Raw genomic sequence first — 288358 nt, 5'->3', positions numbered from 1 at the left:
GCTGGACTGGAATGGAGCCAGGCTTCGGCACCTCCTTGCTTTTGATTGCTGTTTATCCCCTGAAACATGATTGTCTATAATTATGTATAATCTCTCCCTTGTTTGCTCCTCTCCACCGAAGCTTGCCTGTGGTGCAATTGTGTCTCCTTCTGCTCTGCCTGGGCACCAAGAAAAACTCTTCCTGTTTTTTTCCAACTTTGAGGTTTTTCATTTTCTTCTCTTTCTTTCTTTTAGAAATAAAGGCATTAGGCCTCCATTTATCCTTTCCTTCTCAAAACCCAACATTCTGGCAGTTCCCAAACTGATTCATCCAACAAGAGTGAATGCCAAGCACAGTGCTAAGTGCCTTGGCAGAGTTCATAGTGAAGCCCACAAGAACCCGGCTCCTGATCGCTTCCTGGAATAAGTGTCTCTTTATATAAAACGTGAGATAACTTATAGGAAGGCAGTGTAATTCTGAGCAGAATGGGAGATACAGACAGTTATTCCACATATCAGTTTTTTTTTAATCTCTTGGCTATTTGCTCATTTAATTCCTGGCCCCTGAATTAACCAGAGTTTATTACAAGAAAGGGTTCAAGATTATTCTATTTGGTCTTGTAACTACAGTCCAACCATGCTCCTTTATTTAAAAACAAACAAACAAACAAACAAACAAAGTAGGGTTCTATCTGTGCAAACCAGAGCAGGTACATGGAGACATGTGAATACCCATGGTTTGATGCCTCCATAAGAACTCTTGATGGTTTTCATTTGTACTGGACTCATGAATTATGCAGCCTTTCCTGCATGTACCTCAAACATACATTCCCAGGGTGTTCTCACTCAGCTTTGAGCAGTGGGAGCCCTTCCGGGATCTGATGGCACAGGCTGGGGTGTGGGGAGCGTTTGTGTGTTCGTGTGCTAATGACTTTTGTGGCATCTCTCCAGCCTGGGTTTAGATTTCCTTAACATGCTATTAATCTTGTCGGGTTTCTGTGGCGCTCTTCTGAAACAGAACTGACCCCTAGAAGCTTCCTGGCAGTGCACAGCCCAGGCTCTGGACCTGGTTTTCAAGGCCTGCCACTACTAGGGGTACCTGTTTTCCTCAAGGAAGAAATCGCTAATTTCTGACTGAATCCAAAGGGCGGTATGTAAATTAACCAACACTTCCCAGGGGTGATGTTTGGGCTGTAGTAGACTCAGTAGTAGAGGACTTGCCCAGCATGCACAAGGCCCCGGGCTTGGTCCCCAGCGCCACAGACAATGACCAAAAATACCAACACAAGCCGGGCGGTGGTGGTGCATGCCTTTAATCCCAGCACTCGGGTGGCAGAGGCAGGTGGATCTCTGAGTTCGAGGCCAGCCTGGTCTACAAGAGCTAGTTCCAGGACAGGCTCTAGAAACTACAGGGAAACCCTGTCTCGAAAAAAACCAAAAACCAAAAAAAAAAAAAAAAAAAAAAAACCAAAAAAAAAAAAACCAACACATAGATGGTACATGGCCCACAGGAAGAAAAGAGGACCTTGTCTGTCAAATCACCAGCCATAGGCTGAGGAGATGGTTCAGTTGTTGAGGTGCAGACTCGAGGAGATAAGTTGAGATCCACAACACCCACATAAGAAGCCAGGTCCAGCGGCATACACCTGTAGTCCCAGCACTGGGAAGGCAGAGATAGGAAGCTCTGAAGCACATTGGCCAGCCAGTCTAGAGACTGTGTTTCTAAAAGGAAGGTGTAAAGTGGTTCAGAAGCAAGCACAGCATCCGCCTCTGGCCTCCCCACCTATCTACACATTCACACACACAGAAGGAGAAAAGAATGGATAGAGAGGAAGGCTCCCCATTCGGTTGTGAAGAGCTCCAGTCCCTTCTCTCAGAATGGCTCTGCAGAGAAGGAGCCCCCAGGCTGTCTACAGAGCCCAGAAGGTGATTGAGAATAGGGACTTTTCCTTTGACACACCCTTCTGAGCTGCCTTACAACATCCACTTTGTATTTGGTGTGGCAAATACTGGCAAAGGAATAAATTTTTTAAAAGAACAAAATCTTAAAAGGCAGAGCTTTAAGGAAAAGAAAAAAAAGTCCTGGAAGAAATTCCGCCCAAATGTTCTTGGCTTGATTTTGGATGGAAGGGTGGTGATTGAGAATTCTCCCTCTTCTTATTACTTCTAGTTCTTCAAAAAAAATTTTTACAGACATGCTTTGTTCTCCTTTTATTTTTTTAAATATCTAGCATCTATTTAAAATGAGAGGGTTGGGACGTTATAATACTGAAGGCTGTGCATCCACTTAGCTAGCTCCAAGCTACTCCACGGGCTCCTAAGCCTTAAAGAAGAAAGTAGATCACTTGATTCCAGCTTCTCACTCAATGTGTTTAAATCTTAGGAGACATTTGCATGCAAGCAGGACTGTGAGGTCATGGCTGGCAGAATGCATTTGTACCTACAGAGCATTCCTGCTGGAGTCTCCACTCGTGCCTCCTTTTCAAGAGTGGAGGGAAGAAAGAGCCCTAAGAAGCTGGCTGTGGTATCAGGTCTCTGAGAGGCACAGATGTCCTCCCCAGAAGGACTCTCGCTCTCACATGGGCAATACAGTCGTGAGGACTCGTGGTATAAATTACCTGGCATGTGCAAGTAACAATGTTGGCTAGAAAGCCTTTCAACCTTTTTTTTCCCCCCAAGAAGTGCTATGACTCTTTCAAGTACCAATTATAAATTTCCAAACCCCAGACGTTTAGGTGCCAGGCTGAAACGGGGCTTGCTCCTGCTAAGACTTGTAGTAAATTGCAACAGTGTGGAAAGTGGGTGGTTTGCTTCCCAGAGTTCAAGCAGGGACTGCAACTGCCTGTGGCTTCTCTTCCCAGAAAGCTTGGTCTTCCTCTGTCCTCTGAGCCACTCCAAGATGGGAAATGGCTTTCACAGCCTCCCCAAAGAGGCTGGCCAGAGGAGTGACCATCAGTAGATGGAACTCAGGCCTGTGGGCTCACGGCTCATCAATAAAAAAGTAACTGCTTCACGCGGCTCCCAGCTATGAGAAGAATATAAATGAACACTGTGTTCTTCCAAAGGCCTCTAATCTCGGGCACAGGGGATGATGCATACGTATGCATTAAATTTATCTATAAAGAGTCAGAGCTTGTGCCTGTCCCTTTATGGCTTAGTCCAACTGTGTGCAGCATTGGAAGGTTTCTGACTTCACAGATAGGGCCTTGTTTGAGACAAGGTCCCTGGGCTGTCATGAAGGGACACAGTAGGGGGGAAAATGGTGAAAGCATCCCATGACAGAGGGTGGCATATGATTTTGGGTAAACGCCAGGATTTGAGTGTTTTAAACATGTATATACCTGTATGTTTATGCCTCTGCCAGACAAACAGAGGGACAAAACTTGTATTTAAGTGATTAAATATATTTGAGTTTTACTGGTTCTGGATATGGTAGTATATCAAAGGAGGGCTGGGCAGTCAGCAAGGAGTAGGTTGTAAATAAGAGAAGGATGTGCTGCTTCTGCGGGGTGGGGGTTGGGAGGTACTGGGCCTGAAAGAAATTAGCCATCAACCTTCCCAGCCAAAAATGGCTGCAGGTTTTTCTGAACACAAGTCAAGGGGCAGATCCAGAAATACAACACAGCTCCCTAAGGCTTGGCATCAAGACCCACAGTTGAAAGCAAAAGGAGATGAAGTCAGGACCCTTCTGCCCCTAAATAAGGTCTCTCAGTTGAAAGAGAAGGCCTTATTTTCTTCCTAACACATTTTAGAGTTTCCTCGGGTGATAAGCAGGAGACTAGAGAGCAGGGGGGCAGACGGAGTCTTCCTAGTATGCTAGACAAGAAAGCACACCATGGATTGAACACACCTCAGAACCACTGGACAGGGAAACTAGCCCACCCAGAGCACATTCCTGTAGTGGAAAAGCTTCAAAACAATAAAAAAGTTTAAGGCAATGTGCTCATTCTCTCAGGAAGACCTCCATAAAAGCTACGGCTCCAAGGGGCTGAAGAGAGACTCAGCAGTTAAAAGCACTGGCTGCTTTAGTACGAGATGGGGAGTTCGGTTCCCTGCACCCACATGGTGGCTCACAACAGTCTGTAACTCCAATTTCAGAGGATCAGGCATTTGTATTGGCCGAGTGGGACACTGAATTCACGTGGTACACAGACATCCATGTAGGCAACACACCCATACACATAAGTAAATCCTTTTTTAAAAATTGTTTTAAAGCCAGGACGCCAACTATGTGGGGTCAAGGGCAGGGCAGGGAGAAAGCCAATGATTGCCGCACAGGAGGCGGAGCCTCAGGAGGCTTCAGGTTTTGTCAGTTGGTGCAAGTGGCAGCTAGGGGCATCAGGAGATCTAGGGCTGTTTGGAGAAGGGTGACAACTTCTAGACAGCCTATTGCTAAAGTGCAGACTTGCAGGCAATGCTACAAGAAGGAGGGAGTAGTGACATCAGCTAGACCATAGCTTAATGACTACTTCCTGAGTTGGGCTCAGCTAATTTGAGTCTGTTTCCTTGTCATTAAACTGCTCAATTAAACCTGTCTAATAGGGATATTTGGCGGGTTTACCAAAATGCTGGCAAAGTAGACACTCCAAACCTCCTTTGTTTTCTTTCCTATTTAATATTGATTTGAGTCACTGACTCCTTTTGTCCACCTTGGCTTTTTTTTTCCCTTTAATTTTAATCCCCCTTGTTGTCTTTCAAAGAGATGGAGGCTAAAAGTGTAATCCACCTGCCTTATCCCTGCCCGTGATCTCAATTCTTCATCCTCTTTCCATTGGTTGTCCAATGTGTTCAGGCAAGCCTGATGCTGCCAAATGCCACCAGTGGATCAGTAGTAGCTTTGACATGAATCTCCCCTCTAGAAAATGTTCTTGAAGCTTTGTTTCTCTCAGGGAAAGCCACTTGTTAGTTTAAATTGAATTATTGTCATTCTTTGCCTTAATAAGTCTCAAATTTCCTACAGTCTTTAAGAAATTGTCTACTTAGGCTCTGCTGACCACACTCTTGGACCAAATACAACGGACTGTTCTAATTCACATAATCAGTAACTTTGGGATCAGTTTGTTGTTTTGAAGATAGACCAAAACTAGGTCAGACTTGTTATCCAGAACTAAAATTAACACAGGGTATTGAAAAAGAGCAATTGGTAAAATAAATATGAAGACAATAAAATGTTGTTTGAGATAGGTTGTCTTTATTAACTAATACAATCTCATGGCTTAAAAATCAAAATCCTGTAGAAAATTCAAGGGTGACAGATTTCTCTTCCCTCTTTGTCCAACTTATTCTCTACTTTCTCTCCCTCATAACCCAGAACTAGGGAGATGGCTCAGTAAGTAAACTGTTTGTTGCCCAAGCATGAGGGCACAAGTTCAGATGCCCAGCACCTATATTTAACAACAAGAACAACAAAGAAAGCCAGTGTGTCAGTGTGTGCCCATAGTCCCAGTGCTGGTATTGGAGGACTCAGAAGGGATTGCTGGCCAGCCAGCGAGGTAAAACCCTGAGCTCCAGGGTCAGGGAGAGACTTTGTCTCATAGACTGTGGTAGATACATTCAGAGGGTACCTTTGGCTTCTAAGGTTTTTACTATTTGTACTTCCAGTTGTTTTCATGCTAACACGAATGCATCATTTTAGTTCGTCTGTTTCTGACTCAGAAGGTAACACACCGTGATCCTGTCAGACGACTCAGCTGGTAAAGGTGCCAAACCCAGCAACTTTTCTTTGATTCCTACAACCCACATGTTAGAAGAGGACCAGCTCCTACAGCTTACCCTCTGATTGCACATGCATGCTATGACATGCACATGCTCCCTCTCCCAACACACACACACACACACACACACATACACAAAAAAAAAATCAACAAACTGTATGCACATGCTACCCTTTGTTCTTTTACTTGGCAGTCTGCCCTTCCCTGTATATTCTAACAAATCCACACACAGGGAGATCCCCTTGTATTTCTCTCCATTTTGTGAGTCCATACTATTCCATTGTGTGTATCTACTCTAGTCCATCCAGATTGCAAGTGATGGACACTTGAGTGGTTGCCCATCTGCCACACAGTGATGCTGTCATGACGTGGGGACCCATCATCTGCAGTGCCAATGGATCTGCAGTGGGAGTCCCTAGGAGCAGGTTTTTTGGTTAGAAATCAGCTTTTGTGTTTTAACAGGCATTATCAACAGGGCCGTGGCATTAGGAACTCCCACCAATAGTGTGTGTGAGGGAACGCCTCTTTCCCACAGCCTCACCATACTAGATGCCATTAAGTGTTTGGATTTTTGCCAATCAGATATGTAAACATCAGTATCTGAGCATCATCAGCACACCAACTCATTGCCTTTCTCTTATGAGTTAAAGTGAGATCTTATCATGTTCTTAAAAAAAAACAGTGGCCAGCAAGATGGCTCAGTGGGTAAGGGTACCGATTGCCTAAACTGTTGACCTGAGTTCAGTTCCCAGAGTCCCACATGGTAGAAGTAGTCCTCTGACTTTCATATATGTGCTGTGGGTGGCACACATAGAACACACACACACACACACACACAAATGTTACCTTTTTTGAGACAGGGTCTCTCTGCACAGTCCTGGCTGGCCTGGAACTATGTAAACCAGGCTACCCTCAAACTCACAGAGATCCACCTACTTCTATCTCCCAAGTCCTAGGATTAAAGGTATGTGCCACCATGCCCAACTAATACCAATTTCTTCTTTTTTTAAATTTAATTTAATTGTCTGGGTTTTTTTGTTCTTGTTTTTTTTTTTTCACGGTAGTCACTGTTTCAATGCTATTTCAAAACAACAACAAAATCACAATGACTTAACATATTTTTAAATTTTAAATTTGGTACAAGGCATAAGAAACAGCTACCAACAGAAACAAAATTCTTATCCCCTAAAAAGAGTCCCTATAAAGATCTGCGAACTCAACCTTGTGGTACTCAGTGCTTTCATACTTGAAATGAAAGTTTATAGAGATGGAAAATTAAGAAGATTTTTTCTTTATTAGATAACAATGTGCAAGTTAGCCCTTGCTGAGGATACGGTAAGAAATGGAGTCCTTTGCTCCCGACAGCTGTCCCTCTGCTGCTCCTCAGTCTCCGGAGCTCACTGTGCACTGGCTTTTCTACAGCCACCATGGCCATGGCTTCTGGTGTCCTTTCTTCTGTCCCTGTCTTCATGAGGGCTCCTGCTTCGGCTTCTCCTGCAGCTCTCAGCCCTGCTGTGACTTCCGATTCCCCCATTCCTGTTCCTGTCAGACCCTTTCTTCTCTGAACTATGACGATGGCTTCTGGACTTCCGGTCAGAACCAGAATGGATCTGCTTGCTATTCTCCCCAGAACTCTCTTGTTTTAGGAGCCTCAATTTTTCCACGGTTCTTCCCCTGTCACCGTGACTGCTAGGAAGTTCTTCATGAAGCTTGTTCTTAGTCTTATCCGCTTTAGAGTCACTGGTTTTACTGCCTGAACATTTGCTTCTCTTCTTTTTCTTCCTCTTCTCTCTTTGCTTCTCTTTGCTGTCACTCTCACTGCTGCTTTCTGAAGTGTCGGAGGAGGAGGAGGAGGAGGAGGGGGAGGGGGAGGGGGAGGGGAAGGGGAGGAGGGGGAGGGGGAGGAGGAAGAGGGGGAGGAGGAAGAGGGGGAGGGGGGAGGGGGAAGGGGGAGGGGGAGGGGGAGGAGGAAGAGGGGGAGGGAGAGGGGAAGGAGGAAGAGGGGGAGGGGGGAGGGGGAATGGGGGAGGGAGAAGAGGATTTGTTTTTATGTTTTCTATGTTTACTTCTGCTCTTCTGTAGCTTTTTCTTTTTCTTATCACTTTTCTTTTTCTTTTTTTTCTTTTCAAGTCTATCCAGTTTCCTGAGGAGCTTCTGTTTCTGCTTGGTCGTCAGCGACTTCAAGAATTCAACCTCAGAGTCTTCTTCACCGTCACTGGCGACATAGTCCTGTGTTGGATCATTTGCGGTCAAGTTTCTCCCCAGTACATTTCGTTTCAGTGCAAACCCACTGTTTCTCATCTCCGCTATTAGCTCCGAGGGGTGCATCGACGGCCCTGAGCCATCAGTAGGAACTGAACTTGCATTGATTCCAGAAAGACCAAACAAGGGACATTCTCGATCTGTGTTCACATGACCCCACTTGTGACATTTAATACACCTTACATTTCGAACCTGGATACCAAAGGGCTGATCTCTGATGTTCATGTCATCTTTGGCATATTTTTCTCTCGGAGCACCTTTCTGCCACTCAAACTTGTATTCTGTCTCTCCTTTCATTTCTTCCTTCTCTTTGTTTTCTTTTTTAACTCCCGGTGGGGCCTCATACATGAAATTCAGGCCATTCTTTACACGCTCATCTCCCATAAGCAATCTGTTATCATATGACTTTTGCTCTTTAAGGTACTGTTGCATTAATTCTTCTTGTTTCTTTTTATCATATGATATTTTCTGCTCTGCCATCCATACCTTCTTGATGTTGGATTTGGACGCAGGATGAAAATCCTTTTTGCACATGAAATTAGCGAACGACTTCCCCATCTTGGAGTACAAGAAGCAGAACTACTCAGCCGCTAGGTCTGGGGGGGACGTAAACAAACTCCGGGAGCGTCACCGGAACTGTAAGGAGAGCTCGGGAGAAAAACTGTTCTTGTTTTTTTTAAAGCAGGGTCTCTCTATTTAGTCCAGGAACTCGATACAATAAACCAGGCTGGCCTCAAACTTACAGAAATCCTCCTGCCTGTGTCTGTTAAGTACTGGAATTAAAAGCATGTACCACTATTCCCGGGCAATTATTTTTTCTTAAATAATTCATAGTTTTTTTTCCTCCATCTCTGTGGCTAATCCATGTTCTTTGCTTAAATTTATTTTAAGTCCCCAGTCTTTATCTTATCAACATCTATTTCTGTTTAGATAACAAGAATTAGTCCTTCTATTGAGTTAATTTTCTTCCATTTTTTTATCATTTTTCTTTTTTATATTTTTATGTAATCGAGCTTACCTGTCTTCAATTCTGACTTTTTTATTTTGAATCATTCAGAGGGCTTTTTCTACCTCTGTGCTATAAAAGAACATGCATGCACATGCAAACGCACACACGCGCGCACACACACACACACACACACATTCTTACTCTATGCATTCTTCCCTTGAGTGCCTTCTTTATTACTTATGGGGTAGGGATGGGGGTGGGGAGCAATGCCATAGCATTCGTGTAGCAGCCAGAGGACAACTTAGGGAGTTGATTCTCTCCTTCCACCATGTGGGCTGTGGGGATTGAACTCGGGACATCGAGTTTTGCCCACTCAGCCATCTCACTGACCCCTGTAAACGCATTTCTTTTACAACATCTATGTGACCCATACACTGTTTGTCCTGACATCCAATGTGAGGTACAGGTTCAGAACGACCTTTCTAAAGATGGCTGTACACTTGCCCCAATACCAATTATTTCTCTGTTTAAGATAAATTCTCTCCAATACTGACCACACTCATATGTGGTTGGGTCTCTTTCTGGAACGTCTGTTCTGTTTTAGAGAGCCCTGGACGTGTCAAGAAGTGATGAAGAATGTGGGGTTTAGAATCAACTGCCTCCATTAAAATCAAATGTGTCATATGCTGTGTGTGATCTGGACTCTATAAAGTGGAGCCAAGCAGACTCTCCATGTGACAAGCACCTAAGGCACACTTAGTGTCAGCCTGAGAACCATGACTCCCGTGTGGGGCCAGCTGCTAGAGACATATTGTACACGTCTCTCAGCTAGTGAGAACGCTGCTATTTGTGTAACAGAGCCTCTCTGCAAACTGGCAGAGTATGACCAGCAGAGTCCCTTCCTACGCGGGAGGTGCCCAGTGGTCAAGATAGATATTCTAAACCTTTGTGAAATGGCCGCTTCTCCCAGGTTCTCGCCACCAATCCCAGGCTGGAGACCTTGCAAGTTTGATGCATGTGTGTGACCCAGATCAACATCAGGCTCTCCTTTCTCATAAGCCCCAACAAATGCCTTCCATTCTCTTTCATACTAAACCAAAATATAAATCAGTTTCTTACTGTGGGCCTGACCTTCCATTTATCAGGCATTTCTAAGTCCGTCTGAATCTCTTCTCAGGCCCAGAATAACGCATGCATACCCTCCCCCCCTCCACACACACACACACACACACACAAATAAATAAATAAATAAATAAATAAATAAATAAGTAAATATCAGAGAGCCATGACTCTGAGAATGAGAAGGAACCCCTGTTAAAGGATTGATGGAAAGGGCATTTGCAACACAAAAGCTCCAAGACAACCTAATGGTGATCAGAGTTAGGAATCCAGTCTCACTAAATGTTCACACATTCAAACACTTACCCACATTTATGAAAATCTCTTGTGGAGCTGAGCTTTGTGGAGGAGAGTCAAAGGAAGACATACTTCAGTATCTGGGTATTTGGGAATAGCACCGGGCCACGTGTGTTGGGGGAAGTCAGATGATGACTTGCGGGTTTACTTTCTCTTCTTCTACCATGCAGGTCCCAGAGATTGAACTCAAGTCCTTAGGCTTGGTTCCAAGCTCCTTAACCTGCCGAGCCATCTTGCTAGCCTAATTCAGGTATTTTAATTTCAAAGAGTTTCCAGTTTGGTTTATGTAGAAAGACTACATCAACAGACACCAGGCCAAGGAGAAGCTAATCCAGGATCCCTGCAGGATGTCAGGCCCTGTTTCCTTCAGCCGTGGATGACCTGTGTGTGAGTAAGGACTGTTAGTGTTTGGTTGATGTTAACAGACAGAGCGACCTCTAAACATCCCCAAATACCAAAGCAATTTAAGAAAAGACAAGTAAATCAACTTTATAGAAAGCAGTACATAGTTGAGGCCTCTTGCAGATGACTGATCAATTTGGGCCAAGTCAATGAAAACAGCCCTCTTTAGTAGACCAAGCACATAAAACACAGTAAACATTTACTCCCTGAGATGCAGTCTCATGACTCTCCCCAGTTTCCGCCATTCTGCAACTTTAAGTACACCACATCGTCATTGGAATCCCAGAGTTCAAATGGCCCACATAGCCTTGAGGGCCGAAGAGGAGGTAAGCGAGTTTCCCCTTGTCCCGAATCTCTCATGATGCATGGGCTTTATTATACAACTTGGGTGGAGATCAATAACCACAGCATCTGGGGCTGGTTGAGTCCTTGTTTTGGGCCAAGCACTGTGCAGACTGTGTCTGATAGGATAGTGTTCATTTAACCCTAACGGAGGCTGTTTTTAACCATGCAACAAATACCTCTTATCTGTCTATTATATGCCAGGTGATCTAGAGTTTGGGGATAAAGTGACAAAAATTCCTGTGTGTCACTCAGTAAAATTGCATTCTGGAGGTGAGGAACTTCCAGAACCAGACAAGCGATGATACGTGCACATAGAGGACTATGGAGAAAGCAGAATGGGTGAAATAGGGAGCAAGGGGTGGGAGGGGGAAAGAGTGAGGGACTACATTTTATTAAGGGAAATCTTCTAAAGCACCTTGGAGTGATGTTTCCTATACAGGAACCCGGAGAAGGAAGGGCACAGCCCAAGCTTCTCTTCAGGGAAGCATTGTTCAGTCTGAGAGGTCTCTAAAAGGCTCCTGGGTAGGGGCATGCCAGTTTTTCTTTTGGTGTATCTGGAATGAAGTAAGACAAGAGAAAGTAGGAGGTAAATTGGGTAAGGTTTGAGAGGGACTGTGTGAAGGCTCTTATAGGCCATAGTGGAGGGCTGTGGTGTTTGACTTCGGCATATATAAAGCTACTGAAAAGCTTTGAGACGAAGTATGGTATAACCTAGAGAGATCATTCTGATTGCCCTAGGGAGGGCAAGTGAGACAAGGTATTGCAATATTCAGATGAAGCATGTTGATAGCGTGGCCTAGGGGACAGCTGAAATGACACAAAGTGATTTGTGCTGACCTGTGAAGGCAGTACCTGCATCATATGATAAGAGATGGGCAGCAGTGTGGAAGAATGAAAAAACTCCCAAACCCCAAGGTTTGGAAACTTGAACAATGTGAAGAATGGAACTGCCATTTGCTGAGATTGCTGCAAGAACATATTTCGGGTTGAGGATGTGGTGCATGCTCGGAATCCCAGAACTTGAGAGGCTAAGGCAAGAAGATTGTGAGTTCAAGACCAGCCTGAACTACATCATAGGACCATGTCTCAAAAATAAAACAACAAACAAATAGCTTGAAACACAAATGAAGCAGGGAAGACGTTATCCTAACCAAGGGAGCCATTTTAGGGTTGGCTAGAGTCTTGGCTCTAGAGGGGTTCCCAGGTGTCCAAGGGGATTTCCCCAACTAGTTCCGTGGGCAGCAGAGGAGAAGGTGCCTGAACTGGCCTTATCCTATAGCCACACTGATGAATATCTTGCATATCACCATAGAACCTTCATCTGGTGATGGATGGAGATAGAGACAGAGACCCACATTGGAGCACTGGACTGAGCTCCCAAGGTCCAAATGAGGAGCAGAAGGAGGGAGAACATGAGCAAGGAAGTCAGGACCGCGAGGGGTGTGTCCACCCACTGAGACAATGGGACTGATCTAATGGGAGCTCACCAAGGTCAGCTGGACTGGGACTGATGGAGCATGTGATCAAATGGGACTCTCTGAACGTGGCTGACAATGAGGGCTGACTGAGAAGGCAAGGACAATGGCACTGAGTTTTGATTCTACTGCATGGATTGGCCTTGTGGGAGCCTAGTCTGTTTCGATGCTCACCTTCCTAGACCTGGATGGAGGGGGGAGGACCTTGGACTTCCCACAGGGCAGGAAACCCTGACTGCTCTTAGGACTGGAGAGGGAGGAGAAGAGGGAATGGGGGGAGTGGGAGGGAAATGGGAGGAGGGGAGGAGGTGGAAATTTTTAATAAATAAATAAATTTAAAAAAAAACAAAAAACACAAATGATTAATTAAAATTGTAGTTTGAGAGGTCTATTAGATACATAACAATGGAAGGCTAGAGAAATGGCTCCATTGGGAAAGTTCTTGCTGCTCAAATATGAGGACCTGAGTTTGGGTCCTAAGCACTCATGTAACAGGCCAGGTGTGGTGATCAGTGTCTGTAACCTCAGCACTCGAGAGTAGACCCAACCATATCTTCAGAGCCTGCTGGCAAGTAAGTCTAGCCAATCTACAAGTTCCAGGCTCAGTGAGAGATCCTACCTCAAAAAATAAAGTAGAGAGGGAGCCTAGCATGGTTGTGCACACTTGATAATCCCAGCACTCAGGAGGCAAAGGCAGACAGATCTCTGTAAGTCTGAGGCAAGCCTGGTCTACATAGCAAATTCCAGACTAAACAGGGATACATAGACATCAAAAAAACAGAACAAAAACAAAAAAGGAGAGGGACTCCATATTCTCATGAACATGTACAACACACACACACACACAAACACAAACACACACACACACACACACAGGATAGAGACCGGGAGGGAGGAAAGGAGAAGAAGAAGGAGAGAGAGAGTGAGAGCTAGGAAAATAGAGCTGTTTAGTCAGAGGTTTGGCATTCAATGAAATAGTCTGGGCCTCCTGCGATTGAGATTATCTGTATTTTTCAACCTTGGCTTAGGCAAGAGGTATGAGAGTCTGATCTGGCACAGATATGAGATACATCTGTATGGATAAAATAAAAAGAACTAAAAGAAATGGGTGAGAAGGAAAAGGGTACCTGGGTTGTGGAGGACATGTATAGTCTTGCAGAAATTCTATCATGAAACATTCTGTGAAATAATTATTTCCAGGGACTTTGATTCCATATAGTGAACATGTTGAGCTGGGCCAATGCAAAGGACAAAGCTACATCAATAGCAAAAATGCAAATCAACAACCCAGCAACTCGTTTTGAAATTAATTGGTATAAAAATGCAAAGTGAAAAAAAATTAAAATCATTTTATGTCTTTCCCAGTCTTTAATTGATTCTCTTATTGAGTGTTTTATGTTAAGTGCTTCGTGACATGGAGTTTTAAGGATATTGCATAAAAATAAAATGGACTGTACTCAGCTTCATACCCATAACCCAAGTGCAGCTCCATTTGTCTTGCCTTAAATTAACTTCAGCTATTACATTTTTTTTTCTGTCTTTTGCAGCTCTTCATTGATTTTTTCCCTCCCATCTCCTCTCAGTGACCTTTATTACACGGTCCTTCCTAATGCTAGTCCCTCCTACTCCATTTCTTCTTTTCAATTTCTCCCTGATGAGATACCTTATCTCGCTAGTCCTGTTTCAGACACGACTGAATTGCATAGATTCCCTAGAGAACCTGCATCGAACCAAGGAAGTGACTAATATTTCTGCCATAATATATCCGAGTTTATAGAAATATTCTCCGACACTGTGACTGAAAGTTGGGTCTTAGCTAATTTGCAAATTTAGCAAATAATCACTTGCTTTTCTCTGTGTCCAGGACCACCCTGGGTGTGGCAAGTGCTTGTTCCACAAGGTCATGTCATGATTGTATGCTGCTGACGTCCATAATGGAGGCAAAAGATTTATTCATATTCTAACACGGGTTTGCAAAGAGAACGTCTCTTGTTAGCTCCGTCAATACAGCTCTTTATGAGACCTGCCACATGCAGGGAACCCAGGAAAGTTCCTACTTTTCAGCTTGATTTCTTTTTGAACGAATGTGTAAAATAGAGGTTTCCTTATGGCATTTTCATAATTCATACCTTGCAAGCTGTTCATATTCAGCCCTCCATCACTCTCTTGTTCCACCCTCTCCATACTATTATTCCTCACCTCTCCCGTCTAATCTTTTTTTTCCCTCCTTGGAGACAATCACATTATGAAGCCCTTGCTGATCTAGAAGTCACTATGTAAACCAAGCTGGCCTAGAACTTACAAAGATCAGTTTGTGTCTGCCTCCCAAGTGCTGGACTTCAAGGTCTGTGCCTCTATCACCAGCCGTGCTGATCACTTTTACTATAAACAAAAGCAACTTGGGGAGGAGGGTTTATTTGGCCTACATGGCCAGATTACAGTCCATCATGAAGGCAAGTCAGGACAGGTACCCAAGGCAGGAACCCAGAGTCAAGAACTGAAGCAGAGGCCATGGAGTAGTGCTGTTTACTGGCTTGCTCCTTGTGGATTGCTCAGCCTGCTTTTTTATACCACCCAGGTCCACCTGCCCAGGGGTGGCACTGCCTACAGTGGGCTGGACTCTCCCCCTTCAATTATCAATCAAGAAAATGCCCACAGACTTGCCTACAGACAAGTAGAGATTTTTTCTCAACTGAGACTCCTCTTTCCAGACGGAAGATTAACTTGTGTCAAGTTGGCAGATACTCAACTAGGATCCTTGTAAACATCAAGACTTGAGTCTGGATCCTCAGAGCCCACATAAGGGTAGCCATGGTAGCATGCACCTATAGTCCTTCTGCTAGATGGAACATGAAAACAGGAGAATCCCAGGGAGCTCAAGATCCAGCTAGACAGCAGAGATGAGACCCAGGGTCAAACAAGGTGGAAGCAAGGAATGACACCTGAGGTTTTCCTCTGCCCTCTACACTTGCACCATGACACACACACACACCCACAAGCACCTATATACACACATACAACACACGCACACATACACACACACACACACACACACACACACACACACACACTCATAAGATTTAAAATGGAACGTTAGGGATCATCTAGCTATTTATTTCCCCAACTAGGAATCCTGATTTGAGTCTCCACAGCCTCTGACTTAACATGTAAACCAAGTACAAACGAAAACAGCAACAGCTCAGCAGGCTTCCGCTCTCATTGCTAAACCACCTCCATTTCGAGAAAATCCCGCCTTACATCGAGTCACATTTCTCTCCCTGGGGTTTCCAGGTTTATTCCTTCCCCTTTGGAGCTACTAAGACAAATGACAACATCTGTCGTCTGGTGTCACTGCAACGATTCCAGTTTTAGAACTAGAATTTTTTTCTTAATCTTTTTTTTTCTCCTACTTATGGTGTCTCCATTCTTTTCATTTCTACCACCTGGCTACTCTTCCCCAGGACATTTCTACCTGAGTGAGTGCACATGATGCTCCCATTGTGGTCCTCTGACCCTGAGGCTAGCAAGATCTAGGTGACAGATTCGTGTGTCAGTGCCTATTAGCCAAGATTAAAAAATGTTTATTCCCCACTTCCTTCTCCCCAGATCTGTGACTCTCTGAAAATCGCAGCCCAAGCCTTGGCTACGTCTGCCAAATAAAATGCTGGAGCTCAGTGCTGTCATGCCACCCGCTTCCTGTACCCCTGCAGCCCTGTCTTATTTTACAGTGAAGAACTCAGATGCAGGACATGCTCAGGCTTGTACAGTCAGTAGAGACAAAGTTATTAAAAAACAAGTGCTAGAATAACAAGGCATGAAGCTACCCACATGCTGTGGCAAGGAGACATGATTTTTTTAAGTTTAAGGGAAAAATTAAGGTTTTACTTTAGCCCTCCACCCACTTCCATTGTCTAAATATTTTTGCCAGTTCTCTTATTCCATTCCAGCTTTTATACTTTTTCCATACCTGCAAGCTCTGTTCAGGACTCCTGTTTTTAAAACAAGTTACTGATGGCCAACTAGGACAAACAAACCTACACAATCTATACAATCATTTACTCTCTCGTAATGAAGCACCTTTATAATTAATTAGTATGCATTTCTTTGAAGTGGATGAGTTTGCCCCCTCTCTCAATTAGTATCCTCTTAAGGTAGTCACCCATAGTATGCCCATCTGTAAATATCTAATTCAGTCCTAATGCAATATTAACCCTTGACTAGTGAATTAATATGTGTAAAGTTGGAAGTATCTTTGATGACTTATGTAAAATATATTAAATGGATGCAGAGATGATGTAACGTTCCCCAAAGAACTGCAAATTTTGCATTTCCTGTCTGAGGTAGGTTTTAAGTTACATCACTCACCTTGGAAATATATACATACATGCATTACACACACACACACACACACACACACACACACACACACACACACAGAAGGCGAAGAGAGAAAACATTCCTGGATTAGCATGACAAGCACAATGCAGCCCCTTATACTGGTCCTCCTGCCTTCCTGTTAAAATGTCTTGAGAGTAGAACAAAATATTAATTCTAAACTGGCAACAGTGTACTGTAAGACAATGAGATAAGCCCTGCAGACAAACGAGAATTAAAAAGCATGTTTTATCCATTGAAGGAGCAGAGCAGATGGTCCCTGCGCAGGAAGGAATCTCTTGGAATCTTCTTTCAGTGTCTATACATAATTCAGGTAGAGACCTGGCAATTTAGAAGAACAAATTGCCATTTCCTAACCATGCAGGAGCCACACTATTAATGAGCTGGGTTCAAGTGTTTTATCATTTCCATTTATCTGCAGGTTGTAATTCCCAGCATGCACTAGGACAGGAACTGGCAAAGCAAGTAGGGAAATACCACATCCTGAGCATCGTGAGCAGAGCTGAGAAGAGGAGGCCACTGGAAGTGGTGAGCTCCCTCTGGCCCACTCCTGCCTTCATCTTGACTTGACTGATTGAGTCTGTCATTTCTTAGAAACCACACCAATGTCTGCATAAGCCATTTTTACATCATTGTGACCAAACACTGAAGAGGAACAACTCAAAGGAGGACAGACTTCTTCTGGCTCATCCTTTCAGAGAACTTCCAGTCCACTATGGCAGGAAGGCACAGAGGATGGTGGTGAGAGCGTGTGGCTGGCATGACATTGTTTGAAGAGAAGCTGCCATCTGGTCATGACTGTCTTGTGTAGAGAGCTTCAGGTTAGACTAGACTACAGATGATTGGATGAGTCTCTGGGTCCCCTAGAAATAAAACAATGGGTATCTACTATGGGTTCTTCTACCTCTGCCAGCCCCGCGGTAAGGCTTTAAGTCTAAAGAGCAAAACTCTGCCCACCTTGCCTGTTGGCAGACCGTCTGGAGCTATTTACTTCACTTTTCCAGGGCCAAGCAACCAAACAGATGAAAAAGAACATGAGGTGTAGCCGGGCGTGGTGGCGCACGCCTTTAATCCCAGCACTCGGGAGGCAGAGGCAGGCGGATCTCTGTGAGTTCGAGACCAGCCTGGTCTACAAGAGCTAGTTCCAGGACAGGCTCCAAAGCCACAGAGAAACCCTGTCTCGAAAAACCAAAAAAAAAAAAAAAAAAAAAAAGAACATGAGGTGTATCAGCCAGGTCTACAGACTGAGTTCCAGAACAGCCAAGGCTACACAGAGCCAAAAAACAACAAAAAAGACCATAAGGAGTATGTTCCTGCAAAAAGAGAGAATTCAAGCAAATAAAGCCTTGTTTTTATCATTACTTTAGTATAACAGAATTTAGGATGAAATATAAAAAACAAAATAAACAGCGAGAAATACAACTGGCCAAAAGACATTGTGATGGTTAGTTTGGTTTTGTTTGTTTGTTTTGATTTTTTGTTTGTTTTTTTGTCAACTTGACACAAGCTAGAATCATCTGGGAAGAGGGAACCTTACTTTGAGAAAGTGACTCCATCAGATTGATCTGTAGGTTTGAGATATTTTCTTTATTAATGATTGTAAACTCAAATGGGAAAGGTATCCTGTCAGTCAGGAGCCAAATAATACCACAAAGTCACACCACACATCAAACCTCACAGAAGAGATTTTGTCTTAGTTAGGGTTTCTATTGTTGTGGAGAGGCACCATGAGTATGGTAACTCTTACAAAGAAAGCATTTAATTGGGGCTGGCTTACAGTCAGAGAGGTTTGGTCCATTATCTTCATGGTGGAATACAGGCAGTCATGATGCTGGAGAAGGAGCTGAGAGTTCTACATCTTAATCTACAGGAAACAGAAGCAACTGTGTCACATGAAGCCTAGCTAGAGTATATAAAACCTTAAAGCTCACCTCCACAGTGACACACTTCTTCCAACAAAGTCATACCTCCTGATAGTACCACTCCCTATGGGCCAATCATTCAAACACATGAGTCTTTGGCGGCCATACCTATTCAAACCACCAGATTTATTGGGAGGGAAAACCCCAAGGGCATGGCTGCCTCTGCTTGGGTGAGAAGCAGCAGAGAACTGAGCAGAAGACACAAGGTTTCATTGGGGGCAGAATTTTCCAGGGTGCCCTGGGATTGGAGGGATTATGTGACCTGATCTTGGGGCAAGCTCAGGGATAGCTGGGATCTTTTTTCTGTAGGGCAGGGTCTGTCCATTCATGAATAGTCAACAATGATTGATGTGGGAGGGTCCAGCCTCTGTGGGTGGTGCCACCCGTTGGCAGTTGATCCTTCAGGTCTCTGCCTTGAATTCCCACCGTGACATCCGTGAATGATAGACTCCTGTAAGCGCAAATAAATTTTTTCCTCACCAAATCACTTTTGGTCGTGGTATTTTATCATCACCACTACAGAAAACAAACAAGGACATAAATAAGTTCATATATTTCTTCACTGATGTGAAGAAAATAACAAAAGTTTTATCTAGAGTATATTAAAAACATTTTCCTAATAGAATAATATTAACTCACTGGTGTCTTCTTCTAGGAGATATTAAACCATTTTACAAAGCTACAGAGACCAAATCAGTATGGTTCTGGTATAAACAGAGACAGACCAATGGAGCAGAACTCAAGGTAATAAAAATCTGCTGATAACAGATGAGTCGTGCCAGAACACACTGCTGGCCACCTTGAAGGGGGCATTGGGCCCCCACACTGCATGGATTTATATCAAATTAAAGTTTAAAGAGGTTACAAATTAAGAAGGTAAAAGCTTGAAGCATACAGATATCTAAGGAAAATGGGGATTGAGAAAGGCCAGAGAGCTGGTCCAGCAAGCAAAAGTGGTTGCTATGGAGGCAAGCCCGATGGCCTGAACTTTATCTCACAGTGGAAGGAGAAAACTGACTCCCAGTAGTTGTTCTCTGACCTCACATGTGCATGCACGTGCCTGAGCTCACACACACAGTAATAATAGAAACCAGGAAAGATGGGGAAGTCTTTTGAAGTTTCCCCCTAAAAATAAAGCCATAAATAAAACCCTGCGAGAGTGTCTTATATTTTAAAACTTCTGACAAGGAGAAGTACCTCACACAGTTAAAAGACAAGCATGGTGTGTTGCAAGGGACCAATATCCTTCATACATAAAAAGTTCTTATGAGTGGGTCAAAGAGGTGGACACTCAGATATAAATATTGGCAAAGGACATAAAATAGATCAATTTCAAAAGAGTACAGATGACTAAAGTCCATACCAAAAAGATATTCAGCCTTACTGGTAATACAATACACAAACAACCAATGAGAGAGGATTCTATCTAACATGCTGGTGGACCCTAGAAAGGCCTTAAATGGTGTCAGAGATAAGAGAAAATCAAGCACAGCTCTATGGACATCTCAGATGGACAAGGAATCATGTTACCTCTGCCAACACTAACATCCCCGACAGCAGAAGGCTGTATCCGCTGGAAAAGCTTGCAGACAAAGAGAAAGCTACAGTTGGGAGGATTATTCTAATGTGGCCCCAGTATTAGTTGAAGGGCAAATACTGTGGGGGTCACTAGCTGAGCAAAGTAAGGAGGTGCGGTTGAGATGAGCAGCATTACCCTTGTTATGGACTCAACATAAGATGTCCCCATAGGCTCATGGTTTGAATGATTTTTGCCTAGCTTGTGAGCAGTTTTGGAGGGCTATGGAGCCTTTAGGGTTTGGGATGAAGCTGGCTGAAGGGTGTTACTGAATGCAGGCCTTTGAAGATCATACCTATCCTTGGTGCTGGCCTTCTGTCTTTGCCCCCTGGTTCAATATGATGTGAGAAGCTCATGCCAGCCACAGACTCTCACCACCCTCCCTGTGCCTTCCCCACCAGGATAGATGGATGGCAAGTTCTCTGAACCATGAGCCTAAAGAACTCTTTCCTCCTTCATATTAAGTTATTTTGGGGATACAACATTCAATTTTTTTAAGATTTGTTTTTTAATTTTTATTTGTATGTATGTGCATTGCCTGTGTGAGTTTATTACACCGCACATCTGCATGCAGGTACCCAAAGAAACAAGAAGAGGGCATCAAATTCCCTGTAATTGGTTACAGATGGCTGTGAGTTGACTGATGTGGGTACTGGGAACCAAACTGGGTTCTCTGCAAGAGCAGCAAGTACCTTTACTGCTGAGACAGCTCCATGATAAAATTTTTAAAAAAGGTTCCCATAAATATGTCAATTGCTGACGCCTCATCTACAGGTTTTGTTGCACACATACAACATTGAGAGCTCAGTCACAAGCTGCAGCCAAGCCAAGAATGATGTTGAGCAATATCCTGACTTCAGAGCCATTAAAATGTGACCCAAAACATCAAGTCTAAAATCAACGAGCAGGGGCGGGAGATGCCTCAGTTAGTAAAGTGTTTGCCTCAAAGGCATGAGGAACTGAGTTCAAACCTCCAGAATCCACACATAAAATGCAGGTTTTGTTGGGGGGAGGTGGGGAAGGACTGCTGGCCCGCCAGCCTAACCTAGTTGGTGACCCTGTCTCAAAGGAGATGGGTGTCAGTTCTTAGGATAACACCTGAAGTTGACGTCTGACCCATACACATATGTGTTCACACTCACACATGCACCCCACACGTACAAACACACATGCATACGTACATCAAGAAAAAAAATGAAGGGCTGGAGAGATGGCTCAGTGGTTAAGAGCACTGACTGCTCTTCCAGAGGTCCTGAGTTCAATTCCCAGCAACCACATGGTGGCTCACAGCCATCTGTAATGAGACCTGGTGCCCCCTTCTGGCTTGCAGGCACACATGGAGGGAATGCTGTACACATAATAAATAAATATTTTTTAAAAAAAGAAAGAAAAAAATGAAGCATAACATTCATAACAAGGTATTTCAGGATTTAGTGGGTTAAAAGGGAGGTATGTTGGTAACATCAAGAACAGCGTCCCTGACATTTAAGATTCATGACAATGCAATGGTGACATCATTTTGTAGGTATGATCCTCTCCAGTATACTGTTGCCAAGTCTCTGACTTCTTTATTTGGATTTTCAAATGAGACCCACCCTGGTGGTAATGTTGGCCCAGTTGCCTTTGAGTGAGGCTAATGTGCCCTATATCAGAGAGACAAATCATGTTTTACAAACCTCGGCATTCTTCACTGAATGATCTATTTGCAGACCTTGCTGTGAAAGCACTCTAATGAATTCTTTCTTTGCAGTACCATCCCATTGTATGGGCGAGCTGTAATTTATTTCACTAATTCACTACTGATGGACACTTTGCTGGCATCTAGCCTGGTCGCTCTTGTTAGAAGGCAGCAATGGTCTTTTCTTGTGTTTTTTTTGTTTTTGTTTTTTTTTAACCTCTGCAAACACAAGAAATTATTCACTGACTTTTTTTTTTCAAGAATGGCAGAAGCGTTTAATAGGGAGACATTTTATACCTTTTAGACTGTATTTAATTTTTGTAATTGTTTTACTTTTTTTCTAAAAAGGAAACTAAAGCTCAAACTCGTAGGGTTTTCTTTTATCTGATGGTTGCTTTTGTCTTGGTTCTAGAATGATCATTGCACTTTGATTTATTCACCTATCCAGCTCTCGCCTTGGACACCTCCCTACTTCTGGTCCCTGGTGCTTGTTTATTGGATTTCTTTTCTAGAAGCAACTAGCTTTTGAGAACCCAATCAAATTCTTTCCTCCTGTCCAAAAGAGGTACTTTAAGAGCCCCCTCCCCCATGCAATCCGTGTTATCAAATGTGACATTATTTTTTTTCAGCATTTCTAGCCAGGACAAGGAACATCAGAGGCCTGAAATACCTCTAAAATATTTCGTCTTCTGTTTTATAGAGGAATCCGATTCCTTCCCTCTCTTTTCCTTTTCTGTTCCCAATCTTTCTAAAGTGGCAATCTAATTCTGAAGCAAAGCCAGGGCTTGCTTTGCACAGCTGTTGAAATGGACAGCTTGGAGTGCAGTATCTCCTCTAACAATGGGGATGTTACAAAGTGATTAAATGGTTTAAGTCATTTGATTTTAAGTTAAAAGTTAAGTTAGAATTCTGTGAGTTTAAAATGCTTCTTAATGACTCTTTTCCACATGCGTAAGTGTTTGTGGCACCTGCACATGTCTTCAGGTGCAGAGAGAGGATGCTGTCACTCCACCACCTTCTGCCTCCCTTTTTAAGATTTATTTATTTCTGCCAGGGAGTGGTGGCACATGCCTTTAACTCCAGCATTTAGGAGGCAGAGGCAAGTGTATTTCTATGAGTTCAAAGCCAGCTTGGTCTACAGAGCAAGTTCTAGGACAGCTAAGGTTACCAAAGAAATCCTGTCTGAAAAAGAAAAAAAATTGTTTTGTCTGCCTGTATGTCTGCGTACCACTTATAAGCAGTGCTAACACCTATCAGAAGAGGCATCGGGTCCTTTGAAATTGGCATTTCAGAAAGTTGTGAGCTGCCATGTAGGTGCTGGGAACAGAACTCAGGTCCTCTGGAAGAGCGCCAGTGTTTTTAATTCCTGAGCCACCTCCCCAATCCTGCCTTATACTCTTTTGAGACATGGTCTCTTGATGAACCTAGAGCTAGGCTGGCAGGCAGCCTCCATGTCTCCCATCTTCACCCCACCTACATGGTGCTGAGGCTACTGACATGCGTGTGCCACCCCTGGCTTTTTACATGGGTGTGAAAATTTAAACTCAGGTTGCATGCTTGTACAGCAAGCACCCTTAACCACTGAGCCATATTCCATGTCTTATTTTGGTTTCTTAAGCAAATAAACCTTGGTAATGGGAGAGAACACCGGGGACTCCAAACCTGAGTGGAGGGGTATGGAGAACTCTCTGCACCATCTTTGGAATTTTTCTGTAAACTAACATGATCACCAACATGAAAATAGTTTTAAAATTTACATTCACATGTTCTCTTGGTGAACTCATGAACCTGTGAAGCTACAACTTTGCTTGGCTTGGTTGCCTTCAAGCAAAGTCTTGTGTAAGTGGATCACTGTGAGTTCAAGGCCAGTCTTTCCTGGCCACTGGGACCACGGTAGCACTGGGTACCAAATCTGCCGGTTTGGAAGGTGATGATGGTGAAGGAGGTCCCTGAGGACTGCAGCTGCTGCCTTCCCTTGGCGAATGGAGACCGCCAGGAACTGTCCTAATAAGCAAGGCCATAGGAGCACCTTCCTGATTGTGTTCTTAGATCTACCCTTCATCCCCCACCCCTGCTTCAGACTCTGCTAGGACAATCAAGCGAGTTGCCTGAACACTATTAAAATGATAAACATGTTGTAAGCTGCGGAGAATCGATAACCGCTCATGAAGGGTTCCAATCTGCAATGAGAGAGCAGAACACAGATTTTTATCACTGGGACAAATTTTCTGAGTGTCAAATCTCTTCTGCTCAGGAGGACTTGGTAGGTTTCTGAGCTAAATGAGGAGAGTTTGCGTCTCTGCCCTCCATTATGCAGGAGAAAGATAGAGCTTTCTATGGATTGAATTGTGCCGCTTCAGATTTATGTATTGGAGATCTGTCGTCCATGCTACTGTATTGGAGTTAGAGCCTTTGAGAACATGATAAAGTTATGTGGGACCTTCAGGATAGAATTTTGACACCCTTAGAAGAGGAGGGCATACCTGTGCTCTCTCTTTACTAGTTACAGACTCAGAAAGCCAGGAAGAAAGGACTCTCCAGCAGAAACTAACTCTGCTGCACCTTACCTAGGACCCGCAGTTTCCAGACCCGTGAGAAATGTTGTCCATGACACTCAGTCTGGGATGTTTGCTTATGGAAGCCTCTGCAGGGTCTCACAGAACCCTTTTCTCTCTTCTGCTTTTCCTTTTATCACAGAAAAATAATATTATAGCTAGGACACAGAATAGGAACAGTATAAACAAAGAGTTCTCCTGGTCAATTTTAATGTCCACAGTGGCTTCTGAAGGAGGATAATAGGGTTGAAGGGAAAAAAGAGAATGCATCACTTTGCCTGGGTACCACTCAAGCTCCTGGCACAAAGGCACAGCTTAAGTGGTTCCAGCCCTAATTTTAATGGTGATGATGATGAAGGCTTGCCTTTGGAATTCCCTCTTTCTTTTATTAATTGCGTGATCTGGAGTTTTTTCCCCAAGTCCTTTAAAATAGCAAAACTAACAAAAATTTATTAGGCTTTCCCTCACTGTGGAGGTCTCTCAAGGTCCTCCTCCGGAATTGCATGAGGTAATGGATGCAAAAGGGTTTTGTAAAATATAAAGCATTCCATGCGTGCAAGCTATTACTGGAAGGAAGCAGAAGGATGAATTGAAATCCCAAGATCCCCTAAAACGTGCAAAAGGTGCCCCTATTTGGATTGTCACCCTCACAGAGCATTTTACAGACCATTTAACAATTTCTCCAAGAGCTCACACCGGTTCCCTCAGTAACATCCCTGTGCTATGCCAGGGAGGGCAAGGAGAGGCTGACTCTCCCAAGCCTGGCCCCATGGACAGCGGCAGTGCCTGCAGAGGAAGGGGCTTGGTTGCTAGGAGACCAGCAAGAGTGGGCAGCTAGCTCCCAAGCAGGTTAGAATCCGGAGAGGAAAGATTTTAAAAGCCTATTTCCGTCTGCTTCTGCTAGAATTGAAATTCTCTTCAGGGTCCAGCCACCAGTGATACAATCTGCTTACATTACTGGTATTGAGAGCTCTTGAAAGGATCTATTTGACCGTTCCTCGCAGCTCCCTCCCACAGTGCCTAGAAAAGACAAGCACTTAAAAGAAAAAAGGGGAAGGGGACAGAAAAGGAGTTGATGGAGTCCATAGCAGAAGCAGAGAAGTGACAGCAAGAATTAACCCAAACACATCTGATCACAACCCTCAGAACCCAAAGAAGTCATAATTGTGCTCGAGCTATGCCGAATGACGGTGCCTCCCGTAGCTTCTCTGCATCGCGGCAGACAGCTACACACAACTGAGGGTTGATTTCAAGTGTGAGAGAGGTGTGTCAGCCTGGCTTCTTCACTGGAGCTTATCTTCACAGACGCAGTCTGACATGTGCTTCTGGGCTAATTGGAGTCTGGTTGACACTGAATTTAAGTTTTCCCTTTAAGGAGCACAAAGTATGATTTTTCAAATAAGAATTGCTTGCTTGTTTTGTTGGGTTTTTGTTTTTGTTTTCCTCCCCAGAGCAAGTTCTAAATACCCAAGAAATCAAACCCGCGAGCCTTCAGCAAGATGTGCAGACACTTACAACTGCCTAGAACAGAGTATTGAGCGGTGGAGGAGTCCGCTGGGAAAACCGCAAAATAATTGGTGCATTTAAAGTCATTTATGGACCAATGCTTGACAGGCTTTGTGCCTTGTTACTGCTGCAGTATTGAGAACAAAGTGGGAGTGCCGATTCACCAGGAAGATGGAAACTCGTGGGCTTTAGGCATATAAACCATCTCTAAAGAGGTTCCCGGGCCCTCGGCAGACAACCTTTATTTGGTTAAAGCCTAATGCCTACTGACAAAATGGAAGGCTCGTTTCTGTATTTACAGGCTGGCTTTCTAACCTGCTTTTATAGGCAGTCAGGGCGGAGGGAGATTACAAAGGAGGAACCGTAATTGGTTGAGGAAAGAACACTTCAGAGAAGTGGAGAACAAGCCTAGGACAGTTTCTTGGAGGTGAAGATGAGGGCAGACCTGAAAGCTGAGAACAGTGTGAAGGGAAAAAGATTACAAGTCTGTCATTAGCCGATCGCACACATGAGAAACACGATCGTGAACAGACGCCGAGGACCTCAGCAAAGCGAGGAGACGAAGCACCAGAGACCAGGCATACCAACGAGAAATCCGCATCTCACATGTGTGCAGGCAGCTAGCTAGCTCACTGAATGAGGGTGCAAGCTCTGGAGTCATTCCCCTTCCCCTTTTTTCCTTTTCGTATATATGTGTATGGTAAGTGTGTATGTGTGGTGTGTGTTCACATATGTGTTTGGATACATGGTGTGTGCAGGGCAGGTGTACATATATGGCAGTACATGCAGAGGCCTGAAGTTGATCACTGTCTACCTATTCATCAAGTCAGTGTCTCTCAGTTGAATCCAGAACTTGCAGATAGGGTTAGCCTGGCTAGCTAGCCTGATCTGGGGAGCCACTGTCTCTACTTTCTGAGCTCTAGCATCCCAGGTGGCATTTATGACATTTACATGAGTTCTAGGGTCCAAACTCTAGCCCTTGGACTCATGTGGCAAGTACTTTAACCACTGGCCCATCTCTTAACTCTATTTCCACCTTCCTTCTCTACTGTATAAAAATAAATCCTTTGTGCGCAGAGACTATTCTGGTGAGCAGAATGATGATGCCAACTTTGGACTCACAGAAACTGGGGTTCAAATCCTGGCTCTTTCATGTACTGGTATGGGACCCTGGACCGGACACTTAGTACACTGGGTCTCAGTTTTCTCATCTGTAACAGAAGGGTGATGATACCATCTCCACTCTTTTCCCCCAATGCAACAGGTTTTGGGGGGAGACGGTCCAGCTCCACCCTCTTTTTTACCCTCATTTCCCACGGTAGAGAAGTACCCCGGAGTGAGAGCAGTCTGCATAAAAACTATGAGTGAAGAGGAAATGCTAAGATTCATGGCCTTCCTTGGAACAGAGAGTTTCTTTAAAAGGAGAGATTCTTGTAAAAGCCTGCCTAAGCAAGACAGCTTGGAAGGGATTTCTGAACAATTCAAATGAAGGACAAGGTTGGCACGGCGTCTTTGGAAGTTTGGGATGAAAATGTTCTGGTGGTGGTGGCAATGGTGGCAGCAGTGGTAGTGGCAGTGGCGGTGGTGGCAGCGGCGACAGTGGTGGCAGTGGCTTTGCAATTCATCCAGGCATCTAAAGGACAGCTAAAGAGGTCCCCCTGGACAGATGGCAGCAAAAGGACCAGGTGCAGGTTTCCACGGCAACAGTCCAGGTTTTTCTGACTTCAGCCTATCAGTCTACGTAGAATCTAGCCAGGTGACTAGTGCCCAGAGTTGCTTCTGGGTGGATCTGTTTGTCCCTCTCTCCCGTCCCACCATAGACATTTCTAACTCTGCCATGCTTGAGGAGGGGTGGCAGACTGCCAAGTCTATGTGCACATGTTTGGCTTTCCCAAAGGACAGGGCATTCCTAATCCCAGAAAGATTGTTTTCTGTTACCTTGAGAATTACAAGTGAAGTTCTACCATTTTCGTCCCAGAAAACCAGAACCTCCTTCTTGTGCCAGCTACGATCACCCCATCTTTGTACCTTAGGAACTGTGTGCAGAGTCAGGCTAATATTCCAGGCTCAGTAGGCAAGATGATAACCAAGAAAGCAGATAGTTAGAGAGGTGCTGGGGTGAGATAAATGTGGCCTAGAAAGTAATTCATGGGATTCATGAGTTGATGGGAAGGAATCTGAAAGCAAAAGAGAAAGGCAAAGCCAAGAGAACTGGTTTACAAAGGAGCTACTGTTCTGCCTCCAGGGCAGGGCGTGTGGTGTGCGTGCGTGTGTGTGTGTGTGTGTGTGTGTGTGTGTGTGTGTGTGTGTGTGGTGTGGTGTGTTTAGATGGGTCATAACAAATGAGACAAGGAGAGACAAATAGATTCCAGGCCTGGAGATGGCTTATGTAAGCTGGGTGGGCAGGGCATAGTCACACCGTTGTGTCCAGGACTGACACCTGGCAGGTGGGGAAGGAAGGAGCACCTGAAATACTGCCAGCAGCCGATAGACATAGGAAGCCCAGAAACATTTGCCACACCTGAGGTTGCCTTTTAAGGAAAGTGGCCCAGACCAGTTCTGTCTTGTATATGTTATACTTCGAGTGAAACCAACTCAGCGCCCTCACATGACTGATGTCTCTAGATATTGTTGCTAATCTAAGGTAGCAACTCATGTGGTGGTCACAACACTCTCCTCTGTCTTAGGAAGACACTTTCACATCAGAGGGGGATGAATCTGCTGTTTATGGGCTGAAATATGTCACTCCAAGTTTATGTGAACCTGATTGCATTAAAATGAGGGTATTAGGGCTGGGTAGTGGTGATGCTTGCCTTTAATCTTAGCATTCAGGAGGCAGAGGAGGGCAGATCTCTGTGAGTTGGAAACCAACCTGGTCTACAGAGTTCCAGGACAGCCAGCATTATGTAAAGAAACCCTGTATCAAAAGCCAAATAAATAAAATAAAATAAGGGTATTTAGAATTGTATCGTAACCCAATCTGATCAATGTCATAATAAGAATGGGAAATTTAGCTAAGTGGTGATGGCGCACACCTTTAATCCTAGCACTTGGGAGGCACAGGCAAGCAGATCTCTGTGAGTTCAAGGCTAGCCTGGTCCTCAAAGCCAGTTCCAGGACAGACCATGCTATACAGGGAAACCCTGTCTTAAAAACCCAAATCAAAACAAACCAAACCAAAACCAAACAATGGGAAACTTAGGACTGGAGAGATGGCTCAGTGATCAAAAGCACTTGCTGCTCTTCCAGAGGGCTGAGGTTCAATTCCCAACACCCATAAGGTGGCTCACAACCATCTTTAGTTTAGTTCCAGGGGATCCAGCCATCTCTTCTGGCCTCTAAAGGAACTGAACTCACACAGTACCCATACATACATACAGGACAACCCCCATATACTTGAAATTTTTAAATTTTAAAACAGGAAATTTAGATACACAGGGATACCAGCAGCATATTCACATAAAGGAAACACCATATTAGCATGTATCAGAGAGAGGGGGGGAGGATGTCAGAGATGGTAAAATAATAAAAATGTTTATTCAGATTATGACAAATACCAAAATACTAATGGTGTGCTAACTAAATGTATGAACTGAAGGAAGCCACTGTGTCCAGCGGCTGGGGTCCATGGGGAGTGAGTGTTAGAGCCTAGAGGTGGGGGCAGGTAGACTGGGACCAGGCTTGCCCTAGCGGCTTTGTGAAGGGCCCACTCTTAAGGCTCATTAGCACTTACTGGTTTCTGCTTTCTTACAGGAAAAAAAAAAGACAATTAGATTTCTTTTTCTATAATCAGCTCACAAAATGGCTGTGCCAGATTTGTATGCATAATTGTTTCTGCCTCTTTTTCAACAATGTTGTTTGTAAGTATATTTTGAAAATGTTTCAGGGAAATGTTGATGTTTTGTTACCCCACAAAGGTTAGATGGCTGCCACTATGAATTTTTCTGGATAAATGGGAATCCAGGGGAAAGGGAGTAAATTCATGTTGCGTTTTCAAATGCATTCTGGTAGCTGGGCAAGGGCGTTTGAGAGCATAGTAGAAGGTTCAGCAGAATGTGGGAAAGGTTCCTCGTTTTCCACCTTCACACACACAAGCTCTGTAGCTTTGACTTCTGTTGCTTTGGTTTCTTGCTTAGCTCAACTGAAGGGGGCCAATATGGGGGATAGGAGACTCCGGAAGATGAGGCCACCATCTTGATTTGGTGGAATCAAGGAACCATCCCCATTGCTCACTGGGCAGTTTCTCCTCCCCCTTCTCTTCTTGCTTAGTCAGAGCTTTGGGGTTGGGTCCCAGTCCATTTTCTGACGCTCTAACACGTTATCTGTTAACTTACAAAGAAAACAATTTTCCTACCATTCTGGAGGCTGGGAAGTGAAAAGCTGAGGGCTTGCAGCTGGCGAAAGGCTTTTTGCTGTGTCAAGACATGGAAAGAGCCATCACTTGGCAAGACAGAACAAATACGTAAGCCCAGTTTGTTCTTTTATTTCCGCTTCCTCCTCCATCTCATCCCTCATCTCTATCTTCACCTAAACCCACTAGTCTCACCACGGGGAGCCCTACCCTCGGAACTTTATTTATCCTAATTACCTTTCAAAACAACTCCACCATAACAAGAGAGAGTAACAAAGGATGAGTGGAGTGAGTTGGCAATGAGAGTTTTAGGTCTAGTGGGGGTGGGGGTGGGGGTGGGGTGGGTGGAGCAGAAGCAATGAACTCTTGTCAAGAGCTAAAGAGATTTTGTTCTCTCCTTCCTGAAAAACCAAGATCTTTAGAAATCACCAGTCTAGAGCCACCAGGCAGTGACTCGGCCTTGCACAGTCTGGACCATGGTAGGTACCTGACCCCCTCTGAGGCAATGAGAGAGGAAACCTAGAGGAAGAAAGTCAGGCTGTGGCATGGGGTTTCTCAGCAAATTCAGGGAGGGTATCTCTAGAGTAGTGCCCAATAAAACAAATAGGATCTTTTTCATTGATGGGAATTCTCAAGTGGTTGCCATTTAGTGGAAGGAAAAAAAAATCAGATTTGCAAATAAGCTTCGCAGTGGAGTAGAGATCTTCCACAGGGCCCATTAACTCTCAATTCTGATTAGTTTAGAAATTTCTTCTGCTTGTAGATAGCCAGGTAGGCTGACACGAGGCTCTCTTGAGAATTCTCTCACATCTATGACACCACATTTTCTCTGTACTGGGTAATATTCCAGTTGTACTACATGAATTTCTTATCAAGGAACTAAATGACCAGTATCTTTTTATTAAGTGTTCTGCATAAACAAATAAAACACTCTATGTGTGCATGCTATATTATAAATCTACTTGCCTACACATTTATTTTTCAATCCAGTACAACACTGTGAACACGCATTTGAACGACCCAAATAATGACAGATTTTGAAGACTCGCATGCATATCTGTGTAGCTTGGGGAGAGTGGTCTCTTTGGAAGCACCAATTCCATGAACAGTGATTCATTTGAGGGGCTCCCAGTGGACTGCACCTGCGCTGTGTGTTTCAAGGGTATGTGAAAGGCTGAAGGTAGGGCTGTTTAAATCACAGTCTGTTTGAGACGGGTTGGGAAAGCTGCCGTGCTGTGGGAGCAGTAATCAAAAGCCAGGAGGCAGGCGGCAACACATCACGCCGGGTACCAGGAGCCAGGAGACTCAGAGCCCATCTGCCTGGATGCCATCACAGCTGCTTGGTGTCCTATCTGAAAACCAAATTTCACATTTGGAGGCATGGCTGAAAGCATCCTGCCCGTTTGTCTTCTACTTCCAAACAGCATAAAAAACACAGGCAATTGGCAAGAGGCGATGGGGAACAGCAACACCGAGGGCAGACAGCGCCAAGCAGAAAGCCTAGGTTCAAGGAAAGGGGAGAGATGGCCTTTCCCTGAGTTCAGGAAGGAAGTGGAAGGTGCTCATCAGCCAAATGTAAGGGAGGAGAGAGAAAGTCCATGCAGGAGGGTGCCTTGCCTGGAAGGGAAGGCCTGGTTTCTGCTTACCAACTGCTGGCTGTTTTATCTTGGGAGGGTGACTTTGCCTCCTCTCAGTTCCTTCTTCTGAGCTACGGAAAGAAAGAAGACAAAAGCAATCGACCCAGAGCTGTCCTGACCAAGTCCAGTTATATATGTGACCCGAGTTAACCTTTAACTCAGCCCCATGCGGAAGGCTTTGTGATCCCCACTTTCCAGATGAGGACTTGGAGCCTTAACCCAAAAGATAGCAAGGAGGAAGTTTAAAGACATTAAATGACCTGCTCCAGTTAACAAGGCTGGAGGTGTGGAGTGGGAATTTGAATCCAGGTTTACTCTGCATTCTAGTTTTTCCGCAAACCATAAAAGGTTCCCCTCTAAGAGCATAGTGTATATGAATAAAAGCATTTCTGACAGCTGTGAAAAGCTATACAGATGTAAAGAATTCTTCTTATTAAAGTCAAGCCTCTCCAGGCAAGCCCTCAGTGAGACAGTGGAAAACTGTGGTTCAGAGAAATGCACGCACTTGCCAAGTCAGTGACACTACTTCCCAGATCACCAACAGTAATAAAGCGAGTTAATGACTGAAGAAAGCGTTTAATGGCGGGTTGGACTGCATGACCTCTAAGGCCCTGCCAAGTCAGTATTTCTGAGAATCAGAAATTGTATCAAAGCAGTAAGAATGTAACAGCCTTTTCCTGGATCCTACCTCCAAGCAAGCTGTCGAGTCAGCAAGATGTTTCCTTCTTGTCTCTCCTTTCGTTTCTCTGTTCTCCCTGCTCACTTTCAACCTTCGTGCCATCACTCTTGAAGCTGTCCTTGGGTTTTGTGCACACAGAGAAATGAATTCAGACGGTGGGGAGGAAAGGTCATTTTGATGATTGGCTTCAGCATTGATGGCTAAGTGATCCAGAGGGGTCATTTAACCTCTCCGAGCCTCAGATTGCTCATCTCTGGGATGAGGAAACCTGTTCTTAGGACCCACTGCGGGACTGAACCAATATGACATGTGGAGTGTCCTGCATCCAGATTGCAAACCATCGTTCCTTCTCTTCTGCCCCCAGCTGCAGTGATTGAGCAGAGGATGAGAACTCTGCATCTTTGAACCACAAGGCCACACAGGCGGCAAGCTAGGAAGGCAAGTAACAACTCGTCCAAGGGTGGGTGTTTGTTCCCTGAGCAGAAGAGATAAGCTGGATGCAGAGAGAGGAGAATCTGGGTTAGATGTGGCTTCTTCCCAATTATCTCATAATCCATGCATCCCATAGGGTTGTATTTATGTGGCCAACATAGGCATGGCAATGAGACTATCTCCTTGCTCAATGTTTTTACATTTCAATAAAAAATAAAAAGACAAAAACCCTCTTTTTCTCATAGCAGAGCAGTTTCTAAATGGTGTGATAGAGAGACTGCTCAATTGTTAGTGTTTGTCAGCCAAGCACGAGGACCTGAGTTCGGATCCCCAAGACCTATCTGGGTATAGGGGTGTGCATCTGTGATCCTAGTACTGGGGAGGCATAGACAGGTGGATCCTGTGACTTCTTCCAGCCTCCATGGACACCTGTACACATGTGCATATACATACATTATTAACTAAAAAATAGTGGTGGACCTTTTTACATACCTGAGCACACAAGTAGACACATTCTCAAATGACCATCTTATGTGGACAACCAGGTCAAGCTCAGATGTATAAGAAAATTGTTCGAGGGACTCAGAGTTTCTTTGTCCAGAAATGGACCATGTATAATTGCTGAGCTTAGCAACTCTGATCTGGGCCGAGAAGAAGTGTGGAGACAGATCTCAGCTTTCACTTCTAGAGGACTAACGGCACAGATTTCTTTGGAGTTTAGTAATCTTTATATACAGTATTTACCTCTAAATAAGCTAAGGAAACAGACTTCCTTCTGCTAGCTGCAAAGCACAAGGACTTTTGTCTGTCATTCATGCTGTATTTTCAGCTGTCTCTAGTAGTACCAGGTGAGATACATTTGTGAAACAAACGAATTATGAAGGTGATACTTACAAAATGCTGTTTTGCTGGGTGAGATGGCTCATGTCTACTGTCTCAGTATTTGGGAGGCTGAGGCTGGAGGATTACCAAATGTTTAAATCTATCTTGGGTTATAGGATGGGCTCAAATAAGCATTGTTTTTTGTTTTATTTTTTTTTAAAATATTCTTTGGGGGCTGGAGAAATGGCTTGGTAGCTAAGAACATTCTTCTAGAGGACTTGGGTTCTGTTCCAGCACCCACACAAAAGCTCACAACCATTTGTAATTCCAGTCTGTGAGCAATCAGGCACACACATGGTGTACAGGCATAAAAGCAGGGAAAACATAAACATAAAACATTAAAATTAAAAAAAATGTTAAAATATACTTTTCAGATCCTCCGTGGCCATACATTTTAGCAGGCAGATGGTTACAAACTTTGTTTGTTTGTTGAGATAGGGTTTCTCTATGTGGCCCTGGCTGTCCTGGTACTAGCTCTATCGACCAAGCTGGCCTCGAACTCAGAGATCTGCCAGCCCCTGTCTCCAAGTACTGCAATTAAAGGCGTGCACCACTACCACCCTGCTGGGTCACAAACTTTTAAACATATACTAGATATAACAATTTTTCTTTCTTTTTTTCTTCTTTCTCCCCTCAGGCTTAGGGTACTTAAATGTCACTGCCAAGAATTCATATTGTAACACAGAACCTTCTTTTACTGCCTTTGCCTTTTGCTAATAAACAATAAATAATTCCTTGGAAACATCTGCCCTTTATGGGTAATTGGAGAAATGTTTACTTTGGTGATGGGATGAGAAAGATATGACCTTTTAACTTCTTTTCAATTGGTAAGTGACAAGGGAGAGAGAAAAATTATAAACCAGAGAAGACAATATTCTGGCACACTTTCAGAAGCAAAAAGTCGACACTGTTTAATGCAGTCCCTAACCTTTGTAGCTTCCAACTTTATTTTTCTTCAAAAATGTTTCTTAGTTCAAAACGGGAAATTGCTAAAAGAATTCATGAGGTTCTCTTAGATATCGAGTAGCGCTTTTAAAATACATTATTAAGTGAAAAGGAATGAAGAGCGCGGTTAAATGGCCTCTGAAACCCATCCGGACTTTTAAGATTAGGAGAGAAATTCCAGGGAGACCACATTTTATAGTCTGCTGGAAACCAAACATTGGAAAATAGTTCTGCATCACTCAAGACACAATTCTATCTGCAGCTCCTCCTCAAGCTACAGACTTTGTTGTGTAAAATTATAGAGCCTTTAAAAGTAAACGTAGAAAGGGTATGGTGTTCAAGAATAACTTCTTTAATTGCTTTATTTTTATCTTTTGATAAGATGGGGGTTGGAACCAAACTCTTCATGAATGCTAGCATGACAAATGCTCTTCCACTGAGTCAGACCCCAGTTTTAGTATCCAAGAAAAATTTCTAGGTTTTTCTACAAAACTACCAGACCCACATGGAAATTGAGAAGAAAAGGTTATGTAAACACTGTTTATTTAAATGATGTATTCATATTTTAAAATGCTTTATATTGATACTTGTATACACACACACACACATATATATGTATGTGTGTGTGTGTGTTTATTATAGAACTAGTCCTTTTGCCTTTTAGGAAGTATTCAGAAATATGGGCTTCCTATTTATTTATTTATTTATTTATTTTTACCTAGACCAGAAGTTAAAATTCCAGATTATTTAATTCAATACCAGACATTTGGCAAACCTATGTAAATTTATATCGTTTCTTCTCTGAAACATTATGTTTTTTGCTACCTTAGTGACTAAATGGGGAAAGAGACTCACATCGAGCATTTCCTAGGTGGGAGCTTCCCACAGCTGGTTCAAGCAAGGCCAGCTAAGCCAAGAGAGCAACATCCATCCTAACTGCTGGGCCGGGAGCTGGGTCCTTGTGCCTTCCAAAAGCCAGAGCCAAGTCTAAATGAACAATTGTTGGCCCAGCAAGTTGAACAGTGGAGATCAGGAGGGATTCCCAGACAGTCCTAGTGGAGAGTGAACCTGTTTGCCTCTCTTTGTATGCTGCATTAATCTCACTTGGGATGTGATTTAGTGCCACCAGACATCGTCAGCAAGAGATCCAGACAGGATGCAAGTGGCAGAGCACTGAAGGACTCGGGTGCACCTTGGTGGCTTACAGGAGGAGAAAAATAAGTCAAAGAAACTGAAGATAATACAGGGGAGGAGCAGACCCTTCCAACAGAGAAGGAAGTAGAATCAGTGGGTTTTAGAGACTGGGACGGAACTGGTACCAAGGTACAGAAAAAGTTGTAACAACATTGCCCTTGGGAAAATATTGACTCTTGTTCAGTGTTCTTGGAGGTGGAGCTGAGATTCCCTCTAGACGGTGGGCTTACATAATAATAGATGGTTATTACCTTGTTTTCTACATAGTTATATATCCAATAACTGCAAAGGGTTTTACTGAGAAGTCTAAGCAAAATTGAGAAGGGAGCTTCCTTAGAGACTTTCCACAGAGAGAACTCAATATTCGTGTAGGTGATGCTGTCTGAGGGAGCTATGTTTCCAGGAGTTATGGATGCTAATTCTTTCCTCCTCATTTTTGTCTCCCTAAAGAAATTGTCAGCAGCTCCATGTTAGTTATTGGTGCCTTGGGGCCCATGTCTGAAAAGGCAGGTCATAAAAAGGTGCTATAGGAGCGCCAAGGTGGGGTTCAGTGGAGAGAAAACATCCACATCATCCTGGCTGATGCACCCCTGAGCCCCTGCTTAGCCTTTCATCCTTTTCCTTGGGTGCCGTTTCCAATGCTTGCCTGGCAGAAGGTCCCAAGTCTTCCTGATAACAAGATGGAAGGTGAGAGGTCATGACCCTTTCTAAGCATCCAGAGAACCACCTGAGAGATCACTGGAAATTTAGCAGCTTCTTCAACGAGAGTCCTCAAATCCTTGTCTTAGTTCCCTTGGGACATTTTGGGGTTTCTGTGTTGATGGGATAAATGTAAAGTTTAAAATGAGTTGAACATAACCTGTAGAGGGACAATTGGTATTTTTTAAAAAGCATGTGTTAGATTTCCCTGGCTTTAGAGAGCTCACAGATCATGTCAGCAGTGATCACCAGTAATCCCAGCACTTGGGAGCTGAGGCAGGAGGATCATGAGTTTCAGCCCATGATTTAGAATGCCCAGTGCCCTGAATTAAATCCTTACCACACATGTGCGGTGCACACACACACACACACACACACACACACACCACACACACATGCACGCATGCACGCACGCACGCATGCACATATACACGGGAGGGGGGCGTAGATGGCCCAACACAAGCGAAGAGCTCTTTTGTATTTGCCAATAAGTTGTATTTAGCAGTTGGGAATAGAGCACATTTATCCCTTCCCCCACAGCCTTCTCTCAGTCCATGCAAAACAAATTGGAGTGAGACAACACCATCTGCTCATTTCACACCCTGAAGAAGCACGGCACGTCAATCCTTCTCAAGGTTAGGAAGTCCAAACTCAAAAAGACACTCCCGTCTTTGTATAGTCAAAAATGCCTCCTGAAAGCAAGAACCTGACACCTAGGAGGAAGGGTCTGGCATTCCCAGAAACTCAACAGCACAGAGGCCTCACTGACTGTCCTTATATGAGTGTCACACCCTGCTTTATTCAGTGGCACAAGGTCCTGCTTCACTAGCTCCTTGCAGTTCCCTGATTCTGTGCCTCAGATTTAGGTTAGAAGGAAGGACAGTAGAAAAAGGCATCATAGCTGCCGTAGTGCCCACTTCCCTGTGCCAAGAGGGCAAGGATGGCATAGAAAGAGAAGTCTGGCTCAATGCGCAGGCTCTGTTTTGTTCAGCTATTTTCCTTATGTGTAGCAACCATTTTCTTTTCCTTATTGGCGACTACTTTAAAAAATATGAATTTCTAAATTAGACTCCATTATTCTATCTAGAAATAATGCATTGAATTGAAGAGGAAACGCAGACATTTGATTCTCCTTCTATTTAGCACTTAGTCAAGCTCTAGGCTCGGCAGCTAAGGTAAGGGAGGTTTCTTACTAACTCAAGGGAGTGCCCCCAGAGTTTAACAAGAAGGCAGCCCCTTGGCCCTGCCAACAAAGCTTCGTCCCCAGGCTTAGCCCGCCACCCGTTACACAATTCTATTCCCAAGAAGACCTTGGTACAAGAAGTAGACAGACTTTTCTTACAAGACCAGACTCTTAGAATGCCAAATCTGGGGAGAATTAAGTTTCATGTTACCTATAGCAATCTCACTGGTATCTACATTGGTGATTTACATCTCCTTGGAGAAAAAATGATTAACATGAAAGGACAGACTGTGGCATGCCTGGTACTACATGCGCACCCATTATGTAAAATAGTCTCTTTTTATTCATGAGTCTCTTAGACCAGAGCTTTGGTAAACAGGACCACATTAAGCTGAATTTATCCATCCATTCAACCATCTGTTGGTGTGCCCATCTGCCCAACAAACATTATCCTGATGCCCACAGTGCCAGTCCTATCACCAAGATAAATAAGGTGTGGTTTCTTCTATAGTGCTTTGGAGCTGGGGACAGAGCTACATATCATAATGTGGTGGTCAGTGAAATTATAGAAATTTAGACAGGTCCCCAAAAGAGGGAACAGCTGAACAAGTGATGGAGAGATGGTAGAGCTGAAAAAAGCTTCCTGAAAGAATTTAAGCCTGGAAGATGGGTTGGATTCATTAGACATGTACACTTTAATCAAAAGGCCCAGCTTGAGCAAAGGCAAGAAAGCATGCGAATACCTAGGGTGGCTGAGGAGCAGGGCCAGGTGGTGCTCGTGCAGGGTTGTCTGCAACCATGATAGAAGATGAGCCTGGAGAAACAGGTGCAGCTGAGAGGAAGAACGTGTCTAGGCCATATTTGGACATTCCCCTATGGACCTAGATGCCATTCGGGTCATTTCAGGAGGGCATAGGCTAAGATCTTCTGTGCTAACAATGGGAAATAGGAGGCAAGTGAGACAGGAAGCCCAAGGCACACAAGTTGTCACTGTGTGTTCAGACGGACTGACAACTGCCAATGATAGACAAGCCTGTGGGTTTTTTGTTGTTGTCGCTGCTGTTGTTTGAGATCATGGGTCCTGAAGCCGGGCGGTGGAGGTGCACACCTTTAATCCCAAGCACTCGGGAAGCAGAAGCAGGCGGATCTCTGTGAGTTCGAGGCCAGCCTGGTCTACATGAGCTAGTTCCAGGACAGGCTCCAAAGCTCCAGAGACAACCTGTCTTGAAAATGAAAAGATCACGGATCCCATAGAGACTGGTAACATTTTCCAGCATACTGGGATATACTATTGAATATATTTGTGGCCAAAAGGCCCTGGAACTCAACCCCAAGACCCCACTCACCAGCGAGAGACTTAAGGGACTCAGTAGCTCAGCGTTAACTGTAACCCAGTGAGCTGGCCTTTGTGCCTCAGTGGCACTCAGAGACCATCTGCTCTGGCAACAGATGAAATTGTAATAAGCAAGCACAAGTAGGGCAGAGCTGGAAGCCAAGGCCTGCTCTCCTGGCTCCAATTAGAGTGTCTTTACCTTCTATTCCAACCGCATGACTTACTGAGATATGCTTTAGGAGGGTTGCTCTCTCCCCTACAGGAAAATGTGTAAATTGTCTCTATAATTGCCAATCAAGGAAGCTGGAGTTAGCTAGGACCCGCCTAGAAGATAATAGTGTTCTCTCCTAAAATATCTCTTGAAACCAAGTTAGAAGAAAAATGAATTGTGTGGTTTACAAATTACTTTCTCTGTTGATCAAGTTCACATTACTTCTCAGATCTGATGTTGTTTCCCTAAAATCTGACATTCGCAGACGCAGGGGTTTGAGGATTATCTATGAAAGCAACCTAGGGAGCGAGCTGCACAACTAGGAACAAAGAGAACCCCCCCCCCCCACCCAGTGCTTCTGGACTATAGCTGAAGTTATTCTACTTGCCATGGCTATACTTTCAAAGTTTTTGTGTTGGCGAAAAAGGATGGTGCAATCGCGTTATTTTTAATTTGCTATGTGGTCCATGAATAATTCATTTAAAATAAAAATCTCAATATCGTTTGCGCTTATTTTAGGGTCCTAGGCATTGATTAAAATATCTGCCTGTTTAGCATATCAGCATGGTGCATGACAGTCTTCAGGAAAATGCCTTCCCTCCCTGTGCTGCTCTGGGCTGGGGGGAGATGCCTTTGCACCATATCACAGCATGTTCTAGCTCAAGATTTTCTTCTCGTGGTTTAACACTATGGTGTAATTACTAAAGGAACCTCCCAACTCCAGCCCCTTAATATTTGTTTCATTGCGACCGGAAAGGCCAGACAGTAAGTTTTGAGGTGTGCTGTCAAGTTGGTGTGAATAAACAAAGTTATTTGTCCTTGTCCCACTTCGCTCTTCAAAGCATCGCATCAGGACTAAAAAGGGAATGTCCCCTGACGGTAACCTTAGACTCCTAGCTGTCCTGGGGAGACCGCCAGCAAAGGAGCCAAACAACTGTAATAATGTCTGGAAGGTATTTGTGACCTGGACACTTGGCCCATGACGACCTGTGCCAAACCCTTCGAATCATTTCATATAGATCTAAAAGCTGCTGTCAGGGGATCAAAGAGATCAGTTGTCACTGACATGACCTAGACGTGTGCTCTTCTTACAGATTTCCACTTGGTGTTTCTGTTTGTGTTTGAATCGGGACAAAGTTACACTTAGACTCTTAACATTCATTCCGTATTGGTTTTAATCGATATAAAACAAAAAGTGGTCTCAGAAATGCCTACTTATCAATATGTCTAGCTAAGTCAGAAATAAATGCCACGTCTTCCGAGGGTTGCATTTTCTCTAGGAAGCACCACTCAGGCATATTTGTTGCTTGCTTCAATTAGTCTGATTTAGTGGCTTAGTCAGGGAATGTGGGGCCGGCTCTGGCACTCAGCAATTTGATTTCTAAGCTTCGAGTAAGAAACTAAAAAGCATCCAAAATGGCAATTGCTTGTCTCGAAAGCAGAAGTACAGATCTTGACATTCTTTGTGGCACTGCTGTCAGGAAAGCGTGAGGACCTCTGATCTGCTCTTCACCTGGGAGAAGTGCCCCTCATTGTCATTTCCACGGAGACTCAGACTTGGACTATCAGTTCCCTGAGAGTGCTGGAGGTGACAGGACAGGTGTTGCCTTTGAAAGTCCGTTCCCAGAGGCAACTCTTTCCCTCTTTACCTGCCTATGGCTGGCTGGCAAAGTGTCGAGCTGACAGCCCTGGGGACAGCACTGTGGCCGTATTTCAGAAAGGGAGCATGCTGCTTTCAAAGGCTATCACTCTGGTCACCTCCCCTCACATTATCCCAAGGCTATGAAATCAATCTGCTGCTCAGATAGGCGCTTTGGAAAAATGGTCACATTGAGCCTGGGACTACCTTGGGCCTCAGGACAGCCGAAGAAGCCTGGCTTGTAATATGTAAATATGAGATGAGGAGAGTGGAGCAAGACAGCCTAAAGCAATATATTATGTTCTTCCCTCTCTTGTCTCCTTGCTAACCTGATCTGACCAGACCAGTATAAATCAAAAAATAATTATTACCTCAAGAAGTTAGAAAGCCGTCTCTCTTTCTTTCTGTCTCAAGAGTAAATCCAGGTCCAGGGCCCACCAGGAAGGGTGCTGGACACCAAGTCTGATGACCCGAGTTCAGCCTCTGGGACCTACATGGCTGAAAGAGAGAACCGTCTGTCACAAGTTGTTCTCTACCCTCTCCATGAGTACCATGGCATGTGCATGTCACACACATAAGTAAACTTTGAAAAAGAGGAAATCCAGGCTGGTTACAAAAGAAAAAAAAAGGAAATATTAATTGAATAAAGACTGAGATATTTTATTAACCCAAAGAACAGTCCAGTGGCTAGAGGTTCAGAGATGCAGTTGTATCTCAGGGTTAACAGACACTGGGACAGGAATGCCATCCAGCTATTATCCCATGTTTGCTGCCGAGTCTTCTCCTTATTCTTGCTCTCTTTGGAGGGACATTAGTTTTCTTCACATGTTGCAATCATGACCTTGTACAATTCCTGGGGTTTAAATTTTAAACTGCAAACTACTGGGCTGTACTCTCCTAGTACTCCCTGTTAAAGAATCTCTGATGGGTTCCACTTAGGTCAGGTACCCATACTTGGAAGATATGTACTGAAACTGATCAAGCTTGGGTCAGGTGTCCCCAACAAGCCCAATCAATGGTGATCAGGAGATGGGAGGCGTACTGTAATAATGATAGCTCTGCAGAAACTAGAGCTTGGAGGAAGAGGGAACGACAAACACTCCCAGAGAAGTCCCTTCCATAGAGCTAGAGCAGAAAAGACAGCGTTAACAAATAAAAGAAAATACAGAATACAATTAGGGATCATCTAAGAAGTCAAATTCAAGGTCAAAGCCACTCATCGAATGCAGTACCCCTTCTCTTGATAGGATGTATATTTTCAAATAAAAACAATAGTAATAACCATTAAAACATCAAGTACCCAAGTAAAATACCAACATAGTAAAAATCTATTACAGGCATAAGGAAAATGAATTGTATGCCTATAAAACCAAAGAGATTCCATTAAATATCTATTTGAATTGATAAAAAGAGAGCTCAATAAAGTGATAGGATGAGATAAATTGACAAAAATCAATATCTAGCCTGTACAAGAGCAATAACATTAAAATATGATTAAAAAAGAAATCTCACTCCTAGTAGCATTAAAATATAATAATGCTGTGAAACAGCCTAGAATGAATATTTGATCAAACTGGTTTAAAGTTTATTTAGAATAAACCACAACACACACAAGTTAAAGGCAATAGCGAGGAAGAGTTAGCACTATTGGATATTAGTCGGTCTCATACTTGAATGGTTGAAGCAGTAAGGTAGTGACTGAAAAACAGACAGACAAATCAGGACTTTAATCCCAATACCCAGGAGACAGAGGCAGGTGGTCTCCATAAGTTTGAGGCCAGCCTGGTCTACAGAATGAGTCTCAGGACGGCTAAGAATACATGGAAAGATCCTGTCTCCAAAACCCAAATCAAAACAAAGCAAAAATAGACAAACAAAATAACCTTGAAGAAAAAAAGCCCCCAATAAGCTTTGTAACGTGATGACCGATATAACACAAATGAAAAAATAATTATCCAGCAAAATGTTGGTACAACTGGTGGTGGTTAAATGAAGAGAGCAGCCCATCACCAAAGCTAAGGGTGCTCGAGGGACAGCGGGACATAGCTCAGTGGCAGAGCACTGGTCTAGCAGGTGTCAGGTCCTGGGTTCAACCCTCAGCCACAGGAAGGAAAAGATCAGTCAAGAATCTGGTAAAGCTGCAGCAAATATTAACAGTTCATGTCTCTACTTTTTAAAAGCGAACTCAAATCAACAAGAAGTGCAAAGAAGCAAGGCTTGTTAAGCAGCATAAACACTCAAGGGCGCTACATCAAAAGCGGTAACAAATTGCACTACCCTTGGAAACCCAGTGAGCAGACACATCCAGAGTATGACAATGTTCACACACTCAGCAGTTTGTCCTCCTGTGAACTAGCTTTCCTCTGGCTGACAAAATAATCTGAGAGATCAAAAAGTATGACAAGTCACTCTATACCATCTTATTTTTGTTCACAATGTTATGTAAAATAGCAAGTCTCTCCTCCTCTGACTCACTTTTCCTGTTTCCCTTCTTGTGGCATTTATTGTCACCAGACACTTATTACCAGTTCCTTCCCACTCCCTTATAATGTAAGCCCCTGCCAATTTGCCTACCTTGGTCACTACTATATTTGCTGGTCCTAGAATCCTGTTTAGCACAGTAGCAAGTTGATAGTTACTGAATGGAAGGGTAATTCTAAACATCCAAGAAGAAAAAAAAAGTGAATTAGATAATTACAATCTATCTATACAATATTGTGAAATTATAATATGTATTTTCAATAATAATTGGATATAACAATATGGGAGATATTTATGATGAAATACATTTAAGAATAAATATATCTTACACATATATTTGTTTGTTTTGTTTTGTTTTTGAGACAGTCTCAAGGAGCTCAGAGTGACCCCCAAATCACTATGCAGCCAAGGATGACCTTGAACTTACCCTCTTGCCTCTACTTCCCAAGTACTGGGGTTACAGGCTTGTGTCAGCACACCCAATTTACAACGTGCTGTGGCTCTAACCCAGGGCTTCACGCACACTAACCAGAAGTTACAACTGAGTGACATCCCCAACTCATAATGACATTTTGATCAACAATGGATTGTACATTGGATGGTGGTCCCATAAGATTATAATGGAGCTGAAATTTTCTACTGCCTAGTGATCATCCTAGCTGTCATAACAGTGCATTTTTCATGTCTGAGTAATGCTAGTGTAAACAAAACTCCTGCATTACTAATCATGTAGAAGTGTAGCACGTCCAGTTATGTACAGAGCATGGCACTTGATAGTGATAAATGGCTATGTTATTGGCCTGTACATTTACTATACTATATTTTATGTTTATTTTAGAATGTGCTCCTTCTACTTATTAAAAAAATGTCTGCTGCAAAGCATTATACCATGTTACAGTGATAGCAGTCTCATATATTTCTCATTTGCCATGACTCTTGATTGCATAATTTTCTTTTGTGCTTGATTAACTCATCATGTTTTATTCATCATGGACCTAGGGAGTAATAGGCTATATCATATATATATATATATATATATATATATCTACACATATATACACACATATTTATACACACACACATAGCCTAGATGTTCAGTAGTATATATCACCTAAGTTTGTGTAACTACACTGTTCACACACAATGATTAAATCACCCAAAGACACATTTTTAGGCTCTGTGTCTCATGTTAAATGGCATGTGACTGCACAGTAGGGTTATAAATAAAGAAAAAGAAACATCGGTCTGGGGAGCTGGCTCAGTCAGTAAGGTGCTTGTGAAGTGTGAAGATTTGAATTTGATGCCCAGAAATCACATTTGAAAGAAGCACAATGGCATCTGTCTGAGCTTTGGAGGTGGAGTAGGAGGATTTTCTGGCCACCCAGTCTACCTGAATCAGTGAGCACCGGTTTCAGTGAGACACTCAAAACATAAAGTAGAGAGTGGCTGAGGAAGACGCTCAACATAGAGCTTTAGCAGACATACCCTATAGGGCGAAGGTTAAAGGAGCATTGAGAATGGTGTAGAAAGTCAGGCTTTGTGATCCAGGTTTGTCAGCTACGCAGGAGGCTGAGGTAGCAGGGTCACAAATTCAAAGTCCACCTGGGTAACTGTCTCACAACAGAGAATACTAAGAAGAGGGATAGAGTAATGGCTCAGCAGCTAATAACTGCTCTTCTAGAGGATCTGGGTCCAGCTGTATGTTCAAACTGAATGTAACTCCAGTTCCAGAGGCATCCAGCGCCCTCTTTTAGCTTTTGTGGGTACCAGACATGCACACGGTACACAGAACTACATGTAGGCAAAACATTCATACACACTGGTGTATGTATGGTGGAGTCGGGGGAGGAGAGGTTACGAAGAAGACCTGGGATGTAGCTTGATGATTGATCATTGCCCTAGCATTACTGAGTGCCTAGGCTCAATTCTCTGTACAGGACAACAACAAAAAGTAGTATAGGAAAATGAATTTCTTTCCCTTACTTTCAGACATTTGCCAGGCGTTCAATAACATGCATTTATTTAATATTAGAAAATTTGAGCCAAGCATAGTAGCACATACCTTTAATCAGGAGGCAGAAGCAGGGGTACTGCAGGGATAGCCTAGAGGACTCTGCTTCAAACAAAATAAAACAAAACAATCCATAAATGCAGTGTCAAAAGAGAAGACTTTTTAAAATCAGTGATAAGAGGGTATATAAAATAGTCATCATCTGAAAGAAGGAAATGAGAATTTAAAAGTGCTAAAAATAGGGAATTATAAATTTATATTTATAGTATCTTCAGGGTAATTATTAATAAGGATATTTGTGATTTAAGAATATGAAAATTGAGGTTATCCAGATGGCTCAATGGGTAAAGGCACAGTTGCTGCCAAGCCTGATGACCTGAGGTCCTTCCCAGGACGACATGGTGGAGAAAAAACCACTCTCTCTGACCTCCACATCTATGCCACGACACATGGATCTGTGCTACCATACCCTCCCCACTCAGCAATAAATAAATAGATCTAGCCGGGCGGTGGTGGCGCACGCCTTTAACCCAGCACTCGGGAGGCAGAGGCAAGCGGATCTCTGTGAGTTCGAGACCAGCCTGGTCTACAAGAGCTAGTTCCAGGACAGGCTCCAAAGCTACAGAGAAACCTTATCTCGAAAAACCAAAAAAAAAAAAAAAAAAAAAAAAAAAAAAAAAAAGAGAAAAAATAAATAGATCTAATAAAAATAAAGAAAAAAATCGTTTTTTTAAAATCTATGAAATTGATAATCCTTTCAGTTACTGTACTATAAACCAGCCTATTTTGTTAATTCGGCCACCCAACTACACTATCATCCTGAAGTTTCTCCTATATAGAAATTCTGAAGCTAACAGATGATTTCTGGCAATATAGAATATAGGAATATCTAATTCAAGGGATTAGGCGTAATCTGTGTGCTTTGAACACAGTCCCTGGGGGAGGATTATTTGGGGGTAATGGGACTCAGTGGCCAGGAGAACTTCTTAGGGGCAGTACTCTAAACCCCTGAGTATGACTCCTTTCTTGCTCTGAGGTCATTACTCACACATGCGGCTCCAGCTGTAGCATGTCACACTTGAGGCTGCATGAGGAGACTCTAGACTGGCTGTCTTCTTCCCTGTGAGTCTCCACATTGCGACCCAGACATCAAAGGCTTTACACCATCCACTGTACCCAGATGGGTCTACCCTTCATCCTTCTGTCACCGTTCGGTCAGCTGGCTTAGTAATGGTTGGAGTCTCTTCTTCACTGATATAAACTCTTAGTATTAACTCTCCCTCTTAACCATTTCCTCTCTGGCCCCCTGGAGGGCCCACTGAACTACAAACTTTTATGCCCTACCACTGCGCAGGCACAACCTTCATCACCTACCTGTTTTATGGGAAACCTGTCTCTGAAGTCTCTTCTGCCTAACTCATTCGTTCAGGATCTCAAATGGCCAGTCGGTAGATAGTATTACATGCCCCTCCCACCACCCCCACCATTCCCCTGGCCACCCCTACTCCCAACTATTTCCCTTACATTCTTCATCCAAAACCAAATCAAACCCAGCAAACCGATTAAAGCAACAGAAATTTATTTCTCAGAGTTCTGGAGGGTAGGAAGTTGAAGAACACAGCTTTTGCGTATTTGGAATTTTACGAAGCCCAGATTTCTCAGAAAAGTCACTCTCTTGTATCTTCACATGGCGGAAGGGGCGAGAGCTCTCTGGAGCCTCAGATAGCATGATCTAATCCTCTCTCAAGTCTTGCCTTACTTCCACCCCGTCGGTGATTAGGCTTCATCATCCAGATGAGGGTGAACATCAAGACTATATTATACGGCAGCAGCTCTTGCTTTCTTTTTTTTTCCCCTCTCAATTTCTTTTTCCATTTTGTTACTTCCTCGCTGATCTCCGAGTCATCTTAAGCGCAAAGTGGCCTTTACTCCTCTTCTGTCTCCTCCTGTCTTCATATATTGGTTTTCCACGACTCCAACAAAATCCTCAGGCCAGATGACTACTTTATAAAGAAAAGACGTTTGTTTTACTCAGAGTTTTGAGTGCTGAAAGTCCAAATATCATGGTACTGGCTTGGCGAGGCTTTCTGGCAGCATTGCGCCATGGTGGGTAAGATCAGGGAAGGAATGCATGCGAGAGGGAGCAAGGCAGCTCTCTGAGCTCTCTAAGGAAGTCACAGAAGTTAGAAGAGGGACCTAGAATTCTTTCCTGAGAACTGCAGGGTTTGTCACAAGAATTATCACCAGGGCATTCTGAGGGCATTGGACCATACCTCTTCAAGGGTCACATCCAATATTGCCACACTGTGGACCACGCTTCCAACATGTGGACTCCTGGGCGACACACTCAAAAAAAAAAAATAATCATATCTAAGCCCTAGTCCTTGCCATCTTGGGTGACTTCACTGACCTATGGGTGAAAAGTATTTTTTTCTTTGTTTGTGTTTGTTTGTGTTTGTTTTTCAAGTCAGAGTTTCTCTGTTTCTCTGTTTAACAGCCCTAGCTGTCTTGAAACTTGTTCTGTAGCCTAGGCTGGCCTCAAACTCACAGAGATCCGCTTGCCTCTGCCTCCCAAGTGCCGGGATTAAAGGCGTGCGCCACCCCTACCACCCGGCAGATGACCAGTCTTTTAAAAACACTGTCCCTTCTCCTTTCTCTGTCCTCAATGCCTGGGAGGAGATTGCATGGTAACAAACAGGGCAGGGGAAGATCAATATGACACAGCAGTCTTTTCATTTTTATTTATTTTAGACAAATTTCATGTATCCCAGGCAGGATGTTATGGAATCTCTGCTCCCCCTGCCTCCATCTCCCTCATGCTGGGATTACAGTTGTATTCTGCCACCCCAGTGAAATAGCATTCTTATTGATCTCCCTCTACAGGAGAAGAGCAGAACCTGGAGACAGACAACTCTTCCTTTTTGTCTCACTGTTAGTGGTAGGATTGAGGGTATCTTTTGCTTGGGGATTTCTCAGCAGTTTCTCCCAGCAGGGCTAAGCAAAGAGACCACACAGAGATTGCCTTTATAAAACAGAAGCTAAACAAACAGATTCTGGAGGCTTTTATGTTGTCCAGTTCAGCTGTTGGAGAGCAGATTACAGGAGAAGGGGTGGGGGAGGGAAAGAGAGAGAGGGGGAGAGAGAGAGAGAGAGAGAGAGAGAGAGAGAGAGATGGGGTGGTCTCAGCTAGCTGTCTTTTGATAACCACTCTTTTGGGCCACGTCAGTTTGCAGAAAGTAGCTGGGTGCCAATGGAGTGTGTGTATCGTGTACAAGCTCAGTGGCAAACAATGGGTAGAGCCAGATCCAGAGTAGCAATAAGGAAACAGAGCATTTTTAAACATACAAGTGATATCACACACACACACACACACACACACACACACACACACACACAGAGAGAGAGAGAGAGAGAGAGAGAGAGAGAGAGAGAGAGAGAGAGAGAGAGAGGCCAGTGTCACCAGAAATTCCTGGATTTTGTCAGCCTTCTAGTTTTACATTCGCTGTTCTTCCTCACTGTCACACCAGAACTGTGCAATCTTCTTGAGTGTTCCAACTCCTGGATGCTCCTGGGCATTCTGCCCATTCTTGATTTATTTCCTTTCTTATCTAGCCTAAACCACGTGACTTGTCACTGGGCTTATTCCATATGCTGTACTCTTAATCCTCGTCATTTTACTTCATTCACTACTAACACCTTCAGCTCTAGATCCATCTACCTTTGCCCCTTTTTCCATGAAGGCTACACCAATGCCAGGTGGAAAAAATCCCAACAATGTCGTGGTTTCAGCTGGAAACTTCTATAGCTCCCACTCCAGTTCCCTGTGCAGCTCCCCCAATGTTTTCCACTCTTCTTTAAACACCGGTCACACCCTTTCTCCTCTTCTTGTGGCAGATGACCTTTTAGCTACTTCATAGATAACTCCTAGTCCTCTCACCTGGGAACCCATCCAACATGTACATCCTGCATCATAGCCCCCTTCTTTTCTGGCTCTTTTTCTGTAAGCAAATCCTTGGTCTGCTATCAAATTCCCTTCCATAATTAAAAAATCTTTATATAAGGCCTAAATATTTAATTCTTCAGACAAATATTTATTAAGTACCAGGTTGGTCTACTAAACCAGAGTGACAAAAGGAAGCCAGCTACTGAAGTCTCCCGTTCACTTGTCTGCCTGTAGTTTCTATAAACTGTCCTTTTCTTCTTTTGCTGGTTGGTTGTAATGGAGGCTGCCATGTTACTACAGCTATTCCCTGAATGATTTCAGGTGGGCAGGTTGTACTGGCCATGAATCTGTTTATTGGGAAGTCTGTACAACTCAACACTCTAAAGAGTGAAGCTATTTCTCCAAAATTTAATTTTTCAATCCGTATTAAGTGTGTTTCTGACTGATTCAGGATCAGACTTCGGCAGAGTCACTTGAAAACTGGCGGTAGTCAGTTACTGCTATGTGAACTCGGACACAGAAAGGGCCATTGTGCAAGCATAAAGCTTTCTGGTACATGTCCAGGGAGGTGCAAAGACAAAAGATTTAAGAAGACTGTATTCTTTAGACTTCACTAGCCTTCTCTGAGGGCCTCTTTTACCATTATCTAAAGATACAGGATCAACTAGGCATGGTGGCTCACACCTTTAATCTTACCATTTGGGAGGAGAGATAAGAGGATCTCTGTGAGTTTGAAGCCAGACTGGTCTACCCAGAGAATCCCAGGTCTGCTGGAGCTACATAGTGAGTTCCTGTCAAAGGGGTAGGGGATAAGGAAAATATTCCAGGGTCCTTCTTTTCAATAAAGCTTTTTCTCTTAAAGTAGAATTTCAGATTTTCGTTGTATGTAGCCAAAAAGCAAGCTCTTGTCATTCTTGCTGACAAGGTGGCCTGCTGTGTTTTGTGACTGCTATCTCTTGGGCTCTAACTATGAGTGCTTTGAGGATAGATTTTTAGGGAGGAAGTAGCATGTATGTTGTCCCTTATTTTCAGGCTTCATTAAGAAGCTACGAGAGCAAAACATGCTCAAATCCAGCTTCCTGGAAACCACAGGAGCAGGGTGTAACTTCTGTGAAGTTCTTTTGCCTATTGGTAGTTGCTTGAGACCATGGAGGTCAGATAATCATGGGTCTGGCTGAGATACAGTCACAAGATTATCTACTGTACTGTTCCCAAAACTATCAATTATCACTTTCCCTTTAGAATCTTGCACATTTCCTCCTCTATTTCCTGCTTCCATCAGCGTTCAAAACTACTTCCTTCCTAACAATAAGCATTCTAATTTATGAAGTTTTCTCCCCATTACAGGTAAACTTCAAGAGGTTGTTGATAATCATTAACAAGCGACAGCCATCAGGGGGCCTTGTTCTCTGACTCATTTCCCTTTGGTAAGGCTGCCCTTGACCACCTGCCTTGTCACTAAGACCAACAAGTGGTTTTCAGGTCTTACATTCCTTGACATTCTAAGGACCCATGACATTGTAAACTACTCAAGCAATCCTGAAACATTTTCTTGCCTTGGCTTCTGTGATACTCGTGTTCTTGGGGGTTCTTTATACATGTCTGCTCATTTTAAGGTTTTTTTGTTTGTTTGTTTTATACATTCAACACGTGGGTGTTCCTTTAGATGGGTTCTAGACTAAGGTTCTCAGGCATGCTTCAGTTCCAGTCTTCAAGCCTTCTCTTTTCTCCTAACTTTCTCAGTGACAATCTCAAAGGTTATCTTAAGGGCCTAATGGAGGATCTGGTGTGGTTTATGTCATACAGAGTGCACAGAGGTCATCTGGGCTATCGACCACCTCTGAACCTGTTTGTGGGAGCCTGGGGGAACCCCTGGCTACACAGATAGCTCAGATGTCACCTAGAGCACTAGCCGCTTCCATTTCCAGCCTTCTGGGTGGAAAAACAGGTTTCACACCTCTTCCTTTGAAGAGACAACCATGCTTGTTTAACATTTTTGGTTTCCCTAGGGCTTATCTGTGAGCACAAGGACCTTTGTGCTCCCAATAAAAAGTGGCTTATAGAAGAGTTTATGTTCCTTTTCAGGCTTTCTCAAGTTTTACATGGATTTAGCTAACATACGTTGGAGTGCCAGTTTGTTGTTAAAGGCTGTTAGTGTGTTCCCAGCCGCCCAGCAGCTCAGACCCAAAATAATCACACAGAAACTGTATTAATTAAATCACCACTTGGACTAATAGCTCTAACTTCTTATTGGCTAGCTCTTATATTTTAATTTAACCCATTTCTAGTAATTTGTGTATAGCCACATGGCTGTGGCTTACTGGATAAAGTTCCGTCTGGCTCAGGTGGGGCTCCATGGCTTCTCTCTAACTCCTCCTTCTTTCTCCCAGCATTCAGTTTAGTTCCCCCTCCCCCCCCCCCCCCCCCCCCCCCGCTTACCTCTATTCCCTGTGCAGGCCCAAGACAGTTTCTTTATTAACCAATGGTATTCATATTATACAGAGGAGAATCCCACATCAGGAGTCCATAGTGCCATGGCAACAGGTGACCAGAGCAGGAAGCTGGGAGGTCACATCTTCACCTACAAACACTAAGCAGAGAGAGAAAATTGGAAGTGGGATGGGGTTTCAAATACTCAAAGCCCATCCTCAGCGTTAGACTTCCTCCATCAAGACCTTCCTAAAGTTTCTGTATCATCTACAATTAGCATTCTGGGGACCAAGTGTTCAAACACCTGAGTCTTTGGAGGACATTTGTCATGTAAACCACCACGGATTATCTATATCAGAAAGCTACATCAAAGATTCAAAATGTGATGCTGGTGATGGCAGAAACATTTGAGAGGCAGTTTCAGCAAAATTGTTTTAAAAGTTTTACCTTTATAATATGAACACATAACGAAGTATTTGAGTATAATTAGTACACTCATGTTATAGCAGAACCTGGTGATTTAGTCTTTAACTCTATTTATATATGAAGATTGGTCACAAAATCTTGTTGGAATAGATTTTAACTGGAAAAATGGGACAACCCTAATAATTAGGTATGTATGATATTTACTAATGACATCTCTGTAGCTCTACCTTTCTGTTAGATTCTAGAACCATATACCTCACAGTTTACTGGCATTTCTATTGGGACATTCAATGGATACTTTTAAAACTTAACCCTCCCCAACCCATTTGGTTCTCTCAGCCATTGTCTCTTATTTACTCAAATGCCCAAGCTGAAGCTCAAGTCACCAACATCTCTTCCCCTCACACACATCCTGGATTATCTGTCTGTCTGTTTATCTTTCTTAAACCCTCTTCTCTGTTGGAAGTCTCTTAATTCCCTCTGCTGTACTCCGGGCCACCATCATCTGCTCCCCACAGTACTGTAACAAAACCTGAATTGATTTTCTCCTTTTTGTCTCCTTTCCACTGAAACTCCAAGAAGCAGCCTGAGTGATTCTCCTAAAATGTAAACTTGAGACCAAGGTCTACTGCAGAGTGCTGGGTCTCACCCTGTCATCAGGCATCACCTTCCCCCAGCCCCAGTTTAGTGGAATGAGATGTTGTCACTATGTTTTCCCATATGTCTTATCTTTCCTTACCATAACAATCCTCAGATTTCTTTGTTATTATTATCTTTGCTGCTAACCTGGGAACTCTTGTCAATCAGGCCCATTACTGTATTCACTTAACAGAGGGCAGGACCTGAGATGCCATAAGTGCTTTATAAATGTTAAATGAATCAATAATTTTGTTATTCCCAGCACTTATCATAACTTGGCAAAGCAGGTATTTGCATGTAGTTCAATGACTTATTATTTCTTATGGGCACAGGTACAGTTGTGGCTGTGTACCTATAAACTTATAAAGTCAAATTTTCAATGAAAAAAATCAGGTCTTCAATAATATTAAATTAATAGTTGGTTCTTGGACTAAAGATATGTGATTAGCTGAATCACATATAATAAGCAAAATTAATACTGTGCTGTTTTGGCCTTAAGAAGTACCTATCTTTCATAATTAGAATTAATCAGAGATGGCTCCTTAGAACAGGTGGCCTTTGAAAGAGAAAAGGTGAGAGAAAAAATTCTTACCTAGTGGAATGCAAAGAGCAAATGCAAGAATACCAGTGTCTGTGCAGGAGTTAATTATGTTCTGAAGAGATGGGTGAATCCCAGCTGAAACACGCTGTGCTCTCTCCTGGGATTCACTAGCTAGGGGCTAGCTCTTTTCCTGGACACGGAGATGGAGCCAGGGAACGAGCTGCAGCTTTTCATTACTGGCAGCAATTAAAGCACTGAGCTCTTGCCTCCCTAATGCTGAAAAATAATCCTTTTACTTCAGCAAGTAAGATTCCTACCAAGTGTTCAATTCATAGGATTTAAATTTTCATTTAATATTTATATCAAAACATACCTAGAATACATTTCACAAGAATATTGGGTCCAGTTATTTTTGGCCTGTGCTTCGGTAACTTATCCTAGCATACAATGGCCACTCTGTTTTCTTAGCTCTACAGTTTCTTTGTGCACTATTTCTTGAACATGGGCCTCATTTTCTAACTTTGCTGAGATGAAAAAAAATGTTAATTTCAGCAACAGCTTAATATCTATCTCTTCAAAGATTTATAGCCCAGACTTTTGTAAAAATAGGTTGCTAAGACGCAGAGGCGGACTAAGGTATTTGTTGAAAATTTTGTTCTAGAGAACATGAAGGATGAATGAGGTGCCTGAAGACCCCTTTCTCAGACATGCCTTTCTAAACAAGGGGCAGGTTAATGACTCCAGATGATGATTCCTAAAAGCGCTGTCAATGATGGCACTGACATTGAAATGAAGTAAAGGATCTGAATTGCAGTCTGAGCAAGGGTTACTTTACAGTCTTACTCTCGAATTGATTTAGAATCAGTACCTCTTTTTAATCTGCTGCTCCTCTATTAGTGGTTTATTATAGAGTGGCTTTTATGAAAATTTCGATCTAATCACTAGTCAGAAATATATGATTTAGTCACTCTATTTTACAGAAAGTGCTTTAAACTTTTTAATATAAACTCAATATACACAGTAGGCTGATAAATTAATGAGACGGTTCACAGAAGTCAGACATGAAAATCAGTATGCTATTTTATTAGCTATAACTCCTTTTTTTCAAAGATGGGAGATAAATGTAAGCTTCATTTTAGAAGTCATATTATACGCAATTTTAAAATAATGAAAAAACCCCTCTATCTTAGATAGCCAAAAATTAACATTTGCAAGGCAATTTATAGTTTCCAAAGAGCTTTTCTCATCAATTATCTCAGAAAACTGAATAACGATGTGATTATTAAAGGTTAATTAAGCAAATACTTGTGGAGTAATTGGGAGGTAATCTATTTCTAATTTAACAGGTCAATCAGGGGTATTTAGGAAATATTTTTTCTGGTTAATAACTCTAACCAAAACAAGATATTTAAATGGTTTCCCTAGTGGAAAACAATAAGCGTGTGTTTGCTCTTTTAAGCCAATTGTTTCATGGAAACTGGAAGAAGGGAAGGCTCCCAATTTCACTCTTGTAATGAGGTTTCTGCGCTCTTCATTCCCCATGTCAATCCACGCTTTATAGTTTATTTTGGAACTCTGGAATAAAATAAAATATGAAGTGACAAGAGCGAGAAGGCACGGTAGGGGGTTGTTAGAAAAAAATAGTCTTTCTTGCAGGATACAACGCATTTTGGATACTGACTGTACACAGAAGGGGAATACAAATCCAACTCCTATTAACAACCTAATATGACTCAGTGAAGACCCAGCTGAGAAGAGTATGGGCACGCTCATCTGCAGTGGACTACAGACGCTTTTCCCCTAACTTTGGGTATCTCGACCTCTAGTAGTACCAAGTGCTTGAAAAGTCAATACTCAAGTGCTCCGGGTTTACTGTCCAGAGACTGATTCCCAGGTACAAAAAATGTGAGGTGACCGTCCAGGGCCTATGTAGAAGGCTACAGTGACTGCAGAGAATTAGCTCCGGGGAGAGTCACGGGGTTGGGTCCCGGCCTGGGCACCCGATGGAGGAGTGGACTCCCCGCACCTTTGTCTGAGCCAAGGCTGAGTGTCACGGCAGGGACGTGGGGCTCCGCGGTCCAGGCGGGTCGGGTACCACCCTAGAGGAAGCCAGAGGTCGGCACGGTACCGCCAGGCCCTCTCCCACGGGAACCGCGCCAGGTCCCCAGCCAGAGCCGGGCGGCTCGCTATTGTTTTTGGCGAGCACAGAAATCCGTGCGCCGACCCTCTGCGCACCCAGGTTTCCTCCCGGAGGCCATTCGGTTTCCTCTGAGGCCCTATATAGAGGCCCAGAGCAGAGAGGTGCGCGCAGGCTCGGGGCTCTGCCTCAGTTCTCCGCTCCCTTTGAAGCCGCCCGCGGAGGTGAGGGGAAATCTCTCCCTCGGATAAGGAGCGGGAGGCGGGAGGACAGGAGGCGGGTCGCTTCTCCGGGGTTTCCCTGACGCCAGCAGCAGCAGCAGCAGCAGCAGCGCCCGGCGCGCGCGCTCCGCGCCCGTGCCCGCAAGGCGGGGGGAGGGGAGCGGGCCAGCCGCCTGCCCCTGCGCCAGCTCGGCTCCACCGCCGCGGCTGCCCGCGAAGCGACCGCCGGGATTGGAGCCCGGCAGGCCGCGGGGCGCAAAGAGGGAGCCGGCGGGGAGGGGAGGCGCGCGTGCGCGGCTGTGCGCGTGCGCGTCCCGGCGCGCTCCGGCGCCCGCCCCCCACCCTGCGGTCTCCGCCCCCCTCGCTCCACTGTGAGGAGCCCGAGTCGGCGGCGGGTGGCGGCGCCTGGAACCTGGAGAGACCGAGCCACCCCCCCAGCTCTCGCCCGGAATGTACTGACTCCCCTTCTCTGCTCTCCTCTCCGCCCCGCTGCAGGAGGGAGGCGTCCCGGAGTCTTTCCCCTTGGGCGCGCGAGGGGGCCGCGCGGGCTGGCCGGGCTGGGCCGGGCTGGAGCCGAGCCTACGGCGCAGAGACCGGCTGAGGCGCGCTGAGGGAAGGGCGCGAGCGCTCCGCGGCGCTGTCGCCGCCGCTGCCGCCGCCGCTGCCGCCGCCGCTCGCGGGGCAGAGATGGCGGCAGAGCGCGAAGCCAGGCGACTCCTCAGCACCTCTTACTCCCGGCGCTGCTGCCCCACACCGCTGCTGCTGTTGCTGTTGCTGCCGCGGCCGCTGCTGTCCGGCGCCGCGGCCGTGAGGAGCGGATCCCCGCCGCAGTCTGCAGGTAAGCGGGGCCGGCCCGGGACGCCGTGGGGGCTGGGGCGCGGCACCGGCTCCCGCGGCCGCTGCGGTGGGGTTTTTGTTGTTGTTGTTTAGGATCCAGAGGGGAGCATGCGGGAACTTCTCCGTCTCGGCTCCCGTTGCTGAAAGCGGAGCGGGCAGGAGGGGCCCTTGCCGGGGTAGGGGCGCCTCCGGGGTCGGGCCCGGAGCTCTGGGGGTCCAGTTCTGTGCTTTGTACTGAGAGGCAGGTTCACCCCTCTTCTCTTTCCCCTCCCCCAGGCTCATCCCACTTGTAAGAGTGGGGCATTCTTGTGCTCACACAAGCACCAGTAGAGGCCACTACACACCTCATTAAATAAACAATCGTACAGCCAATTCATTAATTTTCAGGCAAGGATGGAGGAGGGGGCTTGAACTCTTCATTTATTTATTTTTTGGCCTGGCCACGGGTTGCCCAGCTCCTAAAGTCCAGGGAAGCACTGTTGGATCTCGAGGGACTCTTCGCTCAGTGATTGGAGCCCGAGTCTTCCGGAGAGGGGGGTGCCAAGGGGCACACTTGCCCCTTCGTGATCAGTGGTGTTGACTTAGCTGTGAGAACGCCTTGGAGAGCGGCTCCAAGTGATTGTGTGGAGCAGTGCTTCCGTTATGAAACGCCTCTTTACTGGGGATTTCAACTATGTTTCAGTGTTGCCCACTCTTAACCTATGAAGAATTTCAGGCGCCGGGTTTTTAAATAAATACTTGTCTATTGTATTTAAATGGCAGTATAAACATAGATGCTTTCAGTCTCTTTGTGTGTGTGTGTGTGTGTGTGTGTGTGTGTGTGTTTTACGCAGTACCGGAATCACCTGCATTCTTATTTAAGGGGAATCACCTGCATTCTTATTTAAGGGGGTCAGTTCCAGCCTCTGATAGTTGAGGAGCAGGACTCTTAACAGTTGAAGGGCAAATTGACCTGTGCTTTGCTAACCTTATTTGCCTAAGGTGGGGAGCCGTACAACTTGACAACTTTCATGAGATTTAAATTTTTACAACTGAAGGTCACCTGGTGGAATGCAGTGGCAATTTGTAGTTCCTAAACCAAAAACTTGTTTTCCTTTGATAATTATGAAATCATTAAAAAATCATGTCGCAGTATGATTTGACTGATAAACTCTGGAATTCTGCATCATGTGTATGTGTACATAGGTTCTGACTTGCCGGTGTTAAAAGTTTTAAATCCACACTAGTGTGTACTATCTAAACGGGTAAACAATGGTGTTAAAATTAAATTGGATCATTGATGTTGTGATACGTACATGTACAAAGTTTTGAGCACAGTTTTCAGACTTGAAATGCAGGAATGGGCAAGAGAAATGTGACAATTTTGGAAAACAAGTTTCTCTTCCTCTCTTAATTTCCTATAGAGGTTTCTATGTAGCTCATCATGTGTGTATTTGAGGTTGTAGCTGGAGTTTATGTTTAAAGTTTTTGCAGTGATGAGGTACAACACATTTGTTTTTTAATGAGTTTTCAGTGTGGTGTATAAGGGAAGACAGCTACTCTACTAATTACATAGTTGAGTGATTGTGACACATACTGCAAAGGAGACTAGGTTTTGAGAGCATGTGTTGGGGTGATTTACCTAGCCAGTGTCAGTGTCAGGGTTTCTCAGATTTGATGTGGTGGTGGGGTAGAGGGAAGAAAGCTCACAGCTGAGTAGTTGTGCAGCAGAGTCTAGAGCACAGGTCTGGTTCTCCCTGGTAGGCCTTCTTATTCTCCTTTCAAAAGGTTTTTGTTAACCCCTCTGTCTCATTCCAAAAACGAACACAAAAATCACTGCAGTGAGCAGGGGTAGTCTGTTCTGTCATGAGCTGTGGGAGAGATCAAGGGGATGGGGAACCGAGTAAGCAGTTGCTGGATCAAGCTGTCTCTCATCAGATACCATTTGCCGGTGTTGTACTTATTTACTTATTTTTGAAGAATGGTAGACTTCACTTTTGGTAGGGGAGTGAGGATGTTCAGTAATAAGTGAGAAAAATAAGGGAAATGAGTGTTTATTTTAGGGTAGACATTTGGACACATGGAAGAAGAGAAAAGAGCAGATGAAGGGATCATGCTAGAAAATGGTTAGTGGTGAGGGAATGAATCTGCACGCACACAGGTTTTGGGAAGGGAGGGCTGGTCACTGAAAAGATTTGTAGTTACCCTTGGGGAAGATGGATTGACTGAGCACCCGGTGAATTGCGAATGTTCTCCGTTGAGAGTAGACATTCTTCATAGAGGACCACAGGTTCCGACAGGCAGTTACTTGATGTGACACATTACCACATAAGGTGGTCTGTTTCTGTTTTTTTTTTTTTTTTTTTGGTTTTTCGAGACAGGGTTTCTCTGTAGCTTTTTTAGAGCCTGTCCTGGAACTAGCTCTTGTAGACCAGGCTGGCCTCGAACTCACAGAGATCCGCCTGCCTCTGCCTCCCGAGTGCTGGGATTAAAGGCGTGCGCCACCACCGCCCGGCTGGTCTGTTTCTGTTTTTAACGTCTCTTAGAAAACCTTGCTTCACATTTAGAGTAATGTTCACCCTGCTCTTAAATTTAGCTCTCCTTTGCCTTTGTCAGCATCAACCTGTGTCACTTGACTTAGTATTCATTTTTTGTTTTTTTCCTTTTTTATGTTTTTCTTTTACTCACTTCAATACTGATTTCTAACATTTGTCTCATTCTCTTCTGTCTTTGATTTTTGCCAGTAAGCTAATGACTTTTCTAGTCCTCCCCTAATTCCCCCTTGGTAGCTTCATTGGTGCAGGTCCAAAGGTAGACTCACCTTTGTTCCTCGTCCCCCATCCCTTTTTCTCAGTGGTAAAAACCAGTCCCTGGCCAGGGCTCTGACATTGTTAGAATGATTGCGTGGATTTGTCTTGTATCACCTGTCTTAGCCATGAGTGTCTATGCCCTCTCCCAAGTTAGGATCTAGAAAACCTTACTCTGTTTGACCTTTACCTCCTAGGGATTTCTTCTGTTTGTGCCTTTTCATCTGTATCCACACCTGAACTAGCAGTAGTGGCACTGTAATAAATCTGTCTCAACTGTTACCTCTAGAGGTGTGTTTTCCTATTGCAATAATTTTTCTGAATTATATTTCTAGGTGTGGAATGCCCAGTTAAAATGTCTTATTAGTAATTGTCCTGTAGTGTCTTGTTGTAGTCTAACCACTGTGGGATAGAGATGGAAAATCCTCGGTGTTCTATAACAGTCCCCAACAATCCCAATTTAAATTAGTCTCTTCTCCTCACTCTTCTAGGTACCTTTTGTTCTCCCACTCCAGATTAATTGCTGAGCTTTGTGCCTTCAGGCCTTTGCACATGCTGTTCTTTTTTTTTTTTTCTGTTAAAGTCAAATCCCACTTCTTTAACTCCTATCTTATCAGAAACCTTTTCCCCCCATTGGCTTCTCCCCCAATGTTGCCATTCTCTGTGTTCCTGTAGCTTTTAAAATATTTTGTCTTGTATTATTTATTTTCTTGTCACTTTTGTTATTCTTAATCTCTTGAGGCTTGGTACATTCTTATTCACCTTTCATCCTTGGCATACCTGAAGTGTAGGTTGCTCACTGGTTAGTTGTTAACTTGTCCCAAGCTGGAGTCATCTGGGAAGAAGGATCCTCAGTTGACAACAATGCTGCCATCAGACTGGCATGTAGGCAAGCCTGTGGGGCATTTTCTTGTGTAAGAAAGCAGGCTGAGCACGCCAGGAAGAGCAAGCCAGTAAGCAGCACTCCTCCATGGTCTCTGCTTCTGTTTCTGACTCCAGGTTCTTGCCTTGAGTTCATGCCCTGGTTTCTCTAAGTGATAGATTGTGACTTGGAGGTTGTAAGATGAAATTAATTCTTTCCTCCCTTAGTTGTATTTGGTCATGGTGTTTATCATAGCAATAGAAAGTAAACTAGGAAATGAGAAAACCAGTGTTTGTTTCGTTGTGCCCAGCCACTTTTGAACTCCTGGGCCATAGAGCATAAATATGGTTCCTTTATGTTTTTGGTGACAGAGTCTTGCGTAGGATATGCATGTGTGACAGTTGTTCCATTCCTTCTCCTCCCCTCTTCAGCCACTCTTCATGGATTTTCTAACCCTTTAATGAGCTTGGATCATCATCTTAGATATGCTACCATTTTATCAGTTTTGTCGTTTTTTTGGAAGGATACATGACTTTTCCAGAGTTGTTATAAAAAAGATTTGATGTTCTGCTCTGCCTGTCTGCTTGGACAAGGTACAAATGAGGTCATATATTTCTGGGGTGAATGCACAGGTGAGATAAGAAATGTGCTCCTTAGCAAGTTGTCTGAAAATTAATACATTATGTGGGATGAAGAAAGGACTTTCATGTGGAGGCAAGGATTTAGGGGTATGACTCATGATTCTACAATTATACATATATCTATAAATTGGGGACTACAGGCAAGCAAGAACAATTTCTTTCATACCTAATTGGATTGCCAGGAACATGAGATGTAAAATTGCTTATAAAATATCATATCTGAATAGAATAGTTTTTTTAAAAAAATATTGATTCTTTGTGGATTTCACATCATCTATTCCTATCCCATTTATCTCCCTGTCCCCTCTCATCCATTCTCTACCCTTGCAATCTCCCCCCGAAAGAAAACCAAATTTAAAAAAAAAAGGAAAACAAGATGAAACAAAGAAACAAAACAAAGGAAAAAAGAGAGAGAAGAATCTTACCATGGAAACTATAATGTGGCCAATGTAGAATAGTTTTACTATTTTTCAGCGTTAGAAATAAAGTGTGGTTCAATTGTTACTTTTAAAGATTTATTCTCTCTCTCTGTGTTTCTCTCTGTCTCTGTCTCTCTCTCTCTCTGTGTGTGTGTGTGTGTGTGTGTGTGTGTGTGTGTGTGTGTGTGAGAGAGAGAGAGAGAGAGAGAGAGAGAGAGAGAGAGAGAGAGAGAGAGAGAGTTTTAGTATATGCAATTATCTGTAGAGGCTAGAAGAATGTATTGGATCCCCTGGACCTAGACTTACAAGCAGGTGTGAGCTGCTCATTGTGGGTGCTGGGAATCAAATTTGGGTCCTGCAGCAGAACAATCTTTCTAGGCCCCCGAGTTCGATATTTGAAAGTATAGTTTTTTCATTTGTCTCAGTTGATTGTTGTTAGTTTTGCCTTTATGTTTTCTCTACATCAAGGAAAAAATTTTTTGATGTAGAGAAAATATAATGTCAATACATCTCTTTAATGGGGGCCCTGTGTAATAATCTACCCAAATATTTTGCTAATTGATTTCCATGCCTCTAGTGAAGTGTGGGTACCATACTACATTGCATTCATAACAGGAGAATAGTAGGGGCAATGAGGGCAATGACTAGAAGTAAGATTGACCAGTCAGAGAGCTGGTGAGATGAGTTTGGTTTAAGCTAGGAAACACTGTCAAATGAAATATAATTTTAAGATAGAGGCCAAATTTTGGGTTAATTTACAATAAAGAGTATTTTCAGCCAGGCAGTGGTGGCACATGCCTTTAATCCCAGCACTCAGGAGGCAGAGACAGGCAGATCTCTGTGAGTTTGAGACCAGCCTGTTCTACGAGAGCTAGTTTCAGGACAGGCTCCAAAGCTACAGAGAAACCCTGTCTTGAAAAACCAAAACCAAAAAGAGTATTTTCATTAAAAACATTGTATTTGAGACCCTCACTAGTCAAATACTGTTATCTATCTATCTATCTATCTATCTATCTATCTATCTATCTATCTATCTATCTATCTTTTCTTTTCTTTCTTTCTTTTTTTTGGGGGGGCTTTTTTTTTGAGACAGGGTTTCTCTGTAGCTTTGGAGCCTGTCCTGGAACTAGCTCTTGTAGACCAGGCTGGCCTAGAACTCACAGAGATCTGCCTGTCTCTGCCTCCCGAGCGCTGGGATTAAAGGCATGCGCAACCACCGCCCAGCCTGTTATATTTCTTTGTACTTGCTGTCTATTATATGGCTCATTCTTTTACTTAATAACTGTGAACTATGTTATGTGATCAGCTGCATCAAAATCCTGCCACTTGAATTCCCAGGACATGATGAACTGTCCCTTTAAACTGTGAGCCAATATAAATCCTTTCTCCAATAAGTTGCTTTGCCTTGCTATGTTATCACAAGCATCAGGAAAAGAAACTAAGGGTTCAGTCACTCTAGAACAGTACTGTTAACATTAGGAATAATATTTCTTAAGCAGCCCACTACAGGGATGTAGCTGAAGGCCCTGAGTTAAACCTGTAAGTACCACAGTAACAAACAAAACAACAAAAACCATTGGCCTACATTTACAACTTTTTCAAGGTTTTTACTTGTAATTGTGAATATTTCATATTAAATGTTTTTATTTTAATTGCAGATATCATAGTCTGTTTTCTGTGTTCGCTGAACGTGGAGCTAGTTAATAGGTAATCTGGAATCCTCCAGCTGTGTACTTCTACAGTTAGTCTTCAGTATAAAATTGAGCGGTGGCTTCATCTCAGCTGAATGACCTATGTAGTTCTAGTATTTGAAAACTGGAGGTTTCTGTTTTGGATGTGCAAATTAACCTTCTGTCATTCTGTAAGACTTACTTTAATTATATATCTTTTCCAGGTATAAAGTAACATTATGATTGGGAAAATCTGTTCATTGCTTATAAATGATTGTATGTGATTTCATTTTATATGTGTAAAAATAGCTTCAGGGCCGAGTTCATGAAATAGAAGTTCAGTGTTAAGTAATTGTGAAGCATTTTAAGTTACAGTATTACCAGAAATAATAGCTGCTTACTCTCAGGCTTGGAACAGACATGCTTGGAGTGTAAAATAAGTTGATGAGGTTACAGAGCTGGCTGGAATGAGCAGGTTTTGCTTTTTCTAAAGGTGTGGTTGTGTTTTGTATTAAATTTTATATTAATTTAAATGTTTTTGAGACAGGGTCTTTTAATAAAACCTAGACTGACCTCAGGCTTGTGATCTTTTGCCCTAGGGTTCTGAGTACTGGAATTATAGACATGCATGTATTACCATGTCTAGTTTTGTTTTAATGAAATCAGTGCTTGAATAATGCTTCATAAGGAATTAGCATCTGGGTAGTCTCTAGATAAGATTGTATGTTTTTACTTTTCTTTAAAATACCATTAGACATAACCTTTGAAATGGATAGCACGTATTTTAATTTTTCATTCAGACAGTTCTACTACCAGATCTTAAGTTTTAAATAATTTTGGCTCGTTGCAGACACATCTTTGAGGGCTAATTATAAAGCCACACACTTTGGAGATAGATAGTTAAGGTGAAATGGATATATTTTCTGTCATCAGGATGCCTTGGGTCTAATAGCTGAGATAAAACAGGTAATAGGTGGCTGGGCATTGGTGGCACATATCTTTAATCCCAGCGCTTGGGAGGCAGAGGCGAGCCAAACTTTTTGAGTTCAAAGCCAGCCTGGTCTAATCAGAGAAACTCTGTTTTGAACCACAAGCAAAGATGTTGTTTGCTCCAAAAACTTGATTTGGAGCAAACATCATTACTGCTATAGATGGAAAGCATTCTAGAATCGTGTCAGTGTTGATCAAGTAATAGTGCAGCTTTCCCTCATAATTCTGGATCTGGACTTTTAGAGTAGTCCTACTTAGTTTATAAGCCAGTAGACAGAAGCTCTTAAGAGTGAGTTATTTTTCATTTCCTCAGAGTGATCTTGGAAGATTTACGTGTATGAGGATGCCATAATAAAGTCACTTGGAGTTCAACTACACAATGTCTTCTGGATTATGTATCTCTGTATAGATAGAGTTTGTGCCTGCAGAGTGTGTGTGTGTGTGTGTGTGTATGTGTGTGTGTGTGTGTGTGTGTGTGTGTGTGTGCGCGCGTGCATGTGCACGTGCGTGCTGCTTGTACTGGGAATTAAACTTGTAGTCCTGAAGATTGGATGGTAGGCAAGTAGTCTTACCACTGAGCTACAGCCTGAGCCTTTCTTTTGAAAATCTGAGAAAGGTTGTTCTTTTTTGTTTGTTTGTTTTGTTTTGCTTTCAGTACTGATTATTAGTTGACAGTAGTTAGTAAAAACTTACTGAGAATTCCTGAGCAGAGCGAATTTTAAAAACAATGCTACATAAAAACTGAATAGAGAATGTTTGTTTTTCTCTTGTGGAATGAATGAATTAAAAAAAGTCAATGTGCATTTTCATATATAAGGTATAGTTAAGAAAATGTTATTATAGTTAACAAGGAGTAGAATAATTTGTAAGCTTCATATTTAATTATTAAGTTATAATAGAACTAAATGTAAACTAAAATTTGAGCATCTTGTTTTTTAATTCTTGGAAACTTTTAAAAAATATTTATTTATTTATTATGTATACAATATTCTGTCTGTGTATATGCCTACAGGCCAGAAGAGGGCACTAGACCCCCATTACAGATGGTTGTGAGCCACCATGTGGTTGCTGGGAATTGAACTCAGGACCTTTGGAAGAACAGGCAATGCTCTTAACCTCTGAGCCATCTCTCCAGTCCCCTCTTAGAAACTTTTTAAATTTGAGTAGGGACTGCTAATTTTAAATTTGTATATTTGATTCAATGGATTGTGTACAGAAATGTTTTGATAATGGCCTCCTTTATTAATAGCACCAGAACTATATGGAACTCAGCCTTTATGCACATTAATGTAACTAAAGAAGAGGAATAAGGGGATTTTTGAAGTCCATGCATCAAGAAAGTTCCTCAGTCTTGGAGGTTTCCCTTCTGAGAACACTTTTATTATAAGCATTTTTAATAAACAGGATAATCTAGTTTCTGAGTCCATAGCTGACCAGAGGTGGGTAGAAGGGTTGTCTTGGATGCTCTTGACCACAGGAGGTTGTGATAGTTTCAGTTAAGGAGATTTTAAACAAGCACAAGAACACAAACTCTTCCCATAAACAGAAGTAATTGTCTCAACAAAATTGAAGAAAATCTCCTTTTCTGTCCATTAATACTACTGGGTACCATTTGTCCCTTGCCTTCGCTTTACCTTTTCAGATTATGTAGATTGTATATATGCTGGCTGCCTGGAAGGATACATCTTCCCTCAGAAATCTCCAGTGTGACATTTGAGGTTGGAGTGACTTGAAAATGAATAGTAGAGGTGGTATTCCTTTTTTCTCTTGCCGTGGCATTTATCTTTATGAACAGCATTGCTAAACCTGATTGCTAATTGGAATTCTGTTTTTTGTGTAAAGTTAATTGTTGATTTGATTCTAAATTTTTTTTAAATTATAAAATTTCAAATGAATGTGTAAAGTCAAATGTGAAATTATACTCCACACCTGTCCTCAGAGGTCATCACTTTTAATAATATAGATTTTTATATTGAATATGTATAATTAAATACTTAAACAATATATCTTAAACAAAAATGACAAGTTGGATTATGCTGTCCATACTGTGTATCAGCTTGCTTTAGGTCCTTTTTCTTTGTGAGTGCATGCAAATGTGCCACAGTTATTTAGATAGCCATATAGTATTTTGTTGACACAGCCTACATAACTAGTTGTCTTTTGATGCCCCTAAATTTTTGATTGCTAGCAAATGATATAATGAGCCTACTTTTTGTAAATGTCTGTATGTTCATGTGCCTATATACATCAAATAGTTGTGGAACTCTGAGGTAGGAGGGCATTTATATTAATTTGAAAATGATCTTTGATTTTGTATTTATGTGGGTCTGTATATTAATTTTTGGTAGTTATTTGCAAATTATTTGCCTAAAAGATGATTCTTAACAACAAATGAGAGTGTATGTTTCTTCACACCCTTGCTGATAAATTATTCATCCAGACTTACTAGTTTTTACCAACTTGACAGATGAAAGCAGAAGTGTCTCTGTGTATTTATTTATTTTGTAGGGTGTATGTGAGTGTTGCTACACATGTGCTTTGGTGCTCATGTGGACGTCAGAGGACAGCCTTGGGTATTTGTCTTATTCTTCTCGCCTGCCTGCTGTAGGATTTCTTTATTGTTTGAGCTGTATATGCCAGGCTGGATGGCCTGTGGGCTTCTTGTTTTCCATCTTGCCTATGGTGCCTTGGGGTTAACAGATGTGTACTACTACATCTTCCTGGTTTTGTTGATTTTGAGGATTCAAAATCAGGTCCGAGTGCTTTCACAGAAGTGCTTTCCCCCAAAACTATCTTCCCAGCCCTTATTTTTACATTTATTAATAGAATTGGCATCTTCTCAGTTTTTACTTGATAGTTTATACTGTTTTCTGAGACTTGTCTGCCTTTTGTTTACATTTTCCTCCCCGCTTTTTTGAGTTCAGTGATAATACTGTATGTACCTTTGTTACAAAAGAATTGGAGTTCCAATTTGGGTTCTTAGTGCTGCCACCCATCCTGATGTGATGTATCAAATGGCTCTGTGCTGCAGTCAGCACTAATCTGTTAGCTAAATGAACTTTTTTTATAAGCCACCCAGCTTCAGTATTTCATTATCATGATATTAAATGAACTAATACAGAGGGGCAGGGTACAGTTTTCCATTTAGGATATTTTGAGCCTAAATTGTCAGCAGGATGAGAGGTATGGGCTGGAAATGTATGTTCACGAGTTATTAGAGAGTGATGATCATAGTTCATATCAAGAGAATATATCTACTTGGAAGGGGGGGGGAACCCAACCTACAGTAAAGATTTAGGAACATATTGGAATTGGGTTTACAAAGGAAGGAAAATTCCCTATGTTTGCAGAAGATATTGGTACCAAAGCTAGGTGAGTGCCCAGAATAAGAACTGTGTAACAGAAAGAGCTTTATTTCACCTACAAGGTAGTTTTCTGAGCAACATCCAAGTGGATAAATGGAATAGTGCTAAAATAACTTTAGTACTTTTTAAAACTTGTTAGTCACAGCTGTGGTCCCAAAGTTAGAGTGTTAGGCAAGGAGAGAGAGGGTTCTAAGGACTATTCTGGATAATTCTTTACTGTAAATGACAATTACAGTAACTTACTACTCACCCTGTTTTGCTGAGGTAAGCTATGAGTTGATATATATCCATGTTTAGAGCAGAACCTGGCTTATCTTAATTGTCCATTAAACATAAACTGTTACCATTCTTGTTTTGTTGTTCTATACTAGATTGAGAGGAGAGTCTAAAAGACATGAAAGTTAGATAATGCTGATGTAACTTGGCTTATAGTTTTGTCTCTCATGGTTAAATTATTTTTACCTAAAGTAGATATGTGACTTCTCTGTATTTAGTGTATTTTTCTTTTGTTTTTGTGAACATATTTTAGGGTAGGAAAAGTTTCTTCTTTCGTTTCTTGTACTTTAATTTCTTTCTGAAATTCCAAAGATAAATGTCACCCCCTCTTCTCTGTGGTACTTTATTTCTCATTTTATTGTGTCAATTTTTTATATTTTGAGACAACGTTGCAATGCATACACAATTAGAATTGTCTTCCTAGTGAGTATATGCATTGCTAGGAATTTATTAATGTATCTTTCAGCTGTTTTAATTAAGATTTATTTTATTTTATGTCTATGAATGTAAGTGCACTACATGTGTGGTTAGTGCCTACAGAGGCCAGAAGAGGATGCTGGATTCTAACTGAAGTTACAGGTGATTGTGAATCACAATTTGGATGCTGGGAACTGAACCTTGTTTTCTGCAAGAGCAAAAGTACTCTTAACTGCTTAACTGGAGCCATCTTTTCAGCTCCTCTCAGCTCTTTTTTAGTGTTAAATATTTATATTTGTTTTCAGACTTCATTCAGTCTTGAACATATATATATATATATATATATACATATACACATGCTCTATATATGCTGTATGTATATGCTGTATATATAGTACATGTTATGTTTTTATTTTCTAAAGTCAATTTGTCTTTTTACTAGATCATGAGTAATTAGCCATTGATGTATTTAACCTTTAATCTTTTATTTCATTATTTAGTTTTCCCTATTCATTGTGTGCTGTTTCTGGATTTTTTCCATCACATATATATATATATATATATATATATATATATATATATATATATATATTTGTGTGATGTGTTTTGATCTGTCTTTGCACATACATGTGTGTGGTATATATGTGGAAGTTATAGGATAACTTTTGTGGTTTTCTCCTTCCACCTTCATTTGTCTTCTGAGGATCAAATTCAGGTGCCAGGATTGTACTGCAAGCTTTTTCTGGGCTAAACCATTTCTCTAGTCCCTTTTTCTTTCATGTGGTTCTTTTTAGTTATCGTTCTCCTTTGTAATAGCCAATTTTACTTCTTTTACTCTTTGTTTCAGTGGTTCCAAAAACATGTTTAACTTGTATATTTTAGTTTTCTCAATATTTCAGTCCTACTGTTATTAAACAGATTATCATTTATTTAGATTAGCTCATTTCTTTTTTCTGCGTATCTGGGCTTCTATGTGGGTTTATTTCCTCGAGAATATCCTTTAGTATTTAGGTAGGTCTGTTGAAGATGATTCTCTTAGCTTTTGTCTGTCTCAAAACACTTGTATTGTAGTTTAATTCTGTATGTTTACAGAGGTTGGATGGTTGTGTTTCCTTTTATTTTGTTTTTTTCCTTCAGCCATTAAAGAATGCCATTCTGTTGTTTGCTGGACTCCATCTTTTCTGTTGAAAAGTATGTGGAGTTTTCCCTCTTGGATAATGTACTTACCCTCCCTCTGTTAGCCTCCCTTAAGATTTGCCCTTTAATGTAACTGTCAGAAATTTGACTCCCAGATTCCTAGTTGTGGTTTTCTTTTCCTTTATGTGTTGTTAGGCTTCTGGTAACTGTAGCGTAATCACTTTTATCAACTGGACAGTTTTTTGACTGATCTCTTCAAATACTCTGTCTCTTTTGAATTAGTTCATTTAGGTTTTTTGCACCCTCATCTCTGACAGGTTTAGAACAGCTGTAGTTTTGTGTTGTATTTGACCTGCCTTGGTTGTTAGAATAAGAGCAACAGTTTCTTAAGACTCAATGCTCTTGTCAGAGGCAGCACTTCCATTTATTGAGCTCTTTATTTTAGTTTTGTTTTCATTTCTAGAATTCCATTATGTCCTATAGTTTTCAAATTTCTGCGTATAGTTTTATACCTTAATTCTTTCTCATATGTGTTCCTGCAGGTGGTGGTGAGTATGCTTTTATATTTTGTGATTTTCTTTTTCGAGATTGTCTTGTATTTTCATGTTTGTTTGTGATTGAATGCCAGGTATTGTATACAAAAAAATTAGATTATATGAATAGCATTACCACCTCTAAAAAGGTCTTCCTTTGCTTTGGTAAATGGTTATGCTAGAGGAACTAACAATCTCAGATCATTTCAATCTCTTCAGGGACTGAGCTGATTTAAAATTGGGCTTCTGAGACTATGAACTGAAATACTTGGTTTACCTTTACCTCTTAGGCAGTCCTTTGAGACCCTAATCTTCAGTTTAGGGGGTTACCCTTCTTTCCAGCAGGTCCTCATCCTTCTTTTCTTCTAGGGTTTTGATCTTGTCAAAAATTGGACAGAGGACTGGAAAGATGGCTCGGAGTGGTACGAGCTTGTTGTCCAAACAAAAGGACCTGAGTCTGTATTCATAGCACTCACATTAAATAAGGAAAAGTGAGTGCATGTAACCTCAGCCCTGGGGGTGGGTGGAGGCAGGAGGATCATTGGGCCTCTCTCACTGACTCCAGGTTTAGTGAGAGACTCTGAAATATTCAGAGAAATTAGGCAGAGATTGATAGACCTTGACACCTTCTTTTGGTATCCATGAGCCCAGGACATCCTCACATGTGTGTGTATAGACACCAAACACACACACATCAATTTAGCTCACTTCAACCTGTTTAAGCAGTAGTCTTTAGAATGTGCTAATTATATTTATGCATGACCAGTAACTACTGTTGACCGACATGAATTTGTAGACTAATGATAGAAAATAGCAAATGGAGAGGATACCCCTTCCTACACTGTTGTTTAATTCACCATGCCAACAAATCTCTCCCTGTAGCCTACTAAGCTTTTTCTTTAATTAAGTACCTGATTTACACAGCAGATTTCATTCATTTGAGGATTCAATCCTTATTTAAACAGATAAGGGTAGCAGCACAGACTTGGTTAAGATACATTGTAAATACAACCAGAATTTGACCTGGGGCAGTTTATTTTTAAACTGTTCTGTTCAGAAAGTGAGCACTTTTGTAAGCAATTTCTAGTTATTCATAGGCTGATTATCTAGTTTGTTTGTCTTCAGATTATGAAATCCTCTTGTTTCTCACTCCACTTAGATCTATTCTGTTGGCCAGCTTAGGTTACTCTAAACTTAAATAAGATAAGGTGAAGAAAGGCAGAAGATATAGATAATATGGCTGATGTGAAGTTGCTTCTGTTTGTTTCTTTTCTTCTAATACTGTGTTTCTGTGCTTGTTTGGAGTGTCAAAAATGACCACTATCTATTATTTAGTGTAATAAAATGAGTTCTTAATGTGATGATCTTGATGAGGATACCCTTATGTTATTTAGATTATGGGGCCATTTAACAGTTCAGGCAGATGAAATTCTATTCTCCTGTTTGAACTAGTGTACCTACAGCTCTCCCAACATCCCCTATCTCCATTCTTCTTGTCATTGCCCATACCACTTTCCTCCATGCATTTGAAATACAGTTGGTAGGACTGAGATAAGAAGCCAAATGGAGACGTCAGTTGCACGCCACTCTAGGTAGCAGCTGTAGCTTTTTATCTTTATTACCCTCAGGGCCTACTATATTGCCTGACATGTCTTCAGAAATACTTAGTTTTATAAAGACTTTTTTTTTCTTTTCAGTGAGGGAGATTGAGGCAAGAGTCTTGTGTTTGCCAGGCAAGCCTCTTAACACTGAGCTACTTTCCTAGCCCTTAACATTTTGTTTTTGAATGAAAGACTAACTCAAAATTCCAGTCATAGGGGGCTGGAGAGATGGCTCAGCGGTTAAGAGCATTGCCTGCTCTTCCAAAGGTCCTGAGTTCAATTCCCAGCAACCACATGGTGGCTCACAGCCATCTGTAATCTCTTCTGGCCGTCAGGCATACACACAGACAGAATATTGTATACATAATAAATAAATAAATATTAAAAAATTCCAGTCATAGGAAGAACCATTTGAGTCTTTTTCTGCCTTTATAGAAAAGTCAGGCTTATGTTCATGACCAATTACTTAAGTTCTAATGGATTGTTTGGCTTAATTATGTTTTAGATAATACAAAGAGGTAAGTAAATATAATATAAAATAAATACAATATGAAATATTAGCTAATATTAAATATTATGTGTTAAGTAAAATATAATATAAAATAAACTTCAGAAAACAGCTTCCTAACAAACACCCATTATTGGGCAAAGGGTAGGGATTGTGTGGTAGTATGTGTTTTGTTTTCTTTTGTGCTGTAGCATATACTGAACCGTGTAAGACATAGTTTTGTCCTCAAGGAACTTGTGTAATATAATGTAAGAATTATTGTAATACATTGCATGATAAAATACCAAATAAGTTGTATACTTTCCCAAGCATTAGCTTTATAAAATTAAAACAATTAATGCTCAGTGCCCATCATTAGAAAGGTATGCAATTTTCAATTCTTCAAGACTGTATGAACAGAATGAGTTGGGGAAACTGTCTAGAGAACACATTGATAATTTATCTCTTTTTGACTTACAGGAGTGTGAGCTTCTTAGTATAAATTATATGAATGTTGAAACTGTTGATAATTTCTTTGATATCAGATTATGTCATGCCATCAGCTAAGAGTTTTTTCAAGTCAGTTAAGTTTATTAGTACTGGCCTGTTGTGGAATTATGTAGCAACACTCGTGCGTGCATGCATGAGTGCGTACGTGTGAGTGTGTGTATGTAATAGTTCACTAATACTACCGTTTTTAAAAACTGTTGGGGGCATCTGTTTATTCCTTGTTCAGCCCTGTCCTTGGGATGTTACAGATTGCAAAGGATAAGTACCTTCATTGTGTCCTGTGTATATTTCTAACTCGCCTTTCCTTAACATGTTCTCAGTAAGCTCCAAAGCAGTCCTTTCCTTCTGATTGTTTTCCTTCTTACAAGGAAGGTCAGTCTCTCATGCTTATTTTGCTGTTGGTATGACTGCCTTTTCCTCCTCTCATAACTTTTCTCGGATTTAGAGGGATCGTGTTTTGGTCTATAGGACAACTGTGTTTTATTAGCTCTTTGTTCCCTCTTCAGGTCATGTTATAGGATAGGAGATAGTATCTGGGAAAGAACTCAGCTTTCAGAAATGCAGAAACATTTTTTTGTAAAGATTAAGAAAGAAAAACTTGGTAGGATAAATGACATCTAATTTCTTACATCAGCAGAGCAAGTTTAGAGTCACATTATCAGCCTGCCACAATTTCATTTTGATTGGCTGCATTAAAAAAATAAACTACTAGTTATAGTCTTTGCTCTCCTCAGTGTTGGGAGTATAAAGACTTATTCACAGAGAAGAGGACATGACTTGGTAGGTACAAGAGTGCATATCTGAATGAATAAAGCTCTGCCCAGCCAAGTGACTTGCTCTGGTTTGAGATACAGCACTCGACAACTTCAAGTAGTTCATTTTCTCAAAGGGAAAATTCCATGTTTAGTAAAAACTGTTGTGATTCTCCGATGAGAAATACCCTGCGACTTATTTCTTTATCCAATAAGCATTTATCGAGTAGCTACTGTTTGCAAAGCACTGTGCTACGTGATGATTAGAGAAATAAAAATTAATTTAATATGCAAAAATAATCATAATGCTGTGTATAAAGTGATAATGGGTACTGTAAAAGGAGTGCACAATGCTTTGGCAATTAAAAGTAGACATTTCTTTTTGACAGGGCAAGTCAGTGTAAACTTTCTGGGGATTGTAGAATTTGAGCAAGTTCTGTAGGCCACACCAAGAAGTGATTCTTTTTTCTTTTTTTTTTTTATTGACTTAATGAGCTCTACATTTTTCTCTGCTCCCCTTCCTGCCTCTCCCCTTCCCCAAGGTCCCCATGCTCAGGAGATCTTGTCTTTTCCTACTTCCCATGTAGATTAGACCTATTTAAGTCTCTCTTAGTGGCCTACAAACTACAGTCCCCGAGAACCTAGATAACAACAAGAAGTGGGTCTTAAAAGGTTTTAGGAACAGTAGAATCCTGTGCAGTGACATGGACAGCTACCAGTATGTATTTGTTCTCTGTTTCTTTGTATTAAGATACAGTTGGTTATAGTTTCCATGTTTTGTTTTGCAAATTCTTTTCAACTTGCTAGTAGCACTGGACATTTCTAGAGTTGGAGAGGGGAGATCCTAGACTAGTTGGTTAACTACTCTGTGTTTCGTTTCTCATGTGGAAAGTACTATGTGCCAGAGACTGTGGAAGAGTGGTGGCTTACATCAGTAATCTAAGCACTTGGGAAGCAGAGCCAGGACAATTACCACAGGTCTGAAATAAGCCTGGTGTCTGCATAGTGAGTTTCAGACTAGCAGGGCTATGGAAGAGACTTTCTTTTTTGTTTGTTGGTTTGTTTTTAGTGTGTGTTACATATGATAAGTCATTTATTGGTTATATCCCCAATAAGTGATAAGAAAGAATTTGAAACCAGGCCAGTATTACAAAGTACTAAACTGTGTGGTTTTCTCTCCTAGAATTCCTTTGATCTCCAAAGTGCATTAGCTCTTGTCCCATTTGTTTAGTTAAAGCTGCTTCCCCACTTCTAAGGAGATAGAAAAGCAGCTCTTTTCTAATCTCAGAAGTGCTGTGGCAGAGTGTCCTAACAAATTTTGTTTTAAACTATTACTGATACTGGTTATTTACTGTGCTACCCTTTGCTCCAAAGAACAGAGGTTTTACAGTGAAATGTTGGTAGGCATTGTAAGCTGTTTTGTCATACAGTAGACCTGAGGCTGTTAACCCTAGGAATAAATATTATGTGCTTAAAGAAATAATCCTGGAATTAAAACCTACAAGATACTTTCTTTAAATCTTTTTCCCTGAAAGATAATAACAATGTATTTTTTGTTATCAAGTAAAATTGCTAAGTTTACTCATGAATCTTTTAGGACTATTCAGTGAGATATTGAAATGTAGGCATAGTTGAGGTGTAAATACAGATTATAAATTACTGGTTAAATTTCAAAATAAATTAGTGGTTTTATTTATTTTGCATTTTGCCAGTTAGAGAAAATATTGTAATTTAAGTGTCTCCCTTTGTTTTGTGTTTTGTATATTTGTTATAAAATTCACATGGATTTCATTTGGTGTCAGCTGTTGTGGTGTGTGTGTCCCACTTTCATGTAGTCTGGGCTGGCCTTCAGCTTTCTATGTACAAGAAGATGGCCTTGAAATGCCTGATCCTTCACCTCATTATTCTGGGATTATAGGTGTGTACCACCACACCTGTTTTTATGGTACTGGGATTGAATTGAGCGCTTTATACTTGTTAGACAAGTGCAGCACAACTGAGCTACGGCCTTAGTCTCCCGTGTGTATTTTTAATTTGTATTTTTGTTCATATGCTCAGTTAAACAACTATTAGTGGAAATAACCTTTTCTGTGAGCTTCTGCTATTGTTAAATAGTTTCCTTTCAAAAGGCAACTGTTAGTGTTGGAGCTACAAAGACTGAATAAATTTCCTGAGAGGAAACGATAATAAAATATTCAGGAAGTTGTTAGGAAACAAGAACTTATGTTCTTGTTCATTCAGATAAGCTGCTGAGACCTTTTGAGTATATAAAAATAGTTTGTATTACTGGAAGTAATGAAAGATTTGGTGACTTCCAGTAGTTGGAGACTTTGGATTATATAGAATATTAGAATATAGAATGCATAAACGAAAGAATTTCTTGCAGCTGTTTGAATGAGTCCCTCTTTTTTTCTTTGAGGGTTTTGTTTTTTGTTTTCAGAGAAAAATGTGAGAGCTTTCTGAAGTTAATAACCCACTGGGGAACCTGTTCTTGGAGAGTCCTACAATAGCTGGTGGGTGGCCTTGCACTCCAGGGGTGTGAAACAAGCCAGTGTATGACCAGTTTCTCTTCCCCATGCTTTGCTTTCTGGTTACCTCTTGGTAGTTTGCCTTACTCTCTGGTTTTCCATTTTGTTCTAGTATCTTTGTCACTGTAACTAACTTAGCCTCTGTTTTTCCTTTTTGAATGGAATTGTTGTGCTTGTTTTATAACAAGCTGAGTTTAGTTCGCTTTTTCTTCTCCGTTCATGTCAGATAGTTTTACTGTAGTGATAAGCTCTGGATCCATCACTTGGATGGGCCTCTTCTAGAACCTGTGTGAGGCCCCAACACTGTACTTAATGTAGTTAGATTTTAGAACTGTATTCTTCAAACCCTGTAAATCAGTCCTGGTTTGTGGTATAGGTTATGTGTTGTTTTCTTTTCTTTCCATTCATTCTTGTTTTTAATGGGTTTTTAGATTTGTTTTATTCATATGAGTGCTTTTCCTGCATGTATACCTGTGCACCAGATGCATACCTGGAAGTGGTGATCCTCTATGTGGGTGCTGGGAATTGAACCCAGGTCCTCCACAAGAATAAATGCTCTTAACCACTGAACCAATTCTCCAGACTGGTGATTGTTTGGTCATTCGTTCGTTCCTCCCTTCTTCTCTTCCATCTGCCCTTCCTAGTGCTCTTAACCACTGGGTCATCTCTCCAGCCTTCCGGATATTGGTTTTTAAATGTAGCTGAGGAAGGTTTGGTAAAGACTACTAGGAAGTAAGCACTAACTAGAAAGCTGAGCAATTGACTATAGAGCAGTAGTTCTCAACCTGTGGGTCACAACCCCTTTGAGGAGGGGTCAAACTGTCCTTTCACAGGAGTCGCCTAAGACCGCAGAAAACCACAGATATTTACATCACCATTCATAACGGTAGCACAGTTACAGTTATGAGGTGGCAACAAAAATAATTTTATGGTTTGGGTCACTACAACATGAGGAACTATATTCAGGGTCACAGCATTAGGAAGGTTGAGAACCACTCCACTTACAGAGTGTGGAGTGGCCAGGGATCCTATTCCTGGCACCAGGGTCACATCTGCTTCCTCTGAAATGGTCAAGAAGGGGTGGGGGATTTGGGATGACCATTATATATAACCGTATTTTAAAATTGCATTTGTTATGTTCTCTTTAAAGATAATTGGGTATTCTCCATACCTAGAAACTTTCACTTCAAGTTAAAGTCTAATATTCCCAGAGCCAGCTGTATCTAGCCTGTAGTTAGCTAGTTCAGTTTCAAAAAAATGCTTACAATCATTTAGCTTTTCCTAAAATTCTTTCTGATTGGCCTAATTACATTTCTAGAAAGTTGTATGGATCTGCCACCTGGTGGTGAAATTGTATAGCAAATCCTAACTTATCGAAGTTTAATAATATTTAAACTCTACTTAAACTTTTTAGATATGTGGTATTTTCTTCTCCCCCCTTTTTAGTTGAGATATTGAAATGTAGGTATAGTTGATGTGTAAATGCAGATTGTAAGTGTACTGGTTATTTTCAAAATATATCATTGGTTTTATTTATTTTGCATTTTACCAATTAGAGAAAATATTGTAGTTTAAATGTCTCCCTTTATTTTGTGTTGCTAGGGTTAAGAGGTAATTTTTGAAATGTCCTTTTTGTTGTTATTCTTTTCCTTCTGCTCAACATGGTGTTTTAGGGATATAGTCATATTGCTACAAGCACATCTAGTTAGTTGCCTCAGTGCTTCGTACTCAAGCCTTATTTCCTAGGTTCATTCTAACTCACACTACCTCAGGTATACTTACAGTGGAAATTCTTTGCCATGAATCCCTTTGTAAATCCTGGAATGGAGTTTTAAATCACATGATATAAATATAATATAATTTTGTCAGTTATGACCTGTTTTTTTAAAAAGTGTTTGTACTAGTTTGTAATAGCACCAGGATTACATCTAGTTACCATCTCCTGTCTATGCCAAGAGTTGACGGTATTTACTGTTCTTAATTCTGCTAACAATTGGTATAAAGAGTTACTTCCGTGTTGGTTGAATTTGCATTTTTGATTGCTAGCGAGTCTTGCAGTGATTGCAGTTTTCTGTATTTCCGTGATGCTAGCCCATATTCATTTCTGTGCCAGGTTTCTAGTCTCAATACTTTATAGCTCTTTGTTCCTGATACTGTTCTTGTTTGTAGACACAGTAAGTCATTTTCCTTTGTCATGTAGTTCCTTATTTTGCCTATAGTCTCCTTTGAAGAAAAAACTTTGACTTTCCTGTTTGAACCCATTGATTTTTCTCATTTAAAATTTTTTTAATTAATAAAATATTTATTATGTGTAACATGATATGTATGTATTAGGGAATGTTTTTAAGCTAACATACTCATTACTTCACATTTCTTTGTAGTAAGTACCCCACTCTGTTAGTGTTTTGAGACTATAATACAGTATTTGTTTTTCTGTCATTGACTTACTTTACATAACGTGTTATCTCAGAAAGAAAAACAGCTTCTCTTTCCCTGCTTCCCCCTCTTCCTTGCTGACCTCAAACTCAGGATGCTTCTTACTCAGCCTCCCAAGTGCTGGGATTACAGGTATGCTCCAACTATGCCTAGTGGATTTTTTTTTCCTTTTAAAGATCAAGTGTGCTTAGCTAGCATGTAGAGACCCTAGGGTCAGAACCCTTCAACACTTGCAAACATTCATATTCTCTTTCTCAAATCATATTCCGTTGTGTCTGAACCATGTTTTTCTTACCCTTTCATCTATGATAGGCACTTAGGATGATTCCATATTGGCTATTGAGTGTGGCTGTGTCTTTGACACATTGATTTAATTTTCTTCAGTACAGATTGGGATTGCTAGCTCTTAAGGTAGTTTTTTTTTGGTTTTTTTTGTTTTGTTTTGTTTTGTTTTTTTTGTTTTTTTCGAGACAGGGTTTCTCTGCAGCTTTTTTAGAGCCTGTCCTGGAACTAGCTCTTGTAGACCAGGCTGGCCTCGAACTCACAGATCTTAAGGTAGTTTTAATTGAGTATTCCCCACAGTTTTCTGTAGCAACTTTACAGTCCATTATTTACTAAACTTTACTTTTTAGTGTTTTCTTCTATTTAGTGACTATAAATCTTCCTACTATCTTGTTAGCAACTTAGATTTCACATTTGCATAATACATATTGCTGAGTTTCTGCTGTATATCAGGCATGGGATGTGGAACTTGTGAGTCAGATACAGAGTCTTCAGCTGACTGATGGAGCAACGGATCCATTGGATGAGTCATGTTGATTAGGAAATCCAGATGATAAGTGCGCACTTGCATTTGTCCTTATCCATCGTCAAATAAAAAAATACACGACAGAACTAGAAGGACAGTTAGCTTTATATCTTCTTCCCCAACTCATGTCTGTGACCTGCATTTGGTTCTTCCTTATCCCTAATAGTTATACTTCCTTATTCTCTTTTCTCCCTATTCTGCTATACCAAAATGTACATTGGTTTTTATATATACATGTATATGGGGAAAACATGCTTGTTTTTTTCCTTTTCTGGGATTGTATGACCTTGTTTAATATATATTCTTAGTCTGTTCATTTTCCTGAAACTTTTGTGATTACATTTTTATTTAGAGCTGAATAGTATTCCATTTTATATATCTATATCTCTGTCTATCTATCTATCTATCTATCTATCTATCTATCTATCTATCTATCTATCTGTACATTTTCATTTATCTGTTGGACAACTGTGTTGATTCCAGTTCCTTGTTATATATAGTGAATAAAGCAACTATAAACATAGGGATGCGAATGTCTCTGTGGTAGAGTATGGAGTTCTGTGGCATATGCCCAGAAGTGAAACAGCTAGGTTATATAATAGTTCTATTTCTAATTTTTTATTTATTTGCAAATTTTTACAATAAAGTATATAAAAAAGTTGGGGGCAGGAGTGGGAGTTGGGTGGAGTAAAGATATAAAAATAAAAATTTGTTAGTGTATTATAAAATGAGCTGTGCTTTCATATTTCTTCATGTGGAGTGTAGATTCTTTAACCATCACCACAACCAGAAAACAGTTTCATTACTCTTCAAATTCACCTTTGCTTGCTAGCCTCGTTTTTTGAGACAGGGTTTCACCATGTGGTTCTGGCTGGTCTGGAACTTGCTATGTAGATCAGACTAGCCTACAATTTACAGAGATCCACCTGCCTCTGCGTCTGGAGTTAAAGGCCAGAGCCATCACTCCCAATGTTTGCTAGCCCTGTTTAGTCAAACCCATTCTCTTCTAATCCTGACAACCACTGATGCATTTACTACCCCAATAGTTTTACATTTGAATGTCATACAAGTTGAATCAACAGTTTTCAATCGTCTGAAATTGTCTTCTTTCAATGAGCATAATGCCTGTGAGTGTGTTATATGTACCAATAAATTGTTTATATCATTACTGAATAGTATTGTATCCACTTAAGGAAATTGATTTGCAGTCAGTTTATGGGTACATTTGTTTATAGACTTTTTTTTTGCTAACATGTTTTAACTTTTCAGCAGCAAAATTCTCAAAGTGAGAATACTGGATTGTGTGGTAAATATTTAACTTTATAAGGAACTTTTGAATAGTCCCACAAATGGATTGCACTTTTGGAATTTTACCTGTGGCATTTGAGAGTTTTAGTTGTTTAGTGGCCTTACAAAGACTTGATATTCTCAGTTTTTTTTCTAGTCATTGTGATAGATACATAGGGGGGTCTTACAGTAGCTTTTATTTCCATTTTTCCAAATTATTAAGTTGAATATCTTTTCCTATGCTAATTGCCCTTTAAAATTTTATTTGTGAGCCCAGCTGTGGTGGTGGTGCATACCTTTAATCCCAGCACTCAGGAGGCAGAGGTAGGCGGATCTCTGAGTTCAGGCCAGCCTGGTCTACAGAGTGAGTTACAGGACAACTAGGGCTACACAGAAAAACCCTGTCTTGAAAGACAAAATTTTCTTCATGTGTGTACCATATACATGAATGTGTGTGGTGTGTGCACAAGTGTATGTATATGTAAATATGTTCATCCATATGATTGTGTGTGGAGGCTAGAAGTTAATGTTGGGATCTCTTCTTCAATACCTTTCTCCTAAAAGTTTTTTAAATTAAAATATAATTAGATCACCTCCCTTCTTGGTTCAGTTCTTCCCACTCACCCTCCCCCATTTCCTCTCAGATTCATGGCCTGCCTGCCTGCCTGCCTGCCTGCCTGCCTGCCTGCCTGCCTGCCTGCCTGCCTGCCTGCCTGCCTGCCTGCCTTCCTTCCTTCCTTCCTTCCTTCCTTCCTTCCTTCCTTCCTTCCTTCCTTCCTTCCTTCCTCCTCCTCTTCCTTCTTTCCTTCCTCCCCATCTCCCTCTCCTCCCTCTCCCTCTCCCCCTCCCTCTCTCCCCCCTCCTCCTCTTCTCTCCCCCTCCCCCTCCCTCTCTCCCTCTTCCTCTCCCTCTCCCTCTCCCCTTATCTTTATGACAGGGTTGCTCTGTGTATCCCTGACCATCCTGGAACTTGATCTGTAGATTAGGCTGGCCTTGAACTCACAGATCTCCTGTCTAAGCTGGGATTCAAGGTATGTGCCACCACTGCCTGGCTCTTTTTCTTTTTATTACTGTTACCCTCTCTCTATATGCATAAATATAAATGCAGCCTGCTGAACGCTTTCATATTGTTTGTGATTTCATGGCTGACCGCTTTGTGTTAGATAACTAATTCATCCTGGCAGAGACTAATTCTACCTCTCTCAGTAGCTGTTAGTGCCTGTTTGTTGTCTAGGGGTGTGACCCTGTAATATTTCTCCCTTCCATTTTAGTATATATGTTGGAATTGTTGTTGTTCAAGTCTTTTTAAAGCAGCAATATTGCTGAAGTATCCTGGATGTAACTTCACTATCATTTTTAGGAGACAGTCTCACAACAGACTCTCTGGTCCTCTGTTTTTTTTTTTTTTTTTTTTGTTGTTGTTGTTTTATTACAGCTTTTCTGTTCCTCTCTCCTGTGATGTTCTCTGAGCCTTAGGTGTAGGAATTATGCTATCTGTTGGGACTGGGCTCCCATGATCAACTGAGTGTTTACCTATCTAATGCATGTAAGTCTCTCTTTTTCTTTCTGTGTATATATGTGTATGTATTTGTATGAGTGTGTCTGTATGTGTGTATGTGAGTGCGTGTATGTGCATGTATATGTTAAATAAAATTATGCTACTTTGGACATTGTTCCCTTAAGAACCATAAACTCTAACCCTGGTATCAGTCATGAGAACCTCGTTCAAGTTGTTGGTTAAGGTAAACCAGGCAAATCTCAAAACAAAATAGGCTATTGCTGTTTTCCTTGGTTGTTTTTCAAAGATTGAAGGTAAGAGCCGGGCAGTGGTGGCGCACGCCTTTAATCCCAGCACTCGGGAGGCAGAGGCAGGCGGATCTCTGTAAGTTCGAGGCCAGCCTGGTCTACAAGAGCTAGTTCCAGGACAGGCTCTAAAAAAGCTGCAGACCCAGCACTCGGGAGGCAGAGGCAGGCGGATCTCTGAGTTCGAGGCCAGCCTGGTCTACAAGAGCTAGTTCCAGGACAGGCTCTAGAAACTACAGGGAAACCCTGTCTCGAAAAACCAAAAAAATAAAAAAAATAAAAAAGCTGCAGAGAAACCCTGACTCGAAAAAAAAAAAAAAAACCAAAAAAAACAAAAAACCAAAGATTGAAGGTAACCCCTATTGTTGAAGACACCACACACTTTGAACATAGGACTTGGAAGGTTTGAACTGTAATTAACTTGAAAGCCTCTTTTGTGCATTGTAATTTCATAATATGTAAGTTGCCAAGGGAGGGAGGCAGTCGGTAGTCCTGTCTAGGTGTGATGCCTTTGATTCACAACAATAAGCAGCATAGCAGATATCCTAAAGATGTAACAGTAGTGCTCATATCTGGGTGGTAAACATAGCTATTTAATTGGATTATGGCTCAGTGAATGTGAAGGAAATCATGCCTGGTACTGGAAATGTAGCCAGCTACCTGGAGTGACTGAAGTCACAGATACTGGAGAACCTATTACCACCACTTTCCTCGACTAGTATTGTTTTTAACTGTGTTCTGAAACTTCTTCATACCACAGTACAGTTCTTGCTCTGTATAAAAGAAGCTTCTCATTGCAGCAGATGGAGACCATTTCAGAAATCCACTTTCATTTTTGAGGCAGGATCTCTCACTAAACTGAAGCTTGCAGAGCTTTGCTTGCTCTTGTCTCCTGGCTGCTTAGATTAAAGGTTTGTGCCACTACACTGTATATCGTTTGCATTTACTAGTGATTTACAAGTATATTCTTCCAGTTTCTTGTTTACCTTTTCACAATTAGTGTAGTTTTTAGAACAAAAGTTTTAGATGTCATTGGGTACAGATTATTAGTTTTTAAGAAAGTGAAGCTTCTTTTAGTATCTTTCATCTCAGCATACTCTTGGTTTACAAATATTTTTTCTAAAGTTTAGTTTTACATTTGACAATTAGCATAGGATGAATTTTTGAGGTTATATAAAGTCAGGTGGGTTTGTTTTGTTTAGAGATGTCTCGTTTTCCAGCCCTATTTATTGAAAATACTGTAGATGGAGCGGCCATCCGGCTAGCTTTACACCCGAAATAATTACATGGAAACTGTATTCTTTTAAATACTGCCTGGCCCATTAGTTTCAGCCTCTTATTGGCTAATTAACCCATATTTAGTAATCCGTGTAGCACCACGAGGTGGTCGCTTACCAGGAGAGCTCTTAACCTGTGTCCATCTCGGAGAGGAGAGGCATAGCGACTGCTTATGGCGACTGCCTGAAGCGTCTGCCTCACTGCCTTCTACCCAGAATTCTGTCTACTCCGCCTGCCTAATTTTCTGTTCTCTTAAAGGGCCAAGGCAGTTTTTTTATTAATCAATGAAAGTAACACATAGACACTCCTCCATTAAAATACTGTTTTTTTTTCTCTATTGAATTGTATTTACACCTATATTAGCATGCCATAACTGTATGGGTTTATTTCTGGAATTTTCTATTTGGTTCCTTTGATCAGTATCTTCTTTTGCTAATTGCACATCATTTCAATTATTTTTTTTTAAAATATTTATTTATTATGTATACAATATTCTGTCTGTGTGTATGCCTGCAGGCCAGAAGAGGGCACCAGACCCCATTATAGATGGTTGTGAGCCACCATGTGGTTGCTGGGAATTGAACTCAGGACCTTTGGAAGAGCAGGCAGTGCTCTTAACCTCTGAGCCATCTCTCTAGCCCCAATTATTTTTTCTTTATAGTGAGATTTATACTCATAGTTTGAATATCAGACTTTGTTTTTATTTTAAAAATGGTCTGGCTTTTATACTTCGTTTGTCTTTCCATCCAAAATTTCGTCATCTTGATTTTGTTGTTGTCCCAGGGAAGGTTGTAACTGCAGTTGTATTAAAACCATAAAAAAATTTGAGAGAACTGACAGTATGGCTTTAATACACCATTTCCATTTGCTTAACTCACCTTTGATTTCTTTTTTTTTATCAGCATTTTACAGTTTTTCCAAATCTATTATTTCATGTTTGTAGAGCTATCCTGTGGTTTTGTTTAAATTTAATTTTTAATTATTGACTGGCAGTATAGAGGGACCAATTTTTCTATGTTGTTCTTGTTTAAACTATCAGTTCCAGAAATTATTTTATAGATTTCTTGTGATTTTCAACTATTAATCATACTGCTTGTACATAATGACAGTTTTATTTCTTCCTTTGTTATATGTATGCTTGTAATCAATTTTCTTAATTAGTTAATACTGGTTAGGATTTCCAGTATACTGCAAGATAATAGACTGTTCCTGCTCTAGGGGGAGAGCACTTGGTGTTTTGCCAATAGGTAAGACCTGGCTTTAGGTTTAAATACCTTTTGACAAGTTAAAGAAGGTCCTTTTCATTATTAGTATCCTGGGGTTTTATCATGAATGGGAGTTAAAATCTTTCAGATATGTTCGTTTGTTTGTTTATTGTGTGTTCAGTGTTCTGCCTGCATGTATGCCTGCAGGCCAGAAGAAGGCACCAAGATCTCATTACAGATAGTTGTGAGCCACCAAGTGTTTGCTGGGAATTGAACTCAGGACCTTTGGAAGAGCAGATAGTGCTCTTAACTGCTGAGCCATCTCTCTAGCCCCACATCAGACACGTTTTTAATTGACTGATAAGCTCATACAACTTTCCCTTTTAGGTTGTTATTTTATGGCAGCTTTCATTGATTTCCAAATATTGATTGATCTTGAAGAGATGACTCCTATCTTGGCTTTGACTTTGCTCTGCTTTTCTTTTCTCTTCCCTTCCCTTCTCTTCCCTCCCCTCCTTTTCCCCCTCCTCCTTCCCCTTCCTTCCTTCATTGTTTTACTAGTTGCCTAGACTGGCCTTGAATTCACCATGTAGCTCCTGGTGGCCTCAAATTCATGGCAGTCCTCCTGTCTCAGTTTCCCAAGTGCTGCGATTATGGTATAAACCACCATACCCAGCTTTATTTTTATGTTTTACTGAACTGGGCCTGATAGTATTATGTTGCATATTTCACTCTGGAATACAGCTCTATATTTGTCTTGTCTGGTTTTAGTTACACTGTAATATTTGGTTTTATTGTCAAGGTAATGGCTAAACTCACAAAATGAATTTTGACACTTTTCTTCCTTTTCTGTCTTCTGTAATAGATCATGTAGAAAACTTTTTTATATGTTTGGTAGAATTCAGTACTGCAACTAAAACCATTTTTTTAAATAAATAATGTGTTGTTAAAAATAAATACAAATATTTATTGACATTGGCTGGTTTGCTATATTGGTTACTTGTCAAATGAAGAAAAGTTACAATGCAGTTTTGAGGGTAGAACTATTTCACCATGGACACGCTGAGAAGGTGGCTCTCCAAGTACCATAATACTAGTTACAGCTCTGAGTGGTGATTTTTATTTTTTCCTATTTGTGAATCTACATATTTTTATGTTCTAACCACAAACTCATGAAATTTTAGTAATCTTAAAAAGTGCAATTTACTTGTAGCCAGCTCAGCAAAACATGCAGCAGTGCCCTCTAGACGCCATTCACTCAAACTGCAAACCTCTCACCAACAGGGCTGAGACAATATTCCCAGTGGATTCATGGCAGTGCGCTAATGGGTTGCTTGGTTTTCTTCCAAGGATCCTAATTATCACCCTCGTCTTATGTTAATTTGCTTAATTAAATATGGCTAATTTTCCGATTTGAACAGAACAGGGGTGATTATTTCTCTCTGGCTTTGTATTAACAGACCTGTCAAATTTCTGTGTCAGTAAAGTAATAGTGCCACATGTGTTGGTAGAATGACTTAAACATGTAGGATGGAGTTCCATGTTATACAACACTACCTTCAAAGCTGCTCAATTTCATTGCTGTGATACAGAATGCCTTGAGCAAAAGCAACTCGGGAGGGAAGAGTCCATTGAGCTGACAGGTTACAGCCCACTGTTGAGGGGAAGCCAAGGCAGAAGAAACGCAAGCAGCTAGTCCCATCACATCCTCAGTAGAGAGTAGGGAGAAATGAAAGCACGCAGGCTGTCTGCTCTCTCACTGCTGCCTATGCTGAGATACAGTTCAGGGTCTAGCATATGGAATGGTGCCACCCGCTGTGGGCTGGGTCAATTAACAATCAAGACAACCCCCACAGACACCCCAACCTCATCTAGACAGGTCTTCACCTGAGATTCTATTCCTAGGTGATTCTAAGTTGTGGCATGGAAAAACTAGCCAGTACAAGGGTTCTGGTCAGTTCCAGGAGTTTAGTCTTGGGACCTCCCAGCATGTCTTTCTGCTTCACTTCTCCCAGGCCAAGGCTATGGGATAAGTAAGTGCCAAAGGAACCACAAAGCTCTGTGCATTTCCAGTCATGGCTGAACACCTCAACGGTACATGTGTGCTCACTTCTCAACAGTGTGTGGGTCCTTATTTTAGGCTGCAAAGCTGCAGAAGTTTCTGAGGGGTTGCAGAAAGTAGTATAAACTGGAGAGATGCCCTTGTAATATGAACCTCAGGCTGTTCCTATTAGTGAGCCAGAAAAGAGGACAAGAAGCGGGACATACCAAGTCCATGAAGGATTCTGACGTAGCCCTGGGCTTGCTCCACCAACACAATTTAGGGGCCTGTTGTCCAGTTTCTGCATTTTTTATCAGGCAGTTGAAAAAGTACATGTGGTGGTGGTCTGTTCCCCTAAAAGCCTATATGATAAGGGCTCAGTGAGTGCACATGTGTGCACATGTATGTAGAGGTCAGGAGCCACCCTAGCCTGAGGTCACCTCAAGGTGTCTTCTTTGGTCACTTTCCGTGGTGGTGGTGGTCGTCATGGTCATTGTCATCTCCTCCTCCTCCTTTTTTTTCTCCTCTTTCCTCCTCCCTCTCCCTCCTCCTCCTTTTTGCTTTTTTTTTTTTTTAAATTGAGCTATGTATTTTTTCCCCACTCCCCTTCCTACTTCCCTTCCACCCCCGTCCCAAAGCTCCCAATTCTCTGAAGCTGTGGATTGTAGTCTGGTTATCCTTTGCTTTGCTTTATATCTTTTATCTACTTATGAGTGAATACATACCGTGTTTGTCTTTCTGAGTCTGGGTTACCTCACTCAATATGTTTTTTTCTAGTTCCATTTATTTGCCTGCAAATTTCATGATATCTTTTTTTTTTCAGCTGAGTAATACTTGATTGTGTAAATGTACCACATTTTCTTTGTCCATTCTTCAGTTGAGGGGCATCTAGGTTGTTTCCAGGTTCTGGCTATTATGAACATTGTCGCTATGAATATTGTTGAGCAAGTGTCCTTGTGGTATGATTGAGTATCCTTTGGGTATATGTCCAAGAGTGATATCACTGGATCTTGAAGTGATTGAGTCCCAATTTTCTGAGAAGCGGCCATACTGATTTCCAGAATGGCTATCAAGATTGTACTCCCACCAGCAGTGGAGGAGTATTCCCCCTGATTCCACATCCTCTCCAGCATAAGCTGTCTGCAGTATTTTTTATCTTAGCCATTCTGACAGGTGTAAGATGGAATCTCAGAGTCATTCTAATTTGCATTTCCCAGATGAGTAAGGATGTTGAGCAGTTCCTTAAATGTGTTTCAGCCATTTGAGTTTCATTTGTTGAGAATTTTCTATTTAGATCTGTGTCCCATTTTTAATTGGATTATTTGGTATTTTGTTGACTAGTTTCTTGAGTTCTTTATATATTTTGGAGACCAGTCCTCTTTCTGATGTGGGGTTGGTGAAGATCTTTTCTCATTCTGTAGGCTGTCGTTTTGTGTTTACCGTGTCTTTTGCCTCACAGAAGCTTCCCAGTTTCAGGAGGTCCCATTTATTGATTGTTGCTCTCAGTGTCTATGCTAGTGGTGTTATATTTAGGAAATGGTCTCCTGTGCCAGTGTGTTCAAGCTGCTTCCCATTTTCTCTTCTGCCAGGTTCAGTGTAACTGGCTTTATGTTGAGGTCCTTGATCTACTTGAACTTGAGTTTTGTGCATGGAAAGAGATCTGTTTGCAATATTCTACATATTGGCAACAAGTTATGCCAGCACCATTTGTTAAACATGTTTTCCTTTTTCCATTGTACCTTTTTGACTTCTTTGTCAAAATCAGGTGTTCATATGTGCATGGATTTATGTCAGAGTCTTCAATTCAATTCCATTGGTCCATATTTCTGTTTTCATGCCAATACCAAGCTGATCTTTTTTTTTTTTTAAAAAAAAAAAACAACAAAACTATAGCTCTATAGTAGAGTTTAAAGTCAGGAGTGGTGGTGTCTCCTGAAGTTCCTTTATTGTACAGGATTGTTTTAATTATTCTGGGTTTTTTTGTTTTTCCATATGAAGTTGAATAATGTTCTTTCAAGGTCTGTGAAGAATAGTGTTGGAATTTTGATGGGGATTGCATTGAATCTGTAGATTACTTTTGTTAAGATTGCCATTATTATTATGTTGGTCCTACCTATCCAAGAGCATGGGAAACCTTCCATTTTCTGATGTCTTCTTCAGTTTCTTTTTTTAGCGACTTAAAGTTCTTGTCATATAGGTCTTTCACTTGTTTGGTTAGAGTTACCCCATGATATTTTATATTTGTGGCTATTGTAAAGGGTGATGTTTCTTTGATTTCTTTCTTGGCCTGTTTTTTATTTGTGTAAAGGAGGGATACTGATTTTTTTTTTTTGAGTTAATCTTGTATCCTGCTATATTACTGAAGTTGTTTATTAGTTGTAGGAGTTCCTGGGTAGAGTTTTTGGAATGACAGTATCATCTGCAAAAAGTGATAGTTTGACTTCTTTCTGATTTGTATCCCCTTGGTCTCCTTTTGTTCTTATTGTTCTAGCTAGAACTTCGAGTACAATATTGAACAGATATGGAAAGAGTGAACAGCTTTGTCTTGTTCCTGATTTTAGTGGAATCGCTTTGAGTTTCCATTTAATTTGATGGTGGCTGTTGGCTTGCTGTAAATTGCTTTTATTATGTTTAGATATGTTCCTTGTATCCCTGATCTTTCCAAGACCTTTATCATGAAGGGGTGTTGGATTTTGTCAAGCTTTTTCAGCATCTAATGAGATGATCATGTGATTTTTTTTCTTTGAGTTTGTTTGTATGGTGGATTACATTGACAGATTTCCATATGTTGAACCAATTCTGTATCTCTGGGATGAAGCCTACTTGGTCATGGTGGATGATTGTTTTGATGTGTTCTTGGATTCAGTTTACCAGTATTTTATAGATTATTTTTGCATCATTGTTCATAAGGGAGAATGGTCTGTAGTTTTCTGTTTTTGTTGCCTCTTTGTGTGGTTTCGGTATCAGAGTAATTGTAGCCTTGTAAAAGGAGTTTGGCAATGTTCCTTCTGTTTCTGTTGTATGTAACAATTTGAGGAGTATAGGTATTTAGTTCTTCTTTGATGTTCTGGTAGAATTCTGTGCTGAAACCATTGGGCCCTGGGCTTTTGGTTGGGAGATTTTTGATGACTGCTTCTATTTCTTTGTAGGTCATACGTTTATTTATATTGTTCACCTGGTCTTGATGTAACTTTGGTATATGGTTCCTATCCGCAAAATTGTTATTTTCTTTTAAATTTGTGGAACATAGGTTTTTGAAGTATGTCCTGATGATTCTTTGGATTTCCTCAGTATCTGTTGTTATGTCTCCCTTTTCATTTCTCATTTTATTTGGATGTTCTCTCTCTCTGCCTTTTGCTTAGTTTGGATAAGGGTTTGTCTATCTTGTTGATTTTCTTGAAGAACCAACTCTTTGTTTTATTAAATTTTTTGTATTTTTTGTTTCTATTTTATTTAGTTCAGCCCTCAACTTGATTATTTCCTGCATCTGCTCCTCCTGGATGAGTTTGCTTTTTTTGTTTTAGAGCTTTGCTCGTATGGTATTCTCCAATTTCTTTATGTAGACATTTGGTACTGTGAACTTTCCTTTTAGTGCTGTTTTCATAGTGTCCCATAAATTTGGGTATATTGTACATTCATTTTCATTGAATTTAGGAAGTCTTTTAATTTCTTTCATTTCTTCTTTGAGCCAAGGGTGATTCAGTTGGGCATTATTCAGTTTTCATGAGTTTGTAGACTTTCTAGAATTTGAGTTGTTGTTGAAGTCTAACTTTAATCTTTATTAATTAACCAATGAAAGTCCTCCATCACTCTAGGAGCAGGCAGGGCAGAGCTTCAGACGATCACTCCTCTAGGTACAGGTGAGCCAGAGGCTCAGGTGGTAGGTCCTCCAGATGCAGATGGAGTCAGGGCTCTGATGATTGCTCCTCTTGGTGGGTCTGTGGCTCCAGTGGTTGCTGATGCAGAGGTGGTATCTTGTACAGAGGAATGCACTGGATGCTGTCTTGGACACACGTGTTCTTTCCCAGAGGGACATTTTAATATAGTTTCTGGAAGCCACTGCTGTCGATGCTTCCAGTCTGACAATTCCACCACCTCATTTTCTTCTCTCTGACACTGCTGAGCAGGGGCTGGAGCCGGTGCCTCCGCCATGCTACCTCCCTGAAAACATTTTTATAAACATAAAAATTGACTTTTATAATCAATACTAATAAATATTATAGGAAACATTGTTTAAAACATAGAAATTGTAGAAATCAATAATGATTTAGTATGCCTTATATCACAATTGAGATTAACTTTTAGAAGTTTTTCTTTTGAGTACATATTTGTGTATTACACAAACATGCATTGATATGAATATTAAAAACTTAAGAATCATGTAGTGAATGCCATCTTGCTGATGGGCCCAGTATAGCTGCTTGGTTACATTGTATGCATATGCCATAATTTTTCATAAACATTTTATACTGTTGAACATGTAAGTGTGTTAATAGCTTTTCTGTATTTTTTTCCTGAAAACTATTTTCTAGAAATTTAAAGAGTTTTAAGAGTCTTTATATACTTTGCAAATTGCTTTTTAAAAAGTGTGGAAGTTTGAACGTAACTGGCTCCCATAATCTCTTAAGGAGTGGCACTAGTAGGAGGTAGGACTTTGTTGGAGTGGGTATGGCCTTGTCGGAGGAAGTGTGTCACTGTGGGAGTGGGATTCGAGGTCTCGTGTATGCTCAAGATACTGCCCAGTGTCCCAGTCGCCTTCCTGTTTTCTCTGAGTCAAGATGTAAGAACTGTCACCTCCAGCACCATGTCCGTCTGAATGCCATCATACTCCCTGCCATGATGATAATATACTGAACCTCCAAAACTGTAAGCGAGCTATCCCAATTAAATGTTTTCTTTATAAGAATTGCTGTGGTCATGGTATCTCTTCACAGCAATGAAAACCCTAACCAAGACAAGAAAGATATGTTTTTATCCCAAATGTGGGTATTTTTAAGTATATTTTCATATCTGAAAGTGTATACACACACACACACACACACACATTATAAACACAGCAACATGTCTGTTTGTAATGATGTATTTTAAAATGCTAAAGGGTGGCCGGGTGGTGGTGCATGCCTTTAATACCACCAGCACTTGGGAGGCAGAGACAGGTAGATTTATGTGAGTTGGAGGCCAGCCTGGGCTACAAAGCAAGTGCCAGAATAGGCTCCATAGTTATACAGAGAAAAGCTCTCTAGAAAAACAAAACAACAACAAAAATAATGCTGAAGGGTGGAGAATGCTGTCCAAAAATCTTTACCAAGTGAATGCATTTTCTGGCATAGGTGTACACATTTGAGATAGTATTGATATGCAAATTGAAAGTTTAAAATTATGAATGTGCAAAAATGCCTAGTAAGTTAACTAAATGTTAATAATTTGACCTGTGGTCCACTAGTGCCATAACATTACTAAGGGCTGTTTTGTTTATCATAGAGTACAGCTTATAGAATAGAAACAAAATATAGCAATATTACCGATAATATCTAAGGAAGTTAAAATTACTACTATTGTTTAATGTATCCTGAATTAAACCACCCTATTGCTCCCCAAATTTGCTCCTGTAATGATCTACTCAGTACATTTGTTTTTGTCTGATTTGTCTCTGCATTTAGAATAGCCCTCTTGCATTTGTTTTTCTTTGAGAGTGGAGAGTAGTTTTGTAAAATGTTTCATATACTGTATTTCTGTAATTACATCTTTATGTTTTGATTTAATTAGACATTTGGTGAAGATACTATATGCTTTTTGGGTTGTGTCCCATCAGGAGTATACAATCTCAGATCATCTCACTAATGCCAGTACTCAATTTGGTCCCTTAATTAAGGTGGTGACTTCCCAGACTTGTGCAATATGAAGGCATAGTTCGTCTTTTGTAATTAATAACTCATTTGTAAATGACTTCTGTTCCAGCAGTCTTTCCTTCAGCCATCTGATGCAGCAAAATGAATAAATTATTATTGAAACTTTTTTTTTTTTTTTTTTTGGTTTTTCGAGACAGGGTTTCTCTGCAGCTTTTTTAGAGCCTGTCCTGGAACTAGCTCTTGTAGACCAGGCTGGCCTCGAACTCACAGAGATCCGCCTGCCTCTGCCTCCCGAGTGCTGGGATTAAAGGCGTGCGCCACCACCGCCCGGCTCTCTTATTGAAACTTTAAATGACAAGTTTCTTTAAAAGTTTGTTTCTAAGTAGGTGTTAGAAATCACATGCTGATAGTTGCTAAAAGTCTTACTTTTCATTGTTCATCTTGCAGACCACTTACTTATGTTTGACATCTAAGAAGGAGCTTGGCTTTGATCTTTTCTATTGACTGCTGTAATTCCACTAACTCTTCACCCTTTGAAAAAATAATGCGATTTTTTTTCTTTACAAAATTTGATTGTTTTAAAGTGTTGATGAAGGAAAACATAATCTACTGCTAGGCCTTTCTCAATAGAAATAATAGCACAAGTCAAAAACATATTGTAAAAATTTTCTGGATACCCCCCTAGAAAAGTAAAAAAAAAGTTAATTGTATTAATATTAAGTAAATATTTGCAAAATTACATATAAATCAACATAAAATTATTACTTTACATTCGTACAACCCATGTCTTCTAAAATCTAATGTGTAGCTTTTACTTTTTTACATATATCTTATGAAGATTAGTTGTAGTTCAAGAGCTTGATGGCTGTATATCACATTATTCATATTGGATAGTGCACATGTAATAGTTAAGATCTTGGTTCGGCAAATTAATTACTTTGACCTTTGTGTGTGTGTGTGTGTGTGTGTGTGTGTGCGCCAAAGGTTTTAAATCAGAACTGGTAATTCTTGCCACTAACAAAGTGGATTGAGAAAATGCTTGTAAAGCCTGAAAGTTGTGCCCGGTTCATAGTGAACACTCAGCAGACTTTATTATTTTTATATCTTTAGACTTTGTCCATGATTACTGTAGAAGTACCTCTGGATGTTCTTAGAGAATCCCAAATTAGATCCTGGATTCTTTATTTCTGTTTTGTATCTTCTACTTTTGCCTTCAGTTTCTTGCTCTATAAATTTGTGATTAATATGAACATATTTTCTCTAGAAATAGAGTTACATAGTTAACAAAAGATGATGTGTTTAAGGTAAATTTAGTCTTTGGAAGAATTAGCTGTGCAGAATGGTACTGGAATTGCTAAAATGTTATGGAGTAAAATGAAAGAGAATCTGTTGCTTTGTAAATATTTGCATAATAATTGGTAATATAAATATATTTGTTGTGCTCTTTCAATGTTGAATTATTTCAACTTTCCATTTTTTAAATTAAAAATTGAGAACTTAAGACTGAAGTATATGGTGGTACTAAATACAAAAGAATAAGATGAAATATCACATTGGGATGTGCTTGATTGGAGATAACATTAAGGTGTAAGAAACTAAGAAGTCACTTGACAGTTTGCAATGAGATAATTTTCTTGTAGTGAAGAAGGTTACACAGAATGCTTTTGTACTCTGCCTTTTTGCTGTTGAATTTTTCACTTCTTCCTGCAGAAGAACAGGGGTTTTATTTCTGCTGGTATTAAAATATCATGTGTTGATATCTTACTCTGGGTACTACAAAATTTACAGCTAGTATGAATCATACAGTTTGATTTGTTGATATTTGGGAGATGGTGCTTATAACTGAACATAACTCCCTGTGGACAGTGTCCTTTCCTAAGATAGTGTTCTATCAAGAGGTGTGAAATAACCTATCACAAAGTGAGGAATAGTCTATTAAGAAGTGAGAACTATTCTATTAAGAAGTGAGAAATTTGTACAGACATGGAAATGTAGGAGATACCAGACAGGATCCATTAAGCTTATTTCAACATATTTTGTCTAGTGACTCTGGTCTTAGTAAACCAATACTGCATGGACTAAAGTAGATGTAGTGTGAAGAGTGGTGAGAAGTACAGGTCAGTTTTTGTTCAAAGTCATAGCTCAGGAATATCTCAGAGCCCTCTGCACTGTCAAAGGAAAACTGTTAAAAAAATAAATTGTGTTTCCATGCTCTCTGCAAATGATTGTTAAACAATGAACTGATTTTTTTTAAAAAAAATTGTGAAACCATTTTATATGTACTTAGAGATTCTTACTCCATTATCCTCCCAACTTGACCCTTCACAGTAACCAGTAGTAACAAACCGACACACTTCCCTGCCTTTCCCAATGTTTGTGTAATCATATACTCGTGGAACTGTAATTTACATTCATAGTATTAATTTTCCACTGAACTGTAGCTCAGCTTTTGCTGGACAGTACTCTAAGTTGCACGGGCTCCGTTGAACTACACTGAGTGGATCTAGTCCATCGTGCCACATGTGATGGTTTTATTGGACTATAGCCTCACCCATTTTTTTCTATGAAATATTTTGAACTTTAAAATTCTCTCTTGTATATAAAATAATTTTCTCTAGTTATTGCTTGCCTGCCATGTTTCTGTGTTTTGCAAAAGTTTAATTATTTTTTTTAAATTCAAGAAACTAAAGTTTATCTGTTTTCCTTTTCTGTGAGGTTTCCTGTTTTTATTTTAAAAAGTTGTCTAAGCTCCAAGATTATTTTTGTTTTTTTTTTTCCTAAATTTTTTTTGTGATTTTTATTACATATTTTCTATATATCTGGAATATTTTTTATGGATACGTTTAGTGACATACTGTAATATTCATGATCTTAGACTTTGGTTCTGTTCTTGACCTGTGTGATCTTTGACAATATTTCTGTGTTGCTTTCTTCTGTGAAGTGGAGATGATAGTAGGACTATTTCTCACAAATGGGTGATGCACATGTATATTGTGTGAATTCTAATTGATTTTATTAATAAAAACCAAGAGTCATATATCAGGGTAAATGCTGAAAGATCAGAGAAGTAAAGGAGTCAGCTACTAGAGAGGCCTTTTACCTTTACCAAATTCTATCTTGCACCTGTAAGAATGGTCAAGATCAAAAACACTGAAGACAACTTATGCTGGAGAGAATGTGGGGAAAGGGGATAGCTTCTCCATTGCTGGTGGGAGTGCAAACTGGTACAGCTGCTTTGTATTTTAGTATGGCAATTTCTCAGGAAATTAGGAAATAACCTACCTCAAGACCCAGCAGTACCACTTTTGGGTATATACCAAAAGGATGCTCAATCGTACCATAAGGACATATGCTCAAACTATGTTCATAGTAGCATTGTTTATCATAGCCAGCACCTGGAAACAACCAAAATGCCCCTATACCAAAGAATGGATAAGGAAAACGTGGTACGGTTACACAATAGAGTACTTCACAGCAGAAAAAATAACATCTTGAAATTTTTTTGCAAATGGATGGATCTAGAAAACATCATATTGAGTGAGGTAACCCAGACCCAGAAAGACAAAAATCATATGTACTCACAGATAAGTGGCTTTTAGACATAAAGCAAAAACAAAACAAACAACAACAACAACAACAAAAACCCTACAATTCACAATCCCAGAGAACCTAGACAACAAAGAGGACCCTAAGAGAGACATATATGGATCTAATGTACATGGGAAATAGAAAAAGACAAGATCTCCTGAGTAAATTGGGAGCATGGGGACCATGGGAGAGGGTAGAGCTCAATAAAAACAATAAAAAAGATAGCAGCATAGGCAAATACTTCTTCTTTTTTTTTTTTTCCTCTTTTTTTTTTCTCATGGTTTATTTTTTTTTTATATTTAAAAATTTCCATCTTAAAAAAAAAAAAAAAAGAAAGAAATAAAAATTTCCATCTCCTTCCCTCCTCCTCCCCCCTCCCTCCCCTCCTTCTCCCCCTTCTCTCCCCTCCTTCTCCCCCTTCCCTCCCCTCCCCTCCACCCATACCTCCCCTCCCTCCCTCTCAAGGCCAAGGAGCCATCAGGGTTCCCCACTCTATGCTAAGACCAAGGTCCTCCCAACTCCCCCCAGGTCCAGGAAGGTGATCGACCAAGCTGAGAAGGCTCCCACAGAGCCCGTCCATGAAGAACAATCAGAGCCCAGAGCCATTGTCCTTTGCTTCTCAGTCAGCCCCCGCTGTTGGCCACATTCAGAGAGACGGGTTTGGTCGCATGATCCATCAGTCCCATTCCAACTGGAGTTGGTGATCTCCCATTAGTTCTGTCCCACCGTTTCCATGAGTGAAGAACGCACCCCTCTCGTTCCTGACTTTCTCCCTCATGTTCTCGCTCCTTCTGCTCCTCATCGGGACCTTGGGAGCTCAGTCCAGTGCTCCAATGTGGGGCTCAGTCACCTTCCCCATCTGTCGCCAGCTGGAGGTTCCCTCACGGTCCTGACTTTCTTTCTCATGTTCTCTCTCCTTCTGCTCCTCATCAGGACCTTGGGAGCTCAGTCCGGTGCTCCAAGGTGGGGCTCTGTCATTTTCTTCATCTATCGTCAGGTGGAGGTTCTATGGTGATATGCAAGAAATTCATCAGTATGGCTATAGGAACTGGCCTTTTCAGGCTCCCTCTCCTCAGCTGCCCAAGGAACTAACTGGGGGCGTCTCCCTGGAAACCTGGGAACCCCTCTAGGGTCAAGTCTCTTGATAACCCTCAGGTAGCTCCTTAAATTAAGATATATGCTTCCCTGCTCTCATATCCACCCTTCCTATATCCCAAGCACCCCATTCCTCCGAGCTCCCCCCGCTCTCCCCTTCACACTTTTCTCTCCCCATCTTCCCTTGGCCCAGTCTTGCCCAACCCTCAAGTTCCCAATTTTGCCTGGCGATCGTGTCTACTTCCAATATCCAGGAGGATTACTATATCTTTTTTTGGGAGTTCACCTTCTTATTATCTTCTCAAGGATCCCAAACTTATAGGCTCGATGACCTTTAATCATGGCTAGAAACCGAATATGAGTGAGTACATCCCATGTTCATCTTTATGGGTCTGGGTTACCTCACTCAGAATAGTGTTTTCTATTTCCATCCATTTGCCTGCAAAACTCAAGATGTCATTGTTTTTTACCGCTGAGTAGTATTCTAGCATGTATATATTCCACAGTTTCTTCATCCATTCTTCCACTGAAGGGCATCTAGGCTGTCTCCAGGATCTGGCTATTACAAATAATGCTGCTATGAACATAGATGAGCATATGCTTTTGTTGTATGATTGGGCATCTCTTGGGTAGATTCCCAATAGTGGAATTGCTGGGTCCTGGGGTAGGTTGATCCCGAATTTCCTGAGAAACCGCCACACTGCTTTCCAAAGTGGTTGCACAAGTTTGCATTCCCACCAGCAATGGATGAGTGTGCCCCTTACCCCACAACCTCTCCAGCAAAGGTTATTATTGGTGTTTTGGATTTTAGCCAATCTGACAGGTGTAAGATGATATCTCAAAGTTGTTTTGATTTGCATTTCCCTGATAGCTAGGGAGGTTGAGCATGACCTTAAGTGTCTTTTGGCCATTCGAACTTCTTCTGTTGAGAATTCTCTGTTCAGTTCAGCGCCCCATTTTTTAATTGGGTTAATTGGCATTTTACCGTCTAGTCTCTTGAGTTCCTTATATATTTTAGAGATCAGACCTTTGTCAGTTGCAGGGTTGGTGAAGATCTTTTCCCAGTCAGTAGGCTGCCTTTGTGTCTTAGTGACAATGTCCTTTGCTTTACAGAAGCTGCTCAACTTCAGGAGGTCCCATTTATTCAATGTTGCCCTTAAAGTCTGTGCAGCTGGGGTTATGCATAGGAAACGGTTCCCTGTGCCCATTTGTTGTAGAGTACTTCCCACTTTCTCCTCTATCAAGCTCAATGTGTTCAAATTAATATTGAGGTCTTTAATCCATTTGGACTTGAGTTTTGTGCATGGTGATAGATATGGATCTACTTTCATTCTTCTACAGGTTGACATCCAGTTATGCCAGCACCATTTGTTGAAGATGCCCTCTTTCTTCCATTGTGTACTTTTGGCTCCTTTATCAAAAATCAGGTGTTCATAGGTTTGTGGTTTAAGATCCGGGTCTTCTATACGATTCCATTGGTCAGCTTCTCTGTTATTATGCCAATACCAAGCCGTTTTCAATACTGTAGCTTTGTAATAGAGTTTGAAGTCAGGGATGGTAATGCCTCCAGAAGTACCTTTATTGTATAAGATTTTTTTGGCTATCCTGGGTTTCTTGTTTTTCCATATAAAGTTGATTATTGTCCTCTCAATCTCTGTGAAGAATTTTAATGGGACCTTGATTGGGATTGCATTGAATCTATAGATTGCTTTTGGTAGAATTGCCATTTTTACTATGTTGATCCTCCCAATCCACGAGCAGGGGAGATCCTTCCATTTTCTGGTATCCTCTTCAATTTCTTTCTTCAAAGACTTAAAGTTCTTGTCAAATAAATCCTTCACTTCCTTGGTTAGCGATACTCCCAGATATCTTATGCTATTTGTGGCTATTGTGAAAGGTGATACTTCTGATTTCCCTCTCTGCTTCCTTATCCTTTGTGTATAGGAGGGCGACTGATTTTTTGGAGTTGATCTTGTATCCTGCCACGTTACTGAAGGAGTTTATCAGCTGTAGGAGTTCTTTGGTGGAGTTTTTGGGGTCGCTTATGTATACTATCATATCATCTGCAAATAATGAAAGTTTAACTTCTTCCTTTCCAAATTGAATCCCCTTGATTCCCTTATGTTGTCTTATTGCTATTGCTAGAACTTCAAGCACTATATTGAAGAGATAAGGAGAGAGTGGACAGCCTTGTCGTGTTCCTGAATTTAGTGGGATAGCCTTGAGTTTCTCTCCGTTTAATTTGATATTAGCTGTCGGCTTGCTGTAAATAGCTTTTATTATATTTAGGAATGACCCTTGTATCCCTAATCTCTCCAAGACCTTTATCATAAAAGGGTGCTGAATTTTGTCAAATGCTTTTTCAGCATCTAATGAGATGACCATATGGTTTTTTTCCTTCAGTTTGTTTATATGATGGATTACATTAATAGATTTTCGTATGTTGAACCAGCCCTGCATCTCTGGGATGAAGCCTACTTGATCGTAATGGATAATTTTTCTAATGTGTTCTTGGATTCGGTTTGCCAGTATTTTATTGAGAATTTTTGCGTCCATGTTCATGAGTGAGATTGGCCTGTAATTCTCTTTCTTGGTTGAGTCTTTGTGTGGTTTAGGTATCAGGGTAACTGTAGCTTCATAGAAGGAATTTGGCAGTGACTCTTGTGTTTCTATATTATGAAATACCTTAAGGAGTATAGGTATTAGGTCTTCTTGGAAGTTCTGGTAGAATTCCGCATTGAAACCATCTGGTCCTGGGCTCTTTTTGGTAGGGAGGTTTCTGATAACAGTTTCTAATTCTTCGCGACTAACAGGACGATTTAGAGCATTTACCTGGTCCTGGTTTAACTTTGGTATATGGTATTTATCTAAAAAACTGTCCATTTCTTTTACATTTTCCAATTTTGTGGCATACAGGCTTTTGTAGTAAGATCTAATGATTTTCTGAATTTCCTCTGTGTCTGTGGTTATGTCCCCCTTTTCATTTCTGATCTTGTTAATTTGCGTGTTCTCCCTCTGCCGTTTGATTAGTTTGGCTAAGGGTTTGTCAATCTTGTTGATTTTCTCCAAGAACCAGCTTCTTGTTTCATTGATTCTTTGGATTGTTTTCTGTGTTTCTATTTTGTTGATTTCTGCCCTCAGTTTGATTATTTCCAATCTTCTACTTCTCCTAGGTGAGTCTGCTTCTTTTTTTTCCAGAGCTTTCAGGTGTGCTGTTAAGTCACCAATGAGTGCTTTCTCCGTTTTCTTTAAGTGGGCACTTAGTGCTATGAACTTTCCTCTTAGCACTGCTTTCATTGTGTCCCATAGGTTTGAGTATGTTGTGTCTTTGTTTTCATTAAATTCAAGAAAGACTTTAATTTCTTTCTTTATTTCTTCCTTGACCCAGGTGTGGGTCAGTAGTTGACTGTTCAGTTTCCATGAGTTTGTGGGCCTTCTGGGGGTAGCATTGTTGTTGAATTCTAATTTTAATCCATGGTGATCCGATAAGACACAGGTGGTTACTAATATTTTTTTGTAACTGTGGAAGTTTGCTTTGTTACCAAGTATATGGTCAATTTTCGAAAAGGTTCCATGAGCCGCAGAGAAGAAGGTATATTCTTTCCTATTTGGGTGGAATGTTCTATAGATGTCTGTTAAGTCCATTTGGTTCATTACCTCCATTAAGTCTTTCAATTCTCTGTTAGGTTTCTGTCTGATTGACCTGTCCATTGGTGAGAGAGGAGTGTTGAAGTCTCCAACTATTAGTGTGTGTGGTTTGATGGCTGCCTTGAGTTCTAGAAGTGTTTCTTTTACATAAGTGGGAGCTTTTATATTAGGGGCATAGATATTCAGGATTGAGACTTCATTCTGAAGGATTTTTCCTGTTATGAGTATAAAGTGTCCCTTTCCATCTCTTCTGATTGATTTTAGTTTGAAGTCAACTTTGTTGGAAATTAGTATGGCCACACCCGCTTGTTTCTTAGGGCCATTTGCTTGATAAACCTTTTCCCAACCCTTTACTCTGAGTAGGTGCCTGTCTTTGTGGTTGAGGTGTGTTTCTTGTAAACAGCAAAATGTTGGATTCTGTTTTCGTATCCAGTCTCTTAGCCTGTGCCTTTTTATAGGTGAATTGAGTCCATTGATATTAAGTGATATTAATGACCAGTGGTTGTTAACTTCAGTCATTTTTAGTAGTAGAGTTTGTGTGTTTCCCTTCTTCTAGTTGTGCTGGTGAAGGGTCGCTAGATGCCTGAGTTATTGTCGGCGTTGTTGGACTCCTTGGTTTGTGATTTTCCTTCTATTACTTTCTGCAAGGCTGGATTTGTGGCTGCGTATTGTTTAAATCTGTTTTTGTCCTGGAATATCTTGTTTTCTCCATCAATGGTGAATGCAAGCTTTGCTGGGTATAGTAGTCTAGGCTTGCATCCTTGTTCCCTAAGTGTCTGTAGCACATCTATCCAAGCTCTTCTGGCTTTCATGGTTTCCATTGAGAAATCAGGTGTAATTCTGATAGGTTTCCCTTTATATGTTACTTGACCTTTTTCCTTTGCAGCTCTTAATATCTGTTCTTTATTCTGTATGTTTTGTGTTTTGATTATTATATGGCGTGGGGATGCTTTCTTTTGATCCAGTCTGTTTGGTGTTCTGTAGGCTTCTTGTACCTTCATAGGAACATCCTTCTTTAGGTTGGGGAAGTTTTCTTCTATAATTTTGTTGAATATGTTTTCTGGGCCTTTGAGTTGTAATTCTTCTCCTTCTTCTACCCCAATTATTCTTAGGTTTGGTCTTTTCATGGTGTCCCAGATTTCCTGAATGTTTTGTGTTAAGAATTTGTTAGATTTGTTTAGTTCTTTAATCTGTGAGTTTATTTCCTCTATAGTATCTTCAGAGTCCGAGATTCTTTCTTCCATCTCTTGTATTCGGTTGGAAATACTTGTCTCTGAAGTTTCTATTCGTTTACTCAGAGTTTCCATTTCCAGTCGTCCCTCAGATTGTGTTTTCTTCAATACCTCCATTTCATTTATCAGGTCTTGTACTGTTTCCCTTACCTGTTTGATTGTTTTTTCTTGTTTTTCTTGTTTTTCTTGGGTATCTTTGAGAGATTTATTTATTTCGTCTACCTTTTTGTTTGTCATCTCCATTTCTTTATGGCAGTTTTTTACCTCCTGTTTAAGGTCCTCTATTATTTTCATAAAGTACTGTTTAATGTCGGTTTCTTCTATATCTTCTGGGGTAGGGTGTTCAATTCTTGTTGTTTCGGGATGTCTGGCTTGTGGTGATGTCATGTTGCCTTTCATGTTGTTGGAGGAGCTCCTGCATTGGCGCCTGCCCATCTCTTCCTTCAAAAGGAGCGCGGAGGTGTTTGGTGTCCCCAAAGAATGATGGATCCTCCTGCAGACTGTCAGGTCCCCTTGCAGGCCAAGCAGCTCTCAGACAAAGGCCTACCTTGCTCCGGGCAGTCAAATGAAGGTGGGGACCTCCCACCGGCCTGGGTGCACTCAATTCCGGGTCCCCAGAGCCCAAACAGGCTGAGCTGTGGGATTTTGTGGCCCCAAAGACGGGAGGATGAGGAAGGGGGAGGGGGGGAGGATTCTGGGTGCAAGCTGGGAAGGGACAGGGAGAGAGAGGCAGTATCCGGGGAGAATAACCCCTGCAGGAAGAGCAGGAAGTGTGCTGGTGGCAGGAGGAGTTGTGGAGAGTCGGTGGTCCCTCTCCGGGCAGCTGCCGCGGTTCGGGCACTCACTCCTCACTCACCCCAAAGAACGATGGATCCTCCTGCAGACTGTCAGGTCCCCTTGCAGGCCAAGCAGCTCTCAGACAAAGGCCTACCTTGCTCCAGGCAGTCAAATGAAGGAGGGGACCTCCCACCGGCCTGGGTGCACTCAATTCCGGGTCCCCAGAGCCCAAACAGGCTGAGCTGTGGGATTTTGTGGCCCCAAAGACGGGAGGATGAGGAAGGGGGAGGGGGGGAGGATTCTGGGTGCAAGGTGGGAAGGGACAGGAAGAGAGAGGCAGTATCCGGGGAGAATAACCCCTGCAGGAAGACGGCAAATACTTCTAAACTCAGTCTCTCAAGAAATAGCACCGACAATAACAAATGGGTTTTCATGAACATAAGGAAAATCTATGCACACTCAAGGAAACAACTGCACGAAGAGACAGCTTGCAAAATGGGAGAAATCTTTGCCGCTATACATCTGACAAAGGGTTAAAATCTACAATACTCAACTCAAAAACATGATCACCAGTGATCAAACAACTAAACTACCTAATCAAAAACTGGTCTAATGAATTAGACTGACAGTTCTCAAAAGATAAAGTACAAACTGGCAACGAATTATGAACTCAAGAATGTTGGAGTACGTCTTCATTCCCAACATTTGAAGCAGAAGCGGGTGGATCCCTGTGAGATCAAGGCCTGTCTGGTATACATATCAAGTTCCACATAGTGAGATCTTGTCTCAAGAGAAAAAAAAATTTAAAAATATATAAAAGAACATTTCATATCACAGGCTATTAAGAAACACAAATTTAAAACTACAATAAGATTTTTATCTCACTCCATTAAGAATGGTATTTATTAAGAAAACAAACAATAACAAATGTCGTTGAGAATGCAGATAAAAGACACCCTTATACACTGCTGGTGAGAATGTAAACGAGTCCACAGTGTGTTAATATGGAGATCCCTGAAAAGGCTAGAAATCTACTTTATGGCATAAAAATAAAAAATCCTCTGCTTCTGAACTGTGGTTGCTTAATTACCATAGTTTTAAGACCTGGCACCTAACAGGTGGAGTTTCTTTCTTTTGTTTTCTTCTATAAAATTATTTTGCCTTTCTTGGATTTCCTTTTTCTTCTGTGTAATATTTTAGAAACTCATCAGTACTTACATAGTATCTATCACCAAGTCTTAGCATGGGAGAGTGACATACTGCTAATTAGCTAAAGTTGGACTGGAGACTGTGAATTTATTAATATTTTAACCAGTGGGCTTCGCTTTAGAAATTATGTTATGTAATCTAGGGGTGGAGCCTCTCCACTCCATGAGGAGGATATAGGAATATGATTGAATAAAAAATGCTGTAAAAATATAAATCCCTACCTAGCAGATCACAGATTGCCTTGAGGTGCCCAAGGCACTTTAGACAGCTCCCAAGGGTATTTCAGACTTTTTGAAGGATAGCAACGTTTGCAGAAAACTGTGAATCTTGATTTCAAAATACTTTTTGATGCCCTACTCTGCTATTTTCATGTGATAGCTGAGGTATCTGTGATACTAGCACTTGGGTGGCAGAGGCAGGAGAATCAGTCACCTTCCATTACAAGTTCAGGGTTCAAGATCTGATCATCTTGAGACTTTATCTCAAAAGGGGTGTGGGGTGTTGAACTTGAAGGGAGATATATGTGAATTTTTTTAACAAAATAAAATAAAAAAAGACTGAGTTAAAATATAAGCCACTTAAATTGTTGCTGCCATCTTTTGATTTTGTTTGTTTTTCTTATGTAGTTCAGGGCTGGCCTTAGTGGAGGGTGATCTTAAACTTCTGAGCTCTTCTCAGGTGCTTGAGATTATGCTTAGTTTATTTTGATATGCTTTTTAATGGTAGAGATTTTGTACTGATGATTTTAAAAATTATGTTTGTGCTTTATATATTAATATATTTTAAACACTTTTAAACTTGCATATTTTCACTGTCCTGCTAACAAAGTGGTATCTTTTGATTTCTATGTTAGATTCAGGTGGTATAATGCAGGTGTAACACACAGGAAGATAAGAGTACAGTTTACCTATCATTTTGTACCTTCTATAGTTCTAGAAAGTTAATGCAGTAGACATTTTAATAGGACTAACTAAAATAATTTGTTACATTTCAAAAACTGCTAAGTTCATTCCAGAGGTTTTAAGACTTGACACATACATTTCATAGTTCTCATTGTGTGGGAATGGAGACCTGAACCTTTTTTCTGTTTTTGTTTTTCAAGATAGGGTTTGTCTGTAGCTTTGGAACCTGTCCTGGAACTAGCTCTTGTAGACCAGACTGGCCTTGAACTCACAGAGATCTGCCTGCCTCTGCCTCCCAAGTTCTGGGATTAATGGTGTGCACCACCACTGCCTGGCCTGAACCTTTTTTTCTAATACTCTCTTGTGGTTCTTGGGAGAAGAGTGAGTATTTTGGAATTTGCCTAGGTTTCTAAGTGCTGGGAAACTTTTTAAACAGTTGGAAGGTTTTTCTTTATTGTTTTTCCTACTACCATCCTATGTCATATTTATTTAGAACCAGTCTCTCTTAAAACAGGATTGATGTTTCTTAAATTCACAATATTATTTGTAAATAGTGGTCTTAGTGTCCTTGTTTCAGTTAGACTTTGCTGTAGATGAAGCCTGATTATAGCTTGAGTTGTTTACATACCAATTGAACTTTTTTTAAAAAAAAAATAAAATGCAAAGCTTTATCTGCCTAAGTTTATAGCAAATGTTCTTTTGGTCATTTTTTCTTCTTCATATGTTTAAAGTATCAGCCAAAGACTTCAAAGATTAAACTGAATTCTGTGCTCTTTACATCAAAATGAGTTCTTGATGAAAATTAAATGTAGAAAATGAAATCACAAATGTAATAAAATAGAATAAAGCTAACAAAAATTTGATAGAGGCTGAAGAGATGACTAAGTGCTTAAGAACTCAGGTTTGGCTCCCAGCACTGACATAGTAACTCACAACCATCTATAACTCTGCAGGTGATATGATTCCTTCTTTTGACCTGTGGGCAGTACATGCACAGGGTGCACTGATGGAGGAGTGTCTGTGTTACTTTCATTGGTTAATAAAGAAACTGCCTTGGCCCCTTTAATAGGACAGAAAATTAGGTAGGCGGAGTAGACAGAACAGAATTCTGGGAGAGAGAAGGCAGACGATTCAGGCAGTCACCATAGTCAATCCCCATGCCTCTCCTCTCCAAGACAGACGTAGGTTAAGATCTCTCTTGGTAAGCCACCCCTTGTGGTGCTACACACATTACCAAATATGGGTTAAAGCAAGATGTGAGAATTAGATAATAAGAGGCTGAAACAAATGGGCCAGGCAGTGTTTAAATGAATACAGTTTCCGTGTAATTATTTTGGGTGTAAAGCTAGCCGGGTGGCAGGACGCAGCCCCACCGCTCCATCTACAGTGCACATACATGCAGCAAAACACTTATACACAGAAAATAAACCTAAAAAGTATTTTAAACATTTAATACTCTTAAGAAAACTTGGCCAAGAATAACAATTTTATGTAGTTTAAAATATTACTTAGAAAATTACTTGGGTATGTGCGTGGATGTGTGCATGCACATATGTGCGTGTGATAAATACCCATCCCTGCATGGGCTTGAGATCAGAGGCCAACATTGGGTATCTTTCTCTATCACTGTCTGCCTTAGTTTGTAAGACAGGATTATTTACACTGAACCTAGATTTGGCTAGACTGGCTGGCCCACAAGTTTCTGGGAACCACTGGCATGCTTTGCATTGCCCTGCTTTTATGTAGACACTGGGGATTTGAGCTTAATTGCTTGTGCAGCAAGCAAATTCTTTACCCATTGAGCCATCTTTATAGTCCAGGAAAAATTCTTATAACAAAATTATAAAGTCAGATAGCAAGGGGAATATTTGGAAATGTGATTGTTATCACCAGTTGCTTTTAAGTCAAGAGGATGAATACCCTACTAGGAAAATGTGCAAAATGTTTATCAAATTTAGGAACAGAGTATAAGTAACTAATGTAAGAGATACTTTATTTGTAAGAAGTTTTTCTCTCGCTTTTTCTCTCACTTTTTTGAGACAGGGTTTCTCTGTGTAGTCCTGCCTGTCCTTGAACTCAATAGAGATCTGCCTGCCTCTGCCTTCTGAGTGCTGGGATTGAAGCCCCCCCCCACTCAGTAAATAATTTATTTTTATTTTATGTGCCTTTGTGTTTTGCCTGCATTTATGTCTGTGTGTGGGTGTCAGATTTTGAAGATACAGTTGTTAGCTGATGTGTGGGTGCTGGGAATTGAACCTGGGTGGAGCAGTCAGTGCTCTTAACCGCCGAGTCATCTCTCCACTCAAAGAAGTTGTTTTTTGGTTTTGTTTTATTTTTGTTTGTTTGTTTTTTGAGGCAGTTTTTCTGTGTAACCCTCGCTATCCTGAAACTTGCCCTGTAGACCAGGCTGACCTCGAATTTACAGAGCTCCTCCTATCTCTGCCTTCTGAGTCCTGGGATTAAAGGCGTGTGCCACCATCCTCAATTTAAACTTTTATTAGCAATTTATGCTATCTAGTAAAGCTGGTCTCAAGTTTGTTTGTTTTCTTTTTTTCTAAATGAATCATTTGGTTTCATAGTAAATTTTATTTATCAGGCATTTATAGTGTATCGTATTAAAAAAACCAATCATCTGAGAATAATCTTTCAGTATGTTGTTTATTCTTACAGAAATAACAAGAAATTTTTATTTAGCTTGTCTTTTTTCATTGTTTTTGTAGGAGCCAGTGTTCGAACATTCACTCCATTTTATTTTCTGGTGGAGCCAGTGGATACACTCTCAGTTAGAGGCTCTTCTGTTATATTAAACTGCTCAGCATATTCTGAGCCTGCTCCAAAAATTGAATGGAAGAAAGATGGAACTTTTTTAAACTTAGTATCAGATGATCGCCGCCAGCTTCTCCCAGATGGATCTTTATTCATCAGCAATGTGGTACATTCCAAACACAATAAGCCCGATGAAGGTTTCTATCAGTGTGTAGCCACTGTTGATAATCTTGGAACTATTGTCAGCAGAACAGCCAAGCTCACAGTAGCAGGTAAGTCCTACTAAGTGATTTACCTAGACTTTCTATTTTAATAAGATCTAAATAAAAGCAGTATGCTGTAGTTCTCACTTAATTCGTAATAGGTCATTTAACATGTCAGTTATGCATGTACCCTTTTTATGGACTACACTCATGTGCTTAGGATTATGCAGAATAAACTAGCACTTTTCTGCTTGCCTGAAGGTTCACAGTTGCTATGAGAACTGCTAAGCAGTTTTTTTCTTCTTAACTTGTAATGAAAGAGGTAGTTTTATATTGGAAAATTGGTGGTTTTAAAGCCTACTCATTATAACACTGTGGCTTAGTAAAACTTTAGTGAAGCCAGAATCCTGGTTCCTAGTGGTGAGGTAGTGAACAGCAAAGAGAAAAGAGATATGAATATGAATAAGAGGATGTAAAAGAGATGTTTAGAGCATAAATGATAAGCAGAAGCCTGGACTAAATGATGTTAGAGAGGAAGTCAGTACTTTAAATTTAGGGAATGGACAATATTTATTTAGAAATCTATAGTGTCATTAATATATCACTATAGAAGGCAGAGTGAAAGCAGAAAGTTGTAAAAAGAGAAATATTAACTCATTTTCAAGAATCTCTGTTTAAATGATGGCAAATGTGGAGAAAATAAGGCTCAAGAGAAATAGGATGTATTTCCCAAATACTTCATGCCTGCTATAGAGTAGACACTACCATTCTCTAGATAGTGTTTCTTTACTTGAGTACCAAGTGAAGCAGTTTTGTGGAGGGCTGTGTTCTTTTACTCGCCTTGGTCAATTGCAGGTGTGTGAGGATGGAACCGGACAGTTTTAGACATCTCCTTCTCCTCTTCACTATGAAGTGAAAGGGTCATTTGACAAACTCAGACCCACAGGTTGAGAACCACTTTCACAGGGGTCGCCTAAGACCATTGGAAAACACAGATACTTATTTTACAGTTCATAACAATAGCAAAATTACAGTTATGAAGTAGCAACAAAAATAATTTTATGGTTGGGGTCACTACAACATGAACCATATTGAAGGGTTGCTGAAGGGTTGCAGTGTTAGAAAGTTTGAGAACCCCTGACTTAGAGGATTTTGGCCCTTTTGTCTTTGGAGTCAAATACTCAAAATTTAATTTGAGTATTACCTAATGCTATAGTAATCATCCACAATCACAGATTGAGGATGGAAAAAAATAAAAGTAGGGGTCACAATTTAACCCTATGCGATAATTCTCTTTTCCACTTCTCTTTTCTCCTCCTCACCCATTCTTTCTACAGTGTGTAAGATAAGGAAATTGGTGTAGTGACTTCCTTGATAATTCATTCAGGCCAAGCTTCTACTTGTCATTTATGCTCTTACATCTCTTTTCTGGCCTCTTACTCTTATTTCCTTTCTCTTTGCTGTCCTCTAAACCCCACCACCAAAACCATTGTATTTTGCCTCCTGGTTTTTCTGTATTGGTTCAGTTTCTCTTTCCTGAGATGACCCTTGACTTTACTTGCCCCAGGCCATACCTGCTCCACTGCCACCTCATGCTCTCCTTCAAGTCCAGTCTCCACCCTGGGATCAGAGCACTTTCACCGTTCTGTCTTACAGTTCCTTACAATGTTAGCCAGAATTCAGAACATTCATCCACACAACAGTGTACATGACTACTATTCATAATAAACAAAAGGTGGAAATAACCCAAATGTCCACCAGATGAGGAATAGATAATCAAAATAGGAAATTTCCATATAGTGGAATGTTCTTCACCAATGAAAAGGACTGAAGTCATAGATGACTATGCACTGTTCATGCTCATATATACAAAGTGCCCAGAATGTATAGAAAAGAAAATTGATTGGTTTCTTAGGGCTAAGTACCTGACAGCAAGTGGGAAATGAGTATTTTCTTTAGGGGATGCTGACATAACTGTTCATATTGAGTTTTCAAGTGTGAAGCATCATGGTTTATAAATTATTTATTTAAAAAGTTCTCAAAAAATAATTTTAAAAAGAAACTGCCAACTTTGACAATTTAAAAGACTGCAGATATTTTTGGTTGCAGGCAGAGCTACTTCTAGTCATGGCCAGAAAGCAAGGAAGTTTTTGAGATTATTAAAGAGGTAGTTTGTAGATTTAAATATAAGGCTTCTTTTCTCTGAGCTCTTCTCATTTCTGCACAATGACATTTCTGTTGTTTTGCCTGGAGAGTAGCCTGGCTGTGTGTGTTTTGTGCTCAAAGGTTAGGAAATGGCATGCTCTAAATACAGACAGTGTCGATCCATTCTTGCCAATTCTACATCTCACTCCCACTCTTTTTTCTCCTGCACTTCTTCAGAGGCAGCTGGAACACAGGAAGCTAAGGCAGTCTTTGCCTTGATGTGTCACTTACTAGTGTATCCATCTGTTTTTCCTATTCAGAAACTTTTTGAAATTTTTTTGTCTGACAAATCCCCATATGTTGTTACAGCCTTATGCTTTTTAAAATTACTCATTTTCACAAGACCTTAGCGGGAGTAGTTTTTATTTTATTTTTTTAAAAAGCAAACCAGAAGACAATTCTTTATTAGGTTCCACCTACCTAACTTTATTAGATTCTGTGTTGTTTATCTTTGTTAGTTACCTTTTCCCTGATGTTTTTGTTTGTTTCTGCACCAAATAGATATTTGCACTACTTTATCTTTCTTTCCTTTGAAAATCTCCATAACATAAAATCAAAGAAAATACATAGGGGTACTAGAAAACTTGGATGTTATTATTTGACTAACTCACCATCATAAAAGTAAAAAACCTAGAATAATTGTTCAAAATTTATTTCCTATTCTTTACAGAAACATTTTGTTGTGTTATGAGCACATTAGAGTTACCTTTAAGATATTGTTAGTACTAGTAGCTACTTGAGTGTTTATATGCCAGGCAGTATACTATATGAACTACTTAGATTAACATTTTTAACCACTCTTTGTGGTCTGTTAATTTTCATATAACTGATGAAGAAACTGAGGCTTAGAATCAGTAACTTACCAACTTTACATAACCATGAAAGGTAGAATTAATTTAAATTCAAGATTGAGACTCCAATGGCTAACTAATGCTTGTAGCCATTATGTTCTCTGGCATCTATAGAATATTTAAAACTACAACCATTTCAAACTTAAAGAACTTAAAACTTAAAGATAGAACCAAAAAATCTCATGTGCATTCACAAGTCTTCGTATGCCTTCCGGATCTCCCAGTTAGCATTTTTCAACATCTACTTTACCATCCTTTTCTTAATTACCTTTGCATTGCTGTGATAAAAGATGGAAAGGATTTGTTTCTACTTACAACTCTAAGGTCACATTCTATCAGGAGGGAGTCAGGGTAGGGAACTCAAGCAGGGCAGGAACTTGGAGGCAGGAACTGATGCAGAGGCCATGGAGAGTACTGCATACTGGCTTGCTGTCCATGACTCCTTTGGCCTGCTTTCTTATTGCACCCAGGACCACCTGTCAAGGGATAGCACCACCTACCCCCTGCAAGGTGGGCCCTACCACCTCAGTCATCAGACGGTACCTCACAGGCCTGCTGACAGGGCAGTCTTAGGGAGGCTTTTTCTCAGTTGTGGTTCCCTCTTCTCTGGTAATTCTTTCTTGTGCCAAATGGACACAAAACTACACAACACATTATTCAAATACACATTTTTACCTGAACTATTAAGAATAGTAAGTGACAAACATGTTGCATTTGCCTGAATGTGTTAAGTATACATTCTGAAAACAAGGACATTCTCCTAAATAACCACAGATTTTCATTAGAATTAAGAAATTAATGTAATACTGTAATTTAATTTAGATTTCACAGATCATATAAAAATAAAAGGGTAGAAACCCTCCTTTTCTTTCTGGTCTAAGATTACATGTGTCATTTTATAATTATATCCTTATACTCGTTTGATATACAATAGGACCTCAGGTTTTTCTTGTCTGATTTTGAGTTTGATTTCCTACTATGAGAAGATTGAGATTTTGCATTTTGGGGAGAAATAATATGGAAGTAGTTTAATGTTTTCAGCGTGATGTACCAAAGTATTGTACTGTTTTGTTGCTAATGATGTTTTGTTTATTACTTAAGATGATCTGTATAGTATTTCTCCACTTCAAAATAAGGTGTGCTTTTATAATTAATAGTATTTTGGGGAGAAGCATTTTAACATTTTATAAGTTTGTTGTGCCTCATCAGTTTTCACTAATAGTTGTAACATCACTGAAGGATTGTTGCCTGAATCAATTATTTTAAGATAGTGGTTGGCAAAATGGCTATTGTTCCTAGTTCTGTCATCTTTATGCAGTAGGTCTTTTCCTTCTAAACCACTGTTTGTTAATATTAGTGCAAGTGAACAGATTGTTATTTATGGATTATGTGTTGGTGTTATTATTTTAGAAACTCTTTTCAATCTTGATTACTGTGCTAAATAGTTTTTTTTCTTATATATTTTAAGGTTAAAACTTCATCTAATGACCTACTTTACCTTGTTCTTTCCCTGTCCCATTCTTAGAATCAGCCTCCACTTTAGGACATTGGTTCCTTGCAGTGGAGAATGATATTTAGAAGTCAAAATAAAGTTACCATTTGGACTGTTAGAGGAGTGACATAGATTTAGGACTAGGGAATATGTAAGTGGTATATGTGTGTGTTTGAATATTAATGTAAGTTCATTATCTATATAAAATGTATATTTATCCATGCCTTTATAGCTGTGTAGTTCTATATCTATAGTCAGATAATCCATAAGTCTATGTTGATACCTTCATCATGGAATATGATATAGCATTTATTTTATACTTATCCTTTTTTTACATCACACTTTGCTTTTCCAGCTATGAGGAATCTGACTCAGGGTATCTTAATGCAGTTACTTATTTGCTGTATCTCAGTATCTAGTTAAATTTTTGATCTATGGATTTCTTGGTCCTGATATATGTTGTAGTCACATGAGCTGACTTGGTGCTAGCCTGTATGACTATAGACTAATATTTAATGACTTTTTATTTTCCTTTATTGTCAAGGTCTTCCGAGATTTACCAGTCAACCAGAACCTTCCTCCTCAGTATATGCTGGAAACAGTGCAATTCTGAATTGTGAAGTTAATGCAGATTTAATCCCATTTGTAAGGTGGGAACAGAATAGACAGCCTCTTCTTCTGGATGACAGGGTTGTCAAACTTCCAAGTGGAACACTGGTTATCAGCAACGTGACTGAAGGAGATGGAGGACTCTACCGCTGCATAGTTGAAAGTGGTGGGCCACCAAAGTATAGTGATGAAGCTGAATTGAAAGTTCTTCCAGGTATTAACCCATTGTCAGAACTGTTGGTTTTGTGTTTAATGGATAAAGTTGTTCTGCTATACTTTTTAAAATAAATACCATTAAAATGTGGGAGTTATTGCTATTAATATAGTCATTTCAATTCCTTTTAAAGAGATAAAATGGGGAAAATGTCATAAAAATCTACTGTTTATAAAGACAGGTGTAGTGGTGCACACCTTTAATCCTAGCACTCGGGAGGCAGAGGCAGGTGAGTCTCTGTGAGTTTGAGGCCAGACTGGTCTACATATTGAGTTTCAGGATAGCCAGAGCATAGCCAGAGCTTCATTGTTAGACTGTGTCTTAAAAAAAGAAAGCAAATCTCACTGTTTAGTTAATATATTATTAAAATTTTATTAAAGGCTGGGTGTAGTGGCACATGCCTTTAATCCTAGCACTCTGGAGGTAGAGGCAGGATGATTTCTGAGTTCCAGACCAGCCAGAGTTGTGTAGAGAGACCCTGTCTTAAAAAAAATCTAGCAAACTAAAATTAACCAAAATAAAATAAAAATGAAAATTTATCAGGACAGCTGTGCATAGTGGCATATGCCTATAATCCCAGCATTTGAGGAGCTGTGGCAGGATGATCTTGAACCAGTAGAGACAGGAGTTACATCTCTACCTGAGAATGATCTTTCTCTCCAAAATTCTATATTAATAAAACCCTATTAAGTAGAGCACTTATCTTGTCAGTAGGAGTGTGGCCATGTCATATGTCAGCAAGAGCACAACTCTAAAGCATGAACATAGGTAGATCCACAGATATCATAATTTGGATAGTTCCTACATTTTACAAAATCAAAGAATTGATAGATTAAATTTCATTTTTATTTTTTTATGTTTGATAGCTTTATTTTTTTATATTATTAAAAATTTCCGCCTCCTCCCCGCCTCCCATTTACCTCCTCCTCCCCCCTCCACTCCCTCTCCCTCTCCTGTCTGAAGAGCAGTAAGGGTTCCCTGACCTGAGGGAAGTCCAAGTTCCTCCCCCCTCCATCCAGGTCTAGGAAGGTGAGCATCCAATCAGGCTAGGCCCCCCCAAAGCCAGAATGTGTAGTTGGAACCAAATCCAGTGCCATTGTCCTTGGTTTCTCAGCAGCCCTCATTGTCCGCCATGTTCAGGGAGTCCGGTTTTATCCCATGCTTTTTCAGTCCCAGTCCAGCTGGCCTTGGTGAGCTCCGATTAGATCAGCCCCACCATCTCGGTGGGTGGGAGCACCCCTCGTAGTCCTGACTTCCTCTCATGGTCTCCCTCCTTTCTGCTCCTCATTTGGACCTTGGGTGCTCCGTCTGATGCACCAGTGTGTGGCTCTGTCTCTATTTCCATCCATCGCCAGATGAAGGTTCTATGGTGATATGCAAGATATTCATCAGTATGACTATAGGATCTGGCCTTTTCCGGCTCCCTCTTCTCAGCTGCCCAAGGAACTAGCTGGGGGCATCTCCCTGGATACCTGGGAACCCCTCTAGAGTCAAGTCTCTTGCCAACCCTAACATGGCTCCCTTAATTAAGATATATACTTCCCTGCTCCCATATCCACCCTTCCTGTATCCCAACCATCCCATTCACCCACGCTCTCCCCATCCTCCCCTTCACACTTTTCTCTCCCCATCTCCCCTAACCCCCATCCCACCCCACCCCCGAGTTCCCAATTTTTGCCCGGTAATCTTGACTACTTCCAATATCCAGGAGGATAACTATCTGTTTTGCTTTGGGTTCACCTTCCTATTTATCTTCTCTATTAGAGTACTACTCAGCGATAAAAAACAATGACATCTTGAATTTTGCATGCAAATGGATGGAAATAGAAAACACTATTCTGAGTGAGGTAACCCAGACCCAGAAAGATAAACATGAGATGTACTCACTCATAATTGGTTTCTAGCCATAAATAAAGGACATCGAGCCTATAATTTGTGATCTTTTTTATTTTTTTAAGACAGGGTCTCACTATGTAGCCCTAGTAGACCTGGAACTTCCTATGTAGACCAGGCTGGCCTCAACTCACAGAGATTCTCCTACCTGAGATTAAGGACATGCATCACCATGACAGACTTGACAGGCTAATTTAAAGAGATGAAAACTTAAACTTAGAAATAATAGACATAAGAAAGGAAAGGAGACTCACTGCTTTTTGTACCCCTCATGTGGTGTTTATGTCATGTTTTGCTTATTTGACCAGAAAGTACTGTGTAGTGGGAACTGTCACTTACATATCTTTAAGATCCCCAAGTAGCATATAGTACAATACTTTGCATATTGAAAGTATTTGGGAAATGTTTACTGGTTGAGATGTAATTTTCTTATGCTTTGCTTATTTTGTCGCATAATGCCACACAGACTGATTAGGAATCAGCTGTTCTTCGTGACTAAACTTGTGAGGTGCTTTGTCTTTTATTTAATCATTCTTTCATTTAAATTTACTTTAGGTCCCGAAGAAATGCCAAACTTGGTGTTTTTGATGCGACCATCTTCTGTGAGCAGAGTTACTGGTCAGAATGCAGTGTTGCCATGTGTTGCTTCAGGACTTCCTTCTCCAGTTACTAGATGGATGAAAAATGAGGAAGTGCTTGACACAGAAAGGTAAATACTGCCTGCCTGAGAGCCCTTCATGCCTTAGCTAGATACTTGGTCTAATCCTATTTGGAAGTATCAATACATAAAAAAAAAATCTACTTTGTTTAAGCATATTTCAGTTTTCATGTCTTCCTTGAAATGTGCTTATATGCTGTATCTAACAGTGTTTACAGAGAAGGCATGCTTTCAGAATAGTGAGCATTGTTGTTAAGCTTTGTCATACTGAGCTTACTGGGTCTCATTCCCTAAATTGTTACATGAGCTTCCAGACCTCACCAGGTTGAGTCTTTTTTCCTCTTACATGCACTATGAAAGATTCTCCCTTTGCTCAAACAGTGTAAGTAAACTCTTTCCTTCTTCCTAAGTGCTGTCATTAGAGGCAGTCACCACACCTGGCTTTGTATTGCTTTCTAAAGTCCTACCAAGCCGTATACTGTGTTTACAAGTTATATATCTTCTACAAGAACCGTCTCTGTTACTGCTCTTCATCTTCTGCATCCCTTGTCTCTTCCTTTAGAAATAGGTAATTTTTTTAGTTGTATTCTCTCAAAAAACTGGTTCAATATTTAGGTGTTTTGTTTCTAAAACATAGCCATTAACAAGCATTGTAAATGTACTGGCATCCCTGACCTCTGCCCATTAGGTGCCCAAAGCAGTTTCATATTATGATGATCCAAAGCATGTCTAGATATTGCCAAATGTCTCTCAAGGAACAAAATCATCCCTAGTTGAAAATAACTCTTTCAAAGTAGTGCATTTCCAGTATAAATGTAATATATACCTCAGATGTAAGTTAATGTTTTCTGATAGCCATGCCAAAGCAATATGTATGTATGCAGTACTATTACAGTAATATTTTGTGTTGGGTACTACTTTGAGTGAAATGTAGTTCATCATACCACAGCATTATGAAGGTATAAGCAAGATACAGAATTATTTTTATGTAATGAATAGAAGTGAGGAGTTTTGTGCATCTCCCCCCACAGTTCAAGAATTCAACAAATTATTATTAAATGCTATTCAAGGTACATTCATAGGTCTAAGAACCAAGCAGTAACATGGTTTTTTTTGTTTGTTTGTTTTTAGAGTGGAAGAGTGAGATAGTTATAGACATATAAAGTGTCTTTTTGGAATAAGTACTCTGAAGAAACTCAAGATGTAGTATTCAAGGGATTACAGAGGCAGAATGGGGTTGATATTGTAAATGGAGTGGCATAGTATTGTTCTCATAGAAAGGTAATTCTCAGGGTGGAGTCTAAGTGGGCCATTAGAAACAAATCATGATAGGAAAGTTACGTATCTTCCCAGTTTTATTTGAAGTTTGTTTTTGAGAGCAATTGTTTTTTAATCCAATGTGAATATAATATGTTTAAGAATATTTCTATGAATTTTAAGGCTAAACCAGGAAACCAGGAGACTTTGAAAAACAATTGGATGTTTCTCTGCTTCTAGTTCTCTAGGCACCAAAATACTCATAAGATTATGTATAGGAAAGTCTAAGAAACACTGCCTTGTTGTGTCACAGTCTCGGAGAGCTTCAGATTACCAGTGTCAGCTTGTTCACACTGGCTTCTCCAGATCCTCGCAGTGTTTGGTACATATCTGGGAGGCAAAATGTCCCACAGTGTATTTTGTCTGAATTACTGAATATAATGTGAGAAAATAGAAGTAGGTAATAGAACACAGGAGTCCTTCAGGTTCAATGTGAGTAATATTCATACTGTCTTTGTTTTTGCCAGGACCTTAGAAGAATTGTGAGTAGACTATAAATTTTTTAGATTTCAGATTTGAGATTTGCAATTAAAGTGGGAAAATGTCTAGAAATCTCAATAGTGCTGGGCTATCTAGAAAAACAAAGTGTCCTAAGCATTAGGCAGCTTTATTTCATCTTTGAAAACAAACACATAAAAACATAGGTTGTTTTTATAAGTGTCTAAGAATTAATAGCATTTATTTAATTTTGTTCATATATGTGTAGATAAAAAAAGCAAATAGGATGAGGGTGGTAGAAATGGTTCTGTTTTGAAAAGGATCCAGAACATATGAGTAGCAGCAAACAAAATGTAATTTAGTGATCTAATAATTCCCAATTTTAGGGAATGATAGGTCTGAGTCCAGGTGCAAAGGAACAGGTCATAGTTGTAAAAGCACATGGTTAACATGCTACAGGTGATGGTAAAATAAAAATTAGAGTTTTCTTTTCTCTTTTTTTTCTTTTTTTTGGTTTTTCGAGATAGGGTTTCTCTGCAGCTTTTTTAGAGCCTGTCCTGGAACTAGCTCTTGTAGACCAGGCTGGCCTCGAACTCACAGAGATCCGCCTGCCTCTGCCTCCCGAGTGCTGGGATTAAAGGCGTGCGCCACCACCGCCCGGCTCTCTCTTTTTTTTTTTGTAATGTCTGGCTCATACTTAAAGGATCATCCAAGTATAGCAGTTTCTTCAGAGTTCACGTTTCAAGACTTCATTTTTAGTTAACATCAACCTGAAATAATAATGAAATAGAAGTGGTGGCTTTAATTATGTATTTGTAGAATTATTTTCCTTGCTTAGTGTCTTTACCTATTAATCTAGTTTGTAATTCTCCAGATTAACTAAACTTTTTAACTTTATAAAAATTGGAGAATATTGGTTTGTAATTTCCTCTGTGTTACAGGATTATCTTAGTTTTTATATCTCTGTAGATTTATGAAAGTATTAAACATTCTTGTTGTAAATAGAGTTGATGGATGGTGGCTGATTTGTGGCCAGGACCACACCTAGGGAGCTGCTCAATGGCAATTATCCTTCTCTTTTCCTTCCTGTCTTTTTTTTACCTCCTCTCTCCCTCATTTCCTAGCCAAGCCACCAAAGGAAACTTTCATTCCATGTCACTGCCTCATGACTTTGTTTGATCTGACATTTTCCCCTTTTTATTTTTATGTCTATTAGTAATATCAGCGTGACACAGCTGTGGTGAAGTTGAATCTGAGGATTGGTTGCAGACTCTAACATATAATTTCCAAAAAATTAGGCAGAATGTCTAGACAGGAATAGGCTGAAAGAAGTTGCATTAGTCATAAAAGTGGTAACTCTTTGGGAATAGCTAGAAGTACCAGAGATTGTGACATTTATTTATATACTGTGGTATTTATGCATACAAAACATAAGCAAAACAAACGAAAATTAAATTCTGATTTTTTTCAATCTTAGACATTTGTAGCCATCATCATAGCAATACTGTCCAGTTGTTTTCTCTGTTATTATGTGAAGACCCTCTCAGATATTATTTCCCTCATGCTAAAATATCATTTTGTCTGTTTAATCCAGCTCTGAAAGGTTGGTGTTGCTAGCAGGAGGTAGTCTGGAGATCACTGACATCACTGAGGATGATGCTGGGACTTATTTTTGTATAGCTGATAATGGGAATAAGACAATTGAAGCTCAGGCAGAGCTTACTGTGCAAGGTATGTAAATATTTACTGTGTAATTAAAAATATTTTGTACTTTCTAGGTCTACTGATTGTTTAACAGTAATATGGGAAAGGGAATACAGCATAATAGTTAAAACACAAACTTCTAGACCACATCACTTGGGTTCAAATTTTGATCTTATATTTCCCAAATATGACAATAGGAATTTTCTTTTCTTTTCATGTGTGTGTGCATGTGTGTGTGCACATGTGTGTGTGTGTGTGCGCGCGCACATGCTCACCTGTGTTTGGATATACATGTTGGGGGAATTTATGTGGAAATCTGAGAATAACAGGAATCTTCATCATATTCTTTGAGGAAGAGTCCCTTAGTCAAACCCAGAGCTTGCTGATAAAAGTTATTCTTGTTATCCAGCTTTCTGTGTGGCTACCTGTCTCTGCCTTCCAAGGTGAATTGCCTTGTTTACCTGGCATTTGGAGATCTAAACTCTCATCCTCTTACTTCCATAAAAAGTGCTCTTAGCTGCCGAGTCGTTAATCGCCTCTACTCCAATTACAGCAAATTTATATAACCTTCTTGAACTCCACTTTCATCACCTGTACAATGGAAAATAAGAGTACTTACTTTGTTGAGATTATCTGAAGTTTAAGAGCTAATCCTTATAAAGTTCCCAGCTCAGTGTTAGGTGTTAGTTATTGGGGTTTTGTTGTTGTTGTTGTTGTTTTGTTTTTTCCCCTCCCTCCCTCCCTCCCTCCCTCCCTCCCTCCCTCCCTCCCTCCCTCCCTCCCTCCCTCCCTCCCTTCCTTTTTGTTTTTGGTTTTTGGAGACAGGGTTTCACTGTAGTTTTAAAGCCTGTCCTGGAACTAGTTCTTATAGACCAGGCTGGCCTTGAACTCACAGAGAACTACCTGCCTCTGCCTCCCAAGTGCTGGGATTAAAGGCATGAGCCACCATCGCCTGGCCTAGTTATTGTTTTTTATGGTTGTAATAGTATTGGTGGTGGTGGTGGTAATGATATGGTCAAAGAGGAAGGTGTGATTTGGCGCATTACAAGGTTCTGTACTTTTTTATTGTCTCAGGACATTTTCCTAAAGATGTCTGTTCTCTGTTCCTGAACCATGTCTCTGAGCATTTATGTTCCTTCTATGGGACAAATACTCAGGCTGGAAGGATTGCATGATGCTTTTCCATGGCTTTTCACTTGATCGTTTGGTCCTTCTCTTCTAAACTGCTGTTGAGCACCTCTACAAGAATAGTTACTTTTCCCTTTTCTCTATACTCCCACTTCTCCTTTTTAGGTTCCCTGGCTTAGAAGTCAGGGAAGATAAATGTGGCATATGCACAAGCCTCTTCTTTATCCCTGTCTGCCCTGCCTTTTTCCATTTAGAAAAGTACTTGCAGAGTGCTGATTCTCTTTTCTGACTTGTCTATGTTGTCACTAATACTTGTTTTCAATGAAACTTCTTAGGATTGTCTCTGTAAATTTTAGAGAAGTCCAGTCCTGCTTGTATGTGTAGCTTCCTTCTGGCTGGTACCAGGCTTCAGTGTGAACTTCCTAGAGAAATTCTGTCTCTGGGTGGCCATTATTTGCTAGTCTGGTAGTAAAAGAGAACTATACAAATATCTATCTTTAGAATATTTTTTGTCCTGCTAGGACAGTTACAGATTTTTAAAATATAAAAGTGAGAATTCAGTTCTAAGGCAGGGAAAGGTATGTAGTGTTATAAGAATAGTAGACTTTTCAACTGGAAGAAAATGAGTCTAAATGTACAAAGACAAAGAATAAGTAGAATCATGTTTGGTATTATCTTTGATAGAAGATAAGAAAAACAAGTTGGAAAGAAGGCTCAAACAGTTAAGAGGGTTGGTGGTCTTCTAGAAGATGTCCAAAAAAACCTGAGTTCATTGAGCATCACACAAAACAAAAAACATTGAGCATCACACAACTCCATTGTTTGGGGGCTAGGGTTCATGTCTCTTGTTCTTTAATGCAAGTAGGCTTTATTTGGATTTATGGTAGAAATGATGTATAACTTCTGGAATTTATATTTTAAAAGCCATGTTGTTGCCAAAAAAATACAGTGAGGAGGGTAGTCTTTAGTAAATTGTGCTGAAAACAGATAGCCTCATTGACAAGACTAAAATTGGACCCCCCCTCTTAATTTATTAGATTTAAAAAAAAACAATCCAAGTTCCCACTCCTTCTCCTCTCATTCCCTCCCCACCCCCTTCCACCCCACCCCCCTCTAATCCTAAAATAGGGTAAGGCACATTGCCTTGTGGAAGGTCCCAGGCCCTCCCTACTATATCTAGGCTGAAAACGGTATACATCCAAAGAGAATAGGATCCCAAAAAGCCAGTACATGCAGTAGGGATAAATCCTGGTGCCACTGCCAGTGGCTCCTCAGTCTTTCCCAACCTTGCAACTGTCAACCACATTCAGAGGAACTAGTTTGGTCCTATGCTTGCTCCTTCCCAGTCTGCCTGGAGTTGGTTGGACCCTACCACATATGAAAGTCAACTCAAAGTGGATTAAAGTTTTAAACTGAAAACTCAATCTCTAAAGCTGCTAAAAGAAGACATGAGGAAAAAGTTCCTATGTTGACTTTAGGAAAGACTTTTTATTGGTGCCATTTTTTAAATTTTCTTTATTAAAAATTTCTGCCTCCTCCCCGTCTCCCATTTACCTCCCCCTCCTCCTCCACCTACCCTCCCTCTCCTGTCCGAAGAGCAATAAGGGTTCCCTGCCCTATGGGAAGTCCAAGTTCCTCCCCCCTGCATCCAGGTCTAGGAAGGTGAGCATCCAATCAGGCTAGGCCCCCCCAAAGCCAGAATATGTAGTAGGAGCCAAATCCAGTGCCATTGTCCTTGGTTTCTCAGCAGCCCTCATTGTCCGCCATGTTCAGGGAGTCCGGTTTTATCCTGTGCTTTTTCAGTCCCAGTCCAGCTGGCCTTGGTGAGCTCCGATTAGGTCAGCCCCACCAACTCGGTGGGTGGGAGCACACCTTGCAGTCCTGACTTCCTTGCTCATGTTCTCCCTCCTTCTTCTCCTCATTTGGACCTTGGGTGCTCCGTCTGATGCACCAGTGTGTGGCTCTGTCTCTATTTCCATCCATCGCCAGATGAAGGTTCTATGGTGATATGCAAGATATTCATCAGTATGACTATAGGATCTGGCCTTTTCCGGCTCCCTCTTCTCAGCTGCCCAAGGAACGACTTACAAATCACAGGCAACAAAAGCAAAGATAGATAAATAGGATTCCATGGAACTGAAAAGCTGCACAGCAAAGGATAAAGGAATCTTGGAGAGACAACTATTAAATGAGAGAAAATATTTTCAAACCATACATTTGATGAGAGGTTAATACCTAGAGTTGACAGTGAATTCAGTTCAGTAGCAAGGAAACAAGTTAGTTTTAAAAGTGTTCGAAGAACCTGAAAAGACATTTTCTGAAGACAAAGAAGTGGTCCATAGGGCTGGAGAGATGGCTCAGTGGTTAAGAGCACTAGCTGCTCTTACAGGGGTCCTGAGTTCAATTCCCAGCAACCACATGGTCGCTCTTTACCATCTATAAAGAGATCTGGTGCCCTCTTCTGCCCTACATGTGTATATGCAGACAGAATAAGTAAATAAATAAATCTTTTTTTAAAAAAAAGAAGTGGTCCACAGGTATATGAAAAGAAAACTGTTCCATGTGACTAATCACTAGAGAAATTCAAATTAAATCCTTAATCACCTCACACCCAGGAGATCTACAATATGATCCAATAATTCCTTATATGGATGTCTATCCAGATAAAGTTAGATCATTTTGTCAAAAAACTGTATTCATTCAACCATGCTCATTGTAGGACATTACACAGTAGCTAAGACATGGAATCAACTTAGTCTTCAACATGGATGAATGAACGACAAAGTTGTTGCAGTAGAAACACAGCCTTATAAAAGGCTTTTCTTATAGAAGGATATCCTGTTATTTGCAGTGACATGGATGAAATTGAAGGACATTGTACTAGGAGAAATAAGCACAGAAAGACAAATTCTGCATGATGTGATTATAAATAGAGTGTGACATAGTCAAACTCATAGAATCAAAGAGCCAGAATGGTTACAGTGTATTACCTACTTAAAAAATATGTATATGAGATAATAGATATATTAGTTTAATTTAGCCATTCTGTTTATATACATCACAACAATATATCTTACATAAATATATAGAAATTTTGTTAAAGTTTTAATTAAAGTTGAAAACATTAAGTACTTTTTTTTTTTAAGATAGGATCTCTGTAGTCCAGGCTGATCTTAAACTTGTGGTGATCCACCTGCTTTAGGCCTTCCAAGTGCTTAGTTACAAGTGTAAGGCATCCTGCCCTGGTTTACAAATATTTTTAAAAATAACTAACCTAACAGGAAAATTAAAAGCCTAAAGATCTACATAATTAATAACATAATATTAAAATATGCAAATAAAAAATTGACAAGACTATGAATAGGTAAAACTGAAATAGTGATCACTTCAATAACTAATAGGTTATGCAAACTCAGAAATAAATGCAAAAATACTTACAATACAACTAAATAACACAGGTAACAATTTGACCTATTGATGTTTGTATGACTGTAGTTACAGCTCAGTTATAAAGTTTTTGCCTAGCATTCATACAGTCCTGGTCTAAACTGTAAAAAAATATTATGGACATTAGCATGATGTTATACAGCAATTAAATAGGCATGTTTCATTATTTGGGAGTATATTGCTTTATGTGAGTCATCTTAAAATAATCCATGAGTTACGAAGGAAATTAACAACAAAATTTAGTAAATCGTATAAACTAATAGTGATAGGAACTAGTAAAAGTTAAGGAAGTTTGTCATCTCCTTCAAGATCAGTTGATTCTCCCCGCCTCCCTGTGTGTGTGTTTCTCAAAAATCAGCAATTTGAACATTAACTTCAAAAATGCTAAAAGTACCAAATTTAAACCAAAGAAAATAGAAAAAAAAGGAAGCGTTAAGTTAAAGTTAATGGAGGGATGGGAAAACATCAAAACAGTCAATAAAGCCAGAGTTAGTTATTTGCAAAGAACAGTGTTGATAAACTTCAGGCCAGGCTCCCATATATTTAGTAAATGTTTTTATCTACTCAAATGCTAATTCAAAAGACCTGCAATATCAGCGTTAGGGTGAGGAACACTAGAGACTTTATAATAACCTATTGATAAGTATATACACTGATAACATTTAAAAGTACTGTTTGGAGAGCTACAAATATCACTAGGGTTTTATCTCCAATATTGCAAAACCAAACCTGTTTGACAGAATCTATTAAAACTGTATACATAAAAGTGTCCTATCATATAGTGGAGTATGCTATAATAAGCAACACTGGGGCATTAAAAGTCATGCACAGTAACCTTCCTGCCATATTTATTCACAAGAAGTCAAAACTGGTAATGATTCAGATGTCCATCAAAACTTAGCATGGCATTTTATCATTAATGGAAATTGGCAGACCACCTCTATATTCAAAAGCATAAGAAAAATCTTAGAAGTACTCTTAAAAGAAGCTAGACACAAAAAATATAATTGTACTTTTATAATATTCAAAACCAGGCAATTATTAGTCTACAGTTTTTTTTTAAATAAAAAGAATAAAGATTATGTTTGGAGCAGGACAGAATAATGACTGAATGTTACAACACCAGGCTTCTACTGTATTAATGCCTTGTTTCTGAATCTGGGTAGTAGAGTTCAAGCTGTTCATGGGTGTCATGTGAAGTCATTTCTCTCTCTCTGTACTGAATACAGACAAGTTATTGTGTACTACAAAAACCCATTTGGAAAATTTTGTTTTGAGCCTTGTCCCATAATGAAAGTTTTTTTTTTTCCTGATGGGGAAAATAGTTGATGAGAAATGTCTGTGTGTGTATGTGTGTGTGTGTGTGTGTAGGTGTGTGTGTATTCACACATACATATATAATATCTCTATGTATGTATATACAAATAACAGTCAAATTTGTCTGTTTTGTTATTTTTTATGAAGTTATAGCTGTAGGAAATGCCATAGTGAGTGTTATTGCAGAAAAGGTTATAAGTTCATTCTTCATCTGTTAAATATTTTAGACTTACTATCTTATCATTAACTCTGGGGATTTCTACTCATGCTATGACGTGAATTGGCTGGTTGTGTATTTCCTGTCATCTCAGATTGTTGATAACTGTTAATATGGGTCATGAGTTGCTTTTAAAAAAATAGAGGAATTTTCCCTTTTTCTCATAGCATTTGTAATAGTGTATGATAAAGTCCATCTACTCCACAAAGAAAAATTTCCACTTCTGTTCCACTTTTGTTCTGGGAACAAATTGACAATTTCTGAATTGGCCATTTTCATGGCAGTGTTAATATTGTCACTAATCTACAACTAATGTTCCAACTTTTTCTTTTTCAGTTTAAAAAATGGGTATGGGCCATTTTGCATGCATGTATGTCTTTATGTGCTGTGTGTGCCTGGTTCCTACAGCCAGTATAGAGCATTGGATACTCTGGAACTGTAGTTAGAGACAGTTGTGACTGCTGGTTCTGAGAACTGAACCCAGTCCTCTGAAAGAGCACCCAGTGCTTTTAACACCGAGCCATCTCTTCAGCCTCTTTACCATCTTTCCTGAAGCCACAGCCTCATACCATTCTCCTCTTACTCATCTCATTTTTTTTTTTTTAAATCTCTAGCCACATTAAGAAATTGACCTTCTGTTTTCTTCCCATTTCCTTCATGATAATCAGCCAGCATTCTGCTGTCATTCTTTGGAATTCTCTTGGATGCTAAATAAAACACAAATTTTCTATGGTAGTGTATAGAACACATCCAGAGCCTTAAGAGTCAAGGCTGAAAAAGTTTACTGGGGTTAGAACATTTCAACATGTTAAAAAATTTTTATAAGAAAATGTTGAAATAACTTTACAACCATCTTTAATTTATGTTTTATGATAATTGTTTCATCAACTATTCATCATTCTAATCCCTACCTCTCTCTCTTTGGTATTTCAAGACATGGTTTCTCTGTGTATCCCTGGCTGTCCTAGAACTCCTTCTGTAGACCTAGCTGTCCTTGAACTCATAGAGATCTGCCTGCTTCTGCCTCCTGAGTACTGGAATTAAAGGTGTACACCATGACCTCCTGACTCAGTATCAATTTTTTGATAAAATTTTAAAGTTTTAGGTATACCCAGAGAATTCATCATTCACATTATTATGTAGAATTTTAATATTTCAAGAGGATTTTTTAGATTTATTTTATGTATGAGTGTTTTGCCTGTGTATATGTATGGGCATCATATGTGTGCCAGGTGTCTGTGGAGTCCAGAAGAGGACATCAAATACCCTGAAACTGGATTTATGAGCCACTGTATGGGTGCTGGGAACCAAACCTGGGTCCTGCAAAGGTATTAGTACTCTTAGCTGATAAGTCATGTCTTTTTGTCCCAGGAATTTATTATTTTGTTCTGTCTTCTTTTGAAATAAAATGTATATTCACTAGAATATACAAATACTAAGTTTACTGTTCATGAGCTCCATCAGTTGTTCTTCCCTGTACAACCAAAACACCTGTAAGGATGTAGCATATTACTGTCATAGCTGAAAATTCCCACACGCCACTTCTTTTTTTTAATATTTATTTATGTATATATTTATTATGTATACAACATTCAGCCTCCTTGTATGTCCATATGCCAGAAGAGGGCACCAGATCTCATTACAGATGGTTGTGAGCCACCATGTGGTTGCTGGGAATTGAACTCAGGACCTCTGGAAGAGTAGCTGGTGCTCTTAACCACTGAGCCGTCTCTCCAGCCCCCCACACACCACTTCTGATTTTTCAAGTATAGACTAGTTCTGCTTGTTCTAAAGTTTCACATGGAAACAGTCATATCATCTGTAGTGTTATTTCACAAAACTTAACATTTGAGATTCATCCACGTTGTTATATTTATTAACAGCTGAAGGGTTTTGTTTCTTTTTTTTTTTTTTTTTTTGGTTTTTTGTTTTTTTTTTTTTTTTTTTTTTTTTTTTTTTTGGTTTTTCAAGACAAGGTTTCTCTGTGTAGCCCTGGCTGTCCTGGAAATCTGTAGACCAGGCTGGCCTCAAACTCAGAGATCTACCCACCTTTGCCTTCTAAGCGCTGGGATTAAATTGTGTGTTCCACCACCTCCCGGCAACTGCTGATTTTTTTAGTTTGGTGATAATTGTGCTTCCATGATGATTAGTGGTGGTGAGTACTTTATTGTCTTGCTCAGTTCAGTAGTATCGTCGTTTGTGAGATATTTTCTAAAGTGTTGCATTCCTATGTAGATAGTATATAAAATAGCCAAATTAAAGAGAATTCTTAAACTCTTGTATTAGAGAGTTTTATTTGTTGAGACTAAAAGAAATGGACAATTGAAAATGTAAAAAACTAACATTAAATATTGATTGAATTTTAAGCTCTATTTCTTTAAAAATAGCTGAATTTTATCTCTTTATCATTTCTGTTTTTAGCTTAGGATTTGAAAATTTTCTCACTGTAGCCCCTTGAAATTCTCTTGAAGTAATATGAAATAGGTAATTTATAAATAAATTCAAATATTTTTGCCTACATGAAGTATTTAATAACTGTTTCTATTATTAAAATTTTATAGTATGTTCTAAGAGTTTTCCAGAGAAACAGCCAACAGGAAATAGAGGTGTAGGGGAGAGTTAAAGAAGAGGGAAGAGACTTACTGTAAATACTGACTCAACACTAGAGGCTGGCTGAGGGGTCTAGTAGCCTACCATTGTTGGAAACTTAAGAAAGCTGTGACGTGTGATGTCAGACTAGTGGATGGTTTATAGTCTAATATGAGTCAGAAGGCCTATAAGCCAAGAGTACTTAAGAGGAAGAGGAGCTGAGTGTCTTTGCACAAAGAGGTAGAGAGCAAGTTCAGCCCTCCTTTACCTTTTGTTTTTGATGGATTGGATGATAGCCATGCACACTGGGGACGAGAGCTTTCTTTTCTTCATACATCAGTACAAATGTCCCTCTCTGGGACTTCTTCACAGACACAGAGATAACCTTGATCTAGATACCTGGGCACCCTATTGCCCAGTCAAGTTGACGCTCACAATTTACAATCATAGTGTTACTCATCTAATTTTGAGTACTTAAATTATGGGGTCAAATTATCCTCAGATAACGTTACCTCCCACACTTGTAAATTATTGAAATAACTTGGCCCTGCTTGTGTCCAAGTCAAAGAGAATTGTAGAGTTTCTTAGATATCACATCAGTATGTTCAAGTTAGAAAGTAAAAGCAAGTTATATAGGTTCAAGGCATTATTATCTTCAGCAATTCTTAGTGAGACTGTAATGATTGGTTACCAATGGATGTTTAAGAGAATTATACTTCACTTGTTCATATACTTTATTTTTAAAGTTATAAAGAGATTTAATAGTGCATGTTTAAATAACTTACATTTGTTATTGAACAAAATGTTTTTCTCTGTGAAACCCCAAAGAAAAACATGGTTGCTGATCTACGGATTCACCGAGCTTCTAAAAGCCACCATATTATATTTCCTTCTTAAACTCTTGCCTTAGCATGCTGACTATTGCAGCATTTGAAAACATTGGAATAGTTAGGATTTTGGAAGTATGATATATTTTGATTTGCTTAATTTATTATAGTAGAAGTAACACCAAACAATTTTTACCTTATTTTCATCATATAATCCATATGTTACATGGTTTGTATAGAATTACATAAATATGCCTAAAATTTATCCAAATTATCTTTCCTATTAATAGGAATATATTTTCACATATATCTTATAGCCTCCAAGGCAAAATGATTTCCCCAAAATTACATACCTAAAAACATACTTGAAATCCTAATTTAAAATCCCAGAATTTTTGATTCCTAGTGTAGTTTGTTTATATAGAATAATACCACTTTAGTATTCTTTGTTCTCTCCCAGTGGCTTTTAAACTACTCCAAATAGGAATTTTATGCTATGATCTAATGTATAGGACTGTACATTTGTCTTTACAAAGCAGTGCCTCCCCATACCACCAGAAAGGTACTATTCTCTGTCCCATACTTGTAAGATTTCGTTTTCTGGAGACAGCAGTAAGTCATCTTGACAAGGGAATGGGAATTGTCTGTTCTACTTGGGAGAGCTGTTTTATCACTGGCATTGTTTAGGATTGCTAGCAAATGCTGATAACCAAAGTAGAGGGTTTAATTATCAACCTAAAATTCCACAGTGTATCCCGCCCTTTAGTGTCTGCGTCAGAATTGGCAGTCCTCAGAATTGACTGCCTGTACTGTGCCCATGGGTCAAACAATTTGAAAAATGAATATTCTGCTTTCTATCCAACTTTTGAAGCTTATTTTGGACAGTAAATCTAATGATTTATTCAGTTCCTAAGAGCTAAAATGCTCATTTCAGTGGCTATGTGGAGTTTTAAAAAATATGTACTTCAGTTTGCATATGGAAAACTAATAAAGCATTTTTTAATAGGCCTGGAGAATTTTCATGGATGGCAAAGGATAGAAAATAAATATCACTAACAGATCGATAGAGAACGTGTTAAGAGTACACATTCCTCTCTGGAATTCCCTGGATTGTATCTTGGGAATTCTGTACCCAGTGTTTATAATACACGCACAGGATCATTTCTCTAGACTGTAAACTACTGCTACAGAATAACAGTGCTCTTTTCAGGATTATCAGTAATTCTAAAAAGTACATAGGCAAAAGCTACCTTTCATTTCAACCAACCAGAAATGCTGCTTTTAAATAGTTTACATATTTAAAATATTTATAAACAAGATCATGTTTTTCTTAAAATGAAATGAAACTATTCATTTTTGGCTTTTTTATGTTGTCTGTCATGGCTCTTTCTATGGCAACATACAAATCTACATTACATAGTAACATAAACTTGCATTTTATACATAATACCTTAACAGACTTAACAACCTCTAAAAAATATATAGTAAGAATGTTAGTCTTAGCTAGACAGTGGTGGCACACGCCTTTAACCTTTCATCCCAGTACTTGGGAGGCAGAGGCAGGTGGATCTCTGTAAATTTAAGGCCAGCCTGGTCTATAAAGTGAGTTCCAGAACGGGCTCCAAAGCTACAGAGAAATCCTATCTCAAAAAAAAGTTAAAAAATTAGTCTTAATGACCTTGCTACAGCTGTTGCAACTTCTCAGCTCTTACAGTATATTAGAAAATCAGCCATAGAGTGCTTAAACAATTGGAGTTGGCTACTTTTTGAATTGTAATTTTATTTATAAAAATGGGCTACTTATTTGGTGAAAGAAGTAGTCCAATATGCCTATTTGTTTATTCTGTTCTCATTAGTAGGTTTTTTTTTTTTTTGGTTTTTTTTGAGACAGGGTTTCTCTGCAGCTTTAGAGCCTGTCCTGGAGCTAGCTCTTGTAGACCAGGCTGGTCTCGAACTCACAGAGATCCGCCTGCCTCTGCCTCCCGAGTGCTGGGATTAAAGGCGTGCGCCACCACCGCCCGGCTCATTAGTAGTTTTTAATGATTTCTAGGGTCTCTCTACTATAAGTAACAGAGTTTTGGACGTATTTGTATATGCCTAATTGTATACCTGCTTGTTATCTTTTTGTGATTTTTTTTTCCTCCCAAGCCCTGCTGTATTAGTCAGGGTTCTCTAGATAATCAGAACTGATGGGATGAACAGGTAGTGAGATTAGTTATGAATGAATAATATATGGGCTGGAGAGATGGCTCATGAGTTAGAGTATAATGCCTGCTCTTCCAAAGGTCCTGAGTTCAATTCCCAGCAATCACATGGTGGCACACAACCATCTGTAATGAAATCTGGTGCCCTCTTGAGGAAGAGACCTGGTGAGTCGTCCTCATCAACTTGGACTATGAAACTCAACATGGACAAGTTCAACAGAACCCCCATATGCAGGCTGCTCATGCATGCTTCAGCATTGCCAGGCCATAAATTTTATTATATATATATATATATATATATATATATATATATATATATATATATATATATATATATATATGGAATTTGTTAGTGACTTCCAGGTCATGGTCTGAGTAGTCCAACAATGGCTGTCTCCTAATTGGAAGGCCAAGGATTTGGTAGTTGTTCAGTCCATGAGACTGGATGTCTTAAGCCCCAGTTTGTTCCTGGAATTCCCAAGAAAGTCCTGGAGAGTTACCATTTTCCACTCTAATGTTAGAATCTTGAAAAAGTAGGTTCTAGCACCAATGAAGGAATGTTTCAGGAACAAGATAGATGAATTTACTAGCCAGAGTGAAGGCAAGCACACAAAAACCAAAGGCTTTCCTTTTTCATATCCTTTTATGTGGGCTGCTACCAGAGGGTCTGACCCAGATTTAGGGTGGGTCTTCCACCTCAAATATTACAACCAAGAAAAACACTTTACAAGTGTGCCTAATTTAGGATGTAATCAACTTGACAACCAGATCTAACTTTTACAGCTGCTATTGCTAAAGTAAAGGTACATATGTTAAGTATTGACACATTTTGCCGAATTGCCCCAAGATATGTGGGATACTTCTCTTACCCACGAATAATGAGGCAGTAGTGGTTTCTCCACAACTTCTTTGTATTGTGTTAAGTTTTATATTCTGTGCAAATGAAACAAGAAAAATACATCTTTTATTAGGGAAGTCAAATATCTTTTCTGATTTTTATTGGATATTTGTATTTGTTCTTTAATTGTCCATTCTTTGACCACTTTTAAGCTTTTATTGAGTTGGAATTTTTAAAAATGTCTTCTGAATACTAATTCTTTGACATATAAATTGATTTCAAATAGCTTTTTCGAAGTATGTTAAAGTAGCATCTGTATTTTTAAGCAGCTTTACTGCTGTAATTTGCTATTCTCCATATGAAGATGTAAATTAAATGTTTAATATATGTATACCCATGAAAATATCACCAGCCTAGATAATTAACAGATTTATCACTCCAACATTTTCTAGCACCTCTTGCTAATTCCTCTCATGTGCCTTTCATGCCTCTTTCTTAGACTAACTCATAATATACTTTGTGTAATTATAAATGATTTGAATATTCTAGCATTTTATGTGTGTGCTTCCCCCCTCCCTTGTTGGCCTCATTTTTTCTACTCAACGTATTTTCAGATTCAGCCATGTTTTTGAATTTATCAGTAGTTCCTTGTCCTTCTATTGAGAAACATTATATTATATAAATATATTATGGTTGTTTGTCTATTGAAAGACATTTTATTTCCCAGTTTTGGCAACAGGAAATAAAGATATCAAGAACTTTAGTGTTTTAATTTTAGGTATGTATTATCATTTAAAAAAGAAAAATTTATATTCCTAGCATATGCCTGTAATTTGGGGGATGAAGGTGGAGGTGCCAAGAGTTCAAGATCATCATAACAAGTTGAAGGCCCACCTGGACTAGCATGATAGATATGTATTTGTTTACATTCTTCTACATGCTGACATCCAGTTATACCAGCACCATTTGTTGAACATGCTTTCTTTTTTGTAGTGTGTATTTCTGATTTCTTTATTAAAAATCAGGTGCTGATAGGTGTGTGGATTAACTTTGAAGTATTCAATTCCATTGATCAAAATGTCTGTTTTTATGCCAATATCATGAGGTTTTTATTATTATAGTTCTGTATTACAGCTTGAAATAAGTGATGGTGAGACCTCCAGAAGTTGTTTTATTGTTCAGGATTGTATTAGTAATCCTGGGTATTTTGTTTTTCTTTATGAAATTGAGGATTGTCCTTTCAAAATTGGTAAAGAATTGTGTTGGAGTTTTAAGTCGCATGGCATGGCGGTTTCTTTGTCATCTACTTTGGCTTCTTTGATTTGGTGCCTCTTGAAATCTCTATTTCCCCTCTGGATTTTGTTGTAAATATTAGGAACCTCTTGTAGAAATGGGGTTAGTTATCCTTTAAATATCTAATGTGTTGGAATTATCTACCGGAAAACTACTTTTTATAACAGCATCTTTATATCCTATCATTTCTATGGAAACAGGTTGTCTCAAAAGCCTTGCAATTCCAAGCTTAACTTCTGGGTTGCACACACGTCATGGCTGGTGTCCTTTGCTCTTTGTGGCTTCGTGTCAGGCTGTTTTTTTTTTTTTTTGCATTTCTTAGGATTTTAACATTGATTCACTATAGGTTCTCATTCAGTCTTTCACTGACGGGAGAGTTGTCTACTCAGTTAAAACTAAGTGATTTTTAAAGTTTCTTCCATGTTTACCCACTGACATTTTATGAAAAGGTGTTTTCTTCTTTAATCTGTCATATTAAAACATATAAATTCTAAATTAAAAAAAAGAATTGTGTTGGAATTTTGATGAGGATTGCATTGAATCTATAGATTGCTTTTGATAGGATTTCAATTTTTACTATGTTGATCCTACTGATCCATGAGCCTGGAAGATCTTTCCATCTTCTGATATTTTCTTCAATTTCTTTCTTCAAAGACTTCAAGTTTTTCTCATGCAAGTCTTGTTACCCCGAGGTATTTGATATTGTTTGTGGATGTTGTGAAGGATGTTGTTTCCCTGATTTCTTTCTCAGCTTGTTTTCTGTATATAGGAGGGCTACTGATTTTTTTGAGTTCATATTGTACCCAACCACTTTGCTGAAGGTGTTTATCAGATGTAGGAGTTCCTGGTAGAATTTTTTGGGGTCACTTATGTAAACTTTCATATCATCTGCAAATAGTGATACTTTGATTTTTTTTCCAATTTGTATTCCCTTGATCTCTTTCAGTTGTCTTATTGCCCTGGCTAGGACTTCAAGTACATATTGAATAGATATAGAGAAAGTGCACATCTTGTCTTGCTTTGAGTTTCTTTGCATTTTATTTGATGTTGGCTGCAGGCTTGCTGCAAATTGCCTTTATTATGTTTAGGACTTCTCTTACATCCTTCCAAAAGTATTCTATGTCTGTTCAAGTAAACAGGCATGCATGAAAGATACAGCAGACAGTCTTTAGAGATGGTTGTCATCAGGAACAGATTTCTGGGACCTGGATTGAAAACTATTTTTGAAAACCTTGCTTAAGAAAATGAATACCAAAACTGAGCAGTGGTGGTGTACTTTTAATCCCAGCACTCAGGAGGCAGAGACAGGCGGATGTCTGCAAGTTCAAGGCCAGCCTGGTCTACAGAGCAAGTTCCAGGACAGGCTCCAAAGCTACAGAGAAACCCTGTCTTAGAGAGAGAGAGAGAGAGAGAGAGAGAGAGAGAGAGAGAGAGAGAGAGAGAGAGAGAGAGAGAGAGAGAGGGGAAGAAAGGAAGGAAGGAAGGAAGGAAGGAAGGAAGGAAGGAAGGAATGGGTAGTTGTTTAAGTGAGAAAAGAAATGACAGCAGATTAGTTTTTTTAAGTTGCTAAATATTACAAACAGTACAAAAGTCTACCTTAATTATATAGTGTTCCTCTTTATTACCTTGTGTCAGTGATTTTGTTAGGTACCTTTGTGTTTTAGTAGAAGTCAAAGTTGGTTTTTAGCTCCACTTGGTTTTAGGATTTATTCAAGTGAATGTGAACCTAAACCTTTACATCTTATTACTGAGTCCAGTTAATATAATGAGGCACAGGAATATTCATGGAAGCTGTTCTTACACTGATAACTGAAGTATATTGCAGCAGTCTTGACAGACTATATCCCTACCTTTCACTGAACCCACTAAAAGTATGTATGGCTCAGTTTCCCTTTGGCTTCCTGTGATCTCAGCAGTGACATCATCAGCCTGTTCACCATCTACTGTCATAAAGAGGGATTAGGGTGGAAGAATAACCATTAATGTAGCAGCTTGTCTTGGTAACATATCCTGTAATCATTGCACTCAGGGAAACTGAGGCAAGAGAATTGTGAGTTTAAGGCCAACTTGAGCCTTATCACAAGGTCCTTTCTCAAAAGTGACAACAACAGAAAGCCACACACAAAAAACAATATAGTAGCTTACCGTTTGGTGGTTCCAGCCTCTTGCTATTTCAAACATAGATCAGAAACTGTTGTCATGTATTTATGTGACTGTTGTATTGATCTCATAAGGAAAAATTATTAAATCAAAGAATACATACAATTTTGATTTTGCATAGTAGTTGGCTAAATTACCCTACATAGATTGTTTTTATTAGACCAGTAAGCATGTTTGTTTCTCCTGTATATGTCAGCATAAGAGGTTCTGTTTCCAACAGGAGACGGCATCAGATCCTACAGGTTTGGGCCTCAATTCTGTATTACTGTCCTCTCCCCATTCAGAGGCCAGTCACAAGTCTGGACCTCCAAAACTTCTGACTAACCAGCTTTAAGTTAGTGTTCCCACGATTCCCTCTTTGGGTTCCATTAATTTGTTAGAGTGGCTCATTGAACTCAAGGAAACACTTAACTTATACTCATTCATTTACTATAATAGAAATACAAAGATACTATGAAAAACTAGGTGGAAAAGATGTATAGAGCAAAGACATGGGTATGGGCCCTAGAGATATATGCCTCCAGGTACATATAGAGCTGTCTAGAAGATCTCCAGAACTTTGTCTTAGAGGATTTTTGATAAATACTTCATTGCATAGACATGATTGATTATGTTAGTGGCCATTAGTAATAAACTCAACCTTCATCCCCTTTCAGGTTAGGATCTGGTGCTCAAAGTTCTGCCTAATCATGGTTGGTTCCTATGGTAACTAGCTTCTTTCGTGAGACAGTCTCAGCTCTCCAAGAGTTGACTCATTAAAACAAAAGAAGCTGCCATCTAATGGGCTTGGGATTTGTGTCAGTAAAATGAATAATGAATATTTAACAATATCCAAAGTTGAACATGGTTAATTTTTGTCTCTGATTTAGTATCCTACTATTCCTTCCTCCAAGAGCACTTAAATCATATTTTTTTCTTATGCTGCTGTGGGTCTGTGTCTGTGTAATCATAAATATTTTACATGAGTATAATTTATTTGATGTAGGGAATTGTGAATCTAGCAATGCTGTTTTCCAGGTGGCGTTTCTAAGATCATTGAGATTATGCATCTTTTCCTCTGATTTAATGTGTCTCTCTAATCATGGGAATTTCTTACATACTTAGGACCTTATTTGTTCCTCTGTCCCTTTATGTCCTTTGGCAAAGTTTCATAAATTTCTGAAAGGTTTTTTTTTTAAGTGTGGTTGCATATATACCTATGCGATTATTTTTAGTTATTATGAATTATATTTTAAATTTACATTTATATTATTATGTTTTGGTTGTTTGAGCATATAAATGACAACAAAAATATGTTAATTGTTTACTCTGCCAAATTTTTATATTTAGTCCTAATTAATTTTCAGGGTTTTTCTTTTCCTGGCTTTTCCTTTTCTTTTAAAAATTGTGTAAGTAACAATACCACCATTAAAAGAAAATCAAACATAGCAGCAATAAATATCCTTTCCCCACTCCTAGTCTTTTACCCAGAGGGTAACTATTGTTATTAATTTAGTATGTATACTTGTAGATTTTTTTGCAAAAGCATTTAGATCCATGAATACCTAGAAATACACATTTTTATTAGTGACTAGAATCATTTAGTTTTCTCTGTATATGCCTTGAAGCTTTTGTCTTCAGAATTTTCCATTTTTGTACATATAGAACTAGAATCAGTTTAAACTGGTACATAGGAAGCTTTCATATATGCATGTCAGTCACCTAGAGAGCTGGTTAAAGTACTAATACTTATTTAGAGAACTTGAGGTGGAGACAGAGGTTCCATTTTCTTAGTAAGCTCTCTGAGGGTGCCAGTGCTACCATCCTATGCTACACTTTGACTAGGAAGGCTGTGACATATGCATCCACTTATCTCATGGCTTGTATACTCACCATTCATAATAATCACTAAAGAATTTTCCTTCATGACAATAATACACATTAGAATTTATCTGAGACTTTCTTGGATGTTCCTTTAATAGATAGTCTTTGTAAATGGTGTGTTGGAGAGGGCCACCCTCCAACCCTATCTACCCATTTATGTCTTTTGTTTTTCATATTTTCTTGGATTAGCTGTTACCTCCAATAGGATTTTAAATAATCTCATTGATAATGAGTCACTAGTGGGAATATCGAATTGGTATAGCTTTTATGTTATTTAAAAAATTATATATGAAAACTCCTTGACTTAGTTATTCCATTTAGAAATCTATTCTCCTGAAACTGTTATACAAGAATGCTCATAATAGTTATCTGTGGTAGAAAGTCAAAGATAATCTTAAATGTTCATGAGTAGGAGGGTGGGTAAATAAATTGTGTTATATTGTGTTCCTGTTCAGAGGTGACTGTATATGTATTCATATGTAAGATTATTAAGAGGACACAAATTGTAGAAAAGCATGATCCCAGCTATACTGTAAAAAAAACGTGTGATGTCTGTTAAGTACATAGAAGACTTATGAGAAACTAGCATATAAACATTGCATCCTTGAGAAATTTATGCATTGTTTGGAGAAAAAGAATCTCACATGACCATCTAATTTGCTGATAGTGCTGGTTAGTGGATTTCAGCTAATATTTGCTGATTACATGCTTAATTTAGGCTACTGTGTTTTCAGTGGTCGATGAGGTAGTGAGGGGGTAAGGAAATCAAGAAAATGGGCCAATGGAGACAGTGCTTCTTTAAGGAAATGCTTTTAATTAAGATCTGCAGGATATCTACTTGTTAACTAAATCAGGAGGGATGGGCTAGGGAAAAGGAGTGAGAGTAGAATTTAAGTTTGGGCATGAGAAAAGGGCAGGATATTACAGTCTGGTGGCAATCTTATGGTACAGTCTCTGCAGAATTGATGTCCTCATTTTTCTTGGAATACAGAAGAACCTATTTATTTACCTTTGGTAGAATGGGAAGCTTTCTCTGGGAATGGAGAGAGAGAGAGAGAGAGAGAGAGAGAGAGAGAGAGAGAGACTGTGTATGTGTGTGTGATTTCTTCTTTTTTTTCTTTTTTTTCTTTTTTTTTTTTTGTTTTTTTGAGACAGGGTTTCTTTTTTTTTTTTTTTTTTTTTTTTGTTTTTCGAGACAGGGTTTCCCTGTAGTTTCTAGAGCCTGTCCTGGAACTAGCTCTTGTAGACCAGGCTGGCCTCGAACTCAGAGATCCGCCTGCCTCTGCCTCCCGAGTGCTGGGATTAAAGGCGTGCGCCACCACCGCCCGGCGAGACAGGGTTTCTTTGCAGCTTTTTTTTAGAGCCTGTCCTGGAACTAGCTCTTGTAGACCAGGCTGGCCTCGAACTCACAGAGATCCGCCTGCCTCTGCCTCCCGAGTGCTGGGATTAAAGGCGTGCGCCACCACCGCCCGGCTGTGTGTGTGATTTCTAATATATCTTTGTTAGTACAGCCAGTACTTATAACAGATTTACAATTACATTGTTAAACGATCTCTAAAAAGATTTCAGTTTTAAATGCATGCTTGGAAGAGGTTTTGTCCATTGTCAGTTGTTTTTTAAAGATGTGGGTATCAATTTGTGAATTGTTGAAAAAACTTAAGACCATCAAATGTATAGTTTAACATGAAACTGAAAAACAATATTTTTTCTAGTTAAAGTGCCCTTTGATAATTTTAGTACCAAAGAATTAAAAATCAAACTGTTGAACACCAGCATTTGAGAGCTAATGTAAATGAAAGCCATTATCTTCCAAATTGTTGCATAATAAAGTGACCTTGTAACTTTGTTGTTGGCCAGCACAATATTGTTGTCTGTTTGAACTGAGTGGCAATTTCCAACATACTCTACAGTGCTGGAATTAAGATATGTTTTTAGCAAAAGAATTTTGGAAGTATAATGTTTGTTTTGATACTAACATTCTACTTGTGTATTTAGCTATTAAAATGACTCAGAATGATGGTGGTATTAGAAGGGAAGGGAGCTGTCACAGAATTTGAAGTTTAATTATCTCTTTGGTAACCAAATACATAATCTTCCATTGCAATACTTATTTTCTTATGGTAATTGACTCATTTGTTCTCTGGTTATCTGCTTAACTTCCTAACCACAAACATCTGCTCCTATATTTAATTGGTGAATACTATATAAAGATTAAAAATAATCCAGAGGAGTATTTCCTTTACAATTCGTGAGAGGGAAAAGTAAACGGTGAGCACTATGATATTTTTCTAATAGTCTTTGAAAGTCTGTTTACTGAAAATGCATACTAAAATTATTTAATTTTATAAAAACTCATTTTTCTGTGTTTTGCAGAATTATTCTACTTTAGAAAAGGGTTCCCCAGTATTAACATTGGACTCAAGGAGTATGTCAGTTCCTTGATAATGGTACCGTTAAGTACAAGCTTTGAAAGCAGAAAAAATTTAGTGTGTTATTTATAATTTGAAGGAGAGAGATGAGGGAAGTTGCTTTTACATTTAAAAAATTGGAAGGATAAACCATAACATTTTAAAAGATTTTTACTTAATGGAGTGGACTATGAGTCCAGGAAGCTGAATTTAATTGGACATACATTGTGTAGATTTAAATTTTTGCCAAGTGACTTCTGAGGGCGGAAAATAAAGCTAAACAAATGACTCAAAATATGCATATAGTTGATAGAGTAAAGCCACACAGAAAGGTACATCTTAAGCTGAAAGTTATTCAGATAAGTGTGAAATAGTAACTGGACTGTAAATTCTTTTTTTTTTTTTTTAACATTTTTAACTTTTATTGTTTTGTTTTTAAATTTAACTTCTTTGTTGAGTCTTTGGGAGTTCATGATGCATCCCAATTCTGCTCTCCTTTCAGTTCCCCTATATCCTACCCTAACCCCTGCCGCACCCCTCCAAAAGAAACCAGAGTAAGCAAGCAAATGGAAGTAAAAAACAAAACAAAATTAAAAGAAAACAAAACCCAAACAAAATGTAAACACCAATAACAAAAAAATCTCTACTTCTCCTTATTTTCTCCTCTCAACATATCTTCATTCCTCCTGGTGGCATTGGGGGCTTCGGTATGTCATATAGTATACCCCTTTGTTCCATCAGGTTTACTAGCAAATGTTCATTGCAGTGAGTCGCTGGTCCGGTTCAAGGCCTCTGGTTTCTGGTACACCATCGTCCCTGGATCCTCACCAGAATTCCTGTGGGATATCCTGTTTCCACCCCGAGCCTTGGAGATCCTGAGGCTATCATTCCACAGGCCCAGTCTATTCACCAACTCCTGCAGGTCCTAGATGGGGTAGATGCTAGGGTAGGCCAACCCAAGACTTGGCTGTGGGCCCGGCTGGTAGCCAAGCTGGTCAGTCTGGACCCCTGGGTATACCTGCTTCAGGTGAGGGGGCGGAGTCAGCTCCCTTAGAGCCATGCCTTCAGGGTTGGTTTAGCCTTGCCTGTGGTTGTGGGGTGGGAGCCACCTCTCCAGCCTGCAGTGGTCAGTTCTCTTGCTACAGTGTCCAATGAGAGACAAGGCAAGCTTTCCCAGGGCCAGCGAAGGGCGTGGCTGACTTAGCATGACCCCCCGATTTCATCTCGTGTGATTCCTAAGGCCTTCTAAGGTGACACAGGCCGTAGATATTAGTACAGACCCAGCTTCAGCTGTACCACGGACCCAAACATAGCCCTCTGCAGCAGCTTGGGCCTAGACGACATTCTGGTTCTGGGTGAGTGGAATTCTGGCCACTCAGGTGGGAATAGTTCTGTTGGCCGCATGGCTGCTAGACATCATCAGGTTGCAGCCCCAACCATGGGCATCTATGTGGCCTTTCGTGGCAGCACAGACCCCAGCCATAGTAGGACTATGATCCTAGGCAGCAGATGGGTCTGGGTGTCACCTCTCCCAGTGACAGTATGTCCCTCAGCACCAAAATGTTTAAAACGTTTAGGAATACCTAACAAAATATGAATAAAATTCACTTTGATAGAGTATACAAATACTATGTAAATACTGTGAATTCTGTGGTCTAAAAATTTGTTGATATGTGAATAGCTACCTAATTTATTTTAATTTCTTTTATATTTTGAAGCTCCACCTGAATTCTTGAAACAACCTGCTAACATATATGCTCACGAATCCATGGATATTGTATTTGAATGTGAAGTCACTGGGAAGCCAACTCCAACTGTGAAGTGGGTCAAGAATGGGGATGTGGTTATCCCAAGTGATTATTTTAAAATTGTAGTAAGTATTTTTTCAAAGAAATACTTTTATTTCTGAAGCCTTTTAAGTGTCTTAAATATAACTAAAAGATATATTTATATATACCATTCAAATTACTGCAAATAACAAAATAGAAAATAACTATCAGCATTTCTTGAGAAATATAGTGTGTGCATACGTGTGTGTTCCTCATTGCCTCCCCATCCTTCCTCCCTTTCTTACCCCCACCCCACCCTGGGTCTCACTGTAGCTCTGGCTGCCCTGGAACTCACAATGTACACCAGATTGGTCTGGAACTCACAGAGATCTACCTGGAGATAAAGGAATATGCCACCCCATCCTGGTCTCTCTGGAAGTATAGATAGATGATAATTTTGAAAAACATAAATTATTTATTTAACAAACTATACAAAGTCTAACCAAAAAGTTATAAATCAGTGCACATACCCTTCAAAGTAAGAATGAGCCCATGCCAACAGTTCTAACATCAAAAACCCTTTTAGACAGTGAGTGCATCATCACATAGTGCCTTTTAACTTAATTTGCATGTATTAAAAGAATTCTTGAAGTAGGTACAAGCAAAATATGGTGATAACTCGTGTTTTATTCCAGTCCTCAGGAGGTAAAGGCAGGAGGCCACACTAGGTCACTCCTTGAGGCTGTCTCAAAACTGTGGCAAATTGTAAGTGCAGAAAGTTAAATGTGGAACTGGATCTCAGTCTGTAAAATGTTTCCATGTAAGCATGAAGGCCTGAGGACAGTCACCAGGAGAAACCCACATAAGGCATTTTGTGTTGGAATGCCAGCACTGTGGAGAGGGAGACAACTGAATTCTAGAGGCTCATTGGCCAGCTAACCTAATCAGTCTCTCAGATCCCAGTGTGAGAAAAAAAAGATGTTAGATGTATCTAATAATTCTTTGTCAATTATGCTTTTTATTTCGTATGTATTAGGTATATGGTAGATTTTTTTTATCTAGTAATAGTACCATTATCTAATATTCTACTAATAGGATTATTTAGGTTTTAGTAATAAATATTACTGGTATACCTAAAGATCTTTACTTAGTAAAAAGCTTAGAAATAATTACAGTGTTTTAAAGACAATGTCATTTTACAGATTTATCGTATAAGTAATTCATTTTTGGTGGGGATGTATTTTCTGTTTCTGAAATGCATAATCTCATGTTAACAAAAAGTTTCTGAGTATTTAACATTAAAAAACCAATTTGTTGTAGTTAAATTAGCATTTTTCTTTTATCAGTATTGACATGTTGTTAAATTTTAAAATAATGTTTATGCTAAGAACATTATTTCTTCTGTCTCCTTGAAAACACATTCATGAGATTTTAAACTCATGTTCCATCAGTGAGGTCATAAAATTTTATGTATGTTTTTCTTCCTTAGAAGGAACATAATCTTCAAGTTTTGGGTCTGGTGAAATCAGATGAAGGGTTCTATCAATGCATTGCTGAGAATGATGTTGGAAATGCACAAGCTGGAGCCCAGCTGATAATCCTTGAGCATGGTAAGAGGGGAGTAGCAGCAAGCTGAAGGAGCTGGTATTGGAGGCACTGTTACTCCAGGGTGCCTTGTGATTGCTAGCTTGCTTGGTAAAGCCCAGATGTGACACAACTCCAAGAAAAAGAGCAGCAGTCTTAAGTCGTTTCTATCACTTCAATTAATCCGAGGGCTTCAGCAGGTAAGAGCACTGTCTGCTCTTTCAGAAGACCCAGGTTTGATTCCCAGCACCCACATGGCGCCTCATAACCATTTGTAACTCCAGTTCTGGAAGAGATCTGATTCCCTCTTCTGGTCTCCTTGGTAAGCACATGTGCTGCACATATCTGTATTCAGATGAAACACTCATACACATAGACACACACACACACACACATTTTAAAAAAAAAACAAACTAGGGACTGGAGAGATGGCTCAGCAGTTAAGAGCACTGGCTGCTTTTCCAGAGGTCCTGAGTTCAATTCCCAGCAACCACACGGTGGCTCACAACCATCAATAATGAGATCTGGTGCCCTCTTCTGGTGTGCAGGTATACATGTCAGCAAAACACTGTATACATAATAAATAAATCTTTAAAAAATAAACAAACAAACAAACAGCCAGGTGGTACGCCTTTAATACCAACACTTGGGAGGCAGAGGCAAACAGATCTCTAAGTTTGAGGCCAGCCTGGTCTTCAGAGTGATTCCAGGATAGCCAGGGCTACACAGAGAAACCCTGTCTTGAAAGAAAAAGAGAAGGAAGGAAGGAAAGAAGGAAGGAAGGAAGGAAGGAAGGAAGGAAGGAAGGAAGGAAGGAAGGAAGGAAAGAAATTAAAACATAAAATTACTTAGAGATATATTTTCAGATAATGTTAAAAAAGAAGTTGATATTAAGGAAGAGAAAAACTGAGTCATACACAAGTGTTTATCAGAACCCACTTGTGTTGCTCTCACAACTGTATTTCTGCCTTATAAGGAAAACTTCTTAATATTTGCACTAATTTTTTGTTGTTTTTCCAAAATAAAACTAGTGTGCCTTTTTTGATACTCATTAAAGAAATACCTGTTTATTATATAAAATAAATTCAGTCAACATTCAAAAAATAGAAAAGGATACAAGAGTCAGAGGAAACGACTGTAATTTGAGCAGGGAAAGCTTAATGTAATGAGTTATTAATTCTAGAGAGTAACCAGGATTTAGGTAGTAAGAAAAGAATTCTTGTAAATAGCAGCAGTAGCCCCTGGGTACCTTCACCTAAGGCTGAAATCTGGGCATCATTGGAAAGAATGTGGCTCTGGTTTCCTAGATAACAGATAAGTAGATATAGTGCTTTGCTGTTGAAACTTCTAATTTACTTTTTAGGGTCTGAAGAGAGTAGATCATAAGTTGATATCTCACCAGAGGCATTTTCTGCAAAAACACTCAAGAGGTTGTATGTTGGGGAACAATGTTGGCTATCATAACCTGCACATGAGAGCTAACAATAAATCCTCTCTTCTATAATTGGTGTCTCCATTGCCTGTGCTGATATGTGTAACATGTATGTCAGCTGAGAAAAGGAAAAATTACATTAAAGGTGCCTAGCTTCATTTTGTCAAAAAGGAAGAAAAATTTGAATTGGGAATTGGAAGGCAGTAATTCCAAATCTTGCCATCTAGGAGTGCATGGGAGCACATAGAGAAATGTATGTCATATCATAACCTGTCTTTTTGGCAATATCATTCCATTGGACATTTTCCCATGTTAACAAAATAACGTTGTTCATTGTTGGATAGAATATATACATAGTTTTATATAATTTATTCTGTTTGGTTGTATTTAACTTATCCTCTTTTTGTTGTTGTTTTATGAACAATATTACACTGAACCTTTTTATGTGATTATGTTCTCATACTAAATTGATGTTGTATAGCAGTTCTGTCTTAAATTGGTGAGGTAGTCATTGGGCATATTTTAGCAGCTAAAGCTGTTTTATTTTTTTTCTTCCATTTTGAGCATTTTTTGTGAATGCATGGTAAAGGTAGCACTGTAAATATCTGATCTTTTGCCCGAGTCAAATAAAGTCACTTAACTACAGTTTCAACAGGTTCCTCTTATAGCTGTCAGTTAACCAGGGAAGCTAATTGAACAAGCTGGCACCTTTGCTGACCTTTCACTAAATAGCATATGGGATTTATAGATGCTATTTTAAAATATACTTGAAGATAATGTTATAAAAGGTTTAAAATATTTGAACCGTTTTTCACCCTCTTTCTGTAGTTATACCTTTCTCTCATTCATTGGAAATGACTTTAGCAGCTTTTCAAGTTTGTAAAATAAAAAAACTCACCAGCTGAATGAATGGTTTTGTTTTGAAGTACGAAGGCAATGACTGTCTTAGTAAACTTTACAGATAGCTGGTGTATTTACATCTACCTAAGCATTGGGGCTTCAGCATATTTATGTCTGTGATTGGTACTATAAATCTCACCAGTATAAAAGGGTTACTGTGTTAGGAGCATCTTAATGGAGCTTTCCTCTGAAAGTGCTTGGTGGCATAATAATTTTATTAATAGCATGTTTTCTTCTTTGGCTTTGAGAACATTTAAGGGCTTTGGGAATTTTTTTGTTGTTATGATCATATTAACAATGCACTGGCAAGTCATAGGCCTTTTAGAAGGTTCTAAGTCCCATGTTTATTAAGTTTGTTTCCTATTTTTGTCATTTTTTTCTTAAAAATTAATTTACATGTATACATGTGTGCAAGCTTTTCTGTACGTGTACCATGGTCCCTTGCAGGCCAAGTTTCAAATCCCCTAGAACTGGAGTTATAGTTGGTTGTGAGCTGCTTGATGTGGTTTTAGGAACAGAACCTGGTCCTCTGCAAGAGTAGTAAGTCCTTTTAACACTGAGCTATGTATCTCCAACCCCTGCTTATTTGTTTTTGAGATGGAGAGAGTGTAGCACAATTAATAAAAACCCAGAGACAGATATTGGGGCTCAACCTGAAGGTCAGAAAAGCAAAACAGCCAACCACTGACTCTTACCTCTACCTCAGTCCAAAATGGCAATCCTGTCTCCAGGAATCTCAGAATGATACTTTGTATGAGACCTGTCTCCTCCCGTCTTATATTCCTCCCTAGTGCTGGGATTAAAGGTGTGCACCACTACTGCCCAATTTCTATGGCAAACTAGTGTGGCTACTGAGATTAAAGGTGTGTGTCACCACTGGTCTGTAAGGCTGATCAGTGTGGCTGTTTTACTCTTTGAACTTTAGGCAAGCATTATTTATTAAAATACAAATGAACCCATTATGATTTTTTATTCAATTTTTTTCTTTAAGAACTTCAGCTTAATATTCTTAAATTATTTTTTATTTATGACTGTGTCTGTCTTTTATCTTATCGGTCTTATGCCCATGGACATTAATCAAACTTACTCATTTAGAGGCCTTTTTTTGTCTGAATCTGTCTTTACTGTGAATCTGTGATCGTTTTCTGACCAGGAGCACTTTTTAAAATGCTAAATGGGCATGACTAGGACTAACACTGCAGCTTTGCCTGTTGGCTCTGCCCTATACATCATGGCAGAGGTATGTTCACTGCCTCTGCAAGCCATGCTCACCACCCCAGGTCCTGGGACGCAGCAGGTCTGTGTCTCCATTAAGCAACTAGTAGCATGCTGCTCACAAACACAATTTAAATGCTCAGTAGCAGGGCCTCCCAAAAGAACTAAGCCCTTTGTGCTACCAGCACAAACCAGGAAGCTGTCTCTTAAAGAAACCTTGCCTTTGCTTGCTGCCAGCAAACAGAGCCTATCTGAAGAGAAAAAAAAAAAAAGAAAGAAAGAAAGAAAAATGAAGATGCTGCAATTGACTCCTGTTTGTGGGTCTAGAAGCACCGTTTTAACGCTTTCTTAGGCTTTATGTGGATGTATGTTGCTGAACATTGAGAGCCATTTTATGTAAATGGAGACTGCGTGAGAGCCTGATGCTGAAGAATCCACACTCCTTTAGCCCATCTGAAAGCTGAGTTGATAAAACAGCCAAGTAGGGCAACTTTCCCTGCCCCACAGCCTATGTGTTGGGTTATATGAATTAGTTTAGCTTACCACAAAAGATTGAAATGGCTGCCAGAAATTAGGAGGTGGAGCTTTCAATTTTAACTAATTCTTTAAAGCCAAGTATGCACTAGTTTAGAAGATATGGAGGACCCAGACACCAAGGAATCTTTTGTTTCCTTTCAGATAAATTTTGCTGGTATTCTACATAGTATTTCTAGTTGAAAAGAAATCCAGAATAGGAGGATCAAAGTTTTCTTTCAGGTCTAGAAATAAAGAGGGTGTTCAGTCCTGTTGAGAGGTAGACACAAGCCTCTCACATTTCCTCGGATCCTTTTGTAAGCCTCAAACTCATGGAAAAATAACAAAAAAACCTGCTTATTTCAGATGTTTTTGAAGAAAGTTTAGAAATTGAACTCCTTCTGTTAGGGAAACTCTCAGTCACACACACAGACACACACACACACACCCCTACCTCTTGGGCCTGGGCTAGGGAGATATACAGGATACTAAAGATTGAATGTAAAATGTAAGGCCTTGCACATGCTGGGTAAATGCTCTGTTACTAAATTACACACTCTCTGCCCTTGGGAGGAACTCAGAACACAGGGGGAAAAAATTATTACTGAGGGGAAGGATAGAAGATAAAGCTCTACTTTTTATGTTTTAGGCTCCAGAAGGCACTGATATCAAGAAGCCCTTTTGAGAGTGGTATTTAAGAACATGCCCACCTAAGATCAGCATAGTACAAAGCAGATTTAGCCTGCCATAGAAGCCATAGAAAGAATCACCGAGCCTACCTAAAATTGTAACTGGACAAGGACAGCAGAGAATTGCATCTACTTATCCATGAGACTAACACCAAGGCAGAAAGCCTTTATTTTGAAAAAGGTTATAACATGATGAGAAATTGCTTTTGTAATAGTGTCCAGAAATGTTCCATAGCTAATGGAAAGAATAGTTGGGGAAGCCTTCTGTCTCTGAACACATGACAGTGGTAGTCTTATCTATAGAGCAGTTTGAAGCTTGTGGTATACAGTAGGTGTCTGTAACAACTAAATCTATACCAGACTCAATCCCTGACTATGTTGGCTAAACTTCACTCTGATAGTTTGACCAAAGAACAGGCATACCAGTGCCAAGGTGTAAATGACACTAACTCTTAACATAGCTCTGCATTCTTTGTTCTTCACTCAGTGAAAAATTTATAGACCTTCCTCCAAAAAAGCAAAGGAAAAAAGCCTATTCAGTGTTGAAAGATACAACAGCAAACAGAACCAGATTCAAGAACTTTTTACTTCTTTATATAAATTTAGTGCAAAGATACTAGAAAGTATACCACCCACTTGCCATTCTTTACAGACTTTTCTTTTAAAAACTACTCAGACATGATTTTACAGCCTACAAAATTAACCAAACAAAGAACTGAAAACCAAATGATACCATACTTAACATGGTCCAACAATCCTATTCCTTGGTATTTGCCTAAGTTGAAAAACTACATCCATATAAAATGAGCACTCAAGTCTTTATAGCACCTTTATCCCCAAGCACCACAACTTAGAACAACAAAGATAGTCTTCAGTATGCACATGGGTAAACTGTGGAGTATTATTGCCTGGGCTTGTTCTAGTTAGATAGGCTAGCATAAGTAAATGTGAGTCTTAAGGACAAAGAAGATAAGCAGAGCAAAGGAAATAGTTAACTAGGCAGTAGCTATGATTTTGGTGGGGGGATTGTGAGCCTTAGCCTTTAATGGCTGAGCTATCTCTCTAGTCCAAGATGGTGATTTTTAAAATCACAGGATGAGAGGATGTAGCTCAGTGGTAGAGGACTTGCCTAGCATGAGTGGTACCCTGGGTTGAGTAACCAGTACTAGATGACAAGGGAGAGAATAAAACCACAGATCCCCCAAAGAAGCTCAGTTACCCCATTGTAAGCTTAACTCCAAAGTGATAATGGTAATAATGGTGATGACAGTGAAAGAAAATGATCTGTATGCATCATGGTTAAACACTAAAGACCAAACATAAGAAAATTGTGGAATTAAAAAAATAGCAGAACAAGCCAGGCGGTAGTAGTAGCGCACACCCTTAATCCCAGATCTCTGTAAGTTCAAGGCCAACCTGGTCTATAAGAGCTAGTTCCCGGACAGCTAAGGCTGTTAAACAGAGAAACTATCTTGAAAACCCACAAATAAGTAAATAAATAAATAGACAAACAAAGCAAAAAACAGTCCCACTAGGGCTGTTAAACAGAGAAACTCTGCCTCAAAAAATAGATGATAGATAGAGAGATAGATAGATAGATACCAAAGCAAATCAAAAATGGTCCAATGAGATAATCTCGCACCCAGTGTTCAATGAACAGTGTGTAAGAGGAAGTGGAAAGATTGTAAGAACCAGAGGATCAGGAAGTTTGCTGTGAGATTGTGTCTTCTAGTAGCAGCAGAAGGTATAGCCAAAATATTTCACCAAAACAGCTGCCCAAACATGAACTGAATAAGAATGACACCAATGAGCATCCCATACTAGATGAGTCTCAACCCTATACAAAGAACTATAGGCAACTGAGTAAAGCTGGGAGCAGGAGAGGTAGTCTTCTCAAGGGTAGAGTACATCAATTGGTTGTCCACTGCCAAATAGTCAGCTCTGAAAACATACATAGAAGTAGCATTATATGGACTCAACATTAGGAATATATTTGTATGTGAAAAAATATATATACAATAACAAGTAGTTAGAAAAGAGGCCATCACTTTGAAAGAAAGCTGGGAGAAGCATATGAGAGGTTTGGAGGACAATGATGGTGTGTTGCATAAAGTAGAGATGATCCTGGCAGGCCCCAGTGATATCCTTTAATTTGGCAGGATATAGGCAGAGACTTGAATAACATCAAAGAGGAATGATGAAAATTAGCGGGCCCTCCTTCTACAATTAGCTTCCTTTGAGCCAATAACTACCTTTGTAGTTAGTGGCATTGTGACCTCCAGAAGTGATACATTATGGCTATATAGCAATTTCTAAATCCTCTCTTCTTGTATTCTTCTTGTGTAGATTTTTTGATATTTGTTTTTACCAGATTTATTAATATTTTAAAAGATAATTTTCAAAAATGGACTAGATTAAGGTTGACACAGTGTGCCTCATAGGCTGGATTCATCCAATTCCTGCATTTTTTATTGGAACATAGACATACACATTTGTTGACAGATTATTTATGTCTTTATTTGTTTCTTGTTTGTGGTCATTTCATACTATAATGACAAAAATTGGTAGTTTAGATAGAGATCAAATGGCCTGTAAAACCTAAAATATTCTCTTGCCTTTTATAGAAAAGTTTGCCAGCTACCAGACTACACTACAAATGTTTAATAGTTTGTGATGTAAGTTATTTCTCACTTAAGACCTTTTTTCTTTTTTTATTAAATTATATAATTTTACAAATTTTAACCTCCTCCCCTCCTCCCATTTCCCTTCCCCTCCCCCTCCCCCTCCTCCCCTTCCCTCTCCAGTCCAAGGAGCAGTCAGGGTTCCCTGCCCTATGGGAAGTCAAGTTCCTCCCCCCTCCATCCAGGTCTAGGAAGGTGAGCATCCAAACAGACCAGGTTCCCACAAAGCCAGTACATACAGTAGAATCAAAACCCAGTGCCATTGTCCTTGGCTTCTCAGTCAGCCCTCCTCGTCAGCCACGTTCAGAGTCCGGTTTGATCACATGCTCCATCAGTCCCAGTCCAGTTGGCCTTGGTGAGCTCCCATTAGGTCAGTCCCATTGTCTCGGTGAATGGACACACCCCACTTAAGACCTTTTAAAGGGAAACATTGGAGCAGACTAAAGGAAAAGAGAAATAAAAGGAGAAAAACACAAGGATGGGAGCAGAAAGACAGATCTAGGAGGAAATGTGCTGCAACTCTGGAAACTGTCGGGAAGAAGTAGAAACTGCAGATGCACTGTTAGTGCATCCTTCCCAGGAGCAGCACAGTGGAGGAAGCCAGTGAAGTGCTCTTGATGTTCAGATGTGAGGTATTTTATGTCATGGCATTAAGAAACACAATTTCTTACTGAATTAGGAGGTAGACTTTGAGAAGTATTGTTTCAATATTTTCATAATCAAAACTTTTAAAATGTAAGATGAAGCTGGCAAGAAAGGCACCTGCCACCAAGCCTGATGATCTGAGTTGAATCTCCGGAACCCATAGCATGGAAGGAGAGAACTAACTCCCTCAAGTTGTTCTCTGATTGTTTCATATGTATGCTATGCCTGTCCACACATACACATGTACATATTTGCACAGATAAATAAGCAAAGTGTAATAATTTTAGGAAATAAAAATATGATTTAAAATATGTGTATTTAAAATCTTATGCATTTTCAGTAACTGAAACACTTTTTGTTGTTACTTCTTTTGATGTTGGTATTGGTTTTTGGTTTGTTTTTGAGATATCTGCCTGTGTAAGTCAGGTTAGCAGTGAGCTCACTGTCATCGGCCTTCTAGGTGCTGGGATTTTATTGTATACCACCATGTCTGGTAGCATCAACTCCTGGTTTTAAAAACTCTTTTAAAATTAAAAATTTTAATTGAACATAAAATGGAATTACTTCTATATTACGATATTTTAAATTAGTGCCTGTTTTTAATAGTTGTCTGTTGAAAGATTTTCTTAATTGTTAGTAAAATTAGTGCATCTTAGTGGAATGGTATTGGGGCCACATGCCTGGTAATCCTAGGACATGGAAGACAGGCAAGAAAATTATGAGTTCCAGGCCACCCTCGGACTACATAGGGAGACTATATCTTGGGGGGGGGGGGGCATTTCAGGTATGCTAAAGGAGCAAAACCTGAGAGAAAATATTGTTCACTTTCCATTGTCCTTTCTTCCTGTTTGTTTGAATTTAAAAATAGCCTCCAAATTTTCTTGAATGTAAAAAACAGAAATAAACTTTTTAGATGTATATCCTGTCCACGGGTCTATTAATTGGCAGGTTTTTTTTTGTTGCGGTGGGGAGAAAGGGTTGATGAAAAGGAAGTAGCATAAGCTTGTTTGTAGTAAAGGGAATTCACACTTTACTAAGACATTACATGACTTTTAGGGTATCATGGCCATGATAGATAAGGATACATACAGAGTATTATGAGTATTATGTTGGGGTTTTTTATTATTATTTTATTTGACTGAAACATTTGTCAAAAATTCCATATAGTTCTGAGGCTATTGGGTGATAGAAGTTCTGGGAAAAATGACTAATCGCTTGGCATGATTAAAAGTTGGCTAAGTAGCAAGAAATTATTAGTCATTGGTGGAATATTTTAAATCTAAAACATTACTTGTAAAGGTTAGTGTTGATCAAATGGTTAATTCTAATTTATTATTTTGTTAATTACTAGTAATTATAACTTTAGGAAAAGTTTTACTCCAGATAACTGGTGTAATTTGACTCTTAATTGTGATTACTGTATCTAAGAACTTTCTTGGTTATGTTTTTGAGACTCTCAGTTTATAACCCAGATAGTCCTGGAAGTCACTATGTAGTCCAGGCTGGCCTCAGATTCACAGCAATCCTTTTGTCTTACCTGAGTGTTAGCTAGGATTAATCCCGTACCAACACACCCACCTTCTGTCTAGGAACTGTCTAAGATTACAGGTTTATCCAAAGCCAGTGTTTTCTCTACTCCTGACTTACTAATTGGGTCTGGCGCTGAAATTCTTTGCTTTTTGTGTTCTGTAAAATGAAGGAATTAAATTAGGTGATTGTTAATTTTTTATCACTTCAAATATTCCACTTCATGTAATTATTTTAAGAGTATAAGTTTATTGTTAGATGTGATTTTATTTTTTATTTAATTTTAAGTATGAGTGGTTTTTGCTTGCTTTTAACCACAAAGTTCTCTATAGCCCCTCAGATGAAAATAAAGAAGACTGATTTTGCGAAGCTTCTTTGAAGCTATTCTTTAAGTAGAACTTAAAGAAAAACAAAAACAAAAACTACTTAATATATTTATATCATTTAAATTTGTGAAATGAGAAAATAATCTTTTATGACCATATTGAAAGTCATCTGAAATGTCTCGTTAAAACTAACTTGAACTATTTTTAAAAAGATCTAACATGTTGATTGTCAAAAATTAGAATGTGTAAAATTGATTGATAAAAAAGTAATGTACTGTTAACTCTTCCCTGGTCTCACTTTCTAGAACTAGCCCTTGTTAATAAACTTTACTTAAGTAGTTATCCATATATATGTAGTAAAATCCCGTATACCTTACAGAAACGTGGTTTGTGCTAAGTGGTAAGGTTGAAATAGCCAACAAGAAGACATTGTCTTCTGCCCTCATAGAACATTTGTCTGTTAGATTAGAAAAACATCAAGCAACTAAAATATAAGCAAAATAATTAAAGGTTTTGTGATGCTTAAAGACAATTCTAAGAATGCTTGGTGTTTTGGATTAAATGTAAAATCAACCCCCCACAGGCCCATATGTCTTAACCTGGTCTCACTATTTTGAGAAGTTGTGGAACTTGTGGGCATGAGGCAAGGCTAGTAGGCACAGGAATGTAGCAGCCTCCCTGGAGAGTGGTAGCCGGCCTAAAATGTGAGGTAACGTCCTAAGAACTCACACATGTAGGCCCAGACTAGTCCCAGCTGCTCTGCCTTTTCTGCCATGAAACAATGAGCTAAAACCTCCTTGCTCTGAGTTATTTCCATTGTGAATTATTAGTTTGCCCCAGTGACAAGAAAAATAACCAAAACACTGATAAAGATTTATTGGTGTTTGGGATTTGGAAATTGCTCATTTAGTAAAGTACTTGCCATTCAAGCATGAGGACCTAAATTCAGATCCGTAGCGCCCACATGAAAAGCTGGATGTGGCAGTGTGTGCCTGCATTCTCAGTGCTGGAGCTTACTAACTAGCCAATCCAGCTGAATCAGCAAGCACCACATTTATTGAGAGACCCAATCTCAAAAAATAGCTGGAAAGTGATAGAAGACACTCAACAATGAAATCTAGACTAAATATATGGACACTTATGCATACAACCACTGCCACTACCCATATACAAAGAATTATTAGGGAGGTGGGCATGGAGGCTTATAATTTTAATCCTAGTACTTGGGAGCTTGTGGCACAAAAATTTCCATAAATTAAAGGCTAGCCAGAACTACACAGGGAGCTCTAGGACAACCTGAGCTACTGTAGGAGGCCTTGTCTCAAAAAAGGGGGAGTGGGGGATTTTGAAAAATGGCTCAGCAGTTAAGAGCACTGGCTATTCTCCCAGAGGATCCGGGTTCTCTCAGTACCCACAAGGCAGCTCACAGCATGTGATCTAGCCCCAGGGGATCAGATGCCTTCTTTGGACTCTTTGGGCACTGCATACATGTAGTGCACAGGTATACCTGTAGCAGAACACATATACACATAAAATAAAAACAGAGGGGAAACTTCTAGAGGATAGAGTGGGAATTATTTTAAATAAGTATATTTAAAAGAGGGCCATGTTGAAGTGGTGATATTCAAGTTGAGACCTGAAGGATTCAAAGGAGCTCAAAGTTCTTTTATGTACATACATATATTTACATTCACATATAAACTTGTTATCTACATTAGTGTTTTTCTGTGATTTTTACATTTCCCAGTATTTAATGGACATGTTAGTGCTTATTTTCTTTTTGCTATGAAGCTCATCCTATTAGACAGGCATGTTTTTGAGTTCTTGTTAATAGCATACTTAAAAAAAAGCACAGCTGAAGAATAATTTCCTATTTACCTGGGTGTGATGATACCATTTTTTATAATTCCAGCATTTAGGAGATAAAGATAAGAGGATTGTGAGTTCAAGGCCAGCCTGTAATACATAGGCGCTCATCTGAGAAAAAAAGAATTTAGCATAGTTTTCAAACAATCTGCTAATCATTTATTTTGAAGTTATAGTTACAAGGTGTTTAAAGGTTTATAGTTTAAATTAGCTTAAATCTGGAAATAACCAAGTTAATTAAACCAATAAAAGACAATGCTTTAAAACATATTAAAAAGAATTAGGGGTTCTATTATGGAAAATATCTGTCTTAGTTAGGGTTACTATTGCTGTGATGCAACTCCATGACCAAAAAACTTGGGGGAGGAAAGAGTGATTTCACTCACAGTTCCATGTATCAGATCACCACCAAAAGCAGTGAGGGCGGGGAACCTGGGGCTGGAGCTGATGCAGATGTCATTAAAGAGTGGTGCCTTTCTGGCTTGCTTCCCATGACTTGCTCAGCCTGCTTTCTTACAGAACCCAGAACTACCAGCCTAAATATGGCCCCATTACAAATAGACCAGGCCCTCCCACATCCATCACTAAGAAAATGCCATATAGACTTGTCTATGGTCCAGTCTTCTGGAGGCATTTTCTCAGTTGAGGCTTCCTCCTCTTTGATGACGCTAGCTTGTTGACATGAAACTAGCTAGCACAATATCCAAGTTATATGATAAATAAAACAAACTGAGCTGGGTATGATAGTTCATACTTGAAATCTAAGCATTCAGAAAATGGCAAAATTTGTATTGTAAATTTAGAGGCAGCCAAGTTATACTATTAGAAATTATACATAAAATATTTTAATCTCCTTGTCATAGTTTCTACTTTGAAGTAATTTTATAATAAGAGTTCTTACTTTTTGAAATAGTGCTATGAAAGAAAAAATGTAGGTTGCATATTTGACAACTGTCTGTAATTGTTAGACATTGTTTGTTAGACAGTTTCTGAATAACAAATCATATCATACAAATGGCATGGTAAAGTATAATTTATTAAAATGTTAAAAGCAGAATTGATCCAGGCTAAGTCAGGATGATTGATGCAAGTCCCAGTCCATCTTGGGCTACATAGTTAGTTGAAGAGCAGCCTTGGATAAATTGCAAAAGCCCATTTCAAAAACAAAGAGATTTGTTAAACCAAGGATTTTACTGAGTACATGTGCTATATAAATAGATATTCTTAGCTATCTGGCAAAGACCCCACTATGCAGACTAGTAGGGGAGGTGATGTTTTAAAAAAAATCAGTCTAGCTAGAATAGATCTTAGTTTAAGTGTTCAGTTTTGCAGACTTTTAGAGATTCAGCTAAGTGACTTGTCTTAAAATAAGTAGCATGAAAGTCAGAACTGACATCTGATTCAACTTTAGAATTATGTTACAGTAGCAAGTTTTAATGTTTCTAAGATAAAAGTGTGTTTTTCCATTTTATTTTAAAAATCAGATTTTTAGGTCAGTATTGTGGTTATTCTTACTGACAGGGTTGGTCAGCTATATCATTTTAGAAAGATGGCTAAGTGTCTAGTAGGCTTGAGATCACTGTAGTTTACTTCTGTCATAATTACCAAAAAAAATTTTCTGTAACTCTCAGAAGTGTCAGAGTATATATAATATTATTGCATGGTCACCCCAATAGCTGAAAATTGATTAAACCTGAAAGGTTCTCAAAATGCCAGGGTAGAGGTTTTATTCTTTGAGTCTAAATAATGTATTGTAAGCTCTGCTGAATGCCAAAGTATTACTGTTTTTAAACAGGAAGAAATCATTTCTGTCAAATTTTCAAGATAAAGAATACTTTGAACACTAGCATTTGAATTGAGCCCAGAAGGATAAGTGATGAGATTCTAGATTCATCAGGTTACATGAAGATAAAAAAAATGAGGCAATTCAGTTATATCAAAGTGTAGAAAGATTTAACATGTGTTGGGAGAATAACAGGCAGCTCAGCTTATAAGAATTCAGAGAAATTTGTTATAGAAGTCAACATCTCAAGAAGGCATATATAAATCAGATTATCTAGTAGCTAGTCATATATAGCATTGGGGTTTGCCTAGCAGTTGGAGGACCTTAGCAGATTTTAGGTACATGCAGAGGTAACACAAAAAGACAATGTATAAGAGGTGTATTTTCTGGTTTCAAGGAGGAAAATGAGGTAATTCTGTTAACAGTTCTGTGCCGATTACATGTGGTATTGAAAGCTCTCAACTAAGTGATAGCAAGAACATTTCTTTGTTCCTTAAAGACTTTTACATGGTAATCATTCATTAAACGTTGGATAGATGTCCCCACCAAAGAAGATAGGAACAGATCTATGATTTATTGAGTTAGTGTAAGGGAGAAGGGTTATATAAATCTAAGATTATAAACCTTTGTCTTTTGGGGATAGGAAAGTTGGTTGTCATTATGCTTGAGCTATAATATAATGCATGCTAGGTTTAGGTAACTTTGGTAAAGCTAACATAAAATTATAGTTTGTTTAATGTTTAACATGAATTTTACCTTTGCTAATCATCAGTCATAGATTTTAATACTAGAACTTATGAGACCCAGGTAGCAACTTATAGCCTTGGTGATAATTTTTGGTGTTTGGTAGTTAAATTGATGAAGCCCTGAAAATGGGCTTTCCAGACTCAAAGATGCAGTTGGAAATTTTCAGAGAGCAAACTTAAATTTGAATTTAACAAATTTTACTAATTTATTTGATTGATAATTAATTTAATTAATTGATACTAAAAGTAGTAGAACATTATTTAGCACAAAGATACCAGGAGGATACTATGTGTAACTTTAATTTAATTGGAAGCTGTATTTAAAAGATGCTAAATTATACAGCAATGTCATAATTGGCAGAATATCATTTGAGTCTGAAAGGCATTACTGACAATCTGGATGCTTGCGGATTTGATCTCTCACAAGTCAATCCTTGATCATTGTGTTTTTAAAGAATGTTGGCACTGAGACTATCTCCCTCCTAATTGATACATGCTTATGAAATCACTAGAAATAAGTATAGTTTGAAATGCATTTGAGAAAAATTTTAATATCACATTCAATGTTATTATTGCCTTATAAGTACTGTAAAGTTGTCCTGATGCTTTGGGATTTGCACCATCATTATTATCTGAGTCCCTTTATGCAGGCTGTACCTAAGTGTTGTAGATGCCAAATAGTAAAGTAAATATAAAGGCTTTTTATATGGATTCTGGCTTGGTGGTAGTGGTTTTGGTTTTCCCCCTAATTTTTGGTTTCTCCAGCTCATATTCATAAATCTCAGTACATTAAAATAGTCTTGTAAAAGATCTTACTAGGACTCTGAATTCTTTTGCTTTTTATACATAATCTAAAGAGATTTTTTTAAAAATTGCTAGAATTTGGTTTCTGAAACTGAATCTTAAAAATGCTAATGTTTTTCAGATGTAACATCTTGAAATTTTATTATGATTATAATTACTGTAAATTATTAAGCTCATTGAAGCAAAATTGATTTTTCTTTTTTGTTGGTTAAAATGTGTAAGGAATAGAAATCCCTTTATACATTTTGTCTCATTTCCCTTGGGGTATTGAGATCTTATCTGAGAGACAGCATTTTGGTTTAGAATGGAAAGAAAAAGCTGTCTTTTTCTGGGGCTCACTGCTGAGGTAGGTGCGTCATTAACATCTGACACACCTTTTTAAATGAATCTTTTTAATGTCAGGAAAAAGTCAGATGATTTCCTTGATACTGAAACATCCCTCGTGCATGCAGAATGGGCGGAGTATTTTATTTTACAGCTTCCTTCAATTGTTTTTATAAGTCATTTGTTTAAAGCAGCAGTTCACTACAAGAGCACACATATAACAATAATAATAATAACCAAACAGAGTATCACTAGATGATAAGATTACTTTTCCACTAGCGGTGAGTTAATTTCTTCAGAGAAAGACCTCTAAATCTGTGAGTTGATCCTTAGAATTCTATTCCCTGCACTGAAACCAGGTACTCAGAAAATAGCTTTGTCTGTGTTGGTGATTCATGATCACATTGTATTTCATTCCAACACAGACTCCTGACTGTTTGGTAGTTGTACTCCCACAACTTCTGTGCTACTATTGCACCAGCATTTCTTGCAGGCAGGTCATTATTGTAGATCGAAAGGTTGGTGTTTACCTTTCTCCTTTGGTAGCATGGAAAATACCTTCCAAAACCATGAATGCTAGTCGGTAGGGATAAAGGCTCTAGGTAGACACCAGCTTGTCTTCTCTGTGTTCAGTGAATTAATGTAAGTGTTGTATTCAGCAATAGGGCCTTACTATCAGTTTGTGGAGAGCAACCAATAAACTTGGGAATAGCCTGGGTTGTTTGAGGGTTTTCATGGGGTGCCATTGGCCAACAATATGATTAGATATAACCCATTCTCAGCACTGAAAGTTTTATTTGGTGGCAAGAGATGTCTAGTTGGGGCTTTGTCTCCCCATTATTTGGTCTTTCCATTTAGGTTTCTTTCATATATGTATATATTTTAAGAGGCTTCTGCTGTGGTATGTTTCCATACAACACTCAGCCCTTAGTTTTAACTGTCACTTCCTATATTCCTTTCCTACCCTCTTCTTCCCCCCTAGTTTGCTTTTTTTAAGCACTGGAAACAAATCCATACACTTCCAGTTTTCTTTCCCTTCCTCCCTCCCTCCCTCCCTCCCTCCCTCCCTCCCTCCCTCCCTCCCTCCCTTTTTCCCTCTTCTCCTCCCTTACTTCCCCTTTCATTCTCTCATCCTCTCTTTATCCCTCCTCCCTCCCCGTCTCATTCTCTCATCCTTGCTCTCTTTCTCCCTCCCCCTTCTCATCCTCTCTCCCTTTTTCTCCCTCTCTCTGATTTTTTGAGACAGGGTTTCTCTGTATAACTGCTCTGAATGCTCTGGAACTCAGCTTTGTTTGCTGTGCAGTCATGAGGGCTGGAATTTGGATTCCAGCACCCACATAATATGTGTAGCATAATGCCTGTAATGTGAAGACAGGAGGATCACTGGGCTTGCTGGTTTCCAGCCTAACCAAGAGAAAAGGAATCCCAGATTTAAGGGGAGACTTCCTAAAAGGAAGAGAGTGGAGGAGGACATTGGACACCCACTTCTGATTTTCTCACATGCTCGTAGACCGAAGTACCATAGGCACCTAAAAGATAACTAAAGAGTCCCCAGATAACCTACATTACTTCTCTCACATTTGTTGCTGTTGATCAATACTGAACCTTTTTATTATGAGGTCCACAATTTATTCAAGTATGTTTACTTTTATTTAATACTACTTTTTCTCTTTGGGGGTACAGCACAAGTCACCATCCTTTATGTTTTTAGTGAGCACCAATGATTCTAACCCATTTACTAGGAAAATGTATTGCTGTCAGTTTTTTTTTACTATCAGGTTACTCTTTTCCCTTTTCCACATTGTATATTTTGTAAGAAACTAGCTATATACAACTATTGGAAATAAGATAAAAATTCAAGAGACTGGGGTGTGAAACAGTTTTCTTTATGCCATTCTGCAGAAAGGAATGCCAGTCTCTAGTAGCAAAGTAAAAATGGCTGACATGTTGATTTGACACTTGACAGTGATTTTGTAAAGTAGTGAGAAATCCCTGCCCTCTCTGACAGTAGTCTAGCAGAATTTACCCCCTTCCCAGATTCCCCATCTCATTGGTTTAAGACTCAGAGTCATGTACATAATTAACAATTAGGGCTTGAAATTGCCCCCTTGCTCTGATAATAGGCTCTTGGTTCATTCAGGGTAGAGAGGAGGCTGGTGCTTCCTGCTTAATTTAAATTATGTGTAATATCCACTTTTTATTTTTGTGAGGTCAGCCATTTTTGCTTCTATTTAATATTAGTAATTTCTGTCTGTGTTATTCTCCTACCTCCTCCCTGTAACCTTGATGCTGGGTACAAGTTTATTTTTTAGTTTGATTTTATTTTCTCTAGTATTTCTCCTTTGATTGTCACTAATTTCCTTTTTTACATAGGCATCCATGCTATAAATTTCTGTAACTTTGATACTCTGTTGAGTTCATACATGTTTAAAATTATGTCTTCTTGAAAATTTTATAGGCCAAGCGGTGGTGGCACACACCTTTAATCTCAGCACTTGGGAGGCAGAGGCAGGTAGATCTCAGTGAGTTCGAGGCCAGCCTGGTCTGCAAGTGAGCTCCAGGACAGCCAGGACTGTTACACAGAGAAACCCTGTCTCAAAAAAAACAAAAATAAAAGAAAGATAATTTTATAGATTTGTTAATATGGAATGATGTTTTCTATCCATGGGTAAGCTTCCTTGTTCTGAGGTCTTTTCTTAAAGTTGTTATAGCTAATCAGTAAATTAATATAATTAAATCTGTGTCCTATTTTTAAAAAAATATTTTGTTTTATAGTATTATAGTATATGGGATCAAACCCAGTGCATTGAGCATGTTAAATAAGCACTGTGGTACTGATCGCTGTCCTCTTGTCCAGTGCCAGTTTTGTTTTGATTGATGTTAATGTGATAAATCATTTGACCATTTTTATATCATTTTGTGCATGATATATTATCCCAATACATTTTTACTGTTCATGTTTTAAAGAGACAGTTACAATTTTAGATCAGTTAAGAATAAAAGTAAGGGCTGGAGAGATGGCTCAGCTGTTAAAGGCTAGGCTCACAACCAAAAATATAAGAGTTCGGTTCCCAGTACCCATGGCTGTCTCTCCAGCCACAAAGAAAAAAAGAATAAAAGTAAACCAGATGTGGTGACATGTGCTGGTAATTCCAATACTTGAGAGGCTAAAGCAGGAGGATTGTGAGTTGGAAAGTAGCCTTGGCTATATAATAAGATCTGTCTCAAAAACAAAAATGCGTTGGAGGAAAGGAGGTTTAAGGTTTGGATTGATTATAAAACTAGTGCAACTTGTCACTTGTATGAGCAAAAGGAGGACACATTCTCTTAGGTGTTCCAAGGATACTTTTCTATCTAATTACTTACTTGTTTTCTTGCATCCTTTGTGGAATATCTCAAGTTTTTCTTGTTTCTGCTCATTTGAAAAGTAAACCTCTGACAAATTTAGATAATAGGTTTTCTCTGTTCTTTTGTTTCCACCAGTCAACCTCGCCCTCTCTCCCTGTCTCCTTCTCTCTCTGTCCCTTCCCCCTCCCCTCATGAATAGACAGTGTATAAGACTACTGCTCCTGTGTGTATGTACTGTAAGAACTGAAGCCTGAACTTGTTAAGTAAACTTATTGAGGCTTACACATCTAGTATATCCGTTGAACTAGGATGTGGCTCTCGCCTGTCTGAATTACAGGAGAACAACTACATTAAACATTGTGTAATACTGTAGACATACAGTTCCTGCCCTCAAATTAGTTAAGTTCATATCCTCATTCATCTTACACATTATCACTTAAGTTGTTTTGGTATGCTAAGATGCCCACCGCTCCTTTGTCAGGATCAAATCCTGTTTGTGTGTCCAAGCCTGATTATAAATGCCATTTTAGCTGCTAGTGCTCTTGGCTTCTACCAGAAAGGAAATATCTGATGTCATTGAATGTTTATTTGGCCTACTTTCTGTATTATGCATGGCATGGTCATTTGATGTGCACAGTTCCTTTCCGTTTTCTGCAGGAATAGGATTTGTGTCTACTGTTTATATCACTTATGTCACAGAACTTTGCTGTCATTGCTGAACAGGTACCATCTCAGTAAATATCAACAGTCAGTGCGTTCATTTACTTAGTATAATTTCTGCCCTTAATTTGTAAGTGTACTCTCTTAAATCAGTTTCCACATCAGAGTTGTTGACTCATTATTAATTGTATAGATTTTGTTTAAATGTGATAAAGGATCTGGAACATATATGTCTTTAATCCTTGGGATTAACTTTTATGAATGTTGAAGACATGGCAAATGATTTTAAAATTAGATAAACCTTCCTTGTTACACTGGCACCAATAAGGTTATTTGAATATGCATGAAAATTTCAAAGATATTTGGGAGTCATTTGAACTATAGACAGTTTGCTATTTCTCTTTCTAGAAGTTAAATAATACTGATTATAATAGGGAAATGATTTTCAGGTTGAAAGTAGGTGTCAAATCAATCATTGTTTCTGTCATACAAACCTGGAAAAAAGGTGTATCTTTCTTTTTTCTTTTTTTTTTAGTTTTATAAGTCAACGTATCTTTTATTTTTAAAATTCATCCTAGATTTTTCACAAGCCAATTTGATGTATCTTCAAATGATACATAACTAAGAAGTGTGTGCTATTTCAAATAAGCCTTATTCTAAACATAGGCTCCTTGAAAATTATTATTATGACTGTTTTCTACCTGAAAATCAGAATATTAGAATTAATAAAATTTCCTTACGTGAGCTTTGATGAAAAATTATTCTTGTGTTTATAAATTAGACTGTGACAATGAAAATGTTAATTCCCAGTCATCATCATTACAGAGAATTATTCCTTTGCTTTAATTTTCTTTGCTTCATTATCATATTTAAAATTTGGGAATAGTAGTGAATTTTATTTTAAAAAAATCTGACATTTCTTACACATCTCACTACCAAGTTGTGAAACTTGTCGAATACACTGAGAGACACTGTTGGGAGCACTACATACAACCTGAAGTCATTATAACAACCCCATCCTTGTCAGCGGCTCCTAATTTGTCAGTGACAAATTGCTCTCAGGAGCAAATGATATATGGCTTTTCTCTCCTTTTATTACTGTTTTTATTTTAAATAAAGTGCTGTGACTAATAGCCTAGTACAGTTGTTTCCCTGGTTGAATGTGGATGTGTCTTCTGAATTTCTCTCATCTTTTAGAGTCGTTTTATTGAATTCTAGTTGTTCTCTGCTTCTTAAAAGTTACTGGGTTTTTTGTTGTTGTTGTTGTTGCTGTTTTAATTGCTTCCTTTCAGCTGTTTGCTATAGGGGAAACGAACTATTCTGTCAGTAATTTTAGAATGGCATTTCTAACAATTTGATTGATTTTCCAATGACACTCTATCTCTACCCTGCTGATATTGTGAGGACATTACTTGATAGATAGAATCTGAAATGATAGGGTATCTTTTAAGTTTTTGATAGAATATCGTGCCATACATACCAGCAGGACGACTCCACTGGCTTTACTCTTAAAGTGGTGGTGGTCTTTAGCCAAACCATTTCTACACTCAATTCAAAGAACTTGGTGGGATTAAAGTGTTTCCTGTAGCCATAGAAACTAGCCTGAACTACATTACCCGATCCTACCATTGTTAAGACAACACATTCATCTCTTTTATTCCTGACTAGAGCATAATGTAATCATTCTCCTGCTGACACAGCTAGAATTGGTCTTACGGCTATAGTTCCCTGCTATGGTTACTGTATGAGACCAAACAAATCCTTTCTTCGGTAGTTGCTTTTGACAGGTATTTTTCTCACAGCAATAAGAACGGCTCATACTAGGCTCTACAATTTACAGTTGATCTTTGTCCTCAACTTAGGTGACTTTATTTGTTGTATTTTGAGACAAGGTCTCCCTGTGTAGATGCCTAGGCTAGTTTGGAACCCATATTCTTCTTGTCTCACTTCTTAAGTTCTGAGATTATAGGCATGTGCTACCATAGCCACTACTCAACACCCCCCCACTCCCATGTATATGTGTCTCCTTTTGATTTGTTATTATCATCTTTTCTTTTTGTGAAGATAAAAATCAAGCACTAGCATCAAGAAATTAATAACATTTAACCAGCAAAATGTTGGATAATTAAAGTTTTACAGTCTTGAATATATTTCTTCTTTCTCCTTTTCTTGAAAGATACAAACTATTCTGAAAGCCTATGCTTCTTGTGTTTGTTGTACTTAATTATATGCTGTGGTTATTATCATGATCCAGCAACTTTTATTATGGTATTATTTGAAAGAAATTTTTAAAAATTACCTAATAATTTCTGAAGTATTTTTAAATCACATATGACTATAACAGAGTAGTTAGTTCTGGACTTCCTTCTGCAATAAAAAACCAGAAAACTGGACAAAGAATAAAGTAATTATTTTAAATACTTGAAAGCATGTTAGGATCATGACCACTAAGATTAGGGAAACAAGTGAAGTGAGCCCCATCTATTTTCCTGAAGTACTTCCTGTTGCCTGGGGTGGGTAATGGCATCCTTACCTATGCAAGCGGGGAGCAGACCACCTAGCAAGGTCAGAGAGCTAGATGGAAGGATTGGGTTTAGAAAGATAGACTTTATAGAGCAGGCTACTGGAGAAAAACATGCAGGAAAGAAGCCCAGGAGAGTTGTAGGAAGTTCATTCCTCTTGAGTCTTTTGGATACCATGTTACATTTATGTTTTTTGGGTGGAAGTTTCTATTCTGCCAGCCAGCTCCCAAATAATAACACAGAGACTTATTAATTATAAATGCTCGACAGATAGCTAATGTTTGTTACTAACTAGCTCTTACAACTTAACCCATATTTATTAATTCACGTGCTGCCTTATGGCTTGTTACCTCATTTTCTACTAACCTCTTCCTGCCTAGCTATTGTCCATTAGCTCTTTATTTAAACCAGTGAGAGCAACACATCATCACAGTCTACAAAAAAAAAAAAAATAAACTATACCATAACAATTATTTGTCTGTCTCTTTCAATTTGACAAATTCTGTAGACTTCTAATCTGTCATATCTTCAACACTTTAGCAAATAAAGTATTTGTCAAATATTTTATATAATGTTCTCTGAATGGACTTATGATTACACCGATGTGATTTTTTTTCTAAAGAAATACAAATGAGAAGTGATCTTGCAGTGCTTCTGTATCGGGGTACATGATATCCATCAGTGCTTGGTCTTTGCTGATGGTGTAACTGAGGTGTTATCGTCATTCTTAATTCTTTTGTAGTCACCCCAGATCTCCTATGGCTTCCTAAGTATAGTTGTTCTGGAAGATTTTGAACTCTCATAGCTCCTTTCACACTTTCATGTACTTCCTCTTATTAATGTCATCCCTGCTTCCAGATGTATTGTTAGTTCCTCAATATCTATTGATTTGTGACTTGTCAATCTGAGCCTTTGAAGTATTTAGCATCCCAGAATTTCTTCCATTAAATTTACTTTCCTCTTATCTGCCTTATTTCTTAATACATTTTGATTTACTTGAAATACTTTTCTGTTTAATACAAAGAGGAGTTTATGCCGTCATGTCTATTATTTAGTAATAAGTTAAGTGTGGCTGTACATGTAGGCAGATGCAGTCGGATCTCTGTTCAAGGCCAGCCTTGTCTACAGAGTGAGTTCCAGGACAGCCAGAGCTACACAAAGAAAACCTGTCTTCGAACAAACAAACAAACAAACAAATAAAAAGTTCCCAGAAATTCATTTAGATTACATTCTAAAACTGAAACTCAAATAACCTTTCAGAAGATTTGCCTTCATCATTTTTTACACTTTCAAATGGATACGCCTTTGGCTCAGCATTTCTGTTTCTGGATTGTGCATCAGAAATATTTACACATGTACAAAAAATACATGTATAGGAAAGCTTAAAGAAGTATTGTTGGTAATAGCTATGAATGATTTAGTGAAAACATCTTTGTGAAGAATGATAAAAGTGATTAAGTATTGAATTTCTATGCTTGGAAATACTTTGTAACAATTGGGAATATTAAAATTTGTTTTAATGCAGATCTGGATGCCTCTTTAAGCCATATGTTACATGAAAGTTTGCAAAGCACCTTGTTTGCCATCGTTCCATTTCTATATATTTATATGTGTAAACATAAGGGCATCTGTATTAATCATCTTTCCATTGCTGTGATAGAGCACCTGGAATGAGCTACTTGAAAAAAAGAAAATTCATCTATACTTATACTTGAGTTTTAGAGCATGGTCATTTAGCTCTTGCTTTGGGCCTATGGCAGTGAAGCATGTCATAGGGAGAGTGTAGCAGAGCTTGTTCACCTCATGAATCCTGAGAAGTTGAGGAGACAGGGAAAGGCTTTAGGTGAAGGAAGAAAGGGGATCCCAGAAATACTTCAGAAAATATGAAGATAATTTCTACAGTCAAGAATATCTTTGATTTAATGGAAAGTGAGAGGGGTCCAAGCAGGTGTCAGATAGGGAAGCAAACTTTGTGAAGAGATGAGAATGAAAACCCGGTGCAGATTGACTTCATCAGCCTGGATCAAACTTCGGGGAGTCTAACAGCAGGCGGTTCACTGTCAGCATATTTAAACACTATAATTTGGGAAATAGTTTCCAGACAACAGTCAGTCGATTTCCAGTGCACAATGAAGCTTAAGGTGTGACTACTTAGAAACTTCTTTAAAAAATACATGCAACCATGAGGGTGGGTTCTGTAGCTAAAAGCCTAGAATATAGTGTGGTCTCTGACCGATGATAGCATAGTATATGTGGCATCTCCCATAAGTATGGGTAATGGTCTAGAGAGGGAAGAGCCTGGAATAAGCATTCTGGGGAATTTGGATAAGGTCTACCTCTACAGCAAAAGGCAGCTGAGGTCTGCCTACATAGATAGCAAAAGAATCATTAACAGAATCCATTCTCTGCTTTCTGGATGGAATTCAGGTATTTGATTTTATATCCTCCATTGAGGAGACTACCCTGGTTTTCTTTAGTGCTTCTCTGGAATACAAGGCCCTTGTATTCCTCTACAGGAAAGGAAAATGTTAGTACTATTATTTTGCATACTTGTGCTTATTGTTGTAAGTTATTTTTATAATGAACTTACTGCATTTTTTAGTAAAAAGCATGAAATGGACTACTTACCAGGATTGAACAACCAGAGAAGTTTTCAGGCAGAGAGAGAGGGCTCTTTTCAATAGACTCTCTGTAATACAGAACCTTGTTTAGTATTTGATCTAGGGTGCCTGAAAATAATTTCTGTCGAGGGGTAAAATGATTAAGATTACAAGTGTTACATTAGCAAACAAAACAGGATTTTTCTCCTGTAGAATTGTCAGAGATTTTTAGCACTAGGGTTCCATGTTCCCCTCCCTGCTCCTTCCATCTCTTCCTCCTTTCCTTCCTTAACTGCTAGCATTTCACACGTGTGATGCTGTGTGAAACTACATTTGTTGACACTATAGCTGTATTTAGAGTTAACCTGCATCATGTAGATTCCACCCAATTTTAGGTAGTGTTACCATGGCCATCCCTGGAACTTACTAATGTAATAGAGTTCCTTACATGAGGAAATGAAGGGCTCCAGAGAAAGAATCTTTCTCAAGACACTCTTTTGCCTTTTGAAGGAATTTAGAAATTAAAAAAAAATCATATTTTGCATTCCACAATGAAAATTTAAATGTGCCTACTCAAGCTCGCTTCACTAATTTAAGTAGATGTCATATTAGAATAATTGGATTTTCTTAACCAAGAGCAACATGCCCAGCATAGAATTTAATGATTTACAGCTTCAGGTATGGGCAACATGTTAGTCAAGTGAAGCTGTCAGTCCCAGACTGGGTTGTGTCTGTTGCTCTAGATGTGGAAGCATTTGGAACAAAGAAGCTGAAAGGCTCGTTCTTGTGCAGTGAACCAGGAAGATCTGACCACAGCATGAAAAATATATTCCATCATACAGCAGTGCCTCCTAGGCTGGACCCCAGGGATTGAACTCAGGTTAATAGACTTTGCAGCAAGTACCTTTATCCACTGAGTCTTCTTATCAGCCCACTTATATAATGAAGAAAATATTGATTTATTCTTTTTAAAAAACTGCCAATAAAATTTTGTTTACAAAATTATCACTTTTATATACAGAATAAAAACCCACTAAAACTATCAGAGTTAATGAATTCAATAAGATTCAATATCAGTGTCCTAGTTAGGGTTACTATTGCTGTAATGAAACACCATGACCAAAACAACTTGAGGAGAAAAGGGTTTATTTCAACTTAAATTTCCAGGTCACAGCTCATCACTGAGGGAAGACGGGACAGGAACTTGAAAGCAGGAGCTGATCAGAGGCCATGGAGGAATGCTGCTTACTGACTTGCTTCCTTTGGCTTGCTCAGCCTGCTTTCTCCCCCCCCCATCCCCGCCCTTTTTTTTTTTTTTTTTTTTTTAACGCAGGTTCACATGGTAACATCAGCCTGTCTGGATTCTTACAGCTTTATTCTGAGTTTTGAAATGGATAATGCAAGTCCCCAACACTTTTCTTCTGTTTCAGAATTGTTTAGCTGTTCATGTTTTCCCTTTTTCTTCCTGTCTGTCTGCCTGTCTGTCTGCCTGCCTGCCAGCCATAACTTCCTTATAGCATGTTAGTACTTGTCATGTTAGCAGCATTGATTCTTCTCATCCATGAGCATAAAGTGTCTCTTGGGCTTTCTTTAATTCGTCTCAGTAGTTTTCTATGTATAATTCTTATATTTGTATTGAGTTTATTACTAAGTGACTTCACTTTTTTGTGCTATTGTGAATGAAATTTATGATTAGAATTTTTATAAAAATAATACAAACCCTTTTTAAATTAATTATGTGTATGGGTGTTTTGCTTGCATGTATATGTATCTGCTTTGTCATGTTTTGTCTGTATGCCTCGTGCCTGTAGAGGTCAAAGGAGGGCTTAGATACCTTAGAACTGCTGTTTCAGATGGCTGTAAACCTCCATGTGGATGCTGGGAATTGAACCTGGGCCCCTTAGAAGAGCAGCCAGTACTTTTAACCACTGAGTCATCTCCTCAGCTCCCGAATTGTTTTCTTAATTTCATATTTATATTGCTTGTTTCTCTAATGTAAAAAATACAAGGTTTTATATCCTCTGGCCTTACTAAACTTAGTAAGATGTAGTAGATGTAAGTGGGTTTGTTTTTTTTTAAGATTTATTTACTATGTATACACTGTTCTAACTGCATGCTAGAAGAGGGCACCAGATCCCATTATAGATGGTTATGAGCCACCATCGTGTTGCTAGGAATTGAACTCAGGACCTCTGGAAGAGCAGCCAGTGCTCTTGAGCCATCTCTCCAACCAGAGGGTTTTCTATATAGACAGTTACATCATTCGTAAATGGAAGTTGTCTTATTTTTTTTCCCCACCTGGCCTGGACTGACCTCTGATTCCTGCCTCAGCCTTCCAAGTGCTAGGGTTGTGGTCATGAGCCACCACACCCAGCACCTCTATCTCTATATAAATTATTAGCCAAAAATTAGTCTAAATTATGTCCAAATTCTTCAAGCTCTGAACTGGTAGATCTTGGTGTGGTTTGAGGAATACCTTCAAACTTTGAGTTATTTTTCAAGCTGCCTCATTCTTTGTTTTGTGCTAAGTGCTCTTGTTTCTCTCATGACTACACACACATATAACTTCACTAACCAGGGATACATGGATGGCTTGGACCTTCAGTCTCTGGAGCATATACACATCACTCCAGTCATCCTGGGATGTATAGAGTGCATATCAAGCTTTCTTAGCACTTTCTTACCTCATGGAATACCATGTTCCATGGTTGGTCAGTTGTTCATTGCCCCTAAAAGATCGCCTCAGGCTAGGAAGTACGCTCTTCCTGCACATCAGTGAGCCCTCTCTGACAATAACAGCCAAACCATTGTTTTTCAGAGCCCATTCTGTCCTGCTTGGTCACTTGAACAAAAATGGGATGATTACCCAGACACTGTTTTTACCTTCAATGTTATAGTTTCCATTAACAAATGCTTCTTGATATAGGTGAACTTTTTTGTCCCACCAGCCGCTCCCCAAATAACCATACAGAGACTTAATATTAATTACAAATGCTAGGCCAATAGCTTAAGTTTGTTTTTAATTAGCTCTTATAACTTAACCCATTTCTACTAATCTGTGTGCTGCCCCAAGGCTTGCTCTTCTCATGTACATACTTCCCATCCTGCTTGCTCTTCTCATGGTGTCTCCCCAGATTCCTCCTCCTTCTCCCCGGCATTCTTTCTACCCCAGAAATTCATCCTAGCCTTCAGCCATTCAGCATTTTGTTAACAATGAGAGCAGCACGTCTTCACAGTGTACAGAAGGATTATTCCACAACATTTTAGCTTGTGTTGTGCCGTTGGTCAGTTTCAAGTCTGGGCAGTTTCGTCTAGTTTTATCATTGCTGTTGGGGATGAGATTTTTGTCATCCACCTTCTCAAATCATCTTACCAGAAGTCCAGAGTACCAGTCTGGACTATTTTGCTGTAGATGCTGGTATAACCTAGTTCTTACTTGAGTCTATATGGTCACATAAGTTTCTTTCCCTCATTTGCTTTGGTAGGACATAGAACCCACATGGGAAGGTGAGCTTCAGTGTGCATAGATTCGCCCTACCTTGATCAGTGAGGGATTGTTTACATTATTACAATAATCTGGTATTATTTACACTTTGATTAGATGTACATGAAATAAATGTCTCCCTTGAAAATTTAGTTTGCTTATATAATGTTATTTGTTTATGCTTGACTAAAAAGATCAAAATGTTGAATGAGCTTTTAGAAATATTGGTCTCCATTGAAGCATTCCTGAATTTTCTTCATTTATTAATTTAGTAATATGAATTTATTGATTATCTAAAGTAGACAGGAAGTGAGTGGTTACAAGATGAAACAAGTAGAGATTTTGTTCTTAAGGGGCTTGTAGATTCGTACGAGGTGATACAGTGTGAACATGGATGGTGTAAATAAGTGCTGTATGATGTTAATGAATCACAGAAATGTGCATGAGAAGATCACAGGACAACTAAACTTCCCAGTCTAAATGATTTACCCATTACACCCTTCACCTGCTTTCCCCTGCTTATATTATCTCCCTAGCTGCTTTCATCCCATTCAATGGGGGAAGTATTGTGCACATTGCCCTTTCAAAGCCAATTATACATGTATTTTCTTGTTTAGTATTCACCTGTTATATGGACACGGGTGGGGAGTGCTACTGCTCCCGATTTATAGATGAAACTGACATAGAGTAGGCTGACTTGCCACGCTGACATTATTAGGAAGTGTCTGAGTCACGGTTTAGACATGAATCTTTGAATTCAATCCAAGACTCTTCCCACTAGACATTACTGCCTCTTACATGATGGACTAACTCTGCTTTCCAGTCAGTAAATAAGGAGAAAATGGAACTTAGTAAGGCAGATAACATTTAAAGTAGATTTATATGTTTTAGAAGCAATTGTGTTTAGATTACTCTTTGAACCCTGCAAAGGTTTTTTAGTGACTTTTTTTTTAAAAAAAATAATAATCAGATACATATCTGCAACTGCCTGTATACATTTCTTATATAGGTGATTGTTACCTAAGACAAACCAACTCATCATCTACTCCTCAGTCCCTTGTCTTCATTTATATTTCCTCTTCCACCAGCCCAGTCTGCTAAGCCAGAAACCTGAAAGTTCTTGATTCTTTCCTCTCAGCATTTCTGCCCCACCTCCTAAGCTGTTATGTAAACAAACTGACATAAAAGAAAGGAACTCTGAAAGCTGTGAATGAGAGGTAGACATTTCCTCTGAGGCAACACACTATCAAGGCATGCAGGACATGAATACATTCCCCTTGGCTTTTCACATTTTACTTGCCATATTGATATGTGTCTCATTAAAGTGTGTACTTACAGCTGAAAACTTTATAATCTTACACTTTGACACACTAAACTTCTATGGAGGTAGACACAAAAAGGAGAGGGCAGGAAAAAATAAGCAATTTGCCCAAAATGAGACAAATAAGTGGCATACTCAAACTGGAAATCAAGTTTTCAGCCTTCTGTTGGCTAAATTCAGAGCCCTTTTAAACTAAAAGTCTAAGTTAGGTTTACTACTCCACTACTCGCTGTGGCCCAGGACAGGGGGTTTTAGCTCCAGAGTGCTGTCCTCTCTAAGATGAAGGCAAAAGGTGGTACAGGTGACAGAATTGTTGTAATTATTTACGAGCCCACATAAAGATGCAGAGTTCTGTATGGAAAGTGCTTAAATACTTCTAGGAGACTGTTCCCTGTTCTACCACTTAATTCAAAACTAGTAAGATAAGAGGGCTTCTCTAGCACACTGGAGGCCCTGGGTTCAATCTTCACCAAATGGGTGGTTTCTGGAGTAACAAAGTCTACTGATTGTTTTCATCTCTGCCTGTTTTCTATCAGTTTCCTCAGGAAGTGTATAGTAACTTTAAAAAAAAATGTGAGACCTTCTCTCAGGCGTGGTGGTGGGGTGAGATTAAACTTGCATCTTTTGTCTCTAAAAAGAAGAGGTTGAGTACAAGGAGTAAAATTTGTAAAATTAGAAAAGAAGATCAGGTTAGCCAAGGATGTTTTGTGACACTGCTTCACCTCCTGCAACCAGTACCTCACGTCCACGGGTGTTTTAATCTATATTATGGTGAAGATCCTGCAGAGGATCTTAAGTTACCTATACTATTTTTGTGATCTTAGAATTTTTGTGATGCAATTTTTATAATGTTATAGTTAAATGGATTGACAAAAGAAGTATAATTTATCAAGATGAAGAAAGCTGTCACTTCCCTGGATATTGCCAATATGGAGAACAGAGCTTAATATTAAAATTGAAAGTTTAGCTTTCTAATCTTTCTAGTTCTATATCAAAGTCATACAGCCCTACCCTATCCTCAGACTTTTCCCTTGGGGCCATTTGTTGAGTGTAATGAGGATTGTCTATACTATAGTCATTGTAGATAGGTTTTCCATATTTTGATAAAGTAGAAAATACTGAGGTCCACCAAACTATGAAAGTTGTATACAAAGTTTGACAGATATTGCATGCTGCTTTCAATATTAAGAAAATTACCTGGGCACTGCTGTGTCCTTTGAGATGTGTTATTTTCAACTGTCACTTCCCTGTACCTTACCCACAACCCTTATCAGATCAGAAAATCTGTTTGTTCTACAGTGATGTGTCTTGAAAAGCCCCATTAGTTTACAGTAGTTACTCCATGCCTGCATGTTAGCCTTCAGTTTAATGACCTTTTTTATGTTCATTCATTTTATTTTATTTCCCATCGTGGTTTTGTTTATTTTTCTTTTTTGTTTTTTGTTTTTCTGTTCTCTTTTTAAAAACCGTCGTGGTTTGCCCTTCATATTCCCCAATGTTTGCACATGACAAGATGTTGCCATCCCAACATTACCTCCCACTTCACTGACCAGTGCCACTACTGACCATCTAGCACCAGCCACAACTGGACCACTGCCTTCAGCTCCTCGGGATGTCGTGGCCTCTCTGGTCTCTACCCGCTTTATCAAATTGACATGGCGTACACCTGCATCAGATCCTCATGGAGACAACCTCACCTACTCTGTGTTCTACACCAAAGAAGGGATTGCTAGGTAAGTGCCTGTATGTTTAGGCCAGTGGACTGCATCTTCTTATGCCGCTGCCTGATTACAGCCACCCTGCTTTATCCATACAGGGTTTGTACCAATTTTCAGTCCAGAAAAATAAGATTATTGAAATGTTTTCCCTAAAGTCATTTGGGTCATTATGTAAACTCCAAGCATAATGAAGTCCTAATATTTTTTCCTATCTTTCTGAAATAATGAAAGAAAGCAGATAGAGCTATTTAGGTAGAAGCATTCAGATGCAGCCAGGACTGTGCTGGTATGTTTTGATTTCTGTTTATAGTTCAGGGGTTCGATCCAAATCAAATCAATATGCACGCTAGATAAACACTGCCACTGAAACACATCTCTTAACTCTAGAACTTTCTCCTTTTCTCATGATTTGGCAGAGAGTGTAGAGATTAAAATAGGTTTAATTTATTAGTCAAATGAATGTAGTTCTGTACCTACAGAATCTCTTTGATGTCACAAGAGTACTACAGAGTAATTTCTGTAAGAGCATTGTTGGTAAATTTTCCCTGATATCGCCACCCTTCTCAAGAGCTCAAATTGTTTACATGAGGGTGTCTAGAATCTCCAGACCATTTTATCCACAGTCTGGCTTTATTTTCTGTGTACCTTCATTTTCTTTCTTCTCAATTAAACTCATTTTCTAGCGAAGCCAGTCTACTTATCACTAAAACCTTTGTTCCCAGTCTCTCTAGTCTCCTTCTCCTTTCTTCTTCCCAGCTAAAACTACATGCCTTAATCCTTCTATACATGAAGCCCTCTCAAGACAGTCTCTGCCTCAGCACATTACTGTTACTCTCCATATATATTAAAACCACCAATATTGACAGTTGACTATAATAATATTTGATCAACCTAAGGTATTTATATTATATTGTTTTCCAACCAAATCATAAACTCTGTGAAAAACCCATTTCACCTGCTGACTGTTGTAGATTCTTTCATTGTGCTCAGCTTAGGGCCCTAATACATCAAGTACAATTTATTTTTTTATACTGGGGTTTCTGTAATTGCTATATACTTACTGTTTTTATGGCCAGTCTACCAAGCTCAGCAGATGCAGGGCCCAGTGATTTCGCCTCATCAGAAGTCTCATTAGCATAATTTTATTTTGATAGATTGGACTGCTTGTTGGATAATGCTTGCTGAAAACAGGATGCTTGAGATTTTACAAAGATAAGGGAACAGTCCTATTCATAAAAAGATATACAATATTACTAGTACACTGAACAAGAAAGACATTAAATAAAACAACAGAGGAAGATTAGAGAGTGGCAAGGGCTGAAAACAAAAGAAAGCTGAAAACGAAAACAGCAAAAAATAAGAAATAAAACAATACCCCCCCAAAACAAAACAAAAAAAAAAGCATTCCCCAAGAAAAACCCAAACTCACACCCACAGAGTTGAAGGATGCAGTAGTACTGCATGAAATTTAGGGAATTGAGTGTCAAAATAACCCACAGGTGACTTCGGCATTTTACTGCAAATGTCATGTAAGTTTACAAAGGGAAGAAGGCATCTAGTTATTCCTGTGCATAACACACACTATTTCCTGCCTTTTTAAATCCATCTACCATAGATACATTTTCCAAACAAGTAATTAGACTTGGCTTATTGTCTGTCACATTCCTCAGGCCTTACGTAAATGTCCACATACAAGTGTCCATTCACTTTTACACTGCATTAGAGCCAGCTTATCTCCATGCCCTTTGTTACCTTTTCAGGAAATTTTACAAACCTGATGATGTCATTTGGCAGCTGCGAGTGGGCTAGGTGAGACGTTTATAATGACAAATGCCAGAGCACAATAGTGTCTGGTGTGAGGACGAGACCATAAAGCTCGCCTCCTTGACCAGAACTTTTGGTAGAAATTAGTTTGAGACTAAAAATAAAATGCACATTTGGAACCAGATGTTGAAGTGCCAGTTAGAATCTGGGCATAATCAGATGAGAATGGACCATTTTAGACCCTTGAGCAGTTACGCCCTCTGACTGTATTAACAGTTGTAGTTAGCAGTATTTTGAGACACTTTTCAAGGTTATAGTAGAAGAAGAAGAAAAAAGAAAACCAGAGAGAAAGCGGGTATGTTGTCTAGACACAAGCAGTTGATAGCCGGGATGAGACGAGAGCAGTGATGTAGAGTGGGCGAGCGAATCCGAGAAGCGTATTGAAGAGGATTCTTTGAGAGGCCAACTTTGTTGCTTCGATAAGCTTGATTTCTAAATACAAGCAATGAAGGAATAAAAGAAGTCTAAAAATGGAAAAGAAATCTATTGTGGTTATTTTTATTTGATAATATAAACTATTTAACCTTCTTGAGCTTATACTTGTCATTCACAGAACGAGAAGAATAATTTTTTTTTACATAGTATACTAAGAATACAGTGTAAGAATGTAGACCTTATAGGCAGATTTCTCTACTTTTGCATTTAAAAACATAACCACCAGATGTCACTATATGCATGGGTCAAAAGTGGTTCTATTGAGTACCTAAATTGTGTAGTCCAGAATGTCCTTTGCCTGCCTTTCGAAATTTCTATGAAATTTTGTCCTCTTTATTTTTTAAAAAAGCCTCTATTTTAAACAGCAGTTCTTTTCTGGTATTGGCTATTAAATGAAGAATTGAGAGTTATTCCCAAGACTAAAAGCATTTTTAAGGTGGATGAAGTATTTGAGCTATTAATCTAGTTCCAGAGTTTCATATTATGGATACAAGGCCAAATCAGAGTTGTTATTTTTGTGATCCGGGAGCTAATAGTTGTATCTATATTTTAAAATAGTGACTTTTTAATCTTTATATAAGGAAGTGTTTGCCTCTAAGCTTGATTTACTATATGGACTTCTAAAAAAAGCTTGCCCATGCTGTCTCATTCTTCCATTAAATACCTAAAGAAAGTGGGGTCCAGAAAGCGGTAGTGATTTGATCATAGTCTTTTGGCAGGCAAACAGCCCTACCGTACCTGAAATTCAATTTCCTAGCTTCTTATCCAACACTGTCTTAATATAACATATACTTTTTAAAATAATGATTCTATAGAAATTTGTTCCAGATTTCAGTGATGCCTCTGATTTCTCTAATTACCCCACCTTTCAGACAGCCCTGGCTGTCCTGACAATTTGTAGACCAGGCTGGTCTTGAACTCACTGAGATCCTCCTGCCTCTGTCTCCCAAGTGCTGGGATTAAAGGCGTGCGCCACCATCGCCTAGATTCTTTTTAAAAAAAATTTATTGAAAATATGATTATCTTGTTTCATTTTCTCTTTTTTTCCTCCAACTCTTCTCATTATCTCCCCTCCAATTCATGGCCTCTTTGTTATATACACACATACATACACACTCACGCACACATACACACTGCTGGGTTGTGTGTATGTATTTAGCTATAATCAGTGATGCCAGTAATGTTTAATCAAGATCATTCCTGTATTTATGATCTGTTCTTCTGCCTGCACCATATACTGTTCTCCCTGGTAACCCTTTTGAGAATAAGTGAAACTTAATAATTAGAACTTTCACATGATCTAGAAATTGAAACTATCTAAAAATATTTGTATTGACCAGTGTCTTTCAAAACCCCTTCTTTATCCAAAGGGAGCGTGTTGAGAATACCAGTCAGCCAGGAGAGATGCAGGTGACTATTCAAAACTTGATGCCAGCAACTGTGTACATCTTCAAAGTTATGGCTCAAAATAAACATGGTTCTGGAGAGAGTTCAGCTCCTCTACGAGTAGAAACACAGCCTGAAGGTAAGTCTTTCACCTATCTGTTGGCCGCACCTAGAGGGAGACAATTTGGAGTCCTGTCGGCTTTTTGTCTTGCATAATAGCTTCAAGCTCCTTCTGAATGTGAAAATGAATTTCTGTCAATCACTAACAAGTAAAAGGACAGTGTATTTCTACTTCCTTTATGTTTGTATTGCACTGATCTTTTACGACTTTTTTTAAAAGTCTTGTAGAACCTGTCTCCAGATCCTTTGTACTCTTGTATCTGTGTGATTCTGAGATGATACATCATCATTTCATGCCTTCAGTTGCTTTTGTTATATAATTTATTTATGGACAGTTGCTGTAATGTCTAAGGTAGTGCTTTGCACAGGAGGTGTGTATTTATATTTGTCACCAGCTGGAATGCCCTATGTTAGCATACCTCACTAGTTAGAACTTCTTGGTGCTCTTACTTTGGATCTGTGTTCTTTTGTGCTTAATAGTGTTACCTCTAATTATATTTCTAAGGCTTTCTGTGACTAAGGCAAGTATCAAGTTTGTTTATATTATAAATGTCCTGTATGCCCTAACTTTGGATTATAAACTACAGGCCTGTATTTGTAAGAAATGTCATAGTGTTTTCCCTTCCTGAGATTTTTGAAGTTTTGCCTCTCACCATAAGCCATGTTTTCCTTAGAATATTCTCTAGTTTACTTTTATTGTACTTACACTAGCTTGTCTGTGTTCATGAGCCTAAATAAAAAAGACTTTGTTTGAGTGGAGAACATGTGAGATATATTTGTAGAAACTCCCTATCTGGGAACTCAGAAGAATGGATGAATTTATCAATAATGGAACAGAATTAATTCAGGGATAAAGGCAAGAAGTTAAGAGCCTTCAATTTTTAATATTATAGCAAATTACTTAACAAATATTTGAGTACCTCTTATGCCAAGCACTATGAATAGTATTGGAGATACAGGAACGGTTAACAGGTAAGATTTGTCATTAAGGGTAAACAGTAGTAGATATGCGAAGAGGACTTTGATCACCATAGTAATGGACACTAGGCAAGAGCATAAGAGGCTTGAAGAGTCTCCAGAGTTGATTTAAGGAGAATGCATTCTCATCTCAGAGTAGGGTGTTAAATTTCACAGTTGACTTTGTTCAGATAAGTGTGGGAATTGTCCATTTGATTTTAGACTCCATTATCCATCATTAGCTTTTAAGTCCAGACACCATACATGAACGATACTGAACTAGAATTCAGAGCAAGGAGGAATTTGTATAAAAATATAGAAAGGAACCTAGGAAAGATGGGGCCAAGGAAAGATGGGGTTGACCTTAAAGCATTTGACATAGCACAAGCATTCTTGGGGAAGAAAGCTGCATGACCCAAATGCCAGAAATAGGATCAAAGAGTTCACATGCAAAGTGAGTCATGATGAAAATGAAGGAAGGACCACTGGATTTGTTCTGGTGCAGAAGTCTGTCCTGGGGCTGTGAACTTTCTGAAAATGAAAATATCTGTGTGTCTATATATATTCACATTCACCTTAGAAAGAGTCTATAGCTTTCATGAACATTTCAGACTTTGTGATCAAATTGTTGAAAACCACTGAACTAGAAGTGTCATTGCCAAGTTTAGAAGTGAAAGCGACAGCATATGGAAAAGAGACCTCATTATGTACCTAACTGTGTGTCTTTCACTGTGTTGGGCAGTTAAGACCTACAAGAATAGTAAGTCTTGACTTCTGTTCAAAGGAATTTACAAATAATACCAAAAACAGACAGTTAAATACATACTATTGTGAGGTGCTGCCATGACATGGAAAGACAGCACAATAATTTGTTGAAGAGCTTTGGTCAAGAAAGAGCAGTTAGACCAGGTAGTGGTGCACACCTTTAATTCCAGTAGGCAGAGGGGAGGCAGAGGCAGGCGTATATTTGTGAGGTTGAGACCAGCATAGTCTACAAAGCAAGTTTCAGGCCAGCCACCAAGACAGTTAAAAGAGAAACCTGTCTCAAAGAAAAAAAAAGAGAGAGAAAGAAAGAGCAGTTAAATGAGGTATAATAAGCAGGAGGAACAACCAGTTTTGATGAAGCATTTAGAATTTTGATTTGTCGTTGTCTTGTTTTTCGAGACAGGATTTCTCTGTGTAGCTTTGGAGTCTGTCCTGGAACTCACTCTGTAGACCAGGCTGGCCTCAAGCTCACAGAGATCCACCTGCCTCTGCCTCCCCATTGCTGGGATTAAAGGCCTGTGTCACCACTTCCCAGCTGGCATTTGGAATTTGGAATTTGACAATAGAGATGTGTGAAATAAAGAGGACCTTGCTCCTCCTGAAGGTATGGGGTATATGGAAAGGTCTGAATGTTAAATTAGCTGTCTTTGAGAAGCATTTTGGCTATTTAGCTTTATAAGTCAATTTAAGACTTCTGTATATTATACTACTGTACAGCTGGTTTGAATGAATCATTAGTGCCTTTTTAAGGATCATATTTGCCTGCACTTCATTAATGAGTATATTGAAAGTGATGTCAAGAGAATTGATGAACTATTTTGTTTTTCCCTCTCTTTAGTTAAGTTAGAAGAAAGTTTTCACAGCAAAAGAATTGTGACAAACCCTACCTGTCAGTTAATGTTATTAATGTTGAACAAATAGCATGCATGGTTCATGACTAAATAAAGCAAACAACTGTTTAAAGTAACTACATTCAGATCTTTCTACTTCTGAAGCAAAACACATCTTAAGGCATAGTGCTGCTATTGAGAAAAACAGTTTATTTTAACTTATTTCCCCTTCTTGGGCCTTAAATCTAACAGTGTCCATAATGGAGACATTAGTGCTAGAAAACTTAGTTTCAAATACAGGACATCTCCCAAAGTGTAGGCATGGGCAGCTAGCTAGGATTGGTAGACCAGTAGGAAAGAACTCTTAGTAATAAGAAAAAACTATTTTGAAAAAATTAATGTATGAGCCATTGTGGAAGTTAGGAGTCCACAGAGGACAGCCACTCCCTTGAAGGTACTTTCCTAGTTTTCTTATTGATCTCCATGAGGTCCTATGTTTTAGACTCAGAAAGTGACCAACTTCTGGCTCCACCATTATTTATTTCCCATCACTTGGAAAGCTGCTTCACCTCAAAACTCATCTATAATGGGGATGATAATACTAAATAATGGCGACTGTTACTAAAGCAAATGCTATTCCTTTAGCTAGTTTTGTTGCTTTGCTGCTTCTCTTTTGTGCATGTATCCACACATCCTTTCTAAACATGGGTCTGACTGTCATGCTCCTGTCCTCTGACTGTTAGGGAAAATCTAAACTCTATAGCAGAACAAGAACAACAAAGGGTCCTCATTGTCTGGCTCTTGTTTTCAACATTATTTCTCCCACAACCATTCTGTGATACAACCATACAAGTCATATAACATTGTCTTTCCACTTATCCCCTTGATTGCCCCAATAACAAATAATTTTCTCTCTGCTGTTTGAAAAGACAGATTATTTGTAATACCAAGAAGTCTTCACCAGCCTTCCTTTCCCTCCCCCCTTACCTAAGCAACCCTTCACACAACAGAATCCTGTACTCTTTTTCTGTTTCATTACAGCCACCAAATGAATCTGTTGAGATTTATTAATGTGCCTGATTTCTGTGTTAAACTGGGAGTTCTTGTGAAGGAGACCTCTGCCCATCCCTGTGGGCCTGTTTAGCGCCCAACAAAAGAAATATGTCTTCCAGTGGTACTTGCTTTCATGTGCTACCTTATTCCTCTACAAAACCAGATTTGGGGGCTGAGGAAGATAGCTCAGTGATTCAAGTTTTTGTCATGCAAGTCTAAGGACTGGAGTTTGGATCCCCAGCACCCATATAAGGCTGGGAATACACCTCATCTCTAGTTAAGGAATGGGGGACAGGTGGGTCCCAGGGCTCTGATCATCCATCCACCCTAGCTGAATCAGATGATAGAGGGAGATATCGGATCCTGACCTTTGGTTTCCACAGTCTGTACCAGTGAGCACACACACACACACGCACGCACGCACACACATACACACACATACTCTTGAAAGTTTATGTGACAAAAGAATTCTTTGTGTATTTTTCTTATTTTTAATAAATTGAAGATACGTCATAGATAATTTCTGACTTTGACTTAACGCAAAGAAAAATGTATATCTCCTATAAGAACTTCAATCAAATCAGTTGTCTTCTGAGTTTTTATTGTTTGTGACATTGTGACAGTATCACTGAGAGTGATTATTAAGAACTACAGTAAACATGATTTGTATCTTGAGCTCTTGAAATTCTCTTTTCAGTTCAGCTCCCTGGCCCAGCACCTAATATACGAGCTCATGCAACGTCACCTACTTCTATCACAGTCACATGGGAAACACCACTGTCCGGCAATGGGGAAATTCAGAATTACAAATTGTACTACATGGAAAAAGGGACTGATAAAGAACAGGTATAAAATGACATGATCTTTTAGAACCACTGGTTTCTAAAAAACTAAAGGGGTTACAGATACAGCTTAGTGGTAGAGCAGTTGCCTAGCATGCACAGATGTACTAGTTCTGTATTCCCCCAACCCCTAGATCTTCCAAAGCTTGGTAGTTAGTTGATTAGAAATCAAAGTGAGGGAGAGATACAGGAAATTAAATGTTGATGGTATTGTTTGGTTGTGCTGATTTATTTGTAGCTTTTACCAGCAAGGGTTACTAAATGTCAAATAATATTTCTAAATAATTATTATTTATGATTAACTAATATGCTTTTGCTATAAATAATCTGTAAGAGGGCTAAAACTGTATTGTGCAGAAGTTGTTTAGTCATTTTGTAGCATTTCTTTTGGCTTGAGAGGTGTGTGTTGTCTGTGTGTGCGTGTGTGTGTGTATACAACACACACAGTATTCTATTTCATTCAAGGATGTTGATGTTTCAAGTCACTCCTACACTATTAATGGACTGAAAAAATACACAGAGTATAGTTTCCGAGTGGTGGCCTACAATAAACATGGTCCTGGAGTCTCCACACAAGATGTTGCTGTTCGAACATTATCAGATGGTGAGCTTTTTTTTCCTTTGCAACAAAATACCATTCTTAGTGACTCTAATTAGTTGTAAAATCATGTGCTTTGATGTCAAAGAAAATTCTGTTCATAGCCCCATTGCCCCCCTTACTGATCAAGTCACTTAACCTTTTTGAGTATTTTTCTTAATGTCAGCTTTAGGTAACACCAACTTCACCAGCTTTGTTGTCACTGGAAAGCACAGAGCATGTGGTAGCTAATAGTAAATGGGTTCTTGGTATTTTTAGTACAGTCTTCGTCTTCTATGTAGGTGACTTCTGTTGCTTGTTACTGCACAGACTATTTTATGGTAGTTGGAAGATTAGCCTTACTCTACATACCAGCCATACTTATTTTCCTAATAGATATCTTGTGACAGTTTGATTTCTCACCTGTAGCTATATTTTAAACTAAATTATATGCACATACCCATGACTAACAGAAATACTTTCACTACAGCTTGCTAGTGATTACATAGGTCAAAATCAGTGGGGTTTTTAAAAAAGAAAGAAAATAGCAGTTTACTGTAAGGGTATCTCTCTGATAAAACTCATCTAAATTCAGTATTCTTTGTTTTTTAAATATGCGTTTTTGTATATATCTCATATATATATATGTATATATATATATATATATATATATAAGCATGCATGCTTTAAAAGCTATAGTTTGACTCTGTTAAGCAGATGATCGAACATTTCATCACTAGGAAAGAAGCATGGATAAAGATACAACTTTGCTTCTATTGTTTTCCTACCCCAAAATTTAACTTCGGCCTAGCAAACAGATATGTCAAATTGAGAAAAGTTCTGCAACTTTTTTTTTAATTTAAAAGCTGACCTCAGTTCTTAAAATATATTATTAGTCTTACAGAAAAATCATCTAAAGAGTAAAGACATGGGATATAAAATATGTGTGATCTTTGGTTCCTAGATAGTAGAGACAAAAGTATCTCTGGGATACTGTCAATACACTAATTAGTATTAAGCTTGCTAAATATTAGACATATTATTTATGTATATTTGATACCATTTTTATATCAAAATTGCAGTTTCTAAATATGATTGTTGTGTTTTAGTTTTGTTGGAGCCTGCCCTTGTTCTAAGACATCTATGTACTAAAGTATTTCAGAGTGACCTGTCGCAGTGATTTGCAGCCATCTCTCAGATAATTCAGAAACAATGGATAAGCCTATATCTATGCAATTTCTCATTCATATTTATAATGGAAAAATAATGTTACTAATTGCTGAATGTTATTAATTAGTGAATCTAGAAAGAGAGAATACAGTGTTTATTGTACTATTCTTTGTTCTTTTCTTTGGACTTGAGAATTTTTCAGATAAAAAAGAGGAATACAATATAAATTATAGCTGGGCTACCTAACTGCATAAACCAGTTGGTCATGATTTGGGGAAAAAATTTTATGGAGAAAGGCCTCTTAAATCTACATGTAAGCCAAATTTTAACTGTACTTAAATAGGTTGGCCTACTGACCACAGTACCTTGAAAACTGAGTGGAACCAAGTTTGTTAACATGGGGGTTTAAGACAGCACTTAGAAGTAAGGTAAATCCCAGGTCTTAGGCCACCTAAAAGGAATACCTTGATCAAGTAGATCATACACAAGTTCATTTGTAGATAACTTACACGTGAACTGGAAACAGGAGTAAACTGCTGTGAGAACACTGTCCGGAGTGAGAACTTGCCACGTTGTAGCTCGCAACAAATCTTGGCTGTGAGGGTGGAAATGTTTTCAGTACAGGTCCTACTTCAGACCTGTGCAGCTGATTGATTTGAAGCCCATGTCATTTTCCTAGACAAAAGTTCATTAGGTCCTTATTTTGATATGTGGTCACCAGATGATAGAGAACCTAAGGTCCTCATGAGAGGAGTAGGTGAGAATGCTAGATCTAGCATTTGGTGAATAGAGGGCAAATTAATGATGTCTGCTTGAGGTTTTTTGTTTTTGTTTTTTGTTTTTGTTTGTTTTTGCTGTCTGTCATTATGTGGAGGGAGATGTGGGAAGGAACATGGATCATCAACTTTTAGATGTTCTTGTGTTAAGTTCCAGTATAGTAAGAACGTTAGTTATGTAAGTGTTTCACCAGCAGACCCAGACTCTTTGCATCTAAACCATGCTCTGGTACATTGCTGCACTGGGAAGCCAGATAGTCTACTTACTGCAGCTTTCCTTTTTTAAATGTTTTTCTCTTCTTAAGAATTGCCTTCTAAACCACTTTACAAAGTCCATAAGAAAGCCAAACTCGCTGATGTGTGTCTATCCCATTTTGGTTCATATTATCACTATATAGTTCATTCAGTCACTTGCCACATTTATTAGACTTGGTTCCAGAAAATGTGAGACTCTTGCCTATGATGGATATTCAGAATAAATATGTTTAAGGTTCAGAATATATGTAAAGTCTAGAAGTTTGAGGTCTAGGGCAGTGGTTCTCAACCTTCCTAATGGTACAGCCTTTTAATACAGTTCCTCATGTTATGGTAACCCCAACCATAAAATTATTTTCTTTGCTACTTTATAACTGTATTTTTTTTACTGTTAAGAATCATAAATATCTGATATACAACCTCTCTGTGAAAAGGTTGTTCAACTCCCAGAAGGGTCATGACACACAGGTTGAGAACTGCTGGTCTAGAGGTTCAAAGACATTGTACATCCCTGAAGTAACTGTGATTTCCAGAGAATCAGCCTGATTTGAGTAAGGATGGATACTCATGTGAAAGGGTCTTACCTTAAAACATGAATCAAGCATGGCCACACTTCATCTCCTAGAGCTATCAACATAAGACATTGTTATCTGAATTCAGACCTAGTCACATAGTTAGTATTGGAGATGTGCATTTGTGCTCAGTCTGGCCGAGAACAATAACATGTGGATGATTGAATTATTTCCTTTTTTTTCTTAACCTTTCTAGTTCCCAGTGCTGCTCCTCAGAATCTGTCCTTAGAAGTGAGGAATTCAAAGGTAAAGTTTGCTTCTCTTCTCTTTACTGGCATACTAAGCTTTAGAGGGGCTTAGAGAGCCAGAGATCCCTTAGACAAACATTAAAACAATGAAGGCTAGTGTTTCAATAACTCATTTGCTTTCAAAAATAACCTAGCCAGGTGGTGGTGGCACACGCCTTTAATCCCAAGTACTCAGGAGGCAGAGGCAGGCGGATCTCTGAGAGTTCGAGGCCAACCTGGTCTACAAGAGCTAGTTCCAGGACAGGCTCCAAAGCTACAGAGAATCCCTGCCTGAAAAATAAAAGTAATAATAATAACAACAACAACAACCTGGTAAATTAGAATGTAACTGAAAACATTTAAAATCAAGCAGGAAGATACGACAGCATAGGTATAAAGCTGGGCTAAGAGCTCCACTTGTCTATTCTGTTCTTTCCTTTCTCTGATACTAAAACTTCTTTAGCTTCTCTACAAAGCAAATTGCTTTTTTTATGTAAATATGATATTTTAGATCTTAACCATACAAAATTGTGCAAAGAAAGTAAGTTGCTTATGATGACACGATGTCAGTATAAACCAAAGACAGGTAGGTATAGATTTTGGTGTCTGTTCACAGCATATGCACTATGTACGCGTCTCAGATACTAAAGAGGTCTTTTCAAAAAGTACTATGTCATGCTTCTCCAGGAAACATTTAGTTCTCTTTCATTTCATTTTTTTTTTTGTTTTTGTTTTTGACAGGGTCTTACTTGTATGTATATAGTTCAGGCTGGCCTGGAACTTACTGTATAGACCAGGCTAGCCTCAGATATTTTTAATCTTGCAATTTCTGCCTTTCTAGATTGGGACTACCTACACTCCACCACTCCTGTCCATAGAAATTATTTAATTAACAGCCAATTTGTATTCAAGGAGGAAAATAATTCTTATACCTAACAATAATGTAATCTTAATCTGTATGCTTCTGACCTTATTTTCTCTCTAAATCTTTTCCGGGACTTTAATGTTTTCATTCAGATAAAATACTTAGGAGATAAATCTAGACTCAGTCAGGCATGTCCAAGCTGTGGCCATGGGGTGCATGCACCCAAGGTTAGATATTATGCAAAGTAACACAAAAATCATAGACTTAAACCATGAGGGGTTTTTGGTAGTTTCTCTTATCATTTGGCTCTCAAGCATGAATTTTTTTAGATGGCATCATGTCACATACCTGCTTTTTATTTCCCCTCAGTTGATCATTGGAAGCTTTTTAATTAAAGTTTTGTTTGTTTTTGTATTTATATTTTGTTTTGTTTTGAAACAGGGTCTCACTGTGTATCTCTGGCTGACCCTAAATTCACTATAGACCAGACTGGCCCCAAACTCACAGAATTCTATCTGCCTCTGTCTCCCAAGTGCTAGGATTAAAAATGTGCATCACCATGCCCAGTAAATTAGAATTATTTTTGACTGACTGTAAAATAGGTAACTTGATGAATCTTCAAGTATCGTGAACTCTTACATGCTTATTCTCCTCTTTCTAAAGTGAAATTGGACTTAATAGTGTATACAGTTAAGGCTATCCCTTTGAAGTGTTCAGTCTTTTCCTTGTACTGCTTTTTCTCAGAGTATAGTGATTCACTGGCAGCCTCCTTCTTCAGCCACACAAAATGGGCAGATTATTGGCTACAAGATTCGTTACCGAAAGGCCTCCCGAAAAAGTGATGTCACTGAGACCTTAGTAACTGGGTCACAGCTGTCTCAGCTGATTGAAGGTAAGCTGCTTTGCATATAGTCAATGACTAAAAGGTGGTTCTTTCTCAGACTTTAATTTATGATAGTCTGAAACTGTTCTAAGCAGTGTTTATATAAACAAATTAAAATGGTTCTTGAAAACTTATAATAATCTGTTTTTAACTTAATACAAATTAATGGAAAATACTCTTGCCAATTCCTCCATCTCTGAGGCTTGAACTGTGTTTGATTTTTATTTCCTTTTTATTGTCTCATTTTCTGAGTATATAACACTTATTTTGTAATCTAAAAATTAAGAGAATTTACTCAACCTAGTTGGTAACAAAACTTGTTATATTGTGCCAGATTCATGTGACCTGTAGAGTATTTGAATAGCTGTAGTATTATAATTATATTTGCTGCTATGAACAGTGTGAAAATTAGAAAATTAGAAAATTCTATCAGAAATACTGTTTTGTATCATTTTCCTTTCATATATTACAGAACATGAAGTATATCTTATAAAAATCAACCCAATACCTATCTAATAAATTATGGATCATTCTATAGATTACTAGGAATTCTCTTTTTTTATATAGCTATGAAAAATAGAGTTGGCTAAGAAAGGGTATGGCTCCTTTTCAGGAGAATCTTGAGAATCTGAATATGTAAAGCCAATGTAACAGAAGATAGAATCTAGAAAAGGGTAGCTATTCTCTATAAGCATGTCCCAAGTATCCACAGAATGAAAAGCTTTAGTCTGTGTGAGCTAACATTAAATACACAACGTGAACAAAAACAGATTCTTGGTGTCTTGAAGCATTAACCAAAAATACATTGGATTGTACAGTTAATATATAGCTGGACAAAGTGGTCATACTGCCACATTAGCACACATTACTGTAGCTTTATGTTTACTGTGTGCCTTAGTTTTGCTTTTTAAGCTCTTTCCATTATTTAGAGAGAGAGGAACTTAGCCTTTGTATACTTGACTCTCTTTTGCCTGCTCTTTCATATATTCTTATCCTTCTAGAGGTCAAGGAATGGTAACTGAATAATTGGGTTTTTTCAGGTCTTTGTTGTGCCATGTTTGTTTTTATTCTAAGGTTTTGTCCACTAACAATTACAAACAAATGTGCAGCCCTCTTTAGCACTCTCTGACAAGATGGTAATAGGTAATGGGACTGGAGCGGTGGCTCAGTCATTAAGAGCACTGGCTGTTCTTCAGGAGTTCCTGGGTTAGATTCTTAACACCCACACGGAGGTCCACAACAGTCAAACTCTAGTCTCAGGGAATCAGTTACCCTCTTCTGGCCTCCCAGGGCACCAGGCACACCTGTGATGCATAGACATATAGGCAAAACACCCATACAGATAATAAATAAAAAGAACATTTTTTAACTGGGAGGTGAATTGACTTGAACCAGCATTTGTTCCTCTTTCTGTCCTTGCTTGTTTGTGATCAGACAGATTTAGGATGGCACATACAGAGCAGAACTTTCTGTCTCTTCTCATCATGTGCCAGGGTTGGTTACCTTAACTCCAGCACGCCTCACATCCCAGACTAGTTACTTACATTCTTAATATTTTTGCCTTTACTGGGGTTTCTGTACTGTGCTGCTGTCCAAAGATCCCAATTATTTGGGTATAGAGAGGTAAACTAATATTAATAACCCTAATGGTCAGTGTCTTGTATTTAAGTACTCTAAAGATGTATGTGTGAATGGATGCATAACTCGTCATATTAACTGTCATCCTGCTTTGTATGTAGACTTTTATATGTGAATCTTTTTTGCCTTTGTATTGGTAAATCTTACACTTTATTAAAGCTGGTAGTAAATAAAGAGTTGCATAATAGGAAAGTTTGGGGTTTCTTCTTTTACTTACTATAAATACATTTGGCCAACTGGCTATTGAAAAATAGATTTCTAGGCCATATTTGATGTTTAAATTATTTCAGCTGTGGTTATAGCAGGTCTCAAAGAACAGAGGTAACCTGATAGGAGTTACATCTTTACATTCTTTTCTGGGTTTTGGTGTCTTCTGAAACCAGCTGATTTTGTTCCTTTGTAACAACTCTTTCATTATCTTTGGTCATGGCTTCCTTTTTTTAACAAAATCAAAGGCATTGCATTAAGTAATCCCAAAATTGCCTTCATGCTCAAAAAAAAAAAAAAAAAACCCTCTAACTTCCTGGGATGGTTAGTTATTGCTGCTTTGTGCCTTCTCCTAGGTGGTGTGGGCACTGAGAGCTACCATGTATTGTATATTGCTTGTTATTTATTTTGCTTGTTCTTTATGAACTTACACTTTATTAAGCTGTGAACTGAATAGGTGACATGTGTAGCAGCAGACCGCTTGTTGGTTCCTAGCTGCTTAGCCCCAAAATAATCACACAGAAACTGGATAATTTAAATCACTGCTTGGCTCATTAGCTCTAGCTTCTTCTTGGCTAGCTCTTACATGTTAATTTAACCCATTTCTGTTAATGTGTGTATCATCATGTGGCTGGGGCTTACCGGCAAGATTCCAACCAGTGTCTGTCTCCGGTGGCTCCATGGCTTCTCTCTGACTCTGCCCTTCTTCCTCCCAGCATTCAGCTTAGTTTTCCCTGCCTAGCTAAGTTCTGCCCTGCTATAGGTCCAAAGCAGGTTCTTTATTCATTAATGGTAATCACAGCATAGAGAGGAAATCCCACATTAGAGATATTTCATTTTATAGGATACTGCTAACTTTTTGTTTTCTAAATCTCTTGTTTTAGCTTATCTCTTTTGTTATTTGATTCACAGGTCTTGATCGGGGGACAGAATATAACTTCCGAGTAGCTGCTCTCACAGTCAATGGTACAGGACCAGCAACTGATTGGATGTCTGCTGAAACTTTTGAAAGTGACCTAGATGGTAAGATCAAACGTAATGGCACATGGTAGATACTAACTGTTGTCAATTGATCAGATTGGAAAGCCACTGACTTTGTCTCAAGCTGTGGAAGCTAGTTTGACATACTGCTGTTGTTTTTGTGAAGCAACAGAGTTCCTGAAGGGGTTGTTTTCCAGACATTGTAAAAAAGTATCAGAGTTAGCAGGCTCAGAACAATAAAATGTACAGGCATTTGAAGTTGGGTTTCTTTACTGAAGCCAGTAAGTAAATAGATAATCTAAAATTTAAGGGTGAGCCACATCCATTGTGCCTATATTTCATTTGCAGCTCCCTTTTTTCTGAGACCTGGAAACCTTGTGCTTTTTCTCCTGTTTGTTTTATACATAACTTCATGTGGTTATGTGTAGTTAGTTTCTTTAGCAGTGATGGTGCTAGATTTGGGGACATCAAAGAACTGTATTCCTATTCTGAGTTTGAACTAAGGTAGCAATTTATGCCTTGAGTAATATACGTGAAAGATGCCTTAAACTGTCACCTTTTAAAGCCTCTTCGTCATCTAATGACTGAATCATTTGTGGCTTCAGTGTCATTTTTTTCTAGATCATTGATTAGGTAAAGAAATAATTGGTGCCATTGTTGTAATATGGTACTTGATCGACCTTTAACAGCAGGTTTCTAATTTGTTGGTGACATACCTTTCTCATTATACCTATAGAGTTTAGGGAATGGAATGAGCAACCATTTGGGTCTTAGAAAAAAATAAAAACCACTGGCTATATTTCACTGTAGCTACAGGTTCTCATTGAATTCTTGATCCAAAATGGGGAGAAATTTATTAAAGCCCACTATTGTGACAGGAGCAAAACATTATTCCCCCAAGGATAGTGAAACATTTTACAGGAAAGTACATCTCATTTTTGGTTTTGCGCCTTCTCAGAATCTCGTGTTCCTGAAGTGCCTAGCTCTCTTCACGTCCGTCCACTTGTCACTAGCATCGTAGTGAGCTGGACTCCTCCAGAGAACCAGAACATTGTGGTTCGAGGTTACGCCATCGGTTATGGCATTGGCAGCCCTCATGCACAGACCATCAAAGTGGACTATAAACAACGTTATTACACCATTGAAAACCTGGGTATGTTTGCTAAGTAAAAGAGATTGTCATGCATGTGATTTCTTTATAACGTCATTACATTATAATTTTATTATTTGCAGAAAAATTTCAACACTATGGAAAGAATTTTTCCATATTCTTCTTAGATTCTTAGCATTTTCCCACATTTCCTTTGTCCTTTTCTGTTTTCCTATATACACATTTCCCCTGAAGCATAAATTCAGTTGCAGACATGACAGTTCTCACTAATCATTAGCTTTAACATGAAACGTTATTAAAATTGTTCTAAATAGTCTACTTATTGAAATAAAGACTTTAAAGTTGAGACAGAATTTTCATATTTGACACTTTTCTCACCACTGTCCTTAAGGACAAAAGGAAAATGCAACCTTCTGGTTCAGGGTCTGTGTTTAGTCATTATGTCTCATTAGCTTTGATTTAGAACCAGTTCTGTGTTGTGTTTTCCCTGACCTTGGTGAAAGACGTTTAGAAATACATATATATGTAATTTATGTCCCTCAGATTAGGCTTGTCTAGCATTTCCACATTACCTCTGGAATGACAGTGTTAGGTTTTTCTCAGTGCTTCACATTAGACACAAAATGGTATCTGATGCTAATTATCACTTTTCTTTGTAATTAGTATATGTTTCACTAAGGAAATAACTTGATTTTTGTGCAAATATCTTGTTTCCCATCAAACTCACCTACTAGTAAGTGTGTGTGTGTGTGTGTGTGTGTGTGTGTGTGTGTGTGTGTGTGTGTATGTGTGGTGAATCTTAAGATTCACCAGTAACTATATATGTGTGTGTGTGTGTATGTATGTATGTATATGTATACATATATATGTATGTATATATATGTATATACACACATACACACATATATGTATATATAATATATATGTATATATGTATGTATAATATACATGTGTGTGTGTGTGTGTGTGTGTGTATAGTTACTGGTGAATCTTAAGATTCCAGTAGTTGAAAAAAATCAATAAAAATGAAAAGGTAAGCCACAGATGTGAAGAAAATATTAGCTACTCTGACAGAGTTTTAGTCTGGAATATATAAAAATTATTACAACTCAGTAAAAAGAAAACCCAGTCAAAATGAACAAAAGGCTTGGATAGACACTATGCAAAAGAATACATACGAGTGGACAGAAAAGCTGTATGGGCAGTTGATAAAGAAATCCTGGGTGGAAAAATAAGCGTGTTAAAAGACGCTCAGCACTTTTAGTTGTCAGAGAATTGCAAGTATAAAATCTCAAAAAACAAACAAACAAAAAACCTCTGTACGTTCTCTAGAATTCTCACAGTTGCTGGTAAAAATACTAATAGTACAACTACTTTATAAAATAGAGCTTTGTTATGAAGTTAGCCATACAACCTTCCAGCTCTAGTCATAAATCCTTAACCAGGAGAAATGAAAGCACATGACCACTTAAAAGCTTGAAAAGAATACTTTACTTATAATAACCTCAAGGGGGAAGAATTACAAATTTCTATCATTATTAATTATTAGTAAATTAATATCCTTTCATGGAAATTACTCAGTAATTAAAAGGAATTAGCTGTCAGTACACATAGCAGAAATGAGTTTAAGAAACATAGTAAAAAGCCAAACACAAGATAATATAGTCTGTTATTGTGTTTTTATGAAATTCAGAATAGACAAAATTTATCTACAAGTGACAAATTATGACCAGTGGTTCCATAGAACCCTGTGTACTAAGAATTGATGGCAAGAGCATAGCTACTTAGAAATGTCTTAATTTCTCTACTTAGATATAAATTACATGGATATATAAATTTATCAAAACTTACTATCCATTTAAATACATTTATACTACTTATATCTCAGTTAATTTTAAAAGCAAAGAAGTCAGAATTATTAATTTCTTATAATAGTAATTATGAACAGCAATTGACTCCACAAGTAAAGGTACTTACTACCAAGCCCAACAATCTGAACTTGATTCCCAGGAGTCATAGTGGATGGAGAGTGCCAACTTTGCAAGTTGTCCTCTGACATCATACATGTGTTGTAGCTTGTGCATGACCACACACTTAAACATGTAAATAAATAAATGTAATTTTTAAAGTTAATATTATAATAGTAAGATAATAATGGATTGAGTTGGGTGTGTATGATAACTTTTCCAAATTGGATTGTCACTGTTACTCATTCTCTGAAAGATTTGTCTCTTAATTCATAATCTCTGCTGATTTTTTATTCAAACCATTACTTTTTTTAAACACCTTTTCTAAGAACAGCTTTAAGTGCCTGATAAATGAGTTACCAAATTTTTTATGGAAGAAAATAGGCAATATTTTATAAATGTAGTCAAAAACAAAATATATTTTCTGTTTTTCTTTTTAAAAAGAGACAGATCAACTAAACCCAGGAGGCTTCTCCACATGAGTAGTCTTACAAGCAATTGTTGGATAGCTAAACCAAAGCTTTTCAGTGGATAAAAATGTTCCTGTGATGGCCAGCCTCCTACTGTTTCCCTTATAAGACTTCTAAAATAAAAGTCCTTTACAGTGCAGTCAGGACTTAGTCCTTGACTTCCTGAAACTTTCAGTCTCATGGGAGAACCAAAGGAAAACATAGGAAACAGTAAAGTGAGTTGAAGTGAAGTGTGCTCATTCAGAGCAGGAAAACCTGAGCAAGGTACATAGAACAGTCCACGAAGAAATTTAGCTGGGCTTAAAAGCTTGAACCAGAATAGTGTTTGAAACAGAGCAGCAAGAAGGAACACAGATTATGCTAAAGAGAATAAGCAGTAGACTCTATTAGAAAAGAATTATGTATGTTGAGAAATAGCAAAAACAATAAGTTTGGCATAAAATAAAGTGGGTTTACTAGTCTAATAGATTCATAAAATACTGAGTGAAAGAAGTCAGAGATGAAGAAGTTCATTTAGGAATTCATCTAACTTAAGATCTCTTCTGAACTTCATGTTCAATACAAGCATCTGTCCACTGGACACCTGCATCTAGATGTAACCCATATTTCACCTGGCCCAAAATTTAAACTAAACTTGGTATCTTTTTGCCCAAACATTTTTTTTGATCAGTTAACAGATGATTATTGAACAACTACAGTGTCTGAGACACTGTATAAAGAGAAAGCAAAGAAAAAGACATTATGCAGCTATTAGGAAGAATACATTTTAAAAATATCTGAGAGCTGGTCATGGTGGCATGCACATATAATCCTAGCAGTCAAGAAGTAGAGGCATAAAGAGCCAGAGTTCAAGACTAACTTCAGCTACATAGCAAGTTCAGGGCCAGCTAGGACTACATGAATCCCTGTCTCAATAACCCCAAATGATGATGATGTAGTCACAGTTCTAAGGGGGAATGGGTGATGCAGGTGATATAACTAGAGGGGTTACCATTGTAAAATGAACCCTTCTGAATGGATAGGTTAATGTGTATATAGGGCGAGGGTTGAATGTGCCCTCAGAATGGGGAATGGTGGCGACCTGGGAAGAGGAAGCACTGAGAACAAGGAGAAAATAGTGAGGAACAGAATCAGAAAGTCTTGTTTGTCTGCCAAGAAGAAAATTCTTTTGTTTTTGTTTTTTGAAATGGTTTCTCTGTGAAATGGTTTCCTCAGTTTTCCTGGAACTAGCTCTTGTAGAACACACTGGCCTCAAACTCACAGAGATTTGCCACCCTCTGCCTCCCGAGTGCTGGAATTAAAGGCATGTGCCACCACTGTCCAGCAAGAAGGGAGGGCTTAATGACTCTCAGGTTCTATCTTGTAAATGCTGTTCAACCTGTTGCTTAATGCCACCTCTTGTAATTTAACAAGAAATTTTGAAGGATCCCCTAGAGCCATGGTTTTCAGCCTTCTTAATGCTGCAACCCTTTAATATACTTCCTCCTGTTGTGGTGACCCCCAACCATAAAATTATTTTGTTGCTACTTTGTAACTGTAATTTTGCTGCTGACATTGAATCATGATGTAAATTTTGATATGCAGAATGTCTGAACTGCAACCCTATGGGGGTTCAGACCCACAGGTTGAAAACACTGCCCTAGAGAGATTGTTCTCTTCATTTTACGGAGTTACCTACAGGCCATCAGATCCTGGGCATGTCTTGTCTCATCAAGAAGTTGGCTGCTCTGGATTAGGAGATTCCCTGGAATGTTGGAGACATTTGGCACTATCGATTTATTTCCTGTTTCTCTACCTTAGCTGTTTTGGTCTGGGATAGAAGGGGTTTAATTTCAAGCTGCACCTGAAGGCTTCTGGTACACAAAAGCCTTATACCATACATCGTGCATCTTAAACCTTAGTAAACTCCAGGAGAGGAAGAATAGTCTACCTCCACTCTGAAAACTAAATCCAAGAAACTGATGCAACCTTTTTTTTGTCCTACATGTACTGCTATCTCCACATCTCTTTATATCCCCAAATAACCAATCCCATTAAAAACTCTAACCCGTTTATGAATTTTCCATGATTAGTTAGTCACTGTTGTATTTCTTAAATCCTGTAGAAAACACTAAAAAAATTGTTTTGACTTCTTTCCCTCAGATCCAAGCTCTCATTATGTGATTACCCTGAAAGCATTCAACAATGTTGGCGAAGGCATCCCCCTTTATGAGAGTGCTGTGACCAGACCTCACACAGGTAGGGCATCCTGTCTCTTGTGGTCATCTGCACTTTCACAGCTGCTTATGTAGGGTAGGATGGGTGTTTGTGAAGGAAAAATACATGACAACTTGGAATGCAGACTTGGGATGAGTAATAAGCTGGCTTTTTTTGTACAAAATTCTGTTAGTTCCTGGTTTTTTTCATTTAAACTATTGTCTGTCATGTAAGCTATTCTTTGTAGATATATACATGTTTTTAATATGTTAGAATCTAGAATATATAGTTTGAGAAAATTAACTATAACTCATCTTTTAGACATGGTATAACTATAATATATACACACACACATATTAATATAGATTACACATTATAGCATATCAATAAGTGTGTGTGTGTGTGTGTGTGTGTGTGTGTGTGTGTGTGTGTATGTTTGGTGAAGCTAACATTTGTTTATGGTCAGATATCTAAGTTGGTTAGAAAAATATATTTTCTGTGCCCTTCATAAAGTTCATGTAAAGGGATAAAAATCAAATGTACTACCCATTTGATCAGCTATATTTATTATAAGAGATCAGTAATCACTCATAACATTTTAAATATCTTTGAAAGACTATAAATATAATGTAAAATTTCTGTACTGTTGTAAAACTTCTTAGATCTGAATGAGAAAATTTATTGAAGTCAGTATATTAGAGTTGTGAACTTTTTAACAATCCTAGAACTGGGAACTGTTGAGATGGCTCAGTGGTATAGAACACTTGTTCTTCCAGAGGACCCGGATCCCATATCCAGCACCTTCATGGTGACTCACAACCATCCATAACTCCAGTTTCAGGAATCTGACTCCCTCCTCTGCCCTCTGAGAGCACGAGGCACACACATGATGCGTATACATACATGCAGGCAAAACACTCATAGACATAATTTTATAGAGTCATAAATACAAAAGAATTTCTTTTTTGGTTTTTCGAGACAGGGTTTCCCTGTAGTTTCTAGAGCCTGTCGTGGAACTAGCTCTTGTAGACCAGGCTGGCCTCGAACTCAGAGATCCGCCTGCCTCTGCCTCCCGAGTGCTGGGATTAAAGGCGTGCACCACCACCGCCCGGCCAAAAGAATTTCTTTTTATAAATGCATTTCTCCATTTGTTGACCATGACTTTTTGTCAGTATCCCAAGCTGACATAAGAATGCTTTAAGTAACTGTACAGACTTGGCAGTGTTCTTGCTTACTAAAAGATAATCTTTGCCCCTTTTTCTTAAAGCCTCTACTTTGTACAAACATCATTACTCCATGATTCTGGCCTGTGTACCTACAACTTAAAAGTTCTGTTAGAAATAGTTTAGGTGTCCCAGAAAAAAAATATTCAAAAAGTGACCTTTACCTTCTTAAATTGAACTACAATAGGATTGTTTCTTTCACATGGTTTAAGAATGCAGAAATATTATAAATGTACAAGGAAATGCTTCTATGTCATGTAATTTGGTTATTTTATACAAGAGTTGTCACATATAAGATGTTCCTTAAAGAATAATTATTTCTACATATGGAGGTTCATTGTAACTAATTAGTATGTATTCTGACAAGCCTTAGAACAAAGACTTAGACTGCCCCTCTTTTATTTTTAGTATTCATTGTGCAGAGAGTACACACATGAAGATGATTTCTTTAGTGTAGCAATTTTTCATAAACAGGGACTGTGTCATTTCCAATTTTTAGTTATATATAAAACCAGTCATGTTAACTATATGGGGAAACAACATTTAAAACCTGAATTTTTAAAATAAAATATTTTTTAATATTTTATTAAAATAATAACTTTTAATACAAGTGTGTGTATTTAGAAAATCTAGCTAGGAGTTGGGAAAACCCAAAGATCCCACTGTCCTGCTCTCCAGCTGTGGCCCTTGATGATTCTTTTTTTACTCACTGTCCTGTTTTGCAATAAAAAGTGCATTTGCTGTGTTGAACACAGCAATAGTATGCTCTTCCTTTCCTCAAACAAGTGCTATGATCTTGTCAGTGCTTTGCCACTTGAACCCATGATTATTATGGCATTATAACTAATGGGGAATTGTTCTCTACCTTATTCTTATTGCTGGAGAAAATACAGCAGATGGTGCAACTTGGTGTTAGTTTACTTTCTCTTAAGGAAGATGAGTGTTTGGATTTATTTAGCTGTGAGCCATATCTCTACTGCCTCTGCTCTCAAAATGCCAGCAAGCCTGAATTTGCTTAACCATAGACTGACATTCAGCTTTGAGAGACGAACCATCATATGTCCAGTGATGGGCACTAGTAACTCATGTCCCATGCAATAAACGTTACTAAAATCTGAAACAGAACATGAGCTTTTTATTTCTTGTTTGGGTATTATACTCTGGATTTTAAGAGCAGTTTTTATTTTCTATGATTCTTTGACAATAAGTAATGTTTTCAGTTAATTCAACAAAAATTCGAGCATATATATATATATAATATGTATATATATATATATGTATGTTAACACAATCACTCAATTATCATTTTTCAGTGTTTAGAGTATGGTTGATAATATAGTCAAGTACTAATTTGCTTAACATTTTCTGCAATTCTTTTCCTAAAACAAACAAACAACAACAACAAAAAACACAGTAGAAGTATTCTGAATGAATGAGGGCTACCTATTAACTCTGGATTTTCTTTCTTTTTCTCCACTTCTCATCTTCCATTCCATTATATTCCCCGCATTCCCTTTTATTTTTGTTTATGTTAAAATGCCACTTCCCTTTCTTAATTACTTTTTACCCAGACACTTCTGAAGTTGATTTATTTGTTATTAATGCTCCATACACTCCAGTGCCAGATCCCACTCCCATGATGCCACCAGTGGGAGTTCAGGCTTCCATTCTGAGTCATGACACCATAAGGATTACGTGGGCGGACAACTCCCTGCCCAAACACCAGAAGATTACAGATTCCCGCTACTACACAGTCCGGTGGAAGACCAACATCCCAGCAAACACCAAGTATAAGGTACTAAACATTTGCTATGGGTGAAAGAAGCTAATCAGTGGTGTTTTCTTGTTTTAAAGTTCTTGATTCATACTTTTCCAGAATGCAAATGCAACAACTTTAAGCTATTTGGTTACTGGCTTAAAGCCGAATACGTTATATGAATTCTCTGTGATGGTGACCAAAGGTAGAAGATCAAGCACATGGAGTATGACAGCTCATGGAGCTACGTTTGAATTAGGTATGTATAGTGTAAATCCATGTCACGTGGCATTTCTTTTCTTTGTAAACTATGAAAACCTGTAGAAGTCCACGCTGTTGTTGTGCCGCATTCTCAGCCATGGGACATCTTATCACCACCTTTACTGTGAAAGGGGAGGACACATACTGACATCTCTACAGAACCCAGTGGACAGCTACATTTGAGTTTTATTTTCCATTTCAACTATTGTGGATTTTTGGATCACTTTGACAGAACATTAGTAAACAGCAGAATAGTATAATCTAAGACAGTCTAGGTTTTAGAAATTAAGAGACTTGAATTTAATCTCAGGTCAGCTTTCTTTTGACTGTGCTCACATGAGCATGTTATCTAATTCTTTTGAATCTCAGTTTCTTCCATTTTGGGTGGAATCGACCCCTTTTCTACTTTAGAAGAGTATTATAAGGTAAAATGAAGAACAGATGGAAAAGCTTGTGGGTAGATAGAAGAGATTATTGTCATTAATCCTGCTTCACTGACAAATTGAAATTGAAAAAAAATGAATTGACCTGCCCTTGACCAAGCAGTTGCTCAGCTTTGCTTTTCCAGTCTGAACACTTTACTGGTAGACCAGGGCTTTATTGGAAAGCAGCTCTATAAGATTTTTAACTGAACTAGCCTTTGGTGTTTGTAAGTACATGTAAGGGAGAGAAGATAACTAAGCAGATTAAACAAAGAGTATGCTGCTAGCCTTGAGATCTGTTTCTTTTTTGCTGACTCTCTTTAACCCCCTTCTTTCACTTCCTTTGGGCTTTGCTGTGATGGGGATATAAATGACCTTGGGAATCTGTATATTTTGGCCTGTTTCTGGCATAATGAAAAGCTAAACTTCCACATTCTGTATACACTAGTCTGGGTGTTCTGCACAGTTGCTTGGAATTTCTACAGGAAAGGGGACTGAACTGCAAAGTTAGGAATATAGTATATAAAAGGGTAAATAGTTATTAGTTTGCTTTCTTTTCTGTTTATTTTGTTTGTTTACTTGCTTGCTTGCTTGTTGTTTTGGCTTTGTTTTGAGCCATAGTCTCACTGTGTAGCCTTAGCTGTTCTCAGAGTCACTGTATAGATCAAGATGACCTGCCTGCCTCTGTCTCAGGAATGCTAGAATTAAAAGTGTGCACCACCACATTCAGCTCCTCTATTTTAATAATATCTTTTTGCTTTACTTCCAGCTTCTTGACTAATAAATGAAATTATATTTTCCCTTAGGATGCTTGTTTCACTAGGCTTTCCCATCTTATATTGGAACTCCAGTGTCTTAGGAAGTTGATTTGAGGGTTTTCCAACTCATGCCTTACATTTAAAGTTCTCGGGTATAATATAGAAAGGTCATTTTCTTGTTGGCTTTTCTGATGAAGAACAGCTTTTATTTAGAGCAGTAACATCAGCAGTTAGTGGTATGCTTTCAGTGAAAGCTTAAAATGAAAAATACCAAATTGTAAATTTTTTCTTAGAGGGAATTAAGCTCTTAAAAGCCATATTTGGCTTGAAGCAAGAGAGAAAACTATTTCACACTTTAAAATGTCCTACCAGATAAGCCAAATCAAGTGAGAGGAAACAATCTGGGGCCAGTTATGTAACTGACTACACATGCCTCTCTAGCTTGTAGCCTTAAGGAGATGTGATTGTACAATGCCAAACAGAAGTCTGTGCTTGAAAGCAGTGGCCTTTGATTCCCTTGAGTATATATCCCTGGCTCCAACCCACAGGCCCATTCTCTATCCTCATATTTGTTTTGTTCTGGTTTTCCTTTGATACTTTGTATAGTCTTCTTTTTCTTAGAAATGGTTGGTTACACATAGACTTGAGGTGTTGAAACCAGGGGGTTTTGTCTTTGTCCTATACATTTACTGTGCCTTATCATTGAAAAGAGTTGGAAAATTGTGAATTATATTGAAGTGTACAGTATTTGTTGTTTTGTAGTTCCTACTTCTCCACCTAAAGATGTGACCGTTGTGAGTAAAGAAGGAAAACCTAGGACCATAATAGTGAACTGGCAGCCTCCCTCTGAAGCTAACGGCAAGATTACAGGTGAGATGCCTTAGACGATGCACGACTCCAGGCAAGAGCTGTTTTGTCAGTAGAAGTGGGAGTGTGTGGCTGACTTGGTCATTGTAGGGAGTGCTGTGAGCCATGTTGGTCCTTGAAATTGGAGCAGGGAGTGCCGTCTGCCCAGAGTAGCACGGAATTGAGTGGCCAGCCAGTAGTTTGGCTTAACAATATTTTGTGGGGCTAGAGTATGCGTACAGCCTTTGTTCTACTGCAGCTTGGTGGGTATGTTTATTTTCCACAAAGCTGTTCACTCCCCAGGTGACTTGTTCTGAACTTGCGTGTTTAGTTCTATGGGAATTACCTAGTATGCATAAACTGTTCTTCTGCGCTAAAGCCCTCCAAACCCATTAGGCTTTTAAACCACCAGTATCCCAAACTCTGCTGCTTCAGGTTTCTGTGCTCTCGGTACTATAATTAAAAGCTTGAATATCCTAGGCCTACAAAGGAACTGAAGATTTTTTTCTCCTGGGCTTTGGAGAGTAAATTTCCCATAATAGAGAAGATACTGTCTGCTGTTTGAAGCCTCTGCCATATTAGTAGTGTCCTGAAGAACCAGTTTACCCTTTGAAATATGAGGAAGGTGGCCCAAAGACTGAGAAAGATAATGTGTTTCTTAGCATTTTGTTCATGTAACTTTGTTTTTGGTGTTTTGTTTGTTTGTTTGTTTGTTTGTTTTTGGTGGGGGTGGTTGTCTGTCTGTTTTGGTTTTTTGAGATAGGATTTCTCTGTATAGTTCTGGCTGGAACCCACTCTGTAGCTGTTTCACAGTTGCAGAGATTAAAGGGGTGCTCCATCGTGTTCCTTTAACTTTGAATAAGATGTCCTTTTCTATAAATTCTAGCCTTTGTTCCTTGTTTTCTTAGGATCCTACATTGCCTCTTCTGTAAAAGAAATACCTTGACTCCGATTACTTTTTACTTTGTCTTTTAAAACCTTAAACAATAAGTCACTTTTTTGCAGTGTGAGTCAGGTAGGCTTCTGCCTCGTCTGTGGGGATTGAGTGCCCCCTGGTGGAAGTATCTGGTGACATGTTTCTGTGGCCTCACCTGCCCCAATTTTAGAACTTTGTCAGAGGTTTTCCAGTCTGCCAAGCATTTTTCTCCTAAGAGATGACATTGGTTGGAGCTAATTGATCATGTCATACCATTCCTAAGTCTCAGAACTATATTATTTTAAATCATAGGCATTTATTGACTCCCTGATTGCAAAAAGAAAAACAGAAATAGGATTTCTTTTCCTGTAATTGCTTTGGACAGGTTACATCATCTATTACAGCACAGATGTGAATGCAGAGATACATGACTGGGTCATTGAACCTGTTGTGGGAAACAGACTGACTCACCAGATTCAAGAGTTAACACTTGATACACCATACTACTTCAAAATCCAGGCCCGGAACTCAAAAGGCATGGGGCCCATGTCTGAAGCTGTCCAGTTCAGAACACCTAAAGGTAAAGCTCCCTGAGCCAAGGGTTTTAATATGCTGTCTAAAGAGTGGGGCTGCAGCATATAGAAACTGTGGGTAGTGTGGAGAATGCTGGTAATGAACTTGCCAGCCTCACTGTGAAGACTTCCAGAGGATTCCTCTCTTACCCACTGACTGCCAAATCGGTACTCTCCCAGTCCACATAGGCAGGAACTTTGGCTCTGCATATCTGAGCAGAAGAATTGCAGTGATCTTAAAAGTTTTATCTGAGAACTCAGAAGTGATTCTTTTGGTTTCCATAGAGTTATACTACATATTATTGTGACAGATGTTCTTTCAACACATGCAGGCTCTTAACATAAAGACGTTATATTGCAACCTTTGTAGAGAACGAGACTGGAAGGGGTTGTTTATGTAAAGCTCAAGAAAATGAATATAAAATAATGATAAGCCAAGCAAGCTTAGATAATAAAATTGAGTTGGGTGCTGAATCTGTGGAAATATGGAAATCTAAATTTCTATTGTCAATTTATTTGGAAGTTTGTGGGAATTTTATTTTTTCCTTTAAAACTTCTGTCTGTCCATCTTCAAAGCTGGTGATCCTTGCTCTTGTTTCCTCTTCCCCTGTGCTTGGCCTGTCAGCGGACTCCTCTGATAAAATGCCTAATGACCAAGGTAAATGAGTAGATGGCCTCTCTCTCATTTCTCTCTTTTGTGACCTATTATGAGCTTTTTGTTTCATCTTTTCCCCATGAAAATTACTACCATGTGTTAAATACCACACATAAACTTATTGGCCAAAGTAGAGTTGAGTCCATGTTTATATCCCTTGGGATATCTGAAAAGCTGAGGGATTCACTTAGAAGCTAAATCCACTGGTGGAAGAAAACTGAGTTGAATAACCTCAAGGCTGGCCTTAATTGAATATCAGGTTATCCTTAGGTGTTAAGATGCTACTGTTATAAACAGTGATAAGCATTTGAGGCGTAATGTGATCATTATACCAACCTTCCTTGTTTGTAACATTTAGAATTTTATTTCTTTAAATGAGAAGTTAATATCAAATTCAGCAAATACCATATTTTCCTTCTCACATACGTAAATTCTGTTAAATATGTGTTTATCTGCAACCAAGAATTTATTCTTTGTAATATGTTAATTTACAGCTCTTTCTATTTATTTTCTTAAATATTAAATATGGCCACTTTTATAAAAGGATAAAAAATATACGGCCTGGACACTTAGGAAGCATGAGCCTTGACGCCATCAGTCTTGAAGTCATTGGTCAGCACTTTTTTATTGTGATTCCTCTGGTGGCATGGGAGCTGTACTTTGTGATTTTTATCCTGAGGATTTCCATACTGCAAAAGACTGCTGAAAGTAAATTTGATCATTTCTTTCATGGTTTAAGAGTAGTAATCAAAAATACAAGGTTTTTGGATCTTGGTTAATACAAGAAAGAGTCAGAACTTGAAGCATTGAGTTTCATGACTTTGGAGATGTGTTTGTATTCAACAAGTCTTTTGTTGTACATGGGAGAAAATAGAAGGCATAGTTTTTAGTGAGTATTTGCAAGAATAGGATTTCACAAGTCATTACATTGCATATGCAGAGAATGTAAATGTGCTTTGCTCTATCCCTTCACTTGGTAACTGCAACACAACACTTAGTTGTTCCATGCCTCTGCTATTTAAAATTCTTTACCTTTTTTGGTGTTTTGGGTACTAGATTCATCCTTTGAAATTCTTACTTATTCTTTAATTCTTAAAGAAAATATTAGGAAATACAGGAATATAAACTAATAATCTTGGCAAAGCATGTTCATTGGCAACTTTTGGTTTTTGTTTTGTTTTATTTTCTTACGTGATGCAGTGCTCTGGAATTTAAATGTAGCCTGCATAACGATCATGAACATTTAAATATGAAGAACCTTAAAATGTCAAGTATCTCTGCCAGTTAGATTTTGCCTGAGGTAATAGCATATGAAGAACAACTGGAATCTTGATGTGTAGTGTGTGTCACTTGGGAGAAATGATAGCCTCAGAAATAAGAAGAAAAAGTAATAAGTATGAACAATGGAAAAGGGGTCAGGGACTAAATTAAATTAAAATATTCCCTAGAAATCCTGAAATTGTACCATAGGAGTCAAGAACTTTTTTTTCTTTCTTATGTAGGTTTTTGGCTTCTGAGAACATACCAAATTATATTTAGCCTCTAGATTTATTCTACTACTTATGCAGACTTAGATTTGGGTTTCTTTTGTTTCTTTTAAAATATGGTAATTTATAAGAGGAAAGAGAAATTGACATTAGTGCTAATGTTTTGCAGAAATAAATGTAGTTTATACACTTCTAATCAAGCTTTATTTGTGACACTATCTCTCAAGTATTTACTAGAGCTCCATGTGCTCTGCCTCCATAGAGGGAAAGAGTATACTCTTCCCTGAATTTATTATGTTTGTAATAGTTAACATTTATTGATCATTTATTACACACCAAGTAATATTCACAGTTTTTCATGGTCTTAATTTTTCATTTAGCCTCACAGCAGTGTGTTAAAGTAGATGCTTTTGGAATCCTTGCTTTAACTTAAGGAAAAAGAGGCACAAATGATGAAATAACTTGCCCACCATCAAAGTACCGCTGTGTAGTGAGCAGGTGTTCAAGGGCCATCTCTTAGGCACTGTGTGCTATTAACTGGAAGGAGTAGCTTGTATTTACCATCCTTGCGGGCCTCTTTTCAAGAGCTTGCTGCTACTAACTTCTGGCTAGTAACTTAGAATTGAGGAATACCTTTACTTTATGAAGGAAGGGCTTCCCCTAAGGAGTTTTGGTATAAATGTGAAGAAAGAGACTGAAAACCAAGAATAAGGATTATAAATCAAAAACCTGGTGTTTCTGTCTCCTGAGGTCTGCTGCTCAGGGAGACCCCAGGCCTGAATCAGCAACCTCACATATTTGAACTTGGGACTAAGATCAGATGACAGTGACCTATGTAAGCTACTGAAGGAAGGCTGGTTTTTTTTTCCTGTTTTTTAATGCTTAGGTGAAAGAAAAGGAAAAGTTAGAATATGATTTGAACCTCTGCTTACCTTCCTGCCCTTGCTTACGTTAACTTTATATTTAGAAGGGCAACTTCATAATCTGGGGGGGGGGGGGTAACAGAACAGTACTGACACTAGCCAAGCTAGATCAGCATCACCAAGTCCTTTGGAGAATACAGTTGTTTGGTACAAGCATCAGCTTCACTTACTCCCTTGGTTTCTTTTGTTATAAAAAGAAACATCTACATGTCTGCTCTGAGCCTCACTTCCTGGGCTAGAGAAATGGGGGAGCCCTCCACTTCTGAACAACAGAGTGGTAGTCTGGTCATAGCCTTGAAACAGAGACATCAGTCTTCTGGATACCTTCTTGCACAGAAAGCTATTTGTTTACGTTGGCATACAAACTGCATTCGTCCATTATTTGTGTTGTTTCATTTTGTTACAGAATAGACTGAGATGATTTGTGTTTAGAAAGCACTCAACTAGCTGTGAAGTGGGCTGTCACACCTACATGTTGACTTGTTATTGACATGATTTCTTCTGCTTCAGCCTTAGGATCAGCAGGAAAAGGAAGCCGACTGCCAGATCTAGGATCTGACTACAAACCTCCAATGAGTGGTAAACCCCTCTCTAAGACTTTTTTCAGCTTGCTACAGACATTATGGCAGTTTTGCTTAAATTTTTCAAATGTGTTTTATAGCTTCAGTGTTGGGTTATGGCATGTTGATGTAGTGTTTCATTTAGCAGATCTAGCTTTGACCGTTTTGCGGCAAATGTTGCTGAATTACTACTGGAAGCCTAGTCATCATAGAATCTTGTTTCTCCATGTAGCTGGCAGGAGACAAGATTGATGCCTAAACAAACCATCTGTTCCCTACTATCTCCAGAAAAGAGTTGGGCTTTCAAAAATTAGCCCTCTGGTAGCATTACCCATCACAAGCCAGAGAACTGCTTCAGAATCTCAACATCTCCGTTACTTATTTTTGAATTTTAGGGGGGAAAATTCTACTTTTTTACCATTCTGCAAGCTAGTACCCTCAGTTGAGTAACACTTCCTTCTTGGTGCTGTAGACATGGTTAAGAGCAGAGGACCCGGGTTCATTGCTCAGCACACACATGGTAGCTCACAACTGTCTGTAACTCTAGTCCAAAGGTATCTGACATCTTCTTCTGGCCTCCTTGGGCCCTGTGTGAATGTGATGTACAGACATACATGCAGGCAAAACACCTGTACACATTAAATAAAAATAATTTTGTTTCTTAAAAGGCCTTTTCCTTCTCCACAGAATGTTACTCAGCATTTCTGAGTTACTTTCATACTTAAACTTACCACTGCTCCTACACTCCGGGAATTAAGGAGAACAGACTGCATTATTCCCAGTTGATATAGTAAGAAAATCAGTGGAAAAGCGGTGTGTCTGAGGCCACCTGCTAATTCTGGCATAAAACCAAAATTCAGACCTCTGTCTTCTGATTGCGCTTTTTTCACTGTCACATGAGCCTAAAATGCAGGTGATTCTGTGCCAGCTCTAAGACCCCAGGTGGCAAAATGTCCAGCAGTAGTCACTAGACTTGGTTCTCACCGTCCCATCATCTCTTCGTCATAAGCATGGGGGTACAGTGAATAACTTCGTGTACTTCAGCTGTCTGTCTAATGCCCATGCTTTGGGGAAGTCAGCTGACGTTTAGAAGAACCAGACACACTTGAATGCTTCCAAAAGTTTTATACTACCAATGTTTAGAATTTTTTTTCTTCATGCATTTGTTGCATTTTGACTATAGACAGTATAAGTGTCAAGACTGTAAGGAAGTAATTTTCCTCTGTCTTTTCTTTCATTTAGATATCCACTTGTACTTTGTATTTTGAAGGTTCAGACTCTATGGCAAACCATAGGAGGAAGAAAGTAAAAAGGCAATTGATAGAAAATTAGGAAGGCTTTATAAAAGAGATATTATCTATTCCATATCTTAAAGGGTACATAAAAGATTCAGAGCTGGAGAAATGGCTCAGTAATTAAGAGCACTTCTTGTTCATGTAGTAGATTGGAATTTAGTTCCCATCATCTAGGTTGTATGGTTAACAGTCACCTGTATCTCCAGTTTCAGGAGATCCGGTGCCCTCCTCTGGCCTCCACAGGCATTCACACACACGTACACAGACACTCAGATACAAACACATAACTAAAAATAATCTTTAGAGGAAAAAGCCTGCTACATGTCAAGATGGGCATCAGACGTTCTGGGAAGCACCAACAGCACATGCAAAGGCATAGCAGCATCACCTGCTTTCCTTAGGGCCCTGCTGCCTGGGGGTAGAGTGGAGTGTACACGTAGGTTAGAACTAGCCTGACAACAGCCCAGATAGCAATGCTAAGAAATCTGGACTTTTTCCTATAAATCACATATGTAGAGTGTCTGACAGTACTGATAAACTAAGACTGCCATTTATCAGTATCTGCTATTATTAGTCTGAGAACCATGAAGAATTGATTGAGAGCTAAGAAGATGAAATCGGGGGAAAAGGAAACTGTTCCAGTAATCCAGGACAGACATATAGAAATACATGTAATAATGATCTCAGCAAGAGTGTTGACAGCCCCTTTGATGGCCCCTTCTTACTCCTAGAAACTTTTGTCTGACTCATAACATTAGAAGTTAAATCCAAATAAATAAAAACTTATTTGTGTTGAATGCAGAAAAGAAATACTTTCACCTCTGGTGTTCTTCATGTCCCAGATTCCCTAGCTTTTGGTTTGCTAGGTTGTCCCATCTTGCAAGAATCTAGCACAGTAGCTTAGTATTTCTGTTGATAGCAGCATTAAGTTAGCAGTATGGTTAATTTTATTGGTTCTAGTACTGTAGTCTTTTCCAAATATAAAAATGTTATCTCATTGAAGGTCAGTATTTACAGTGTAAATTATTTGCTTAAGTTTTTCTTAGAAATGAAAGATAAAAATGATTGAACCAAATGTAAAAGAATAAGCTCTTAAGCCATTCTAAATCAGCCTCAGATTTAGCACTGTACTTAAATGTCTGTAAAATCATAGAGTCGAAGTTGGAAGGTCAGATAATCCAGTGTTGTTGGAAGGGATTCCCACACAACGAGAAAAGTTTTGATTTAGAAACCTAGCACTCCTTTTATCAGCTAGACTGGTTGCTGGCAAGCCCTGGGATCTGCCTGTCCCTATCCCACCAGTACTGAGGTTATAATTGTATTCCACCATGTCTAGTTTATTTGTGGGTGCCAGGGATTTAGACTCAGGTCAAAGCACTTTACCCACTGAGCAGTCTCCCCAGCCTTCTTGATAAAAGTTCCTTCTACAACATCCTACTTCTTAATTACTTTGTTTCTGGCTAATTGGTTGATTAGTTTTTGAGACAGGAGCTCATTCTATAACCAAGTGTAAGACCGGAATTCACTGTGTGACCCAAACTGGACTCAATTTACTGCAGTCTTCCTGCTTCAGTCTTCAAAGGGTTGGCGTTATAGGCATGTGCCACCAAACAGTCCAACAGAAATTCTAGTGCTAAGCAAGGGTCACCTCTGCCATAACGTTCTTTGGGATTAGGGACCAAGAGTTGATAAAGATGTTCCATCTCTAGCTGAGCATTCATAGTTGCTTATTTGTAGCACTTTGAATAGTAATGCATCTCTTCATTGACTTCTATACACTGCAATGAGAGATTTAGCCCACCGAAGTTGGGAGGAACACAAACTTCTAGTCCTTCTAGTTTCTGTTCCCTCCCTCTAGAGCAGCAATTCTCAACCTCTGGGTCACATCCCCACAGGGATCACTTATCAGATATCCTAAATAGTAGATATTTTACGTTACAATTCATAACGGTAGTAAAATTACAGTTATGAAGTAGTAATGACATAATTTTATGGTTGGGGATCACCACAACATGAGGAACTGCCTTTTAAAGGGTCACAGCATTAGCATTAGAAAGGTCGGGAACCACTACTCTGCTGTGTCTTCCCTCAGGCCTTTGTATGATGAGATCCTTTCGTCTAATTATAAGCTCAAAAGCCATTTCTAAGAGAAGCTTCTTTAAAAAAATTATTAATACAGTTATGCAGATGAAAACAAGTTGAATTTAGAGTCCAGATTGTGTGTTCTAGAAGCTGTTTTCTGCATGGCTGTCCACAGGGATATGCAGGTGCAGGCTCCAGGCCTTGCTTCTCCAACATTGTGGAAAGAAAGAGACCTTACACTTGAGGCAGAGCCACATTAGATTCAGAAAAGCTTTTCAGCTACTCAGTCTAAGTGAGCCACACAGTCACTCTGCAGTGTAGCACCTTTCCCTGCTTTTGTCATAGCATGCTTAACTAGAGTTTCATATCTGTTTATTGCTGTGCCAACCTTCCACCCCCAGCATTTACATCTTTGCTCTTCACTGTTGCATCTTGAATACCTACAATAATAACTGGCACATAGTAACCGCTCAATAAATAATTGTCTAAATAATACATACATCTAGACCTGCTTCCTGCTGAAGTAGAATAAGGAAATTGTATTGTCTGTATGATTATGAAAAAAGATTAGTTTTCAAATAGTGATTTTGTAATTTCGGGCATCTGTATGTTAAGGAAAACTTTTTACTTTATAGGAATATGCATTTTATATGATTTTAAAAGCAAAAAAATACCCCAAAGAATTTAGAATGGTGATTGGGGGGGGGGGGGGTTACATACATGGTCCATGTAGAGGCCCAGGTTCTGTCCACACTTTAAGACAGGGTTTCTCACTGGGCTGCAACTCACAGAGTGGGCTAGGCTGACCAATCTCTGTGCTCCAATGTCCTGCCTACCAGAGCTCAACCTGCCTTGCTTCCCCAGCACTGAGATTATAAGCTCGTGTCACCATGCCCAAAGGTTCTGGGTATGGCACCCAGGAACTCACACTTCTCTGCAGCTCAGCATGGAGCTTTTAAAAATGAATCTGCACATCTTACAAGACACCAGAGAGGCAAGACCTCTGACATACTTGTCAGAAAGTATCTGAACCTTTGAGCTTTGGAAGCTCTACCATGTCAGTACCCTTGAAGGTTTCCACTAAATGCTATTCTTTGAGCAAACCTCTGTGCTAATCCCTGAAGGTGTGGGGGGAGCAGACTCTCATATCCCTAGGAACTTAGAATCTAGAAATAATTTCCTTGAGTGGCACGTTATGTGGAACTCTGATAGCTGGTATGAAGGAAGTTCCCATGAAATACCTTGGAATGCTTTAATAGCCTAATTGAATGTATATTTTTTAATCACCTAACAAATTAACAGGTGTACCATTTTCCCTGTGCAGGCAGCAACAGCCCTCATGGGAGCCCCACCTCTCCTCTAGACAGCAATATGCTGCTGGTCATCATTGTCTCTGTTGGTGTCATCACCATTGTGGTGGTTGTGATCATCGCTGTCTTTTGTACCCGGCGCACCACTTCTCACCAGAAGAAGTAAGGATCCCTAAAATGTAACCCATAAACTTGTAGTATATCTTTTTTTGACTTTTTGTTTGTGTTTTGCTTCTTATGTGTTGCTTATGTTTTTAGAGTGATGCAAAGAATTAAAAAACATAAAGTACATGAAAGGCCACTTTAAATGCAACAATGCCCCTACCATGGGAATGTCTTAGGGAATATGTATATTATGCAAGGTCCCACAAGATTTTAATGGAGCTGAAATATTCCTGCCATCTACTGAACACAAAGTTGAAGAGACAGGAGAAAAAGAAACCATGGGAGGAGGAAGAGAAAGACCTACCAAGAAATTTAGTTAAGGCTTAACAGGCTTTTGTGAGCCTCAACACGCTCCTGAAAAAGTTTGAAAAGTGAGTGGGTTTAGGAAACTTGCTCAGCAGTTAGGAACATGTACAGCTCTTGTAGTGGACCCCAGTTCTGTTCCTACTTTGGGTGGTTCACAGCCATCTGTAACTCCAGTTTAAAGGAATCTGACACCCACTTTTGGTCTCTGCAGAAGTGTACACATAATTAAAAATAAAATGTTTAAAAATATCTTCCCCTATCCCAGACCAAAAATGTTGCATCTACAAGCAGGAATATCCATGGTGTGCTGTTTATAAATAAAAATTCTGTTTTATAATTCAAATTCTGTTGAAGAAAGGAGATAAACCAAACAGCCCACCATAGACATTTCTGAGTAGAGAGACCTGATCAGGAAGTGGGGCAGGTCCTCAGAAGGGCATCTAGAAGAAGGCACTGTCAATCATAGGAGACCACACAGTAGCATACATATTGTTTTCTGCAAAGACCTTCCAGTAGGCCAAGATATGGACAATGGATGTACAAGACAGTGGCATCAAAGATCTGATTCTGTGTACAGCCTAGGCTGTATGTTTGTGTCCTGGTGTTTTATTGTTATTTTTATTTTATTTTTATTTTATTGTTATTTTTAGTTATGTGTATGTGTATCTATATGTAGGTATATGCACAGAGACCTCAGATACTTCTGGAACTGGAATTATAGGTGGTTGTGAGCCAACCCACAGTAGTACTGGGAAGCAAATTCAAGTCCTCTTCAAGAGCAGTTTATTCTCTTCTGAGCCATCTTTCCAGCCTTGTGTCTTATTTTTTTTTAACAATAATAGCAGCAAAAAAATGTTTACAAAGCTAAAAATATGGGCTGGGGAATGTGGTTCAGTGAGTAAAGTGCTTAAAATGCAAACATGACCTGAGTCAGCAGGACACATCTCTGACTCCAGTAGAGTGGAGTAAAGGGGATGACAGAGTTCTCAAGCTTGTTGGGTGGCTAGCCTTGCCATCTGTGAAAGCTGAGGTTAGTGATAGACCCTGTTTAAAAAAATACAGTGTAGCGTATAGAGGAAGACACCAGGTATCAATCTCTGGATTCTATACACACTTGCACACATATATGAAAGAAATGAAAAGTAAAACATTGAGTTGTTAAAAATAAAACTTTAATGGGATGAAGAAAAAAATCTTTTTACCGCAAAAGCCAGAAAGCACATCTGTATATGTACGCAGCAAGCAGACCACATCGAGTTTCTAGCAGACCTACAATAGGCTATTTCATAGCCTGTGTGTCAGCCAAGGTGGAAGAAACTATGAACTTATATAAAATATTATAGCTCATAATTTTAAAAAAATTGAAACAGGATCTCACTGTGTAGTCTTGACTGGCCAATAACCTGCTGTATAGACCAGGCTGGCTTTGAACTCAGAGATCCACCTGTCTCTGCCTCAGGTGCTGAGATTAAAGGCTTATGTCACCATGCCCAGCTAATGTATTTATTTCCCATACATAGGACAGGTAATATGCTCCCTTGTAACTGCTTTTTGAATTATTTTATGTCAAATAGGTTATGTGATATTTTAAATCTCTCTTGTCAAATAGCTTTCCATAGTTTATACTTACAGATCTCTTCTAAGACAAGAATGGCTCCTTTACCTAGGCCTCTTGTCTGCTTTTGAGTATAGAAAACTTTTTTCTTAAAAGCCTGAAAAACAACTTTTTTAGAATGTTTCTGCAGGTTTCTGTATTTTGTGCTTCTTTTATCTATCTATATGAACTTGCTCTTATATTTAATGTTAGTATTTTGGGGATGTTTAATAGTATATAAAAAGCAAAATTAAGCCAGGCGGTGGTGATGCACGCCTTTAATACCAGTACTCGGGAGGCAGAGAGAGGCAGCAGATCTCTGAGAGTTTGAGACCAGCCTGGTCTATTAAGACAGACAGACACAAATAAACACTCACAATAAAGAGTTCCATGGTGCTTTAGAAGGAGTTAAAATTCAAAGTAGATAAAAAAATAAATAAGAGGGTCTTCAGACTGAAACAAGGAAAATAGGTTCTGTATTCTGTATTTGAATTTGCAAGTCCAACAGATTTGGGTCCCTTTGTTTAAAATAATTGCATCAAATCTTTGCAGCACTGCCCCTCAACTCCCCTTAAGCTGCTTCTGGGTGTTCTATTAGCCATTGAAAATATAATGAGTCTTTCTTGTTCCTTTTCTTCCTCTTTAATACTTGAAGTACCTCTTGTTCAGGTAGTGGCTTTTATAGCAATTTAGTGTCAACATCAATAAAGAGTTTAAAGTTTAGGCCTTTGTTGTTCTTCAACACGTTTTCTCTAGTTCCCTGACTCTCCACAGATTGCCCAAGATTCTACTTCAAGAAGAGAGAAGCTGTCAGATGATGTATTAGTGTATTTTGTGTTTCTACATTAAAATTCCTGAGGGTAGGCACTTCGTAAACAGCTTTATTTGTTTAAAGATTCTGGTAGTCTGAACGGTCTAAATAGCATGGTTCTGGCATGCTGGTGAGGGTCCCTGGCCACAGGATGGCAGAGAAACAAAAAGTTATATACAAAAGAAGATCCCAGGAATGAGTACCAGATTCCACCACAACAGCCTATTGTTTAGGAGCTATTCAAGTCCTGTGAGAAGTACTTAGTCTCCTCCAAGGTGATGCCCCATTGACTTAATTTCCTCCTACTATGCTCCATCTCTTAAAGATTCCATTACCTCTTATTACCACTAAAGAGGTTTCCAGCACATAATTTTGTGGGAGACAAACCACATCCAAACTGTAGGAGATGAGCGAGCTACTTCTTCATATCACCATCTAACCAAAACTTTCTGAATAATTTTTTTGGTATGTTGAGGCAAGGTTTTGCAGCAAGCTGGCCTCAAAGCTAAAACTCTTACTTCGCAGCCTCCAAACTGCTAGCATCACAGGTATGTGCCACTGTGCCCAATGATTTTCAAGCTTTCAGATTAGGAATGCTCAGCTTATAATGATTGTACATATGACACAATGGTCCTGTAAGGTCACATCACCTAGTGACAGAACAGCCGTGAAGGTGTACTCTGTAATTCACCAAACAACATGAGGGATTTATTTCTCCCTATCTTAATCATATGTGACTGCTAAGTAATTGCTATACAAATGGTTTTTACACTATTTCTTCAAGAGTGACAAGGAAAAGTTCACATTCAGTGAAATATAAAAGCAATATATTTACAACCTGAAGTTGGTTGAATCTGAGACTGAAACACAAGTATGCAGGTCCACTGTATTTGTTTCTACTAGCTTGGAGTCTTTTTTTTTTCTTCACTACATGTTGAAGCTTTATTTGTCCTTTTTCTCCCAACCATTTCAGCACAGTTGCTCTTAGTAGATTACACACATTTCCTCAGAGCCTGAGTCAGGACCTCCTCTCTTCTCCAAGCCCTTCCACGTGACCTCATGTGCCTCTGTGGTTTCATCTACTCTATGCTTCCCAGAAACTATTTCTATTTACAGCCAGGCCTCTTTCTTATGAGTATCAGACACACACACCCTGTTGCTTCTTTCACGTTTCTTCTCTAAACTCAGCGAGTAGCTTGGATGTGAATATGCCTACTTCTATAGGCTCCTGTGTTTGAACACTTGGTCCATAGCTAATGGCTCTATTATGAAGGATATGGATCCTTGTTGGAGGAAGTGTTCCCTGAGAGTTAGCTTTGAGGATACATAGCCCAGCCCTTGTACACAAGAAGTGTCTCTTCCTTTCTACTTACAGGTGCAGTGTGACCAGCAATTCTCTGCTGGCCATGGTGGGATGTACCCCTCAAATTGCAAACCCTCCCTTCCTTAAATTGCTTCACACCAAATAGCAATGGAAAAAGTACCTAATAAACACATGTCCAACCCAAAATTCCTTGCGTTTTCAGTAAAATTTCTTCTAGTCTACTATTCCCAGTGTAAGTGGCCTGCGACAGAAGCTTTGGCCTCACCATTTACTTCTTTTTCTTCTTTATCTGAACCCAGTCTGTGTTCACCCCTCACTCTATCATTTCTGACTCCTAAAAACACCTTTCAAATCTGCCTCTTCCACTCCCACTGCCACAGGCCAGCACTGATGGACTCTCTCCTGCCTCCACCTCACAGGCTCATTCTTCACAACATGGTAGGGATAAAGTTTTAACTCAAGATTGACCTTATTCTCTTGTTTAAAACCATTAAATTATTTCTCCTTTCTTATAGAGGGAAGTTCATATTCTTAGTACTGCTGTAAAAACTGTTCACGATCTGGTCCTTGGCTGCCTCCTGAGCACTGTTTCCCATCATTCTCTTCATGGCTCACCCTGTCATCACTCAGGACTTTACAGGATCCCCCTAGTAGACAAGGCTGCTGCTCCACTGCAGGGCTTCGGCATAAGCTGATTTCACCACCTGGAATACACATGCTGTCCCTGTTATGTCTCAGCATAAAAGTCACTTATTCTGCACATATTCCCCGTCTACCTAAGCTCCAACTATTAAGATTAATACTTGGCATTTCGGTAAACTCAGAGCATTTAAAAATAGTTTGGTGTCGTTTTTCTCACTTGATCAAAAGTGCTGAGGACACAGCAGTGTAGCACAGGATCTGACAGGAACAAGGTGACTGGGAAAGTGAGTGAATGAGTGAAGGAAGGCACCACAGCCTAGTGGAGACTGCTGTCACATTCTTGACGCCACCTGGTGGGGTCCTAGAAAATTACTCCCTCCATCTGTTGGGCATTAATTTTTACCTTTTCTTGTTGTATTTTTACGTCTTGTCCTTTCTCTGTCTAGTGGAAACTTGTAGAGGAACCTTCTGCTTTAGAGGTTCTATTTTTAAATGCTAGCTCACTCTCTTAGTTAAAAAAAAACAATATTCAGATATGCTCTGACATAGTATCCAAATAATATATGAACAGACAAAACCACATTTACTGTTTCCAGAAATAATTGTCTCTGATTTTTGTTGTTGTTGTTGTTGTTGCTGCTGTTTGTTTCCATTTCTGCCTTTGTTTAAAGTATCTCTCAGGATACTTTAAAGAGTTTATTGTTTTATTTTAGGTTGAAGTATTTTTTAAATATTTATTTATTTATTATGTATACAATATTCTCTCCATGTGCATGCCTGAAGAGGGTACCAGGCCTCATTACAGATAGTTGTGAGCCACCATGTGGTTGCTGGGAATTGAACTCAGGACCTTTGGAAGAGCAAGCAATGCTCTTAACTGCTGAGCCATCTCTCCAGCCCCAGGTTGAAGTATTTTTTTGTTTTGATTGGGGATTGCATTTAGGATTTCCCAGTGCTAAACATATACTCTGCTTCTCAGCTACATTTCCAGTCCCTCTTTTTACTTTTTATTTTGAGAGTAAATCATGCTAACTTGCATAGACTGCCCTTTAACTAGGCCAGGCAAGCCTTGACTATTTTATATTCCTGCCTCTGCCTCCTAACTAGTTGGGATTATAGGCCAGTGACACCATACCTAGCAGAAAATCAGTTTTAATGACATAGTGCTTTGACAAATATGTTCAAAAGAAATACATTTTAAGGACTACTCTTAATTCTGTGCCTAGGAAACGAGCTGCCTGCAAATCAGTGAATGGTTCCCATAAGTATAAGGGCAACTGCAAAGACGTGAAGCCCCCAGACCTATGGATCCATCATGAGAGACTGGAGTTGAAGCCTATTGACAAGTCTCCAGATCCAAACCCTGTCATGACTGATACTCCAATCCCTCGAAACTCTCAAGATATCACACCAGTCGACAATTCCATGGATAGCAATATCCATCAAAGGCGGAATTCATACAGAGGTACTGTTTCCACTTTTTAAGGTTACCTAAATTTGACAATTCCGGTAAGAGGTTAGTTTTAACGAAATGTATATTGCAGGCACACATCTTTAATCCCAGCACTCGGGAGGCAGAGGCAGGCCGATTTCTGTGAGTTCAAAGCCAGCCTGGTTTACAGAGTGAGGTCCAGGTCATCCAGGGCTGTTACACAGAGAATCGCTGTCTTGAAGGAAAAAAATGTTTATCTTGGGTTTTTTTATTTTTCTTCAGTATTTGATGAGCAATAGCTAGCTGTTATAGAAAGGAAGAGGTTATGCATCATTTAAGAGCAGCCTTCTAGATATTTTTAAGTCTCTCATCAGGCTTTAGTCGAGTATTTGAGGGATCTAATTCATGTGTGTGCATTGAGCTGTGTCCTTTCCTTTGGACTTCACCTGTCACTGTGGCGTTCAGAACCTCTGTGATAAGGATGCTTATACACACATCTCACTGAAGTACAGTGTGCACCATCATATCATCTTTTTTGAATCTCAGCAAAAATTTGCTTAATGCTACAAATCTAAATTCCTTGGCTTGGTACATTGTGAATCGCGAAACCTTCAGTGGAAATGTGTTACTGTTGAGGCTGCTCAGAGGCCTAGGGCGTACACTTACTACTAACCTCCATATTTATATCTAGGGCACGAGTCAGAGGACAGCATGTCTACACTGGCTGGAAGGAGGGGAATGAGACCAAAAATGATGATGCCTTTTGACTCTCAGCCACCTCAGCGTAAGTAGAAGCATCTCTCTTCCCCCCACTGCCACCAGTCTTCCATGTCATGGTGGGAAATAGCTATGAGTAGTCTCTTTAACTTCTCTTCATTGCAAGATACAGATCAACTGACAATATTGTGACACCTTACAGGAAGAAGAAGTACCAAAGTATTGTATTTCATAGTAAATGTTATTCTTGAGCTAGAAAAGATGGCTCAGTGCTTAAGAACACTGACTACTCTTCCAGAAGATCCAGGTTTGATTCCCAGTGCCAACATGGCGGCTCACAACTATCTGTAACTCCAGTTCCAGGGAAACCTGACACCCTCTTCTGACCTTCACAGACACCAGCCATATGCATGGTACACATACAGGCAAAACATCCATACACATAAAAATTAAATATTCTTGATAGTAACATGTTTAAGTTATGGATAGATTCAAAAGCTAACTTTGCAGCTAGCAGGATGGCTCAGAGAAGAGCAATGCTTATGTGCAGGTCTAAGAACTTGAGTTGGTTCTCTGCTTCCCGTGTGGTAGCAAGAGAAAAACCAACTCTCAAGAATTGTTCTCTGACCTCTCCACCTGCACAGTAGCACATACATTCTATAGCACATGTATGCCTACACACGCAAGATCATTTTTAAAAAAAAATAAATTCTGTCCTCTTCCAGGAGAGACAGGAAAGCATCTCCTGATACTGCAACTGGGCTTTGCCAAAAGTCATGCATATGATCAGTACTGATAGCTTGATAGATTCATACTTCATTTTGTCAAGCAGTTATGTTACTAGAACTCCTTTCATAATAGTTGAAATTAAAAATAAGTAATGTTAGTATTGAGAATCAAAAGAGAGGAATGTGCTGAAGAGACAGCCTAGTGGTTAGAGCAGAGGACCAAGTTCAGTTCACAGCACTCTTATCAGGTGGCTCACAACCAACTCTAATTCCAACTTCAGAGGGACTTTTCACCGCTGGCCTCTGTGAACATCGCACTCATGTGCACAGACCAAACATACACAACTTAAAGTAATAAAATTAATCTTCTTAAAAATCAAAGCCGGGCGGCAGTGGTGCACGCCTTTAATCCCAGCACTCAGGAGGCAGAGGCAGATGGATCTCTGTGAGTTCGAGGCCAGCCTGGTCTACAAGAGCTAGATCCAGGACAGGCTCCAAAGCTACAGAGAAACCCTGTCTCAAAAAAAAAAAAAAAAAAAAAAAAAAAAAAAGTGCCAAGCATAGTGGTAAATACCTGTAACCCCAGCACTCAGGAGACTGAGTCAGAATGGATTTCAAAGGCAGCCTGGGCTTCCAGTCAGATTCTGTCTCCAGATCAGGGAAAGATAAAGATGAGTCAGCATTTTCAGTCTATTTTGTCCTTTCCCGTGCTTCTGTTTCAATATAAAAAGGCCTTTCAGATTAGCTGGCAGTGTGGGTCTTTCAGTTAAGAGACTATATAGCCACATCACTCAAATGATGAGGTTAACCAGCTCTGAATGTCCTACACAGGCACCGATGCCATGGAATCCTCTACTTGGAAAAGGTCTCATCCACACTTCTCATGGAACCTCCAAGCGTGCACGTTTGTCTTCCCTCACTCACACACCCTCACAGTGCACAGCCAGAGAAGACACTAGATTGTAAAGGGAAATCAGCTCTGAAAGAATAAGGCTGTATCAAAATAAGCAGTTTTTACAAGTAACTTAAGCTTAATGTCCATAGCAGGAAGAATGACTTACACTTAGAAGCATACAGGGGAAAAACATATTTTATGTGTTTTAATAGGTTTCCTATGTAGATACCTCCAGTTTAAAAAAAAAAGAAGAATCTACTTCCCTTGTTTTTGTTTTTTACTTATAAGAAGATGGTAATTTAGCTGGGCGGTGGTGGCGCACGCCTTTAATCCCAGCACTCGGGAGGCAGGGGTAGGTGGATCTCTGTGAGTTCGAGACCAGCCTGGTCTACAAGAGCTAGCTCCAGGACAGGCTCTAAAGCTACAGAGAAACCCTGTCTCGAAAAAAAAAAAAAAAAAAGAAGATGGTAATTTGAGTGCTCTAAGGGCTCAGTTTCTTCCTGAACTGGCTTATTTCTAAAACTTAGAAAATAGATTTATTTAATATGTTAAAGAAAAAAGATACAATTCTAGTTGCAATCATTTTCTCTCGTTTGTTGATTTTGGTTTGATGAGGAAGAAATACGTATGAATACACAGTAGTATGTAATTTGTGCCCAAATAGTTGGGTAGTTGTTAGAATCTTTCATTCAAGAATCTGAAACCCTGCCGGGCGGTGGTAACACACAGCTTTATCCCAGCACTCAAGCGGCAGAGGCAGGAGGATCTCTGTGCTCTGTGAGTTCGAGGCCAGCCTGGTCTATAAGGCTAGTTCCTGGACAGCTAGGGCTGTTACACAAACAAACACTGTCTCGAAAGACAAAAAGAGAAAAAAGAAAGGAAAAAAAGTATCTAAAACAAGGTGCTGGGGTACACTTGGAGCTTTGAGAGATTCTTTTTGAAACCCACCTAGCAGCTCTGCACCTGGTGCATCCACATACCTTGGTCTGAGAAGCTGAGCAGAGCTAGATGGGCTTGCTGGCATTGGGATGAGGTCAGATCCAAACCCTATGCAGACCCATCAAGTTCTGGTTCAACTAACTTTATTCTATACCAACACATTTACTTTTTATTTATGTATTTGGAAACACGAAATATCATTTAAAACAAAGTCCATTTTGGCTTTCTTTCACCATCTGTCCCTAGAATGCTCTCAGATTGCACATCCTAGGTCAATCTATTTTACTCCTTCCCCACAGCCTGAATTGTGGAAAATACTGATTCTGAAGCATCTCACTTTGCAAACTACTTCTCTTGCCCCAGAGGAGATCTTGATCTGAGAATAATGATCACCCTTCTCAGCTAACTTTAATGGTTGTAATTTATTCCCATGGACCTGCTAGAGCCTCTGGAGAAGAAATGCATCTATTCCATGGTCTGGGGTTTCTCTTTCCAAGGTGATGTTGATAGCTCCACAAAGATCTATGGAGATCCCACATAACAGAAGATATTTTAATAGGTTCCAAAGTGCTAATGCAGTTTGATTATCAAAATTTATGAAAACCTTGCTTAGAAAAGGAGACAGGGGAATCCCTATGTTCCTTGTCTACCGTACCTGCATGTTTGCCTGTTTGGGCAATGTGCAGCTAGTTTCCTTGATCATAAACATTGTTCTTCAGCTGCTCTAAAGCATACCTAAGAAAAATGTATTTTCTGACTCTAGGTGTATTGCTTTTTACTGCTTATATCTCAGGTTAAACAGGAAGCTTTATTAAAGAGGCTTCATAGGAATTTCCATATGGAACCTATACAGAACTTTCTATTCTTTACCTAAATTGAATCTTTAGCCAGAGAAAGGGAAAGGAAACTAGGAACATCATCCATTTATGGCTTAAAATGCTAATGGGTAGACTGAGCCCCAGGCTGGACATAGTAAAAAATGGTGCTGTGCTATTATAATTTATACTTTTATTACTAGATTGAGGTATGATGGTTAAAATTTTTATTTACATTCCTTTTAATGTATTAAAGTTGATTAAACAGCTGCTTACTTATTAATACCCATTAATCAAGAGTGGATGTCATTTTAATTAATTAATTTAATTAATGTTATTTTAGGACAGAAAAAATAATAGAAACATTTGCTTGTGGACTTACATTTTGCGACATTCAGATAGATATTGTAATAGTTGTGTAATTCATATTTATAATAGAAGTATTCAGAAATGCAGATAAGGCAAAGAAAAATACTTCCTTAATCCTGACCCCTGTTCCTATTAACAGAATATACCCCTCAGACTTTCTTATTCTGTAAAGATATAGAATGTGCCTAGAAATGTGTTCATTTGTTTAGTCAAATATAAAATTGATGGCTGATTGTCTAGCCACCTACCACCAAAAAGCCAAAATAAAGATTTGGTTAAATGGGAGGGGGAAGGGTGACTTTTGTCTGTGTCTGTGCAGCATGTTAAGCATCTCTCTGTCTTGTGTTCATTCACAGCTGTGGTTAGTGCCCATCCCATCCATTCCCTCGATAACCCTCACCACCATTTCCACTCCAGCAGCCTCGCTTCTCCAGCCCGCAGCCATCTCCACCACCCAAGCAGCCCATGGCCCATTGGCACATCCATGTCCCTTTCAGACAGGGCCAATTCCACAGGTGAGAGATGAGGATCAAGCCCAGATGTTGAAAGCATTCCAAGAGTTGGCAAGTGGAAATGGGGAAGGACCTGCCGTATATAGAAATTGTCAGTGTTACTTGTTTAACATTACATTTTTGTGATGGATTCAAATTTGTTTTCTGTAAAATCTACTGTATTTTTCTCCCTAAGTTTAAGTACTCAGTGCAAGGTATCATCTTAGTAAAAAGCAGCAGTAACTTGAATTGAGTAAGCTTCTCTTCTTCCAACAAGTCTTGCACCTTTGTCCCTTTTTGCAACTTCATTTTTTTTAATTCTACCATTTGAAAGGGAAGTGTATTGAGAGTGGCTTTTAGAAACCAGTGGTTGCCTTTGTCTCAGTTACTCTAATGTTAGGGGTGTCTGTAGGACAGTCCTTAGGTGTAGGTTATTGCCCTATGGACCAGAGTAAAGAGCATCCAGCAGGCAGCAGAGCCACCTTAGGTTGCCAGTAGACCGAAAATTGGGGGAGGGGAGCACAGCTTCAAAATATAGGAAACTGGAATAACAGTCTTCTGTGTGTCTTAAATGCTTTGCCAGACAAACATGTCCTCGTTTGGAAATCTTAAGACAGAGCTTCATCAGACAGTTTTAAGGAAGAAAGAATGAAAATGAGGAGACAGCAAAAAGAATGGACTGTTTCGATCTTCTAGTTTTAAGCTACAAATCCTAGTAACATCTTAAACATATACCAACTACAATTTTTCATAATTTGAAATTTGCCTGTTAACCATTATTACTGGTTAAAAAAAAACAAAAACAAATGTTGGAAGTTCTGAGAAATGAGGAAAATTCTAGTGAGCTCCATTTTTTAAAGAGCCTCAAAACTTAATATTTAGAAGTTTGAGTCACCACTGCTTACATCTCCCTGACCTCAAATTTTGATCAGTCATTAATACGCCCAGAATACCAATGAAGGTCAGAGCTTTCAGGGCTGTCTGCAGGACTGTCTAGTAGCTCTCGGTGCTGCACTCTACCAGTGTTGTTTCTGGTTTGGATGGTGCTGCTTGAACCCATTCCTAAATTTGGCCTGCCTACTATCTCCTTCCAAATGTAGGTTTCAGATCTACATTAGGAATATATAATTATTCCAGCCAGCTGCATGGGAACCAAAGTCTGTCTTGTAGACACAATGTCATAGAACAATAAGTGCCAGAGTCAACTTTTCAATCCAACCCTGCTCTGAGGAAGACAGTTTTATGTGCCCAGTCACACTTACCATTTTGAAGGCTAAGGAATCTGGCCCACACAATCCTCACATAAGGAACTACATGAGTGTATGGCTAGCTCTCCTGGCCTGATGATCCCTCTTCTCCTTTGTTCTGAACTGGAAGTGGCTTGGGAGTTAGAAGACTGGAAGTTCCCACCAAACTCATCCAAGTATTCTACTCTTGTTGGTGAAGTTCTCTTCTATATATGCTGGGACAGAAAGTGCTCTGGGAAAATAGGGAGAAAAATAAAAAAATAGACCCAGTTTCTAGAAGTGATCCAAGTTCTGTTTTGTATTTCCCCAAGACTTTATGTCAGTAGAGCTTAGACTGTTATTTTCATAGCCTTGAGTTTGAAACTTGTACAGAACTGGAGCCCTGCCAAGTAGTTCCTGCTCTAGGGACATTTGCTACTACTTACCGTGGGGAGAGCACTTTCTGTTTGACAGTTGTGAACTTCGTGTGTTTTTAAACAACTCTGGAAAGTAAGGACCCTTCACCAAAGCAGAAATTTTACAGAGCCTAGTATTTTAGTTAGAACTTAGTGTCTTAGTAGGTCCAAATGATACTGTATCAGAGAGCATCCTCCTTAGAGAATGCAGTGTGCTGGTGCCCTGCTCTGGAGGCAACCCCAGTCTGTGGCAGTAGCTAGGGCTGTGACTCATGTAAGCAACTGAGCTTTCCTTTCTCATTTTCCTGCCATCTCTTTGTTAAAGATAATTGAGGCAGTTAGGCTTCTGTACACAGCTGACCTATCATATTTTCTGTTACCTCGTGTTATGGTCAGAACTTAGACCCATTTCTCTCTCACAGCCTCTTATTTTCCTTCCTAACCAGCTTCTACCTGTGCCTGGATCACAGATGGTGACCAGTAGCTCCCCAGCCACAATGATGGCTGACTTGAACAAGCTGAGAAGTGGCCTCCTCAGCATAGCCTTTAGAGGATGAGAAGTGTATAACCTGGCAAGATTGTTCTAGCCCACTTGGAGTAGCGGTGGGAGACAGCACATGAGTGTCCATTCTCATCTACGTTAAAGAGATGGTCTGTCCTGTCTCCTGAGAGCCCAAGGGAACAGACTGCTTTTTCACAAAGGCAAGGGAGTATGTTAGATTGCTGCAGATGGCTTCTGTGTTGTTTTTAAGACTGAGAACTCATAAAAATCAGAAAAAAAAAAAACTTTAGACTATCTGTTGCAGCCTGTTGCCCAGACTGGTCTCCTTGCCTCTCTTCTGGATGTGATCGTGGTCTGCCCTGTTCACTTTATATGAAAATCTTCCTCAGTCCCTGGCATTGCTGTTTCTGCTTTGCAGAGAGAGACAAGTGACTATGGTATAGAAAGACAAGAAGTAGGTAGCCTGAGAGTCAGAACAGGGACTCAAGCTCTACTCTGTTGGGCCTTACTATGGGTAAGGTAACCTGCTTACTTACCCTCCCAGTACCTCCCAAGTTACTCTGAGGAATAAATATAAAATGCTTAGCATAGAATAAATGCTCAGTGTTCCACAAAAAGATCCTCTCGGAAGGCACTATGTTTCCGATCTTTTTATACATCTCATTTAATACTCAATGAATTATGTGTTTGTCTCCATGTTTTATAGCTGAAACTAAGACTCAGCAATTCAGTGACTTTGCCATATTCACTCATCTAGTATTCCAGAGTAGAGTATAGGACTGGCTGGCTCCAGAGCTGGTGTTCTTCCTGCCCCACTGTGCTGCTCAGGACACTTCTCCCTCTTTGTACCTCTGAGGTTATTGCCTTGGTCTTCCTGAGTCTTCCCTTCTCCAGGCTGACCCTTCCTTTTCCCTTTGGATAAACATGGCATTCATTTGAAATAATCTCCTGCTGTATGTAGACCTCTAGGCTACTGTGAAGCTTTATTGTTGTGTGCCAAAACCATTCAATTGGTGATGATGATGACTGTGCAGTGTCTGAGCACTGGCCTCATCTGCAGATACCACCAAACCCTTGTTGGCAAAGTTAATTCCTACCAGGTATGACCCAGCCTTTATTACTAGACATGGTTGTCTGTGAAAGGCTAGTTTCTAAGACTGTCAATCAGTGAATTAAATTTGAAAATTTTTCTACACTAGTCTTAGGAGCCTTCATATGAACTCCATAATAAGTCCTTTACATCTACAAACTTAGAACTACATAAGTATCTAAGTGAAAAAATTGAAACAGCTGGTTGAAACAAGATTGTTTTAGAATTCTTAGATTAGGCCATCGATTCTTAGCCTTGGCAGTAGTCCTGATCCATGTGTCTTTGAACTAGCACTGATTTCTTCAAGTGCTTATTGAACAGGTTTAGGGAATCCCTTGGAAGTGCCAAAAATGTGTGTTTAATAGTAAAGAAATACTAATGTTTATGCTTTCTTGCTATAGAATCTGTTCGAAATACCCCCAGCACGGACACCATGCCAGCCTCCTCATCTCAAACATGCTGCACTGATCACCAGGATCCTGAAGGTGCTACCAGCTCCTCTTACTTGGCCAGCTCCCAAGAGGAAGACTCAGGCCAGAGCCTTCCCACAGCCCACGTTCGCCCTTCCCATCCATTAAAAAGCTTTGCTGTGCCAGCAATCCCACCCCCAGGACCTCCTATCTATGATCCTGCATTGCCAAGCACACCACTACTGTCCCAGCAAGGTGAGTGAGGAGAGCAGCACTGCTGGAGACCCTCTGGCTCGGGTTTAGGATAGAAGTCTCTCCCCACACCCCTTTTTTAAAGAAAAGAAAAGCAAATACCCTCCAGGTTTTCCTAGCAACTTAGAGAAGCTGTATGTCATTGCCTCCCTTTGGGGAATATGTATGAGCATAAGGTTTTGGTGAGAGGAGCTGAATTTTTAACTGTTTTCCATGTAGACTCCTTAGTGTTAAAATCCAGTGACACAGGTTTGAGCAACAGAGCTGGTCTGTCTAGGCCCCTGAAATCACCTTACTCTAAAAGATGCTACAGGCTAAAGAAGGGCCAGAAGGTCAGGGCTCAAAACCAAGAGTCTCAAGATAGGGAGCGCTCATTGCCATACTTCATAGCTCAGCCACAAACTGGCTATTGCTTATTGTGGTCTGTTGTAACAAGTAAGTCTGTGATTCTCAAATTTTTTAGTCTCAAAACCTCTTCATCTCAAAAGCTACAGAGAACACAAAATAACCTTTTCTGCATATGGAGCATGTCAGTATTTAGCACTAGGAACTAAAACATTTTTCAGCATTTAATTAATTCATTTAAGAGATAAATAGCACATTTTGGGGGAACCGATGTCATTGTCTTAGAGTTTTTCTAACATTGTTAGTACTGATTTGATGGAAGGCAACTGGATTCTCATATCTGCTCCTACATTCATTCAGTCTGCTGTAATCCGTTGTTTTATTTGTTAAAAATCTGTGTTACATGTTAAAGGGGTCCCAAGGATTTAAGTAACACTCACTGATACAGAACAGATTAGATGCTGCCACGATCCAGCTGCTGATCCAACTGCTCCTTCTTCTGGCCCCACTGAGCAAGCAAGCAAGCAAGTGTAGAATAAGAGAGCCCTCCCCTCAGCTTTTAAGTGGTCATGTATGCAGACAAGAGCATACTTTATGGCTTGTAACCCCTAGAAGTCACTGGCTAAAGGGGTTGAAATTGCACAACAGATCTGCCCTCACAGACAGTAGTCAGCAAGCAGCAGCGTACTTCTGCCACCTTTCAGATACTTACAGGCATTCTTTCTTGGAAAGAGGAACTTCTGTTTTTCCCAGACTGGTCTAGAATTCTCAGTCCTCTTGTCTCAGTGTCAGGATTTCAGACACTTGCCACCAAATCCAGTCTGGATATTTTCTGATATGATATGATGTTATGATATGATATGATATGATATGATATGATATTAAAGGTTGGTTTAGAGTGCGCAACCAGTATCAGCCTTGAACTCCACACTCCATTCCACTAGGTGGTGTTGATCTGGCTTGCACTTCAGATGTATAATACTGAAAACACATTGGACATTTGGAAGAAAACCCTCCAAATATTCACATATTCCTTGCATATAAGTTTTCACAGTCAGATGACAAAACAAGTTTTTCAAAATGTTACACTGAAAACTTTGATTTTAACAATGGCGGTATTCATCATTTTCCTTAGTTCATAGCTCACTTATTTCCATTTCTAGAAAATATCTGAATGGCCCATTTGCCAGTCATCTTTAAATGAAAAGTTTTGTTATTACATGCTAGAACTTCATCTGGCAGTTGATCTGTCATGGTACCCTTCTTGAAGACAGTGCCATTTATGGTATACAGCAGGAACATTTACATTTGGTTACACACAGCATCTAAAAGGCATGTAGTTGAGAGTTAAGATTTAATAAAACAAATTTTTACTGCTTCATTAAGTATAATAAGCTGGCTTTTTTTGTTTTTTGTTTGTTTGTTTGTTTGTTTTTTGTTTTTCGAGACAGGGTTTCCCTGTAGTTTCTAGAGCCTGTCCTGGAACTAGCTCTTGTAGACCAGGCTGGCCTCGAACTCAGAGATCCGCCTGCCTCTGCCTCCCGAGTGCTGGGATTAAAGGCGTGCGCCACCACCGCCTGGCATAAGCTGGCTTTTTAAATATAAGAACATGCCCCTGGATGAGTTTACAGTTTATGGCTGCTGCCTTCATTTCTAAGGCTCTAACAGTTTAACCCATGTTGCTGTGTACCCTAAAAAAATAAAAAAATGCAAAACAGGAAAAAGGCAAATGTTACTTTAAGTGACATAATGAATGGCTTTGATTCCCAGGCATTCTGTAACCTTTGAGAACCATTGGGTGAGGATATTAGTTTTCTAAAGGCAGTGGGAGGTTTTCTCTGGCCTCTTGGAGACCCTAGAACCCTCCTTCCATCTTGCTCCAATAACTTTTCAGAGCAGGATCCCTGTGTGCTTCCTTCATATTGACCACATTCAGACCTCTAGTGGACTTCTGAGGTCTGGGGTGCAACCTTAGCCACAACCTGATAATGCCCTTTACCTCTCAGCTCTGAACCACCACATTCACTCAGTCAAAACAGCCTCCATCGGGACTTTAGGAAGGAGCCGGCCTCCTATGCCAGTGGTTGTTCCCAGTGCCCCCGAAGTACAGGAGACCACCAGGATGCTGGAAGACTCTGAGAGTGTAAGTTCATGGGGCCCTCAGCTTAGCCAGGATGACCCAAGGGGACGGCTTGCATGCTTTTGACTGCCTGTACTGTTTTGTGGGCTCAGGTCTTTGCCACCCATAGTTGTAAAGGCATTAATCACCCATTGGGCAGGTGTCCTTGGGGCATCCCCACATTCTGTGGTAATATGCTGTGGGTTTGGTTTGATTTCATACCTGCTCAGATAGGTCTTAAAGTATCTTATCATTCCATCACAGGTAGTCATGCACGTCTTTCAGGTCTGTCCCCTCTGCTTGGTCCCTTCTCATTGTGAACCACACATGTTCCTTCACCCCTGAGCTCCACTCTGTGCCTTTACTGAGGAGGATATTGGAAGAGGAAGTACTTAAGACTGTTTTCAAATCCCAGTAAACACATCTGCATTTCTAGATATGGGGTTCTCTAAAGAGAATGCTTAAGCCCAGAGATGCCAGGGCACACAGACTGTATTGGTCTGGTAGAAATCTAGAAGAGAAAAGCAATAGGGCCTCTGCTTTGTGAGGTCTTGTGGGCTGAGGGGTGTGTGTATGTAGGGAGAAAGGCATTGTGAATTGTCAAGAAATGCTATCTTTCTTAATGGCCTTGAGTATATCCTGCTGCTTCTGACTTTGTTGAGATATCCTGATTTCAGTAGGCCAGCTTTCCAGGGCAGTTTTGGCCAGTCCACTTAGTACTCTGGGCTTTCCTTTCTGGACAGCTCTTCAGGTCACTCCCAGTAATGGTGTTCTCCCTTCTGTAGAGCTATGAACCAGATGAGCTGACCAAAGAGATGGCCCACCTGGAAGGACTAATGAAGGACCTAAATGCCATCACAACAGCTTGATGACCTTCACCTGGACATGACTCCAAGCCTGAGTCTAGAAGTTGGAACTTAACCTTGAAAACAAGGAATTTGTACAGAGTACGAGAGGACAGCACTTGAGAGCAGGAGCCAGCAGACCAGCCAGTGCCTCCACATGGGGCTGGCTCCAGGCACAGCCACCTGCCTTCTCCTGGTCAGCCTGGATGACGCTTTTGTTGAGGCAGCTTCCCTTTGCCTGCTGATAGTCTGCAGGACTGGGCACCATGGGCCAAAATTTTGTGTCCGGGGAAGAGGCAAGAAGAAGTGCAACCTGCCTTTCACTTTGTGGTCACTGGCTGTGTCTTCGTGCTGCAACTGCATCACGTTTATGGAGTGTAGACATTGGCATTTATATGTACAATTTTGTGTCCTATTTTATTTTATCTTAAAGAAAACACTATCAAAAGCCAAGGAAGTCTGTGATGTTCTCCGCAAGCAGTTGACGCTTGATTGCTGGTTCCAGTTACTTATGGAAAGTCATTGACAGTGCAGTTGTTTGACACCATTGATGGGGGTTGGCTTGTTTGGGGTTTTGTTTTTATTTTTTTAATTCTGAGACGTTGCATCCTCTGCCAGCTGTTAATCCATCACTTTGGGGTGGGGGGACGTTGCATTGCTGTTTGTAAGCTTTTTTATTATTTTTTTATTGTAATTATTAAAGGCCTGACTTTCTCCTATCATCACTGTGAGATTACAGATCTATTTGAATGAAATGTAACATTGAAAAGACTTGTTTGTTGCTTTCTGTGCAGATTCAGTATTGGGGTGGGGTTGGGGATTGGGACTAGGGAATGGAGGGGCTGCTTAGGTCCTGTGAATGTTTCTGTCGTTGTACATTGTTCAGAAGCCTGCAGAGAATGGAAGCAGCATCTTTAGTGTCCTTTCTGGCATGTCCATCTTCGTGTCACTACATAGCAACTGGAGTTTTGTTTGAATCTGGTTATAAATTCTTGTACGGTGGGTGGTTTTGATGATTTAGCTGCCCTGGTGTCTTGGTCATGTCCTTTTGGAATGTCCACACTGAGGACCCCAGTGATGTTTTTAGTTACTTGAGTGATGACAAGTAGAACCAGAGCCTGACTGCTCTGAGAAATCAGAAAGCACAGGGTGGAAACCCCTTTGTGCTGCTATCATTGGTTCTGCTTGGAAGGTTGGAAGTTAAGGAAGGAGCTTGGGTTTCTATTCCAAATAGGACTCCTGCTTCTCAGGAGTCCTCAGCCAGGAAGCTCTTGTTTCTGCATTGCAGAGGCTCTCCTGAAAAGCATCAACCGGGATGGGGCAGGATGGTGTGGTGCCCATGAGGCTTCCTCACATGTCTCTGAATGTGATTCTGCAAGGAGCAGAGGACAGAGATAGTGGAGAGAGGGTCAGTGGAAGCAGTCACCTCCCCTATCCCAGCAGCTCAGCCAAACCCCAGTTAGAATGAGGCAGTGGGAGATTCCAGATGTGCTGAGGACGTAGCCACACACAGAAGCCTTTGCCTTTGCAGAATTCTTGTCTTTTTCTTTAAAGAGGTAAAAAGCTGAGGTGTGTGTTTGTCTTTGTTTTTTAATGTTAATATATAATGAAAAGTATAAGACTAACCCTCAGGCGTCTTCTTCCCCAACAAATCCTGGAAGATGGTATAGAAAGTAAGTTGGGCTTGGGCTTTATAGCCAGTGAGATTATTATTCAGACCACCGGTGGGTTCCCTAGCCTACAAACCCTTGAACGTGGGTTATTTTACCCTTTTTACTTTTTAACAAGGTGAACTCTTTGTATGATTTGGGGGTGGGTGGGGTGGATATCTAACTCCTGCTGCTTTTCTAGCTGGTCACAGGATGGCACCAGGAAGGGTTCTGGGACAACCAGTGTGCTTTGGCTGTCCTACAGAAAGCAGTCAGCATTCTGGCCACCTGGAGGCTGGATTCCTCAGAAACTGTCTAGCCTTTGCCCACAGAACACTTTAGATGTTTAGGGCATTCCTTCCCATGAACCCCAACACTTCTGTTACCTCAGGGCCTTGGTACCTGGATACTGCCACAGAATTGCAATGGGGTGGTGGGGGAGGGACATATTTTTTAAAAAAGTAACTTAAAAGTTGGGGGATTTTTTTAACTTCAGAAAATGCAAAGCTATTCTGTATTACACCATTTCATAATTTCATACATGTCTTATATTTTCCTGTGATTCTGGAAACTAAACCATTGTGTGTCTTGTCCTAGTTGAGCTGTAGCTCAGCAGCTTCCTTTGGGAGGGTGTGGAACAAAGGTGTCTGTTGCCTTGCTGTCTGCTCAAGGGGCCCGGAGGACTGCTGGGACTGGGTTCTGTACACACTTGTTTGGCCTTTTCTGTAGTTGATGCTGTAAAAACTCTATGGCTTTTTAAAAACAATTTCATGTTTTTATTTAGTATTGGAAATCCAATACACTTTTTTAATCCAATCAAACTGTGGTCTGGTCAAAAAGTTCTTTCCCTTAAAACGACTTTGGGGGCCCCTGTTCCTAACCTCCAGTTACCTCCCTGTGGTTCTACCTACTGTGGAAGCCCTGTGGCTCTAACTGCTTTGGGGGCTCCTGTTCCTAGCCTCCAGTAACCTCCCTGTGGCTCTAACTGCTTTCGGGGCCCCTGTTCCTAGACTCCAGTAACCTCCCTGTGGCTCTAACTGCTTTGGGGGCTCCTGTTCCTAGCCTCCAGTAACCTCCCTGTGGCTCTAACTGCTTTGGGGGCTCCTGTTCCTAGCCTCCAGTAACCTCCCTGTGGCTCTAACTGCTTTGGGGGCTCCTGTTCCTAGACTCCAGTAACCTCCCTGTGGCTCTAACTGCTGTAAAGACAGGAGTTGGAAATGACAGCCTGGGGAGGGGTAGCAAGTGATCCAAGAAGTATCTGACTACCAGCCCCAAAGATGTGTCTTGCTCCTGTCACCTTCCCGCTGCTGCTACTCTGAGGGACTAGGTAGCCTGAAGAATGACAGATGACACCAAAACCACCCTGAATTATACAGCAGCGGCTGAGCTGGTTTTCCTTGCTGGAGAGACTGCATTTCCTGTGTAAGATTCCTTGTATTCCAGGCCTGGAATAGTGCCCCCTGCCATCTGTTAGCTTGTGACAGAGCGGTGTCCTCCCACCCCTGTGTCTATCTGCTCTGCTGCCATCTTGTTCTTGGAAACCTAGATAGCGCCTACCATCCCCATTAGTGGTGTTGGGTTGGCCTCAGGATAAAGTCGGAGCCCCCAGAGCTCCAAGAATGCCTGTCTGCCCTCACCTCTGGCCCAGTACCAGATGCACTGCTACACCAGCATGAGAAAGCTGCCTGTATGGTTGGTTGTCTCCTCCACAGCCATCCCTTTTCAGCCCCATCGATACCTGAGCTATCCCCTCTGCATCCCTAGATGGCACTCTTGGCACATTTTCCAGAGCTGGCTCTGTGAGTCTTTCTGCAGGCAGGTGGTCTCAATACAGCCAAGAATTTCTCACTGCTTTCTGACTGCCTCGGGCTAGATGCAGCCTCTAACAACAGCAGATGCTTTTCTCTTGGATGAGTGGACAAGCAGCCTTAAAGATAAGGTCTGGGGCCAGCTGGAAGGCTTCTCCCCATAGCTCCTCCTGTACCTTGCAGGGACCCTAATTGGTCATTAGTGTTGTAGTACCTGGTCCCTCCCACTTGAGCACCTTTGCCTATTTGACACCCTAGAGTACCCTTGAAAGATAAGCTATCTGCCTTGCAGAGTCCTAAGAAATAATGCTGGTCCCACAGCTTTGTTCTGAGCTCTCAAGACTGGCTCCAAGTTGAACAGCATGGACAAGGCTCTGGAAAAAGAAAAAGAGGAAAAGAAACAAGGAAGGGCTTCCCTGATCCGTCAATCATCCTCTCACAGTTTTGGCCACCTTCCTGCCAGGAATAGGAAGTACCATCTGGAAAGACTAGAGAGTATCAAGCCACCAAATGGTTGGTTATGGCCATGTAGACAAGCAGGAAGCCAAGAGGAGCCACCCCTGACTACACAAAAGATCCCAACAAGTGCCATACTTGTAACCTTGAATTTCTAGAAAACAGTGAAAAGACATTCTGGGGTAGTGGGGGAAGAAGTATGAGATATTAACTGAAGGAAAATGTTCTAGCTTCATTCTGCTGCTATAATAAAAACACTGACCAAAAGCAACTTAGGGGAGGAAAGGGTTTGTTGAGCTTAAAATTCCTAGTCCCAGCCCATCACAAGAGAAGTCTAAGCAGGCCTGCTTGCTATTCCACAGCATTATCTTCAAGCAAGGAACTTGCTTCACCTGCAGGGAAGTAAAGAAGCATGAAAGATGCTGATCGCTGACTGGCTCCCAGGCCAGATTATTCTCAGCTAGTTTGACAGTTGAGGACCACCTGCTTAGGAATAGTGCCAACCTGCAGTTAGCTGGGCATTCCTATAGCAATATGACAGTACCCCATAGACTTGCCCACTGGCCAATCTGATCTAGACAATTCCTCCTCCATGGAAACCTTCATCTCAGATGACTCGATGCCATGTCAAGTTGACAGTTAAAATCAACAAGGGCATAAAATAATACTTTAAACTCTCCATGCTATGTAATAGTGGAATAAAATGCTATTGAGGTAGCTCAACAGTTAAAAGCACTGGCTGTTCTGGAGGACTCGGGTTCAATTCCCCAGCACCCACATGAAGGCTCGCAACTCTCTGTAACTCCAGTTCCAGGGTACCTGACACCCTCATACAGATATACATGCAGGCAAAATACCAATGCACATAAATCTTTAAAAAAAAAAAGTATCACTACACTTAAGCCCAGTGGCTAATGTTCATGTTAATATGTCCTTTACCCAACTTTCATTTGGGAAATGAAAGATCTAGAGCTGAATAGTTTCTACATTTCAGAGAAAGAGTAACTTGAAATTTCCTTAATTATGGGTAGGGTGGGCCAAGAAAACTATACCTTTAAGAAGACTGGGGATGGTGCTCCTAAGGGGCAATCAAGAAAAAAATGGCTTGAGGCATCTGGAAGAGCTTCGTAAAGTGGGAGAGAATCTGTGGTGTGTCCCAATGCTATTTGACCTTGTATGAAGTAGTTGCCTTGGAACTCCCGAGTCTTAAGTGACAGTTGCTCTGGGCACAAGGCACCACCCAAACTGAGATTAGAGCCTCTAGACAACAAGAAGATGAGCATCAAAGAGCCTGGCATGGTGTGGGTGACCCATAAATAGAATGGGCTCTCTGAAAGCCAGACCTTCAGTTCAGAGTGAAGCTAAGAAATCCATGGCATCAAGGGGTAGCTCAAGAGCTGTGGTCAGAACAGTTAGACCCTGGCCAGCAATGTCCAAGTCCTAAAAGGTCCTGGACTACGGCAGATCCTCGGGATCCTGGAGCAGAGCTCCTGTCACATGGTCGCCAGGTGCGGGCACTCTCTAAACACCTCTACCCTTTTGTCGATGGGAATGTGGGAACGACTCTCTCCACACCACACAGCAGCTCATTGCTCAGCCAGTTGTCAGCCCTACCTCCCAAATGTCCCCCAGAGTGCCACTTCCTTGTCTGTTAAGCAATCTGGTGATGACCCTTAACAGCAGGTCAATATCTTTTCTAACCTTAAGTTCTGTCTCCCTTGCTCAACATCATGCAGTGGCCTGCAGAACAGCTCAGTGTGACCCACCTGGCCTCTTCCCATCCCTTCTCCTATGTGGCCTGGCCACAGAGCAGACTGCCTCTGCGTAATAAACCTGTGTGGCCTCTGCGCTGTTTCTTCTTCCTCTCTTCACCTCACTACTGGCTCCCTGACGGTAGCTGTGTGTTCGTCTTTAACCAGTCCCCTAACCATTCTTTTTTGTTTCTGTTTTTGTTTTGTTTCTTCCAATACATAATGCCCTCCTCAAGGACTGACTATGTGTTTGGATTCTCGACCTTGGTGCCTAATGCACTGTAGGTTTTTACTAAATAGTTTCCCCTATGAGAATGGTAAGACCTGGAGTCAGAGAGCTAATGCATTGTGACCCAGTGCTGAGGGAACTTGTCACAGCTCAAGCTCTTACTGAAAGGGTGTACATCCTTAGGAAGGCTTTGCAGAAGAAGCATGCCTGGGCTGAGTCTGAGGTATCTATCGGAGAACCTAAAAAACGGAAGACAGGCAGGTAGGTACTGCACTTTACATGGACGCCTGAAAGAGGGCAGCTCCTAGGCATCCGCTGTCAGACCTATGCTCAGACTCCTGACACTGGGGTCAATGCTGGAACTCCAGCAGGCCAGTGCAGAAGGCTGAGGTGGGTGCACAGATCTGGTTAGAGAGAGTAAGCTGGTTTTACCCACTCACAGAGTGTTTCTGGAATACTCAAGGACACAAGACTGGATCCATATGGCAGATCAGATGTTGCAGGCTGGGGGTCAACCTAGTAACCTAGTAAGTTAAGGATAAAGTGGGTACCTTTCATGATCTCAAAAACAAGTCCTAAGGTTGGGGAGATGGCTCATTAAGTAAAGTACCCAAGTTCAAATCCTCAGAACCCACATAAAGCTAGGCAGGTAGCACATGCTTATAATTGTAGTACTTCAGTGAGATAGAGATGGGGTTCCTCAAAAACTCATAGTGTAGCTAGTCTGACATACACTGCAGCAAACAACAAAGAGACCCTGTCTAAGGAGGACCAATGGAACCGAATCAAAGACCCAGATATTAATCCACACACCTTCAAACACCTGATTTTTGACAAAGAAGCAAAAAAAAAAAAAATCAAGTGGAAAAAAAGAAAGCATATTTAACAAATGGTGCTGGCATAACTGGATATCAACATGTAGAAGAATGAAAATAGACCCATATCTATCACCATGCACAAAACTCGAGTCCAAATGGATCAAACACCTCAACATAAAGCCAGCCACATTGAACTTCACAGAAGAGAAAGTGGGAAGTACACTTGAAGGCATTGGCACAGGGAACCACTTCCTAAATAGAACACCAGTAGCACAGGCACTGAGAGAAACAATTAATAAATGGGACCTCCTGAAACTGAAAAGCTCTGTAAAGCAAAGGACATGGTCAACAAGACAAAATGACAGCCTACAGAATGGGAAAAGATCTTCACCAACCCCACATCAGACAGAGGTCTGATCTCCAAAATATACAAAGAACTCAAGAAATTGGTCATCAAAAGAACAAATAATCCAATAAAAAATGGGGTACAGACCTAAGCAGAGAACTTTCAACAGAGGAATCTAAAATGGCTGAAAGACACTTTAGGAAATGCTCAACATCCTTAGTCATCAGAGAAATGCAAATCAAAACAACTCTGAGATTCCATCTTACACCTGTAAGAATGGCCAAGATCAAAAACACTGATAACAACTTATGCTGGAGAGGTTTTGGGGTAAAGGGAATACTCCTGCATTGCTGGTGGGAGTGCAAGCTGGTTCAGGCCCTTGGATATCAGTATGACAATTTCTCAGAAAATTAGGAAACAACCTTCCTCAAGACCTAGCAATACCACTTTTAGGTATATAACCAAAGGATGCTCTATCGTGCCACAAGGACATGTGCTCAACTATGTTCATAGCAGCATTGTTTGTCATAGCCAGAACCTGGAAACAACCTAAATGCCCCTTGACCAAAGAATGGATAAGGAAAATGTGATACATTTACAAAATGGAGTACTACGCAGCAGAAAAAAATAACAACGTCTTGAAATTTGCAGGCAAATGGATGGAGCTAGAAAAAATCATATTGAGTGAGGTAACCCAGACCCAGAAAGACAATTATCATATGTACTCACTCATAAGAGGGTTTTTAAACATAAAGCAAAGAAAAACCAGCCTACAAATCACAATCCCAGAGAACCTAGACAACAAAGAGGACCCTAAGAGAGATATACGTGGATCTAATCTACATGGGATGTAGAAAAAGACAAGATCTCCTGAGTAAATTGGGAGCATGGGAACCATGGGAGAGGGTTTAAGGGGAGGGGAGAGATAGGGAGGGAAGCAGAGAAAAATGTAGAATTCAATAAAAATCCATAAAAGAAAAGAGACCCTGTCTAACAGGTGGAAGGTGAGACCGGACGCCCGAATTTCTCCACTCTCCGTGCTCTGTCCTCACAACTGTGCACACAGACACACAAGGGTTTTGCTGAGATTTCTTGGTAATGTATAGCTTCCTGAAAGAGGACAGGAGAGCTGGAATTCTTGATGTCAAAATGGCAGCACAGGCTCCATAGACAAAGTTACCTGGGAGAGGGTAGGCAGAAGAAACTGCTTTTGAGCATTCTAGACTAGCACAGAAGGAAAGCTAGCTGGAGCTGGAGCCAAGGAGAACATGGAGTGGGAATGTGATAGGAAGAAAGGAATATTTTGGGCCAGTCAGAACAGGTTTTTTTCACCCCAAACTCTAGGAATTATACACTGTTTGCAGATACTCCTGCGGCCTACAGATACAGTGCAGCGGAGGATGCCACGTGAGTTAGTCTGCTGCTGAGTTGTTCCCAGCCCAGAGGAGGGCACGGGTACTTCACAGCAGAAATTGCCACCCAGCATGGAAAAATGCTGAGACCCAAGCAATGGCCTGGCAAAGAACGGCTTCTCCAGCCCTGACCGGAGGTTTAGGGGTCATGAAGCAGCTCAGCAGAATGATCTAAACCCACTCAAGAAGGAACAGCTTCTTTCAGGACTGTTTGAACCAGATCTGAAAAGAAAACAACAACAACAAAAAAAAAAATCAGGCAACTGGATAAATTACAACAGAAATGTTTTTAAGTGATTTTTTTCTAAAGAGAGTAAGGGCTAAGTCTAATGAAGGAAGAGAGAGTGAGACCTTTCTCTCTTACCGTTGTTTCTGAATCCCGTGTGTAGCAAGGTGTCTGCCTTGTATGTGTGTGTGTGTGTGTGTGTGTGTGTGTGTGTGAGAGAGAGAGAGAGAGAGAGAGAGATAGTCCCTTGTGACCAGAGAATATACTTTATATGATTTCATCTCTTAATTTATTAAAACCTGTAGTCTAACACATGGTCTGTCTTGGAGAAGGTTCTGTATGCACGTCAGCATGCTGTTGGAGTAAGTGTTGGTCTAAGTTGTCTAGGTCATCTACTTACTGTTTGGTTTCTTACGACAGGCTCTCCTATTAGTTCAGGCTGTCCTTAAACTTCTGATCCTCCTGCCTTCGTCCCCCGTTACTGGGATACAGGTGTGCACCTCCATATATGGCTTTAAGCCTTCCACCGTCATGCAGCTCTTCAGTTTATCTGCTCCGTCCAGTACTGAAAGGGAGCACTAGTTGGCAGTTACTGTGGACTTGTCTACTTCTTTCAGGTTCACTTCATGCATTTGAGGGTTATGTATTTTTATAAATGTTACATTTTTTTATTGATTAACCCTTTTTTCTTTATAAAATGCCCTTGGCTTTAGCAATAATTCTGTTTTAAAGTCTGTTTTGGTATTAGAATAACACTCTGGTCTTCTTTTGACTGTTGTTTATACCTGGTATATCTTTCACATTTTTCTATTTTCAACCTGGTGATACATTTGAAGATAACACCCATCTCTTGTAGACATAGACAGCTGGATCATGGGCGCTAATCTGTTCTGCAAGTCTTTTGCTCTTAATTTGATTGTTTAGTCTATTCACATGTAATGCACTTGCTGGTAGGGCTGATAGGGTAGGAGTTACATCTGGCATTTTCCTATTTGGTTTTTCCTGTGTCTTGCTTTTTAAAATCATTTCATCACTCTGTTTCTGATTTTTCTGTGCTACAGATATTTTCTACTTTGCTGTTTTTTTTTTAATCTACCCATAAAACACAAATTGTTTTTTTTTAAAAAAAAAAAAATGGCAAGTTGGACATCAGCAAAAATATTCAAGGACCGTGCTGAGCTGGCACCTCCCTTCACTGGTCCTGGGAGAGCCCGCCCTGCCTCTCACTGGCCAACGAAGCAGAAGAGCTGACCCCGCCCCTCACAAGAGAACTGGCCCCACACTCAGGATAGATTGTCCTATCTCTCACCACTGGGTGTGGGGGTAGAGGAGCTGGCTCTGCCCCTCGCCTGATAGGGGCAGTCCCAGAGGCTCAGACTGACCTGACTGTCTGCCATCCAGACCACATTCAAGGCACACCATCATCTGCTCATCTGTGGCCTGCCCAAGGGTATGAAGGATATCAGGAGTTTTGATGAGGGTCCACACTGATGGTGTGCCAGAAGCCAGAGGCCTTGACCCAGACCAGCAACTCATGGCAATGAACATTTGCAAGTAAAGCTGAGTGGACAGAGGGTGGACTGTGTGACACGCTGCAGCTCCCAAGGCCACTAAGATGAATGAAGAGGTGTTGGAGAGGCGGGAAAGACAAAGGAGCAAAGTGGGTTTTTGCTTGTTTTGTTTTAATTATTTTTTTAAATTTTCTTTTGGGAGAGATTATATGGGTATGAGAAGCAGCTATGGAAGGACTGGGAATTGAGCGGGATTGGGGTACATGATGCGAAATTCTCAAAGAATCAATATAAAAAATATGTTTTAAAAAAGTTTGACCTTTTACAGACAGAAGAAAATAAAAAGGTAAGTCACAAACTTATAGAAAATATTTCCCAATTGTTTTATAAAGTTGAATATTGAATCAGTGTTGAATATCAATATTGAATTAGTTATAATTCAATAATAAGGATATCAAAGGCTTAATAGAAACAGCCATGTAAAAATTTAAATACTGATTTTACCAAAGAACATATCTGGATAGAAAATAGATACCTAAAAAGATGCGTGGTATCTTTAGTACTTGAGGAAACGCAGATTTAAAAGTTAGCATTACATGCCTGTAGAGCGGTGACGTTGCAGCTGGCAACTGCAAGCGTCGGGATGTGAGGTGTCTAAGATACTTGTAAAACTGCTGATGAAACGCGAGAGTCTGGAAAACAGCCTGGCAATTTCCTATAAAATTACAAGCTTACTAATCATATGACTCAAGAGAGCCATTCCTGGGTATTTGTGATCAACGAAAGCCTATATTCATCTCAAAATCATTAGAAGAATAAATTTTAAGTGTTCTCACCACAAAAATATGATATATGAAGTAATACATGTTAATTAGTTCAATTTAGCCATTTCACTAAGTACATAATTCCAAGAATCATGTTGTGGATGATAAATACATGTAATTTGTGTTTGTCAATTTAAGTGTTTTAAAAATCCACATTCATATGACTTGAATACAAATATTTGTAGAAGCTTTATTCTTAATAGCCAAAAATAGAAACAGCCCAGTTGTTCATTGATGGTTGAATGAATAAACAAATCGTGACTGAGCCATACATGGGAGTAGGGCATCCCACAGGCAGAGCTCGGAAGCATTAGGAGATGAAGGATCGGGCAGGCATAAGCCAAATGCTCCATGAGTTAGTTCACTTACATGAAATTTCAGAAGCAGCAAAACTTCAGAAATACAGTAACGGACTGCAGGGAGTCAAGCAGGAGGAAGAAATTGAAGGGGGATGGGACGGAACCATGGAAACATCCTATAGCCTAATTGTTGAGGTGGTTGTAGGACCTTGTGGAAGGAGACACAATCGGTGAATTTTGCCACATGAATTATACCTCAGCAAGAAACATAGATAACATTAGCAATAGTAACAAAAATATGAGAAGCTAGGAACAAATCCAATGAAATGTAAAAACCTTGATGAAGACAATTATAAAACCATGTTGAAAGAACTGGCCAGGGTGTTAAGGACTGGTGTTGCTAGTTCGTTTTAACTATCAACTTGGCCGAGACGTCTCAGAATCACCTGAAAAGTATACAAGAAGATGCACCTGCTGTGGGCGGCACAGTCTAAAAGGGGAAAACCAGCTGAAGGTAAGCAGTAAGCCAGGAGCCATGCGTCCATTCTCTCTCTGCTCTTGACTGTGGGTATGGCACTTTAAGCTCCTGCCTTGACTTCCTGTGATAATGAACTGTAGCCTGGACCTGTAAGGCAAACAAGCCCTTTCTCCCCTTTGCTTTTAGTCAGTTTATTTTATCACGACTACAGAAATAAACTGGCACTGGCAAATAGTCTAAGTATCCCCACCCTACACATACCACCTCCTTAGTAGTTGTGTTGTGGCCGTGCAGCAACGGGCTACGAGAAAAGTGAGTGAGTCACATACACAACAGAGCGTGAGTGGTTTCACAAGCAAAGACGGCACTAAGGAACTTTCCAGTACTGGAAATGTATGTGTTGATGTCAAGAAAGATGGGAGGAGAGAGGGGGGAAAAAGAGGGGAGAGGGGGAGAGAGAGAGGGTGAGGGAGGGAGAGAGAGGAGAGAGAGAGAGAGAGAGAGAGAGAGAGAGAGAGAGAGAGAGAGAGAGAGAGAGAGAGAAATATGAGAGAGCTTTCATACCAACCATACCCAGGAAGAAGATATTTGTGACACATAGTTAATAAAATATTTATTTTGCTTTCCTAATAGATGTGTGTAAAAGAAAAGGTCCTATAAATCAACAAAAAGACAAATGACAATAGAAATGGAGCAAACATGTGAATTCATATTTCTCAGAAGTAGAAGCATAAATGGCAAATTAGTATATGAACAAAGACTCAACCTCACTAGTAATTAGGGATTTGCTCATTAAAACACAATTAATAGCACTAGACTTGGGGAAGTAAGAAGCCTGATGACTCGTTACTGGCAAGAATGTGGAGCAAGAATAACTCATACCCTGCAGGTGGGAGTGTAAATTGTTTGAACTACTTAAAACCAGTTGGCATTATCTTATAAAAAGAAGATGAATTGGCCCATGACTCATTCTACTACTGGCTATGGAGCCTAGAGATGAGCTTCAACGGGAGCCTTGATCAGGAGTTTTTATAGCAGTGTCTGCAAGGGTGAGAACTAGAATTGCCTTTCCCGTCCCCAGACTGGAGTCCTGTGCAGGTAAAGAAGAGGCTATGAGTTCTCTGCATCCACAGCATCCCAAAATGATGCTTTCCAATGTAAACATAATAACATGCACAGCATGGTATCATTTGTGTAACAAGCATTTAAAACTACAGATATGTTCAGTGGAATACAGAGATAAAGGGAGTTTGACCCACCCCCTTACAGACAATAAAAAGACACTCCTTCTTGTAACAGGGGCTTATGTTGTCCAGGCTAGCCTCCAACTGGTTATGTAGCTGAGGCTAGTCTTGTCCTGATCCGCCTGCTTCCATCTCCTGTTTCAAGCATGTACCACCACACCTGGTTTTATGCAGTACTGGGGTTGAACCTAGGACTTTATTACATGCTAGGTGAATACTCTGCCAACTGAGTGATGTCCCCAGGCCTAGAGACCAACATAGTAGAGAAATTTAAAACAGTGACAGAACTATCTTTTATCACATACAGAAATTCTGAATGAAATTATGAACAGCGTCCGTCATCTGACCAAGAAGCTCCTTCTAAATCCTCCTCAGGCTTGGCATGCAACCAAGTACATTATACAGAGGCCTTATTTCCGTAGTAAGGAGGAATGAAAGCTAGAGCTCACATAAGTGGTTTTGCCTGGGGAAGCAGGGCCGCAGATGGTCACAGAGAAGATGCCTTCAAAGGTGTTCTTTATGTTCTGTTCCTTAAACTAGATGATTAGTAAATGGTTAGTATTGTTAATACCTTCACATGGACTGTGTCTTCTGCCTCTCTGAAATATTCCACCTACAAGAGAAATTGAAGAAGCAAAGTCAACAGGGACAGGGGTCAGCAGGGGCAAGGGTCAGCAGGGCAGGAGTCAGCAGGGGCAGAGGTCAACAGGGACAAGGGTCAGCAGGGGCAGGCAGGGGTAAGCAGGGGCAGATTCAGCAGGGGCAGAGGGAGAGAAAGGCAGGAGTCAGCAGGAGCAAGCTCTGAGCTCCACTGGGAGCCATGATCAGCAGTGGATGGAAGTGCCTACATCCATCAAAAGAGTATGAGGAAGTCCCAGACAAGGCTCACAGCATGGGGAGCCTGGGTTGAGATGAAGTGTGGGAGGCTTCTGACTTCAGAGGGAGAAAGCCCTGGGCAGGATGAGGTCACTCTAGAAGGGGTTTATGGAGTGACAAGATAGGGCCAAAATCAGAGCCCCAGCAGCACCAACCTTTGGGAAGAAGAGGACCCATTACAGCTGAGTCTGGGTTGAGTAGGGAGAGATGGCACCCCAAATCTGGAGAGAACCTGACCAAGGGGGTCTGACATTGAGAAGAACAGCAAGTCCAGGCGTGAACACCAGCCCTGGATTCTCCTGTGTGGACCTAGAGGACTGGCTCAGAGTCTTTCCCAGGGAGAAGTGGAAGCCGCATTGCTTAGGAGGAAGTGACCCCCAAGGTAGGAAATGAGGCCAGAGAGTTGAGAACGCCCTTAGGCAGTTCTGCTGAGGAAAGCAAGGTGTAGTGCCTGGGATGACACATGGCTTCCACGGAGGATCGGAGGGTTCTAAGTCTTTTGAACCAGGCCTGATGTAGATCTAAAACCTTAGCTACTCAAGAGGAAGCAGAGGCAGATGGATAATCGGTTCAGGGCTTGCCTGGGAGACAGACTGAGCTCAAGGCTAGTCAGGGTGAGTGACTTAGCAAGACCTATCTCAAGAAACAAAACACAGGGGACATAGCTCAGTGGTACAGCATTTGCCTGGTGTGTACACGGCCCTGGGTTTGATCCCCAGGATTACACACCACACACACACACACCACACACACACACACACACACACACACACACACACACCACACACACACCACACACACACACACACCACACACACACACCACACACACACACACACACACACACACACACACACACTTGAATTTTCCAGTCCACTTTAGTGCCACTGAGGTTCAGGAGGAGCCTTGTGCCTTCTTACCTTTCTGAGCGCCAGAAGAAAAGTAACTGTCCCGTGAGGCTAAAGCTGTGGGAGAGGTGCAGTCTCCAGATGTGGGGAGGAAGGAGCGTTTCATGGACTCTTTATAACTGTTAGTTCAGGAGAACAGGAGAACAAACCAACCACCATGTTCACTGTGGGTTTTAATTCTCTACAGACCATCACTCTCTATTATAATCGTCTGCGCCCAGGACCGGAGCTCCTCCCCTCCCCCCCCCCCCCCGCCTCTGCTGAGCACCCCGTGCACATGGCATGGCCTGAGTCTCCTGGGTGAGTAAGCTTCCAGCTCCGTCCACTCTGGCTGAGGGGCATCTGGTGAGCGGCAGTTCTGAGCCTCCCACCCCTTTTCCCGTGGCTCAGTTATCGAGGCTCTGTCTGACTTTAGAGTTGGCGGGAGAATGAAATGAGACAACAGGAAACACCCAGCGCTTGGCATACAGTAGGCACTTACTAATTGCCCCCTGTGAAGTCTAGGAACAAAACAGTTAACTGGTGTAGCCACCCACTTCGAGTTTGATTAGGACCTGCCTCTAATCCCACCTCATCCCACTACGCCTGCAAAGGCTTCCCCTGACCCCAGAGGTCACTGTGGTCCAGCCTAGGTTGCCTCCACAGCAGCTGAATATAGCCCCGCCTATGCCATGCCAGTGGGGTCCCCAGAGGAAGCACTGCCACATAGCCACAGGGGGCAGTTGTCATGGGGACGCTGGGCCTGCTGAGCTGTCTGCTTAGCAACAGGACTCCCAGGTCTGTCACCACGGAAACAGCCTAGGCAAGCAGTGATGGGGAACAACTGGCCAGGTTCCCTGCTCTTTCCAGAGGATTTCCCCCTCCTTAGGCAGACAGGATGGTATTCCCCCACGACCAGGAACCTGAAAACTGGTCTTCCGATCCCAGACACCTGCCCTATCTATCACGGCCCAAAGGCCTTCAGGTGTCCTCTACAGCCGAGCGTTAGGTAGAAAGGTAGTGTGTGAGGTAGAAGTTGGTGCTATACCACCTCCAAGCTCCAGGTCTGCCCTTGGGGTGCTGGAGCCCCACACCTGTACTCCATCTCTGGCCCACACGTGCCCTCCCTCGCTTGCAGCAAGAGGCCATGCCCCTGTTCAGCATCTAGGTGGATGGAGTTCATGTGTCCATGTACTGGCCTCCTCCTCCTTCACAGAGACTGTGGAGCCCGGGCAGAGGCTGAAAGGAGGACCTACGTCAGGGTCCCCATCCCCCTAAACTAGTGACATTGGAATAAGCTCTCACCCTCCTCAAGGGCCACCAAACGTTGTACATGGGTGTACACTTGTCTGTAGTCAGGCCTCATGCTCCCGCACACACTTCTGCAAGCATCTCAACTCCGTGCTTCTGGTAGGGGGTAGGTCCGTGCATGTGTGTCCATAGGTGCTCAAGAGGCAGTGTCCCACACCCTCCACACCCTCTCTGGAGACTCCAGGTTTCCCTGTGAACCTTACCACCCCCAACTCTGACCCCAAAATAAGTCAGCATTTGCTGGAATTTTTTTTATTTAAATAAAATATACAAGACGGCGTGTTTAACCGTTTTCTGTTTTAAAAGTGGAAGATTTGAAAATTGCTTGTAGAGGTTGGGGGGTGGAAGGTCCTGCTGACTGGACTTGGCCAGTGGTCAGAGCGTTTATAAAATGCATGTGTCGGTAGAGAAGAGTGGCTAGGCCAGGCCTGATGACGAGGGACTCCTCACTCCTCACATCCCAGGCCCTCCATCTCCTCTCCTATGTTCTAGGATGGGATACAGGTTTGGGTGGAGTCCTGCTGGTTCCTTGAGCCGCCTTCCTTGAAGGCAGGGTACAGAACTCAGGTCCGAGGACTGCCGGGGTCTGGGGAAGCTTCTCTGGTCCCTGTATAGACTAGGGCTCTACTGATTTCCTAGGGCCTTCATCTCTTCTCCCCTAAATTATTGCATTCCACAACCTACAGACCATAAGAGAGGGGTTCCCTGGGAGCATCCCAGGGCCAAACCTGCTCATGCCACCATTCTGGCCAGTGCATGGGGACCATGGGCATGGTAGAACCAGCCTTCCTCATATTGGGCCTCAAAGCCCTACCAGCTTAAACCCATAGACGGGGTCCTGCTGGAGAAGCTGGACCTCAGAAGACATCAGAGTTGCTCTCATGTTTCTGGAGTCTGCTCTGGCTGCTTGCTGCCTTCAAAGCCAAACCCACACACCAGTCTGACCTGTCATCTAAGGCCCTCCTCTGGTCCACAGCCTGAATATCCCACCCACCCCCCCACAGCCCAGCTCCACAACTCCACATCACTACAATAGCCTCCCCCATGCACTCCCTCCTCCTCCTCCTCACTTACTCTCCCACTCTTCCCATAGCTGAAGGCCTGGCTCAAGCCCACCACCGGCCATGCACCTTCCTGGGGCCGAGATGGAGGCCCAGCCACCTCCCGAGTCCTGAGATTTTAAGTCTTGGAGCCCTCAGCTGAAGTTCCCTGGGCTCTCGCCATAGTTCACTGGAGCAATGAGCTAAGTTTATGGGGGGCAGGGTGGCGAAGAAACATGATGTATTGAGCACCTACTCTGCTGTGTGCCAGGCACTGCGCTGGGCATGTCGTGCCTTTTTCCTTATCTGGTTCTCACTGGTCATTGTGAGGAGATTCCATAGTTGTTCTTAGTTCACTAACGAGGGAACAGAAAGGTCAGATAACTTGCCCAGGGCCACACAGCTAAGAAGTGGCAGAGCTAGGATTTGTATTGATGCCGGACTGCCACCAAGTCCTATCTCTTCCTTCAGTACTTTGCTTAGGGACCAAAAACCAGGGCTCTACCAAACACTGTGTTCTGATGGCAGGAGTACAGGCTTTAGCCTTAGGGAAGTGTTGACGTGCAGCTCCGCCCAGCCCGGCTCTGCTGCTCCTGGCTATGTGAGTCTGGAAAAGGGATTTCCCCCCCACCTCAGTTTCCTCACCTGTGAAATGGGAAAAATCAAAGTATCCACCTCACAGCCTGCGGGTAAGCGTAACCAGTGCTCGGCACAGAACAGACTCAATAAACAGAAGCTCCCCTCACCTCCCATTGCACAGCTGGAGAAACTGAGGGCCACGGAGGTGACGGGTGTGCTTGAGGCCCTGGGAGGTGAAAGGCTCAGCCTGGGGTCTTCCCCTTCCGTGGGACTAGAGGTGGGGTGGGACGAGAACTGGGTTGCAGCCCAGAGATGGGGAAGGAGGGTCTGCTGCACGGTTCCAGGGGTTCCCTTCCCTGAGGGCTGGGAGGGAGAACTCCCCCCAGAGCCTGCAGTGCCCAGCCTGCGGGCCACAGCAGATCGCTGATGTAAGGTGATCCGGGTGTCCTGGCAACATGGGGTTAAACTAGACTGCACACGCATGTGCGCACGTGGGAGCTGATATCTACACAGCTCTACAGAGCACTACATAGCTATACATAGACACATCTTACATACATATACATATTCATATACATATCTTGCTACGTTTACAGTAGAAAAAAAAATGCAGGGCCCTTGAGGGCCCTGTGTGTCCCAGGGACTCTGGCACAGGAGGCTCCTGAGAACACACCCTAGGGCAGCCCCAGCAGAGTGGGCTCCAAGTTCACAGCCAAAGGACTGATGAGCTCTTGTTCTAAAGAACAATACAATGACAGGTCTGTGCTGGGATCCCGAACATGGGTCACCCCACCCCTGCCCGGTCCCCAGAGACCCTGCCTGCCTCCCTTTGGCTGTTTCCTTTGGGCCTTGCTGTTCCCTTCCCTCCCTCCCTCCCTCCCTCCCTCCCTCCCTCTAGTGCTGAGTATTAAAATAGTCTATAAAAGCAAGTGACCAAAAATCTATAGCTCTAAGAATACCTGGTTATTTTCTGCTGTCTTTTTGTTTTTCTGGGGTATTTTTTTAAATGGTTATTATTGTTATTGGTATATCTCCTAATCACAGTTAAACCTGAAGGAAGAAAGGAGGGAGAAAAAAGAAGAGGAAGGGAGGGTGCAGCTCATAGATTAGACGGCAGTTTGGAGCGCACTGGCTCAGACCTAGCCCCAGGTTCCCTCTGGGGTGCAGCAGTCAGAGGAGGCCCTCCAGAAGAGGCGGCTCTTGCCCCGAACAAAGAAAGTGGGGGTGGCAAAGAACCTGAGGATGTCTTCCGAGGCAAAGTGACATGCTGGCCTGGGATGGCACCATAGGGCCTTCCAGGAGGCCCAAGGCCCCCACTGCTCCCGGTGCCACCCCCAGCTCTGGGGAAGAGTGGGAAGGCAGCCACTGACTCCCCCGAGGAGTGAGGGGAGGCCCTGCGGAGAGTCTGCGCCCCATCCTGGGGGAGGGCTGGCTGGGAGGCTGAGATGAGCTTCAGGTCCTGTGTGAGGCGGCCCGGAGTGAGGGGCGACGTACCCCTGCGTTGTGGGACCTGGGGAGGTGGAGGGCTGGATGCGGGTGGCAGGAGCAGGGAACCATGGGAGCCAGAGGCCCGGGGTGGGGCACTTGGGAAAGTTCTTGGGGGGCCCGGACTATGACCTGGAGGGCTGATGCCTCCTCGGGGGGTAAAGGCTACAGGAGAAGCACCCCCAGAGGCGCCTGCCATGAAGGATGGCCGTTCAGGCCGTGAGGGTGTCTCTGGTGTACTTGGTGGACCCGCTGCCAGACCTGGGGATAACTCTCCCGGAGGCTGGCCCAGCTGCCCAGGGCTGGACGATGGTGACCTAGAGGAGGGCGGAGGCGGCAAGAAGTGCTCCAGGAGTCCCAGGCCTCCTCGGGCCCCAGGTAGCAGGGGTGGCGGCTGGGCAGCCTGTGGGGAACGAGTGCCTGGCTGCAACGGGGTGAGCAGCGGGGAGTCAGACGATGACAGGGAGCCACCTAGCGCCTTGTGAAAGTGGCCGAACCCAGCTGTGGGGGCAGCAGCTGCAGAGGTGGATGGTGTGGGGGCTGCTGGGGAACCGCAGGCCCCTGGAGGCGGGGAAGAGCTAGAGGAGGGCAAGAGAGGGCTCAATCCAGGAGGTGCAGAGAATCCAGCCAACTGTTGGATGTGGAAGGAAGATGAAGATGGAGTATCCACCTGTGATGGGCTGCTGGCTGGCGAAGCGGAGCCCAGCGCAGAAGGGATCAGGGACTGCAGCCTCCTTGGGTGCCTCGGTGTCTGTCCAGCCCCTAGGTTGCCTAGTCCAGGTCCCGGAGGGGGCCGGAAGATGGCGGCGGGCAGGCGAGGGTGGTGTGTGAGGGCTATGGCCACCGACGTAGTAGCAGCAGCAGCCTGCAGCGGCGCCTGGATCAGCGGGGTCCATATGACGGGCGTGGGGGTTGGGGTGGCTGATGCAGCAGCCTGGACTCGGTGAGCGCAGTGGGCCATCTCTCGGTCATGCCGCACGATCTGCTGGATGATCTCGTTCTCCTGGTAGTTGAAGACGCCTGAGTTGAGATCGTGCTGCACTTTATGGAGGAGGATGGAGTTCTTCTTGCCTGAGCCACAGAACAAGAGCAGACACTCAGGCCACCGCAAGGGTGGGGGTGGGGAGTGGAATGAGGAGTTTGCGCTCTCTTGCTTCCCTGCCCTCCCGCCTGCACATCCTGCCCCTCACCTATGCGGTCCAAGCGATCCAGTGCAACAGTCTCAAAGGCCCTTCGCATCATGGGATATTCCTCCAGCACCTCATTAAAGTTGTCCACGCTCAGGGAGTAGAGGCGGCAGTAAGTATCCGCCCTCACACTGGCTGTGCGCCGGCCACGGGTCAGCAAGCAGATCTCTGCAGGCATAGCAGGACTCAGGGTTACTCAGACACAGAATATCCATGCCACCCAGAGCTGCGCCATCCCGACCTTGGTCCCCATTGCTTGGTACAGTGAGTTCACAAAGCTATCTGCTAGGTTGTAGCCATACTAGGTACCAGCCCAGCCTCCACCTGATAGATGTCAGGCTGTTTCTATCTCTGGGGCCAACCCCTCTTCAATGCCTGTGCCCACCCACTATTCCTGTGATGAAATCCCCACAAGACGATCTGGTACTTAGAAGTGGGGCTCTGGGAGGTGATCCGTGCCCTTGCAGAAGAGGTTAGAGAGGAGCAGGTCGATGGCTCAGCATCAAGTCTGATGATGTGAGTTGGATGCCCAGGACCCACGTGGTGGAAGAGGAGACGTGGCTGCCCCAAGTTGTCCCCTAACCTCCTAACCCCTAACCAAGGTGTCATGGTTTGTGAGTGTGGGTGGGAATGGATGGTGTATGCAGGCTCATGCATGCACACCAATATAACAGAAGAGGCCAGGAAAACAGCACACATGCTCTTTCTGCCATGTGAGACACAAGAAAGCAGCAGCCTACCAAGAGAACCCTCCATGGAACCTGCCAGGCCAGCACCCTGGCCTGTGACTCAGAGCTGAGAAGCCAAGTTCTATGGTTTGTAAGCCACCAGTCTTATGTACTTTATTATAGCATGCCTCACAGACAGATACCCTATACTGGGCTTACAGATACCCACGTCCAGCCTGTGGCCAAGAAGTGCCCTCTGTGCTTATGATCTCAGGGTGTCCCTCCAGCTTAGCTTCTAGTCACTATTGTCCTCCTGAGGGCCCCTGGCAGCCTCACCTCCAAAATAGGAGCCATCAGCCAGCTTGGTCTCCTTGTTGCCCTTAGTGAGCACACTGACAACGCCATGCTGGATGAAGTACATCTTCTTGCCAATGGTGCCTTCGCGGATGATGTAATCCCCAGGCTGGAAGACCTCAAAGCGCAACTTGGTCAGCATGGACGTCACAAAGTTGGGGTCTGCATTGGCAAACAGTGGCATGGAGGCCACCAGCTTTCGGCAGTTAAAGTTGATGATCTCCTGCTCCACAGATGGCATGGGTTGGGATACAGAAAGGAAGAGGTGAGGGAACTGTGTGCTAGCACAGCCTGGCGCGCGCGCGCGCGCGCGCGCGCGCGCACACACACACACACACACACACACACACCCTGCCCAGGCTGTCTGCAGCTCACCTCTCGGAGTGGCTCACTCAGTTCACCCAGGATGCTTTCCTCATCAAACATCTTGCCCTGGTAGCGGTGTTCATAGTAGTCATGGATGCGCTGCCGCGTGTCAGGTGGAAGCTTGTGGAAGGACATGTACTGCTCCACCTGCTTATACTAGAGGGGGAACAGAGACGAGTGTCACTTCCCAGCACCCCAAGCTGTGATGAAAGACTTACTGGAGGCTTTCTTAGCCAACTTTGGCTCATGGTAATGTAATCACATCGTATGCACAATAATGGCCCTGACTCTGTGGGGTGATGGAGGTGGGGAGAGTGTCGGAAACTATGAAGGAGAAGTGGGAGCAGGGACTGTCCACAGACCAGGAGAGTGATCAAATTTCCTTTAGACATCTGGTACTTCTACATCACGCTGGAGTCACCAACTCCGAACGAGAAGGCGCCCACTCCTGCCAGGAGTGGCAACAGGCCCAGTGACAGGAAGTACATGATGCAGAGTATAAGACGTGGAAGTGAGGACGGCCGACCCTTTGCAAGGCGTGTCTGTAGATAAGGCCTCAGCTGAGACCTTCAGTCTTTCTTGGTTTTGCTTTTCGTTTTTGTTTTGTTTTTGTTTTTGTTTTTGTTTTTGTTTTTCAAGACAAGGTTTCTCTGTGTAGCAGCCCTGACTGTCCTGGAACTCATTCTGTAGACCAGGCTGGCCTTGAACTCACAAAGATCTGCCTGCCTTTGCCTACCAAATGCTGGGTTTAAAGGTGTGTGCCACCACCGCCTAGCTGAATCTTGTTTTGTTTTTTTGTTTTTTTTTTTTAAAGGCAGCTCCAGTCCAGAAGGGACACAGGCCTGGCAGGGCAGTAGCTTCCTGACCAGCCTTTGTGATGCAGGCAGCCTGTACATTTGGAGCTGTGTTTTAAAGAATTACATCTCACAAAATGGAGGAACACCAGGCAGGAGGGAGAAGGCTGTTGAAATAGTCCAGGGAAGAGCTGGGGGGCAGGGGACCAGAGAGGTAAGACATTTGAGATGACTTCCTGGGTAAACAGGAAGGCTCACCGAGCTAGGAACCCAGAATAAAATAAGGGCGATTCTCTAAGAAGTCACAAGCAGTTTCACTCTGGTCGTGGTGTAACAGACCACAATGTCATTTCTACACAAATCCCTGCTCTGTATACCACAGGCTGGGCCCTGACTGACTATAGACTGATTCTCACCTAAGCCTGGCCTGAGTCCTGTGCCCTGACTCCTATCTGTCCCTACTTAGTGCTCTCCTGGAACGCTGCTTCCTCCACCTCCTCCACACCACTGCCTGTGCACCTCATGACCACTGGCCTAGAATTCTCTCCTGCTTCCTGCTTCTGCCTCCTCAGACAGGTTTTCCTACTATCTTCTGGCCTGAGCTTTTCTCTCAACATCCCAGGACCTGGACCTCCACACCTGAGTGCATACATCTGTCACCCTTCCAGGGGACAGAACAGGGCAGACCAGCAGGATCAACGGATTCTGAGGTCCGCTGTGTGCTAAACATGGTGGACAAGAGTTGGATCCTGCCCTCGAGGAGCCAGAGCTCCTACAGGGTAGATGCACCATCACCACACAGCTATATGTGATTATTTAATTATGGGAGGCAAAGTGGGGTAAAAGAGCAGTAGGGGGTGCCGTGGAGTCACATGACAGTCTGGGACTAAGTGGGTCACAGAAAGTTAAGTTCAAGATACGTGGAGAAGGCAGGTGAAGGAAAGGAAGAGATGTTCTGTTGCTAAGGCCTTGTCTAGGCCTGAGGCAGGAGCACCTACAGAGACCAAGAGCGTGGGAGACGGGAGACCCAGTATGCATTGAGCTGAACATTAGCTGAATTGTGGCCTGTTAAGTGCAAGGTGAAAACCTGTCGAGGAGCTCATCTTCACCTTAGGAGCAATGGGAACCTTCACAAGAAGTGTTATACAAGGAACGATTCTCTCTCTCTCTCTCTCTCTCTCTCTCTCTCTCTCTCTCTCTCTCTCTCTCCCCCCTCTCTCTCTCTCTCTCTCTCTCTCTCTCTCTCTCTCTCTCTCTCTCTCTCTGTGTGTGTGTGTGTGTGCATGTGTGTGCATATGAAGAGCTGGTATAGAGTCTGGCCTGGCTTCATACAGGCTGGACTTGAAGTCCCTGTGTCCTGTGAGGCTAAGGATAGCCTTGGAACATCTGATCGCCTTGCCTTTACCTCCCAAGAGCTGGAGTTACCGGCACATACCAACACACCCAGTTTATACAGTGCAAGGATCAAATCCAGGTCTTCGTGGGTGCTGGGCAAGCACTCGACTAGCTGAGCTATATCCCTAGTCTGGTCTGGAAATTCTGATCCTCCTGCCTCAGCCTCCTGAATGCTAAAGTTACAGGCGTATGCACGGGAGTGAAGAGAAGTTGCTATCCAGTTTGTAAATGTTGAATCGCCTATTCTGTATGAATACAGTGCTAACTGGCTTACCCCTCACAGACCCCAGGGCAGATCTTCTCATACAGCCCTGTTCTGCACAGAGAGAAGTGACAGAACCACATATGGAGTTGTCAGAGGAGAAGCTAAGGGGACCGAGGCTGACTAAATCAGGCCATAGTCCTCAGTCACTACAGTCACGACAGGGCTAGAGTGACCCAGAGAAAGGGAAGCAGGGCTTTCAAGTGACCAGACAGTGTCATCAGACTTGGATGATGGCTCCTGCCTAGGGTCTGAGCTCCTGAGGTCTGTTAGTCAAATGAGCAGAGTGGAGGTTAGGTATAGCAGGGGAAGTAGGTGGGACTGCCCTGATCTTATACATGATGAGGGGGAGTGGTCCCTGGGCCACCCAGGAAAACACAAGGGGAGAAGAAAATGGGCTGGTTGTGCACCTGGGTCCCCCTGCATACAGATGACCGTGGCATGTGAGAGTAGAATGATAGAGCCTAACACCTGAGAAGCCTCAACAGGACCAGAACACTTAGGGTCCTGTGGTGACAGATGAGAGGAGAAGCCAGGTGAGGCCAGCAGTCGCGGAGACCAAGTGAGAAGTCAAGGAGTAGGAGCCCTGTTGGTTGCTGTCAAGTGTGGCTTGAAGGCCTTACTAGATTTAGCGATGATGATGGCACTGGTCCCTCCGAGTAAGGAGACAAATCACTCACTCCCACCCCCACTGCAGCAGAGAGGAAGGAAGGCTGTGCCCAGAGCAGAAGGTTTAAGTCAGGGACCAACAAGGCTCTCATCTAGGAAGACTCCAGTACAGTATTGACAGCTGTAGGCCTGGGCGCCAGCTTGCTGGCTAGCACGCTTCCTCTTGCACAGGTCCAGTAAGCAGGTCCCCTGAGAAAGCCCTGGATGGACAGAATGTTCAGCTTACCTTCTCCTGGTACTGGCGCCGGGAGGAGTCCAGAGACTGGATGAGGGCAGTGGCGTGACCGATGAACATGGCATAGCAGGTGGCACCTACGATCATGCTGAGCATGGTGAGCCAGACATCAGACATGCCTACGGGCGCCTGCCGTCCATACCCAATGCACAGCATGTGGCTCATGGCCTTGAAGAGGGCATAGGAATACTGCTTCCCCCAGGAGTTATTCTGCAGACAGAGCACAGGAGGACAAAATGGACGGGGATGGGTAGAGAGTAGGCCTGGGCCAGTAGCAGGGAAGGCCCTTCTTGCTGGCGCCCAAGAGATTCCTTGCCAACCTTCAGGTATAGGGCTCCCCAGCATTGCTGTCTGTGATGAACAGGGAAGCTGGTACTGGAAACCCAGGCTGGCAGTGAGAAAAACCGAGGCCTTTTTATTACAACAGGGTGGGGAGGGGGAAACGAGGATCACACAGGAAGTTGCATTAAGGGGTGATCCAGCTGGCCCTGGTCTGACCTCAGTGGCAAGGGAGAGGAAGGCTAAATTCTTCTGGCTGGGTGACATATGGCCCCGGGCTGAGCTACCCTGCTGTCTTCCCTCACAGAATAGCTTCATCCCCTATCCCTAAACAGCTGCCAAATGAAGCCCATTTCCCCACTGACCTCAATTATAAAGCTAGCGATGTTTCCCCTGGGGGGCACGGCTCTGCAGGAGCTGACATCACTGTCCTCATTTTGGGTGAGCAGCAGTTGGGGCTTCCTGTCGCTCTCAGAACCCTGCCCTCGTCTGCCCAGGGCTATGGCCCCTGATTCTCCTGCCACTGGCCCTGAAGGTGGACTCTCCTGAGTCCACAGTGTGTGGGCCGGGAGGAGGGAGATGAGAGGGAGTCTTGGCTATTTTCATCCGCGAAGCCAGTCGGTGTCTGAAGGAAGGCTCCTCGTGGGAGCATCGGGCTCAGAAAGGCCATCTCATGGATTCACGAAATTCACTAAAGGCATGTGTGGGCCTGTTACCTTCACACACACACACACACACACACACACACACACACACACACACAGAGAGAAGAAATGCCCCCATAAGAGGGACCACTAGATGAACTCTGTCCCTGGCCCTTTCCCCACTAGAGCCTGTAGGGTAGGTGGGGCTGCTCCCCAGGGGTGGAAGATGCCTGGGCCCTTGCCTTGAGGATTAGGGGCAGCCCCCAACTGTCTCCTGTCAGGGCTTCCGGCCACACTGCTGAGCCTCTGGGAACAAGGGAAATTCAACCCATCTGGCTGATTCCCTTACACTTAGCTCATCAAAAGGCTGTTTTGTAAAGGTCTGTTTGATGCTGAAGATGCCTCGGGGTCTCTTTCACCTCTTTCAAAGCCAGTTTTTCATCCCCTGGGGCCCTGGGGATTTGCTTTCAGACCATACCAGACTGACTAAGAGGAGAGGCAGGGGGTTCACCAGAGACAGAAAAATGCCTGTAAGGAGCTCTTCTTGGGGACCCTTCCTAAGTGTAGCTGGGGGCTCTGTCCTATGGCTTTTGAAAGCCCGCATCCGATTCTCTCACCCATTCACAATGTTGGAGAGGGTCATTCTCCAACACGCCCACTTGCCATGCTCAGTACCACACAGGTGGCTGGGCAGCAGGTCTGTTTAGGGGGTTGGAGCATTCTGGCTATGCTTTCAAGAGCAGGAAGTGGCTGTGTGCAAGCCTGGACTCTGTGCTGCTAACAGCGCCCTCGTGGCCTTTGCTTTTTCTCAGCTCAGCTTCCAGGGAGCATGGTTAGGGAGGCAGGAGCCATCAGCTCCTTTCGGTCACACTCCCACAACTCAGGGTGGCCCAAATCTTAGTCTCCTCGGGTAAAGCCAGACCAGCTGTTAAAGCGCATGACTGAAATAGGAAAAGTTAGAAGGCGGCAAGGACAATCCACGCCGAGATCACTGTGGGTGGCTGCTTGTGTCAGGAGGGGCAGCTCAAACGGAAAAGAACAGAGGGTCCCACCCCCATGCTGGGATTCAGGAGTTGCACAGCCTCTGTTATCCATCCCTGCCTTGGGATGAGGAGACTGCACCCAGAGAAAGGAGTGTACTCACCACCATGCCGTTGATGGACACCCAGCAGTCATGGGGGAAGTCCTGCAGCATGGGCACCAGGAACTGCAGGCAGCCGTCCCAGTGGCAGAGCAGGAGCATCATGCCAATGAGGTTCACGATGCGCACCACAGCACTGGCCAAGTCGTAGGTCATGTGGAAGATCTGCGGAGGCAAGCCATTGCCAAGACAAGTCAGCGGTGTGTGTGTGTGTGTGTGTGTGTGTGTGTGTGTGTGTGTGTGTGTGTGCTGGGGCTGAGTAGGGAAGATGATACGCAAGGCCCAGAAGAGCCGGGCCAGAGGGTGCTGTGGTGACACTCCCGGCATCCGTGCAGATATAGATATTCTCCCGTGGGAGGTGCAGCTCTCCAGGACAAAAGTGGGCAGAGAGACCACCTCATCAGCTTGCTGAGGGCCTGTGGACTCCAGGGACAAATCACGTAGCCTGAGGTATGCTTTGAACCATGTTCTGGAGTCAGGCCCTAGACATGAATGCTCCCTAAATCTATTACTGGAATATCAGGGCCCAGCCCTGGGAACCCACAGGCTCCATGTTCTGATAGGTTTTGACCCCAGACCTAGTTCTGACCCAATTCCTAGCTGTGAAACCTTAAGGAAGTCCCAGGATCTCTCTAATCATGTTTCCTCACATGGAAAATGGTGAGAAAAATTCATGACTGAGTGGTTGTCGAAAGAATTAAATTATACATATGAAATACTTAGTACTGAGTTTAGAAGTATTCAATAAATCACAAGCCACTGTGAGACAATGTTATTAATAATTAATCTTCATGATTAGTTCTTATGCGATAGTAGTACTGCTGTTTCTTACACTTGAATCAGTTACCACAGTGCTTCCACCCCAGCCCACGGCAGCTGTCCACCTCCATGTGTGGTTCTGTGTGCCAAGCCCCAGTGCGGCAGGTCTGGCCATGACGGGTGCATTGTAGCCTATCTGGTCCCACCTCTTCCTCCAAAGCTGCCATACACCAGTGTACAGCAGACACTTGACACAGGGACCACAAGGTTACAGGGCTGGGAGAGGTTGGACAGAGGATAGGAAGTCTGCAAGGAGACGTTGGGGGGCCCTCCAGCTATCTGTCCCTAGTTCTGATCCCTCCATACTATCCCTAGAAAAACGCATTCCTTTTGGATGGCTGGCTTTGGGTACAAATTATAAACCTGTAGATGTCATTTAATACCCAAGCCCATTCCAGAAGGGGAATCTTAGGTCTGGAGTTAGACTCTAGTATTTCAGTTCTCAGTCTGAGGGCCCCAAGGCACTAACAGCAGAGACAGTGGCCATGTAGGCAGGGCAGCGGCCTCAAGGGTGTATATGAGCTAGGGCCCACAGAGGCAGACTTGCCCCTAATGCAACACAAGGGAATTCCAAAAACCATAGCTCTTCACAGCTGAATTGGGCTGACAAACTGTTAACGAGCGTATGTTCTCTGGCCCCACTCATATAGACCCTACTACCATCATGATGCCCTGAGGAAGAGCCAGGTTTAAATCTAGAACTGCCAGAAAACCACATCAGGGGCTGGGGAGATGGCTTTGAAGACCTTGATTTGATCCCCAGAACCCACATTAAAAACCTAGGTGGTTGCATGCTCTTGTAATCCCAGCACTGAAAAGGCAGAAAAGTAGGATCCCTGAAGCTCATTGGCCAGTCAACTTAGTCTACTTGGTGAGGTTAGGCCAGTGAGAGACTTTGTCTCAATAACAAGAAAAATTACACCAAGGAATCTCACACATACACCCCCCCCACACACACACACACGGAGGAGGTACCATATCAGAGCCATGGCTCAACTAGTTCCTCTTTTTGGACTGTCCCGTGGCAAATGACTTGAGGTCAAGGGAGTGTACAGGCACTGGGCAGCACCTTGGGAGCACAGATCTCAGGTAACAGGCACTGGGCAGGACACTGGGAGCACAGATCTTACAGGCTCCAGAAGTTAGCTTTGAACTGTTTAGCTAGGGAATACTAGCTTCCAATACGACACCCTCCCCCTCAAGCGCTGCTGTGGTCTAGAAAGAATTTCATTGAGCCTTCCAGGTGTTTTCCTGCAGGCGGAGGTCCCTTTAGAGTGAGGGGTTTGTAGGACGATCTCAAGGCTGTGCCTTCAGAAGAACTCTTGACTCTTTACTACTCCATGTCTCCAGGAGGCCACTGTGTGTTAGTTGGTACCCAAGAAAAGCTCCTTCCCTATGGGGGGCGGGCAGGGAAGAAGCTTGCCCCTGCCCAACCAAGCTCGGAGTCAGTCACACACAGGAAAAGAGATCTGGGAACATGGAAATCCAGCAACAGAGGAGGCTGACTGGGGCCCAAAGGGGAGCTTGACAGACAGGTCAGAGGCTCTGACTACCAGCACAGCTCCTGTCTCCTCCCACGCCTGGTTTATCAGGGCAGCACAATTCTGTGGAATGTTTCTTGGCCATGGATTGTATTAGAGGGGACCTGTCTAGCTATACCCTATATAGAATCTCACTGTCGAAGGGACTCCCCATGGTGCATCCCCGCTGTCCATCACAAGAGACCTCCAAAGGAGATCTACAATGCACCTCCTCACCGGAGAAAGGGCAACTTCCTTTTGTTCTCCCCTCTACCCCAGAGATGCCCTATTTTTTTTTTTTTTGTTATGCCTAGGACACATGAATAGACAAGAGTGACAGATTGGATTGCGTGCCCAGCTGTTTCCTTGTCTGTCTGCACATGGACACATCCAAAGCCTCTTCTTCCCTGGCTGCACAGGCCAGCAACATAAACAGGACCTTCAGGCTCCTCTTCCTGTAGAGACTTCCCCAAGTATATACTGTGCGGCCATCAAAGAGGGACAATCTGTACACTGTGTGGGACTCCATCCCCCCAGCCCATTCTCCACCAAGCCACTAGATTTAGCTCTTCAAGATGAGCAATGTTTTCATTGTTTTTTTCTTCTGGTTTTGATTTTGATTTTGGTTTGAGTGACAGAACACGAATTTGGGTAAGTAGGGAGATGAGGAGCAGCTGGGGAAGGGGAAAGGATATGATCAAAACATGTTATATAAAAAACAAGATTTAAATATAAGCAGGATGTGTCACCTTTGACTTGAAGCTCTCCAGTGACCACATCGGTATTTCAAATCACATAGCTTCAGCATCCTGGGACCCAGCTACTTTCCACTCCTCTGCTCTGCCCCTGGCCCTTTGCCTTTGGCTATGGTGGCCTCCCCCAGGTCCTTGAATGCCCGCCCCAGCCAGTTCTTGCTAGGCCACAGGGATTCAGTGTCGCGTCTGCCATCCCATCTGCCCATGCCCTTCTGGCTCCTCACCCTCCTACTCTTACTGCATCCACAGAAAGGTCTCCCATACTGCTATGTGAAGTAGACAGTGGCCCTCTCTTCCTGCCCTTCCCAGGCTTCTCCCCTGACTGATTTCGTCTGTGGCATTGTCTCTATCTAAAAGGAGACTTACTAACTGGCATGCAAAACGAACCACACACCCCCTCTGGCTTTTGTATCTGTATTCCTCCATGAAATGCACACAAAACATCTGTTGGTTGCCTGCATGCATGCATGTGTGCTTAAATGAATGAACAGATACCATACGGAAGCCAAAGGAAGCCTCAGGCCCTGGCTGCAAAGTATCTCAGACTGTCGCAGCCCACAGTTCCTGCTCTTTCTCCGAATCACTCTGGGCCATAAAGACAGAAGCATCAGGATGGACACGTTTCACGCAGCCTCCTCCTCTCTGCACCCTCAATACTTTATTTTAGGGGGCTGTATGTACCACAGTGCACATGCGTGGATCTCAGAGGACAGCCTTCACCTTGTTGAGACAGGATCTCTTGTTCGCTGCTGTTGACACCAGGTTAGCTGGCTTGCATGCTTCCATGGACACTTGGCCCCTCAGCTAGCTGTAGGAACACTGGGATGGCACAGCTGCAGGCTTTATGTGGGTCCTAAGGTCTGAATACAGCAGGTGCTTTGGCCCTGAGCCACATCCCAGCCCCACTCCCCTGCACTTTCTTCATAACCAACCTTCTTCAAAGATAAAGCCTGTCTAGTTTTGCCTTCATCACAGTCTCTGCCATTACTATGACATGGAGCACGTGGCGGAGTCTCAGGAACCGAGGGGAGCTTAAAGACAGAGGTGAAGCAGACAGTGACAGAGACGGAACTGAAGCTAAGCAGGTACCAGCCAATACACACACGGCTATCCAAAGGGCCGTGCCGCCTAGGCAGAGCAGCTAAACAGCCTGCTTCGGCCTCTTTGGAAAGAATAATGGTGCCTTTTCTTCCAGGTGGACAGAGAGCCTGGGGCAGCACTGTACGGCACCGAATGAGGAAGGGTGTGGATGCTGAGGTGACCGGGACGTAGAGGAGAAGTGTGTGACCTCAGAGCCAGGTGAAGGAGAATGCTCATGTGTAAGCTGCCTCACTGGACAGCACCCAGGATATGGTTGCCAAGGAGAGGCTGGCCATTGATGAAAGAAGTTGCTCTGCGCCGTGTCCCCACGGCGGGCTGGGGCCACATGCCACCTGCCAGTCAGCTGCATGGGGCAAATATTTGCCTTGCTCTTTATATTTCATTAAGGCGTCCTATTACGACGTTGGCCCTGACTAGGGGGTGGAGCATTTTTCCTTCTAGGCTGCTGGAGACTCACCAGGCAGGTGGCACGTGAACTCACCCTCTGCCTGCCAGGCTCTCTGGGAACCTGTGCCCGCTCCTGCAATTTTTCAGCTTCACTGGTAAAGCAACATGTATTCCATGTCCTAGCATGCCCCCTCGGGACCTCAGTTTCCCTGCTGTAGAACAGGCCACTAACTGCCAGCTCTTACACCCAAAGCTGTCTTGGGCAGTAGCTGAAATAATGGCCAACGGTGGCACATAGTAGGTACTCTATGTATGTTGATTCCTTCCTTTTCGTCTCTTGCCCAGCCAGCCCTTCTTCAACAGAGCTACTTCCTCAATGTAGATCAGACCTCAGACGATGGGGTCAGGCGGCCATGGATTTTCCAGTCAGGCCTTGTCTTGGACCTGGCTGAGTTTTTCCAGACACTCATTTTCTCCTGAAGGAAATAAACAAGCACCTACTGGCATCTCAGGAACAACCATCCACATGAAGGACCAGCCAAGATCCAAGAGAGGCCAGTACATGGGTGTCTGGCCTGGAGCTCTGGACTGAGGGTCACAGTGGGGGCCCACCATGATATTAGCAGGTAGGGCCAGCCCCAGTCCTCCAGGGCTGCTTCCCACAGAGATGTCAACCATTAGAATCTGAGAGAGATGGTGAACTTGAGTCCTACAGGAAGTGGGGTCTCATCAGACGCTCCTGGGCCTGGCTTCCTACTCCTTAGCCCCCATCCTGCTACTTCAGGTTTCTGAGAAAGGCTTGCAGTGGAACATCCGAAGGGGGGCGACCACGGTTTCTAACAATAGCCTGCGTGCCTGCGACAAGCTCACACCTCAGAGGGAGGGAAGAGGCTGGCTGGAAGAGGCTCTGAAGGAGGCTGCTGACCTAGATCGCTAGGGACAGAGGAAGCTTGTGCCTGGCTTAAGCTGCTCTGCCCACCCTGCTACCAAGTCTAGGGAAAACTCCAGCAAAACTGGGCTGGGCTGGCTGGGGGACTCAGGGAAGGTGGGAGATCAGGCACCTGGAGACTCCACATTTTCACCAGGGAGCCTTGGGCAAGCTGACTCCTCAGCCCCACCCTAGAGTTTCCTCCTTCAGGGCCTGTCAGTCACAATCAGGCCCTTGGGGTCAGCTAGCACCACTTTCCCCAAGAAAGACAGCCATGGCCTAAACACCCCATCTCAGAAACTGAACCCTGCCCCCCAAAGCAAGAAATTACGTAGGGATTTGAGGAGGAGATAGGATGGGTTTTGTCTACACCCCCACCGGTTCTATCCCCTAGCTCTTACGCAGATATGGGTCAGAGGGTCTTCCTGATGCCACTGTCCAGCAAACAGGCTGGGAAACGCCTGGAGAGAAGAGTGGGCTACGAGGGACCCAGAGGTGGGGTTTCTTGGGCCAGCTGGGAAACCCTACTCTAATCCCACGGGAACCCTTGGCTGAGCTGAGGACAGGCAGAAACCAGCTCAAAGCAATTTCCTCCTAAGCTGTAGAAGAGCTAAGGGCGTGAGTGCATGAGTCGGGAGCCGTCCATCTGGCTACCTGGGATCTCCTTCCTGCACGCACCATGCAGGAGCGGCGTTCAGTTCAGGGCCTCGGGTGTCCTGGGACCTCTGTGGTCCCCAGGGAAGGCCTAGGACTATAGCCTGCCTGGTGAGATCTGGATAACTCAGAGGGCAGCCAGGCCGGAGGGGTAACGGGGACAGCAGCCCTGGGCCTGAGTTCCTAAAGCCCAGGGTGCAGGGACAGTGCAGGTTTTTCTCTGCCCCAGGGGCAGCTAGCACAGCCACAGGCCACTCTATCAACTCCCACCAGGCAAGGGGGGAGGTTGGCCCTGGTGACCCAAACCAATGCCAATGAAAGAAAAGGGCCGCTCCTCCTGAGTCTAGCCGTGGGCCTGGTGAGGGAGAAGGGATGGAGTGAGCTCTGGGTCTGAAGGGTTCACCTGGGTCCTGTCTTTCCACAAAGAGAGAAGCCTGCGAGGTCAGGCTGAGAAAAATACCACCCTCTTTTCTTTCACAGACTCTCAGGGTGGGTCAGCTCACCAGTCCCTCTGTGTAACTGGCTGTGACTTGGGAACTTCAGATACACCCCATCATGCACCACAGCCTCTATCCCCCATAACCTACCCCTCTTCTGGTATTCCCTGTTTCAGTTGAGTACCTAGGGCCCTGCCCAGGACAAAGCACACAAGCAGATGCTTGGTAAGACCCTTTCGGACCAAATGGAACCCAGGCACCCATCTAACACCCTGCTAACAGAGGGGATGTTACTAGATCACAGGTCATGGACCAGGAGACAGGGAGCCATGGCCGTAAAGACTACCTGTAGGGCAGGGGGACCTTTCAATCCTCAGTTTCTTCACCTGGAAAACGAGGGTTGACGAACTCTGCCATTTGCCTTGCTCACTATAACTAAGAGTGGTGCCAAGGGACGTTTGCTAAGTAGTTCTCTATGACAACTTCATGAAAAAGCCTCCAAAAAAACCCCAGATATTACTTATACTCATTTTATAGGTAGAGAAAAATGAGGCTGAGAGACGCAAGGTGGTGCCAAGGTCACAGAGCCAAGCAATGTGTGTGTGCTGGGTTTGAAAGCCCTCAAGTATTGTTACACCAGGCAGGGACAACCACACTGCTGGGAGCCAAGAGAGCTAACTGGATCCAGCCTCATTTCTGCCAGTGGGCCGCTTTGTGACCTTGGTTCAGTCATTGCCTCTCTTCGTCAGCAGGAATCATGCAAATTTTCCAAGCCCAAGAGAATTTCTGCTGCGGAAAGCTTCTGCCGAGCTGGTGTAGGCACTTCTTCCACAGCACGTGTGTTCATGACGCCTCTGACCTGAATCTGCCGTCAGCCGCAGGGCTAGAGGGCAGGGACGTCGGAACCTGATCGCGGGCTTTCAGCCCAGCCAAGCACGAGTTCTGAAGACAGGGAGGCCCGCGGGGAGAGACACCTTGGCAATGAGATTGCTTAGCACAGCCTAATCTGCACACCAAGGTGAGTGTCTCATGCAGCATATTGCGCACCCCCCAACACACACCTGAGAAAGCTCCCAGCCAGGCCTGCTTGCTATCACCAACAAAATGGGGAGCCTGTGTTGGTAGTGTTTGTCAACTTGACACAGCAAGAGTCATCTGAGAGGAGGAATCTCAGTAGAAAAGATGTCCTCATCCGTGTGGCCTGCAGGCTAGCCTTTGGAGGCATTCTCTTAATGGAAGAGTGATGTGGGAAGAACCAGCCGCTGTGGGCAAGGGCTGGGCAGGTGGTCCAGGGGTGTCTAAGAAATCAAACTGAGCAAGCCCTGGGGAGCAAGCTAGTAAGTAAGCAGTGCTCTTCTGTGACCTCTAGTCCCATTTCTGCCCCCAGGTTCTGCTGTGAGCTCCTGCCCTGACTTCCTTCGTGGTGGACTGTGAGCTTTAAGTTAGTTACTTTAGGTCATGGTGTTTACAGCAACAGAAGAAAACAAACTAGGATGGTGGCAAATTCAGTCCCCAACACCCGGCAAAGTCACCGGCATCTCTTTTCCCACGGCCTTGGCCCTTCTCTTTGCCTTATATGGACCAGCGCTCCAGCTTGGAGTGAGCTGAGGATCTCCAGAATGGTGTAGACCCGTCTAATTCATCTGAGGTTTTCCTAAATTTAGTTTATGTAACCAGAGCCCTCAGACTCTTGAATTTCCTTACAGTTTTATACACAGGACTCCAGTGTCCCAGGGACTTTTGGCTCCAAAGCCAGCTGTGTGGAAGCTGGAAATTGTTTTGGCTGTGGGCACAAGACCTAGAAATACCCTGGACCACTGACTCCCCAGCAATGGAATGTAAACATCCCAGCTCCCTTTCCTGACTAGGACAAGTCCAGGGTGTGGTGTGCACTGTGCCAGCACTCCCCACGGGTCTTTGACATCGCTGACCCTCTTGCCCTTTTTCCCCTACTGTATTTTCCTAAAGATGCCTCCCTTCCTCCCACCATATCACTTTCATGAAAATCCCCATCTTGGAGAACATTCTAAAAGAACCCAATCTAAGATACATGCCAACAAGATCTGTACCCCAAATCCAGATTTCTGCATTTACTATAACTCTGTAGCATCAACAACCCAGTCCCATTCCTACATAGCACGTGCATGAGTGTCTACAGGTATCTGTGTGGTGCCCTTTGTGATTGTCAGAACTTAAATGAGATACAATCGGGAAAGTGCTTTGTATAGAAACAGGTTAGGAAGTCCTGAAACTGCTAATGCTTGTCTTCTTGGAGCAGGCATGTCTATAACCACGCAAGCCATCTCCAATTCTCAGAGAGCACCCACTGGCAGGAACCTAGCCTTCCTGCAGAGAGGTTCTGTCCAACGACTCACCTCTTCCCACTGATGGATATACCGAATGAGGCGGGAAAGCCTCAAGAGGCGCAGGAGGCTGAGGATCTTGGTGAAGCGGACGATGCGCAGAGCCCTCGCGGTCTTGTAGACCTCTGAGTCGATGCGAGTCTCCACAATAAGGAAGATGTAGTCCACGGGGATGGAGGAGATGAAATCCACCACAAACCAGCTCTTCAAGTACTTCATCTTAATCCGCTGCGGGTCAAGGATGATTTCTGTGTTGTCTTCCACCACAATCCCCGTGCGGAAGTTGAGGACCAAGTCAATGAGGAAGAATGTGTCCGACACCACGTTGAAGACGATCCAGGGTGTAGTGTTCTCATCCTTGAAGAAGGTGATGCCCACAGGAATGATGATCAGATTTCCCACCATCAGCAGCAGCATCGTCAGGTCCCAGTAAAATCTGCCCAGAAAAACAAGGGGTCAGTCACCCTGAAAGAGAGGATGAGCTACAGAGTAGAAAGGAAACTTGTGGGAAAGCACACGGGGAGAGCCTGGGGGTTCTGAGGCACTTGGGGACACAGGCATGTGAGCATCAGGGCAAGGGTGGAAGTTGCAAACACGGGGCACGTCACAGACAGAGGTCCTTCTGTGACCCAGTATACCCCCTGTCTTCTAGTGAGCTCCCCAGGTGTCACATCTTTCCCCATTCAGCCCCCCCCAAAGAGTCAAGCTGAAAAACAAGCCAAACAATGACCTCAGGGGACAAATAGGAGACTACTTCTTAGTGACAGAAGAAACTGACATCATCTTCCCCAGGCTCAGGCTAGTCTGAGGTTCCCCGAGGTTTAGCTGTGGCTGAGACTAGCTGTCAGACAGCCATGCCACAGAGCGTGACCAGAGACCAGGGGATGTCCACTCGCCCGCAGGTGCCTGGGAGGCAGAAGGTTTATTTCCAGCTTGATTCTGTCACTGTTATTCTATGTGATATCTAGCAGGTCCGAGCTCCTCAGTCTAGACCTCTGTTTCCTCACTGTGTAGTCCTGTAATCGTGACCTGACTTCTCTCACTTTGGCTTTAGAGCGTCCCTCTTCATCATAAAATGCCTTTCCCATTTCTCTGCCCAGTTTGCACATTGATACGGGGGTGTTACCCAGCAGTCATACACCTCCGCATACTTCATACGGCGTGTCCACCAGTGAGTGTGCGTCCAACTTCGGCTTCTATGGGGCGTTCTTGATCTGGGTACACTCTGCCCAGTCACACACGAGTCACTCAAAGACAGCTGCATATACTCATTAAAGTCACATCTAGGTATCCCCATTCACACACGCACACAGCATGAAGACACCCATACACACACACACACACAGACACACACACACAGACACACACACACACACACACACACACACAGAGAGAGAGAGAGAGAGAGAGAGAGAGAGAGAGAGAGAGAGAGAGACCCATCATTCCTTTTCATTGAATCTCCTGGGGGAAAACAAACAAACAAAAATACTGTGGCATAGAGGAGCCACTTAGGGCCATGTGGCCCTTCGTACACAAATCTAATAATATACCCAGGCTAGAGGAGTTTCTAAAATTAACAGATTGGGTGCAGAGCGGCTGGGAATGCTGACACCAGCAGGCCTGCCACTCCAGCGGATTTCTACACCCCACCCCTCCCCAGCTCTAGTTCCCTCAATTACAGACAAAATTCAAGACAGTAATTAACAGGAGAATGTTTGCATTTAGTGGTCTTCATAAAACTAAATTGCATGAGACGAAACCACCCATTTCCTTACATTCTGACTAACTGTTTCAATCTTGAGTTTCTAGGTGCTCCAGATATTTCTGGCTGATCTGGGCTGGGGTCAGAATAGTGGCTCTTCCTTCTCCCATCCCAGAGCCTCCCAGAAGCTATAGAAGGGTCAAATCAGCCTGTTGGAAGGGGTAGATTTCTAGGGCTGGCCAACCCTGCATCTGCTCCTGCCTCTTTTTCTCCTCTGTTCAGACTCTTGTCGACACACACACCTCACCAGCAAAACTTGTCAGAAGAACCAAATAAACTGAGACCAGGGAAAGGCTCTGACACATGCCACCTATTATTAAATGGGTAAATAAATGATTTCTGTCAATCAACTGGCAGGAAAGATATGAGAGGTGGAAGATGGACCCTCCAGGGACTAGCTGGAGCAAAACTTCTACTGGAAGTAGGGCCAGAGGGAAACCTGTAATAAACGGGAGAACCAGTGGCAGAAGCCAGGGACCACAGCACCTGACTGATCAGACGACAGCATCTGTTTGCCTCTGCAACCAGATGCCTTGACTTGAGGGAACTCACGGTCCCCTTGGAGGAGTAGGCTTGGGGTCTAAGAAACCATCTGATGCAGCTGGGCATCTGAAGAGGTGGCTCTTGGTGACGGTAATGGGAGAAACCAGGAAAGCGCTGCTGGAGAAGGTGAGAAGATTCGGGCTCTGGGAACTGCCCTTGGCCTTGTAGACAGTGTCTCTATGCTCTTTGCCAGATGGTTGCACAAATCTCTGAATTGAGCCCAAAATTGTGTTCAGCACCATGGACAGTGTCCGTCACGCCTGCCAGCCCCAGTCTGCAGGTCCAGCCAGGGGAGTTTGGCAACAGCCTCCCTGCTGGCATCTTCAGCAATCTCTTTACACCCCCAGTCCGGATGGCCAGAAGTATCCATCCCATGACTAGGACTTTTTATTGGTGGCTCCTTGAAGACAGAAAAGCCTTTATTTGTATAGAGCCCCCAAACACTCCACAAGGACTGAGTACTTAACTTTGTGCTTTCCATGAACTGGACCATCTGACTCTCACAATAGTACCACAGCTACCACTGTCTGTGTTCTACAGATGATAACACTGAGGCTCAAAGAGAAGCATTTGCCCAGGGCCATACGGCTAATGAGGAGCAGAGGCAAGATTCAGAGAGGTCAATTAAACTACAGAGTCTGGGCTGGGGGTTAGGCAGCTCTGTGGGGTGCAGGGGACAAATGAACCTTCCTTGAACTGAGTCATGGTGAAGAGGGTCCTACCAAGGTACATGTATCCCCTGCCCCAGATGCAGAAGAAAGGGTTGTTGGGGGAAAATCTGAGAGGACTGACCTTCCTGGTATCAGGGCTTCCTAAGGTCTGGCCTGGATGGGAGGACAGAAGATCTCTCCAGGGTTAAAAGTCACATGGTCATTAGCTGACTGTCAGCCAGAAACAAGTGTACCCATCCTTCAGAAGAGAAAACGGAAGTCAAAGGGGACAGTAGCATTTTGAAACCACAAGATAGGTGCCCAGTGTTGCCACAGCACCCTACTGTCCCAATAACCACTCAGAAATAACATCACAACCCAAGACCATGGTAGCAGGCTGTGATAGGGAAGCAAAAGGCAGTCAGACCAAGACACCATGGGACTGGCACACGCCAGAATTAGAGGCCTGGGTCTCTGCGTCACTCAGGTGGCCTGCCCCCTCCAGTGCGGATGAGTCCTGGTCAGAAAGCAACAGCTGGGTTCTGGTCAGGTCTGGTGTCGGATTGTCTCCCTGGCCTTGGGCTTTGCCTCGTCTTTGGATTGATCAGGCAGATGTCTGGGAGTGGAGATCCAGAAGCTGAGGGACCAGGACCCATGTGTAGAGTGACTGAGTAATAGCAGACAGGCAAACAGCCCTTTACCCTGGCGTCTGGATTACGTCACGGGGTGGTCTACCCCATGGGTATCCCATGGGAAGGAGCTACCCTCTATGGAGATGAGGGCAGGGAAGACGAAAGCTCCTGACTTTGAACTCAGAGACTCTGGGACTAGACAAAGAACCCTCTCCTTCCATGTGGGCTGAAGAGAATGGCTTTCTCTAGTCTCGTTTCCCCACAAGCTCATGCTTACCTGTGAGCAAATATGTAGGCAAATAGACACGTGTGTGTGTGCACCACAGACTGCACATCTGCAAGCATGCACACACACACATATATGTGTTTTTGTAAACACTTGTCTGTGTCCTCATTTTGCTCACACCTACCTTCAGCCATACCAACTTGTACATATCTTTTGGCACAAATGATTATCCCCTACAAATTCTGTCTGCCAGAAGAAAGAGAATGCCATTCAAATCTTTCCCATCATTCCATGTTCATCTGAGCTACCTCCTCTGGGTCTCTTTAACCTCTAATCCAAAGCCTCGGCCAGCTTGAGACCTGGCCTCTCCTCTTAGCAGGCAGCAGGTTTCTGAAGGGCAGGTCTCTGGCTCAGTCCTGGGTCCCTGGATTCTGACTGTAGTCTTGGTCCTCTAGCCTGTTAAGCAGCACCCCGTCTCTTGTGTTCCTGTGTACAGATGGTTCCTGCTCCAGGCCCCCACCCTCCTCCCAACACCAGACCTACCTTCCCACCTGCCTGCTCAATGTGCCCACCTGGAGGGCCAGCTGTCTCTACACCCAGTGAGTACACAGCTGAACTCAGCATCCTCCTCCAAGCTGAAAGGTACAACCTGCGTATCTGTCACAGCACCCAAGGCTCACAATCTCCTAGCAGCTCTCTACAGACCTCCCTTACCCTACCTGTCCTCACAAGTCCCTCAGAAGTTATCGGGTCTTCTCTGGTTTCTCCTATGATGTCTCAAAGCATCCTTTCTGCTCCAGATCTGAATCTCTGCACCGTTGCACCTACCTCTTACCTGGCCCCCACCCTACATTCTTGCATTAACTTTCCAAGTCATGAGCAAGTGACCATTGACCCGAACCCTATGGGAACCTGTACTACAAAAGAAGGCCCAAGCTCCTTAATCCAGCATCCCAGGCACCCCTTCCCTCTTCTGACTCTCAGCTCCTTCACAGTAGCCAACAAGACCGTGGTCCTCCCCTCCCAGGCTCCTTCTCATCCACAGTCTTGCTCCTCTCAAGCCATTAGCTTTTGAAGTCCTTTCCCTTGTCCAAGGCTCAATGTCTTCATCTTCATAAGGCTGGCCTGTGTTCCCTGCCTTGGGCTTGGGCTTCTGTGTCAGCATATTCCCCCTGCCCCTTCATCCTCAACTTCTCCACCTACTCTTCTTGCTAGCCCTTCAACAAATCACAGAACCCAGAAGTCTTCAAGTCTCAGAAAAGTGACAGGAGCTGAGACAATCTCCTCCAATCATGTACTGTCTGCCAGTTTTTCTGTTCAGCAAAGGAACTGCCCCATGGCAACAGACCGTAAGATGTGGGACAGCAGTCAGAAGCTGTTAGGCACCTGCTACCTGCCAGGCACTAATCTCTATGTGGGCTGTCTTCTTTAGTCCTTGCAAGACACTAAGATGCAGACACTGGTTACACCCTTTTTACAGACAAGGAGACTGAGGCTCAGCAGGCTGAGAACTTCACTATATATACAGTGGATCAAGGAATCAAGGGCAAATAGCGTGACTCCGGAATCCTGCCCTAACCACTCCACAGAAACAGAAGTTAGGCTGGTGGTATTTTATTATTCCCAAACTCTGCCCCCCCTCCAATTCTTTACTGTACGCTCTTCCAGGATTCCTTCCTCCTAAGCTTCTTCATTTTTTTCTGACCCATCCACATTCCCCTCTTAACAAACCTAGACCATCACTCTCCACGAGCCCCTCAAACCTCAAGGTCAGGGTGAGTCAGCATCCTCCCCTGCCTCCTGCTATCACTACCTGCCTCTGGTAGAAATGTCTACCGGATCCTTTGGGCATCCTGTCATCTCTTGGCCACCCTCCAGCATTCATCTGCTACCCATGGGGATCGTGGCAATCCCGGCACCTGGCTTGCAACCTTCTGCTGCATTCTGTCCTGCCACCGCCCTAGATGACTTCCACTCTATACCATGGATTCAGACAAACCTAGGCTCTTTGGGAGCTGGAAGTCCCAGTGATAACGACCCCTCTTAGTTGTCCACTGCAGCCACACACACTAGACCAGCGGGCACCTCCAGTTGCTCCAGCTCTGCATTTTCAGTACACAGCCTCTCTGCCCGCCCTCCCTTCCTCCTGATTTCTGCAGCTGTGCTTGGTTAGCCTCAGGGTCCCAGGAGCTACAGTCTGCTGACTCTTCAGATCCTCCCCCAAAGAGCTGCCTGTCCCAAACACAATTGTCCAGCCCTACCCCTTCCCTAAGCACATTCTCACCTGTCATGCTGACTTTCTGGAACAGTCTTCACAAAAACACAACCCTGGCCTGGGTGAGCATCTCCCTTTCAATGTCTGCATGGGGTTCAGCAGGACGCACCCCAACCCCATTCAACTAAACAACCAGGCTCCTGAGCACCCCTTGTCCCCACTCTCAGCTGGGCCCTCAGCCCTGCCAGGTCCTTCCAGGAGACCACAGCAGATGCCCCGCCCCAACCCATGGCCCCTCTTCCAGAAACTCTGAAGTCACCTATTGTCCCTCCTATTAGCAGACACCACCACCTTCCACTCTACAGAGAAGAGATAAGGCACCAGGATGTCCCTTCCCGTTCTGCCACTAGACTCCTTCGTCCATTCTCTTCTTTTCTTTCTAAGCCCAAGGGAGCCTGTGGCTCTTCCATCGGCCTCTGGAGATCAACCTGTTCCCTCTCCAGGGCCTTGGGCCCTTGCCATCGTCAGTCCTTCCCCTCTCCAAGCATTTTTTTCCCCACTGGTTTCATGTATCCCAGGTTAGACTCCATCTGGACATAAAGCAGAAGATGACCTTGAATATCCCGCCTCCACCTCCTGAGCGATAGGATTTCAGGCACATACCGTCACACCTGGTTTTATGCTGTACTGGGGATTGAACCTAAGGCCTCACGCATGCTTGGCAAGGGTCAAGCTACTTCACCAGTTCAACCTTTTATTTTAAACTCTCTAAAGACTACAGCCAAAGCCATGAGTCCAGCCCACAGGCCGCAGGCCACTGTGGCAGAACCCCTGCCACCCTTAGCTCTCTGCCCAGGTTCCTGTTGGCTGTGCCCCTAGACGGGGCTGCACCTTCCTTTGCCTTACACCCTAGTCATATGTTGGCTGCCTGCTGGTAAGCAGACCCTGCTGGCTTCTGCCCCGGGCTTGCATTCAACGTTACCCCAGTCATAGCTGACCTATCCATCTCCCGTCACCCTCTCAGCTCAGGCTCTAGAGAGGCGCACACTCCTCTACCCCTCCTTCCTGCCCAGCCCCCCTCAGGCCCCAGGGTCTCCCCACAACAGTGGAGCCATTGCTCTTTTCCTCCCACCCCCGCCTGGCCACCAGAGCTCTATTTTTAACCCACCTCAATATCTCTGACTCAGAATCACAGGGCTCCCAGGTAGCTGCTCCCAGCTGCCTAGGCTGCTGCAGACACAGATTCAAAACCAAGGGTTGCCAGCTGGACTTGGGCTGTGAGCATGCGTCTCTACTGTCTCCTCAATTGTCATCCACTTGAGTAACAATTGTTCAGCTCTCATAGTAGGTCCCTGAATGATCCTTTATTCCTTCTCTCTCCTAAGGCTAAGATCCCAGCCCCTCATGATGGAGTGAAGACTGGTGTCAGCTACTCAATGGGAGCAAGGCAGACTGTGGATTATGTCTGAACCACCCCTTCCCAACGATGGTCCTTCTGCGGTGGGATACAGACAGCTGCGGGGCTGCTCAAGGCAGTTGAGGATAGGGCCTGGCATCTGTGTTGCTGACAGACTCCATGCTGTGCTGAGGTTGCTGGGCCAGGGGCACACTCTAAGGAGCCAGGCTGCAGCAGGATGGCGGCTAGGTACTCTGCTATTTTCCTGACAGGCTGCGTGGCCTTTGGTAAGTCACGTTCAACTGTCTGAACCTATTTTCTTAGGTTTAAAATAAGACCATTAGTCCCTACATCAGTGATCTCGGTGCAATTAGCTAAAATGCTCTTATTTCCTGGGGTCGTTTTTAGCCTAGGTCGGAATGACTTTGAACTTCTGATCCTCTGACCTCCCATCCCTACAGAGTGCTGGGATTACGGGTGTGTGCCGCCATGTGAGGTTTATGCAGTGGCAGGCACTGAACCTGGGGTTTTGGGTATGCCATGCAAGCACTCTATCAATCGAGCTGCATCCTTGGCTGCGGGATACTATTTCTAACACCTTATACGGCGTGTGTAACCAGCACACGCTGGCCACCATCTCCACCACCATCACTCTGTGCCAACAAAAGGCCTAACCTGAGAGCTGTGCGGACCCTGGGAAGTCTCTGCCAAGCAGCAGTCACTCTGAGAGACGGGCAGACCTACCCCATGGGCAAGTTGACGACCTGGAGGCTCAAAGGGAAAATGGGACCGTGTGGCCTGTTAGCTACTACAGTCTCAAAGAGGACCGGGGGTGGGGGAGGGTAGTGTGTCCAGGGATCAGTACTGTGGCTTGAGGCCTGCAATATGGAAGAAGATGGGGCCAGGAGCCCCCAGGACCTCAGTTCTCTTTGTGTCTCTCGGTATTCCCTTTCTCTCAAATCCTCCTCAGATTCCCCACAGGTACACAGAGAGGGCAAGATCAGGCACACTGAAGGTACCACAGAGGCCACAGAGGCCGGGCAGAGGGCTGAGCCTGGAGAAGAAAAGGAGAACAGTCGGTGTAGCCCAGAGGCCTCGCCTGATGCCTGGAGGGAGGAAGACAGGGACACCTTGAAAGGCAGGCCCAGAAGCCAGGCTTCTCCTGGGAGCTTCAGGAGCCATGAGGATTGTAGATTTCCCTGGGAACCAACGGTTAACTATACCTCTCGAAGACATGTCTTCCTCCTAGCCTGGCTGCTAAGAATTCAAGATGATAATGCCTTGCTTTTCCCAGGGGTTGAGTTCTCTGAATGCTTTGTCTGTACACACAAGCACAAACTAAAAATGTATACACATGCATATGCGCGCGCGTGCACGCACACACACACAACTGCACAGCAAGAAATATCTGCTTGCTCTACAATACTCCGAGTTGTCAGATGCTGAGCTCCCTCAGGCTACTGCTCCAACACCCAGAGAGAGAAGACGGTCTGAAGAAAGTGGGGAAAGGACCAACATTTAACAAACTTAGACCCACTTATTGGAACCAAGGAAGGCTCAGGTCCCACTACCCAGGAGCCGTCTGCTGGTCTCTTCAGGAGAGTGAGACAAAAATAGACTATTGTTACAGAGGAGCACATGAAAACCACCCCACTCCCAAGGGCAATTAGGTAGCCAGCCTCACCTGCCCTTGCAAAAAGGCCTATCAGGGTGGAGGAGAAAATGGGCTCCAGTTGTTCTAACCTCCCATGGGTTTGGACCACAGTGACTCCATTGAGGAAGTGAAATTTTGCTGTCCACCCTGCTTTGCCGAGACGGGTCAGTTGAGCAATAAGGATCGCACTGAAGAACATGGGCTCTGAGGGCCTGGGGACAGATGGGTCTCTAGTTCTCCCCTGGAAAACTATCTTAGCGAGGAGGCTAAGGGAGGGCTGAGATCCTCGAAGGCCTTCCTAGCCCGATTCTCCAGCCTGTGTGGGGAAAGGTAGGGCACAGTTCACTAGAGAGGAGGGACGGGGCTGGACATGCATGGGGCAGAGAAGTTAGAATTTGACTGGGGCCCTGGGGAGTAAATGCAAGACTGAGGCAAGCTGAAACTATCACAGCAGGTGCTTCCGGTCAGACGGCTTTTAGGGGAGCCCACCACACAGTGGCATGAGGCAGTAGAGATGTGCGCTGGCTATGTTTCTGTCAACTTTACACAAGCTAGGGTCATCTGGAAGAGAGATTTCAATTTGAAAACTTGCCTCCGTCAGATTGCCTGTATGCAAGTCATCTTCTTGATTAGTGATTGATGTGGAAGGGCCCAGACCACTGTGGGTGGTACTGCCCCTGGACAGGTGGTTCTGAGTTGACAAAGCACACAAACCACAGGTAGAGCAAGCCATGAGGGGCAGACCCTGTAAGCGGCACTCCTCCACGGCCTCTGCATCAGTTCCTGCTCCCAGGTTCCTGCCCTGACTTCCCTTCGTGATGAGCTGTGATCTGCATGTGGAAGCCAAATAAACCCTCCTCCCCGTGTTGCTTTTGGCTACGGTGTTTTATCACAGCAGAAACCAAGTGAAGGAAGACAGAGTGTTTCCTAGAACTCAACCTGCCTAGCCTCATTTTGGGGAGGCCAGTCAGTGTGATTACATAAAGGCCGTGGAGACGCTGCAGTGGCCACCACCCACGCTTTGGGACCTTGGTAAAATGCGACCCTAGTTCCTTCTCATATTCAAATGGAGAAAACAGGCCAGCAGAAGTAAGATGTTAGCTAAGCCCACATGGCTAGCCTCACTTCTGATTCTCACACTCTTCCCTGGCCCTGTCCTAGAAGGTGCCTTCCGAGAGCCTCTCAGGCTGGAACGGCAGTCACTTTATAGCTGTCAGTCCTACTGGCCCTTGGGTTCCTCCATCCACAGCCACCAGCATGACCTGCAGTCTCCATGAGTCCTAACACTGAGAGCTCTGGAAAGGCCAGCTTTGAGCTTCCAGGAGTGGACAAGTCTCCTCTGGTGCTGCCCCTAGGAGCTATGGGAACACAGTCAGGACCTTAGGCAAGACGATGACATTTCAGCTCACTTTCACAAAGCCCTTGCCCCAAGCTGGTCCCTGGGGAGGCTGCCCAAGGAACATAGCAAAGAAAGTCTTCTTAAAACTCTACAGGCTGGGAAACAATGGAAAGCTCCGCCCAGTCCCCTGCATCTATGGGCTAGGGAGTCCTCAGCAGAAAGATGCCAGAGACGCCCCCACTACTCCAGGACCGGAGGCTATAAAACTGCAGGATCTGGCCTGGCGTGGCTCAGTAGAGTTGAGGTACTTTCTCATCAGCTCCACTGGTCAGCAGGGCCCTGCTGGCTCAATTTGCACTAATGGGGTCAGGATTGCAGGCTCAATACCTATTTGTGCAATTAGCTCTGCTCTCTTCTCAGGCTTAGCCCAAGTCCCGACCCTGGATGCTGAGAGAGGGAAGGAACTTTCTGGGGTTCTATGGCTAGGCAGGATAAGGATGGGAGGGCAAACTCCTGGAGCGGGAGGGCTCACACTTAGGCCAATGCAGGGTGGAAAAGCAAGGACTCCAGGTGAGCTAACCTTAGCTCATCTGCTAAAACTTCTCAGCTAGACTACAATTCTAAATTCAATGAGGACTGGGAGCCTGCAGGTCTTTGCTGTGCCCATGGGGAACACTGGTGTATCATATCTTCTGAGGGACTGCAGAAAGGAGAAACCTATGGCTGGCTGGGCAGTCAGTGACCAAGGACCTGTGTTAATCATTGACAAGGGCTGCTCCAGCCTTCAAAGGGACTGCAGGGTAATTACTTCTGGGCTCCAGGCCACACACTCAGTGACATTATGATAGCAGTGTCTGCCTTCTGGGCCTTGTGGGGAAGGAGCAGGGAGCATCCTCCAAGGCAGCTGCAGGCTCATTGTGCACACACAGCACCAGCAGAAGCAGACAGGTAACAGGGCCAGAGGCTTGGGAGTTGAGGAAGCAGCGCTTAAGGAGTGCAGATTCAAAGAGCGAGGGCCTGATAACCTTCCCTCTATGACAGACAACGTCCAACCCAAGCAGGTGGCCAAGCTCCCAACCATCTTCTTCCTAGAAAGCAAGCAGGACTATTCTCTCTCAGATCCAGTTCTGACTGGCTTCCTTCACTGGCCATCTACCCACACTGGTCCTATCATTTCTGTTTCCCCTGAACCAGACCCAGAATCCCTACAAGGAGCTAGCATCTTCCCCTGTCAGGTGAGTGGTGACTCCCCTTTCCCACAACATATGGAAACAGTCCTGGAATATACAGACTCCCGGAGGGCATGATCCTCTTATCTTGCTCCTCTTCAAGCCGAGAAAAGAACGCATTAGCCAGCCCCGTTATGTATTAATTTCTGAAAGCCTTGTTCACGCAGACATAACACATCCACCCACATGGGTAAATGCTTAGACAGACGCAGAATCACCAGTACAATTATCGGGCCCCCGCAGCTGCCAGGATCAGACCTGGAGCCCCTGTTGCATGCTCTCTAGAGTTCTAGGTGCCCTGGGCAGAGGGAGTTCCACTATGGAGCCCATACTCTCTCCGGGCACCTCTGCCCTTGCTGCCTGGCTGGGAACACCAGACACCAGCCCCAACAATGAGGGTGCAGAGGAGGGTGGGGAGTGGTCATATGTGAGACTTGGCAGTTCCAGCAGTGGTGGCACTGTCGCTTATTGGTAATTTGTGCTTTGCCTACCAGAGAGGACCAAAGGCAGCTGGCTCCGATGCGAAGAGGCACGGGAGCTCCCGGAAGGCGAGGAAAGCACCTGGGGGTGAGTGTTCTCCATCCTGCTCCAAGCGCTGGGCCCTCCAGGAGGACACTGAAGTTGGTTCAGAGGCTTTTGCTACCAAGTCTGAGCCATGTCTTTAACTTATGAGCCCCCGATCCTAGTTAAGAATGACTTTTTATCCTGATCATAAGCTGAGCCCTGATCCTAATCACAAACTAAGCCTACTGGTCACACTCTGAGTCCAGACCACATTCTAAGACTGAACCCTGATCTACATCAGACACTGAACTCTGACCTTGATCACAGACTGATCCCAGGTTCCAGACATCAGCCTCAGCTAAGTACTAATCTGCACACCTACTCCACAGCCTCAGTTTTCTATAGGATTTGATAGACAGAGCACGGCACTGTTTGTTTCTCTTGTGGACCAAGCACAGAAACCCTGGCTATTTGTCCCTCTCTGTCCTCCTGGAACAGGGATGTAGATGGTACCCTGGTGTGCTACCAAAATCCCAACAGTCTACCCATCAGTCAAGACCTGACAAGGGAGAATGAGGTGGGTGGGCATCTGGACTTCAAACGTGACAGCCCTGAAGTGGAGCTGGAATATGGCTAAGCCCCCATGCTCTGAACTGTCAGATAAAGGAAGATTCTGCTCCCGAGATGAGCTTAAAACATTTTTCCCTCTTCCCAATCTCTTTGCATCGTCAGTAGCCGAGCGCGGTGTGCAGTTTACCGCCGAGCTGTACCCACAGCGCAGGTGTACGTTTCCATGAAGGATGAGGCTGGGGGTGAGGACCATTCAGGAAGACTTGGCTGGAAGCCCTGTTCTGAAAGCCAGAGGGAGAATAGGGTCTTAAGGCCTTTGTAGAGAGACGTCACATAACCCAGTAGATTCTGGTTTTGCCTTTGTCGTGAACTTCCTTTGTGGCCTTCTCAGCTCCTCTGCCTCTGTCAGCACAAGGACGGCTCTAGATGAGGGTTTGCTCAGGTCTTTCCTTTGGGGCTCTGAGACATAATGGATTTCATGTACCCGCTGATCACCCCTTTTTCTGAGGCCCTCCATATTTTTGATTCTCTAGAAACACTTGTATAATTAAAATTTTAAGGAGAAGAAGGTAAGGGGAAAGAGGAGGAGGAGGGGAGAGGATGGAAGTTCAGAGTCCCACAGATGAGGTTCGGATGCCAGGCCTGGTTCTTCCCAATGATGTAACTGGGAATAAATTTGCTCCCTGAGCCCCACATCAGCCTTGTCCATAAGATGAGCAAGATGAAACCATCTGGAGGTCACTCTGAAGAGTCAATGAGATAAAATGTACCCAGCTTCCTGAACAACCTGGCATATGGCAGCTGCTTCACGATGGTGGTTAATGGTCTATTAACCTGACTTTAGTCTCTCAGTTTGAGTGAAGGGCTGTGAACTTGGAAGTGATAAGGGTTTGGGTAGTAGAAGGCGAATGGCAAGGCTGGATAGGAGACAGATACTGTAGGAACAGCTAGGGTTCAGGAACAAGATGGACAACACGGGCCCAACTAAACAGTGAACCCACTGGCTTCCCCTGGCTCCTGGCTGTGAGGTGGGGATGTTGAAGCCAAAGCTGTTCTCAGTATTTTCAAGAGAAGTCCCCAACCATACCTCGTGTGTGTGTGTGTGTGTGTGTGTGTGTGTGCGTGCGCGTGCATGTGCAGGTGTTTGCATGTGTGTGGAAACCAAACATCAGGCAGTTTCCTCAATGGTTTTCCACCTTATTTTGTTGGGATAGGGAATCTCACTGAGCTTGGAGCTCACTAATCTGGTTAGGTTGACTGGCTACCAAGCCCCAGATATCCTCCTGTTTCTTCCTCCACACTGGAATTAAAGGCACAGATCATTACACAGGGCTTTTAAAAAAATATTATTAATGTGGGTGCTAGGGATCCACACTCATGTCCCCAGTACGTACACAGCAAGCACTTTATTGACTGAGCCATGTCTTCAGCCCCTATAGTGCCATGTCCTATCTTGCTATATTAACGTATTGACTCAGATCTGCCATGATGCACTGTGCTAGTCAGACAGCTCATCTCTGTGCTGTATGCGATCCACGGGATGCTGTTCATCAGTACCCGAGTACTCTCTGCACTGTATGTGGTCCACTGGATGCTGTTCATCAGTACCCGAGTACTCTCTGCGCTGTATGTGGTCCACAGGATGCTGCTCAGCAGTACCCGAGTACTCTGTCCTGTATGTGGTCCACAGGATGCTGCTCAGCAGTACCCGAGTACTCTCTGCCCTGTATGTGGTCTACAGGATGCTGCTCAGCAGTACCCGAGTACTCTCTGTGCTATCTTGAGCATTCTCAAGCCAGAGAACTCACCACGTCTCACTGCTGTCTCCTGCCCCAGCTTTTGATGGCAGTGAAGGTAGAAAGTATCTCTGAGTGCTTTCCTGGCCCTTGGGACCACAGATTTCCAGGTCCCTGGCACTGCTTTCTTAGCAAGGAAGCCTGGCTGGCAGAGAGCATCCTCTCCAAAGCCAAGATAATGCCCCTGCCCTCCAGTGGCCCTCTCTGGCTGGGAAACGTGGATTCTTCAGCATCCCCTGGGCCCAAGCAGGACTGCCTGGCTGGCCTCTGTAGCCTTTCTATTAATTAGCAGCTGACAGCCCAGCTTTGTAAGCTCTCTCAAGTCAGGTTGGAACCACGGCTGCCTCAGTTATACGACAAGCATCCAGAGGATTGGGCCAGGACCTTCGGCTCTACATGATTCCCCCCTTGGTATCCAATGTTTTGGCAGACACAAGGGCCACTCGAGCTCCTATGACACTTTTCCTCCTCCCTGTTATCTGAATGGAGGCCAGGAGAGGGAAAAAAGTTGACAGGCAAGCCTATACCACAGAAGAAGCTGTTGTCCACAGCCAGGGGCAAGAAAGGTGAAAGCAGGCTTGGGATAGATCCCATGCTCAAGGTACTAAGGCAGCTGTTATTCAGGATGCCTCTGTCCCCTCCCAGCAGGCCACTGTTACAGCTACCCCTGTCACTTCTGGACTCTCATTGACAATGCCGTTCAGAAATCTCACTGCGGTACGACATCCTTGTGTACCCTGTCCCTTCTCTCCCTCTCTCAGGCTCCTGCCTCTGACCCTTAGGACAGGAGAGAAGCTGAGAAAGTGGCGGCATGATGTTCCTCGTCTCCTTCTGCTCTTCATCTTCCCTAAAAGACAGCATGTAAAGCCAGCAAACAACAGTGTGGGAAGCAGGATATGAGACTGAATCTGACATCCCAGGGCACAAGCTGATCTCTGAGGCCTGGCCCACCTACCTTATAGCATCCTGCCCTGCTGAGTCGAGACTGGGGCTGGAGGCCAAGGGCTCCATTGCCAAAGGCAGAAGAAACAGGCTCAGGGCTCTGCAAGCATGGCCTACGCATGGTTGTAAGCTCAGGACTCCACACCTGGTACCAGGGCATCAGGAACATTATTACACGCCAGAAGCTGCATTTTAACAAGGTCCCAGAGTGAGATGGATAACATCCCAATGAGGAGCTGCATTAAAACAACCGGAGTTCCACCCAATGCCACTAAGTAGCCAGGAGGGACTGATGGATGGTTCGGATAAGTGGAAGAAAGACGTGGGAATGCAAAGCCTTACAACCTGGGGAGGAGATGAATAGACAGAAGAGTATTGTTGGGTTTCCCTATGTGAAGTCTGCTACCTACTAGTATGAAATCTTTGGCTCATAAAACCAAATGGATAGAGACAAGGCCAAACAGGAGAAGGCAGCCCCCAGACCCATGATAGTTATTAGATGTAGGAGCTAGAAGCAAGTTACAGGGAGAGTCAGAGAGCCAAGGGGCTTAGCCCTCTGGCCCAGTGGGTCTCCAGGCCCCTGCACTTACAAAAACAGCACATCCCAAGCGTCAGTAGCTCTAGCCTTGTGAGGTGGGGCAGGCTGCACAGCTGGGGAGTCCGCTGCCCACTGTGCCAGCCGACAGCACCACCCAGGCAGCTCACCTTGGAATTCCCCTCTGCACCAAGGCACCCTCCCGTCCCTGCTGCCTGTGCCTGCCATGCCTTTCACCCCGCTTCCCACGTTGCCAGCAGGAGCAGCTGGCCCAAGAAAGACCCTCCTGAGAAAGAGCCTCCAAACTCCCAGAGCCAGGGCCAGGCTGCCTCCTTCCAGTCCTTCCCAAGCCTGCAAGGGAGAGAACACTGGAGTAAGTCAAGGAATGGGTTGCCAAACAGATCTTTTCTTTCTCAGTCTTCTGAGTCTGATCCCTGAGTGCTTTTGCACTCTGCTGGCAAGGGGAAGTCCAAGTCTAGGTTACAGAGGGACACCCCCCCACACACCATACTAGATTCCAAGGAAGGCTGGTTGGTGTTCCACCCCCAGCAGGGCCTAGACTCTCTTACCATGACCTGCAGTAGAATCCACAGCCATCAGCCCCCACATGATTCTCATGGGAAACCCCAGACACAGGAAATTGTATGCCACATTGCATGTGCCTAGATATATGTGTAATTTTCTAGATACTGACTTGGTAGTTTCTAGCAGGCTCTCAGTGAGGTCTGACAACAGACTGGTTCAGAACTCTTGGCCGGAGCCCAGGACAGAGATCCATGTGGTATTCCCAGGACCAAGGGGAGGAAAGAGTGACGGCAGGGAAGATATTTGGCCGCTTACTGTAGACTCTCACCTCTGAGTGCCTACACTTGCACAGTTTGTATCTAACGGTAATGAACAAGAGAAGTCCCATTTTCTGGGCAGGAAAAGTGGGGCTCACAGGTTAATAACTCAAGCAGGGACTAATAGCAAACAGGATGGGGAGGGATGTGTAGTGAGCAACGGCCTTGAGCTGGTGCAGCAACAAGAAATCTGCTTAGGCAAACCCTAGGCCTGACCATCATCTCAGTATCCAGAGTTTCAAAGCCCAACTGCTTCAGCCCTAATAAAAGGATGCTTTTAGAGCCTTCAGTCTCTTCCTTTCCTCCTGGATTTAAAAGGATCAGGCCAGGAGAGGGCAAGGAGGTGTAGAGAAACCTGCTTTTACCCACTCGCTACTGTGTAGGGCACGACAGTAGCTCCAGAGCTAATATTCAGATAAGAGCTTCCCTGATGGCCACCCACACAGTCCCAAGACAGTCTCAGACACACATCTCCAACATACACACTCCCAGGTCAACTCCCTGAGTCTGGCGTTTGACATTTTGGCTAATCAGCCTCCAGGACAAAGGCAGCTACACCTTCTCTCAGGGTCCCTGCTCTCTCTTTCCCCTCCCCATCTTCTTGGGAAACCAGAATTATGTAGCTAATGTGCTATGTGTTCTTAGGGTCCAACCATCAAACTCAGGCTTCAAGGACAGAGCTCCCATGGGAAAAAGGACTGGTTCTGGCACCTTGGTCAATAGCGATAGCCCAGGGAAAATGTCCTGAGGGTTGCCACACACTGGCTTCCCCCATTAACAAACTCTAAGTGTGAGCTTCAAAAGGCCACTGGAGTGTTGGAAAGGAAGGGAAGTCTGAAGCCTGGGGTAATGAGAATGGTACAAGCAAGAAGCAGGATAGCCAGGAATCACCTAGTCTCTCTCAACCATGGCCCAGGTTCTGGTGGGCCTCAAAGCCAGCCTATGACTTCTCAGGGAAGGGTACCCAGCCCTTATCTCCCAGAAAAGATGTCAGAAGCAGCCCATCATAGCCAGCCCCGAACTTCAAACCACAAACTCAATCTATCATAGTTTGCCGCTGATTCTTTATTAAACCAATTCTGCTGGATCAATGCTTCCTGCCAGTCAAAATGATGAATAAATCCTCAGTGGGTCTAGGAAGCACTTGCAGAAGCTCTGGTGGGTAATGATAACTGTCTCCAGATAAAGGCCCAAGGCCAGTGGCTGAAACTTCATGATTTAAAGCTTGGATTCTCCGGGGGAGTGGAAGTTTGGACGGAGTGAAGTGTTTTCTAAGCTTAGAGTCAGCTAGTCCCTTGTCTCATTGATTTTGGAAGTTAAGATTAGCTGTTTGGGCCTAAGAAGAGGAAGGGGCATGACAACTGCCCTCCAGAGATGCACACACTCTGCCTTGAATCGTTTTCCTTCCTACAGGTCCAGTATCAGCCAGCTGCAAGGCTGGGCATAGAAGGTGTACACTTCCAGCTACTAGTCTCTGCTGCTTGTTGTCAAAAAACCCACATCAAAACCCAGTTGGGTTGGCAGTGGCAGCGCGAGCCTTTAATCCTAGCATTTGGGAGGCAGAGGCAGGTGGATCTCTGTGAGTTAGAAGCCAGCCTGGTCTATAGAGAGAGTTCCAGAACAGCCAGGGCTACACAAAGAAATCCTATCTCAAAAAAAGGAAAGAAACAAACAAAAAGGTTGGCCCGTTATTCTGTTGTCTATCTGTCTTCCTGTGTCCACCCTCTCCAGTGTCCCCAAAGCCTATGTTGGTGGAGGCTCTGCAGACAGGGGACTGCAAACCAACATGTTATGAATGTCACAGCTAAGACTAGGAAAGTTTTGGCTGGGGGGAGGAAGAAAGGGGTGCTTCAGTCCCAGATCTTGAGCATCTCAGGGAAGATGGGTGGGGAGGGCAAGGCTTTGCAGCCAGGAGGTTCTCCATCAGTGCTTGTCACTGGATGTAAGACATGCCTGGGGTTGACAATGGGCTTGAAGATAAGAACCGTGAATAGAAGTTTTCCCAGCACAAAGATGGGCAGAAAATTTGAGCTCTTGATGGGAGTACCTCAGCAGTCTCAAGTGATGGTACTGGACCTGATTGTCACCACCACTGAGGGAAGAGAAGCCTGGGGTACCCAGGGACAGCAGGGGCAACACGGAAGCATCAGGTCCCAGTCCTAGACACAGGAGCTGGCTAGTGATCCTGAGGAGGGTCCACCTTTGCTCACACAGTTTGAAGGCTAGAGCTCGGTCCAGCAAGCCTACTGCCTCCTTGCTATCTGAGAACAGGAGGGTCAGAAAGAGAGAACAATCACTTTCTCAAAAGGAAAAGGGGAAAGGAACCCAAAGAGGCTGCCTCTCTATTCACCACCTATTTTAAGCCACCAAAGTGTTGTCTGACTGGTCATTCCCAGCCAAAGAAATCTCTCTCATTGGATGGAAAATAGCTTTGCTCTCATTACAAATCCAGCTTCCCTGGAGTTTGTAAAGAGGCTCTGGTCGGCGAAATGTTCCTTTATACAGGGAGGCCAGCAGGTAGGCAGGCAAGGGAGACAAACGGGGCAGGACACTGAGAGAGTCGGGAAGAAAACCCAGTTAGATCTTCATCTAAACTGGGGGGCTAAGAAAGCCTCAGGAGGCCGTGAGCCGGAGCTCAGAACCATGACCGGGATAAAGGTATTCCTGCTGCAAACCAGAGGCAACTCACAGCTTCTCCTTCCACAGAGTTCAGTCCACAGGCCCAATTCATATCCACTGATCATTGGTATTGACTGAGGAGATGCAAGAGGGGACAGGATCCCCTAGAGATGGGAATGAGATACTGGACTACTTGGGGATCAATAGACAGCTGCATGTCGGTCAGGACACCAGACATCTTCACTGACCACTGTGAGCAAGGTCATTCTGCCCTGCCAGTGTGAAAGCTAGCTGTATCAGGGTCCCTGCTCCTGGCCCACCACTCAGCATGAGGGGCTGGGTAAAGTGTGCAGAGGGCTTTCATCCTGGGCCTGAGGTGTCAGTGACCTCAGTCCTCCAGGAATCTGGCTGCAGCTTTGCAGGCCCAGCAACCACATTAATACCTGCAGTCAGCACCCAAGGAGCTGGCCCAGCTGCTAAGATGTCTATCTCCCTCCATGACCCTTCTCTGCAAGCTGAATGACCTGGAGCTGCCTCTAGGATGGCCACCTTGACTCTGCAGCCTCCAAGGGGGAGGTGTATGGCTTGGATAAGCAGAGCTCTACCGGGGCTGCAGGCAGGGCTAGGCCAGGCACAGAACACCTTTGAGCTTGTCTCCAATGCAGCCCAGACCCTGGAAAAGAGATGGCAGGAGCCTGAAGACTGAGAAAGTTCCCAGTGTGCAGCAGGGGGTCCGGGGATGTCTGCGATGCTACAGGCACCCCACTTCTTTGTGAGCTTCCAGCACAAGGAAGGAAAGTTAACTCAGGTTGGGAGGCAGGACGGGGAAGAAAGCATGCCTTCAACTGTACAAGGCATCCACAGCATCCCCACCTGGCCTCTTACCTGAAGTCGCTGTAAGGGTGGATAATCCAAAACCCGGCTGACTTAACCCTTTCCTGCTCACGCTCCACCGCTTTCTGACTGCCGAACATCCTTAGGGAGAATTTGTTGACCCCAGGTTGCAGCATGGCACCGAACTGGCGCTGCATGAAGCCGGTCTGGCCCAGGCGCACCTCGGCCTCGGGGAGAATCTGGTCACTGGCGGCCGCGCCTCCCTCCACTTTGATAGCGGTGTCCGCCGAGGGCTGCTCGCAGGAGGTGGAGGCCGGCTGCGGCTGCTGCTGGGGCGGCGGCGAGGCTGCGGGCTGTGCCGCGGCACCGGAGCGCTCGGGCTCGGCCGCCAGGCCCGGGGGCGTCCTGTCCTCGCCGGGGGACGCGTCGCCCTCGGCGGCGATGAGCCGCCGCTCCTCCGCGGAGTCATGCAGGTGCCCGTGACTGCTGCCGCTCCCTACTCCACCACTGCCGCCGCCCCGGCTGCCCAGCGAGGCCAGGCTCCCGCGGAAGCGCCTGCAGTCACCGTTAGTGCTGGACTTGCCGGCGCTGCGGCCCGGCCCCTCGCTGTCTGCCGCCCCGAGGGCCGCACCCCGGGACTCCGCGCAGCCGGCGACCACCGAGGGCGAGGGCGAGGGCAGTGGACGAAGCCGGATGCTCCTGCGGCTCGGGTCCTGGCGGCCCCCGGCCCCCTCCTCTTCGCCATCCTCTTCCTCGTCCATGATCCACGCCTTGGCCCCCACCTGCTGCGGAAGGCTGTAAAGCCGCTTGCGCATAGACGGCGGCAGCTTGTCCATGGTGCCAGGGGCTGGGCCGGGGGCAGTGGTGCGGGTGCGGCACGGGAGACCCGCTCCAGGTGCGCTGGCCAGTGGGGACGCGTCCTTCGTTGCCGACCCGGGGCCGCCTCAGGAGCCCATGATCTCGCCGACTGCGCGCCGAGGGGAGGCTCCTAGTCCGGCCGCGGGTCCCCGGGTTCGCCTCGCTGTGCCTCCTCTCCGGCCGGGCTTGGGCGCGGGGACCCCACGCTCCCTCCCTCTCTTCCCTCCCTCTTGCGATCAGGGGCGCGGCGCGCGGCCCGGCTCCAGGCGCCCCGCCCCCGCGGGGAACAATGGGCGCGGGCAGCAGCGGCGTTGCGGCCGCCGCGCTCCGGGAACCGCTCTGGAGCGAGAGCGCACTGTCCGCGTGGCTCCCGGGAGTGCGTCCGGCGGGCGGCTGGGACTGTCAGTGTCTGTAGCCACCCGGGCTCTGCGGCCGGCCACCCCGCGATCTTGCCTTGCCTCCTCTGGCTGAGCCCGGCGGGCGGGTCCTGGGGACTCCCGCCGCAGCCAAGCGGAGCCCAGCGGCCCGCCGGGCTTACATCAGCGGCCGCCTCTCCCGGAGCGCCCTCCGGCAGCGCTCGGGCTCCCGCGCCCCGGAATATTCATGAAGCCGCCGCAGCTCGCGGGTTGCCATAGGAGCGGCTCCCGCAGCCTGGCCTGCCTACCTGGGCTTCTTAAAGGGGCAGCGGCGCCCCAGCCCAGACATAGAGGGGGGTGGGGGGCGGGCCTGGTGGGGGGCGCGGGGCGGAACCTCGCCAGCCCTTAGGGACTGAGGTAGGAGGTGTCCCTACCCCGGTGCGCGTAATAATTTCTGCTGACCAAGGACTGAGAGCGCCCCCCCCCCCCAAATGAGGGCTCCTTCTGGGGCTCAATACTGGGGGGCGGGGTTTTCCAGTCTCTCCCGCGAGCTTGGGGCTTTCCTAGTCAGGCCCGCTCTCTTTACGCTAGGGTCTCGGACCCTCCTCTGGGGAGGCGTGTCGGTCGCATGGCTGCGGAGCGGCTGCTTTCCCGCAACTCGCCTGGAGAGGGGGTTTCCGGAAAACGCTTCGAGTCCGGGCGGCTCCCAGGGTTTTCCTGAGCCACGGGCGGGGGGCAAACCCCGCGTGGGTCTTCCCCAGCGTGGCGCCGAGGGCTTGCGGGGAAAAAACTCTCCAGGCGCGCACAG

General features: G+C 41.7%; 3 protein-coding genes across 6 annotated transcripts; 1 reads left to right on the top strand and 2 right to left on the bottom strand.

Annotated features, from left to right (window-relative positions):
• Positions 1–7724: 7724 nt before the first annotated feature.
• Positions 7725–8576, bottom strand: LOC119810320 (corepressor interacting with RBPJ 1; the record flags this gene model as incomplete). The annotated part of the gene is made up of 1 exon (XM_038323741.1): positions 7725–8576. A coding segment is annotated over exon 1 (789 nt), but the record flags the coding sequence as incomplete, so codon positions are not given.
• Positions 8577–56847: 48271 nt separating this feature from the next.
• Neo1 (neogenin 1) lies at positions 56848–232331 on the top strand. Of its 4 annotated transcripts, none has more exons than XM_038322980.1 (28): positions 56848–57026; positions 107878–108195; positions 113219–113497; positions 115946–116099; positions 119398–119534; positions 141517–141671; positions 143057–143177; positions 174111–174270; positions 177885–178039; positions 182323–182471; positions 182933–183071; positions 186014–186063; positions 187654–187801; positions 190550–190660; positions 191577–191771; positions 196309–196404; positions 199205–199380; positions 199462–199600; positions 201545–201652; positions 202930–203124; positions 206692–206760; positions 211443–211590; positions 217497–217735; positions 218394–218486; positions 222522–222680; positions 226292–226555; positions 228904–229040; positions 229802–232331. In XM_038322980.1, exons 1-28 carry the CDS (start codon positions 56876–56878, stop codon positions 229883–229885), a joined length of 4329 nt encoding a protein of 1442 aa, XP_038178908.1. In that variant the 5' UTR covers positions 56848–56875; the 3' UTR covers positions 229886–232331. The 4 variants fall into 4 exon arrangements, with proteins under 4 accessions (XP_038178908.1, XP_038178907.1, XP_038178910.1 ...); XM_038322979.1 differs by having other exon boundaries at positions 174051–174270; XM_038322982.1 differs by lacking the exon at positions 222522–222680.
• Positions 232332–248704: 16373 nt separating this feature from the next.
• Hcn4 (hyperpolarization activated cyclic nucleotide gated potassium channel 4) lies at positions 248705–287172 on the bottom strand. Its single transcript, XM_038323704.1, has 8 exons — positions 286388–287172; positions 266061–266484; positions 257088–257249; positions 255012–255230; positions 251675–251821; positions 251282–251522; positions 250281–250445; positions 248705–250161 (listed from the first exon to the last, which is right to left on the bottom strand). Exons 1-8 carry the CDS (start codon positions 287170–287172, stop codon positions 248705–248707), a joined length of 3600 nt encoding a protein of 1199 aa, XP_038179632.1.
• Positions 287173–288358: the final 1186 nt, after the last annotated feature.

This window comes from Arvicola amphibius, chromosome 3 (assembly GCF_903992535.2).
Source record: "Arvicola amphibius chromosome 3, mArvAmp1.2, whole genome shotgun sequence".
Classification (NCBI taxonomy): domain Eukaryota; kingdom Metazoa; phylum Chordata; class Mammalia; order Rodentia; family Cricetidae; genus Arvicola; species Arvicola amphibius.
Note: the sequence above shows the minus strand (reverse complement) of the source record. Positions and strands in the feature narration are given on the sequence as shown.

Bases quoted from the DNA above. Each gene is read 5' to 3' on its own strand.
- Neo1 (XM_038322979.1), top strand. From the start codon at position 56,876: ATGGCGGCAGAGCGCGAAGCCAGGCGACTCCTCAGCACCTCTTACTCC. The intron at 108,196-113,218 runs GTAAGTCCTACT...TTTATTGTCAAG, and splicing joins AGCCAAGCTCACAGTAGCAG to GTCTTCCGAGATTTACCAGT. The intron at 183,072-186,013 runs GTGAGCTTTTTT...TAACCTTTCTAG, and splicing joins TGTTCGAACATTATCAGATG to TTCCCAGTGCTGCTCCTCAG.
- Hcn4 (XM_038323704.1), bottom strand. From the start codon at position 287,172: ATGGACAAGCTGCCGCCGTCTATGCGCAAGCGGCTTTACAGCCTTCCG. The intron at 251,523-251,674 runs GTGAGCTGCAGA...TCTGTGGAGCAG, and splicing joins TGAGTGAGCCACTCCGAGAG to GAGATCATCAACTTTAACTG. The intron at 250,162-250,280 runs GTGAGGGGCAGG...TCTGTGGCTCAG, and splicing joins GGATCGCTTGGACCGCATAG to GCAAGAAGAACTCCATCCTC.